Genomic DNA, 288,358 nt, shown 5'->3' with positions numbered 1-288,358 from the left:
TTCATTTCTAATTGTGCTTATTTGAATCTTCTCTCTTCTCTTCTTGGTTAATCTAGCTAATGATGTATAATTTTTTTATTCTCTCAACCAACTTTTTGTTTCATCGGTATTTTGAATTTGCTCATTTCTTTGTATTCATCTTTCTTTCTTTTTTTCTGATTGGGTTAATTCAAAACCCTTGTCTCTGAGTGTATTAGTCTCTTCTTATGCTTCTATGAACGTCCCAAGACTGGGTAATTTATAAAGGAAAGAGATCTAATTGGCTTACAGTTTTGCATGGCTGGGAAGGCCTCAGGAAATTAACAATCATGGTGGAAGGTGAAGGGGAAGAAAGGCAACTTCTTCACAGGGCAGCAGGAAGGAGAAATGCCAAGCAAAGGAGAAATAGCCCCTATAAAACCATCATGTCTTGTGAAAACTCCCTCAGTATCACGAGAACAGCATAAGGGTAACAGCCCCCATGATTTAGTTTTTTCCCACTGGTCCTTGCCATACTTGTGGGGATTACAGAAACTACAATTCAAGATGAGATTTGGATGTGGACACAGCCAAACCATATCAGTGAGCTATGAAATTTTTTCTTCTTCCCTTTGTAGTCCATTGTTGAAACTTTCCCCTCCATTTTGTAATTCCCTAAGTGTACCTTTCATTTCCAGAAGTTCTGATTTTCATTTCTTTAAGATATCTATCTCTTTAGAAAAGTTTTTATTTGTATCCTAAAATTTTTTAAAATTTCTTTATGTTGGTTTTCACCTTTCTCTGATACCTCCTGGAATAGCTTAATAATCAAATTTTTGAATTTTTAAAATTTGGTGTTTCAAAAGGTTTGTCTTGGTTTGGATCCATTGCTGGTGGGGGGAGCTAGTGTGATATTTTGGGCAGGTTATAGCACCTTATTTTGTCATAGCACCAGAAATATCTTTCTGATTTCTTATTTAGATAGATTATTTCTTCTAATTATACTTGAATTTATTTTTTATTTGACTGTTTCTTTAATTTCTTTTTTCTTCCTGAAGGATGTTTATTGTTTCTTCTAGACTAATTCAGGTCTTGGTGCTTTCAGGAGTGAAGAGTTTGTATGATTTCCTCAGTTATAGAGAGTCTTTGTCTGATGGCTTTCTTGGCTCTGGTTGTAGCAGCAGTGTGCTCAGTGTGTGAACAAGTTCACTGTCTCCTGTAGGTTTGGAATGGCAGAAGTCTCTTGAAGCTTATCTTATTCCTCTGTAGTGTGTGCATTTCTTTCTTTCTTTATTTTCTCCTAGTATTTTATTTACTTGGTTGAATACCTCAGGCTTCAGGCCAAAAGAGGAGGTGCCCCAGGTAAAAACCTGCTGTGGCTAAAGCAGGTGGGTAATGCAGTACCCAACGGTGGGCAGAGGTCCCAGCCTTGACAGAAGTGGCTGGGGGAGCTCTCAGTGAAACACACTGAGATCTTATCAGATAGAAGGATTGGAGCCAACTCAGCTCCCAGGAAAGTTACTCACTTCCCAAATACACTCTTGAACGAGTGTTCCAGCTATTCAGATTAGACAAGCACCTCTTTTCATCTTCAGGAATGTTTATGTTCTAAATAGAGAGGAATTGTGACTCTATTTCCCATGCAGGCCTGGCCCTGGAGGGTGCTCCTTCTGTGGGAATGCAGTCACCCTGCAGTTCCAGAAAGGCTGTCTATGGGTCTACCTTTGATGAGTGACATGGTTTGGCTCTTCTGATTGGTGGTTTTGGGACCTAGAAGCAGTCAGCGGTGCTCAGAAGCAGCCGCAGATCTGGGATTCCACTGGCACTGAAGTTGCAGAAAGGTCGTCGTTGGTGGGAAGCACAGGCCAGGCAGGGAGGGGCTGCAGTGTAAAAAAAAAAAACAAACAGCAATGTGAAGAAAAGTAAATTCTGTGAAGCTGATGGCTGCAGTGACCTTCAAAGAGAAGCAGAAAATTGGTACCAGAAGTTTGGGGCACTGCTATAAGATGCCTGAAATGTGGAAGTGGCTTTGGAAGCAGAGATTGGAACAGTTTGGAGGGCTCGGAAAAAGGCAAGAAGATGTGCGGAAGTTTGGAACTCTTTAGAGACTTGTTTAATGGCTGTGACCAAAATGCTGATAGTGATATTAGCATTCAGTCCATGCTGAAGTGGTCTCAGATGGAGATGAGGAACTTATTGGGAACTAGAGCAAAGGTGACTCTTGCTATGCCTTAGCAAAGAGACTAGTGGCATTTTGTCCCTGCCCCAGAGATCTATGGAACTATGAACTTGCAAGAGATAATTAGGGTACCTGTCAAAAAGATTTCTAAGCAGCAAAGCATTCGAGATGTGACCCAGCTTCTTCTGAAAGCATATAGTCATATGCATTCACAAAGAGATTGTCTGAAATGGAACTTATGTTTACAAGGGAGGCAGAGTACAAAAGTTTGGAAAATTTGCATCCCGACCATGTGGTAGAAAAGAAAAACCCACTTTCTGGGAGGAAATTAAAGTCTCTGGCTGCAGATATTTGCATAAATAAAGAATAGCCAAATGTTAAGAGCCAAGACAATGGGGTAAATGTCTCCAGGGCATTTCAGAGATCTTCATGCCATCCCCTCCCATCACAGGCCCAGAGGCCTAGGAGGGAAAAATTGTTTCATGGGCTGGGGCACACAGATCTGTGGAACTATGAAGTTCCTGCCCCAGAGATAGGTGGAACTATGAATTTGAAAGAGATAATTAGAGTATCTGTCAAAAAAAAAGAATTTTAAGCAGCAAAGCATTCAAGGTGTGACCTGGCTTCTTCCGAAAGTGTATAGTCATATGCATTCACAAAGAAATGGTCTGAAATGGAATTTATGTTTAAAAGGGAGCCAGAGCAGAGACTGCCTAAAACAAACCAAAGTACAGCTTGAGCCGCTGCTTCAGAGGGTGCAAGGCCTTGACAGCTTCCATGTGATGTGGAGCCTGTGGGTGTGCAGAAGGTAAGAATTGTAGTTTGGGAACCTCCACCTAAGTTTGAGAAGATGTATGGAAACACCTGGATGTCCAGGCAGAAGTCTGCTGCAGGAGTGGAGCCCTGGTAGAGAAACTCTACTAGGACAATGCAGAGGGGAAATGTGGGGTTGGCACCCCCACACAGAGTCCCCACTGGGGTACTGCCTAGTAGAACCGTGAGAAGAAAGTCACCTTCTTCCAGACTCCAGAATGATAGATTCATCAATAGCTTGCACTGTGCACCTGGAAAAGCAGCTGCAGGGGATGCACACTACATAGCCACAAGGGCAGGGCTGCCCAAGGCCTTGGGAACCCACGTCTTGCATCAGTGTGCCCTGGATGTGAGACATGGAGTCAAAGGAAATTATTTTGGAGCTTTAAGATTTAATGACTCTCCCATTGAGTTTCAGACTTGCATAAGGCCTGTAGCCCCTTTGTTTTGGCCAATTTTTCCCATTTGGAATGGGAGCATTTACCTAATGCCTGTACCCACGTTGTTATCTTGGAAGTAACTAACTTGCTTTTGATTTTACGTGTTCATAGATGATAGACTCTTGCCTTGTTGCAGATGAGATTTTGGACTTGGGCTTTTGAGTTAATGCTGGAATGCGTTAAGACTTCAGGGGACTCTTGGGAAGGCATGATTGTGTTTTGAAATGTGAGAATGACATGAGATTTTTGATGGGCCAGGGTGGAATGATATGGTTTGACTCTGTATCCTCACCCAAATCTCATCTCGAATTATAATTCCCATGTATTGAGGGAGGTACCTGGTGAGAGGTGATTGGAGCATGGGGGTGGTTTCTCTCATGCTGTTCTTACGATAGTGAATGAGTTTTCATGAGATCTGATGGTTTAAAAGTGTTTTCCAGTTCTCCCCTCACTCTCGCTGTCTCTTGCCACCCTGTAAGACATGCCTTGCTTCTCCTTCACCTTCCACCATAACTGTAAGTTTCCTGAGGTCTCCCCTGTATATGCAACTGTGAGTAAATTAAACCTCTTTTCTTTATAAACTACCCAATCTCAGATAGTTTTTTACAGCCATGTGCAAACTGACTAATACACTGAGCTTCCAGAAGAAGAGCCCCAGATGTGTCTGCAGTGATAAACAAGGGGGGAAAGAAGTCCCCTTCTCCAAGACTCTTTGCAAACACCAGAGCTGCCTGTCTGTTGGAGTCAAACCATAGATTTTTGGTGCTGAGCCCAGCATTACAATGACTTCTTTGCTGAAAGAAACCCTGTCAGCAGAGAGATCTGGACCTCAAGGCTGCTGTTTGAGTTCTTTTGTCCCATGAGGTGTCCCCTTAATGTGGTACACTCCTTGTTCTTCTAGAAGTAGGAGTCCCTGAAAGCCAGGCTACTGTATATGCTGTGTTCCTCTGGGATTACCTACACAGTGTGGCTGCCACATTCCAGGCTGTTGATGGAGAACACCTGCAAGTAATGAACAGGTCACCTGGACAGACTCAGAACCTCCTGGTTAGCCAGGTTGCTGCAGGCAACGGTGATAGCTGAGGTCACGCACAAGTTTTCCCCTTCCTGGGTACGGTGTTATTCTATCTGTTGATGCTATAATGGACTGTGTCGGTTGGCTTCCAGTCAGGAGGTGGTGCTTGGAAAAGTGCATCAGCTGTCAGAGTAGCATTGGAATTTGTGCTTGCCTTAAGCTACCATGGCTGGTATAGGAGCAAAGCCAGCTGGGGCATGGGTCAAGCAGGTCTATTCTCTGAATCTCTGCATGTGGAGCAAACCAAGACCCCTGTTGCTGTTGGGTGGGAGGGTAGTTTTCTGCCAACTGGGGTAATGTTACAGAGAGGAGTGTAACTGCCTCTGCTGCAAAGAATAGTTCATACAGAGAGTGGGGAGTAACATGATGCAGCAAACCTTACCCAGCTCCTATGTGCTGGGAAGGACAGATCTCACACCCATAGTTTTCTGGTAGCAGCAGTGAGCTACATTCCAGGTCATCTAAGCTCAGAACTCAAAACTGCTCCGGACCATCTACCTTCCTATGAAGACAAGAACTACGGCCTTCTGGCCACATCCCTTCCAGTTCTCCCACACAGCCTGGGTGCCCAGATCCTGCGCTTATGGCTGTAACACACTTCCCACTTGTCTGCACCCTACAACCCTGCCTGCCCCGGCTCTGGCTAAGGGAGTTCTTCCCCACTTGAGGTTATATCGCAAAATTTATTTGGGTTGGCAGACTTCATGAGGTCCCCTGTGAGGCAGAATAAGGAACGATTTCCCTTCGTCTGTGCTGGAGAGTGGAAATTAACACAAGTCTCCTCCCACTGCTATTCCTACTTTTATCTTCCTCGCTACCACCTAAATCAGTTCCAGTGCTAGGTAGGTTAAGGCCCTTCCTCATAAGCTAGACTTCCAGGTTCCCCAGTGGGGGAACATATCCTAGAGACAGTCTCTCTCCCTCTCACACTCTGAGGACTTAACAGTTTTTCGCCTGGCTCATGGTGTAGGCTATGGCCTGCCACTTCTTTCAAAAAACCTGTGGATTTCAGTTTTCCTGTTAAGTTCCTGCATTGCTCATTGGAAAAAAGTTCACAGTGTGAATATCTACATATCTTTTGTCTTTCCTAGTGGGAGAGGCATGCTAACACTGCCTCCAATATGCCATGTTTGAAATAGGAAGTATTATTAAATCAACTTCACATTTGAAGATACTAAAATTTAGAGCAGTGATTCTCAAATACTATGTGTGGAAGTCACTTCATGTAACAGAGTTTGGGACTTCAACCCCAAAGTTAAAGATCCAAGAGTTAACATTTTCAACAATTTCCCAGTAATATTGATACTTCTAGGTCAGGAACCACACCTTGAGCAGTAATACTTTAGAATATAACCAATTTACCAAAGTGATGGAATTGGAAGCTGACTGAGTTGAGAGTCTATCCTTGGCTGTCTGACCACAACATGATTTTCTTTACAAAATAGCCTCCAGTCTGATGGAAAATCAAACAACCACCACATCAATAACTCAACTGGCATTGCAGTAAAAGAGAGAATAAAAGGTAGTATAAGGTTATTATTTTGAATTATTAATAGATAAAAATACTAACAGGTTATAATAATTTTAATTTAAAATATTAGAGGAGAGTTTTGTGGTTAACCACTTCAAATTCAGAATCAACCCTTTTGTTCACTACCACTCAATGCAGGCGTCTTTTGAGAAAACAAATATGCATGACTTATCCATTGCCTGTGTGGGTATATTTTTACAAATATAAGTTATATTTCATCTGACTTCTTTCATTCATAAATGCCAGTTCTTCCATCTGGGATTTTGTAAAAAACAAAGCGGAGTCACCTCTAATTCAATATATCTTTGATAATATAAACTACATGATACGAGAGTGTTATTAAATATTTAAATTTATCATTCAAATAAGTGTTCATCAACAACCATCACAATCTCCATGCTTTGATTAAAGCATTCTCTGATAGTAAATTCTCTTCAGCAAGAGATACAATACATCAGTGTGGTCTGTTAAGTACTGAGAACTGTCTCCAATTTTGCTATTCAAGCTCATTGAAAAGAATATATGAGGCTCTCACATGTGCCCATTTTGTGTCTTCATGGGATTTTTGCATATGCTGGTCCCTCTGCCTTAAATTTTTGTTGTTGTTATTGTTTTTTTTTGTTGCCATTTTTATCTTGCTTTATTTGAGCCATCTTTCCAATTTCTGCTCAGTAATATTTTATCAGAGGAGATTTTTTCTCAAACCCTCCTTTTCCAGCATCCTGTGTTCCTTTTATTCTAGAAACTCTTCCTTTTAGAATTGTAAAACATTATATATATGTTTATATATATGTTTATATATGTTTATATGTTTATATATGTTTTTATATATGTATGTTTATATATATATATATATACTTTTTTTTTTTTTTTTTTTTTTTTGAGACGGAGTCTCACTCTGTCGCCCAGGCTGGAGTGCAGTGGCGTGATCTCAGCTCACTGAAAGCTCCGCCTCCCAGGTTCACGCCATTCTCCTGCCTCCGCCTGCCGAGTAGCTGGGACTACAGGCATCCGCCACCACGCCCACCTAATTTTTTTTGTATTTTTAGTAGAGACGGAGTTTCACCGTGTTAGCCAGGTTGGTCTCCATCTCCTGACCTCGTGATCCACCCACCTCGGCCTCCCAAAGTGCTGGGATTACAGGCATGAGCCACCGTGCCCGGCCTAAACATTATATTTTTTAAAGTTATAATGTCAAAAGTATATTATGTCATTACTTTTTAGAGATATATTATGTCCCTAACAATAAATTATGAGGTCGGAAATGCCATTTAATTTTCATCAACATTGTGCTGACAGATTTCATCTAGGTAATATTAGAATGATTGAATCAATTTACCTAAAATGCTTGATCTGGAAATAATGATATAATACTCTTTCTGATATTTAGTTTTCTTTTAAAATTCCTTCATTTTAAAGTAAAGTTGACTCTTGAAAACGTGGGTTTGAACTCTATGAGTCCACTTATACACAGATTTTCTCCCACCTCTGCCACCTCTGAAACAGACAGCAAGACCAGCCACTTCTCCTCCTATTTAGCCTGCAACTTGTGAAGATTACAGAGATAGAGACCTTTATGGTGATCCACTTTCACTTAAGAGCAAACATATTTTCCCTTCCTTATGATTTTCTTAATAATATTTTCTTTTCTCTGGATTACATTAAGGATACAGCATAGAATAAATAGAATACAAAAATACACGTTGTTTATGTTATTGGTCAACAGTAAGCTATTAGTAATGTTGTTTAGAGAGTCAAAACATATTCTGGCTTTAATTGTGCAGGGGGCCAACACCCCTAACCCCTGCATTGTTCAAAATTCACCTGCATTTGTTTTCTACTGATTCTTGCAAGTGATTAAAAAATGCCTTTTGAATAGGTTCCTGTCTAATTGACAATATGTATAACAGTGTGTAAGGTTTCAGGCTCAGAACTCAAAATACTTGGATTAAATTCTGGTTATGAATTTAAAACTGGCACGACCGTGGGCTAATTACATGATTTCTCTAAACTTCATCTCCTTTATCTTCAATATAGCAATAATAATAAGTTCTATTGCTTAGATGTTATGAGAATTATGTAAAATAATTGACATAAAGTACTTAACATAGAACTTATGTATATAGAAATCATTTAATAATTTCAGCCTACATAATTTTTAATTTATCTTGAAATATTAAGATATTTGCACATTACAGTTTTATAACTCTACCATCCATACAATGTACTGAAATGGAAATTTAATTTGGTCTTCTCATCCCCTTGAAATGTAGTGGGTTGCTGTATTAGTCAATATTCTGTTGCTTATAACAGAATACCTTAAACTGGTATGTCTTACAGTTTTGGAGGCTGAGAAGTACAAGGTGTAGAAGTATCACCTGGTGAGGGGCCTTCTTGCTGGTGGTGAGACTACAGTCCTGAAGCAGCAAGGCATCATGTGGTAAAGGGGAAAGGGGCTGAGCATAGTAATATGCTAGCTCAGGTATCTCTTCCTCTTCTTATAAAGCCCCCATTTCCACTCTCATGGTAACCAATTAATCCATTAACCTATTAATGAATTAATTTATTCATGAGGCCAGAGCTCTCATGATCCAATCACTTTTAGATTCCCACCTCTCAATAGTCACACAATGGGGATTAGGTTTCAGCATGAATTTTGAAGGAGACATTCAAATTGCAGCAGTTGCTTAACCCATCTATGTATCTTTTCCTGAAATACGCAAAGTTTCACAGAGTTTCTCTTGAGTGAATACATTATTTTTATGATTAAAAATCAAATGAAGGACTTAAAATAGAGCACTTGTAAATAAAAATTAAGTACCTTGTCAGGTTGTGAGTAAAACAAATGTTTTTCTCCATATTTTAGATACTAGTTTTGAGAGCGCCTCCTTTAGAAAAAAATTGGAGTAGATGACTATTAAATTACCCTTTAATTAATAAAAATGTCGGTTCATCAACTAAATATGTAGATTTTATTAAATCCATTTGAATGTGCTTTCCTCTAAAAAGCTATACTCCTAGGAAATACAGTTAAAATATTTTCAAGTAGTTATACAATTAAAATACAATACATTTTGTTTACTAAAGAATAATATTGCATAAATAACATAAGAGTAGCTTATTATCTCAACTGTAGAGTATTCTGCAATACTCTGAAAGCATTTTTAGAGTTTGGTAAGATAAACATAAGAAATCAGTCACAGTATTTGAAGATTTCTATGTAAACTTGGTGGACTTTTATGTTATTAATCTTCCCATTCTCCAAGTGATTCCATTTATTATTTGTATTTGAAATCCATAAATCTATTTCTTTGCTAGTGCCAAAATCAAGAAATTGTCTTCCTTGTTGTTCACAAAGTTGCTTTTCTTTAAAAGTAAGATTATAAACTATGTATCAGAACTAGTTTCCAAGTTATTTATTACATGTATTGTGTGTCATAGAGGGAACCCTGTAATATAATTCAATTTGATCTATGACCCTCAAACTGTATTCCATAAAAAGTCATTTCACTGTTGAATTAGTGGTTTTAAGGTCATCTTAAGATCATGTGCTTCAAATTCAAGGATATTTCATAGGTATCTTTTTATTTATTTATTTATTTATTTATTTATTTATTTATTTATTTATTTATTGGAGATGGAGTCTTGCTCTGTTGCCAGGCTTGAGTGCAGTGGCATGATCTCAGCTTACTGCAACCTCCACCTCCCGGGTTCAAGCAATTCTCCTGCCTCAGCCTCCAGAGTAGCTGGGACTACAGGCACACTCCACCACACCAGGCTAATTTTTTTTTTTTGTATTTTAGTAGAGATAGGGTTTCACCAGTTGGCCAAGATGGTCTCGATCTCCTGACCTCGTGATCTGCCCACCTCTGCCTCCCAAAGTGCTGGGACTACAGGCGTGAGCCACTGTCCCTGGCATAGGTGTCTTATTTTTAATACTTGCAGACACTTTGATGACTTGGTCCATTAATATGTAGTATTTTGTCATAAGATTAAATCGTTTACTACTTACTTGGCACTTCACACTATTTTATATAAATTATATTCAATTTTTTAATGACTACTCTGGAGGTGTTAAACTTGTTTAACCATTTTTGAATTTGTAATATGTCTGAAATATGTGAAGAAGATTAAATTAAAATAAATTGTGAGAATCCTTATTTCTCTATTAGCTGGTATATATTTGAGAAACAATGATATGCAGCTGTAATTTTCAATTTAATTGTTAATTATTTTTGTTTATACTGTCACTGATATCTGTTGCTAATTTTTAAACCAATGTTCACTAGTGTTTTGAATTTTAGTGACATTGATTACTTTCATTCTCTTTTCATGAAGCTGAACATTTTCCTCCCCTTTTTATCTCTCTTCCTTTCTAATGGTTGTTCATTCATATTTACAATATTCTTATCTAGTTTACTGACACTAAAGGCTTGGGTGTGAAATCTGCCAGTCATTCCTCTGTTGTGTATCAGAATTCAGAAGCACACACACATTCACACACATTCTGATCGTGTTCCTAGGTAATCCTCAATATATTCCAAACTTAAGTTTATTTACTGACCTCCATGGTAGGGATTAATGACTGTAAAAATAACAACATCAAGGAAATAATATAAGCATTTGATGTTAGGTTCTTTTTTCCCAGGGTATTAATTTTGAAAGAAAAAAACGTGATATTATATTTGAGTATCTTCAGACACAATGATCATGATCATAATCATAATCATCATTCATGAAAATAAAGAGCCAAAATGAATTGTGAGCAGCTAGAAAATTCACACATTATATTATATATGAAGCTGGATTAATTAATGCAAATGTTGTGAATTCTTTTATAGCTATATCAGTAGTTTTGATTCTTATAGAAAATGTTATCCTGCTAAGTAAATAAACAGCATTTCTGTTAACTTGTATTAAAAGTTTTATGAAAGGCATAAGCTGCATGACATATTATTTGTATTCCTAGGGGACGAAAAAGTTATGGATTTTAAATAAAGAAGCTCTAATCATATCAGGATCTCTGTTGCATATTTGTCTCTTTCTTCCTTTCATTTAAATAGTATTTCTGTGACCATGGACATGCTAAGGCCATCTAACCTTCTCTTCCTTATCTTGCTGAGAGGCGTAGTTTTCAATATAGCTTTTGAGCATCATGTCAGCCAAAATTATCTTCTAGACACTTATAATTAAAACTATTGTAGCATATTTCTATAACTAAGATCATTCAAAGAAATTTAACTCTATACATTCTGATATTCACCCACCAGGTTAAGAGAAGGAAATTCTAAAGCAAAATAAACCAACAAACAGATAAAACATAAAAACATAAAATGACTTCAAATAGAAGGCACTTGAAATTAAGAATATTTTATAGAAGAAAAGAGGAATTTTCCCAAAATCGTGTTGTTAATTAAATTGGTGTTTAAGACAAATAAGTATATTAAAATATTTGTCAAGTAAATGAAAAATTTTCAAAATAAAAAATAATTATTAAATTATTAATATTATATAATCATTGTCATTATATTATAGATATTAGCTAATGAAGAAGAAAAAGGATTCCCTGAAAAAGTTAATTACCATTGGAGAAACAAAAGTTTGCATTAACAAATTGCATTCCTAAAAGTCTCCGGTGGCCAAATTGAATAAATCTTGTATAATTTAGACTAGTAAAGCATAGTAAAGATGAAAATTCTATGTAAAAAACATTGCTTTGATATCTATACCTAAAATTTTTATAAACAAGAAAAAACACAACAAAAACAAAACTGTAGAACAATCACAAATATATATATATATATATAGAGAGAGAGAGATTTTTTCTTCCAAATTATTTGTGCAGAATAGAACGCAAACTAGAATCATTTCCAAACTAAGTCTAGAGTCATTCTGCAGGAATTTCTGTATGTCTTAATTATAATCCAGCTGGTATATAGCTTATTTTCAGGAAAAGCATCAAAATGAGTCTAGACTTAAAATACTCTCAGGCAATTTTCAAAACTAAAAGACAATGGAAGGTCATGGACAGGGTTCTAAGGAAAACAACTCTGTAAATATGTGTTTGAAAGTAAAGTGCTCATAGGTGGATATTCTCAAATTCAAGAAAAAGTAAAAAAATATAGCACACTTTTGTCCTCTTCACCTTAAAATATGATTGTTTCCTGCTATACAAATGCATACTCACTCAAAACACTAAAACACCACAGGAATACATACAGCTTGAAATACAGTGTACTGTTTATTTGAAAATCACGAAGCCAATGCGTCCTAATTGGTCTATTAAAAGGCAACTTCTGCTTTTATCAAATCATATATGACTAAGTTAAAATGTCAAGTAGTTTTTCTAGTATCACTGAAATTTAAAAGAATGTCGTACATTTTCTTGTGCATTCTGTCCTGGGGCAGCCACTTGAAAGAATTTTTTCTGCATATATTTTTGATATTTTTCTGCATATATTTACATAATATGCTTATATTTCTTGATTATTTATTGATTTGTTAACAAATATAAGATTGTCCTACACATATTATGTATGTTGTTTTCCCTTTATACGGCTGAGGCAAGGAGTCTACTATGGTTTTTTTATTATATACATTTGTTTTTGCTTGTTTCCCATGGAGTTAATCATTGTTGTCATTTACTCTGTATCTGGATATTTATCATAATTTAGCAATTAATCCACTATACATGTAAATTTGCTTTTAAAATATGCAAACTTATCATTTTTAACCTTCTAAAAGATAGCAATCTCAGAGTTACCTTACTTGTTCCAATACGGATCTCCAAATACTAAAAACTATTTTTATGAGGTACCTCCTTTAGTAGCTTCCTGAGAAAATGGGAATGGGAAGAAAATTTTTGATACTTTGCATATCTGGCAAACTTTATTTTGCAATTTGTTTGGCTAGAAATTTTATTCTGAGTTGGAAATAATTTTACCTTGGAATTTTTAATATCTTCTTTGATATTTTAATATTGGAATTATTAATATCTTCTTAGTTTTCCAATAGTGGTTTCCAACTGTGGTTGTTGAAAACTAATATAGTTCTGATGCTTGATCTTTTGTGTGTACTTTTAAAAATTCTTCTGCAATCTTGTAGGAACTTCTTTTTGACCTCAGAACTCTCACATTTCAGCATAATGCACCCATCATGTGGTTTTTTCTTATTCTTTGGGTTTATCATTGGGTGTGCCTTTTAAAATTAGATACTTTGTCTGTTAACAGAAAGAACCTTGAATTAGTTAGTTGTTCAAGTCCTCTCTGTTGAGTAACAAGAACTGCTATCATTTATATTGTTATCTACTTTAAAATTTTTTTCCCTATTTCTCTCTGCTCTCTGAGAAATTTCCCCAAGTGTCTAACATTTTTCAATAATTTAATTAATGATATAATGCATTTATTGTCCAAGAGTTTCATGAAAAATAAATAGTTTTTTCAATAACAAAGTGAGTTAATAATATCACAGTTATTGGAAGGCTTAGAAGAGAAGTTAGAATAAGCACCACACTAACTTAGATTTCTTGATCTAACAGATATTCAGTCAAAAAACAGCAGCTACCAGCTAGAGTCAGGATACTGACTTAGCAGTTCCTCTGAAGCCTCGGTGTGAATGAATGTCAGAGGCATTCAGAGGTTACTGCAAAAATTCCCACCTAAACCCCAACATTCGGTTACCACTCCTGGAGGAAGAAGCAAATGCTTTGTTTCTCCTCCACATTGCAAATCTTTAGGGAACACACGGCTAATGATGAAAATCAGATTCAACACACTAAAGACAAGGGAGGGCTGGGCACTATGGCTCATGTCTGTAATCCCAAAACTTTGGAAGGCCGAGGCAGGAGGATCACCTGAGGTCGGAAGTTCGAGACCAGCCTGGCCAACATGGTGAAACCCTGTCTCTACTAAAAAACTACAAATATTATTAGGTGGGCATGGTGGTGGGCACCTGTAATATCAGCTACTCAGGAGGCTGAGGCAGGAGAATTGGTTGAACCTGGGAGGTGAAGGTTGCAGTGAGCTGAGGTCACCACACTGCACTCCAGCCTGGGTGACAGAGCAAGACTCTGTCTCACACACACACACACCCACACACACACACAAAGTAATAATAAATAAACGGGCCCGGCGTGGTGGCTCACGTCTGTAATCCCAGCACTTTGGGAGACCGAGGCGAGCGGATCACGAGGTCAGGGGATCGAGACCACGGTGAAACCCCGTCTCTACTAAAAATACAAAAAATTAGCTGGGCGTGGTGGCGGGCGCCTGTAGTCCCAGCTACTTGGGAGGCTGAGGCAGGAGAATGGCGTGAACCCGGGAGGCGGAGCTTGCAGTGAGCCGAGATCGCGCCACTGCACTCCAGCCTGGGCGACAGAGTGAGACTCCATCTCAAAAATAATAATAATAATAATAATAATAATAATAATAATATGAAAACGAGGGAGACTTTGAATGACGGTTAAGTACCTTCTTGCTCAGATATATGGCAAAGTAGAGCAAAGACTGAGAAAAAATGATAATTTCTTAAATTAAGGAAAAAAAATGTACATCAGTCACAACCATTTGTATAGTTTATCTCTCTTCCGTAAGAGGTCATATTTCCCAGAATAGAATCTTCCAGTGGCCTGCCTAATTGGTGGCACCTGGGTGCCGCAGATCAGCGCAACAGTGTGGTAGAGGGGATAGAGGTTACTCAGTACAGCTGTTTTTATGAGGCACCCTGATCCTCAGGTGGCAGGTGTTCCTACAATGAGGAATATTTCTGTTCAGTCTCTCATTAGATTAAATATCCACAATTTTATGAGTATTTGGGGGAAAATATACCCTCTTTTCTTATGGTAGCTTTATTCTAGCATTCTTCGACAAGGAAACAAATAGCAAGAAAATAACACACAAATGCAGACTTCAGAGATAAATATACAGGCTTTATTTTTGAACTATTTTAAAAGGAGTCAATTTTGATAATAATGACACTGTCGACAACAACACTGAGTGTTGGAAAGCATCACTGAATTGCCCTGCGGCCCTGAAATGAATACTTTCTACGGGAAAGGCTTAGGAGGCTAGGAAAATACTACTATGTATCTTTTACAATTTAAGTAAAATAATAATAATAAATAAATGAAGAGATACAGGCATTGGGGATATTGTTTCTATTGTTATTGCCTCTTCACATAAAACAATTATTTAATAATTTTTATAATTTATCTCAGAATAGAGTTTATCTTAATTTTTGAATTAACAGTTTTGTACTTGTTGGGCACATTTTCTAAGTTACTAGGAATTCCTCTTTACTTCTAAGTTTAGAATCAGATTACTGGTTCTTCATTTATATGACTGTAGATCAAAATAATTTCCTCATAGACTAAACATATCTGTTTGGAAATTCTGATCTTAAAAAGGCATTTAAAATTTGCATAAATATAAAAATACTCTCCTATCTTGTTAACAATTTTTAGATAAAGCTAGATTTGCAAATATTTATGCTGATCATTTTCGAAATCATTTGAATGTATAATATGTGCATGAGATTATGTGAACTATTTTGAATTCATTTCAAATTACTAAGTATGTTACAAAGAAATTCCTACCAAAGCTCGATGTCGTGGCTCACATCTGTAATCCCAACACTTGGGAGGCCAAGGCAGGAGGATCACTTGAGGCTAGGAGTTCAAGAACCAGCCTGGCCAACATAGCAAAATCCTGTATCTACTAAAAATACAAAAATTAGCTGGGAGTGGTGGCACCCACCTCTAATCCCAGCTACTTGGGAGGCTGAGACAAGAGAGTCGCTTGAACCTGGGAGGCAGAGGTTGCAGTGAGTTGAAATCGTGCCACTGCACTCCAACCTGGGCAACAGAGGAGGGTCCGTCAAAAAAAAAAAAAAAAAAAGGAAGGAAGGAAGGGAGGAACGAAGGAAAGAAGAAAGGAAGGAAGCAAGGAAGGAAGGAAGGAAGAAAAATTCCTATCAAAATTGTAATAAGTTTTTTTGGACAGGTGTGGTGGTTCATGCCTGTAATCCCAGCACTTTGTAGGGCTGAGGCAGGAAAATCACTTGAGCCCAAGAGTTCAAGACCAACCTGGGCAACATATAGGAAGATCTTGTCTTTACAAAAAAAAAAAAAAAAACAAAACAGAAAATATGCCAGATGGATTGCTTGAGTCTAGGAGTCAAGGCTGTAATGAGCCATGATTGTTCCACTACATTCCCTCCTGGGTGAAAAGAGAGACTTTGCTAAAAATAATAATAACAATGTAATAATTTTTAATATTAAACTCATCTTAAAAAATTAAATTATTAATTGGAGAATTGTTTGCATTTCATTTCAAAATGTCAGCCAGATGAATGGAATGAAAATATATTTAATAAAATAATCTAAATTAACAAAATTATTTTAGTTATGCCTTAGATTTTTGAAGATATGTTCAACATTTCTAAGAATTTAAATTTGATGAGACGTTTGCTTTTTATAGTAAGTGTAGTAATGCTCATGAGAACACTGGGCATATCTTAGTATTAGTTATAAAAATAAAAGTACAATAAGTATTTTAGAGTATGGAATTATATAGTATTTGTTTTGACATGTTGGTCTGATATTTAATCTTAATTAATTTTAAAAATCCATTCTCAAAACATCTTTGTAAACAAGTAGATATGATTTAATGATATAAGTCAAATTCTAGCATGTCTGTTAAAAACAATAAAGACAGTTTATTTGTCTGTACAAAAATCAGTTAAGCTGAACCCGTGCAATTTGGCCTCATTTAACTAAAACACCTAATGAAATTAAAGTATAATGAACATTAAATAAAAATCACCTTCTCATTCTGTACATTCCACAAAAACAGTCATTGCATAGTACAATGAAAAACAGACACTATATGATAAAATTATGTGAAACAACAGCATAATTATCAGTTATTAGTTTTTTCAGAACTGGTAGTAAAAAAAATGCCTTTAACCATTCAAAATAATTTTGCTTTCGTTATTGATATCATTGCTGCTCCCGTTTTTGGCACCATTAGAAATGTAAGATATTTGCCTGGTGAGAAATATTTCAACTACAAGAAACAATGAGCTATTAAGTGTTCTATGATGAAACAAAAAAAAAATCTTAATTTTGGTTTCTTAAATGTCATAAATATTTCATTAATTGGTTTTCCAAGTATCTTTGGAAGGAGAAGAAATGGGGAAATTTCTAATAAATTATTATTTAATTAAAGTAGCTTGTACTCTATTACTTATTCAACAACTTTCACTCATAAAACTTACTACAGATTGCAAATATTGCCTCATCAATCATCACTCAATGAGGGCAGAAAACTTGACAAGTTTTAAATAATTTTCAAGAGCTTCAAATATTAATATCATACTCTATTTACAGAAAATAAGGTATAATCCTTGTTGAGTGATCATGCTGGCTTTTACAGAGGATAAAAACATCAATCCATGTCCCGGAAGAAAACTGACAAAACACTATTTCAGTGGTTGACTATAATTAGAGCAATGGATTTTAAAATGTGGCTCTTGACTGTAAGATCAAGTGCAGGAAAAGCAATCAAATTTCCCTTAACTCAGCACTTACAATTATAAGATGAACTATTAATAAAACATTCATTATTAATCATATTACCAATGAAAACGATGAGTTTTATCATAAACCTTAAGAATTTCAAACCTTCTTAAGTGGCATAAACTATTTCAGACCAATAGGAACTGTTTGGATGTTTTTCCCTATTCAATTTATGGAGACTAATTGTGACACTTGAAAAAATGTGTGATTGTTTTAAACTTCTGTTTTAATTCTAAAATTATCTCCAGAAAAGTATATGCCTTAAATGTTAGCTGGCACAATCATTATTTTGGAGTCAACTTTTCCAATTCCCCACACTTACTGGACATAGGACTCATTCAATGAGTCATTCAATAATGGCTTGTGAAGTTACTGATGGCTTAATACAGTCACCTAAGGATGTTTGTTACTCTTTTCATAGCAACTAATTCAGAAACCAGTAAACTGATAACATTTATTAAGTGGCATTAATATAAGATTAGATTATATTGTCGATTATCTGGGGGATCTTATATGTCAAAATAAAGTCTCTAAAATACGTTTTGAGAGCCAGTGTTCTTGAGGCTCCAAGACATAAATACTTATTAACCAAGCAATTGCCTTTAATTTTTAAATATATTATATCCTCAGAAAATATTGTATCATAATTCAGCTATGAATCATAACTTCAGTTGGTATTTCTAAATAACCAATAAGTATTTGGAAGAGCATCGAGTGCTAAGATACATATATGGTTAAAAAAGTATAACCACTTTTTATCTAAATAATTTCTAAATAGAATTCTTCATAAATGACTAATAATGCTATTAGATGTTCCTCCTGAGTACTTTAAATATGATGTTTTTGTCTTTATAAAATATGATCTTTTTATCTTTAAATATGAGTTCTTGCTTTTGAAAAATGTTTATAACAGTGATTTAATACTTATAAAAAGTACTGGACTCAGAAATACAGATATTATTGATTACATTTTCAGCTGTGTAAACTGACATTTGGAGAGTTTAAGTGAATTTCGTTAAGGTCATAAAATCAATACATTTCTATTGATTTATTTTTATGTAGTTTGATATGTAGTAGAAAACATAAGCTGAAATGTGAAATCTAAATATTTATCCAATGTTCTTTGTGATAAAGCTATTTGACGCTCACGTGGACTGTCTGTCTTCCAGGCTACCATTTAGGATATTACAATAGAAAGAAGTGGAAAGACCTCAAAGATGTACATTTGACAACACAATTGTTTTTCGTGTTCAGGCTTTTATAGTTTCAGTAGTTAAAAAACAGAATTCTGGGGAAATTTTCAATTTTAATTAGCATAAGTAGATTCAACTGATAAAATAATACATATTTTATATTGGTAAATGCATATTAGGGGTTATTTCATCACTCTTTTAGGCTCCTTAGTTATATTTTAATTCATTAAACAAATATTTATTGATCAACCATTATAGGCCGGACCTGTGACAAATTTAGTGGACTGTTTGTTAATTTAGTTGAACATATACTTACTGTGCATGTGCTATGTACGATAGTACATAGGTGTCTTGCCTGTTAAAAATAATATGCTTGTTAATAGGTTAAATAAAAACTCTACACGCAAGGTTCTTAAAGAGAATTATAGCCTCTGAAGCAATGTTAGAGCATTTCTAATGTCGTCTATTGACAGTTAAAAAAATTTAAGTGACTTCTTCAAGTTTAGTGTATAAAGAGTCTCAGAGAAGAGTCTAAGATCCTGATCATTTGTTTTGGAGCACAGGACAATGTTTGCTTGTGAACTGGATATTTCACCATTATTTCAAAACAATAGTTGCCAAAGGGGGTGCCAAATAAGTGGGCAGGAGGCCATTAGCCTGAGACTGTCTCTGGACTTTGAGTTTCTAAGCAACAAGCCACAACCTAATTTATTATAGTAAGTAAACAAACTGAAGCCTAACTTGGGAGTATATTTTCATAACGAACAGCTGAATTTCAGCCAATCAAAGATAAACTTCAGACAATCATGAGCAGCCAACTAATCAGGCCCCATGCCCAAGTAAAACAAATGGCTCATCACGCTATGTTTGAAAAAGGCAAAGGCCTAGATGTAGCCAATCAGGTGATTTCTCTACTTTCCTTCCATGTTCAGCCTATAAAGCTTGCTGCCCACACTGCTGGGTAGAACTCTCTGAATCTCTTCTGAGTGCTGCCTAATTCATGAATCATTCTTTGCTGTCATAAACTCTGTTAAATTTAATTTGTCTAAAATTTTTCTTTTAACAGAGATCAGCGAAACCTGGGTAAATATGGGCCTTTACAGTTCTTAATTTAAGAAGTAACATATAATTGTTATATATGATTTAATTATTAATTAACCAAATAAAATAATAAGCATTATAAATATGGTGATATCAGATAATTGCATTCGTTTTGACATTAAAAGAAGTAGTCTGAAAATGAAGTCTGTGTATGTCATAGAAATCTACTTCATTTCAGAAAACAATTGCCTTGTATAATTAGTTTAGAATTCTGCAAAAGTTATATAGAAACATAGTTTTCTGTACAAATGAATAAGAAATACACCCTGCATCACTTAAGTCTTCCGCTTGTTTGGCTTTAAGTTATTTTTTCTTTGTAAAGATTATTTGGCCTGAATTTTAATGTATTTAAGAGACAAGGTGAAATGAGAGTCTCATTGCTAGATGTTTAATCAATAGTGATTTAATTTTACCTTCTTTTTTTCTGAACTGACTTAGAAAAACAGTTAAAGAAAACAAATGACATTGCTGTGAGACTTTGCTTCAAAATAGTTATGGATTTTATGTTTTTAAAGCAAATTATGAGCTAATTTTAAATTTCCACAGCGGTCACATATTTAATAATAAAAAAATAAAAAGAATAAGGGTAAGTCATGAAATTGTTTTTATAAATTGAATAGTTTTATAACAGTACTGTCCTGTAGAACTTTGAGATGATAAAAAACGTTCTATGTTTGTGCTGTACAATATGGTAACTGATACTAGTCTAGGACTGCTACTATTGGTTACAATATCAGTCAGTACAATTTGAGACCATGAAAATTAATTCTATAGCATGTTAGTTAAATTTTTGAGGAAATTATTTATAAGTTTGTTGATGACATCCAAGATTTTAACATATCAAGATACTATGATACTGTACTTTTACAATGTATAATGTCACTCATTAAATTTTGAAATATTAAATGTATAATTTTAAACTTTAATAACTCTATTCTCCCCACATTTGTAGGAATGAATATCCTTTTTAAGATTATATTCAGTCATGATGCTTTATTCAGTAGTGAAAATAATTGAGAATTCAAATATGATTTTAATTAGATCATTTAAAAAATAAATCAATGGTTATCAAAATACATACCTTTAAGTATTTAACTTTATGTAAACGTAAAATGTCATATAAAATTAGCTTTGCATTTCTCATGTGTAAATAAAATTACTTATTATTCTTAAATTGAATAAAAAATTATAGTGCCTTATTTTCTTTTTATTTTATGCCTAGTTAAGCCTGATGTGAATATCAACATTATAAAAATAGAATTAACGACATGGGGCCTGTTTTTAGTAAACATTCATCTAGAAGCTAAAGGCATTTCTTCCACAGCATACTAGTTTGAAAAAATACGTTGTGATCAAGTATTTTGGAGGGGAGTTAGTTTTCACATTTATAAATTAGCAACTTACAAGTGCTGCTGACTTCCTATCATAAACATTTATTTTGAGCAGACTGAATTACTGAAACCAGATGCTTAGAGTGATCAATTTCACCCATCTTTCCACTTCTCTTTGCTTCTATTGGCACAAATTTAAAATTTCATAATTTCCTTTTCACAGTAGAATAACAACATTGCTCTTTCCCTTAATGCATTTCTGTAGAAGGCAGATATATATTAGATAACACTGAGATTGGTTCATCTGTTCTTATCTCTTTTATATCCATTGCCTGCTCACCCTTGATAACATAAATATAATTATCATACACCTTAGTCAGTAATAGAAACAGATTAGCTTTTTATACCAACAATCTTTTCAGCTTTACAAGGGCTTTTGCAAAACCATAATTGACTATGTCTTTTCATGACCATGTTTAATGTGTTTTGGTTCAAGTTTTTCATATTTTCTCATAAGTTTACTACATGATATATTCTGAATCAGAACTAGAATTATACTTAACTTTTAGCACATGCTACCACAATCCAGAAATTCTACATTCTGTGAGTGTATTAGAAAAACCCACAGAAGTTTAGGATAGTTGCTATTGAGAAAATAGTAGAAATGCATGTGCTGAAATGGCAAGCAGTATCATCATGGAGAAACTGCTTCAAAATAGGAATTTACTTGTACTCCAATATGGTAAATCAAGGAATTGGACATTATTTCATCTCTAGTTGTCCAGCCATTTCCAGAAGACTGGCTTCCAGTTTGAGGAACCTGTTAATTTATGGAGAATTGTGATGGAACACCACCCATTAGGCCCCACCTCCAACACTGCAAATCAAAATTCAACATGAGGTTTGGAGGGGACAAACATGCAGAGTATAGTAAGCATGTTGGGTTTGCTTGAGACAACTCTAAGACATTCAAGAAAAATACCAAACGTATGAGGTTGGATATGAGACTCTTGTGAACAGAAAGGTGATTAAGAAATACATTTATAAGCTACTTGCAGAATTGAAAAAAAATAGTTCTCTGTGTGTGTGTGTGTGTGTGTGTGTGTGTCATGTATGATTGTCCAGGGAAAGGATATAATTTTAGCAAAGCAGATAGCTTGTAATAAATATTGAGGATTTTCAACTTTTCTTATCCAGATAGTATAGCATCAGCCAGCAAGGGTCATAATAGGAAAACAAAGAGAAAACTGGGTCACAACAAAGGAATAGAATGTTACCAAAAGAACAGAGGATTTCACTAGGACAAAATCTGCTGAGAAGTCAAGTAATATGGGAGCTGAAAATCTCTGTAAAATGACCTATGTGAAGACAAAATTAGAGTAGTTTTGGTGGAACGATACAGGAGTTAGTGCGGAGTGAGGAACAAAGATAATAGTTAAATAAAATTTTTGATAAATGTAGTGTTAAGAAGAAGAAGTAGATATATCTGGAGAGGCCCACGTAATTTGAATTGAGATTTTTGTGTCTTTAAAAATAAGTGGGAAGATATCGTTTCAAGACAGGTTGAACATACTTGTGAGGTACGAATGGTGTCCAGAAACAGGCATTAGCCAGCAAGAAGAGCAGTTTTTGTCTTTAAGGAAGGAAGATAATCAAGATGTAGTTTTTCATATTTTTCAGTGATAAAATGGTATAAGACACTAGAATATATGCATACCTATCTATATCTATATATCTATATAACTATATTTATATTACTCTCCATTATATAAATTTTTTTAATTCCTGGGGACTGTGATAAAATAATCAGTAATAAAATGGTAGAAGAGAACAGAATATATACATACATAAATATCTAGACCTACATTTCTTTATTTATCTATATATCAATCTATATCTAGAGGTAATTTTTTTTAATTTCCTGGAGATTGTGATAAATAAACCAGTCTCTACTTACAATGGTGCCTTTGTGGTAAGGGCAGGTTCAGTTAGAACATGTAAGGGAGGCTGGGTGTGGTGGCTCACACCTGTAATCCCAGCACTTTGGGAGGCTGAGGCAGGTGGATAATGAGGTCAGGAGATCAAGACTATCCTGGCTAATACGGTGCAATGCCATCTCTACAAAAATACAAAAAAAAAAAAAAATTAGCTGGGCATGGTGGCATGCACCTGTAGTCCCCACTACTTGGGAGGCTGAGGCAGGAGAATCACTTTAACCCGGGAGGCAGAGGTTGCAGTGAGCCGAGATCATGCCATTGCACTCCAGCCTGGGTGACAGAGTGAGACTCTGTATTAAAAAAAAAATATGTAAGAGGAGAGAGCATTCAGAGATATTGAGAATGGGGCATTTTGTTGGATATAGAGTGGTAATTTCAAAAATGACTGTAACTAGGGATGTTGAAAGAAAAAAATACTAAAGCAAGAAAGATACATTACACAAAGTTTCGGGGTTCATTGTACTGAGGAACAGTGGCTTAAACTTTGAGATACAATGTATTGTGAAGAAAGTTTTAAGAATCCTTTTAATGTTAGCGGATTCTGTTTGTAGTTTTTTGCATAATAACACTTGGGAAATGACTGATCCAAAAGCACTGGATCAGTCATTGCACTCATAATGCTAAAGCAAGCTCCAACATTGTGTAAGTAATATTTTGTGAAAGAAGAATCATATTATCACTGGTGGAGGGTGTCCAGGTTCTTGGCATCTTGAACAAAGTATTGGACAAAACACACAAACAAAACAAGGAAGGAATGAAGGGATTTATTGAAAATGAAAGCATACACTCCACAGTGTGGGAGCGGGCCCAAGCAAAGGGCTCAAGGGCACTGTTACAGAACTTTAAACTCTAGAGGGAGTTTAAGTACCCTCTAAAGGATTCCATTAGTTATTTCGGGTATGCCCTATGTAAATGGAGAGGATGAAGTAAAGTTACAAAGTCATTTACTGGGCCTACGCCCTATAGAGAGGATATTTCCTGTCAGAGCTGAAGTGTGAATTGGCCTTATGCTCCCTGCCTCCAGATTCTATTTTCCTGCCTCAATATGATAAATCTCATTCTTGAGAATAATAAGAGTCCTAGTCAGTGAAAATAAAAGAAAGTGGTATTACTCCAAGTAAATATTTTAGGAAACAGAACTCACTGGACACCTCAGCTAAAATTCAACTACTTTGTGATGATTCTGGGGCCATTAAGTCTCTGTGTAAAGACCAGCTATGGAGAGATGTCATCCATTCATAAAAGAATAACCGAGAAAGCAGACAAACAGCAGAGTACCTATCAAAAATCTGCAAAATATGAAAATATTGTCAAGAACTTTGTGATTCACTGAAGAAGCACATTTCTGAACATGATGTATTAAAGAGTTTACTTAGAAAACAACAGCTTTGTAGACTCCAAAATACAAGAAAATTCCAACTCCATAGCATAATATAAAAGAAAACATGGTAAGTCAACAAGAAGGAAAACACACTGTGAAAGGAAAATAAATCTTGGGGCCCTAAAAATCACTAAGCTAAAGTGGAAAAGTCAAGCTGGGAACTGTTTAGGGTCAACCTGCCTCCCATTCTATTCAAAGTCACCCTTCTGACTACTGAGATAAACGCATATGTGATGGTATCTTTTGGAGGGGCTAATCAGAAACTCAAAAGATGCAATCATTTGTCTCTTACCTACCCATTACCTGGAAGCCCACTCCCCACCTCAAGTCTTCGTGCCTTTGTTTTGAGTTGTCTTGCCTTTCCAGGCACAACTAATGTTCATCTTACATGTGTTGATTGATGTCTCATGTCTCCCTAAAATGTATAACACCAAACTATGATCTGACCACCTTGGCTACATGTCATCAGGACCTTCTCAGGCTGTGTCACCTGTGCGTGCCCTCAACCTTGGCAAGATAAACTTTCTAAATTAACTGAGACCTGTCTCAGATATTCGGGGTTCACAAGGCTAAGAGAAAGAAGAATATAAAAGAAAGTTGGGATGAAAGTTACAGTAAAAAATTTACACTATTAGTTCAGCTTATTATGGTCCCAGTATAGATATCTATTCTCTCTCTTACTATAAATCTGTTCCAAAATACAAACAAAAGTGAAATATTTCCCAAAAATTTTATGAAATTTCCTTAATGGTGATTTAAATAAATCATATACTTATCATTACTTCTTAGAAACTACATCTCTTATGGAGTTAAATGGAGACAAATTTCCATTCATTTATTGTAAATATAAAAAAACCAATAATACTTGGTTATAATAATAATATGTGTTATAACAATAATAATACTTGGAAATATCAAAGAAAAAATATTTTAGAAAAAGTCATAAATCAGGTTTTAGAAACCAATATTTTTATGTTAATTAGTATCTAAATTCTGTCTTTTGAATGCAAAACATATGCATGAATTGATAGGCTTTTATTTATCCTTTATGTGTGTTTTCTTAAATTTTCTACTTTGTTTCAAGAAATTTAAAACATTAAAATGAAGAGGCTTAGATGACTTCAATTCGAATAGAATTTTCTTTCTCTAAGTGTTTCTAATATGACATATATATGATTATTATCATGTTTTCTGAGAGTAATTCATGGGTTCAGACCTCTAATGTACATTTGACTTAAATTTCGAGAGTTAATTTTTAATACATCAATAATATACTATAATATTTATTTGATTAGTTACTGATATCTTTTTAAGAATAGCTTTTTAAATATCTCCTCATACTTACATGGTATTTTAATATTTTCTAATGATACATATGATTATGGTCCTCATAAGTTAAATTAATTAAACTTGGTCAAGTCAATATAATGACCTAAGTAGATAATGTTTTATTTTGTTCCAGTTAAATATTAAAAAAAAAGGAGATTGTTCAACTCCATCATTTTGTTCATTGTTCTCCATCTGAAACCAACAAAAAACCCATATCATGTCTTCAGTTAATCAATACTTTAATCAGTTCCAGAGATTCGTGTTATAGATGAACACTGTTTCATTAATAAAAGGAAATGAGAACAAATTAATATGCTGGATATTTCCTCAGGCTGTGAATTCATCAAGTTGTGGGTTAACTGGAAATCAGAATCAATTTTAATTTATACAATCAAATAAGTGTTTATCTTTTATTCTGTGTAGGTGTAGGGTACTTTGTTTTTCACTTTAACTTGGCATTTTATATTAAATAATATGTCCTTTTAAAGTATATTCTAAGTGACTAAGTGACCATGGATATTGGCCGTGGTACAATATCCTATATATTTACCTTAAATTTAGTTGTTACTGATTTTTTTTTTTAACTTCAATTGACTTAGACCTATTAACACTTAAATCCTGTTTTAGGCAATTTATTCATAACTCTTCAAATCTTTCAAACTATCCCTAACGTTAGGGAAAAATTGTCCCTAATATTATGTAGCATTAACTATAAAATGGTAAGTAGCATTAACATGTCTTCAGGCCACATAATTTTTTCTCTAAGATATCCATTTCCCCTAATTAATATTTAAATTCATTCTCTTTATTACTGTGCTTACTTACCAATATGATTAAAGAAAAACATGGCTGGGCGTGGTGGCTCAAACCTGTAATCCCAGCACTTTGGGAGGCCGAGGTGGACAGATTACAAGGTCAGGAGATCGAGACCATCCTGGCTAACACGGTGAAACCCCATCTCTACTAAAAAAAAATACAAAAAATTAGCCGGGCATGGTGGCAGGCGCCTGTAGTCCCAGCTACTCGGGAGGCTGAGGCAGGAGAATGGCGTGAACCCGGGAGGCAGAGCTTGCGGTGAGCCGAGATCACGCCACTGCACTCCAGGCTGGGAAACAGAGTGAGACTCTGTCTCAAAAAAAATAATAATAATAAAAACAATTAGCCAGGCATGGTGGTGTGCGCCTGTAATCCCAGCTACTTGGGAGGCTAAGATAGGAGAATTGCTTCAACCCTGGGATGGAGATTGCAGTGAGCTGAGATCGCGCCATTGCACTTCAGCCTGGGCGACAGAGCAAGACTCAGTCTCCAAAAAACAAAACAAAACAAAGCAAAAAATGTGAAAAAAATGCAAGCGTGCCTAATGAATGTTAACATGAGTTATTTATGAATAAAATAAATACTAACCTTTCCTCTCATTGGTGGATAAAAATCAGAATAATGATTTATCTGGATCTTATTTTTATATCATGAATATGTCAAATCTGGACTAAATAAAGAGAAAATGAGTATTCAATGGGACACCAAACTAGTATAATTAGAAGTGATTTGCACTCTTGTGCTTCTAAATGTTGGATCAATTTTCTGTTTGTCATTGATTTTCAAGGTATTGTTTAAATTTTTAGCAGCTAAACAAATTTTCAAAAAAGTTCATAATGTTAATATAATTACCATTTATAATAAATCATATTTTATATTAACTCCTCCTAAGACATATAAATACAATCTAGTATTTATAGCAGGGGTGTCCCATCTTTTGGGTTTCCTGCACCACATTGGAAGAAGAAGAATTGCCTTGGGCCACACATAAAACATCCTAATAATAATGATAGCTGATGGCCTAAAACAAAATTGCAAAAAAAATCATATTGTTTTTTAAAAATTTACAGATTTGTGTTGGGCTGCATTCAAAGATATCCTGGCCACAGGTTGGACACACTTGCTTTATAGTATATTTTTAAAATAGATGTTAAAATTTTCATTTTAGAACATTTATGAGACGTATTATTTTTATTGATACTTAATAGTTCTACATACTTATGGGGTACATGTGTGTTTCTGATACATGCATACAAAATGTCATAATCAAATCACTGTAATTAAAATCTTCCTCAGACATTTGCTATTTCTTTGTGTTGGGAACACTCCAAATCTTCCCTTCTAGCTATTCTGAAATATACTATAAATTGATGATATTATTTTACTTTTAAAAGGACCAGAGAAAAATAGAATTAAAACAATAAAATTTAAAAAGAACTACTATTTAATTAGGAGAAGATAGCTAAAGGATGAAATCTGAATTAGCTGTTTTTATTATTATTATTATTATACTTTAAGTTCTAGGGTGCATGTGCACAACGTGCAGGTTTGTTACATAGGTATACATGTGCCATGTTGGTTTGCTGCACCCATCAACTCGTCATTTACATGAGGTGTTTCTCCTAATGCTACCCCTCCTCCAGCCCCCTAGCCCCCAACAGGCCCCGGTGTGTGATGTTCCCCACCCTGTGTCCATGTGTTCTCGTTGTTCAGCTCCTACCTATGAGTGATAACGTGCAGTGTTTGTTTTTCTGTCCTTGTGATAGTTTGCTTAGAATGATGGTTTCCAGCTTCATCCATGTCCCTGCAAAGAACATGAACTCATCCTTTCTTATGGCTGTATAATATTCCATGGTATATATGTGCCACATTTTCTTAATCCAGTCTATCATTGATGGACATTTGGGTTGGTTCCAAGTCTTTGCTATTGTGAACAGTGCCACAATAAACATACGTGTGCATGTGTCTTTACAGTAGCATGATTTATAATCTTTTGAATATACCCAGTGATGGGATCACTGGGTCAAATGGCATTTCTAGACCCCACTGTCAATATTAGACAGATCAATGAGACACAAGGTTAACAAGGATATCCAGGACTTGAACTCAGTTCTGGACCAAGAGGACCTAATAGACATTTATAGAACTCTCCACCCCAAATCAACAGAATATACATTCTTCTCAGCACCACATCACACTTACTCTAAAATTGACCACATAATTGGTAGTAAAACACTCCTCAGCAAATGTAAAAGAACAGAAATCACAACAAACTATCTCTCAGACCACAGTGCAATCAAATTAGAACTCAGGATTAAGAAACTCACTCAAAGCCACACAACTACAAGGAAACTGAACAACCTGCTCCTGAATGACTACTGGGTAAATAACGAAATGAAGGCAGAAATAAAGATGTTCTTTGAAACCGATGAGAACAAAGACACAACGTACCAGGATCTCTGGGACACATTTAAAGCAGTGTGTAGAGGGAAATTTATAGCACTAAATGCCCGCAAGAGAAAGCAGGAAAGATCTAAAACCGACACCCTAATATCACAATTAAAAGAACTACAGAAGCCACAGCAAACAAATTCAAAAGCTAGTAGAAGGCAAGAATAACTAAGATCAGAGCAGAAATACAAACTACCATCAGAGAGTACTATAAACACCTCTACGCAAATAAAGTAGAAAATCTAGAAGAAATTGATAAATTCCTGGACACATACACCCTCCCAAGACTAAACCAGGAAGAAACTGAATCTCTGAATAGACCAATAACAGGTTCTGAAATTGAGGCAATAATTAACAGCCTACCAACCAAAAAAAAGTCCAGCACCAGACGGATTCACAGCTGAATTCTACCAGAGGTACAAAGAGGAGCTGGTACCATTCCTTCTGAAACTATTCTAATCAATAGAAAAAGAGAGAATCCTCCCTAACTGAATCAGTTGTCCTGAAAACTATATTTTGAAATAGTAATAGAATTCATTTATGAGGATTTTGTGTTTGCCATTTACAGGAGCAATAGGTAATGGTCTTTTGTTGAGCTAACAAAAAGGGTTTCTCTGCTTATTTCTACTGAGAACACACACACACACACACGCACACACACACATATGACTTTAGAACTAAATAACATGCTTAATCAAAAAGTATGTCTTTGGGACTTTGACACAATAATTTAGATCTAATATAGTTTGTAAGATAAAACATATTCAAATTCAAGAAACAATAATTATCTACTTAAAATTATATTTTGAGTATATGGATGTACAGACATATACCTCCAAATTTATGTAGAATTTACAGCAAAAATGTTCTTGATTAACCATAAAATTGGAAATTAAATTTTCTACATCATTCAATATTCAAGTTGTTCATTAGTGCAACAAACACTTTTCAATGTGCATAAATGTCTCTTCATCGTTAATGTCGAGTGTAAAAATAATGAGCAAATCAAATGAGTAAAGATGATAAAAAAGAATGCAATCTCACTCATTTCCCAAGAAAGTTTCCAGTGTAGGAAAAGTAAACCCCTGTCTGTTTCTCATTATTGTGATTCAGAGTCATGGTTCGTGTTGAAAGAACCAAACTGTAAGATTTACACGTGACTCTATTTAAGTAATTTCAAGAGAATATATCAATTATTGTTTCCTAGCAATCTACTTAGAAAATAGCAGATTGGAATTACAATTTGGGTCATATTTTGTGTGTTACATTTGTAATATTTATTCTATTTTTTTTTTTTTTTTTTTTTTTTTGAGACAGAGTCTCACTCTGTCTCCCAGGCTGGAGTGCAGTGGAGCGATCTCAGCTTACTGCAAGCTCCGCCTCCCAAGTTCACGCCATTCTCCTGCCTCAGCCTCCCCCGTAGCTGGGACTACAGGCGCCCGCCACCATGCCTGGCTAATTTTTTTAGTACAGACGGAGGTTCACCGTGTTAGACAGGATGGTCTTGATCTCCTGACCTCGTGATCTACCTGCCTCGGCCTCCCAAAGTGCTATTTATTCTTTTTTAACCTTGAAATAAATTCTATCTTTGCATCAGACCATGTATGTGGCAGTCAGTTGACAATGAGTAGCTGAATTACTCTGATACTGTGTATGAAGATAGCCTGTTGGGATAAAAGTAGACACATTTGTATTTCAGAGGCTACTCTGCTGTTACTCAAAGCAGTCAAGCACCAAACCTGAAAGTGGGTAGAATAATATGTAATCATAACTTTTTGTAAGCAGAATAATGTCCAACGTGGTGATAATTAGTATGATATAATCAGTTAATATAATTAATGATTCATACTTAGAATGATTATGAGACGCCTTTGTCATATTCAGAGTGAACTACCATAGGAGTTGAATATGCTGAATCTAAAATATCCAGAAGGCACACTCTTTTGGACACTTACAGTATTCTTGAATTGTATGCATACTTCAAGTACTCAGTGGCAGCAGCATTTGTGATGGTATAAGCTGCACAGATTCCAATTTGATGGCTTCAGTGTGCAAAAGGCATTTTGGGTCTTATGACTTGGTTTTTCTGAACTCTTACCCCTGATAATGAGAAGAACTTTTTAACCTAGTTTGGGACACTCATAGGGGTGTTCCACTAGAATACTGACAACACTCAGGAGTCAGCTGAAAAGATTATGAAGCAATATGTAAGTGGTGTATGTATATTACTAAACAGGGCTACAGGGCATTCTGCTTGCCAACAACTCTCAAGGAGATCATAGCCATTCAGTTAGAAAGAACTCATTGGCATATTGATTGCAGGGGGATCTGATATACTTAAAAGGTCAGTGGCTAGGTGTGCTGGAGTACAATATTTATGAAATCATTACAGCCATTCTAAACTATGACAAACTTGATCTTACAGTAACTGACTCCCAGTTAAAGGGCCACAAATTAAAATAAACAGGTATGTCACGTAGTTAAATTAGCATGAGATAAATTGGGAGTCACCATTGTGCTACGTTCACAGGAGAGAAATGGGCTGTGATCCAACATGACACTAGGAAGCTTGCATTAATAAAGTTTGTTATTAGGTTGCTAGATATGGTTAAGTCTCTTTATAGATAGAGTCCTGTGTTTTTTCTTCATTGGCCTCTAGTGACCTACCCACTAATGAAAGACATATGACTTGTAGGAAAATGGTAATTTTGCTAGTAAGTTTGGGGAAACAACCCAAAATCCTGTTATGTCTACATTATTGTGCATAAAATAATATTATATATAGTTGCAATTATAGTTACAAAAAATACCTAAGAAATACATGTTATAAAAAATTATCAATGGTTATAGATGTATTCGAATACCCTTTTGACCTGAATTGGCTCATTCCCAGAGTCCCATCTTTGTGACTATAAATGCTTCTATAGAAAATGATTAGGAAAACCAGAATCCATATCTGGTATTAACGACACATAACCTATGGACTTTATGTGTTATATTGTCAATCTGAATAACTCCTTTGTTAGTAACTCTACTTTTTTCTTATTACTACTACCCTTTTACTAATGCAGAGGGTTTTAAAAATAGTAAATACCTTATCTAAGCCTGCACATCCTTTAAATATCAGGAATTTGGTTATACACCTAAGAATTTTATTTCAAATACAAGTGTTTCCAACTTAAGAATTCAAGAAGTTACATGGAGGCTGGCATGTCATTACTATAAGGAAAAGCAACAAACAAAACAAACATTACAACAATAGAATGCATGTCTTTACTAAATAGGAAATGGAATTCAGTACTATTTAAGGCTTTCAAAAGGAAATAAAAGGACAGATTAAGATTCAAATGGTAACTGATTTTTAGCACTAGGGGTTAAAAATCCAAATATAATTAGGTTTACAAATTTAATATATATTTATGCACGTTGGCACAATAATAGCGTGTTTCTTTTTATATGCCTCAGTTGTGAATAATTTATTGTTGAAGATTCTCCTTAAATTTGGATAGTGATAACATAACATGCCCACCAAAACCCTCTTTTGAGTTTATCATATGTCTCTGTTAAACAAGCACTTAAAATGAATGGAAAATAATATGATATTTATTTTCAAGAGATATGTGCCAGGAATTTTAAACTGTTGTCAAAGTTTGATGATTTCTATCCTATCTCAAACTAAATCACTTAAAAAGAAAGCAGATTAACCTTGGAAGCAGATTAACCATAGAAGCTAGTCAAGAATACCCCATGACCAGACATGTGGTTATTGATCTAGGAAATACTAGTAATGTCTATAGTGATTTGGAAGAACCATCATAAGTAGTTCACTTTTTTTGTTTTTTGTTTTTTTGTTTTTTTTTTGAGACGGAGTCTCGCTCTGTCGCCCAGGCTGGAGTGCAGTGGTGCGATCTCGGCTCACTGCAAGCTCTGCCTCCCGGGTTCACGCCATTCTACTGCCTCAGCCTCCCGAAAAGCTGGGACAGCCGCCCGCCACCATGCCTGGCTAATTTTTTGTATTTTTAGTACAGACGGTGTTTCACCATGTTAGCCAGGATGGTCTCGATCTCCTGACCTCCTGATCCGCCGGCCTCAGCGTCCCAAAGTGCTGGGATTACAGGCGTGAGCCACCGTGCCCGGCCGCAGTTCACTTTTACCTGGTAACAGCAGTGTAGCTTCAATTTTGTACTGCAGTTCTATGTCAATTCTGTAGTCTGCCATAGGCTAGTCTGTGAAAAAACCCAACCTTCCTAAAATCCTGCCCATTATCACACTGTTTCACTAGTTGGTTGACACTGAGCCTGGAGAGAGAAAGAAATAAAAAACTAGATGCTTTGCTAACATATATATAAGATAGAGGTTGAGAGAGAAACACAAAAGACATTCAGGGATCTTCTCTCTTGGAACGTTTCCAGTCATCCTGTGAGCAAGAGCTTGTTAGGATATTTCCTCTGTAAAGGAAAATTACTGCACTTTGCATTGTGTGTCATTAATATGGAAGCACTTGACTGGCCTCTTTGGATTCTGGAGGCCACATTCCATGTTTGAGTAAGCTACTCTGGCACATTTACTGGGTAGTCAGGAAGGCTGCCAGGTTTGAGTACAGCCTAGAGCAAATGAAGCTCTGAAGTATATCTAGAAGATGGAGGCAGATGTTTTGCCCTTTGTACTTTAAAAAAGAGGTGAACAAACAACATTCAAAAGATTTGTATCAAAAAGATGGCTCTAATGAGCTCTAGGGAGCCCCATCAGTAAATCACAGTACAGGGAGTTTACTCCCCAGGTATGGAAGTAAATCATGTTCTTTTTTTATAGATAAATATTCTTTGGAGAAACATCTCTTAGCATGATACTGGGTTCTGGCAGAAAACGAAATCTGCTAATGAGGTATCAAGTGAATGTGCAAACTGGGTTGTTAATACTGGAGTATTAACTTGCTCACAAGCATGTTATTAGATTGACATTGACAGGAATAGCTGAGGTTGCCAAAATTTAAAATATTTTTCTCAAAACATAGGAGAGAGAGCCCAGCAGGTTTGTTTGTGGTGCTATAGTATGCTGAATAACAGGTCTGGGTAAATAAGGTGGTATGGAAGAAAGTGCTTATTGTGTGACATGTACACAATAAAATTCCTATCAAATGGATTTTAATGGATTTCATATTTCTTGCCTGTAAATGCTTTTTGACTTAAATATATATTTGCCAAAAATATAGAGACTATGCCTTATCATTGGATGTTTCACTATGTGTTTATATAGGCTGCTCATAATATTACATTATAAAATAGAATAAAATTAAGATAAGCACTCATAAAAACACTGCTCATCATTATATTGGATAATGGTATATTATTTCTTATTTTACATTAACTTTTCATTGCAAAACCCAACTATGGTGGTATTGCTTGCATAGCAACAGTAAAACATGCTAGTATTCTTACTCTATACTTTTGAAATATGGAAAGAAAAAGTCAATTGCAATTTAGTTTAGTTCCTTTATTATATCAATGAGGAACCTAAAACAAGAGAATTAAAGACTTCACCAGGTTTATACTATTAATTTTTGCAGCATTGAGTTCAAATTCATGTTACAAGCCTATTGTAATGAGCTTCCACTAACTCATTAACCTCCATACAAAAGGAAAAAAACCTCATCTTTTTATTTTTTCATTCAATTTTTCTAAAAATTTTAAACAAATGCTTCATATGAAAGGTCATAAATATTGAGCAGTTTTGAGAGTAATAAATTTTATTATTCCCTCTACAGGGCTAACCAGTATTTTCAGCTATTCATAGTATAAAATGATTTTTTTTCTAATGCACAGTCTATCGTTAGACATTTATGGAATATCTGTTGCTTCCCTATTTGATGTTCATGGCTGAATGGAATCATGGTCCTTTATTTATAGGTAATGAAATCTACTTCCCTATGAATGCATGACAGTGACACATTAAAGAGTTAAGTAACAGTATGAATCACTATTTTAATTCATTATAAGTTGGAAAAATGGAGAAACTCAAAAGATATATCTGCGCTTGGATCAGTTATAGAGCTTAGATAGATTAAAAGGTTGAAAGATTTTCAGAAAGTATTTATAAATTCACCTTGAATACAAACATAGGGTTTCCCCCAAAATATTACTTCTTTCTTCTTAGAATCTATTCTTCTACGAAAATAATTATTTTAGTCATGGAAAGAAGTAGAGGCTATCCATTCAATATATAAATAAATTCATGGTGAATATATTGCTATCAATAATTTATTTAATAATAGATGAGACCATAAGACACATGTTTAGCCATCTGCTTTGTCTAGCTTTCCCTTCTTCCTTCTGTTGCAAAAACACGGTGGAGAATTTCTAATAACATTTCTGTTTATGTTTACTAATCTTGAGAGAAAGAAAACTATGATTTTATTTTCATGTTGGGACAGACACTATGATTACATAACTGTTATGTGGACAAGTTGCTTTTGTTTTTTAAGACTAATTTCCTCATTTATAAACAAAGTGAAATAAAACAACATGATTGCTAAAGTACTGTAGTGGATGTAATTTTGTTTCCAAATATTGTGATTTTCTTTGTTTCATGACCGACTGTAGAAGGATTACTGAAATCCTTGACTCTTTAAATCCTTAAATCTATGTTGAACTCAGGATTTCCATGTTATGTGCATCAACTTTGATAGCCATGTGTGATGCTCCATTTTTCTTTTCCCATTTCAAAGATATTCAGAGAGAGGCTGCCTGGTCAATCTGCGTTCTGGAGTGCAGATGACATAGAGAAGGCCTACAGCCAATCTATAATTAACCTGAACATGAGCAAGAAATAAATTTATTTCTGTAACCAAGGATTTTAAATACTTTTTTTATTACAGCACTACTTATGTTTTAACTGACACAGTGACCATTAGTTAATCTGTATAATAAGGACTACTATTCAAAGTATGTATCTTCAGATATGAAGTTTGTATAAGAGAGAAATCGTTAGAACAACTTACTTAAACATACTGATTGCTACATTTTTAAATGTTTGTGTCACCCAAAATTCCTAGGTTGAAATCTAATCTTATATGATAGTATTAATTGGTGGGAACTTTGGGAAATGACTAGATCACAAGGGTGGAGCCCTGATGAATGGAATTAGTGCCCCTAGAAAAGAGGCCCAACAGAGCTTGTTTGCCCCTTTCATCATGTGAGGATGAAGCAAAAAAATTCCATTTATGAGGAATTAGCTTTCACCGGATGCTGAATCTGTAAGCACCTTGATCTTAGACTTTCCAGCTCCCAGAACTGTGAGAAAATAAATTGTTGTTCATAAGCCACACAGTTTATGCTATTTTATTATAGCAGTCCAAATGGACTAAGTAAGACATTTATCACCATGATAAAAGATTAACAAACTTTCAAATTTACTTAATTTAACTTTATTCTCTTTAATACGACCACAGAACTGGACCTATAACTTATCCGTAAATGTGACAATGATTCATTGTGTATTGACATGTAATCTAAATGTAGTCATAATAGTAGATACTTTTACTTATTATGATTTTGGGAATTCTGAAAAGGCCATCCGCCTTAAAATAAACAAACAAGGACAGAGATATTCCCCGAGACACTTTTTGAGTCTTGGAAATTAGAAAGTAATTTTCTTTTCTCTATTATATATCAAATTCCTTTAAGGGAAAATAAAGGTACCTTCTTCTAAACAATAGATAGATTGATATTTGTGATTTTATTACCTCGTTTTTGAAAGAGTATGTTTTAATGGTGCATGTAAGAGGAGGATTTGGAACAGGTTGGTGATAGAAGCAACCTACCCGAAAGCAGAAAAAAAGATGATATATATGTATACTGGTTGCTAAAGACTGGTTTTGTCTTCCTTAAATTGTTGCCATGATTCTCCTGAATAATATATTTTTTCCTTATTTTTGCTCTTGCATAAGAAAAATAAAAGATAAGAGTATTCTTTTTAAAAGATAAGACTATTCTTTTTAAAAGGGGAGAAGCATTTGGAATATTGTGTAATTCAAATCCACATTAACCTTTAAGATATTTTACAGAAGGAAGCCAGATAATCATTCTGTGTTAAGTTAAAGTTTCTATTCCTGTAATATTTGAAATCATCAACAATTTAAAACATATTTTGAGTTTGTTTTTCAAAGTATTTAAATGAAAATGCTATGGAGTCAAAATAAATTTTTCCATATACTGAAACTGTGAAATGTAATTATTATTTTTTTAACATTTACCAAAACCTTTTTCAAATTATTTCATTCTTCATTATCTAACTTTCTTCCCCTGGAAATCATAAAACAAATATGAAGATACTTTTGTAGCTTGTAAAGTATACTTTTAAAATGATTTTTATTAGATTTTATTTCTCTTTTCTAACTCGATTTTAGGCTCATGGGATACATATACAGATTTGTTACATGGGGAAATTGTAGGTCACTGAGGTTTGGTGTATGAATGATCACATCACCCAGGTAGTGAGATAAACTAAGCGGTGCACGGTGGTTCACGCCTGTAATCCCAGCACTTTGGGAGGCTGAGGCAGGTGGATCATGAGGTCAGGAGTTCAAGACCAGCCTGGCCAACATGGTGAAATCCCGTCTCTACTAAAAATACAAAAATTAGTCAGGCGTGGTGGCAGGCACCTATAATCCCAGCTACTCAGGAGGCTGAGGCAGAGAATTGCTTGAACCCCGGAGGCAGAGGTTGCAGTTAGCCGAGATCGCACCACTGGACTCCGGCCTGGGTGACAGAGTGAGACTCTGTCTCAAAAAAAAAAAAAAAAAAAAGTGAAAGAATTTAATGCATTTATTTTTAAAATAATTCTTTAAATTTTATTACGTAGTAATTTTTCATATTTGGATAAACTCTCTGAGAAATGCAATGTTTTATGGGAAATAATAAAGTGTTGAGGATACATGGATTCTTTTTACTATTAGATTCCCTTGGTGATAGAGACTATGTCCTGTGCTCTGCCTTAACAAAATAGAACTCAAACTCCATCATTTTGAGCGACGTGAAAAACACTGAAAATATTGAGAATTTGATAAGGGTGAAATAAAATATGGGTCTTGGCAGCTTTTCATTATTATGAAATAGACTTCAAAAAGATTAATGCTTGTAGGTACTACGTTATTTCAATTATATTTGTGATTATGATTCTATTCTACTTTGTTGAATTTTTTAAATAAAATTTTGCTGTAGTACTCAGAATATCTCAATTAATTTTAACTAATAACTATTTAAACATTTAAAGATATGACAGTTTTCAGCTAAATCTAATATTCTTGTCTTAAATTTGGAAGCAAAGATAGTGTTGGGACTTTTATTGTACTCTTTTTATATGCCATGCACAGGTAAATGTTCTTTGCCCTTTATTTAAGTATTACAACTCTGTGAGATAGGAACTTTCATTATTCTTACCGTATAGATGGCAAAGCTAAGAGTAACTAATTGGAGAAGTTAATTACTTTTCTCAAAGCCATATCGGGAGCATGTGGCAAAACTAGGTCTCAAACACAGGTCTGCTGAAAACAGTTGTGCTATTGTAAATTTTTATTCTACCTCTGTTTACTGATAAAAACACTGTACGAAGGTAACCAGATAAAGATTTTGTTGTTGAGTTTATGCTTTCATGTCATTTTATTTTTAATGAGATATAAAAATCAATAAAATGCACAAATCTTACTTAACTTGATAGATTTTATAAATATATTTACTTAAGTAAGTGTAATAACCACTCCTATAAAGATGTAGAATATTTCCATCAATCTATAAAGTCTATCGGACCCATTCCCAATCAGCCAATATCACATGACTTATTTTCACATATGTCACACACATCAAGTTGATGGTGTTTTCTGGTTTTGGAAAAAATTGAATGATGGATAGGAGACAGGACAAACGTGCAGCTCACCCTTGGACGTACAGAACAGCGTGTGGAGATTCACATTGTGAACTTTTGCTTCAAGAACCACCACATGAAGTACCGTGAAAACTGAAAGAATTCACGAACCCTCTAAAAAAAGCAGTTTGCTACTGCAAACTCCACGAGACAGCTCAGATCATGGGAGAAGGATTGAACCTTACCTACAGCTGAAACAGACTTAGGGAGCCAAGTGAAATATAAAAGTAGAAGCAGCGGGATGAACTCTGTAGGCACTCCTGGTCCCCAGCTCTAGCCCAGGGAAGCTTTAACTCATAGGGGTCCTTGGGGAAGGCAGCCATCAGAATTGGGGAGGTACCACCAGATGATGGAAGTTTTTAGCTGAATTTCATAATAATTTGGACTGAGCATGAATTTTCCTGAGCAGAATCAAGGGGGTGCAAATGGGAAGTGCACATACAAGTTTAGATGCCACAGCCAGTGATGCCGGAAGTGGGGAGGGATGAGGCCTGAAAGCCCAGCTTGCTTTCTCATCAGGGAGTCTTGCAGCCTTGGGCAAAATCTCAGCCCTGCTCACTGGCTGCCTGAATATAAACTCGATGCTATTGATGGGGCATGGGGAAAGTAAGACTGGCCTTCTTGGTTGCATGGATGCTGGGTGAGGCCTGTCACTGCCAGTTTCCCCCCACTTCCCTGGTGACTTGTATGATGCAGCAGAAGCAGCCATAATCCCCCTGGGAACGTAACTCCATTGATCTGAGTACCACTCTCCACACCCAGAATGGCTATAGCAATCCTGGCCCAAGGAGAGTCTGAGCTCAGAACGACCTAATGGCCTGCACCTGATGGTTTTTCTCTACCTGACCTGGTAGCTGATGACAAAAGACATAAACTCTTGGGAGCTCTATGGCCCTGCCCATCGCCTGAAAAACCCGAATACTGATTCTAGCCAACTTAGGACAAGTTTATATTCCCCTTCGACTACTACAGCTGGTGCTCTCTTGAAAGTGCTACCTCCTGGTTGCAGGCCTACCAACTCAAGCCATTATGACAACTCAAAATGGAACAACCCTGCTCCAAAGAAGGAGAAAACAACAGTTAATTCTACCACCTGCAACACCTTGACTAACCAGAGATCCTAAGTCTGTCCACATGACAACCTCACTGCTAAAATAACCAGAATTCAAGTAAAACTCCACACTAAACAAAACAACAACCAAGGACTCCCACAGAATCCACTTCACTTCCCTCCCACCTTCACTGGAGCAGTTGCTAATATCCATGGCTGGAAGACCTGAAGACGGATTACATCACAGGATTCTTTGCAGCCCTTACTCAGCACTAGCCCAGAGCCTGATAACCCAACTGGGTGGCTAGACCCAAAGGGGCAATAACAATCACTGCAGTCCAGCTGTCAGGAAGCCCCATCACTAGAGGAAAGGGGAGAGTACCACATCAAGGGATCACCAGTGGGACAAAAAAAATCTGAACAGCAGCCCTTGAATTTCAGATCTTTCCACCGAAAGACTCTACCTAAATGAGAAGGAACCAGAAAAACAATTCTTGTAATATGACAAAACAAGGGTCTATAACAACCCCAGAAGATCACACTAGCTCTCCAGCAATGGGTCCAAACAAACAAGAAATCTCTGAATTGCCAGATAAGCAATTCAGAAGCTTGATTATTAAGCTACTCCAAGAGGTACCAGAGAAAGGAGAAAACCAACTTAAAGAATTAAAAAAAATAAAAAGAATATGGATGAAAAAGGCTGCAGAGAAATAGATATCATAAAAAGTTACAACTTATGTAAATGGGAGACGCACTTAGAGAAATGCAAAATACACTGGAAAGGTTCAACAATAGAATTGGGAAAGCAGAAGAAAGAACTTCAGAGCTCAAAGACAAGGACTTTCAAATTAACCCAATCTGACAAAGACAAAAAAAAAATTTTAATAAATAAAGACTCCAAGAAAATTGGGATTATATTAAATGACCAAACGTAAGAATAACTGATGTCCTGAGGAAGAAGAGAAATCTAAATGTATGGAAAATTTATTTGAGGAAATAATTAAGGAAAACTTTCCTGGCCTCACTAGAGATCCAGACATCCAAGTAAAAGAGGCTCAAAGAACACCTAGGAAATTAATCACAAAAAGATCATCACCTATGCACATAGTTATCAGGTTATCTAAAGTGAAGATGAAGGAAAGAATCTTAAGAGCTATGAGACAAAAGTATCAGGTAGTCTATAAAGGAAAACCTATCAGGTTAACAGCAGATTTTTCAAAAGATGCCCTACAAGCCAAAAAAGATTGGGGTCTTATTTTTAGCCTCCTTAAACAAAATAACTATCAGCCAAGAACTTTGTATTTAGTGAAACAAAGCCTTATAAATGAAGGAGAGATAAAATCTTTTTCAAACAAACAAATGTTGAGACAATTTACCACTGCAAAGCCAGCACTGCAAGAAATGATAAAAAGAGTTCTATGTCTTGAAATAAAACCTCAAAATACATGACAATAGGACCACCTTAAAACATAAATCTCACAGGGCCTATAAAACAATAATGCAATGAAAAAAGTATTCAAGCAGCAACAACTAGCATGATGAATAGAAGAGTACTTCAAATCTCAATATTAACATTGAATGTAATGGCCTAAATGATCCACTTAAAATATACATAATGGCAGAATGGATAAAAAAAAAAATCCACCAACCAACTATCTGCTGTCTTCAAGAGACTCACCTAACACATATGGAGTCACATAAACTTAAGATACACAGGTGGAAAAAGATATTCGATGCAAATGGATACCAAAAACAAGCAGGAATAGCTACTCTTACATCAGACAACATAGACTTTAAAGCAACAACAGTAAAAAACAAAGAGGGGCATTACATAATGATAAAAGGATTATTCCAACAGAAAAATATCACAATCATAAATATATATGCACCAAATACCAGGGCTCCCAAATTTATAAAGCAATTATTCTGAACATAAGGAATGAGATAGATGGCAACACAATAATAGTTGCAGTGATGTCAGTACCCCACTGACAACAATAGACAGGTCATCAAGACAGAAAGTTAACAAAGAAACAATAGACTTAAACTATACCCTAGAACAAATGGACTTAACGGATGTTTACAGAACATTCTACCCAACAACTGCAGAGTATACATTCTTTTCATCAGCATATGGAACATTTTCCAAGATAGACTGCTTAACAGGCCACAAAACAAGTCTCAATAAATTTAAGAAAATTGAAATTATATCAAGTACTCTCTCAAAGCACAGTGAAACAAAATTGGAAATCCACTCCAAAAGGAACCCTCAAAACCATGCAAATACATGGAAATTAAATAATCTACTCCTGAATGATGGTTGGGTCAACAATGAAATCAAGAAGGAAATAAAAAAATTCTTTGAACTAAATGAGAATAGTGATACAAACTATCGAAACCTCTGGGATACAGCAAAAGTGGTGCTAAGAGGAAAGTCCATAGCATTAAATGCCTATATCAAAAGGTCTGAAAGAGCACAAATAGACAATCTAAGGTCATAACTTGTGGAACTGAAGAAACAAGAACAATCCAAACCCAGCAGAACAAAATAAATAATGAAGAGCAGAGCAGAGCTAAATGAAACTGAAACAACAACAACAAAAAAGATAATTGAAACAAAAAGTTGGTTCTTTGAAAAGATAAACACAATCCAGAGACCATTAGCGAGATTAACCAAGATAAGAGGAGAGAAGATCCAAATAAGCTAAATGAAAATGAAATGAGAAATATTACAACTGACACCACAGAAATACAAATGATTATTCAAAGCTCCTGTGAACACCTTCATGCACACAAACTAGAAAACCAAGAGGAGATGAATAAACTCCTGGAAATACACAATCTTCTTAGATTAAACCAGGAAGAAATAGAAACTCTGAACAGACAAATAACAAGTAGTGAGATTGAAATAGTAATAAATAAATTGCCCACAAAAAAATAGTCCAGGACCAGATGGATTCACAACTAAATTCCATCAAATATTCAAAGAAGAATTGGTAACAATCCTACTGAAATTACTCCAAAAGACAGAAAAATATGGAATTCTCCTTAAACCATTTTATGAATCCAGTATTAACCTAATACCAAAACCAGGAAAGGACATAACAAAAAAAAGAAAACTATAGCCAATATCCCTGATGAACATAGATGCAAAAATCATCAACCAAATACTAGCTAACTGAATCCAACACCATGATCAGGTGGGTTTTATACTAGGGATGCAGGGTTGGTTTCACATACACAAGTCAATAAATGTGATGCACCACATACACAGAATTAAAAACAAAAATCACATTATTATCTCAAAGGCAGAAAAAGCATTTGACAAAATCCAGCCTCACTTTATGATTAAAAACCTCAGTAAAACTGTCATAGAAGGGACATACCTTAAGGTAATAAAAGCCATCTATTACAACATTATACTGAATGGGAAAAAGTTGAAAGCCTTCCCCCATGAGAACTGGAACAAGAAAGACAAGGATGCCCACTTTCACCACTTCTATCCAATGTAGTACTAAAAGTCCTAGCCAGTGCAATCAGACAAGAGAAAGAAATGAAGGGCATCCAAATCAGTAAAGTGGAAGTCAAACTGTTGCTATTCACTCATGATACGATCATATACCTGGAAAACCCTGAAGACTCATCCAGAAAGCCCCTCGATCTGATAAATGAACTTGGTGAAGTTTCAGGATACAACATCAATATACACAAATCAGTAGCACTGCTATACACCAACAGGGACAAATCCATGAATCAAATCAAGAACTCAATCCCTTTTACAAAAGGGATTTTAAGTATTTTTGGAAAAAAGAGAACTACTTATGAATGTATACAACCAAAGAAGTGAAAGCTCTCTACAAGGAAACCTATAAAACACAGCTGAAAGAAATTATAGATGACACAAACAAAGGGAAACATATCTCATGCTCATAGACGAGTGGAATCAATACTGTGAAAATGACGATACTGCCAAAAGCAATCTACACATTCAATGCAATTCCCATCAAAATGCCATCATCACTCTTCAGGGAACTAGCAAAAACAATCCTAAGATTCATATGAAACAAAAAAAAAAAAAAAAAAAAGAGCCTGCATAGCCAAAGCAAGACTAAGCAAAAAGAACAAATCTGGAGGCATCACATTACCCGATTTCAAACTATACTACAAGGCTGCAGTTACCAAGTGGCATGGTACTGTTATAAAAACAGACATGTAGACCAATGGAACAGAATAAAGAACCTTCAAATAAAGCCAAATACTTAGAGCCAATTGATCTTCAGCAAAGCAAACGAAAAACTTCAAGTGGGGAAAGGCAACCCTGTTCAACAAACGGTGCTGGGATAATTGGCAAGCCACCTGTAGAAGAATGGAACATTATACAAGAATCAACTCAAGATGGATCAAAGACTTAAATCTAAGACCGGAAACCATAAAAATTCTAGAAGATAACATTGGAAAAACTCTTCTAGACATTGGCTTAGGGAAAGAGTTCATGACCAAGAACCCACAAACAAATGCAACAAAAACAGAGATAAATAAATGGGAAATTAACTAAACTAAAAATCTTCTACACAGCAAAATAAATAATCAGCAGAGTACACAGACAACCCTCAGAATGGGAGAAAATATTTGCAAACTATGCATCCAACAAAGGACTAATATCCAGAATCTAAATGAAGTCAAACAAATCAGCAAGAAAAAATAATAATCCCATCAATAAGTGGGCAGAGGACATGAATAGACAGTTTTCAAAAGAAGATATATAAATGGCCAACAAACATATGAAAAAATGCTCAACACCACTAATTATCAGGAAAATGCAAATCAAAACCACAATGCAATACTACCTTACCCCTGCAAGAGTGGCCATAATTAAAAAATAAAAAATAAAAATAGAAGTTGGAGTGGATGTGGCAAAAAGGGATCATTTTTACACTGCTAGTAGGAATGTAAACTACTACAGCCACTAGGGATAGCAGTATGGAGATTCCTTAAAGAATGGAAAGTAGAAGTACCATTTGATCCAGCAATCCCATTACTTGATATCTACTCAGAGGAAAAGAAGTCATTATATGAAAAACACTTGCACATGCATGTTTAGAGCAGCACAATTTGCAACTGCAAAAATATGAAGCCAGCCTAAATGTCCATCAACCAATGAGTGGATAAAGAAAATGTGGCATATATCTATATATATATATGTGTATATATCTATGTATGTGTGTGTATATATATATATAGTGTGTGTGTATATATATGTATAAACATACCATTGAATATGGTATACATTTGTAAAGAAATGTGGCATATATATATATATATATACACACACATGCATACCATATATATACACACACACACACACACACACACACACACCATACACTATGTATATGTCAGATCAACAGCAGCATTAGATTCTCACTGGAGTGTGAACTGTATTGTGAACTGCACATGGGAGGGATCTAGGTTGGGCATGCCTTATGGGAATCTAACTAATGCCTGATGATCTGAGGTGGAACAGTTTCATCCCAAAACCATGCCCCACCTAACTCCTGTCCATGGCAAAATTGTCTTCCATGAAACCAGTCTCTGGTGCCAAAAAGTCTGGGGAGCACAGTTCTACAGGATTTCAGTTTTTTTTCTATTTACTCAACATATTCAAAAAAGAAACATTGCCCATACCAGAGTGAATTTAGGAAATTTGCTGCTCAGGCATTCTAGAATGAGTATGATAAGGCCTGGCAAAATGTAAAAACAGTGGCATAATAGTGCTAGTGGGACAAACTCTGTTTTCAGACCTGGATCAGGAAATACTGGAGTCGTCATGATTTTCTATGATGGCATCACATGTTAATGTCAGACGTTTCTGTGTGTAATGAATAGTAGTATTTATTTACATTTTTTAAATTCTAGTGTCCACATTTCATTTATATTTAAGATCTTCTAAGATTAATATGTGAAATGAACCACAAGATTGTTATTTTACAGGCTGAAAAACAAAAAAAAAATTAACAGAAATTTGCTAACAAAATACTTCTAGTAACATCTTCTGGATAAAATGCTACTATCCTAAAAATACCATAGAGTAAGATTGTTCAAATATAGGCTTCAGATCTCAAAACAAACAAACAAACAAACACACACATACACACACACACACAACTGAGGTTATTTTTAGTGGCATTATTTGTATTTTTAAAAAATGCTTCTAAAATAAATATCTTTAAAAGGGTAGTTTGCTTTAGTACTGCCAAGTGAAGAATCATGAGGTTCATCCATTTGAAAAGGAGAGTTTTATTTCTAAAGGGGAGCATCACATCCTGCAGGCAGGAAAATAAAGTGATTCAAGGGTGGGAAGCATGAGACAGGAAGATATACCAAATGGGTTGGCTACATATACATACTCAACAGTTTATAGAAAGGGCTCTGAATATTCACAAAGGGGAGGTACACACATGCCTGTCTGAAATTTCCTACTCATCATGGCCAGGAACTCATTTTTTTTTTTTTTCCTTTAGGTTTCTCTGAGGTCTTCTTGACTTAGAGGAGGTCCATTCATTCAGTGGAGGTTGCTTTGGATTTTATTTTTATTTCTCAGTACAAAAATAAATAGACACACCGTACACACACAGAGAGACAACTAAAAGAACGTTAATAGCTTTTCTTCTATTCTTATTTATGTTATGAAATACTAGAAAATCTTTTTCTCAGGCATTGAAGAAAATAATGTAGCTTTTTTTTATTGATGAGAGCTACGCTTTTATTTATTTTTGCTCTTTTCCTAGCTTTGCCAGGAGATGTAGTTACCTAAAAGAGAAGAGATAAAACTACTTTTTAATTTCACTTTACCTTCCTATTAGTGTACTGTATTAGAAATAAAATTAGACAAAAGAAAATCCCCTCAAAACTGAAAATCAGAAAATCCACACCTGAGTGTCAAGCTTTTTCCAGAAATTAATTTAGGTGAGACGGATAAAGTTGGCTTTGGGCAACATGGTACTGCTAAGCAAAAAAAGAAAAAAAAAAGAAAAAAGAGAAAAAAAGAAATGGTGAAAGTACACGGAGCACAGCTAGAAATGTGTCCTCTGCCTGCACTTTGCTATGCTCTCCTTTGCTCATATTTTATCACAGCCCGATCCAAATCCAACTTTCCATCTATTCTCTATGTTAAGTGGTCTCACTTTAAATTCATAATCAAGAATCACATATGGGCACTGTCTACACACTTTCTTAGTTTTCTCAAGTCTTACAGCTTTCATTCTTAGCTGTATGCCAATGACCCCATCAATTATATCTTCCATTCAAACCTTTCTAAACTGCAAATTTGTATAAAGTACTTACTGACCTCTCCATTCAGATATTTAGCGTATTTAAAGTTGAACCATTTTAATTTTATTATTCCTAAAAGAAACCCTCAATCCCTCCAGAACTTTCTCATTTAAAATAAGGGCAGCCAAAATAAACAAATAATAAATAGTACCCTCTTAATACTACTTTCTTTCTTACTCTCATCCAATCCAACAGGAAATACTCTCCTCTCTTGAAAATACATTCTTAATCTGATTACTTATTATCATATCCACAGTTACTACCTTAGAGGAAACCACCAACCCTTCTCTCCTTGATTATTTAAATCCTCTCTGGGTCAGGTTTTTGGTTTCTCACTGCCTTACTAGAATCTAATCTTGACACAGCAGCCAGAGGCATTCTTTGAAATGTTTGATAATTTCACTATCTACTCAAAATCTTATAATGGCTTCCACTTCTCCCAGTATTTCCAATGGCCTAAAGTGACCTGCAAGATATAATCCCCTCTCTCTGTGCACTCTGACCTCAAATTCTATTATTTTCCTCCACATTTCCTCTGCTTCCGGCACACTGACTCTCTGCTTGGATTGATTGTTGTTAAAATTCTAGTCCTTTGTCAGTTTAGGGCCTTTGTCCTTCCTAGCACTTCTGCCTAATTTGAGTTTCCCTCTGATACGTATGTAGCTAACTTCTTCACCTCATCTAATCCTCTTCTCAAATGTCATCTGCACAATAAAGCCCACTCTGATAATTCTCTTTCATTCTTTGGCTTGCCTATTTTATGCTCACCATGTCCCTCACCTAGTTTTTACCCTATTTATTACTCTCTACCATACTGTGTAATTTACTTAGTAAATATGTTACCTAGCTTTTGTGTTTGCTACTCATCTCTTCGTGCTAGAATGACAGAGGGATCTTTGTCTGTTTTACTACTGATGTAGAAAGGTGTCCAACACCTGGTGAGTGATTAATACATGTAAAATGAATGAATGAATAAACAAATGGTTAAGTGTTTTATTTAAAAAAACCTGCATGACTGATAAATAAAGAGAGTTTCTTACCATACCCATCAAGGACACGACTGCTTTTCTCATATTGTAGCTCCTAAATATATCTTCAATCTGTTTGCTTTTTTTTTTCATCCTTGTTCACTCAATCCTGTTCCAAGACACCATCATTTTCATCTGGTCTACTTGCTATAGTTTTCTGTTGGTCTCCATTTTTTCACTTTAGCAGCTAAAATAAACTTTGAAAATATGCTTCAGATTATGTCACTTCTTTGGCTTAAAACCTTTGAATAGCCTCTCCATTCCAAATTTAAAAATACCTATACGACTAAATATCATGGCTGACATAATTTGGGCCCTTGCTAACTCAGCCATCTCTTATACTTCTCTTCCCCTCTCCACTGTTTATTATGATTGAAGTGCAACAGCTTCCTTGCTGTTTTGTGTAAAAGTGATTCATCTCTCTTAAGCCCTTTGCATTTCCTGTTCCTGCTTTATGTAGCAACTTCCCCATATTTTCCCTCTGACTGACTTTATATTCTTCATTTCTGAGTTTATACTATTAACACCTCTCGTCTCTGGGTAAACCTGGTATCACTGACATAGTGTCCCAGTCAGCAGACAGGTTCAGCACATACAAAGATTCTTTGTGAATGGTACAGACATATGGACATTTTAAACTTAGGTAATGCGACATGGTATACCTCATAGAAATTTTAATGTCATGAACTCTAAGTATATGATTCTTCATCTCTTCTTATAATCACTGATTGTGGCTTTCTCACAGGTAAATTTTTCTTCAGTGATCATCCTGTTACCCTGAGTAGGTTGATTAAATAATTTATTATATTTTTCATTTCAAAAGTCATGTCTCATTTGAACTTTTTTATTTTCTGGTATACATATTCATATCCTGATGACATTTTTTCAAATACTTTGACATGATTTTATGCAAATGCTGACAATGCTCATATAAGGATTCAAAGAGCCCTACTGAATTTTTAGTACCAGACTTCTAAAGAAATAATCTTTTTTTTAAAGAATTATTTTTACTGCTCATTTGAAAATTACCTATATAATACATTTGTCTGGCTTTAGATTTAAATACATTATATAAATATACCAGTATTTTTCTCACACATCATAAATTTTTATTTTCTAATGTTTTATTTTAAAATGAAAATATATCTGAAAATACATAAATGTACCAAAAATAATGAGACACATATGTATCCGTTACTCAATTGTTTTGTTTTGCTTCTAGAAACAAAACATGTCTATTATAGCTAATGCCCACCTAACATTTCATCCATTCCCATGTTTTACTGGAGTAACTTGAAAATTTGTGTGTTTCTTTTCCATGAACATTTCATACTTTTGTCAAGATCTCTGTTTGTTTTTTTTTCATTTGAAATAGAAAAAAGTACAGAAAATTAGGAGCAGAATAAATTAAGATATGTCTTACTTCTCTCTGTGCTCTGTTAGCCTCGTGCTGCATTTTCCAAGATAAATATGTATATCTTTATTCTTTGCATGCAACTTATTTTGAGAGTTCTTTTTTTCCATTAAGTAAAGAGGTCAGTATTGTTAAAAAATAAAGTTAGACTTAAAATGAAGGCATGCATGGAATATGTATGAATTCAGTCAACAAATACTGAGTAAGCACCAAATAGTGCTAGGAATATGATTTAGATTATGTTGACATATATTAAAACGTTTATATACATATATATATATGTGTATAGACACACACACACACATATATATATAAATTCACCATGCCTTTGCAAATATAATTTTTATTACAAAAATATATTGTTAGATTTTACAATGTCATGAACAAAATATAATTGGGCAATAATATTGAATATTTACATTTAGCTCAGTTAGCAAGAAAATACACTTTGTTGACAGTTAAACAATATTGTGACATGTTTATGGCTCAACAATAAGAACCAATTTGAGGCTGATAGAAATGCAAACTAGCCTGCAAGGACGCATCATTCATATTGTATGTTGATATTTTCAGACTCAGTACAGTTTATTTTACATCCCAGGAAAGCCAAGAGTTCATCTATCACCTGCTTAATTGTCTGTGGCAAACATTCAAGCCTAAGGAGTGTTGAAAGCATACTGTCAGCATAGGGAGAGCGAACGGGCTATTCCATGCATCTTCTCCTCTTTATAAACACGAGGATGAAATAAAACTGTGTAAGGAGTAAAGACAGTAAATACAGCTGATGATGATTGATAATGATAATGATGAAAGTCAATAATAAGCATTGTGGATAAGTACTCAGGCTCTTGTGTTGTTGATGAATGAATTAGAATCTCATTGCTTTTGCTTATTAATTTTACATTAGACAGTCTATTTAATTTCTTTGTACCTCATTTTATCTATCTTAAATATATAGATTAATCAGATCAACCTTATGACTTTCTTAAAGGAAGTTAAGGTATATAATGCATTTGGTACATAGCTTACGTTTACTTTTTTGATTACCTTATTAAAATGTGAATCTTTCTTCAACAAACGTAAGTAACAGTAATGAGTGTATTCATGAATATCAGACCCATGAAATTTCTCCTTTTGAAAAATACAAGCCCAAGGAGATAAATTTCTTGATCAGATTTTCTCCTTTAGGAGCAGTGTGGCTGTATCTATCTGATTCCTCCATTCTTGCTTCTATTTTCTGCCTGCTAAATTTCGGTAGAGTTTTTTGTTTTTTTTTTTTTTTTTTTTTTCCATTTGAACATATTGTTGCTATTCTAGATTTTTCCCTCTCTTCTAGATAACAAGTTTGATTTAGCATCTGACAGCAAAAAGTAAAAAACAAAAAAACAAAACTTTTCTCATATACTAGATTTTAATAGTTTTTGGTTTTTGAAGCCAAAACTGTTCACTCCAAATATGTAATATTCAATTATTTTGGGCTATAGCTGAAAAAGTACCCAAATATTAATGGGTCCTTTTTTTTTCCCCCTCAAAGACATATGTCGTCTCATTCCCAGACTCAGAAATTGGGAAGATTTCAACTTCCAATTTGAAGGACCACAGGAACAGGAAAACAATTTTAAGTACCTTATTTTTCAGCCCCATCCAAGGGCCTTACAGTAGGGAAGGTACACCTAACTTGAAAATTATCTGCTTTCCTAAGCTCAAGCATATCTCTAATGGTCACCATGAATTTCATTGGCTATTAATGCAATTCACCTAGATTTCTATCATAAATTTCAAAAAAAAATGCAAATTTCCTTCTACATACAAAATACTATGTTAGTTTGTACAATCTCCAACAACTTGCAATTTGGTATCTGCCAGTGATATTGAAATGGGATCATTCCCTTGACCCCTTCATGAGACTTGTAATGGGGTTGGCTCATTTACTCAGCCTGCCGGTCTCAACCCCTCATTCCAGTGTGAACAGTCAGGTGAGTGGGTGCAGCGGCCAAGACAAGTGCTTCTGAGCCCCGGCAGGAGTAGTTCTTTTCCGGTGTCCAGGAAGAATCAGGTCACGTGAACAAATTGCATGGTGGTGAATGAGGATTTCATTGAACAGCAGAAGTGGCTGTCAGCAGGAAGTGGCTCTCACTGGGGACCACCAAACTCTTTTCCGGAGTCCCGCCATCAAGCCATTCCTCTGAAGTCAAGCTGCTTCTCTCCAACACCCAGCTGCTTCTTCTCTTCACTCTTTCTCTGCTGTTCTGCCACTCTGCTGGTGGGCCTTGAGCTTTTATGGGTACAGGATGTGGGTGGCGGGCAGGCCAGGGTGGTTTTGGAAAAGGCAACATTCGGGCGGGAAAAGTATTTTTCACCTCCAGGGATACAATATTGTTTTTGATTTTCTATTTTTCTAGGTAGAAGCAGATCTAATGGCTTCCATTTGGTTTTTCCCACCATAATAGCCCTCACCCTATCAGTCAAGGAGCCAATGTGGGGGCCCTGCCAGCTGCTAAGTATGTCTATGCCAATTATGCATTCTAGCACTGGGGAAATGACCACAGGATGAGTCTGGGGACCCACTGGACCCACTGTAAGTTGGCCCTGAGCTAAAACTCCATTAATTACTTGACCTCCATAAGCTCCTAGTTTAGTTGGAGGGCCACAGTGATGTTTTGGATCCCTTGGAATCAATGTCAGCTTACAGCCAGTGTCCAATAGTCCTGGAAATGTCTGATCATTTCCCTTTCTCCAGTGCACAGTTACCCTGGTAAAAGCCCAAAAGTCTCCTTGGGGAAGGATGAGAGAAAGATTCCCTGATAAAAATTATCAGTAATGTAGTAAAGTCCTTCCTCGAGGGGACCCAGCCTCCCCTACATTCAAGGGTTGGGGGTGGGGGTGGCTCAAATCTGGAAATTGATTGAGGGGCCATGATTCTCTGTTTTTATCATTCAAATTAGCCTTTTCTCGATTCGACCTAGAAGTTTTCTGCTTGTATGAATTAAGTAGCGATGCAGTAGGCTTCCTGCCAATTTCATTGCAAGGAACACTGTGATTAATTAGCCAATGCCAGAGCTCTACATGAGTGAGACTATTCTGATTGCTGCTTTGCCTCTGCTGTCCATTACGTAGCTACACCCACCTTGCCTTTGACGGTTGAGTGGCTCCACTTGGTCCCTGCCACCTCGGGATCCAATTATTCCCATTGTATTTAAATTTTGTAGTTGAGTGACTATGGTTCCTACTGTTAGATCTGACATACAGAGAAAAGCAATTACAGGGCTCTTCAAAGATGCAGGTGCTGCCCCCATAAATCTATTTTGCAAGGCATTGGTCAAGGGTATGTCTCCTGGACCCTCCCAGCTGGGATGTGTAGGTCTAAAGTGACTAATCCACTCTACCATGCCAATCTCCCTAAGCCTTTGGATTCCCTTCCTCTACATTAAACCAAGGGAGATCAGGCATTTCCAGCTTGCTCACAGTGGGCCCTTTTAATACATATTTTGGCTAAACAAGCAAGCAAACTATTAGAACCCTTTTTAATTCCCCGAGCTGCAACATTAAATGCAGAGTCCCTACTTGGTGGGCCCAAATCAATAAATTCAGTCTGATTCAACTCTATGTTTGTTACACCATTATCCCATACTCCTAATATCTGTTCCCATGCCTGTTCTTCAGATTTCTGTTTATATAAATTAGAGAACACAAACAGTTCTTCTTGAGTGTACCACACCTCCCGTGGGTCACACTCTCAACCTCACCTCTAGGGGCCCATAGGGACTTTAGTCTAGTTATAGGTCTAGAAGCAAACAGGGGCATTGGGGCTGACTCCTGAGGAGAATCAACGTTATTTTGCCTGGCAACTGCCTCAGGAAAGCCCATCACTGTTGCCTCAGGCAGTGTAGGGTTTACCTCCTCAGACAAAGGTGGAAAGGGTGATGGTACCATGGGTTGGGGAGGGGATGTTGCCACTACTGGGGATGGGGAAGCTGTTCCTTCTGGCAAAAAAGGTTCATCAGAGTTTACAAACTCAGTGTCCCTAGTTTCATCAGGGTCCTCCCACGTGTTCCCATTCCAAGTTGCAGGGTCCCGTTCTTTTTCAATCAATGTCCTCACTTTAACAGTAGACACTTGGCGAGGCTGTGTGTGCACCTTTTGTTGCAGGTCAGCCACTCGCGTGGTAAGAGCTTGTGTCTCTTTTTCCACAATTTCAGCTATTTCTCTACAGAAGATAAGACTCACTCAGGGCAATCTTAGGAGATTTGAGGCTCAGTATCTGCTTCTGAAGCCCGGAGACAGAATCCCTGAGTTGATCATTTTCTTTCATCACTTTGTCTCCTGAACTTAGGAGTAACCAACCAGCTTCATTATGTTCCTTGTTTTTCCATACATGGTCAAAATTATTGTGTAGAGAGTCACTAAACTCCTTGCCTCTCATAAGCAGTTAATCAGGAGTGTCAAATGCATTTATTTTGCATACCTCTCTAAACAATTCACACCAAGGACTATCAGTGTTCTTCATACTATTAGACGTAGAGTCCTTAGCATTTTGAGTCTAATCATATTAAGCAGCAAACTCCAGACACCCCAAAACCAATGAAAGAACTCCATCCTTAATATTCTGTTCCTCTAGAACCACTCCTGGTACCAAAATCTGTATTAGTCTAGGTTCCCTAGAGGAACAGAACTAATAGGATATATATCCTATTAGTACTGCAGCATATAATATATATATTTATATATTATATAAAAATTTATACATATAAAATTTATATATATAAAATATTATATATATTATATATGGTAATTAATTATTAACTTACATGATCACAAGATCCTGCAATAGGCTGTCTGCAAGCTTGAGGAGAAAGGAGAGCCAGTCTGAGTCTCAAAACTGAAGAACTTGGAGTCCAGTGTTCAATTCAGGAAGTTTCCAGCACGGGAGAAAGATGCAGGCTGGGAGGCTGGGCTAGACTCGCCTTTTCATGTTTTCCTGCCTGCTTTATATTCGCTGGCAGCTGATTAGGTTCTGTCCACCAGATTAAGGATGAATCTGCTTTCCCCAGCCCACTAACTCAAACGTTAATCTCCTTTGGCAACACCCTCACAGACACACCCAGGATCAATACTTTGCACCTTTGATCCAATCAAGTTGACACTCAGTATTAACCATCACAACTACTGAAAATGGAAGAAGGGGTGACTTACCTGATTGATGAAGGAAGTGGCTGTCAACCCCTTTATCCACAAACTTTTAGACCTGGCTTTCAATAGATAAAGTATAATCAAATTGTTTTCTGTCTCTTTGTTGGGGGCCTGCCCCTCTCCACTGTTACTGGTTGGATATGTGAATAAGTACTAATAATTTAGAGAGAAATATTAGCCATTTGGGTTAAAGATAGAAGCATGAGTACTGCAGCATATTATTTGTATAATAATTCTGACATCTGATAGTCCTGTGCCTAATTTCTATATTTGTGTATATTTCAACCTGTGAAACCTCAGTGATTTTAAATACATATATTGGTGTTTCCAAAATAGCTGTGTAGCTCTACATTACCTTTTAAAATAAAGCAATAGTGTCAGGTCAAAAAGTTTATATGTTATTTAATTTAATATTTAATTAGGAGTTTCCACTGAAGAAAATAAGAATGTCACCCCAAATTAAGATAGTCTGCTTTTTGCAAAACACTGTCAAGAGAATTAAAAACAAACTATAAATTGGTAGAAAATATTGTAAAAGCACATCTCTGAAGAAAAACATATCCACAATCCGTAAAGAGTTTAACAAATTCAATAATAAGAATCAAATCACTAAAAATTGTGCAACAGATTTAAACAACCCTTCACCAAAGATTTGCAGATCATAAATAAGTACATGAAAAGAGATAGTCATCATTTGTCATTATGAAAATACAAAGTAAAACCACACATACTTGAAAGTCTAACATTAAAAAGACTAAGAATTTCAAGTATTGAAAAGAATGTAGAGTAACTGGAATATTTATGCAATGTTAGTGGCAATGAAAATGTTACAAGCCTTTCAGAAAACAATTTGAAAGTTTCTCAAACACATATGTATAGTATAATTAAATCATTATAGTATTAAGTATTTTCCCAAGAGAAACGAAAGCGTAGGTCCATACATGTATAAGGATTGTACATGAAGTTTGTATCAGCTTTATTTGTAATATCTTAAACCTGTAAACAATCCAAATGTCCATCAACATGTGAGTGGATAAACAAATTGAAGCACACACCACTTATAATTATGTACCCTTCCAGCAATAAAAATAAATGAATTATTTATACAAACAATAAAATGGATAAATCTCAAAATAATTTTGTTGAATGAAAGACACTGAGTATCTACTGCATAATACAAAACATTATACAGTAGATACTTATTAGTCCTATATATATAATATATTTAGAATAATATATATTCTACATATTTAAAACATAGCGACAAAAAGCAAATCGGTTGTTGCCTGGGTATAAGGAATTAGAGGAAGAATATCAAAATTATGGATGTGTTCATTATCTTGATGTGGTGATGGTGATGTTTCCATGTGCATAAGGATTTGTCAGACTACTTAAAATATGTACATTTTATCGTATGTCAATTATACCTCAATAAAGTTGTAAAAGGGGAAGAAAGAAAACATTGTCCAAGCAGATGGGCTGCTGCCATCACCCAGAATGATCTACCGCAAATTATGGTAATAAATAAACAAAGTCAATAACTAGATGCAACCTAAGTTCCTACTTTCATTTTTAGCTAAATAACAGAAATATTCATGAATGTGCTAGAAATCAGAGCTAGCATGCCTGTCCTTTCAAGCCTTGGTATATAAACTTTGGATTCTGGAGAGAAGGAATAGGCTGATTTGAAACATCACTGCAATGTTTGTCTTTGGCTTGCATGTAAGTTCACTAATCAATAGCAATAATGGTTTGCACCATAACTTTTGCCAAGATTGTACAATTGGAACTTTTTTATTAGAGCAGGAAAAAAAGCATTCGGTATTTTTTTCTCTCACCAAATTTCTTAACAGTGGGCCAGATTTTCAACTCCTATTGCCTATCGTGTTTGTGTTGGTTTCTCCACCCTCTGCAATGCCTTTTGTCATGCTTGTAGGATTTCCAGATAAAATAAAGGATGCATAGTTAAAAGTGAATTTCATGTAAAAAACAAATAAATTTGTAGTATAAGTATGTCCAAAATATCATGTGAGACATACTTATATTAAAAGCCATAGCTAGTCTGAATTTCAAATTTAATTCAGAATCCTATTTTTTGTTCCCCTAAATCTAGCAACCTTACCTCCTTGACACAGATGAAATCAAAGCATCATTATAGGCCTTCCTAGCACTGTAGGACATGTTTTCCTAGCCATTATCAGAACTGCAGTTTTACAAAGAAGGGAGGAAATGGATAATTAGGAATTACGCAAAGAACTGGAAGAAACGCTGTTCCAAGCTGAATTAACAATGTTAGTAAAGTCGCTAAAAGAAGACATTGCATTATTTTTTCAGAATATAATGCATATTAGTGTCGCTGGAGTGTAAAGTGTGTTCAGAGAGAGAAAATAAGGCAAAAATAGCAATTCTCAGAAATGTCATGAAGATCCTTTTTTTTTTTTTCAAGCTAAGAGGCCACTGATTAATCCTAAAGTAGAGTTGGAGCTATAGAGTACTTGGCAAATGAGGAAAAATGTTATCAAATTTGTGTTTCACATAGGTCAACCTAGCTGTGATCTGGAAAATAATGCTGAAATGTAAATATTGAAAAAATGGTTATGAGACAATAAGTATATTTTATGTCTGAGGTTATGTGAGTTTAAGCTGGGGCCAAAGGAGTATAATTTGAGAGAATGTGACAGATGTGAGAATTACTTGGAAGTAAAATAAAAACTTGATGCATTAGTTAACGTATAAAATAAGAAAGGGGCTGGGTGTGGTGGCTCATGCCTGTAATACCAGCACTTTGGGAGGCCGAGGTGGGTGGATCACCTGAGGTCAGGAGTTCGAGAGCAGCCTGGCCAACACGGTGAAATCCGTCTCTACTAAAAATACAAAAATCAGCCAGGCGTGGTGGCAGGCACCTGTAATCCCAGCTACTTGGGAGGCTGAGGCAGGAGAATCACTTGAACCCAGGAGGCGGAGGTTGCAGTGAGCCAAGATCATGCCACTCCATTCCAGCCTGGGCGACAGAGCAAGACTCCGTTTCAAAAAAAAAAGGGGGTGGTGCTCCAAGGATACTTCTTAGGTTTACAATTTGGAAAAATAAAAGAATGATGGATATAACTAAGATACAGAAGGGGCAGCAAAACTAGTTCTTGGGTGAATGTGATTTTGATTTGGGCTACGTTAACTTCGAAGATACCTGTACCTCAAATTGCACAGTTGAAAATATAAGTTGACAAATGAGAAGTTGGATTCAGGGATCCAAAATTCTGGAAAAGGATATGAATGGAGATAGAGATTTCAAATTTGAACTTATCAATGTAAGTCATGTAACTGTGAGAGTGGATGATACTGTCCCAGGAATGAATTTAGAGAATGGTAAAGCAAGGCTAAAATTCTAAGCTGTATCTACATTTAAGATTTATTCAGACAGTTAGGAGCAGACCCAGAATGTGTGTTGATATGGAAGTGAATGGAATTAAGGAAAAAGAATGTGATCACCAGTATCAAATATATCAGAAATATTCACCAAGATAATAATCAATTGGAAGCTAAATTTTTATATTTTCTTCTAAGTATTCCAAAATGTTGAAAAGACCATACTATTTTGAATAAAAATACTGGGAGAACTCTACTAAAAATGTGATTCCAGTAATAGCATTTTATGTAAATTGGCAGAGAGTAGAGATGAAACATTTGAAGATAATTATAACACCTCACTGCTTCAAAATTCTATTCACATAAAAGTATGCTTGCCCTCAGGTTTCCTAATACAAGCCGAAAAAATTATATTAAAGGGATACTATATGTAAAGTGCCACACTGACCTTGCAGGAATGTAATGAGCATGTTGAAAACACTTGCAAAATAAACGAGTAAAAGAATATAGTATTTTTCTACCTATGCATTATTTTAATTATTTCCAAGAATTATTTCCTATTTTCAAGACTAAAATCTTCACTTTAAATTAGCATAATTCCTCTCCTGAAACCACATCAAAATATTTAAAGTAACTTTTCTTAGTATACAGTTGACCCTTGCAAAACACAGGTTTGAACTGTGTGGGTCCAGTTATACAGAAATTCTCTTCCACCTCTGCCGCCCTCGAGACAGTAAGACCAATCTCTCTTCTTTTTCCTCCTCTTCAGCCTACTCAATGTGAAGATGACAAGGATGAAGATCTTTATGACGATCCACTATCATTTAATGAATAGTAAACAGATGCTCTCTTTCTTATGATTTCCTCAGTAACACTTTCTTTTCTCCAGCTTACTTTAAGAATGCAGTGTATAACATAACAAATACGTGTTAGTTGACTACTTAACGTTATTGGTCAGGCTTCTAGTCAAGAGTAGGCTATTACTAGTTAAGTTTTGGAGTCAAAACTTATATGCAGATTTTTGACTGTGTGGGGAATCAGTGCCCCTCAGCTCCAAGTTGTTCAAGAGTCAATTTTCTATGGAAAGGAGGGAATGCTGTAATGAATATAAATCATTTGGAAATTATTTTTTTCTCTCACAATTAATTACATGATAAAGAAACATTACTACTAATTATGTGCTTAGCTTATAAAATATTTTCAAGTTTCCCTTTTTACCCAGAAATTAATATTATATATGCCTACCATTAAGCCTATTATACTATATTTAAAAGTTTATTCACAATTTACATTTTTTATGAAAAAAGATCAAATTTCTTTTTAGCTCTCTCTTTGATAGTAGACCCTGAGTGAAAATATTACCGATACAATAATTTTAAAATGTGAACTAGAGGCTTAGGTGTAAGGTAAATATTACAAAATGTATAATTGCACTGCTAAGAAAATCAACTATGAAACCTTGTACATCATTTACATTTGTATCCAATTTAATATCAAAACGTGTACATTATGCATTTTAATCCGTTAAATTATTTTACTATTGAATCGTTAATTTTGATGTGCTATGTTGCTCTGTTTTTGATAAAATCCTTTCTATGTGGAAGAAGATATGTTAGGAAAGGCCAGCATTTGTACTTGGTTAACATTTTTCCAATTCACTAATCAAATCTATTTCCATTGTGATTTTATGGAACAGTAAAATTGAAGGATTTGCATACAGTTTTTATTATTCATATTTATCTAAGAATTATGAACTACCTTATAGAAGTTATTTATAAATATTTTGATCTGGAAAAGCATTTTTGTAAAGGAAATTATTGATACTGTTTTGTACCCCCCATGAACTTGATCTAAGTAAGGAAACTGAAATATATAAATATATGTATAGTAAAACATTAAACCAAACTCTTCAAAACAATATCATAAGACACATTTCTATATAAATTATATAGTAGTAAGATGACTTATTCAATAAAGGGTATGAAGAATTCCATTTATATGGTAATATATACATGCAAGGAGTTTATTCTCTAATGGAAATAAATTGTTCTGAGAGAAATTATCAGTCCGAAAGCAATGTGTCATATCACCAAAAGCATTCTAAAGCATAGTAATTTGAATGATATGCATAAAATTTTATGATTCATTTATACTATTTCAATATTAAAATGGGTACAAATATTTGTAAAAGATAATATAGACGTGTCTTTTTATCATTTTCCATATTCTAGGAATGGAAGTAGAGAAAGAAAATAAACTAGACGTTTAACTTGCAATAGAAAATGGCTTAAATTATATTTAATTTTATTTACAATTCACTTACAAGAAACCAGGAGATAGATATTGTTTCCTTCTCCTATTTTAGGTATATATGAAGTGACATGTGTGAAATAGGGAAGCAGTTTGCTTGTGACAAGAATTTTTAATTAAAATTATTCATTACAAACAAGTAGAATGATAGACTTGTCAGGTAAGTACCCATTTACCAAGTACCAACCCAAATTTGAATGGAGTACCCTAAAGGCAACTTGAGAGAAGCTAAATTTCTCGGAATACAGGCATTTTACCTTGAGGTAAAAAAAATGTGATTCAAATATGTTTAAGGATTGACATAGGGGAAAAATATTTCACAGCATAAAAGGAGGAGATACGTGAAAGCTTATGTACAAAAAGCATATTTCTTAGAAATCAAAAAATTTTAGAAAGTAATTGCTTGCTTTTTTAATGAAGTAAATAAAATGAAATAAAATAAAAAGATTAAAATTAAAAATCAGATTTATGATTATCTTTAGAATCAGAAATAATAATATGAAAACCATATTGACTAGAAGAGATACGCATGAGAACCTGCTAAAAGAAAACAATACGGTAAGGCCGGGTGTGGTGGCTCACGCCTGTAATCCCAGCACTTTGGGAGGCCGAGGTGGGCGGATCACTTGCAGTCAGGAGTTTGAGACCAGCCTGGCCAACATGGTGAAACCCCATCTCTACTAAAAATACAAAAATTAGCTGGACTTGGTGGCAGATGCCTGTAATCCCAGCTACTTGGGAGGCTGAGGCAGGAGAATCGCTTGAACCTGGGAGGCAGAGGTTGCAGTGAGCCAAGATCATGCCACTGCTCTACAGCCTGGGCAACAGAGTGAGATTCCGTCACACACACAAAAAAGAAAGAAAACAATATGGTAATACTTAAAACAATGAGAATGTGAAATATATGAAAACAAGAAAATAAATAGTATGTAAGTGCCACAGAAATTACATAAGAAATATCCTGGAAAAAAATAAGAATAGTAAAATAGGGAAAAATATCTACTGTGCTGTAAAATAATGCAGCATAAAAATATTTCTTAAGTAGACATAATAGTATAATATTTGTTAAAATGTCCTTCCTAAAATGCATATTTCTTAGACTTCAATAAGAAACAAATTAATATTTCAAATGATACAAACCAGAATCAATCCGTATTCGCTAGAATACTTCACTGAAAGTGATAAAAATCCTGTTTTAAATAACTACATAGAAAATAAAATAAATATAAATAAAGGTTGAGGGAGAAGGAGAGAGACGCTCTAGTTAGTCATATGATTTAAATTTCTGAGTAAAAACTAGGGTATTTTAATAATTGCTGCATCTGAAGCATACAACACACTCCCCACCCCCTCAACACACACACACAACTTTGTCTTTTCCCTTCTACCTTCTTTATTGTGGTTTCATTCTCAGTAATCTCTACATGATGAAACACAGCTGTCAGGGCTATTTGGATTTCATCTTGAATTTTTGATACCATAATCAGAAAGCTTCAGAAGTCCTGGATTTGTTTATCACTACTTTAATGGGTCTGGATTGGATAATTTTTCAGCTCATGAACCAAATGCACTTGGCTTGATGGCACACTACTGGATTGGCTCAGACTGAGAAGCACATTCTCATTCATGAAGGTGGAATCAGACCCATCCATAGCACCGGGAATGAGAATTATCAAGGGATATCAGAACTTCTACCAGGGAAAGAGTTAAAAAAAAAGTACACTAGTTCAAACAATGGCAATCTTTAAAAAATAAATGTTATGAGAGTACTGACAGGAGATTATACTCAAGGTTAATATGCTCAGCCAAATTATTTCACTTATGTTAAAATCTGCCCCAAGTACCCTGGCCAACAGACAAAATCCCCATGGCTGACTGAGGGAGCAGTCACATACTGTGTGTCCTCAGAAAGATTAAAAAGATGTAAAGTATCACAGGACCTCACTTCCTACAATTAAGCCAAACAAGTTTCTGTGTTTAGTGCCAAGATAAGCTGCTGCTGGAATCCCATATCACCTGTCATCTGAAGAAAACATCTGGCAGAGAAATCTGTTTTTGGACTTGGAAACCAACCAATCAGAGCTCACCTGAGCCAATCAGTCAGAGCACATCTGTCTAGACAGACCCACTCAGAACTCAATTGTATCAACCAATCAGGACTCAGCTGTGTCAAAATCCGAAATAAGCAGGTTTGAATTCTTCATTTGCATAAATGGAACAGATTGGGAACCTGCCTGAGAACTTTTAACATAAAACCAAACCCTGTCTTTGTTCTCTAGACTGTTAGCTTCATTTTCCACCAATAGCCGCATCTCCCAGGTTTCCAAACTATTCACTGGATTAAAGTCTTGTTTCTCCAAATTCCTTCTCAGAGAACTTTTGTTAACACTTGTACAATAACAAAATTGAGATATGGTTGACTCTTGAACAATATGGGTTTAAACTGTGTGGATCCACTTATACATGAATTTTTTTTCAACCAAACATTGAATGAATAGTATTCACAAGAAGCCAAACCTGCATATGTAGAGCGCTAACTTTTTGTGGCACTTGAGTATGTGTGGATTTGAATATAGGCAGCGGTCCTGGAACCAATCCCCTGTGTGAACTGAAGGACAATTATATGCTTAGATATGTATAACTTGATCACCATCCTTGATACTTTCTTGACAAAGGACACATCAAATGTATACTGCAGTCCTCTGGTTCATAAAGTATGATTCTTAAATGAACATGAACATGATCTGATGACATCTTAAAATTGGATGTATTCAGGTTCCATCCCGTATTCTACTGAAACCAGAAACTCTGGGAATGGGGTAGAGCACATTTTGCTTTAGAAAACTCCCCAGGTGATTCTAATGCATACAATTTTGAGAAGCACTGCTTTTAGATCACCATCAGATAATGACAAAAAAAGTTAAATACAATTTTATAACTTTAAATAATTGAAATATCTTTAATTTTGATTATAATGGTAATAAATGTTTCTAAAAATACCCCAAAGAGTACACAAATATATAAAGTAAAATAGAAAAAATAACCTTCATTTTGCCCCATTAATACATAATTTTTAATGCTTTGGTATATAGTTTTATTAAACATTCCAAAATCTACAAAATCATTGTGTTGAATTGATTCTACTTGATAGGATACATTCACAAACAACTTTTAAAATTTCCCACTAAGGACTTGTACTCATTTTATTTCTTCCTTGTCACTTGATTAAATTTCTGATAGATTTTGTGTATTTTGGACATTCTTAAAACAAATAAACAAACAAAAACAACAACACGCTCCAGGGAGTTTTGGAAGTGGGGATAGGTGTGAAGCAGAAAAGGTCTTATTTAACTCACACAGTCATGTTTTATTTTGTTCTCTGGGTATGGTAGATGGTCAAAGCTGATTTCTTTTCTTATGACACAATTTTTATTTTGGTGTGTCAAGAATACATTGTCATTATTTTTTAGCATCCAGTTATCTTTTGAATAAATGAAAATAAAAAGATATTTTATATACTTATGTGTTTGCTATTTTTAAAGCATTTTATCTGGTATTATTTTCCTGCCTAAAGCCTTTTTATTACCATTTCTTATAGTGTTGCTCTGCAAGTGATGACTCTTTCCAATCTATATATGTTTGATAGTCTTTATAAAGACTTAAATCTTAAGTCATTACATCGGTTTTACAACACATTCATTTTTTTAAAAACTTGTGTTGGATAAAGAGTTCTAAATTTATGTTTTTATTTCCTAGGAAACGAGAAAAGGGAGAATAATAAACATTATACATACAGAAAACTAGTAGCAATTTGGTAGAAATAAGCATTATTATCAACCAAACTTATCTAATTTTTAAATATGTAATATATATTTCTGAAATGTATATATTTGTGAGATTCAGTTAAGTCAGTATTTTCAGGTGTATTTTTAACAATGAAAATCAATATTAGAAAAGAACAAAAAGATTCAAACCAATGATCTCAGCTTCTCTCCCATGAAAATTTATGCTACCTGATTCCAATATATATGATAAAAATGCAGTAGTCAAGACAGCATGGTAGGTAGTGGTGGATAGTCCAACAAATTAATAGAACAGATAAGAGTCTAGTAATAGACGGCCGGGCTCAGTGGCGACACCTGTAATCCCAGCACTTCGGGAGGCCGAGGCGGGCAGATGACCAGGTTAGGAAATCGAGACTATCCTGGCTAACACGGTGAAACCCCGTCTCTACTAAAAATACAAAAAATTAGCCGGGCGTGGTGGCGGGCGCCTGTAGTCCCAGCTACTCGGGAGGCCGAGGCAGGAGAATGGCGTGAACCCGGGAGGCGGAGCTTGCAGTGAGCCGAGGTCGCGCCACTGCACTCCAGCCTGGGTGACAGAGTAAGACTCCGTCTCAAAAAAAAGGAAAGCCTAGTAATGGACTTACACATATTCATACAATTGATCTTCGACAAAAATGTAAAGGCAGTTTATGGAGAAAAGAAATAATCTTTTTCAGGAAACGGTGGTAGCATCAGTCAGTGTTCCACCAGAGAACAGAACCAGTAGGGTAAGTAAGTGGGAGAGAGAAGGTGGGAGCGAAGGAGAGAGAGAGAGGACAGAGATTTATCGCAAGGCATTGGCATAGGGAAGGCTGTCAGGGAGGGCAAGCTGAAACACTTCACGTATTCTAGACATGAGCTGAGGTTGCAGTCCATGGGCAGAATGGCTTCCTCCTCAGGGAAAACTCACGCCTTCTCTTACGGCTTTTCAACTGACTGATTCAGGCCCACCATGATTATCTAGAATCATCTTCCTCACTTAATAATATCTACAGAAACGTCTTTGAACAAAACTTACATGTTAGATTGAATAATTAGGAACTATAGCTTAGTCAGCTTTACACATAAGGCTGATTATCACAGTGGTAAAACAATTAATGGCCGACACGGTGGCTCACGCTGTAATTCCAGCACTTTGGGAGGCGTAGGTGGGCTGATCACTTTAGCCCAAGAGTTTGAGACCAACCTAGGCAACATAGCAAAATCTAGTCTCTACAAAAAATACAAAAATTAGATGAGCGTGATGATCCATACCTGTAGTCCCAGCTAATTGGGGAGGCTGACGTGGGAGGATCGCTTGAGCCCAGAAGTTCAAGGCTGTAGTGAGCTGTGTTCACGCCACTGTACTCCAGTCTGGGCAACAAACTGAGACTCTGTCTCAAAACACAAACAAACAAAACCAACAATTAATGTCCTTTTTTAAAAAAAAAGGAAATATGCATGGTATCTTTATCCTTACCATGCACCATAGACCTAAAGTTAAAATCTAAAACAGAAATCTTCTAGAAGAAACCTTAAGAGAACATCTGTGTGACCATGAAATAGGCAAAGTTTTCCTAAATAAGACAACAAAATCATAATTTATTTAAAAAATAAATGAATTGATAAAATGTGCTTTATCGAATTGAAGAACTTCTAATTTTTGGAAGACATTAGAAATAAAATAAAAATTTAAGCCAGATATTAGAAAAAATATTTGTAAATCTTGTATGTGGTAAAGGATTTTATTTAAAATATATGATGCACTTGTAAAATACAATAATAAGAAAAAAACTCAAATTTTAAAACTGTGCTCAAGATATGAAGAGGCTCTTCATAAAAAAGGATATACAAATGGCAAATAAATTTATTAAAAGAGGCTGGAAATCATTAGTCTTTAGGGAAATACAAAGCAAATCTGTAATAGTATGTCAATGCACATTTATTAGAAGGCTAGATTTTTTTCAAAAAGAAAATTAAGAAAAAATACAAACTGTTGACGAGGATGTGGTTGAACTAGAACTCTCATATACTGCTGATGGGAGTGTAAAATGGTACAACTACTCCAAAAAGAGTTTAATCAAATATATATATATATATGTGTGTGTATACATGTTTATATATATGTGTGTATATATATGTTTATATATATGTGTATATATGTTTATATATGTGTATATATGTGTATATATGTGTATATATGTGTATATATGTTTATATATGTGTATATATGTGTATATATATGTTTATATATGTGTATATATATGTTTATATATGTGTATATATGTTTATATATGTGTATATATGTTTATATATGTGTATATATATGTTTACATATATATACACACATAAACATTCACATAGCATATGATAGGTGCTATGAGTTGCATGAATAGGAGAAAAAGTGTAGGTTCATATGAACACTGGAAAAGGATGAAGCTCTCTTTGCAATAACCAGGAACTAGTAAAATCCAAATGTCCATTAAGTGTATAAACAAACAAATTACAGTATATCCTTACAATGGAATACCACTCAACAATACAAAGGAACAGATTTTTGATACCTATAGCTACATGGATTAATCTCAAAATAATTACCCTAAATGAAAAAAGTCAGAAAAAAAGGTGGCTCCTGTAATCAGTCCATTTATACAAAATACTAACTAATCTTATAGTGACAGAAAGCAGATCAGCTGTTGTTAGGAGTGGGAGGAAGTAGTAAAAAGAGGCAGGATGGAGAAAGTACAAAGGGGTATAAACAACATATTTTTGGTTGACAGATATGCAATATTTTCATTATCTTCATTATTTGCACTAGACATACACGTATCAAAATTTATCAATATTTGCAGTTTATGGTATTTCATTTATACTTCAATAAAATTCTAAAAAAATGGGAAGAGAAAGTAAAAAAGATATTTCTGATCTTCTTTTTTTTTGTTTTGTTTTGTTGAGACAGAGTGTTGCTCTGTCTCCAGGTTGGAGTGCAGTGGCGTGATCTCGGCTCACTGCAACCTCCCCCTCCCAGGTTCAAATCATTCTCCTGCCTCAGCCGCCTGAGTAGCTGGGGCTACAGGCACCCGCCACCATGCCTGGCTAATTTTTCTATTTTTAGCAGAGACAGGGTTTCACCATGTTGGCCGGGATGGTCTCGATCTCTTGACCTCATGATCCGCCCGTCTCTGCCTCTGATCTTCTTTAATCAGCATCTCTTCTAAAGTCTCCTTTGCTCTTCTTTTGACACACACACACAAATATGTAATGCACACATCACTGCCACTGGAGTCAGACAGAACTAGATAAGATCCTGATTTGTACTTCTTACTCATTTGGTATTTTTGAAATTGACTTAACTTCCCTAAACCTGTTTTTTCCAACTTTAATATATGAGAAAATATCTACCACAAAAGAGTATTATGAAGATATAACACAATAATTTATATAAAGCCTTTGGCTCACAGTAGCCTCAATAAATTTTATTCTAGTTCTGTCCTTTCAATGTAATGAGCAAATTTAATTATTTATTGGTGATATTTTAATGATTTGGTTTCCTTCCAAATACTGTTCTGTAATCCATGAAGAATGTCTCTTCAATTTTAATGTCTATTTCAGTTACATAACCTCATCCAACTTTAAAAAAGGAGATTAATGAAAAGCTACCTCTACTCTCCAAGGATATGTAAGTTCAAGCATGCAATTTTTTATTAGTAAATACAATGCCTATTAAATCTGAAATACATTGAACTTTATTCAGTTCAAATTTATTTTAATTACATTGAAAAAAATCTGCTCCCTGTCTCCATTTCTATAACCAATTCACTCTCGTGTACAGTAGCTTTATAGTTCAGGAGAACATTGGAATAATTGTTCTATGAATAATACTTAACAATTTGAGATCTTAAAAATTAACACACTAAAATTATTAAAGTAAAACCTTGGGCTTTTAAAGCATTATTACTACAAATTGAAATATTGTGTGTCAGTGGGCTAATAAAATTTAAGTGAGTAAATAAAAATAATTTAAAGAGCAAAAGTTTCAGATAAACATGATTTGAATGCATTCTTTTTAGTTCAGAATTATTTTGCATTAAAAGGAAAACGAATAACATTTTATTTTTTTTTCGATTATATTGCTATGAAATCTTGGCTACTTCATTGTTAAAGAAAATGTGCTCTTTGCTAGTGAATAATTTGAATTTTTAAAATTTACTTCAATACACTGACTGTACTTTTCAAAACTGGATGGATTACTATCAGCAGAATAAGCTCATGTAAAGTGAAAATATAAAAGTAGTTCCGAGTAATCCTTGAACTTAAAATGTTTGAAATCATGAGTGTGTATAAATTAAAAACTATAAGGTGAGTGATATCCCCAAACAAGTTCTGAAATATTTAACAGTCGCTTGTAATAATTTATAAAGTAGGTATGCAGACATTTGCCTGATAGATCTGAGGGGCATGTTAATGGGGTACAATGAAGACAGATAGCTCCATTCCGGTACTACTGAGCAGACAGCCGCCTCACGAAATGCTTCTCAGCCAATGTACATCAATCTTGCCATGATGGCTGCTCAGATTAGACAAGAAGGCACACTCCTATGAATCTTAAAAGGCCATTTCTGTCTCTTGTGAAGTTGTTTAACTTTGTTTTCATTTTATGGAGCCTGGCTGAGGTCTAACACACACAAGATATGACAGATCGATTTTTATAAAATACTGAGGAAACAGTGATTTTTACTGAAATATAAATTACAAATTTCACAGAAGAAACTGAGTTTGGTGTTAACTTGAGATACGATAAGAAGGTATTTATTATTTATGGCTTTTCATATATTATTTATAGGTTGATTTGTATGTTTGTGACACTATTTGATTTGTTACAATTTGGAATGTGATACCCGCCAGTAGGAAGGCAAACTTTGTACACACAAGTGTAATTATTTTGAAACCTAATTTATATGGTTTATGAATCACTCAAAATTATTGACATCCCAGGAAAACATCCAATAACTGTTCCTGGACAGTCGGTAGGATGATGATTTGATGTGCTGAAACCTGCTCCCAACATGGATTGCTGTCATTCTTTATTCAGTATCATGCAGCAACAGAAAACAAAATGCAGTTCTTATGTTTTCCAGAAATGTTTTTTTTTCTCAGATTTGTAAACCTGCAGCAACATAAAGTCAAAGTAAACAATATCAATATTCAAACTATTTTCATGTATTTATATCTAAAATCAAGTGCCATCTATTATTAAAGACACCATCAGCAAGATACCAGACAGTGCTGCTCAGAAATCCCACCATGTCATTTGTTTGATTGTTTACACTACACAACACAATTGGCCAAACTAAGTCAGTGTAAGCATACTCGAAAAACATACTGCTACAAAATTTAGACATTCCTAGGAGACTGAAGGCCTTTGCTATAAATTCTATGAATCCCTGAAATATGGAATGATTCTTGGATGAATGATGATAGGTGGAGTCTGAAAATGACTTTGAGAGGAGGACTTTTGTTCCACATCATCTTATCACCTACCAGTGCCAAGTGTCTGTCCAGCCTCGGTCTCCTCCACTCCCCCTACGTGCATTGGCTTCTTTATCTGTCAAGCTCAGGCCTGTCTCAGTTCCCAGTCAATGTGAGGCTTAAAGCAATAAGTGGTTAAACCACTCATATTTCCCCATTTCAGGCAGGACATTATTGCATCTTCCCTTCTATCACCCTGATACATATCTCCCGGGATGACCAGTACGCTTAAAATGCAATGCAATAGTGGAAAAGCAAATGGTGAATATTCTGTCTCATCAGCTTCAGTTCAGCCCTGCTGCAGCTTCCACTCTTGTACTTGGATCCCCTAATCTTGTACTGAGAAGGCAAAGTCAGTCCTATTTTCTTACCTCCTGTCCCCAGTCTTCTGGGTGCTATCTTGAATAACTCTTCCAGTAACTAAAATAGTACTTTAGTTTCCTGTGAGGATGAGGGTCTGTCAGGATCTTCCCCTTCATGATGACTAGAATCCTACATTTTTTTTAATTGTTATTTTTTAGACAGAGTTTTGCTCTTGTTACCCAGGCTGGAGTGCAATGGCACGATCTTAGTTCACTGCAACCTCCGCCTCCCGGGTTCAAGCAATTCTCCTGTCTCGCCTACTGAGTAGCTGGGATTACAGGCGCCCACCACTACGACCGACTAATTTTTGGTATTTTTAGTAGAGACGGGGTTTCACCATGTGGGCCAGGCTGGTCTCGAACTCCTGACCTCAGGTGATCCACCCACCTTGGCCTCCCAAAATGCTGGGATTACAGGCGTAAGCTAGAGTCCTACCTTTTTACCTTAATATAATACTTAGGAATGCCTGCCTGTGGACAACCCTCCACATTTTAAATACTTGCCTGACAAGATTTCTATGCATAACCCAACTCAGTTTTTCTCCACCTGGAAGGATGCTATTTGAACCTCTAGTGCAATCATTAGTATCATGATCAGAGAATATTTGCTCCTCCCTCACCAACATCCACCTGGGATGTGCAATTTTATGTCATTGATGTGTTTTGGTTTTTTTGCTTTGTTGTTTTGTTTGCTGGCTTTCTTCTTAAACCCAAAGATGTGTGTGTTTTCTTTTTCCTTTTGCTTCCCCAAGTTGTTCCCAGAGCTCAGCATATGGTAAGTGTGCTATGAGTGGTGAAGTAATAATCATACTAACTCTAGGGGAAGCACAGATATTTTCCTTCTTCTTGCTCCAATCACTCATAAGGATTATGCAGGACAAATGGAGACAGACCCCCAAAGAGGAGAAGCAAAGGTAGATTCATGTTCAAAAACATCAATTGGGCCATATTTCTAGGAGTTGGGTTTTAAATCGAATAAAAGAAAATTACTGTACATCTTCTATTGAGAGTTAGAAACTGGTATGACAAAATTGATTTCCTTCTAATAGTAAAAAAGAGCCCTATTTTCTTGAACCTCTGGGTTCAAGCTGAGGTTTTAAGGAGACTTAATGAATCCATGTATTCTGTTCCATTGTGTCTATTTTTTTTGAGAATTTATATGTCACAAATATACTTTGTTAGACAACTGTATTAGTCCATTCTCATTCTGCTACAAGGACATACCCAAGACTGGGTAATTTATAAAGAAAATAAGTTGAATTGAGTCACAGTAAGCATGGCTGGGGAGGCCTCAGGAAACTTACAATCACGGTGGAAGGGGAAGCAAATACATCCTTCTTCACAGGGTGGCAGGAAGAAGAATGAGAGCCAAGTGAAGGGGAAAGCCCCTTATAAAACCATCAGACCTCGTGAAATCTTGTGAGAACTTACTGTTAAGAGAATAGCATAGGGGTAACTGCCCCCATGATTAAATTACCTCCCACCAGGTCCCTCCCAAGATATGTGGGCATTATGGGAACTACAATTCAAGATGAGAGTTAGGTGGGGATGTAGCCAAACCATAACAACAACTCATAGAATAAAGAAATCTATTCATTCAACTGAATATCTCCAGTATGTGAATAAATACCTCTGATGTACAGAAAAAGATGTACCTCTCTAATGACTTGATCATCTGACTTTATATTACAAACATCAAAATGTATCCACCACTGGCAGTGATATAATGTAAAATATACAATATATTGCATATAACATATAAGATATGGTGTATAGAATATGACAAATAATGCATTATTATATAACATATAATATATAATATATAATGAATCCAAGTCACTTTATCATAACATAACACTATGCCCTGAAAACACATCCTTGATTTTCCTCATTAATGGGCATCTATGTTATCCTAGCCCTTTGGGAGGCTGAGGTAGGTGGATCACCTGAGGTCAGGAGTTCGAGACCAGCCTGGCCAACATGGTGAAACCCTGTTTCGACTAAAAAAAAAATACAAAAATTTAGGTGGGCATGGTGGCACCCATCTGTAATCCCATCTACTCAGGAGGCTGAGGCAGGAGAATCGCTTGAACCCAGGAGGCGGAGGTTGCAGTGAGCCAAGATCACACCATTGCACTCCAGCTTGGTCAACAAGAGCAAAACTTCATCTCAAAAAAAAGAAAACTAATCACATGTTTCAAAGGGACAGTTGCAGAGAATTTAAGGAAGAGACAATATAAAAGCTTACACAGAGAAGAAAGACACTAATAGACAGAGTTATTAGACAGAAAAGCCAACAGAAGACAGCAGACAATTTTTGCTTTCATAAAGGAAACCGCCTAATGAGAACTGTGTCTGTGGGAGAGGGCTGCCCAACAGAAGCTGTGGCTCTGGACTTCAGCCACTGCCAAACTGCAACCTGCATGGAGGGAGAGTTGGGGGATTGGGAAAAAATATGTTGATCTCCATATTAGTTTCCTAGGATTGCCATACAAATTACTACAAATCAGGGGCTTTGACAACAACAACTGATTTTCTCACAGTGCTAGAGGCTTGATCTGGAATCAAGATGTTGCCCGGTTTGGCTTTTTCTGTGGCTCTCTGTTTGGCTTGCAGATGTCACCTTCCCACTTTGTCTTCATCTTAGTCTTTTCTCTGTACAGGAACATTCTTGGTTTTTCCCCCTGCATGTCCTAATCTTTTTTTTTTTAAACAAAGGCTACCAATTATATTGGATTAGGGTCCACTCCAAAGGCCACATTTTAATGAATGTGCTGCTGTCTTTAAAAGCTCTATCTCCAAATATAGTCCCATTCTGAGGAAATGTGAGATAGGTCTTCAACATACACATTTATGTGGACACAATTCAGTCCATAACACCCTGTGATTCATGAGTACCTCCTGTAGTCAAAGCCACCTAGAGGCCAAAGGTCATGAAAACTCTGTATGCATATGCAGTTTATTGAGATCAGCTTCCTGGATAGCCTCCTGGAGGTCAACAGGGATGTAAGGAGGGAGGAATGGGAAACATTCAGCACACCTGGGTAATATCTTCCACGTGTGTTTTCACAAAATATAAAACAATGCATTTATATTTATCATCAAAAATAAAAGTACTATCAACTAAATATTTTATTAAATTACTAAAAATATGCTTTTTTATTTCAAACATAGTAATATCTCCACTACTCCCAAACTATACTACTATAATTTTCCTCTGTTCTACTGTAAATTTCTGATTGCCAAGTTCATCTGTTCTCAATCTGTTTTCTCTTTCCATTCTTACAGAATTTGACATGGAATATTACCTCCTTTATTCATACACACACACACACACACACACACACACACACTCTTATTTTGACTTAAATTGATTCGCAGTATTCAATTCTTAAGTTCTTCAGAGCAGAGGGCTTTTTAACTAGTTTACCATTGCATTGCCAATATACAGTTGTTATTTTGCGAGTGTAAAACATAAATATTATTCTGGACAAAATATGAATTTTATTCTGGACCTTTCATGGAAATCAGATTATTGGGTTATCTGTTGCCAAATTCCATCCCAAATGGAAAGGACAAAGATTTACATTTAAATTGTTCTCTCAGATTAGTCCATGTTGTTGCAGACAGCCATTTTTTTAGGCTGTTTAAGTGGATGGAGAGCATATTTTTGTTAATCTTTCCCTTTATGCGGTTTTGCACATATAGCTAAAAGTGAAAAGAGATGTTCTGCTACAGTGAAAAGGAAGATGATGTATTAGATTTCTGTAGCCTTGTGCCATTGGTGTGGGTAGCCTGTGCCCCAGTGAATTAACTAACTGCAGAGGAAGACTTTGGTGGACATGTGTGCTGCGCACATCAACTTAGAAAGTGGCCACAGTAACAAGTCAGGATTCATTCTGAGGACTTAAAAAGTCTTGGGCAGAAACACATGGCAAAAAAACAAATCTGTTTATAGAATTGTGAATAAATTTTAACTTCACAGAGCTGGACAACCATTTTGAATTTACAGACATCCTGAAGAAGGAGAAACTAGAAAACTGACACTTTTTTTCTTAATCGATGTAACAAGCATTGTCCTGATATGCAGAAAATATTCTTTTGGTCTTAGAGGTCAGAAGTGAAGCTGAGAGAGGAGAGCTTATTTTTCTAAGTTTGCACAGCTAAAATGTTTAGTATCAATTTTGATGGCAAAGCCTGATGTATTTTCTTCTATTTACTGCTTTCTTACAGAAGCACAGATTTGTTCACAAAAACTACGCTTCTTCTCTTGTTTACTTTTCATATTTTATATTTTAAAGGTAACACCTACTCTTTTGATATGATTCTTATGTACTAATCATGGAGCTATCTAAAGGTGTCTTTCCTAAGTGTTAATCATTTGTTGTTTAATGTGGTTTAGAAACTGTTCTGTGTGCTTTGCCCGTATTACTTAAATTCTGACAACAACTCTACAAGGTTGGTTCTATTTTCCCTTATAAGGGATGAAGAAACCAATGGAAGGGACGAGCTCAAAGTTACTCAGATAGTAAATGGGAAAACTATAACAAAATCCAGGCAATCTAATTCCAGAAATGACGCTTTTGTTTACTATTCTGCTTCTATCACATACAATATGAAATCATTGGAAATAATAGAGCTGAAAAGAATCAAGAGAACGAAAAAAATTATGTATTTATAAAACCCAGGAAACTTTGTATGTCAAAAATCATGAAATATTTTTAAATAAATTGTCTTATGCAAAATCATTAAGAAAACAAGAAGTAAGGAGAAAGATATAGAAAATATTAAACCTGATTCTCTGAAGAGAAATGATGAATGGTGTCGTGGGATGAATTGTGTATCTCCAAAATTCTTACGTCGAAGCACTCCCATTACCTCAGAAAGTGATTATATTTGGAAATAGGGCCTTTAAAAGATAATTAAGTTAACCCAGGCCGTGATCCAATATGCGTGGTGTATTTATAAGAAGGGAAGATTAGGACACAGAGGGAGACAGACACCAGGGGCACGTGTACACAGAGCGAAGACCATGTGAAGACACAGCGAGAAAGTGGCCAACTGAAAGTCAAGGGGAGACCCCTCAGAAGAAACCAAATGTGCCAACACCTTGATCTTGAACTTCTGGCCTCTAGAGGTGTGAACTTTTTGTTATGTTTTGTCTGGCCTCCATTTTGCTCTGGCAACCCCAGGAAACTAATGCAAATAGCTTATAGGAAATACAATTATTTACACATTTTCTAACTGTTAGGTAGACACAGATGTAGACTTTAATGATAGAATGTTTTATAACCCTCACATTAGGAAAATTTAAGAATCTTAAAATGAGAAGTGTTTAAAAGAATACGGTGAAATTGTTATGCACATAAATCGCTGATGATGCAGTAAATTAATACATTTCTTGACAATTTCTGTCCCAAGTCTAGGTCATTTTCATAATTAAAACTAATGTTATATTGTGTGCAAACCTGTATCTTGCTTTTTAGCTTAGCAAAAGAAAATTAGAAATTTTCCAAGTGATTAAATGTTATAGTAAGTACAATTTCAATTACTCCCTGATGGTTATGTTAATGGATTTCATATGATTATCAAACCATCAAATATATTTTATCTCTAGATTACATATTTTTATCATTAGTAGTAACACCACAGTGAACATTTTTCTGTATAAAACTTTGCATATGTAGGATCATTTCTCTTGGCTAGATTTCTAGAAGTAGAAATGATAAAATTATAAATACAAATGTTTTAATGCTTCATGAAATATACTATGAAAGAGAGTCTAGTATAATTATATCAATTTATAATCCTTTTATATGTAGTATGATTATTTCACTTCTCTTAAAACCAAAATTAGCCTTGAATCTGCTATTGATAAGAAAAATTCTATACTTTGTCTTGTCAAAATGAACAATTTTTTAAAAATTTAGACCTGTGTATTTTAAAATAATAAACTGCCACATCCATGTAAGAAAGTAAAAATAAATGTCTTATATTGTTTATATATATTGAAAGCCTCTAAGCATTAAAATAACCTTATTAATTACCAAATTTTACTTTAAAAATATAAATTTTAATATTTTCAATACTGAAGTTAGTCATTAATTCTAGGAAATGGATATATATTTTTGATGTTTTAGACAAAGCTATGTACATTTGGGAAATAAAAACTTATGGATCTTTGTTCAATCACCACATTTTTGGACTACTAGAAAGTCCTACAGTAAGCCTATGTCTTACTCTTGGAAATGTAATGTCTCCGAGAGCTAAGATAACTATTTTGGAAATAAAATGTTCATCTACATGAATTAATATTTATATGAAGGAATAAGATAGCATATTATAATTCATTACCTCTTTAAAGGTACAAGTTCAAGTTTTACCTCCATTCTCATCTTTCCATTAAATTCATAGAATTTGACTTATATTATCTCAAATATGTCATCAAATACTCTACACTGAGTGGGCTTTCAGTGGCTTTAGCTGACTTTTATATTTCTTTGGTCAATCATGGACTTTAAGATTATTATGTTTTTGAAAACTAACCTCTCAATGCCAAAATGTTAGACTGAAAGTGACCTGATTATATCTCTAACAAATATACCAAATAATTGCTAGACTTACAATCAGTTGATTAAAATATTTTATCTCACGTTTCTTATAGTTTCAATTTTATTTTATAAGGATTCTGAAGTATATGTACTCTTTTTCCATACATTTCATTAAATTCCATTTTAAACTGTCCATACACATACTTAAAATAAAACATTTCATTTTAATCACAATGAGCAATGTCTCTGTGATAGTTATTTTATGAAGACATAACATAAAATTATTTTCTTATACATAGCTAACTCTCAAAAATACTTTTTTTGATATACTTTATTATAGTTGTCAAAGACTATGAGTCACTATACTTGGTTTGCTATTGTTACCTTATTTGATACTACCTCAGGGATTATAATTAATTCTGACCTGTGTAAACAATTCCCACACTTGATTTAAACACACACACTCAGGCGCACAGACACACACACACAAATATATTTTCCCTCTTTTTAACCTCTTTTATTTAGTCATATATCAAAATAAGAATAAGAACATTTCATCTATTTTTCAGTTTGTGTATCTCCTAATATATTAGATAGGTGCAAAGTTAATAGCGGTTTTGGACCGTAAATTTTAAATCATTATAACTAGGCTCAAACACATTTTTATTAATCAAAATGGGAATGATTACAATCAACACATTTTTGCCAATGAGAAATAAGTTTGTTTATTCCTGTAGTGTAAAAATCCGTGCTTTGGGATTTGATGAACTCTTGGAAAGCATTTTCTGCATCCTGCTGGTTGTGGAAGCATTTTCCCTGCAAAAAGTTGTCAAGATGCTTGAAGAAGTGGTAGTCGGTTGGCAAGAGGTCAGCTGAATATGGTGGATGAGGCAAAACTTCACAGCCCAATTCATTCAACTTTTTGTTTTAATTTTAATTTTAATTTTATTTTATTTGAGACGGAGTCTTGCTCTGTCACCCAGGATGGAGTGCAGTGGGGCGATCTCAGCTCGCTGCAAGCTCTGCCTCCCAGGTTCACGCCATTCTCCTGCCTCAGCCTCCGGAGTAGCTGGGACTACAGGCGCCTGCCACTACCCCCAACTAATTTTTTGTATTTTTATTAGAGACGGGGTTTCTAATAAATTAGCCAGGATGGTCTTGATCTTCTGACCTCGTGATCCGCCCACCTCGACCTCCCAAAGTGCTGGGATTACAGGCGTGAGCCACCGCGCCCGGCCTCATTCAACTTTTGAAGCATTGGTTGTGTGACGTGCCACTGGACCTTGTGAAGAATTAGCCCCTTTCTGTTGACCAGTGCCAGCTGCAGGCCTTGCCGTTTTGATGCATCTCATCGATTTGCTGAGCACACTTCTGAGATGTGATGGTTTCTCTGGGATTCACAAAGCTGTAGTGGATCAGATTGGCAGCAGACCACCCAACAGTGACCATGACCTTTTTCTGGTGCAAGTTTGGCTTTGGGAAGTGCTTTGGAACTTCTTCTCGGCCCAACCACTGAGCTAGTCATTGCCGGTTGTCATATAAAATCCACTTTTTGTCGCACGTCACAATCCTATCAAGAAACGGTTTGGTGTTGTCGCATAGGAAAAGAGAAGATGACACTTAAAAATGACAATCTACTTTTATTTTTAGTTTTGTTCATCTCATGAGGCACCCACTTACTGAGCTTTTTTACTTTTTACATTTGCTTCAAATGCTAAATGACCATAGAATGGTCATTATTGATTTCTTCGGCAACTTCTCATGCAGTTGTAAGAGGATCAGCTTCAACAATTGCTCTCAATTGGTCCTTGTCAACTTCCAGTGACTGGCAACTATGCTCCTCAACTTCAAGGCTTTTGTCTCCTTTACAAAACTTCTTGAACCATCACTGCACTGTAAGTTTGTTAGCAGTTCCTGGGCCAAACGTGTTGTTGATGTTGTGAGTTGTATCCGCTGCTTTATGGCCCATTTTGAACTAGAATAAGAAAATTGCTTGAAATTGCTTTTTGTCTAATATGATTTCCATGGTCTAAAATACATATAAAATAAACAGCAAGAAGTAAGTCATTAGCAAAGAACATAAAGTGAGAAATGCACGTTAAAATGATCCAGAGCCCTCAGAAATAACGCCACATATTTACAACTATCTGATCTTTGACAAACCTGAGAAAAACAAGCAATGGGGAAAGGATTCCCTATTTAATAAATGGTGCTGGGGAAACTGGCTAGCCATATGTAGAAAGCTGAAACTGGATCCCTTCCTTACACCTTATACAAAAATCAATTCAAGATGGATTAAAGACTTAAACGTTAGACCTAAAACCATAAAAACCCTAGAAGAAAACCTAGGCATTACCATTCAGGACATAGGCATAGGCAAGGACTTCATGTCTAAAACACCAAAAGCAATGGCAACAAAAGACAAAATTGACAAATGGGATGTAATTAAACTAAAGAGCTTCTGTACAGCAAAAGAAACTACCATGAGAGTGAACAGGCAACCTACAAAATGGGAGAAAATTTTCGCAACCTACTCGTCCGACAAAGGGCTAATATCCAGCATCTACAATGAACTCAAACAAATTTACAAGAAAAAAACAAACAACCCCATCAAAAAGTGGGCAAAGGACATGAACAGACACTTCTCAAAAGAAGACATTTATGCAGCCAAAAAACACATGAAAAAATGCTCATCATCACTGGCCATCAGAGAAATGCAAATCAAAACCACTATGAGATATCATCTCACACCAGTTAAATGGCAATCATTAAAAAGTCAGGAAACAACAGGTGCTGGAGAGGATGTGGAGAAATAGGAACACTTTTACACTGTTGGTGGGACTGTAAACTACTTCAACCATTGTGGAAGTCAGTGTGGCGATTCCTCAGGGATCTAGAACTAGAAATACCATTTGACCCAGCCATCCCATTACTGGGTATATACCCAAATGACTATAAATCATGCTGCTATAAAGACACATGCACACGTATGTTTATTGCGGCATTATTCACAATAGCAAAGACTTGGAACCAACCCAAATGTCCAACAATGATAGACTGGATTAAGAAAATGTGGCACATATACACCATGGAATACTATGCAGCCATAAAAATGATGAGTTCATGTCCTTTGTAGGGACAAGGATGAAACTGGAAATCATCATTCTCAGTAAACTATCGCAAGAACAAAAAACCAGACACCGCATATTCTCACTCATAGGTGGGAATTGAACAATGAGATCACATGGACACAGGAAGGGGAACATCACACTCTGGGGACTATTGTGGGGTGGGGGGACGGGGGAGGGATAGCATTGGGAGATATACCTAATGCTAGATGACGAGTTGGTGGCTGCAGCGCACCAGCATGGCACATGTATACATATGTAACTAACCTGCACAATGTGCACATGTACCCTAAAACTTAAAGTATAATAAAAAATAAAATAAAATTAAAAAAATACTAATTTTTAAGAAATGCTATCTTTAATGTTTAAATATAACCTAAGCACAGTTAAAATTATTTAGATTATATCCATATCTTTGATAACATTAAATGTGATTATTTTTCCCAGTAGAAATAATGTTCTGTAAATTAGCTATTATCTTTTGAGTTTGATAACACTCAAGAAAAAAAGTAACATGCTGTAACCCTTCAAAATTGGAAGAGAACATTTAGCAATGTCTACATTGAATGTTTAAACTCTTACTTTCCTTAAACTTCAATATTATGCTAATACATACTATAGCCACTTAAACCCAAGGGATGTTTGGAATCACATGTTATAAACAGATGAAAGCATTTTTTTATGTAAATCAATGTGGGGGAGGAAGAACGCTACTGATCTTTTGCAGATGGAGTCCGGGGAAGTGAAATTTCCTGTAATGATTGAAATGCTATAGCCCACAAGGAGGCTATATTGCTGAAATGCCGATAGCACACCTTATGAACATTATGGAGAAAATATGAAACCCCCAATAGGTTATCTCCTTATATTAGTTAAGACAAAAAGTATATTAAAACCACATTGTTTGATCTAATTCTCTCCTTAGGTATTGAGCACTTAGCACTAAATTTTAGAAAAAAAAGTTGCCTTTAATTACTAAAGCAAAACGGGTTTTATATGTCCAGAGAGTTTAAGATAAATAATAACAAAAACAGCACACACACACACACACACACACACACCTATTTTTTGTAAGACATCTGGCACATGTTAGCTAACCTTCAAAAATGATGTCTGGAATGGAACAACCGTCATCTCTGTATTTAAATAATTCAAAGTTTTCATCTCTTCCAAATTTACATGTTACTTTAAAAATCTATTCAGGGGAATTTTAAACTATAAAAGCATGAGGTAGTGTTTCATCTAGCTCTTCTGAGATTCCTTTCTACCTTTTCTGTAAGCCCTCATCCTCACTTCCTACTGCACCTGTTTTCCACAGGCCAGCCACCCAAATTCTTCTGAGAACTGCACTCCTCCTAATGGGAGCCTCCTTTTTCTGCCATCCAGGAAAGCCAGAAGTTCAGCTCCCTTGCCATTGATGGAGCAGAACAATACTGGGGCTTGACTTCATTTCTAAGTTCCCTATGGGATCAAGCTGAACACTGTCTTCAAGGATGAAATCATATCCTTGTTGAGCTCGTTCCACTTCCTAATCTTAAATTTGCCATTGATTTACCTGTTTGTCTTGCCACCAGGTTTTATAAAAATCATTGGCATACCCATTTTTATCTCAGGACCTGCTTCTTGGGACTTTAAAACATCAGTCTCAATATAATCAAAATATCTTCAGTTTGAAATTTTTTTGTTTTATTTCAGATATAATTTTGAACTTACAAAGCATTTCAAGAATAGTACAAAGAGTATCCTTTACCAGTCAGATTCACCTCTCATTGATATTTTGCCCCACTGCGCTCTCTCTGTAGGTATGTATGCATGTATATATACATATTATGTATTAGATATGTGTGTACATATATATATGTACACACATATTTAGTTATATATATAATTTTGCTGAACTATTTGAGAGTTAGATGCATATATCATCGATCTTTACGTTAAATATATTAGGAACAAGAAAATTCCTTTAAAAAATGACATTATCAACTTCAACAAATTTAACTCTGATACAGTACCTTCCATACCCATTTTTGCCAACTGAGCACATAATATGATTTATAGCATATTTTTCTCTCTCCAAGGAAAATCCATTCTGGGATCACCTGTTACATTTGCATATCATTTCTCTTTAGTCTACTTCAATCTAGAAAAATTCTTCATACTTTTCTTAAATTGACATAGAAGTTTTCAGTCTTTTTCCCTTTTTATTTTCCAATTTTATTAAAATTGATTTTTAAATATGTATTATACTTCCTTCTTTATAAATGAAGCTTACACATCCTCAGGCTGCCTATTACCTAAGTCTAACATGTCCTTGACAGAAAGTAACATCTGGAAACTCATGCCATCTGCCTGGCATTAGTGATGTTAATTTGGACCACCTGGCGAATGATATTTGCTGATTTTGTCCACAGCATGATTGCCATTTTTTTCATTTACTAATCTATGATCTGTAACAAGTCCCCACATATTTCTTCTTATAGGTATGGACCCCTGAATTCTTATACTTAAGGGTGTATTATTTATCACTGAGTTTAAATACTTAGGTGCTCAAATGGTCCTAGACTTGGCTATGAGGAACCCCTTTAAGCTGATTCCTGTGTCTTTGTGATATATGTTCAACATTGTTTATCCCCATAATTTTCTACTATTTGATCACATTCCTCCTTTATGGCAAATAAAATTTTCCAGACTCATGTTTTACCTCCTCTGGCCTACCCTTAGAATCAGCAATTCTGTGAAAGAGCTGACTTCTTTTAGTGAAGAATGGTATTAAAAAACAAGATCTGGATGTTAGATAGTTACATGAACTCATTGCTATTGGAATGATTTTGCATTTAGATCATTTTAACAAATAGAGGTAAGTAAATGCAGAAGTGTACAAATATACTATTTATTATAAAATACATATTTATTTATTTATACATAAGTGAAATATATATTACATATGCATATATGCATGCATATACATATTTTAGACATCATAAATTCCCATTGAAATCCCTTATTCCAATTCAAACCATGGGGTTCTTTCTTGCCTCTCAACATTCTATGCTTGATATTTAGATCTCTGAACAATTTGGGTTTTTCTCCTATATAAGCTCTGAGTATTAAATCTGATTTTACCATATTTCAAATAAATATTCATGTATTAAGAAGTTCAATTTTCTTCAGTAATTTGAGATAACACCTTCATTATTAACTAGATTAATATATGTAATTGGGTCTATTTTCAGCTTTCTATACCCTTCTCTTGGGTATCCATACACAGTTATCATTTCAATGATAAAACCTTAGTGAACTATTTTTATATTCAATAAGGCTAGTCCTCCCTCACAGCTTTACTTTTAAATATTTCTCTATTCTGTGTATTTATTTTTATAATAATTTTAGTATTCATTTATTTAGCTTCATAAATAAAAACGCTTATTATTTATCTTGGGATAACGTCAAATTTATAAATCAATTATGTAGAAATGACTTCATGATGATGTTGAGTGGTTCTAAATGAGGAAAAAAGGATGTCTTTCCATTATCTAATTGGCATAAACAGAAAGTTGGATGGCAAATAGATAATAAACAGATAAGTAGGCGAATATAATAGTGATTTTTTAAAAATGTAACCTGCCAACTTGCATTATTTTATATTTTATCATTTAACTATCATTTAGGCATCTATATATATTATTGATATACATTATTGTCATCTACAAATAGAGACACTTTTTTTTCTGCTGCTCTAGTTTGTGTGACAATTGTATCTAACTGCATCAACTAATAACAATATTAAATAACAGTGAGGAGAGTGGGCATGCACTTTTTTTCAGTACTCTTGTGGGACTACCTGTATGTTTTTACCCATTAAGATGTGGACTTTCCAATTGAGGTATATATATTTTATCACTTGAAGGAATTAACCTTACCTTTCTACATTCTCATGAAAAATATATGTAATTAGGAATGGATGCTGACTTCTCTGAAAGGCTTTAAAGCATGGCAAATATACACATATAGTTTTTTTCCTAAGGCCTATAACTTAATTTGTGTATATTAGTCTGTATTAATAAATTTCCCAGTATTGAACCATCATTATAGTCCTGGAATGCGCCTCCCTTTTCATTGTGGCCAAAATCATCATGAGAATGGAAATACTTATCTTTTTTTATTATTGCTGTATAATAAACTCTTCAATAAAATTTTAAATTATTGAAGTGAAATAATATAGACTCAATTTTTCACTAATCATCATTTCAGGAAAAATGTATCCACATGGATGTCAGTATACATAGCTATATAATACAAATTTGCATAAGATGTCTATGTCTCCTTAGAACTGCTGAGTTCTATAATTTTATCCTTGAGAAGGAATATACTAGCTTCTACAGCAAAACACAAAAATAAAGGAAATTCTATCCCTGTTCAATGTTTCGATTTTCTTTATATTTCTAATGACTATATTCTTATTTCAATTAATCTAATAATGACTGTGTGCTATCAGATTTTAATGAATTTCATAGAAGGAATCCTTTGTCAAATTTAGAGATGTAAACTATTTGTTGAACACACAGTAACATATAGGCACAGTTAATTTCTACTATCAAAGCAGCCCTGAACATTTATATTGACTTGCTGATAGCTACTGGTTATGTTAAATAATGTTTGTGAAAACATCTAATCCACTGTCTCACATACAGCGGAGAATAAAGACATAATTTAAGTAATATCTTCTTACTCGTATTTGTATTTTCATGTTACAGCTGAGAATATTCTGATTCAAGACCAGATTGTGTAAAACTTTGTAGTTGATACAGTACACTTACAAATATCATCTTAGGTGCCATTATAATGCTTGTTTTTGCTTTTGGAAAAGGCACAAAATAAAAAATGATTAACCACCAGATTTTAGTTTAGATCTGAATGCAATTTTCTCTCTTTATATATTACTCTTGAAACCTCAGAGTTATTTAATATTTTGGAGACAGTTTCATCTGTAAACAACAATAATAATACTTTTAAACTTACTGTTTAGAGAATAAAACAAATGTATAAATCTGTGTAAATTTCTTAGCAATATGACTGGATGTTATAAAAGCAATAATAAATATATTTTATTAGTAGTAGTATTTCAACCACTCCTCCTCATCCCATCCCTTATTTTTATTCTTTTCTACTGTAGTCATCATTTGGGTTCTATTACTATGCTTCTTAAACTCGCTGTAGTGAAAGACACTTTTAAAAAATATTCCATACTTCTACAATATACAAAAAAAGTGTCATTGCAATGTGCTTTACATGTTTCTAAACACTAATACACTTTTTATACTTGTCTTGTAGCTAACTCTCAACAAGCAGTTTTCAGATAAACGCTACTCGGTGGGTCTACACTTTAGGTAGCATGCAGTATATTATTATATCTTGCATATTCAGTGAATGATTATTTAAAAAAATAAAGTTAAAAACAGAATTGTTCACTCATTTCTTTCACAGTTATAAATGCTAATTCCATGCAATTTGCTTAGAACAGAAGTCTATGAACAACTTTTTGAATTCTTCCTACTGGACTTACTCTTGCTTCCTATTCCTTATATAGTTTATGGTTAGGTAAAATGTGACTTAATTATGATTACATGAATTATTTTATTTGTTTATATTACAAATACATCAATGATTTTCACACTTCTGTGTATTATGTCTGGCATTTATGTTATAGCAATTTCATTAAGCAACTTCAAACTTTAATATAAAAACTAACAGAAGATAGCTATTGTCAGTTTTGCAAATGTAAAGAGTCCCTGTAAATTATTTGTTATAAGAGAATCCTTAGCTATTGGCTAAATGACTGTTGGTATTGTTGGTGGAGTATTTCTTTGGATGAACTTCTATTTCCACATTCTTAAAAATAATCAGTAATTGATCATAAATTTTAATAATAAATATTACTTCATAGCCTCAGCTAATTTTTCTACATTTTCTATGTAATTTATTACTTTGAAGAGTCATTCTTATTTGTCTTGGCATTTATGGACATAGTATTGATGGCAGCATTAGATATTTAGTATGATTTTTATTTTGTTTATGTCAACATAATTATATCTCAATTTCATTATGATTTAATATAAAGGTTGAATTTGTAATAGACAGTATACTGCAATATTTATAAACTAATTGAATTGTACTTTAAAATAGCGATATTTAATTTTTAAGCAAAAAAGCACAACAGCTTTTCTCTGAATGTTGCTACCTTTAAGTTATTTTGCATTATTTGACCTAAAAACAACTTGAATTATAGCTGAGGCAGAAGATAATAATGTGACTACACAACTTTTCACTTTTCCTATTATTTCTTTTAAAACAGTAGCATTATATTACGTAGATGAGTATGCACATGCATATTTTGTAATTATTTTCGTAGATAATATAATTGAGCCAGCTTGCTTCAGATTGTTCTATGACCAAATGTGGTAGCTAACCAACATCCCATCAAGGTTAGCTCTTCTTGGGTCAAAACTAGAGTCTGAAATTTTTAAATGGTCTCTTCTAGCTTTTGAGTTCTAAACAAACTTGTGTCTCTCTCTAACAGAGAGATTACAAAAATTATAGTTGTGAGTTTGTTATCCACTCACTTGTTCTTTTTGTTTGTTTGTTTGTTATTTGCTTTGGGTTTGGGCATTTCAGCCTGAGAATAGACAGTTTAAGATTTGACAAATGCCTGGAGGGAATATTGCACACAGAATTTTTGGCTTACTTAATTTGAACTTGGAGTGTTAAACTTCTAGGCAACCCAAATTCTAACTTATCTACCCCGATCTTACATCTCAGCAAGACCTCTGCAAGTCAGTGGCCCCAGGTTTACCTTAAGCCTTTATTCCCTGCTCTGTGAACTAGCAAATAACGCAAGAGAAAAAGCAGTGGCAAATCTGAGGCTTACTTTCTCATGTTTTCCTTGTCTATGGGATTTTTTGTCCACTCCATCCTGACTGACTTAGTTATTCTCCAATCCTTTTCAACAATTGTTTTGTTATTTTCTGTTAAGGGATTGGTATAATTATGTACTTCAGAATGGTAGAAATAGAAGCCTATGTAGTAACTGAATGCCTAGCTTAAACAAGTCAATTTAAGTTTCACTAATTTTCATTTTATTATCTTCAAAATAATAAAATGAAAACGTTAGGGCACTGACCCATAGATATCTAAACAAGAAACTTGAAACTGAAGGAAAGTAGCCATAATCAGTAGCATTATAGTCACCATTTTCAAATTTACCTACTTCCCTTAACCTTCTTGGCTCCCATTTAATTCTTTTTTTTTTTTTTTTTGCATTTGAAAAAACTCTCAAAAGCCAATCATATTAGGAACACTCCCCTTTTCTCCAAGTCATTTTTGTTTTTTGACAATCTGTGAGGAATACTCACAATGCACCTTTCCCTCTGGGAAGCACGTCTGTGAAGTAAAACATCTGCCCTTTCATCATAAATATTTCCATGTCTGATTCTAATCCTCTTGTGGTCCAATATGTACACTCAGCTAACTTTTCAGAGGACAATGACTCCGAAGAGTATTTATAAAACTTTCACGACAATTAGTTTAGCAGGACCAACTAGCTACTCAAGTAAGGTCGCAAAATTACACTAATACTCCACTAAAATGCTGAAATATGAAAAAACATATATGTCACAAAATAATTTTGATTTACATATTTATCTCTGTTTTCTTTTTTCCTCTCCCAGAAGACATAAAAAATTTTAATGAGTTTGAAATCAATTTAAAACTATTCACTGATCAAAATCTGTACTTAGTTACAAACAAGATTTCCAGTAGACACACACCTTTTACTTGTATGAATCAATTTCACTCTTCTGCTATTTGCATAGCTTTTGATTACGTTATCCAATATTTATATATTTTATTTTTCTTAACAATATTGCACTAAAACTAATATGTAAAGATTCACTCTTCAGTGTAAAGCTTTACTGAATGAGGTATTGCAAAATTTATTTTATTCATTTTTAAATATGTTATTTGCATTCTTTATTTTTTATTATTTTTTGAGTTCCAGGGTATATGTGCAAGATGCACAGGTTTGTTAGATACGTAAATGTGTGCCATGGTGATTTGCTGCACCTATCAACCCATCACCTAAGTATTAACCCCAGCATGCATTAGTTATTTTTTCCTAATGCTCTCCCTCCCCGCACCCCAGCCCCCAACAGACCCAGTGTGTGTTGTTCCCCTCCCTGTATCCATGTGTTCTCATTGTTCAGCTTCCACTTATAAGTAAGAACATGCAGTGTTTGGTTTTCTGTTCCTGCACTAGTTTGCTGAAGATAATGGCTTCCAGCTTCATCCATGTCCCTGCAAAGGACATGACCTCAATCCTTTTTATGGCTGCATAGTATTCCATGGTGTATATGTACCACAATTTATTTATCTAGCCGATCATTGATGGGCATTTGGGTTGTCTTTGCTATTGTGAATAGTGCTGCAATGAACATAAAGTTCTAGTGCCAAGAGATTGCCTTTCAATATGTCTCTTCTTGCTATTGTTTCCTAGTCACACAGGGTCTGAAATTTGAGCTTTATACTATAGGTAAAAATTTCTGAGGATTCGTTTATGATTTCATAATGCCATTTTTTCTTATAACTAGCTAACTTGTTTTATAAGTGTAATTGTTATAATTCAAAATCAATAACCAATATAAAAGTTGGTAACTAAGACGTATGAGCAGTAGAAAAATTACATATGGCTTAATTTTTGTTTACTAATAACTTGTGTTACTGGTAAAATTAGTAAATTTTTAGAATGGAATCTAATAAGTAATGCTTTACATAAATATACTATAAAAACAGTACAATAAATTAAATGTATATTTAATCAATAAATTCTGTTACTTCAGTCTATTGATTAGGACCGCAATGAACGTTCATTTTTGTAGACAAGTAATTGGCATGATAATAGAGAAATATTTTACCATAACATGTATAGGACAATTTAACTTAAGATATACAGTTTTATTTTTCTTACATTTTGTTTTGTGAGAATTTTGCTATGTCTAATAAAAAACTTTATTGTGCTCATCATAACAACTCTGCTTGATTTTCAGTGTTGTTATGATATTGAGACAAAAGAAAACAGGTCTATTATAAAAGACTTGTTTATTCTTCAATGAAATACCGAAACTTAATTCTGAATATAAAAAAAGACTTCTTCGAGTTAGCAATGACATTTATTTAAAAGTAATTATAACTCATTATGTCAGACTTAAAGAACTGTGATTAAGCAATATATTGTTTCTCATTTTGTCTATTGGTCTATTTATATCATTTATGTATCCCAGACTGCAAGATAAATGTGGGCTGACCACATACGTGGTAAAACAGATAAATAAATTTTGAACTTAAATTTTTGGGAAAACTACTGCTAGGCAATGCATTTAACTCTAGTATTTTAGCATTCTTTAAGGTTCTTAAATTATACTGTCCAGTGATAAAAAATTTCAAGATTTTGGTTAAGGTCATTTTCACTGTCTATAGGTACTATTAGTACAAATCATCTGCAGAATGCCTTACGTTTGACAACATTTCGTATAGGTCTAATGTAATCAAAGCCTCATAATGATTTTATTCCATAGGTGATGAAACATGTTCAAGGAAATGAAAATTCCTATGAATAAGGCAGATAAATTGGATGAATAAAGAGATATGAAACCATGCAAGAGAAGCAAGGTTCATGTGCAAATACTAAATTGTTCACAGGATATCTAGGATGATGTACTGTGTTATGCACTAGGAAAAAAAAAAAACGAAAAACTCTGAGAGGTGATGGGCTCAGTATAAGCTAAAGAAAGAGACAACCCTTGCCATAGCATGTCAGCTGATACATTCACTAAATCATTCATTTGCTAATCTATTGTGCAGCTGTCATTGAACTGGGTATACAGTAACCAATAAGACAGAGCCTGTCTGTGTGCAGATTATATACTAGTATGGTTAATATTATTAAATAAAAAATAAAATAATGATCTATTATTATTTTAGGTTACTAACAAAGACAAGTAAGAGGTTCTCAGAGGCAATAACTGGGAAGTTACCATTTAGTCCCAAAATAAAAGATAAGAATGATATAGATGGAAGAGTGTTCCAGCATACACAGATGACCTGAGTGAAAAAATAGTAATTTGTATCGGAAAACAACTTTTCGGTGGGGCCCTGATGATTGTAAAGGACATAGTAACTGGAGTTGATATAATTACGAAGATCAAAGGATTTTGCTTTGGAGATGGTTGAGCTGAGATATGGAGGAAGAGTAACTAAGCAATGTTAGAGGGATATGAAAGGAGCAGTCCTTTGGAGGAAGAGGCCAATATGCCTAAAAGACCCCTGCCTGAAGTTGTACAGGTAGAAACAGAAATATGAAGTGAAGTTTTTGGGCAGGTGGTTTAACAAGAAAATGTTTGTCCTGGTAGGTAGGATGCTGAGAGTGTGTAGGGCAAGGCTTCCTGGAGACAAGCAGAATGCATTTGAGTTGAAGTTGAATTCCCATTTTCACACTAGGAAAAAAAATATGGGTTCTCAGATAAATCCTCCATATAGCCTATTAGGTTCTGAAGTTTTATCACTGTGGAAGATGGTGCTTTATTTATTCTGGTAGCAAGTAATTTGTTTTAAAAATAAAAATGCATGGCTAATAAGTGCTAATACAGGAATGCAAATTCTAGTCTTTTCATCATATTACCATCTTTCCTATTCTATTCTACAAACGTATGTAATCAGTTCCTCCAGAGTATTGTTAAAATATTCCTATATGAAAAATATTGTGTTCTGTTGAAATTAAGTCAGGTTGAAGTGAATCTTCAAAGCCTTCTGTTCCACTCATTTATATAGTTGACTCTGGGCAGAAGGAACAGCAAAGGTAGAGTCAGAGATGTAGTGTTTTTGAAAAGCTCGCTAAATTCTGGCAACTGCAAGTGTTTGTCTTTCTCTTCTTTTACATTGTCCCCACTAGTCCATCTGACATCTGTGTCTCTGACAGTTGTGATTGGGATGAGACTGACATTAGCCAGCCCCAACTGCTGTTACTCCCTTGGCTTAAGGATGATTTTGGAATCCATGGCAAATTCCACAGAGTATCTCTCAGGCACGTGAAACTGAAAAGATGCCTGAGGATTTGGTTAAGTCATTTGATGGTAGTCTTCTGAATACCTGGTGCCCAAATTTTTGCTACTGAGATCCCTATTTCTTCCCCAGTTATGTTTCCAATGAACTGGATATTAATCTTCCTTATTCCTAAGAGGTGTGCATTATCATCACAAAGCCTGGAAGTTATAATTAATCAAATAGTTTTTGTGACTTGTAAAACTTCTGAGAGGAATAGTACTATTTAGCTGAAAAGTCATATAATGAGAATATGAATGGGGAATTGCTTAGCATGCTAGAAGTATAATTTTTTTTAATTTAGTTTTTGGTTTCATTGTAATCTAAAGATTACAAATTCAGTTTTCTACAGGGATACACAAGTAATTTAAATGTTTAACAAAACAAAGTGAAGGGGAAACTAAAAATATCATTCCCCATCTCAAGATATTAAATTGCAATATTTGATGCCAGCTAGATAAAACATATTCTTACCTTGAATTTATGTTATTTTGTTATAAATGTATGTTATTTATATAATACTCTGTAGCTGTCATGTAGATCATGGGTAAACATCAACTGGGATTAACAAAGCAATTTTTAATCATATTTATTTGGTTGCTTAAGCATTGCCACACGTATTATATTCATTAAGCACTAAACATTCCTTGCAGCTTTTTTATCAAAGGAAGGAGTCTATTTCCCTTAGTCTTGAATCTGGGTTGCATTTAGGACTTACTCTGGTGAACAGAATGGGGCAGACATTATATTGTGTGAATTCCAGACCCTAGAATTCAAAAGGCCTCGAAGCTTCTGGGCCTCCTCTATGAAATTCCTCCCTCTACCATGTGAGGCAGGCTGGGCTAGTATTACAAAGTATGAGAAATCACATTATAAACCAAGAAGACAGTTCTCAATCAATTTAGAAAGCTTATCTTGCCAAGGTTAAGGACACGCCTGTGAAAAGCCTCAGGAGGGCCTACCACATGAGCCAAAGGTAGTCAGGGCACAGCTTGGTTTTATACATTTTAGGGAGACAGAAGACATCAATCAATATACGTAAGATGTAATTGTTTCAGTACAGAAAAGTGGGACAACTCGAATAGGGGACGGGGCTTCTGGGTCAGGGGAAGATAAAAGACAAATGATTGCATTCTTTTGAATTTCTGATTAGCCTTCTAGTGAATATGTGACTTACAGGAATAGTCCCTTATGCCTTAACCTGGCTTAGTGAAACAATAAGTCAAAGGAAGCAATCAGATATGCATTAGTCTCACATAAGCAAAGGGATGACTTTGAGTTCTGTCTGTCCTGTGTCCACAAGGAATTTCTTTGTGGGCAAATTGTGAGGAAGATATGAAGCTTCTTATCTTTGTAGCTATGTTATTTAGGAATAAAATGCGAGGCAGGTTTGCCTGACATAGTTTCCAGCTTGACTTGCTCCTTGGCTTAGTGATTTTGGGGTCCCAAGATTTATTTTCCTTTCACAACATGGAGAAAGCCTTAGCCATCAGCCAGCACCAAGTCTCCTGACGTGAACACCTTAGACCCTTTAGTCTCAGACTGAAATAGCATCTGAGGAACCACAGTAGAAACCTAGGAAAGAACCAACCAAGTGAACCCAAACCTTCTATAGAATCATAAGAAATAACAAACTGTTGTTGTTTTTAGCAACTGAGTTTTAAAGTGGTTTTCTTATTTTCTAATTTTTATTTTATGTACAGGGATACATGTGCAGATTTGTTATATAGGTAAATTACATGTCACAGCGGTTTGTTGTACAGATAATTTCATCACCCAGGTAATTAGCACAGTACTCAACAGTTATTTTTTCTGATCCTCTCCCTTCTCCCACCCTCCACCATCAAGTAGGTCCCACTGTCTGTTTACGCCTCCTAATATCCATGTGTTCTTCTTGTTGAGCTTCCACTTATAAGTGAGAACATGCTGTATGTAGTTTTCTGGTCATATGTTAGTTTGCTTAAGATAATGGCCTCCAGCTCCATCCTTTTTGCTAAAAAGGACATTATCTCATTCTTTCTTATGGATGCATAGTATTCCATGGTGTATGTATACCACACTTTCTTTATCCAGTCTGCTGTTGATAGGTATTTAGGTTGATTCCATGTCTTTGCTATTGTGAATAGTGCTGCAATGAACATATGCATGCTTGTGTCTCTGTGGTAGAATGATTAATATTACTTTGGGTATATAACCAGTAATAAGATTGCTGGGTCGAATGGTAATTCTGTTTTAAGTTCTTTGAGGAAATGCCACACTGCTTTCCACAATGGCTGAACTAACTTACACCCCCACCAGCTGTGGATAAGTGTTGATTTTCCTCCACAACCTTACCAGCATCTGTTATTTTTTGACTTTTTAATAATAACAGTCATTCTGACTGGTGTGAGATGGTATGTCATTGTGGTTTTGATTTACACTCTAATTATTAGTGATGTTGGATATTTTTAAATATGTTTGTTGGCCACATGTATGCCTTCTTTTGAAAAGTGTATGTTTATGTCATTTGCCCACTTTTTAATGGCTTTTTTTCTTGTAAATCTGTTTAAGCTCCTTATAGATGCTAGATATTAGACCTTTGTCAGTTGCATAGCTTGCAAATATTTTCTACCATTCTGTAGTTTGCTGACTCTGTGGATAGTTTCTTTTGCTGTGCAGAAGTTCTTTTCTGTACAGCAATAGATAAATAAGATGTTATTTTTAGAATGGATTAGAGAAGTTGAGATTAAAAGAAGGAAGAGTTACAGTAATTCAGGCAAATACAAGACCATGAAAGGCTCAGAGAAGACAGCCAGATGGTCAAGATGGTCTAATTGATAGGGTTTGGTGAAACAGAAGGAATGAAGGAGACTGATGTGCTTTAGGGGATATCCAAGGTGGTTTCATTTTAAAAAGTAAGGAAAACAGAAAATATTGAGAAGGCAGCTGCTTTATGTGACAAGAACATTATATTTGATTTAATTCCACATTTGATGAGATTGGATGTCTATGGGACATCCAGTTGGAGATATACAGTAACATCTAGACCACAGCAAGAAGACAGAATTAGACAAACATGGACTCTAATCCTAACTCTTCAATTGGCTTTTTAAAAGTTATCACCGTACCTGTCTTACTGTTTTCATATGTATAATATAAATTATAAAGACGCTGTTTTACTGAATGGTTTTTGTTATATAACAGCTTTACTGATGTGTAATTCATAAAGTATACAATTCAACTATTTAAAGTGTATAATTCAATGTTTTTTCTTTTTATCATATTCACAGAGTTGTGAAACCATGACCACAATCAAGTTTAGAATACTTTCATTACCCTCCCCAAAACACCACATCCATAAACTATTCGTCAGTTTTTCCTCTACCTTCCCCACCTAGGCAATTGAAAATTTACTTTGTTTTTCTATGGATTTTCCTATTCAGGTTTCATGTAAATTTAATCACATAACATGTGGTCTTTGGCTGCTGGCTCTTTTAATTTAGCAAGATTCATTTTGTTGTAGCATGTATTAATACTTTATTACTTATTATTGCTTAATATTTCATTGTATGGAGATATAACATTTTACTTACTTTATTGTATGGACATAACAGATTTACTTACTTGGTTGTGGATATATGAGTTGTTTCCATTATTTTTAACTATTACTAATAATACTGCTATGAACACTCTTGTGCATTTTTGTATGGACATGTTTTATTTTCTCTTTGACATATACTTAGGAATGGAATTGCTAGGTCATATAGTAACTCTAAGGTTTGGATATTTTTATTTTTTTATTTTTATTTTTATTTTTTGAAACGGAGTCTCGCTCTGTCGCCCAGGCTGGAGTGCAGTGGTGCGATCTCGGCTCACTGCAAGCTCCGCCTCCCGGGTTCACGCCATTCTGCCTCAGCCTCCCGAATAGCTGGGACTACAGGCACCCGCCAGCACGCCCGGCTAATTTTTTGTATTATTAGTAGAGACGGGGTTTCACCGTGTTAGCCAGGATGGTCTTGATCTGCTGACCTCGTGATCTGCCGACCTCGTGATCTGCCTGCCTCGGCCTCCTAAAGTGCTGGGATTACGGGCGTGAGCCACGAGCCCGGCCAGGTTTAGCTTTTTAATGAACTTCCAAACTGCTTTTTAAACTTTCTTCACCATTTTACAATTTTACCAACATCATACTAGGATTTCAATTTCTCCACATCCTTACTAACACTTGTCTTATCTGTCTCTTTTTTAATCTGTCTTTTAAATTATAGCCATATATGGGTGTGAAGTGGTATCTCATTGTGGGATTGATTCGCATGTATCTAATAGCAATGATGTTGAGCATTTATCCATGTGCTTATTGGTCATTTGCATATATAAGTATTTAAAAAATCATAAGCTCATTTGGGATTGCCTTATTTACATATTTACTATTGAGTTGTCAGAGTTTAGAATTCAAATCCTTTATCAGGTTTATAATATGCAAACATTTCCTCAAATTCTGTGAATTATGGTTGCAGTCTTGATGATATCCTTTGAAGAACAAATGTTTTTAATTTTGATAAAGTCAAAATTTCTCTTCTTGTTATTTGTGCTTTTGGTGTGATATCTAAGAAGGCTTTGCTTAATCCAAAGCCATGAATATTTACTAATGTATTATTCTGAATTCTTTATCTCTTAACATTTTGGTCTGTAATACATTTTGAATTAATGTTGGTATATGGTGTGAGGAAAGGTTCCAACTTATTTACATGTGCTTACCTTGTCCAATCATTTATTGAAAAGAATATTCTTTCTCAATTGAATTTTCTTGGCAATCTTGTTGAAAATCAATTAATTGTTAATATAAGGGTTGATTTATGGACTATCAGTTCTATTCCCTTCGTCGATATGTCTGACCTTATTTTGGTACAACATAATATTGCTAGTAGTTTTGAAATAGAAAGTAACACTCCTCCAGTTTTTTTTTTCTTTTCTTTTAAGACAGGGTCTTCTGCCAAACAAGGCTGGAGTGTAATGGTGCCATCAGAGCTCACTGCAGACTTGAGCTCCCAGGCTTAAGCAATAAACACCTCAGCCTCCCAAGTAGCTGGGACCACAGGCATGCACCACCATGCCTGGCTAATTTTTAAATATTTTTGTAAAGAAGAGCTCTCACTATGCTACCCACATTAGTCTCAAACTCCTGGGCTCAAGTGATCCTCCTGCCTAGGCCTCCCAAAGTACTGGGGTTACAGGGATGAGCTACTTCACCAGACATCTTTTAAAATATTGTTTTGTCATTCAGGGTCCCTTGTAATTCCATAAGAATTTGAGTATTGACATTTACATTTCTTCACAAAGCTGTCAGAATTGTGATAGAGATTGAATTGAATCTGTAGATCACTTTGAGGAGTATTGTCAACTTAACAATATTAAGTCTTATAATTTATGAATATGTGATATTTAAAATTAAATTAAGCCTTCTTAATTTTTTTCAGCAATGGGGTACAGTTCTAAATATACAAGTTTTTCATTTCCTTGGGTAAATTTATTTCTAGATATTTTATTCTATTTTATTCCTTTGGAATTATTTTCTCAATCTTACTTTTGACTGTTCACTGGAAATAGTTTATTTTTATATATTGATCTTATGTCCTGAAATCTTTCCAATTGTATTTATTAGTTGCCAAAGATATTATTAGTTTGTACTAGATGTTTTAGGATTTTTCAAATATAAAATTAGGTTATTTTCTCATAGGGACTATTATATTGTTTGCAGTTTTAACTTATGCCTTTCTTTTCTTTCCTAACTGCCCTGGCTAGTGTTTCCTGTATAATGCTGTGTGTATGTGTCATGTGTTCTAATAATATGGCTCACAGCATTATTTGATTTTTTTTGATATGAAAACAACCTTACATTCCTTGGGTAAATTCCCCACCCCCAAGTTTTGGTGCATAATTCTTCTTATTTATTGCTGAATTTGATTTGGTAATATTCTTCTGAGAATGTTTTGTGTCTATATTCATAAGAGACATTGGTTTGTAGTTTTATTTTCTTACCATGTCTTTGTTTGAGTTTGGTATTAAACTAATTAAGCCTTATAAAGTGGGTGGTGAACTGTTCTCTTTGTTTCTGACTTTTGAAAGAGTTTGCGAAGAATTTCTATTAATTTTTCATCAAATGTATGCTAGAATTCACTACTGAAGTCATCTGTATCTGGGTTTTTCTTTGTTGTAAATTTTTTTTTCAATCGCTAATTCAATCATTTTCCTTGTAGGTCAGTTCAGATTGAGTATTTGTTCCTAAGTCAGTTGTGTTAATTTTGTCTATTTTTCACTTTCTCTAAGTTATCTAATGTTTACAATATTGCTTTATAATCTTTAAAAAAACTTATATAAGAACAGTAGTAATGTTCTTTCATTATTGATAGTAATAATTTGAGTTTTCTCTCATTTCTTGGTCACTCTAGCTAAATATTTGTAGATATTTGCCTTTACAAAGGACAAATTTTTTGTTTATCACTTCTTTTTGCTATTTTATTGATTTTCACACCAGTATTTGTTGTTTTCTTTCTTCTGCTTACTTTGAATTCACTTTTCTCTCTTTTTCCAGTGCCTTATGGTAGAAGTTTAAATTATTAATTTGCTACATATCACAAAACAAAACAAAGTATCACAAACGAGTATCAAAACTAGTATCACAAAACAAAGTATCACAGCCTAACATTTCTGGAGGCTTCAATTCTAAGATCAAGGTGTTGACAGCATTGGTTTCCTCTGAGGTCTCACTCTTTGGCTGGTAGATGCCTTTTTCCTGAGTCTTACATAGTCTTCCCTGTGTACCTGTCTGTATCCAGTCATATTGGATTAGGGTCTGCCTTAATGATTTCATTTCATCTTTGTTACCTTTTTAAAGACTATAAATACAATCATTTTCTGTGGTAATGGGAGCTAACACTTTAACATGTGAATATTGAGGGATACAAAATTCACCCCGTAATAATTTGAGATCTTTCTCTTTCTTTACAGAGGCATTTACAGCTATAAATTTCCCTCTATGCACTGATTTAGGTGCAGCCCATGACTTTTGTTATGTTGTCTTTATTTTTATTTATCTCAATGTTTTCTAATTCCTATTGTGATTACTCCTTTGAACCATTGGTTTTTTTTATTAGTATTATACTTAACTTGTATATATCTGGAAATTTTCCAAATTTATTTGTTATTAATTTCCAATTCCCTTATGTTATGGACTCAGAGCATACATTGTATGATTCAAATCTTTTAAATTTTATTGTCTTATTTTGTGGCCTGGCTATGGTCTATCATGGAGAATGTTCCATGTACACTTGAGAGAATGTGTATTCTGTTGTTGTTTGGTGTTGTTTTCTATATATCGCTATGAGATCTAGCAATTAGATCTAGTTGGCTAATTGTGTTATTTAAGTTTTCTTTTTCCTTGTTGTTCTGAACAATTTTTCCATTCCTTATTGAATATTTTATATTTGTGTTATTCAGAGTTCTCTGGAGAAACAATCAATATATTATCTATCTCTTATCTACCTATGTATCTATCATCTCCTTCTCTGTATCTTTCCCTTATTCTAGCCTATTGTCTCACATGAATATGAAGGCTGAGACATCACACAAGCTGCTGTTTGCAAACTGGAGACCCAGAAACGCTGGTGGTGTGGTTAGTAGACCTGAGAGCCAGAAAGCCAATAGTGCAGAATGAGGAGAGCGAAAATCACGGGGTGACCATTGAACAGGACATGAGACAAAAACTCCTTATCTGAGGAATTTAGAACAGAGCAAAGACCACCTGATGACCATCAAACAGGTCATTTGGAGGCAAAACTCCTTATCTGCGGGAATTTAAAAGTAATTAAACTTCCCTAGCATCTAAAGTCAGCATCTGGTTCCAGGCCCCTTTTCAACGTAAAATTTAAAACTAGAATTTCTATTCATCTCCAGAATGCCATGCCACAACTCATTTTGCAACCCATGCTTACATTAAGGCACCAAAATTACTACAAATGTAATCATGTATCATGACAAACCTGGCTAGTGTGGTCCAAATTATCCTCAAGTTTCTTCCTGAAGGTCCATAAATGCTCCTAAGGAAAATCCGCCATGGCACACTCAGTCCTCTCATGCAGAGTTGCCCCACTGCACCCTTTTGCAGCATGCTTTATAATAAACTTTCCTTTTTCAAACCTATACTGTAGTTGGTAAATTCTTTTTACCAACCTGCGAATTGTCCAGTTCCTGATGCCAGGGCTCTGATGCTTCCCCTGGCACAGAATTCAGTCTGGGCTTGAAGGCTGGCCTTCTGGATTCTGGGTTTGGAAACACCCTCACAGACACACCCAGAAATAATGTTCAACCAGCTCTCTGGACATTCCATGGCTCAGTCAAGTTTAACACAGAATTAACCATGATACTTATCGAAGTCTTCAACCACTATTTTTTTTGTCTATATCTCCCTGATAATTTTTGCGTCCTGTACTTTGCGACTCTGTTGTTAGATGCGTGTATATTGATAGTATTTATATCATAATTAATTCACCCTTTAATCAATTTATGTCTTAAACGTCTTTTGTTTAAATTATACTTTTGTTTGATGTTAGTATATCCATTTTAAGTTCCTTATGTTTGCTGTTTGCATGATATAGAGTTTTGTATGTCTCTGCTTTCAAGCTATTTTTATCTTGTGGCTAAAGTATGTATCCTGTAGACAGCATATAGTTAGGCCCTATTTTTACTTATTTATCCTGGTAATCATTGCCTTAGATTGAACTTTTTTGGATCCATAATTATTAATGTTATTATTCATATAATAGATTTACATCTACCAATTAACTTTTTTTCTTTGTTTTCTATCTTTTTTGCTACTCTGTTCTTCTTTACTGCTTTCCTTTGAATTGTGATTATTTTCTACTGTAACATCTTAATTCTTTAGTGCTTTTATCCTTTATAAGTTTTGAATTTTTTCTTAGTGGAGTAGCAGAGGAAAAAGTAATATTTTTCTCACCACTATAAGATCATGGCTAGTATCTCTACAACAAAAGACAGATTGACAAGAGAAAAGTATAATAAATTTATTTTACCAAAGTTTTATGTGACAAAAACTGGGTGTGATGGCTCTTGTCTGTAATCCCAGCACATTGGAAGGCTGAGGTGCACGGATCACTTGAGGCCATGAGTTTGAGACCAGCCTGGCCAATATGAATATGGCAAAACCCCATTGCTACTAAAAATAAGAAAATTAGCTAGGCATGATTGTGCATGCCTGTAATTCCAGCTACTTGGGACACTTAGGCATGAGAATCACTTGAACCTGGGAGGCGGAGGTTGTAATGAGCTGAGATCACATCGCTGCACTCCAGCATGCGTGACAGAGCAAGACGCTGTCACAAAAAAACAAACAAACAAACAAACAAAAAAAAAAACTTTATGTACTACAAACATCTTGAAAAATGAAGATCAAAGACCCAAGGAAAATTCTGTATTTTTATAGTTAGGTTTACTGAAGAATGAACAGTCACATAAATGTGCGATTGGACAAAAAGAGTATGATCTAATAGTAATAAAGAGGAGGTAACTTAGCATGGCCTGTTTGCTCAGATTCTTCTCTGTGTCTCTGTGTGTTTATTCTTTTCCTCTGGGCATAAGGCAGAACACCTCTCACATGAGGGTCTTCAGGGGAGACAGGAGGGACAATTGTTTTTTTATAATCTCAGGGGAGCAAAACAGAATAAAGGCTCAGAATGACCTTTCTGCTTATTCAAAGGTGCCAGGTTTTAGGGTGTCATATTCTGAGCCCCAGCAGTGGCTGGTCTAGAGTTTATTACATTCATCTTATCTTGTTAGAATGTACTTCAGATTTATATTAACTCTAGTGAGAAACCAAAATGTGGAGGCCTTACCCATATAGAGCTCTTTTTCTCCGTCCTCCTTTTTGTGATATCATTGCTATGCATATTCTATCTACCTATGTTAGAAAGCCAACAATATATTGCTATAATTATTAGTTTATGCAATTTTGTCTTTTAAAAAACAAAATAAGAAAAAATAAACACATATTTGTTGAGTTTTTTATAGTAACCTGTTTGTTTGAAATTTTTGGTTTTCTTCATTTGTTTCTCTGTCATCTTAGCTGACAGTGGTTTTACCAGGGCTTTCTTTGACTTTCTCTTTCCTGATGTCACTGTTATGCTGTCTGCGTCATAGCTCACTATATCATACCCAACTGTTAGGCTCCATTAAGTACCGATTATTTTACCGGTTGTTTTAAAAAATGTTCTGCTATATAAATTGTTTCAAAGCCTAAAGCAAATAATTGCTGCCACCTTTGTTATTACAGGTTAGGCCAGTAAAAGACTGGGACCAGTCTTGGAGATTTATTTTTATACCACAGGCGGTTTTTTTTTTTTTTTTCCTCTGTTCTTTCTCTAATTGTCTCTGGTACCCTAGCTGGCCTAAGGTTTCACTGGTTTCTCCCACTGGGTTGTCATAGCCCTACTAATTGCTTGCTAAAGAAGTCTCCATTGTTTCTATGAGTACCTTTGGTCTTGAACTTACTTACACTGATTTCCAACTAAAGTCAGCTCATTTGCGGAGAAGTTGGAGCTCTGTTCTTAAGGCCAGCCTCTTCTCCTGGGCACTATCTCTGAATTACTGATCCAGGAATGGGGGTGGGAAAGCATCATGCTACTCTCAATAGGACACCTCTGGTTTTTTTTGTTCTTCTTGTTGTTGTTGTTTTTTGAGATAGAGGCTCGCTCTGTCACCCAGGCTAGAGTGCAGTGGTATGATCTCGGCTCACTGTGACCTCTGGCTCCGGTGTTCAAGCGATTCTCCTGCCCCAGCCTCCTGAGTAGCTGAGATTACAGGCATGCACCACCACACCTGGCTAACTTTTGTATTTTTAGTAGAGATGGGGTTTCACCACGTTGGTCAGGCTGGTCTCAAACTCCTGACCTCATGATCCACCCGCCTCAGCCTCCCAAAGTGCTGGGGACATCTCTGTTTTCTAAGCATGGTGCTAGGCAAGGGTGGCAGCCTCTCATCTTCCTCATATCCATTTTCCTCTTTATGAGTGGTCTGGATGATGATAAACTGGGCCCCAGTGTTCTCAGTCTGCCATACTTGGGGTATAGCCTGCTGTTTAATCCAAGGTGCCAAGTAGAGGGAAGGAGCAACAGATTTCTTAGCCACACACCTGCCTGGAATTTAGACTCTTCACCAAAAACTGTGTAGATTAAAAATTGTAGGATTTCTGCTTCTACTGATTAGTAGCTGAGGAAAGCAAGAATCCCATTTTCATGGCCACAGTACCCAGAATGGTGTTTCTATTATTCCAAAATGGGAGATGGGGGAAAGAAAGAGTTGGTAGGTTATGGCTCAAGCACACAGATTTTCCTTGTTCTTACCAAGATTTACTATATTTTAGGGTATTTTTAAAATAATGTCTATTAGTTGGTTTTATCTGCTCAGGATAATTTCCAGAGACTTTATCTTAAAAATTTTTAACAGACATTGTTATTTCATTGGCATATGGGTCCATGAAACTCCTCACACCAACATTTCCTACTCAAAGTCCATCCTCAAAGTGTGATGTAAAAAAATTAAATGCTATTATATAGAATTATATGTGTATATATATATGTGTGTATATATATAGATAGATACATGCATATATAATTTATATTTTATTATATTATTAATATGTATAACATAATAATATAACATATACAGTGTGTGTATTCAAGAGAAAAACCTTGGCTAGAAATAAAAATCTGAGATTTCGGTCATGAGAGTGATGAAATCACACAAAAAGTCTTCAGTATAAGGTAGCCAGAGAAAAGTCCTGTTTCAAAATTATAACTAGCAAGAAATCTTTAAAAATTCTGTTTGCCTACTCTGTCTTTTTTCCTCCAACATTTTTTTCTATAGTCAGCATTCATTTGCAATGCTATCTAAACTATCACATTTTATACTACACATAAGAGCTAAATGATTTTCATGATATTCTCTTAAAGGAGCTCTATTGTTGATGATAGCTAAAAAAAAACGCAGAAAACATCTGCTCATCAGAATTTTGAATATGTTTCTTATCAAATCACAAAATGAACACTATTAAGACCTCTCAGTGTTGTTTATGACCAAAAAAATAGAATGCTAAATATAATATGGATATATGTATAAATGCAGTTGTCCTCATATGTTTTGGTTCTGGCTTCATAGAAAATACTAATAGAAAATGGTAAGTTATTGCTTCTCAGCCTTTTGGCTAAAATCGAGTGAAAATGGTAAGTATGTTTTGAAAAATGGTGATCACACCACTTTAGTCAGTCCTGGAGTTTAAATAACAGCCTTGGGCAGTAAAAGTTATATCTAAAACCTGTGATCCAGCTGCTTCCTTTCTTGTAATGGACTCTGCAACAATATGACTTTCATAAATATTATAGTGACTGCTTCACCTTGAAGCCATTGGACTTAACAACATAAGTTAATGGAGAAATAAAAAAAATGCTGTCATATCTGTATTATGTTATGCCTATAGGGTTCAAACAAAATGAGATTAAAACACTGCAAGTTCAGGATATTTTGGCCAATTATTACTAAGGTTTTCAATAAATAGTGTCAACCTCAAAATAGAATACTTGGAGAAATAGGATAACTTTCCAAGCGTGTCACAGAATTATAGATTAAGAATAGGGAAGAAACACAAGGATATCAACGATTATTGAATGTTTCAGAAAAAAAAATTATTGCCTTACAATTAAAAATTCATTTTCTGGGTCCTGGTATAGTAGCTTCTATTAAATCAACCAGTCCCTTCTGCAAATAACTATAAATTATGAGAAATCACAACCAATTGAGGGCATTGCAGAGTGAACAAGAATAGAAGGCCATTGGCAGAGAAAAACGTACTGGGAGAGTTACCAATCTGCCCATTTCTGCCTGAGGGCACACCCCAATTGTGGGCTGGTTCAATTCCAAATGGAAAAACTGTAGTCTTCTTTGAAGAACCAAATAACTGAATCTGAGATGTATGCAAAAAGGGCAAACTTTGAAACAGAGAAAACTGCAGAAAAAAGCAACTCTTTGCATAGTCTCTGCTCAAATCTCTGTCTGATCTTTAAAGTATGCATGCATAGTTACATTCCTAGCAGCACAAGTCAGGTGAAAATAACTGATATAAGATTTTAGTTTAGAGTCTGAATGTAGCTTTTATTAACTGTCTGGGTTTTTTTAAATTTAATACAAATAACTTTGAAAAACAGAATCCAAAGTCTTCAAACTTTACTATTCATAATATCTAAGACAGAATACCAATTTCTATGCATATAAATTAACAGCAAGTGTGACCCATACTCAAGGAAAATGAAAATGAAGGCCAACCCAGTGGTGACTTTGGTGTTAGAATCAGTACACCAGAAAGTATGCTCAAAGACAAAAAAAAATTGTTACAAAAGAAAAGCAGAAGTTAAACAACTGAAAGACACAGTACAGAAAATTATAGCAAAAAAAAAAAAAAATCACCAAGTGACCCTAGCAGAAGATTAAGAGGACAGAAAAATAAGTGAGAATGAATGCAGATCAATAAAATAGTTATCTAATCTGATGTACAAAAAGAAGTAAGATTAGAAATAATAATGAACAAAGTATCAGGAACTTGTGAGGCAATATAAAAATACTTAACATAGATGTAACTAGAGACCCAAAAGAAAAGGATAAATAAAACATACAGAGAAAATATGTTAAAAGGTGATGACCCATACACCTCAAATTATTGAAAGACATAAATTTAGATAGCGAAAAAATCACAGAAGCATAATCAGTTAGAAATAAATTTATAGTAAGCATATTATAGGCAAATTTCTGAACCCCTAGATACAGACAATGTCTTATAAGAGGACAGAGAAATAACAGTGCAAACAAGGCAGGAGCAATTTGAATAACCAGTCAATTTTTATCAGAAACAGGAGATAGTAGAAAACAGTGGAATGATATCTATAAACTGCTAAAAAAGAATCCAGTCTTCAAGACCATCAAGACAAACAAACCCAAATCAAAATAAAACAGCATTCTATATTTAATAAGCATACCCTTAAAAATGCAAGTGAAATTAAAAACATTATTAAATATATTAGAAGAAAATTTGCATAATAAAACAAATAAGTACTTCAACAAAAAAGAAATTATGCAGAGTAGATATCTGGATTTTCAAGAAAGAATGAAGAGCACTGGAAAGTATAATATTTGGTAAACATGCAGACTATGTTTGTCGTATACATTTCTTTAAAATATATAACTGTGGATAAATTATAGCAGTATCTCCAGGAGCTTATGATAAATAGAAGAATAATACACATAAAATAACGCATAAAGTACTTCAGAAATGATAAATAGTCTTAAATCATTGTATGATATCTACATTTTACATAAAGTGGTACAGTGGTACAGTGCAACTCTTAATAGACTGTGAAAAGTTACAAATATATATTATAATCTCTTGAGCAAGAGCTAAAATAATGCAAATAGATAAATGTTATATTGCCAAGATTAGTTAAAATATAATTCTAAATAAATATACTGTTATTTAAATTAAGGTAAAACAAGGGGAAAAAGAAACAAAAAGCAGAGGGGACCAAAAAAATTGAAATGCTAGACATTATGGATCCATGTGCCCCCATGATTCAATTACCTCCCACCAGGTCCCTCCTATGACTCATGGGGTTACAATTCAAGGTGAGATTTGGTTGGGGACACAAAGCCTAACCATATCATTCTGCCTCTGGACCTTCCCAAATCTCATGTCCCTTTCACATTTCAAAACAAATCATGCCTTTCTAACAGTACCCAACATCTTAATTCATTCTGGCATTAACCCAAATGTCCAAGTTTAAAATCTCATCTGAGACAAGGCTAGTCCCTCCTGCCTATGAGCCTGTGAAATCAAACACAAGTGAGTTCCTTCCAAGATACAATGGCCGTACAGGTATTGGGTAAATATGACTGTTTGTTTTTGGGAGAAATTGGCCAAAACAAAGAGTCTAGAGGGCCCATGCACGTCTGAAATCTCATAGGGCAGTAATTGAACCTTAAAGTTCCAAAATGATCTCCTTTGATGCTATGTCTCACATCCAGATCATGCTGATTGCAAGAGCTGGGCTCCCACGACCTTGGACAGTTCTGCAACTGTGGCTTTGCAGGGTACAAACCCTCTCCTGGGAGCTTTCACCAGCTGGCATTGAGTGTCTGGGGCTTTTCCAGGTGCACAGTGTGAGGTTTCAGGAGGTCTACCATTCTGCTGTCTGGAGGACAGCACTAAGGCAGTGCCTCAGTGGGAATTCTGTGTGGAGACTCCAACTCCACACTTCCTTTCCACGCTGCCACGGGAGAGGTTCTCCATGAGGGCTCTGCCCCTGCAGCAAACTTTGCCTGGACATACAGGCGTTTCCATGCATCCTCTGAAATCTAGGCAGAGGCGATCAAAACTCAATTCTTGTCTTCTGCACACCCACAGGACCAACACCAATTGGAAGCTGCCAAGGCTTGGGGCTTGCACCATTGTTAAAAGGCCACTCCAGACATTGTACCTGGCTGGGACGCAGGTCACCAAGTCCTGAGGCTGTACACAGCAGGAAGGCCCTGGACCAGGCCCAGGAAACCATTTTTCTTTCCTAGGCCTCCAGACCTGTGAGGGGAGGCGGCTGCTGTGAAGGTCTCTGACATGTCCTGAAGGCATTTTCTCCATTGTCTTTGCAATTAGCTTTTGGCTCCTTGTTACTTATGCAAATTTCTGGAGGGCTTAAATTTATCCCCAGATAATTATTTTTTCTACTGCATTGTCAGGCTGCAAATTTTTCAAACTTTTATGCTCTGTCACCCCTTGAATGCTTCGCTGCTTAGACAATTTCTTTTGCCAGATACCCTGAATCATCTCTCTCAAGTTCACTGCTCCACAGATGTCTAGGCCAGAGGCAAAATGCACCAGTCTCATTGCTAAAGTATAGTAAGAATCACCTTTATTTCAGTTCCCAAGAAGTTCCTCGTATCCATCTGAGACCACTCAGCTTGGACTTCGTTGTCCATATCACTTCCAGCATTTTGGTCAAAGCCATTCAACAAGTCTCTAGGAATTTTCAAATTTTCCTGTATCTTTCTGTCTTCTTCTGAACCCTCCAAACTGTTCCAACATCTGCCTGTTACCCAGTTCCAAAGTTGCTTCCACATTTTCAGGTATCTTTACAGCAGCACCCCATTATCTTGGTACCAATTTACTATATTAGTCCACTATCACGCTGCTACGAAGTAATACCCAAGACTGGGTAATTTATAAAGAAAAGAGGTTTAATTGACTCACAATTCAGCATGGCTTGCGATGCCACAGAAAGTTACAATCATGGTGGAAGACACTTCTTTACAGGGTGGCAAGAGAGAGAATGAGTTCCAGCAGTGGAAATGCCAGATGCTTATAAAACTATCAGATCTCATGAGAACCCACTTACTATCATGAGAACAGCATGGGGAAAACTGCTCTCATGATTCAGTTACCTCCAACCATGTCCTGCCCACTGAGACACAGGACTAGCTGGATTTCCTAGGCAGACTAAGAATTCCTAAGCCTAGCTGGGAAAGGTGACCGCACCTACCTTTAAACACTGGGCTTGTAAGTCTGCTCGCTCCCAACCAATCAGGTAGTAAAGAGGGCTCACTAAAATACAAATTAGGCTAAAGCAGAAGGTAAAGAAATAGTCAAATCACTTATCGCCTGAGAGCACAGAGGGAGGGACAATGATCGGGATATAAACCCAGGCATTCGAGCAGGGAGTGGCAACCCCCTCTGGGTCCCCTCCCATTGTATGGGAGCTCTGTTTTCACTCTACTAAATCTTGCAACTGCACACTCTTCTGGCCCGTGTTTATTATGGCTGGAGCTGAGCTTTCGCTAGCCGTCCACCACTGCTGTTTGCCGCTGTCGCCGTGGCAGACCTGCCACTGACTCCCACCCCTCCGGATCCGGCACGGTGTCTGCTGTGCTCCTGATCCAGCAAGGTGTCCATTGCCACTCCCGATCGGACTAAAGGTTCGCCATTGTTCCTGCATGGCTAAGTGCCCTAATTGAGCTGAACACTAGTCTCTGGATTCCACGGTTCTCTTCCTTGACCCACGGCTTCTAATGGAGCTATAACACTCACTGCATGGCCCAAGGTTCCATTCCTTGGAATCCATGAGGCCAAGAACCCCAGGTCAGAGAACAAAAGGCTTGCTGCTATCTTGGGAGTGGCCCGCCACCATCTTGGGAGCTCTAAGAACAAAGACCTGCCAGTAACACCACCACACATGGGGAGACTTATGGGGATTACAATTTGAAGTGAGATTTGGCTGGGGACAAAAAGCCTAACCATATGATTTGTATTTCTGTGGGGTTGGTGGTAATATCCCCTTTGCCATTTCTTATTGTGTTTTTTTTGGATCTTCTCCACTTCCCTCTTTATTACTCTAGCTAGCAGTCTTTTTAATTAATTTTTTTCAAAAAACAGCTTCTGGCTGGTTTTTCTTGCCTCAATCTCCAACAGTTCAGCTTTGATTTTGATTATTTCTTGTCCTCTGCTAACTTTGATGTGGGTTTTCTCTACTTCTCTAGTTTTTGTTGTTGTTGTTGTTGTAATGTTGATTTGTTAATTTGAGATCCTTCTAACTTTTTGATGTCAGTGTTTAGTGATTAAATTGACATCTTAAGACTGCCTTAGCTGTGTCCCAGAGATTCTGTTATGTTGTATCTTTGTTCTCATTAGTTTCAAATAACTTGATTTTGGCCTTAATTTCATTATTTGCCCAAAAGTCATTCAAGAGCAGGTTAATATTCCGGTAAATGTATAGTTTCAAGTGCTTTTCTTTGTATTGAATTTTATTTTTATTGTGCTGTGGCCTGAGAGCATGGCTGGTATAATTGTGTCCTTTAAAAGTTCCTGTGGATTGTTTTATAGCCCATTGTGTGGTTGATTTCAGAGTATGTGCTTGCTATATTGAGATGAGAAAAATGTAAAATTTGTTGTTTTGGGGTGGAGAGTTCTGTAGATGTCTATCAGATCCATTTAGCCCAAAGTTGAGTCTAGGTCCTCAATATCTTTCTTAATTTTCTGCCTCAATTATCTGTCTAATACTGTCTGTGGAGTGTTGAAGTCTCCCACTATTATTGCGTGGGAGTCTAAGTCTCTTTGAAGGTCTCTAAGAACATGCTTTATGAATCTGGGTGCACCTGTGTCAAGTGCATGCATAGCTACGATAGTTAGTTTTCTTGTTGAATTAACCTTTACCATTATGTAATGTCTCTCTTAGTCTTTTTTTTTTTTACCTTTGTTGGTTCAAAACCTGTTTTGCCTGAAATTACAATGGCAACCCCTGCCTTTTTTCTGTTTTCCATTTGCTTGGTAGGTTTTTCTCCATTCCTTTATTTTGAGACTATGGGTGTCATTGCATGTGAGAGGGGTCTCTTGAAGACAGCATACCGTTCAGCTTGACTTCTTTATCTAGTCTGGCACTCTGTGCCTTCTAATTGGGGCATTTAGCCCACTTACATTTAAGCTTAGTATTGATATGTGTAAATTTGATTCTGTCATTGTTTTGTTAGGTGTTTGTCATGCCAAATTGTTTGTGTGCTTGCTTTATAGTGTCACTGGTCTGTGTACTTAAGTGTGTTTTTGTAGTGACTGATAATGGTCTTTCCTCTCCATATTTAGTGCTTCTTTCAGGAGCTCTTGTAAGGCAGGTCTGGTGGCAATTAATTTTCTCAGCATTTGCTTCTCTGAAAAGGATCTTATTTCTCCTCTGCTCATGAAGCTTAGTTTGACTGGATATGAAATTCTTGGTTGGAATTTCTTTTCATTGTGAATAATCAATATAGGCCCCCAATTATCATTTGACTTACAAAGTTTCTGCTGAGAGGTCCATTATTAGTCTGACAGGCTTCCCTTTGTAGGTTACCTGCCCTTTCTCTCTGGTAAATTTTTCCTTAACATTCTTTCTTCAATTTTGATCCTGGAGAATCTTATGATTGTGTCTTGGAGATGACCTTCTTGTGAAGTATTTTGCAGGGGTTCTTTGCATTTCCTGAATTTGGCTGTTAGCCTCTATGGCTGGGTTGTGGAAGTTCTCATGGTTGATATCCTAAAATAGTTGGTTCCATTCTCCTCATCTTTTTCAGGGATGGCAATGAGTCATAGATTTGCTCTCTACATAATCCCATATTTTTTCAAAGGTTTTGTTCATTCCTTTTCTTTCTTTTCTCTTTATTTTTATTTTATTTTCTTATTTTAAAAAGCCAATCTTCAAGCTCTGAGACTCTTTCCTCAGCTTCGTCTATTCTGCTGTTAATACTTGTGATTGCATTGTGAAGTTCTTGTAGAGTATTTTTCAGCTCTATTCAGTTGGTTAGATTATTTTCTACACTGACAATTTTGTCTTTTGGCTCTTGTATTGTTTTATCATAATTTGTAGCTTCCTTAGATTGGGTCTCAATGTTTTTCTGAATCTCAATGATCTTCTTTCCTGTCCATATTCTGAATTCCATTTCTGTCATTTCAGCCATCTTAGTCCAGTTTAAAGCTCCTGCTGGAGAACTAGTATGGTCATTTGGGGAAAAGAAGACACTTGGGGTTTTTGAGTTGTTAGAGTTCTTGCACTGGTTCTTTCTCATCTTTGTGAGCTGATGTTCCTCTAATCCTTTAAGTTGCTGTCCTTTGGATTATTTTTAATTTTATTTGATGACCCTGGTGATTTGACTGTGGAATAAGGTGGTCTTAATTGACTGGCTTCATTACTGGAAGATTTTATGGGGTCAAGGCTCAGCTCAGGACTCCTGGACTGCAGGCTTTAACTCTGGGGGACTGGTTTGGGGCCCTAGATTTGATCTGTGGCACCTCATGGTTAGGAACCTATTGCACTGGAGAGGCCAAGGTGCTCCCAGACCACCAGTCACAATACTTCAATGCGTGTTTCTGGCCAGGGCACTTCACAGGGCAATGACAGCAAGATTCATTCTTGTTTGCACACGGCAGCAGAAGTGGCAGAAGTAGTGTGGTGGGGTGCACGCTCATCAGCTATAACAGTGTGCTAATGGGTATCAGGATGTCAGCCCCTGTGCACACGTTTGCAGAAGCAGTGGTGTCTTGGGGGTCGAGGGTCCGCCGTCAGTGACTGCATGTTCCCACTGATAATGGTTAGCACTGGGGTGGGGTTCTGGTGAGTAAAGGACTGTATGCATCCTTTCTGTGCCTTCATGCTGGCAGCAGTGTCCACTCAGGGCTATGGGTAGGTCAACTGTTTTCTGTGCCTACTTTTGTGTGCCGGTCGCCCAGATGCAGTGACACAGTGCTGGCAGGAGCAGGGCTGGCAGGCTCTGTGCCCACCAATGCTCTGATAACAATGGCAGTGCAGCAGGGGGAGAGAAGATGGAGGGGAGTGGGATGCACTCACACTGGCAGCAGTGGCATGGCAGGGTGCACATGCACAGACATGCTGGCAGGGAAGGGAAGGCTAGGTCTGCCCCCACACATGTGACAGCAAAGTGATGTGGGGTGTGGCCATGATGTGAGTGCCTGCAGGCAAAGCAGCATCTAGGAGGTGGTAGGGGTGGGGAGAGTGTAGGTGAACTGGTTTTAATTTGTATCTCTTTGATGGTTGGCATTCTCTCATGTGACTGTTGGCCATTTGTATGTCTTCTTTGGACTACAAAACTATAATAATCCAAATAGCATTATATTGGAATAAAAATAGACACATAAATCAAGGTACCAGAATAGGGAACCTAGAAATAAAGCCACATATTTACAGCCAACCTATCTTTGACAAAGTGAACAAGAACATACACTAGGGAAAGAACACCCTTTGCTAGAAATAGTGCTAGGATAATTGAATTGTCATGTGCAGAAGAATGAAAGTAGACCCCTATCTCTCACCATATACAAAAATCTACTCAAGATGTATTCAAGACTTAAATGTAAAACCTGGCTATAAAAGTACTTGAAGAAAATCCCAAGAAAACACTTCTGGACATTAGTCTAGGTTAAGAAGTATCGACCAAGACTTCAAAAACACAGACAGCAAAAACAGAAATAGAAAGTGGGAGGTAAACTAAAAGCTTCTGCATAGCAAAAAAAAAAAAAAAAAAAAAAAAAAAATCAACAGAGTAAACTGATACACTTTGGAATGAGAGAAAATATTTGCAAACTATGCATCAGACCAATAACAAATATCCAGAATTTACAAGAAACTCAAAACAACAAAGAAACAAACAAAAACCCCAAATAATATTATTAAAAAGTGAATATTCAGTCTTTAAAAAAGAAGAAAACTTCTACATATGCTACAACATAGATGAATCTTGAGGACATTATTCTAAGTGTAATAAGCCAGGCACAGAAAGATAAATATTGCTTGATTTTACCTATAAGAGCTCCCTAGAGGAGTCAAAATTATAGAGACAGTGTTTAGAACGGTGGTGATTAGGGGCTGGGAGAAAAGGAGGATGGAGACTTAGTGTTTATTGGGTACTGAGTTTTAGGTTCGCAAGATAAAAAAGAGTTTTGGAGGTGGATGGTGGTGATGGTTGTACAACACTGTGAATATGTTTAATACCACTGAACTACACACTTAAAATTAGTGTTAAAAGAAAACTTCAGACAAATTAAATTGAACAGATTTTAACTGAGCAGGTGGGGAAAAAAAGACTATTCACAAATCTAGCTGCCTCTAGAATCACAGCAGATTACGAAAATCCAGGGATGCCTCATGGTCAGAACAAATTTACAGGCCGAAAAGGGAAAGTGAGGTACAGAAACATCTGGATTGGTTACAGGTTGACATTTGCCTTATTTGAACACAGTTTAAACACTCAGCAGTCTATAAGTGGTTGAGGTGTGGCTGCTGGGATTGACCAAGACTCAGCTATTGTTACAGACGCATACTCCTAAGTTAGGTTTTCAATCTTGTCTACCTATTGTTATGCCGCAGTTCATCCACAAGGACTCAAATATAGAAGTAAGGAGCCCTTCTCTGGCCATATTCTGTTCGCTTTAACATTGGTTCAAGTGGTAAATTTTGTTATGTGTATTTTACCACAATAGAAAATTAGGAAAGGAAGATAAATCACAAAGAAAATAATAAAATCATTTAAATGTAAATGATGATAAAAACTGCACCATTATAAATAATAATAAGGCAAAAGTGCATTCATGTTTCCTGTAAACTTCAACTAGTTGGTGTAGATATGAAATGCACATTTTTCTTTAAAAATCCAAGGATATTTAAATCTTAATTTCTCATTAATTGTTTTATGTCCCATAGTTTTATCTGAGATTTTTGTATGATATTTATACAGCACATAGGCACATAGTTACTTGGTACATGTTGCAAGGATTGTGGGTTACAGTCTTTGAGATCTGAACTCATCACTTCTCAAAAACGTCAAAGCTCTCATTGCCTTCATTTTCTAGATTTGATGCTGCCAGAATGTTAAAAGTATGACCTATTTTTCATATAATCCTTTAGAATCATGTGTTATTTTTAGTTGTTTGAGGTATTTCACTTTATTTTACTAGAAATAGGGGCTCAAATGTTTGTATATTACCTTTATTTCAGCATGGTATGTACACAAAAATGGGTGAGAATAAAACTATTTTGAGAAAAAATAATTATTATAGATATCATTGAAGCAAATCCAATAGTACACCAAAGGCTGCAGGGAGGGTCACTTGAGCCCAGGAGTTTGAGGTTACAATGAGCTATGATATTGCCACTGCATTCCAGCCTGAATGACAGGGCAAGATCCTGCCTCTAAATAAATAAGTTCACCCCGGGAACTCATAAATGAGAAAGGAGGACCAAAGACCTAGTCTCAAGTGGAGACAAAACTGGATAAAAACTGGATTGTCAAAAAAGGAGAGGTCTTGAAAGTTTACGTAAGAGAATCAAACTAGAAGATCATGCTTTTTAGAGTTAGGAAAAAAGAAGCCTAGCACATTAAAATTGCTTTTCAAAGGTATACTTTTCAGCTTGGGAAAATTACTGAACTTTATGTTTCTTTAAAATATTGTGCTTTTACATACACATCTTTCTATCTTTCTGTCTCTCTGTCATCACCTGTCTGTGTCTTCAACCAACCAATCAGTCAATTAATCAACCATCTACCTGGCTATCTGACACTTATGGCTGTATGTGTTTTTGCCGTTATGCACACACACAAAATCGATGGTACTTTGAAAAGTTTATCATATAGCCAAATTACTCCCTTCTTATGAATTACTATTAGAGAAAGAAAATTATATTATTAAAAAGAGACTGAGCAAGTACTTGGAGAAAAAGGTAATTAATATGTAATATCACTACTCCTTGATTGAAAACCTATTGGTTAGTAATTTCTGATCATGATCTTTCAACATTTTCAACAGTATTTTCTCTGTACAAGCCATGTAATAACTTAGATATAATTTTACATTTTTTAAAGTGTCTAAAATAATTTACTTATGGTGAAGTATAATTGTATGAACTCCATATAGCAGACAAAACCAACACTTTTGGAAAGAATGTGTTAGTTTTTTAATGATGTTGTTTTCTGACGATTGGTAAAGAGGTGAACTGCACTGATCAGTTGGTTAAGTTAGTGTGTTAAGAAGGTTTTGTGGACTGCATAAAGAAAATATTTAACAACATTTTTATTAACATTGTTTTGATGAACTGGGAAAAATGCTTTATATTTCTCAATATAAAAATTCATTCTTATGGATCTTTAGGGTGTTATAAAGATTTTGAAGGTCAAAAATTTTAAAGGTATCATTTGCATGGAATAAAATTCACCCTTTTAAAGTGCATAGTTCTATGAGTTTCGACAAATGTGTTAGTTGGGTAATAACCACCAAAATAAAGATATAATATATCTTCATCACTTTATAAAATTTCTTTGCACCTTTTATAGTAAATCTGCCTCCCCAACAAACAGTCACTGGCAAAAAATGATCTGTTTTCCGTCACTCTGACATTGTCTTTTCCCAGATGTCATATAAATAGAATGATGTAGTATGTAGCCTTTGAATTGGACTCCTTTTTACTTTGCATGACACATTTGAGATTCATTCATGATATTGCATATATCAGTAGTTCATTTATTTTAATTTCCAAGTGGTATCCATTGTGTGAATATAGAGTCTGAAGCAGATATTCGGCCTATTTACTAGTTAGTGGACATTTCTGTGTTTCAAGTTTTTAGAAACTATTAATTGCCAAATAAACATTAGCCACTATATGTGTTGGCATACAAGCTTTTGGGTAGAGATGGTTTTCTTTCTCCTGGGTAAATGCTTAAGAATGAAACCTGGGTCACATGGCAAGTGTGTAATTGAACCTATTAAGAAACATCCAGACCATTTTCCTAAGTAGCTGTAATTTTTGTTATCTCCATCAGCAATGTATGAGAGTTACCATGGATCCACAGCCTTGCCAGCACTTTGCATTGTAAGCTTTTTTTCCCCTTTTTGCCCATCTAATAGGTGTGTATTTGGTATCTCACTGTGGCTTGAATTCATAGTTCTCTAACAGTAACTGAAACAGTCATATGCAAAAAAGGTCACCAGTAGGTGGAAGCACATGCCTTTGTGGGAAGACAGGGAAATAGTTTCTAAGGAGTTTACAATCATTTATTAAAAGAAGAATAAATTTAAATCTGCATGCATTTGTTAGGTAATCCTGACCTGTTTTTTATTCTGCTGGTTGATCAGGTTCAGTGTATATGTCGATTTATTCACCTTTATCTAGCTGACTCGGACAGATACTCTTTGCCCGCACTGGATTCCTAGACTATGTGCCCAGGTTGAGCAGAGCCTATTCAGCTTGCTTCTTGACTAGCTCTTTCTGAAGCGTTGGCCTCTCTAAGGTGTAGGTGAAAGGTTAGTAAATAAAGGCAGAGATTCAATAAAATAGATCAATGCCTTTGAAACAAATTTCTTGGCAGTAGAAAATTTTTTTCAATAATAATATGAAATAAGTTATCATTAGTATTCTATTGGTTTGTATCAACAAGCTAAATAAGGTGCCTCATATTCAAGAGTCCATGTATTCAATAAAAAAGATACTTTAGGGAGGACTTTCCCTGAGCTCTGTGATCATGATTAAGCTAAATAGCATAAAAACACTCAAGGGGCTGAATGTCTAGTGATATGTAGAAATACAAACACATAATTGCAATGACCTTGAGGTAGTCTTTAACACTAAGTTATTTAAAAAGTGCTCTGAAAGTATAATTAGGGTCAATTGATTCATCTTCAGATTGAAGAAAAAATTTTCTCAAGCATATTGCCTCTGAGGTTGGTCCTACTACATGATTGAGGAAGAGTTATAAGACAATGAGCCCTAAGAAATGGTTAGAAGGTACAAAAATACTCTGATGAGCAATGTGACAGAGTTGTGTAGCAGCCCAATGTGTGAAGAAAACAGAGTAGTGTTACTGGGTAAGAACGAGTAGGAGCTAGGCCGGGCGCGGTGGCTCACGCCTGTAATCCCAGCACTTTGGGAGGTTGAGGCGGGTGGATCACGAGGGCAGGAGATCGAGACCATCCTAGCTAACACAGTGAAACCCTGTCTCTACTAAAAATACAGAAAAAAAAATTAGCCAGGGGTGGTGGCAGGCGCCTGTAGTCCCAGCTAGTCGGGAGGCTGAGGCAGGAGAATGACGTGAACCCGGGAGGCGGAGCTTGAAGTGAGCCGAGATTGCGCCACTGCATCCCAGCCTGGGCGACAGAGCAGGACTCCGTCTCAAAAAAATAAAGAATGAGTAGGAGCTAAAGACATTTGGAAACATGAACTTTTGTAGGTCCTTCTACAAAAATTAAGAACTCATACATTAATTTTAAAGATCAGTAGTTTTTACATTTTTTTTCTTAGAGAGTATCTCTAAAGTTTTGGTCTCCCTTCTTCGCAAAATGTATTTTTGAGAAAAATGTGGTATTTTTTTTTTGTGCCTCATTAGTTTGCTAAGGATAATAGCTTCCAGCTCCACCCATGTCCCTGCAAAGGTCATGATCTTGTTCTTTTTTATGGCTACATAGTATTCCAAGGTGTGTATGTACCACATTTTCTTTATCCAGTCTGTCACTGACTGGCGTTTAGGTTGATTCCATGTCTTGTAATTGTGAGCAAAATGATGAGAACACATAGAGACACAGACAGGAACAACACACACTGGGGCCTATCAGACGGTGGATGGTGGGAGAAGGGAGAGGGTCAGGAGAAATAGCTAATGAGTACCAGCATTAATACCTGGGTGATGAAATACTGTGTACAACAAACCCTCATGACACAAGTTTACCTATGTAACGAACTTGCACATCTACTCTTGAACTTAAAATAAAAGCTTAAAAAAATTAAAAAAATGTATTTCTGTATTAAATACATTAAATGTGTGTACACTTAATTGAACCACAGATGGCGCACTTAAACCCACTCATAACCTCCGGGGTGTTCTTAAGCTCCTGATGTAGTTATAGACAAAGGATTGAGTGTTTTAAGAAAACTGTTATTGCCTAATAAATGAAGAAGTAATTTAATGGCTAAAACATTGCCAAGAGGGAGAACAATACAAAGATGGTAGCACTTTTTTAAATAAAAAAAATTTAAACTCACACATGCAAAATATCTGGTATCCTTGAACTCAGCTTACTTATTGCAGATAAAAACATCATTAGTATTATCATCATTTTAAAAGTTAATATACAATTTGCCAAAATTTAAAAAACTAAGAAGTTTGCTTTTACACTTTTTTAGTTCAAACTGAAACACTTATGCTATACATAATTCCAGTAAATACTAGCCAGCACCTTTAAGTGAGTGTATTAGTCTTTTTTCACGTTACTGATAAAGACATATCCGAGACTGGGTAATTTACAAAAGAAAGGCGTTTAACTGGACTTACAGTTCCACATGGCTGTAGAAGCCTCACAATCATTGCAGAAGTCTAGGAGGAGCAAGTCACCTCTTACATGGATGCCAGCAAGCAAAGAGAGAGCTTGTACAGGAAAACTACTGTTTTCAAAGCTGTCAGATCTCATGAGGCTTACTATCACGAGAATGGCACGGGAAAGGCCCCACCCCCATGATTAAATCACCTCCCACCAGGTTCCTTCCACAAGGCATGGGAATTGTAGGAGTTACAATTCAAGATGAGATTTGGGTGGGGACACAGCCAAATCATATTATTCTGCCCCTTACTCTTCCCAAATCTCATGTCCTCACATTTCAAAACCAATCACACCTTCCCAACAGTTCCTCAAAAGTTTTAACTCATTTTAGCATTAACTCAAAAGTCCACAGTCCAAAGTCTCATCTGAGACAAGTCAAGTCCCTTCTGCCTATAAGCCTGTAAAATCAAAAGCAAGTTAGTTACGTCCTAGATACAACAGGGGTAGAGGCATTGGGTAAATACAGCCACTCCAAGTGGGAGGAACTGGACAAAACGAAGGGGCTACAGGCCCCAGCAAGTCTGAAATCCAGCAGAGCAGTCAAATCTTAAAGCTCCCAAATGATCTTCTTTGACTTCATGTCTCACATCCAGGTCATGCTGATGCAAGAGGTGGGTTTCCATGGTCTTGGGCAGCTCCGCCCTGTGGCTCTGCAGGGTATAGCTTCCCTCCCAGCAGCTTTCAGGGGCTGGCATTGAGTGTCTGAGGCTTTCCCAGGTGCACTGTACAAGCTGTCAGGGGATCCACCATTCTGGGATCTGAAGGATGATGGGACCTCTTCTCACAGCTCCAATAGGCGGTGCCCCAGTAGGGATTCTGTGTGGGGCCTATGACCCCACATTTCTCTTTCACACTTCCGTTGCAGAGGTTCTCCATGAGGGCCCTATTCCTGCAGCAAACTACTTCCTGGGTATCCAGGCATTTCCATGTATCTTCTGAAATCTAGGTGGAGGTTCCCAAACCTCTATTCTTGACTTCTGTATACCTGTAGGCTCAACATCATGTGGAAGCTGCCAAGGCTTGTGGCTTCCATCCTCTGAACCAGCAGCCAAAACTGTACCTTGGCCCCTTTTAGTCACAGCTGGAGTGACTGGGACACAGGGCATCAAGTCCCTAGACTGCACTCAGCACAGGGGGCCTGTCCCACTAAACCATTTTCTCTTAGGCCTCTGGGCCTGTGATGGGAAGGGCTGCCGTGAAGACCTCTGACATGCTCTGGAGACGTTTTCCCCATTGTCTTGGAGATTAACATTCGGCTCCTAGTAACTTTTGCAAATTTCTGCAGCCAGCCTGAATTTCTCCTCAGAAAATGGGTTTTTCTTTTCTATCACATTGTCAGGCTGCAAATTTTCTGAACTTTTATGCTCTGCTTCACTTGTAAAACTAAGTGCCTTTAACAGCACCCAAGTTAACTATTGAATGCTTTGCTGCTTAGGATTTTTTTTTACCGGATACCCTAAATCATCTCTCTCAAGTTCAAAGTTCCACAAATCTCTAGAGCAGGGGCAAAATGCTGCCAGTCTCTTTGCTACAACATAACAAGAGTCGCCTTTGCTCCAGTTCCCAACAAGTTCTTCATCTCCATCTGAGACCACCTCAGCCTGGACCTTATTGTCCATATCGCTATCAGGCTTTTGGTCAAAGCCATTCAACAAGTCTCTAGGAAGTTCCAAACTTTCCCACATATTCCTGTCTTCTTATGAGCCCTCCAAACTGTTCCAACCTCTGCCTGTTACCCAGTTCTAAAGTCGCTTCCACATTTTCGGGTAACTTTTCAGCAACAACCCACTGTACTGATACCTATATACTGTATTAGTTTGTTTTCTCGTGGCTGATAGACATACTTGAGACTGGGCAATTTACAAAAGAAAGAGGTTTAATTGGACTTACAGTTCCACGTGGCTGGGGAAGCCTAACAATCATGGCAGAAGTTAAGGAGCAAGTCACGTCTTACATGGATGGTAGCAGGCAAAAAGAGAGCTTGTGCAGGAAGTCTTCCATTTTTAAATCTATCAGATCTCATGAGACTCACTATCATGGGAACAGCATGGGAAAGACCCGCCCCCATGATTCAATCGCCTCCCACTGGGTTCCTCTCATGACACGTGAGAATTGTGGGAATTACAATTCAAGATGAGATTTGGGTGGGGGCACAGCCAAACCATATTAGTGGGTTATACAATTTCTGTAATTAAATTGTCTTAAGTATTTAAAAATGCATTTACTCATTTACCATGTTTGATTTCCAAGCACAAATCAACAAAACCCCATCACATATTACTCTAAAAAACACATAAATATGGTTAATATTATGGTTTCTGCATATGCTAATATTACTTAAATACTTACAGTTCTCTTCTACCTTTAAAACCTAAAGTTTGATTCTATTATTCAACAGAATTTTATATTTGATTTATAATGGTAACTTATTTGATATTCCCTTATACTTGAATCTCTTACAAACAGCAAATGACTAAAATGAAATGCATATATCTAATTCATGAAATAATTGATTTAAAATATTATTACAATTATCAATATTTATATTTAATTTTAAATTATTCAATGTTAAAACTACTCTAACTTATAGAGAAAATTATTTTACAATTCCCAGCAATCTTTTTCTAACCCTCCCAATAGAATTAGAATAACTCTTCTGGGGACCTGCAATTGTCCAGATAATTTGATCAAGATATAAAATTCAAAGCTACAGAAACCTTTCTTGTGGATTCTGTAGCTTATTGAAATTTGCTTTGTTTTTTTCTTTGTATTTATCCATAAATTTTGGAATTAACTTTTAGATTTTATGAAATCACTTGTTACAATTTTTATTGGAGTTGCATTATTTATTATTGGAGTTGCATTAATGACTATTACTTTGAGGACAATTAACATTTAAAAAAATTGAGTCTTCCAACTTATAATTATGGTATCTTTATTTATATAAAGCAATATATATGTAGTAGATAAAATATCTATATATATAGATATATATGTTAGATAAAAATATCTAGGTATACATATTAGATAAAAAATTTTATCTCTAATGTTTTCTATTTTTTGTGGAAGACTTATACATAACATTTGTTAAATTAACCTTTGTTACATATTTTCATGTTTTTCTATATTAAATTTTTATTTTATTTTCCAGTTTTTAATTATATAGAAATAAAATAAATTTTTGTATGTTAGCCTTGTATTCTGTAATCTTGTCAACTTACTATGTAAATTTCTTCACTCATTTGAAATTTCATGAAACTTTTTGTATGGCCCAAGTTATGGTCTAAGTTGCTAAATGTTTTCTACAACTTTGGGGTATGTGTTTAATAAACGTTGATTACTAAAGTTAGCAGATAGTTCTTGTTAAATATTTTATAGACTTAGTGATTATTTAGTATTCTTATTTTATCAGTCAATGTGAAAATGGTGTTAAATCTTTAATTATGATTGCAGTTTTGACGTTTTCTTTCTTCACTACCATGTGATTTGGTTTCAGATATTTTGAAACATTTTTGTTAGATGAATTCATATCTGGATTTTTGTGTCTTTCTTAATTTTTCACTTCACCATTAAAAAATTCCTTTTAAAATCTTAACCAGTGCTTTCTACCTTGATATCACTATTGTCTGATATTAATACAGTCACTCAAACTTTTTTCATTTTTAATGATTTTAGGGTATATCTTTTTCCACTTTTATACTTTCTATCTTCTTGTGTCTCCATGTTTAAATTGTATCTCTAATAGACAGCATATAGGCAGTGTTTATTCTATACTTTAATTTTAAAACAATTATTAAGGTATTCGAGTTTACATTCACCTCTTGCTCTTTGTTTGCTATCTGACCCATCTCTTTTCTTTCCTCTCTTTCATTTAACTTTTAAAAATTCTCTTGGGATATTTAGATATATAGAATGACAGATAGAAGATAGATAGATAGATAGATAGATAGATAGATAGATAGATAGATAGATATACAGATAGATAGATAGATTGATAGATACGGATACGTAGACAGACATATACATATAGATAGATAATTCTATTTAAAGGATGTTTACCTATACCTCTATGAATTGCATTTAATGGTTGCTACAATGATACATATGTTCTTCAAAAAACTCGATCTAAGGAAAAAGAATAGAGTATATATCGCCTGTATTTCCAGCACTTGGGGAGGCCGAGGTGGGCGGATCACGAGGTCAGGAGTTCAAGACCAGCCTGGCCAATATGGTGAAACCCTGTCTCTACTAAAAATACAAAAATTACCTGGGTGTGGTGGAGGGTGCCTGGAGTCCCAGCTACTCGGAGGCTGAGGCAGGAGAATGACTTGAACCTGGGAGGCGGAGGTTGCAGTGAGCCAAGATTGTGCCACTGCACTCCAGCTTGGGCAACACAGGGAGACACCATATCAAAAAAAAAAAAAAAAGAATATATATCATTTAACCCATTCAATAAGGCATGAAAAAGTTGTAAAACTTAGAGAAAAGAGAGAGAAATTAAACTCCCCTATTTGCAAATGACATAATTATGTATATGGATAATAACTAGGAAGCTAAATAACAACTATTAAAACTAGTGATCAACATTTTCTACTTTTTTGTATCTCTTGTTTGTATACTGGTCCTGGTGGTTGATTGACAGATTGCATACATTTGTCTTCCTTTAGAGGGTAATTACTTTTGATCTTTCAGACAGCTAAATTCCTGCTGGATCGTTTTTATTCTATGAGGCTTGATCTTATTTTTAGAGCAGGTCTATTACCTAACTTCATTCCTAAGGTGTAGCATTTACTGATTGTTTTTTTCTCCTAAATCATGGTCTTTCTAGAGGCTCAGCTGAATTTCTTACATCCCCTGTGAAGTTTTTCCATTCTGGATAATCTAGAATTTCAGCATTTTTCTAAAGTGCATGACCATTCATTTCTAAATCTCATAGGAGCTGCTCTCTGCTATGTGTTGTGAGGTCTCAGAGTGAATGTAAACATGGACCAACAGGAGACTAGTACAGAATTCTGCCTCCCAAAACTCACTCAGCTCCATTTTCTCCAGGCTGGTATGCAAATTCTAGCAAATTAAGCTGCTTCCAACTGCCCATTATGCCTGCAGAACTCAGTGAGACCACCGTACGATGCTTGGGCTCCACCTTACCCTTTTAGGCGCCCAGGTGAGCCTGCATCTCACATTATCAAGTTTTGTTTTTTCAATGAGCACAGGTCTATGTTACGTGTCTGAAATTGGTTGCTTCATATTTTGCTCAGTTTTATTTTATTTTATTCTTAATAGACAGAGAGCAAATGTGTCACCAAATACTTTTTGTGGCTAAAGCTAAATTCTGTACACACTCCAAATGCACTTTTAAAATATTCCCCCCCTCACCTAGTCCATGAAGTAGGGGTATGTATTCATTGTCCTCAACAATTTTTCTCCAAAACCTACAAAACATATTATATGTTTACTTTGCGTTACACATTATATGCATGTACGAGCCATCATATGTAGTACCTTTTCTCTGAATATTTGTTAAATGTATTGATATAATATGAACACTCAAAAAATCCCTTGGAATATATGTATTTTAAATTAGTATACTTATAAAATTTCTAGTAAAGAAAATATTTATCTCTATCTTAACTAAACAGTAAGTACAGCACAAAGCAACAAGGAGTATTCATAACTAAGTTTAAAATACCCCAAAGTAACTCCATCAGACAATATCAAAGTAATCTAATTAGAGTTCGATACTTGTAAAAATAGAAGCTGAGAAAATCAGCAAACCAATGTGTGAATTATGACAAAGGAAAATACATATTATACATCGATCCTATGACATCATTTGATAATAATTTTTAATGGAATATATAGAATCCATTTTTGTGGAAAAGTCAAATTGCCAGGCCACCTTTCTGGAAAAGGAGCCATATGTATAATAGAGAAATGTGCAATGCTGAGGATAAACAAAGGATGGAAAAGAAAACATTGATAATATCAAAATTATTTGTATTAGTCAAGATTCTTCACAGAAACAGAACCAATAGAATATATATACACACAAGTATATATGATGAGATTGATTATATAGAATTTGCCCATGCGGTTATGAAGATGAGAAGTCTCATGATGTGCAGTTCAAATACTGAAGACCCAGGAAAGCCTGTGGTGCAGTTAGAAGACCTGGGACCCAGACAGCTGATTGCATAGATTCTAGTTCTGATGGCAGTGACGACCCACCTTGAGTAGCTGCTGCCGTGACGCTGGCAGCAGTGGAGGAGGTGCAGCCGGTGCTGCGTGCTCCAGGGAGCCAGTGGGAGCTGGAAACAGGCAAAAGCCCTGCCCGCTTCTGAATTGGCATGGTGGGAACTTCACGTTCTCCAAGTACAGCTGCAGCCACCCAGCTACAGCTGTTGACCTGGGCCTCCCTATGCTCTTGGGAGCTGGGAGCAGGCAGGGAGCCCCATCATCCCAAGTGCAGCTGCAGCTGCCCAAGCCACAGCTGCAGACCCAGGCATCTCTGCACTCTCAGGGGGCTCAGAAGTGCATATTCCTGCTGCCTGGCCTCTCCCCACTCCCAGAGCCTGCTCCTATCTGAGCAAAGTTGAGGCCGAGACTAGGTGCTGTCACAACCTGGCCCAATGTGCACATGCTTGGGGCAGCACTGACTCTGTACTTTCCGTGCCAACGAGCATGGGAGGGAAGCCAGGGGGATGCTGAGGGCAGCTTGGCACTGGCCTGCAGGTACCCCTCAGCATGAACAGCCTGGGCATCATGAACAGTGTCAGGAGGCAGACAGACTGCAGGCCAGAGTGGGGCAGTTTCCCTGTGAAACCTCACTTTCAAGCTAGGGAAGGCCTGAAGCCTGGGGACCAGGCTGCCAGCCCTGCAGACTGGAGTAGGAAGTGGTGGTGCCTTTTCTGGGCCCACCCATGGCCACCTATGGACCAATAAGCACACGCTTTCTCCCCTCTGAAGCCCTTAGAAACCCCCAGACTCAGCCAGACTCAGCGAGGCAACGGGACAACCAGCTGCTGAGAGGAGCTACCCACCCCAGAGTCTCCTGTCTGTTGAGAGCTGAGCACTTGAGATGACCTGCCCATGGAGAGGAGATACACACTCCAGGTCTCCTCTCTTCTAAGAGCTGAACATTCAGTGGGACACCCTGCCTACAGAGAGGAGCTACCCACTGTGGGTCTCCTCTGAGGTGTTCTGTCACTCAGTAAAGCTCCTCTTTGCCTTGCTCACCCTCCGCTTGTCTGCATACCTCATTCTTCCTGGACATAGGACAAGAACTTGGGACCTGTTATATGGTGAGGCTAAAGAGCTATAGCACAAAAGGGCTGAAACACACCCCTTGCTCGCCACATTGCACACAACAAGGAGAACAGAAGACAGATGGGGAGGCTGGGCACCTTGGCTTACACCTGTAATTCCAGCACTTTGGGAGGCAGAGGCTGGCAGAACACCTGAAGTCAGGAGTTCGAGACCAGCCTGGCCAACATGGTGAAACCCCAACTCTACTAAAAATACAAAAATTAGCTGGGTGTGGTGGCACATCCCTGTAATCACAGCTACTTGGGAGGCTGAGGCAGGAGAATCACTTGAACCCAGGAGGCGGAGGTTGCAGTAAGCTGAGATTGTGCCATTGCATTCCAGCCTGGGTGACAAGAGTGAAACTGTTTCTCAAAAAAAAAAAAAAAAAAAAAGACAGGAGAGAACAGCAATTGGGTCCCATTGGGGAGGCCAGACTTAGAAGCTCCCCAAGCCAGGCTGTGACACACTCTTTGTAGCTCTATGGTTCCTGGCATCTCCACACTTCTGGGCACCACTGTGTGCCCTTGGTGCCAACTGTGGAAGTTGCTTGTGGTACGCCTGGTGGAGCTGCAGCCTCGCAGTGAGCCAGCACCCATGCTGGAACCTGGAGCTGCCTGCCCCACCACAGCCAGAGTGCCTGGCTGTGCGCAGTGGCCAGATCCCAAGCTTGCTCACCCTTGGCAGGCATGTTATCCAGGCTGGTAGTGCCAGCCAAGAACAGCCTGCCAGGCTGAGTGGGTGGAACAAGCTCAGTGGGCCAAGCAAACATTGGGCAAAGGCACCACTGGCTACAGAGGTTTCCAGCTGGTGAAGCAACACCCCAAGCATCCTGTGACAGTTCCAGTCTGAAGGTCTGAGAACCAGGAGCTCCAAGGGCAGGGAAAGATCAGTTTTCCAGCTCATACTGTCATGCAGAGAGAGAGAATTCAACTTTTCTCCATCTTCTTCTTCTATTTCAGACTATCAATAGATTGAATGATGTCTACCTACATTGGGAAGGACCATTTACTTTATTGAGCTCACCAATTTAAATGCTGATTTCTTCTGCAAACCCCCTCACAGACCACCCAGAAATAATGTTTAACAAAACATCTGAGCATCCCCTGGCCCAGTGAGGTTGATATATAAAATTAACTACTGCATTATTTCTTTCCTTATATTTTGCTTCAAGGGGTATTTTATTTTTTGAATCTTGTTAATTACCTCCTTCAATAATTATTGATGTGGATTGTGTACTATATGTTGTTAGCCAGTATCTAAGATGCTGAGGTTATTGAAACTAAGATAATAACTCTGATGTAAGAATAGTCACTTAATTTTATATTAATTTAAGAATGAATACCTAAATGATTAAATTGTTGTTTAAACCTTTTTCAGATATCTATGTCCAGTGTGGATGCTGAATATTCATAATCTACTCATAATATTGCTACCTGGTGGCAGATACCAGAATTAAACGGATAATGCTCTTAGGATGAAAAAGGCCAGTGATTTATCTAGGACTGACTTTATGTTGTTCAGTTTAGAGCAATGCTATAGCCAGAGACTAACAGGAATTTGATTTTAAGGAAGATGGTGTATCCTGAGAGCAGATTCTAAAATTATTTCAGGGCTCCAATTGAGATGGATTTCTGAGAATATTTCCATTCCAACTGGGGAACTGAAATATTCACTAGTAGGTTCAAAGATGATATTCTTTTTTGTACTGGATCCACAGAGCTACATCAAGGTGAAATCAAAGTTTTAGTGCATAAAATGTTATCACTGGACATCCACCTGCCAGATATCATAGTTGTTTTTAGCAGAACTCTCTGCTAATAGAGACAACATTTCAAATATACGGCCAAAATTTAATCAAAAGAGACAATTTCTTTGTATTTTACATATAACATTTATAGTGAAGAAGTAAGAAAAGGATGTGATGTCTGTATTAGAGTATGCATAGGCTAAGTTGTTTTAGAAGAAATTTATGGTTAAAGTGCCAGGCTGGAAAATATCTATTATGTGCCATTATTTCACACATATATTTAGATTTATATTATTAAAATAGTTTTTATATATAAATCATTCATGCAATATTTAAATATGCCTCTCAAGTTTGGATGTTCAGTATTTACGTTTAGCACAAAAATAACTGTAGTGATTTATTAATATTATTTTAAAGTTTTAGACAAAATATATCAAAAGATGCTATTTTTTCAAGGTCAAAATGGTTTTGCATATAAACCATTTTTTTGGTCCTAAAAACCAAATTACCATATAAATGACTGCCTGTAATGTGTTTTATCTTATAGATTGATATGATTATTATTCCATGAAAACAAAGTCTATGTAGATACAACATTTGGTACAAAAAAATAGTTATTTTTTAAAGGTATGATTACAGTCACATTTCATTTGAAAATATAAATTTGCCATAAGATATGTCACTTCGGGGAGGTTTTATATTATTTTCCAAAGACATTATAATTTAAAATCAATTTAAAACATATTATTGCCCTATTTTGACTTCTTCCAAAATGCTCTCTCAGTTCAGGGAGCATATGGTTCTTTTCTATTTTTTTCACTACCAACCTGCTGACTAAACAATGAAACATCCAAAAACATTTAAAAATGCATAAACCAAATGCTATAAAACAACCATGGTCTGAGTGAAAATCCAGGCTTGTAGACAAATACAGAGCAGGCTAACCCTCCCAAGTGTTTGGAATGTTACATACGGAGAATGATACAAACAACCAAAAGCCGGACAATTTAAATAAAGGATTTGTTAACATGGTACAATGTGAAAGAGAACTTTCCCCTCTTTCCATTTCAGTTTTGAATTCATAGGATGCTTTTATCTTCTTGCCTCTTTCTATCATGTCTTAATATGTTCCTCAATAAACCATAATGATGCATTTCGGAATGAGTGGGTTTGATGTCCTCACCTTGAAAGATAGCCCTCAAAAAACAAAAGGGCAGGAGTCACCAGCTCCCACACAAAGTAAAAAAATATGAACGTAATTTTAGCAGTGTTAATGAGAAAAAAACTGTCCATGAATTACTGCATCAATAATGCCTTTGTTATGACATCTCTTTTCCCTAAGGCACAGGAGCGAGTGGTATATACTTGTCTGGGAACCAGTTTCATAAATGCTGTTGTTATAATCCATCAAAAGATGAATAGCAATATTTGTCACCAGTTTCACTACCTTTTGGAGTTTGGAGTTTGGGAACTGTGACAGTTCCAGTCTGAAGGTCTGAGAACCAGGAGCTCCAAGGGCAGGGAAAGATCAGTTTTCCAGCTCATACTGTCATGCAGAGAGAGAGAATTCAACTTTTCTCCATCTTCTTCTTCTATTTCAGACTATCAATAGATTGAATGATGTCTACCCACATTGGGAAGGACCATTTACTTTATTGAGCTCACCAATTTAAATGCTGATTTCTTCTGCAAACCCCCTCACAGACCACCCAGAAATAATGTTTAACAAAACATCTGAGCATCCCCTGGCCCAGTGATACATATCCATACTGTGGTAGTTATACTTTTTAATGAGTTAATTTTAAGTGAAATTGCCGTTCTAAGTTTGTATGTGAAATCAAGTTCATACATACTAAAGCTTACTTATAAAAAACTAAAAAAAAGATGAAATGAAAAAAATTAGAAAAGAAAAATGATGTGGTTTGTTCTATGATAATTTATTCCTTTTTAATTAAAACATTGACTAGAAAGACATTAATGATATGACAAAACAAGATAAACTCTATCTTGCATGCTTTTATTTATTCATTCATTTATGTCTTTTTATTCATTTCATACCAAAAGGTTCACTTATACTTGTAACTTGTACTCATAACTTTCCAAAGGACTTACAAGGATACGGTCTTTGCCTTCCAATGTAAAGCTTTTGATGATTCATTACTCCTCAAATTAATTTTTTCCATAGTCATTTATCGTCATCAAGTTTCTGTCATGTGGCAGGTTACTCATGTCACGCCAATTGCTGCATCCTCCTTAGATTGACTTCTCAAGGGCAAGAAAGGCATTTTCTCAAGGTCACAGGTATTTAAAACAGTGTCACTCCACCGAGTTGATATTTCTACACAAATACATGGTTGGGTTTTCTTTCTTTCTTTCTTTCTTTCTTTCTTTCTTTCTTTCTTTCTTTCTTTCTTTCTTTCTTTCTCTTTCTTCCTTCCTTCCTTCCTTCCTTCCTTCCTTCCTTCCTTCCTTCCTCCCTTCCTTCCTTTCTTTCCTCCCTTTCTTTCTTTCTTTCCTTCTTTTCTTTCTTTCTTTCGAAAATATTTATAGAGACGGGTGACAAAAAATAGAAGTCTTATACCTAAAACTGGTTTTTATCTAGTGTAGAATTCTACGTCCCATTTAAAATGTGTCTCTAAATGACAAGTTTACCTCTGTGAGGAAGGATTATCATAGAAACCTTCCAGACTTTGATGCCTTGGCAACCATTCTTTTTACTCCAGTGATGCAGGATGGAGAGTGTTAGCCCCAAAGCAGAGACCTCGTAGCAATTTGTTTTTGCTCCCTTATACCCTATGACACATATCTTCCCTAGCTATACTTAAAAACAAATTACTTTCTGTTTCATGAGCTACTGTGTAACACAACTCAGTAAAAGAAAAAAAAAAGGATGATGACTGTGAATCCACACTATGCATTGAATGTGAAACATGAGTGTCACTTAAGCCAGAAGAGACAGGAACTATTGATGATATAACTCATTGTAATTACTGAGTATAACTCAGCTAATAATTAAGGGAAAAATTAACTGGGAAATACCATCCTTCTAAAATGATAAAGCAGCACTATTGCCAGAGACATTTAAAGAAACCTGTGAGACTTTTCTATTTTTCTTTGTTGAAACAGATCTAGTCTATTTAGTTGATCAGAATATATATTAAAAACAAAGTTGTGTATATAGTGTATTACATTTGTGAGGTAGTTAGTTTCAGTAATTTTCTAAGGAGGATATTCCTATAATAAGTGAAAAACAGAAATACTGTCATCTATATATATTCTGTAATTTATAGTTTGCAAAACTCTGTTGGTATTAACTGAATTTTGTCCCTCCAAATTTTGTGTGCTCCATCCCTAAACTGTAATATGACTATATTTTGAGATAAACCTATAAGGAGATAATAAAAGTTACATAGGGTTATAGAGTAAGATCTTCATCTTATAAAACAAGTATCCTTAGAAGAAGAGGAAGGCATAGCAGAGATCTCTCTCTCTCTCATCACACATGCACAGAAAAACAGGCATGGGAGCACAGAGCAAGAAGGCAGCCACCTATAAGCCCGAAAGACAGGCCTCATCAGACCCCAACTCAGCTGGCACCTTGTGATTGACATTAGACTTCCAGCCTCCAAAACTGCGAAGAAATACATTTCTGTTGTTTAAGTCATTCAGTCTGTGGTATTTTGCTATGGCAGCCCAAACTGATCAATAATACATCTGACGTATTTATTTTTAGTGGACATATATTAAAAATAAAATAAAAGGGTTAGCAATGATTATAGTCACAGTGCCGGAGCTTAAGAAATTAAGCATCAGAAAGTTTGAGTGTCTCAACTCACGTAGGTAGTAAGAGATTTATGATTCAAGATCCATTGTCTTTTTTATAGGAAAGTTTTATGTTTAACCAACTGGTCAAGTAAAACTAGGAGTGGAAAATAGCCATAGCAAGGTGGCTTAACAGCAGCATCATTATGTATAAATGGAAACAGATAGCTGAAACTAAGATTTTCTTGAAATTATAGAAAAAACAAAATAAAAATATCAAAATGTAAAGTTGTAATATAGTTAGTCTGTCAATATTTTAAAAATTTGGGGGGCGGACAATGAACATGTTGTGTGAAGAATTATCACTTTAATTATATATGTGTGTGTATGTGTCTGTGTAGATACAGATTTAAACCTTATTTAGTTCAATGTGTCTAAACATTGTAAAAGAAAAATCACTGCTATGTCTCTTTGAAGCAATTTACTAAAAGTAATGCACTCATTTCAACCTGCAGAAGTTCAACATATAAAATAAATTTTCTTATCCTCACACTTTCTGAAAGATATTTCCATATTTATTCATAAATATGAAATATAGTTATATTAGTTCCGGTGTCATCTGAGTTCCCTTTTTGGGATACTTCATTTTACATTTCTTTACACTTGCCTACGTACCGGGGGAATACAGTGCTTTTAAAAGTTATGTTGGTAACATTTATATCTAATTAACCTCCGTGTGCCAGAGTTACTCCTTACAAATTATATGGATATGTATCCTTATGGGGAATGAAATTTCTCATAACTACACCCCCATGAGTCCTATATTTGAAGAAATCGCTCAGTATAAGTAGAAGAGCAGTTAGGATAGAAACTGTTTAAAGAGCCGACTTCTGTTACCATGGTAACTATAACCTCACCAGGCTCGATCCAGGGTTTATATGAACGCAATATAATTCTGGCATCGATTTTTTTCGCATTTGACTTTCTTTAAAAATAAAGAGAATCTCTACAGAATAAATTAATGAGAAAATATAAAATATTTTTTCTCCTTGTATTAGTCTGTTCTGGCAGAGCCAAAACATTAGAAGTTATCTTAAAAGCCACATCAACAAAACAAGTAATATTTGTGTTAATAGCCACCTCCTCTTTTAAATTGTATGGATCTCTTAGTGCTTATATTCTGAAAGTACCAAATTTAAGATAAGAATTTGATATCAATAATACCGAGGGAAAAATATTAATTATGACCTAGGAAGTTTATTTTTATTACGCACAATCCCATATGTCTTAAAATGAGACATAAAACACTGAAATTATAGAAATTTATTTTTTAAAACCCCTTTTTTACTATTATGTTTCAAATTATCTGGTGCTGAGCAAATTCCTTCTTGGATTTGGAATCACATAATGGACAATTTTCAACAAAGCAACAATACAAAATAATGATTTCAAACACAGTGTTTTAGAAAATATCTGGAAATAAGAACCTCATTTATGAAAGATGTGAGACAATCCGAAGCAAGAGAAGAACATACAGAAATATTTTGAGCAAATCTTTTAAAACGTTTAGTGTTAAGGTGCATTGGTAATATGAAGTATAATAATTCGAAATAGAACTTTTCAGCATCAATTGCTTTTCAATAAGGAAAAGAATAACAGAACAAGTAGGAAATGCTTCATTTTTGCATATAATATTTTACTAGCTTTCAAAATGTACTTTTCTTGTCTGAATTACAATTATTCATTCTTATATATCTTTTGATCAGAACTGTGAAAGACGCATCCACTCATTTTCACACTCAGAAAGTTTGAGAATAGCAGGCAAGTTCATGCAGTTAATCTGTGATAAATACTTTGGCATATGTTACAAAATCTAAAAGAATAATTTATATGAGGCACAACATCTGCTTATAAAAAGAAGACTTGCTAATCAGATTTCACGTACTCTTTCTGTGCTCATTTTTCTGGATGGCAATAGGATAAACACCAGGCTACTGCACTAGTGTGCCATCTGCATCACAAAATCACACCCTGGCCAAAATTCAAGCACACAACTTTAATTTTTATCCCCAGAAAATTACTGGCACAAAACCATAAAGGGCAGGTAGATTTAATGTATGGGTGCATTTAAAGGGAATGGTCTTTTTTTAGTATTGTTAGAGCTCTAGGCGTGAATGCAGAATAAACACGTCTTATGGAGCAGATTTAGTCCCTCTACCCCCACTATACACCTATAGCAACCAATACATATTTTTGCATAAGACATATAAAAATTTGAAATAGTTTCTGTCCTTCCTACCAGTTGCAAGCTCCCTGAGGACAGTAAGTCTTTAAATATTTAAGGCCTGTCACAGACTTTAGCATAGAGTAGGTGCTAAATAATTATTTGTGGCTGGAATGCGTAGGAGTGAATCATAGAACAGCGGTGTTCCCTGGAAGGAGGCCATATCTATTTATATTTTCATTTCATGTATTTACTCTGCAGGCACATACCAGGCAGTGAATGTATTTGTGCTTGCTGATGGACAAATGAGTTCTATGTGTCATCCTGACAGCGATTTTCATGGTAGAAAGAAATAATTCCACAACATTGTATATTTTCTCCTAACTGCTATATCCTACAGTTTTTTAAAAACAAAACATCAAAAATGTTAAACTGTCCCTTATGGGAAAATGGTGTGAAGGAAAGGCAAGTAGAATTTTGATCTCCAAGACTCTTCGTATCTCAAAATATTCGTTGATTTCGAAAGAAAGAAATAAAACATACATATATATATTGAAAGAAAATATATTTGGAAAGTCAACATTGTAATTTTATAACAAAATTGGAACAAAAATGCACAATAAATAAAGGGCTCATTAGGCACAAATTATTACATTGCTTCATATTGCCTAAGACCATGTAGAAGAAGGTATAAAATTGTATTGCTCTATGGAACCATCTAATTGCCACAGGTTTATGTCTAATTATCCCTCTGAAGCCCCTTGACATGTAAATGGGCTGAATTTTTATATAAAGATTTTTAATATCATTAGAATTATGAATTATAAAGATAATTTTTTCACAATGGGTTTTTCTTTGAAGTATGTACATAAATAGCATTTGAAAAATTAATTGGGAAAACTGTTACTCACCAAAAACTACAGAAGTCTGAGAAACTGCCACAGCCAAGAACAGCCAAAGGAAACTTGACATCTCAAAGTGATATGATATCCTAGATGGGATTCTGGAAAAAAAAAGGGACAATTACTAAAAACAAAGGAAATATAAATAAATTATGAGCTTAATAATAATGTATCAATATCGGTTTATTAATTATAACAAATATGCCATATTAATATAAAATATGAATAATAGGGGAAACTGGATGTGGGGTAATGGGAACCTTCTGTACCATCTCTTCAATTTTTCTGTAAGCATAAAGCTGTTTTAAAGAGTGAATTATATTAAAAATAAAGAAACGTGCCTTTCAGGGCACACACTTCCTTTTTCCCCTTGAGTTACAATGTAACTGCCTGGCATTGGTAAGTCCTTGACTCATTCTGCTGGAAGGTTCCAAAATTCTCTACATGCCTTCTCTGGTGTATATGTAAGTGTTTCTCCTTTCTCTGAGTTTTTTATGGAAATTCTCACTAGATATACAATCCTTAGTCTGTAAAACTACTGCACCATGCTCCAATTTCAAGTCATTAAACCCCTCCACAGATGGATACTTTTGTAAATAATAATAAATGGATCAATGAGGTTAAAAAAAACACTAATGAAATGAATTAAAAATTCCTACGTGTGCATGTGTCTTTCTGGTAGAATGATTTATAATTCCTTGGGTATATACCCAGTAATGGGACTGCAGCACTGTTCACAATAGCAAAGACTTGGAACCAACCCAAAAGCCCATTAATGATAGACTGGATAAAGAAAATGTGGCTCATATACACCATGGAATACTATGCAGCCATAAAAAGGGATAAGTTCTTCTCCTTTGCAGGGACATGGATGAAGCTGGAAACCATCATTCTCAACAAACTAGCACACGAACAGAAAACTGAACACCGCAAGTTCTCACTCGTAAGTGGGAGTTGAACAATGAGAACACATGGACACAGGGAGGGGAACATCACACACGGGGGCCTGTTGGGGGTGGGGGGAGCTAGGGGAGGGATAGTATTAAGAGAAATACCTAATGTAGATGACGGGTTGACGGGTGCAGCAAACCACCATGGCACGTGTATACCTATGTAACAAACCTGCACGTTCCGCACATGTACCCCAGAACTTAAAATATAATTTAAAAATTCATAATTAAACGCCTAATGTTCATAAACTTTAAAATAATTTTAAAAACTTTAAATTATGACCATCCCTATATCATATCTCCATTTTCAAAAGTAATCTAAATGAACAATTAAAAAAATTCCTGATAACAAAACAAGTACATACCCTGCCACTGAATACACACACACACACATAAAATAAATCAATGTTTATAATCTTTTAAATTATGAGAAAGGAATCCATCTTTATTAAACTTGTATAATACTAGACAATTTCTCCACAGTGAAAAAGAGTTTCAATAAAAAGTGTAAAAAATATGATAATCTGTGATTCTAAGGTAATACTGGACTAGTACTGGTCAGAAACAAGTTATAAGCTAAATATTATATTTATATGAAGATTTTTAATATCATTAGAATTATGAACTATAAAAAATAATTTTTTTCACAATGAGTTGTTCTTTGAATTATATACTTAAATAGCAATTTGAAAAATTAATTGGGAAAACTATTAGTCAGAATATGCTTTCAGGAGAATGAATTTTAAAGCTAACAGCAGCATTTAAATAAGTTGTTTTGGAATTAAGGAGAAACGAACCAGTTATTGTGATTTTGTGTTTGATTTATCCAGTTTGTTTCTTCCTCTTCCAAAGGAGTAAACCAATGCAACAACAGGCAAAGGAAATCAGGGTGGCTGCAAGAGAGAAACTATCATCATCTATGCAATTTATTCTGGGCAGGGTAATAAGTATGAATACTGGTGGATAAGTGACTATAAATTGTTGATATAATCAATATGTTAACAATTGCAATGGGATTAAATGATTATTGGTGAAAGCATGTTAGAGAGAGTGGACTCTACTGAGGTATCATTGAACAGAAAATCACTGAAAATTTGTACTTGCTTTAAAACTTACTGCCCAATTTTCTGACTTAGGAGAATAATAATAATAATAAACATTTCCATTAATCAGTATGGTAAATATAGCAGAATGAGCCAATTTAGGGGAAATTCTTCTTAGCTAATGATGAGCTTAGTGTATTTGTGCTATAGAGTTTCCCTGTAGGTACTTAATTCTGAAAATATACAAGTCACTAAGTTTTGAATAAAGTCATATTTTATTGGTTATTAATTTTCTCTTGGAATGGTTATTTTAAGCAGAGCTGAGAAGGCTCAGGTGATTATGTTTTCTGAAGACTAAGGGCACAATAACTGTGAATGTCAACATTTAATGATACGGTAGAAGCGCTGGCCTGGAACTGGGAGAAGGAGCAGGATTAAGCAATATCATTAAAGAAGGATACAAGCATATCACGTGACAAAGGAAGGCAAAACCAGAGGAAACCTGTCATGTGGACATGGTTTTTGCCTTATTATTAGAGAACCTGGTGAACAAACTGTTACCAGTGTCAGTAGCGTGAAAGGGCACCAGCTGTGTGATTCCTCTAGGTTCTACCCTCAGCATTGTTGTGCAGAGATCAAAAGGAAAACGTGAAAGCATCAACTCAGAATACAGGCAGCTGATATGGAGCCTTGAGGGAGGAGATTCTAAAGGTTCCTGAGTCAGGTATTCTCAACAAAATGGCAATGGCTATGCTGAATCTTAAAGGGAAAACATATACCTACCTGACAAAGAGAACCAGAACACAGAATTCCAGATGGAAGTAAAATGTAATTTGTAGACTGTTGTCAGTAAAAGGAGGATGTGCTCTGTATGGCAGTTGTACAGCAGATACTTCATGGGCTTTTCAAAACCTAAAATACTCTACATCATATACTGTAAGCTTTAATATATACAAATTTTAAAAACCAGTATGTTAGAGGATTTCTGGATAGAACGTAGGCTGTAATAAATGAATCTGTGATATAAGTGCCTGATATAATCTCACTAAGGGGTTGGGCAAAAAAGAGTCTGACTTAAGTAACTTTGGATAGGAGTATTTTGACTGGAAAATGTAATAAAATAGTTGTATATAAATACTGTACTCTGTGAATTTGTTTCTCAGAAGGGTATGGGTTAAGAATACTGGAAAAACTTTACCTGTGTACTAGGATTAAAAAATAAGTAAGTAGGCTGGGCGCGGTGGCTCACGCCTGTGATCTCAACACTTTGGGAGGCCGAGGTGGGCGGATCACGAGGTCAGGAGATGGAGACCATCCTGGCTAACACGGTGAAACCCAGTCTCTAAAAAAAATACAAAAAATTAGCCGGGCGTGGTGGCAGGCGCCTGTAGTCCCAGCTACTCGGGAGGCTGAGGCAGGAGAATCACTTGAACCCGGGAGGCGGAGCTTGCAGTGAGCCAAGATCGCGCCACTGCACTCCAGCCTGGGCGACAGAGAGAGACTGTCTCAAAAAAAAAAAAGTAAGTAAATGCTAGGTAATGGAAGCTAGATTTCTCACTATCAGAGAAACAAGTTATACATCAGGGAAGCTAGAATGAAACTTGGGATATTGGACTGGAGTCGGAGACATTGGTATGAACTTCTGTTTAATAGATAGGTAGATGGATAGATTAATGAAATAGATGATAGAAAATTACATATATGTGGATATACATGAGTTAGGCTATAGACATACTTTCTAGTTCTGTTTGCTTCTAGAAGCAGTAACATTCCAATAGATTTTTTCTTCTTCTTCTTTTTTTTTTTTTAAACGGAGTCTGGCTCTGTCGCCCAGGCTGGAGTGCAGTGGTGCGATCTCGGCTCACTGCAAGCTCCGCCTCCCGGGTTCACGCCATTCTCCTGCCTCAGCCTCCAGAGCAGCTGGGACAACAGGCACCCGCCACCACGCCCGGCTAATTTTTTGTATTTTTAGTAGAGGCGGGGTTTCACCGTGTTGGCCAGGATGGTCTGGATCTCCTGACTTCGTGATCCGCCGGCCTCGGCCTCCCAAAGTGCTGGGATTACGAGCATGAGCCACAGCGCCCGGCCTAGATTTTTACTCCTAAATGCCACTCTCTAATAAAGGAATCACACCTCCTTGGTGAAAGAACTGACTGATTTGAATGCTGGGTCAGGAAATCTGCAAGATGACCCTGGAACCTCTTGAAGTATAATACAATAAAGAAATGTTAGGAAGCCTAAAAGGAGGCCACGTGTCAATGGGACACAGGAGCCAAGCTGGAGGAGCCCTGGAAAATTCGAGCAGCAAAATAATGATGTGCTATTAGGTTATCACTCAAAAGGTAAAATAAAAAAGAATATCAAAATAAACAAGAATACCTTAATATAAATTACTTAAAAATAAATAAAGGAGAAGAGACAAGTTTTCCTTACAGAATCCCACATCATATGTAGATACTGTTCCCTTCAGGAGGTAGACTTAAATCTCCTCCTATTAGGAGAGATCTGTATTCTGTATATTACATGCATTCTGTGTATTATAAAAATATATGGGTGTATGGAAGGAAACAAAAGATTTAAAATAAAACATCTCTGAAACTAAATAATGTTGGCAACAATATATTAAATTTAGTTTTATATTCTTCCACCCTGAGTGTGAAATATTCTTAGTGGCTTATGTTCAGAGTATGGAAAGAGAAAAAGATAGAAACTTTATGGAGGAGACATCTGAAGACAGTATCTCAACTAAGTGTTAAGTTTAACGCCACCAATAGTAAGTCATGCTGACATCATGCACCCAATCCTATCACAGAATGCATCTCATCATGTGATGAGATAAGAAGGGCACTTAACAGTACTCCTTCTCCAAGGAGGCTGTAATCAGTCAATCCTTTCTCCAGGGAGGCATGATTCCTTTTATTGAAGAATAGCATTTAGAAATGAAGATTTATTGAGGTCTTAGTGTTTCTAGGTGCAAACAAAACTAGAAATATATGTTTGCAGTCTAATCTGTGCATACCCACCTATCTATAATTACCTATGTATCTATCTATCTGTCCATCCATACACTACCCTATCTATTAAAATTCTATCCCAGGATGCATCTCATCATGTGATGGTTTAAGAAGGACACTCAGCCAAGATGAAACATAAGGAAGTCGTCAGGCACTCCCCAACTGAGGGACAGTCATAAAAATATGTGACTAGTTCCTTTCAAAGATATCAAGGTCTTGAAAGCCAAGGAACTATTTCACATACTTTCACAGTTCAGAGAGAGTAAGGAGACATTATATTAAATGTAATGTGGTACCCTTGATGAAATCCTAAAAAACAAAAAGCACACAGTGTAAAAACAGATAAAGTCAAATAAAATCTGGAGCTCAGTAAAAAGTAGGTTGCCAATGTTAATCTCTTGGAATTTAAACATCTCCTATAGTAACGTAAGCACCTAATATTAGGAGAAAGAAGGTCAAGGGTGTATGGAAACTCTCTGTTATCTCGGCAGTCTGACTATGAATATAAAACTATTCCTAAATAAAAACTTTTCTTAAAACATAGAATAGTAATCCTTGCATGTTTTTAAAACTTTCTTTTCATGCATTCTGTATTCTGTATATTATGAAATATATGGGTGTATGGAATGAAGGAAAGATGATTTAAAAGAAAATATCTCTGTAATAAGCTAAATGATGTTGGCAGTAATATATTAAATTTAGTTTTATGTTATTGAGGATTTTGTGTTGTCACAGGTATTGTAGTACTTTAGTCCTTGTGTTTTGTAACTACACACTTAACTGTATGTGGATGAGCCTTTCTATTGTTCTACGTATTCAGATGCTAATGTTTCCCTTGTGTTCCTTTCAACCCTGACCAAGAACTCTGTAGAATCTAGATATTTTGAGTACCATTATGTTTTCGGGTGATCCACAATGCTTTTCTCATGCATATCATGATTAGCATTTTCTCTTTTGGGAAGTGTGAAAATAATCTACCTCACTCTTCACTGAAATCATCACCATCATAAAGGATGTACTTGTGTTCATTTATTGACCTCAGATAAATGAGACATTAATGTTGGGACATAATCACAAACACATAGTCTTTAGCCACTAAAAAGTTGGAAAACCATCCTGTATAATGCTCCAGTGAAATAAAAGATGGTCTAGGGAACAAAATGAATGTCTGCAGACACAGAACACAAAAAAGTTCAGATTAATAGTAGTCCCACGAGATACAGAGAAAATACAGTGAAAGTACTGCCAGCCTCGTTTCTTTACCTGTTCAATCAGAATTCATTTTGCTCCGATAGCTCATAAAGATCTAGTCAGCAACTAGCAGAAAAAACTAGCAACTTTTTGGAAAATTATGCTTTTTATGCATTCTACAGATGTTAGTTTGAAAGTTACTTTAATTCACTTTAATACTCATAATCAGACAAATCAACATTCACATGTTCTCTGAAGTCCATGGAGTCGCAGATGGAATTTATATGATGATTTAAAACTTCACTTTATTTAGTTTTATCAAGCATGGCTGCTCTACCTTTCTAAGAAGAAATCCCCATTGCTATCTATCTTTTTTGATGATAAAATGTTTCTAGATGGATGCTTTTTGTGCTTTCCATCATAGCTGCATACTTGGAAAACAGCTCTCATCAATAAGTATGAGTTATGTTGCTTGATTGGCTACATATAGACAGCAAAGCTAAGGATTCTACAGGTTCCTAATGAATAATGACTTTTCCAGAGTTTTTCCTTAGCAATTATTATCTACATACATATCTTTTCTCTAAAGCAGAATAGAACATACATAAACATTTTTTCTTTGATTCTTCTTAGAGATTTAAAGAGATGTGATTTTAAGACAGATTTTGATAATTTAGAAAGAAATTTTCTGATGAAATAATCAGTAAAAAGATCATTTTAGTGGATTGCTACTTACTTTGATTACAGTTCTGAGTTCCAGCAAAGCATTAAATAATTAGTATTTAAAATAATTATTTCAATTTAGGTGGGAAAAAAAGCACAACAATTAATGACTCTTCCTATGGATTTCTAAATAGCTAGGCAGGATATTCCTGCTATTCAAGCCAAGATGAACCTTTGAATCAGATAGTTTAGTTAATTTCAGCACAGTTATTATACTTCCTAAAATGTCATTTGACATTTTTCTTAAACAACTTAATGCATTAAAATGTATGTTTTACATTTTGAAAGCTTGTGGTGGCACTTTGGTGTAAGAAAGTACAAATGAAATATTTTATTGTGAAAGTAATTTAATGACCCAACAAATTTCTTTATAGCTACAAACCTGTATTAGTTCCTTTTTACCCTGGCATGAAGATACTACCCGAGACTGGGTAGTTTATAAGAAAACAGATTTAATTGACTCACAGTTCCACATGGCTAGGGAGGCCTCAGGAAACTTACAAACCTGGTAGAAGGGGAAGAGGAAGCAAATACCTTCTTCACAAGGAAGCAAAAGAGAAAAAGTATGCAGGGAAAACTGCCACTTTTGAAACCATAAGATTTCCTGAGAACAGATCATGAAAACAGCACGGAGGAAGCCACCTCCATGATCCAATCACCCCCCAATAGGTCTCTTCCTCTACACATGGGGATTACAATTAGAGATGGGGTTTGGGTAGGGACACAAAGCCAAACTATATCAATACCCTAAAAACAATTGTGTGTGCCCACTAGGAGACATACACACTTAAAAGAAAATGAACTATGGTTTCATGAATCTTATAAATATATTCTAAGTGGAAAAAAAAATCTAGCCCTAGAACTTTCCATACAGTATAAAACTATACTTATAGTCATGAAATACAATCAAAATAATTTTTTTTTTTTTTGAGAGTGACTCCCACTCTGTCGCCCAGGCTGGAGTGCAGTGGCGCCATCTCAGCTCACTGCAAGCTCCGCCTCCCGGGTTCACGCCATTCTCCTGCCTCAGCCTCCCGAGTAGCTGGGACTACAGGCGCCCGCCACCACGCCTGGCTAATTTTTTGTATTTTTAGTAGACACGGGGGTTTCACCGTGTTAGGCAGGATGGTCTCGATCTCCTGACCTCGTGATCTGCCCGCCTCGGCCTCCCAAAGTGCTGGGATTACAGGCGTGACCACCGCGCCTGGCCAATAAAAAATATTTTTAAAAGATATTTACTTGGGTAATAAAATTATTAAAGAGAAGAACAAGATAAACAAATTATACGTACAAATGGTTTTCTGTGAGTGAGGATGCAGGAAAGATGACAGCATGAGACATGGAAGAAACATAGGAATTATTTCAATGATATTAATAATAGTTTGTTATTTGTTTTGTGCTCCACAGGTATTCAATTCTATCTTATGCTTCATGACTTAAGTGTATGTTGAACATATCTTCTTGTATATTTCAAATATTTTGTCAAAAGTGCATTTTTAAAAAGGCTTTGTTCATTGGATTTTCTATTTGAAATACTTCTGAATTATGAATCAAAAGGGCTCATGTCCTCGAAAACATGTACATATGCTTCATATTACCTGAGTCTTTAGGAAGATTTCCATCTTTTTTTCTGCTTAGGAGAGGGAAAATGCTCCATGTGTGTCTTCCCTGATGCTAACAACATTACTGATTTTGTGGATGATAATGCTCTATCTAAGCACTCAGACCAGGTTCTAATTCATTCTAATACCCCTTCAGAAAAGAAGAGTTGGTAATGGAAATGCTAATGGTTTAGACCTGACAAATCCTTAGAACCAGCTACCTCTCTCTATGTCCCATGGGACCCCTCCACCCTAGAGTCATTTAATTTCTGGGGAATTGCTATGTATTGATTTTCTATTCTCTTTCATGATTCTCTTATTTTCCCTTCAGCAGTTTCCCTATTGAATCTGATCTGAGATCATTTGGCTCTTACTTAAGCTGACAAAATGAATACTTATAAGGGGAAATATCATTTCTAAATGAACTCTTAGTTAATTTACATAAAAGAGAATTGCTGTTTAAAAGTAGACTAGCCAATAGTAACATGATATATGTTAATAGAAAAGGATAATGGATGGCCTTAAACTTGATTTTGCACTTTTATATTATCATCTTTGCTTGCTTCACATTTTCAGTGGGATGTAGATATTTATATATGAAAAATTTAATTCTCATGTCATTGATTACAGTATAGCTGAAATTAACTATACTTATCTCTTTAACAGCTATGTGTGGCAAAGCCTGAATTAATTTTGCACACTTCAGATATCAGATATAGATAAAGTGAGCTGACAATACCAATTTTCTCTTGGAGTACTTTTAAAGCTTTACTTCTCTATTTTGGTTTTAAAAATATAAAAGGCATCTCCAGTTACCTAGCATCTATCTTAATTACAAAGAAGCCATTTTTCATTTAACCTTGAATTTCAAAATATTTAATGAGAATCAAAAAGTACCTGTAAAGACTGGAGGCCTCAAATATGTAAAATGAATCTTCGCAAAATTTTTATGATTTTTACTCTGAGTTATTAAAAAAACATATATCCCTTAATGTCTCTAAATATCCTAGTGCTCCAAATTATTATACTTCTGTCATTTTTAAGTAACACAGAATCATCTACTTTATTACCATGAAGATCTTTATTACTAGATTTCATGCAGCAATAAAAAGAACATTTCTTTGTTTTGTTTTTTGTTTTTGTTTTTCTGTAACCAACTTGTTAAAATTCCTATGCAATTCAGTTCAAGTGGGGTTTTGAAGAGCATTGAGAATCTAAACCTTTTGAAGCATAAAGTGTCACTATAATGATTTGAGGAAAATATACAAAATTGAGGTTTCAAGCCAGAGGTTAATTTTGAATGTCAGGGGCTGTAAATGCACACACCGAGGATACAGTCATCTTTTCAAAAGACAAGCAAAACATAGATACCTGTCTGTACATATATGTATTGTTTTAAAAGACAAAGTCTCACTATATTGCCTACGCTGGGCTGCAGTGGTATTATCACAGCTCAGTGCAACCTTGAACTCCTGGCCTCAGGTGATCTGCCCAACTTGGCCTCCCAAAGTACTGTGATTACAGGTGCAAGCCACTGTGCCTGGCCCTGTAGAATTTTTTCTTCTCATTCTTTTTTTTTTTTTTTTTTTTGAGAAAAAGTCTCATTCTGTCGCCCAGGCTGGACTGCAGTGGCGTGATCTTGGCTTACTGCAACCTCTGCCTCCTGGGTTCAAATGATTCTTGTGCCTCAGCCTCCCGGGTAGCTAGGACTGCAGGCGCCCAGCATCACGCCTGGCTAACTTCTGTATTTTTAGTAGAGACGGGGTTTCACCTTGTTGGCCAGGCTGATCTCAAACTCCTGACATTGGATGATCCACCCGCCTCGGCCTCCCAAAGTGCTGGGATTACAGGCGTGAGCCACCATGCCCGGCCTACAATTTTCATTATTATTATTATTATTATTATTATATATTTTTAAAATTAGCTCAGCATGGTGGCGGGAGCCTGTGGTCTCAGCTACTCAGAAGGCTGAGGCGAGAGGATCTCTTGAGCCCAGGAGTTCCAGGCTTCAATGACCTCTCATTGCACCACTGCACTCCACCCTGGGTAACACAGCAAGACCCTGTCTCTAAATAACGATAATAATAATAATAATGATGATTGCTGTAATTTTACATATCATGTTCCTACAAATCAAGTAGAACTATGGAATAGTCACATTAGCTACATCACTCCTATTTTATCATAAAATTTAAAACTTTTCCACATAATCCCAGCAGATTTGTAATCACATATCTTTAACCAATAGCTCTGTCATAGACCTATTGATGCTGCAATGGTTGCTCCCAAATGAATATTTATTAAGGTACATAATCACCTCAAATATAATTCATGGCCTATTTTCAGTTAAAGGTTTTTGTGTGAGATTAAGTTTGCGTTGTCAACTAGCGATGATTGTCAGGGGACTCAAGGGAGTATTTAAGGAGGTGAAAATCCAATCTAGAAATCTCAGTGAGAAATATTAATCAGATATCAGGGTGCCTGCTTGTTTTTGTTTTGATATAAATGATGACTTGCTTAAAAAATGTCCATGGAAATGAAAGCTAAAATAAGGAAGAAGTGATGTTGTAGAAGTAAAATTAACAGTGGTTAACGATTTAAATAATGTGGGAGAATAAGAAGAGTAAATGTTAAAATCTAAATTTTGAAATTTATTGACTTGGCATCTTACTTATTCAGTATTAAACCATTCTGGACAATAGTACAGAGGTTCTTCAAAAAATTAAAAATAGAACTGCTATGTGATCTAGTAATCTCAGCACTGAGTATATAACTAAAGGAAATGAAATCAGTATGTTGGAGAAATCTTCACTCTCATGTTCAATGCAGCATTATTTACAGCAGTCAAGATATGTAAATGACCTAAGTGCCTATCAGCAGATGAGTGGATTAAAATAATGTAATTTATATACACTCTGAAACACTATTTGGCCTTAAAAGACGAAGGAAATCTTGTCATTTGTGACAACACAGATGAACTTGGAGGGCGTTATGTTAAGTGAAATAAGCCGGCACAGAAAGGGAAATAGTGAATTATCTCACTTATACATGAAATCTAAAAAAGTTGAACTTATAGAAGTATAGAGTAGACATCAGGAGTGGCAGTTCATGCCTGTAATCCCAGCAATTTGGCTGAGGCAGGGAGATGGCTTGGGGTCAGGAATTTGAGAGCAGCCTGGGCAATATACCAAGACCTCATCTCTATAAAAAATTTCTCTAAAAAAAGAAATGCACGCCTGTGGCCCTCGCTGCTCAGGAAGCTGAAGTAAGGAGTATTGCTTGAGCTCAGGAGTTTAAGGGTGCAGTGAGCCAGGATCATGCCACTCCACTCCAACCTGGGTAACAGAACAAGATCCCATCTCTTAAAAAAAAAAAAAAGAAGTGGAAAGTAGAAGGGCCTGGGGCCTATGAGATCTTAGGGAGATCCAATCAAAGGATATAAAATTTCATTTAGGTGGGAGATATAAGTACTGGTGATCTGTTTCCCAAAATGGTGACTATGGTTAATAACAACATATTTTATTTTGAAATTTGCTGAGAGTAAATTTTAAGGGTTCTCATGGCGAAAATAAAAGAACAAGTATGTGAAGTAAGCCATAAGGTGATTAGCTGGATTGAGCCATTACACAATGTATATATATTTCAAAACATTGTTTTTGGAGGAGTGTTTTTATAAAATTTCATTTAGATAAGAAGAATGAGTACTGGTGATCTGTTTCTCAACACAGTGACTATAGTTAATAACAATGCATTTTATTTTGAAATTTGCTGAGAGTAAATTTTAAGAGTTTCCTTAAAATTTTGTCTTTATAAATGGTGAAAGAAACAGGATAAGTATGTGAGGTAATGCATATGGTGATTAGCTAGATTGAGCCATTACACAATGTAAATGCATTTCAAAACATTTGTCAACTAAAAAATAAAATACATATATAAGAATGAGAAAGTTCAAAAGGAAGAGCTTTAAGGGAAGTGGTGACAGTGAAAGATGAAAAACATAGCTTATGAGAGTATCTCAGTTCATAGACAGTCATCTTGAATTGTAGAACTGGATCTTGGGACTAAAAACACAGGCTTAGCCATCTGTTAGCAGACCACAAATCACAGAAGAAAGTGTGGCGATTGATTAGTTCACCAATGAAAAGAGTATTAAAAAATGTAAGTATTTCGGAAAAATAATAGTTGATATTTTAGTTTGTAGGCTCAGAGAAAGCAGAGAAGAAGAAAAAGAGAAGAAACAGAAACAGGGAATCTAGATCATTTTTGCAATGATAAATATGTATCACACACTTGCTAGCATCATGCTAGGGGTTATACATGCCACAAAATAAAACACAGTTTCTGTCTTTGAGCAAGTTACACTTAGAAGATAAAGCTGTTAAGTGGACAATTAAAATATACAGAGACGCAATCCATAACTGCAAACATGGTGCCATGTGTGCCCCTAGAAGGGATCTTCACCCAGAAATAGAGTCATAGAGATGAAACTATTGTTGATTTGAAGAGATGATTCTCCATTAAAACAAAAAAGATATAATCAAGTCTATGAAAGTTTCAAGAGTAAAGCTAAAACGATTGTGTCAGTTGACACAGATGCCAATAAAATGAGCAGCTAACAACACACAAACATATATGAACCTAGGAGCTCAATGATGTCCATCAAGAAAGCATTCACAATTTGGCACTAGAAGAAGGAGGGTAGAATGCAGGAAGTACTAAATGCTGTGTGGATAGCAGGGACATTGAGACATCAAGTACAGGGAATTCTTCTGAGAAGCTTGTTATTGAAGAGGGGGAAAACAAAGCTATAAATAATCATGAGCATCGAAGATAAGGAAGTTTATATTTTTAGGTGCAAGTAGACATTGCTTTGGATATTTAGTATATTTCTAAAATATATATGATAGCCTGCATTACCAGTTTCTATCCTATGGTTTGAATGTGTCCCCATAAAGTTGAGGGGTTGGAAATTTAATCCCCATTGCAACAATGTTGGGAAGTGGGGCCGAATAAGAAGTGGATGGGTCAGGAAGGCAGAGACATCATGGATGGATACAATGTCATTGTTGTGAGGGTGGGTTAGTTATTAGGAGAGGGGTCATTATAAAGCCAGTCAGCCCCCAGCGCCTCGCTCTGTCTCAGGTGCTCACTCCCTATGTGATGCCTTCTACCATCTCCAGATACCAGTGCCATGCTCTTGATCTTCCTAGTTCCAGAATTGTGAGTAATACTTTTTTTCTTTATAAACTGGCCAGGGTGTATAATAGTATTCTATTATGACAACAGAAAACTGACTAAGACACTTACTTTCCTTTTGAAATGTAAACTGTGAAATAACCAAAGCAAGATCCACTTTTTCTAAAACATGGAAATCTACTCTATTTAACAAAATAGGCTACTTTGCAGAAACTCTGTTTAAAATAATATAAATATTTCTGAAGGTGTCTCGGTGGACAGTGTGATGTCACACGAATTTACAAGTTAAATAATGTGTGATTCAATACAGGACTAAGTGGTGACTTCTCAGTGTTCAAATAATATATAGGACAAATATATACACAGTAAAGAATGTAGGACCCTGAGCCTAAGCTTAGCTAGACTAGACACTACGTGTAAACCATAATACATTTACTGTAAGCATATAGAAAATTTAAATAGTTTAAAATGTTTTGTTTGTTTTTAAAATTCTCATGGTATAACAAGTCAGGCTGTTTTTAAAAATCCTGGAATAAGTGTGTGTGTGTGTGTGTGTGTAGGGAGGTAGGTCATGATACATCAGTCGGTACCACAGGCAACAAGGCTTCATGGACATGCTTTTATGTAGCTCTGTTTTACTAACAAGCGTTTGAATATAAGGCTTGTAATACAATTTAATAGGGTTGAGTTGTGTAAAACTATTATATCTTGAATGGCAAAGAAGTACAGAAGCTATAAAAGAAGTTATAAACTAATTTAGAAGTATTTCTTACTTATTGTGTTACTTCTAGGAAAATGCTGCCTGCAGTATGTACAGTTTTTATCTGACTCCCCGCTGTAGACCCCATCAACTGAATCAAATCACTGTACCTTGTGCTTGCCAACCTCATTATCGTGAAGTATTATGTAGTTGTCTTTTAAATTCATTAGACAGAAACCTTCAATTTAAAGCACATTAATTTCTTTACTTTTCAGAAACCTTCTGCCAGAGGTAGAAATTTATAAGGGTTAATTCATTATTCAAAAAGAAATGCGTTTGATTTGAAATTTTGTTTTGGACTAATCGCTAAAGCAGTTTTACCTACAAAATTAAAGAAGCTTGTTCTACAGAGTTCCTCACTTACTTCTGTATCTAATTGTATTTTATTTTTATCAAATTTTATTCTTTTATTTAAAGTAGTATTTCTCAACGTGGGCATCTTGGCACTTTTAGACAGTCAATTCTTGGGGTGTGTGTTGGGAGGTATCTTGTGCATTGTATGCTGTTTATCAGCACTCAGCCTCTACCCACTAGATTCCACTTGATGAGAAATTTAAAAATGTGCAGGTATTTCCAAAATTCCCTAGCAGGGGCCTGAGAGTCAGCCACATTTGGGAATGACAGACTTAAAGGCTCCTGTCTTCTCAAATTTTATAAGTTCCAGTCACACATGTGGCCTGGATAGCAACCAAAAGAAGCATCAGAGAAGGTATAATATTTACCTTTGTTATAACTCAGAATACTATGTGTAGATGTTTTTAAAATACATACATATTTGTGAATTTTAATTAGCAAAATATATCAGAAGTTAACTCCTTTTGGCTAACAAGGAAATGACAGACTTACTAACTTGTAAGTAATGGACAGTTTCAAATAAACTCCATTTAACAAAATAGCACTGATTACACAGAAAATGTTGTTAAAATGATGGTGAACTATGAATTCAGGCTATATACACCATTATGTGTTAGATGAAATCAAGAGAAAAGCATTGTGTCTAGAAGTGGATATTTCTACATTGACAAAGTTAAATCTAATATATTAGGTCTTTTGTGCCAGGTAACAAACTCTTTCTTCCACAAACTGAAAATCTGATGAAGAAATATAAATCATTGAATCTAGTTGTATATTGCTATCAATGCATTCAGCAACAATGTAAGAAGGTTACTTTTCCCATCTTAGAGAATTTATTAATATCAAGAGGTTTATAAAACAATAATGTATATAGAAGCACTATTCAAAAAATTGTTGATAAAGATAACCTCCTGCACATGAGAACTCTTTACTTTAAATCATTTTAATGTTTGTTTGTAGTATTCTTTATTTCTTTCTAAAAATTTGTATAGTCATTTGGAAATGGAGAAAATGGCATGAGATAAAAAGGTAAACTATGGCAAAATAAAAAAGGTAAATTATTTGCTTTAGAGATCACTGAAAAATCAATGTCAATTTAAGTTCAGGTTTCTAAGTAGTTTGACTGTTTCTAGAAATAGTGAATAAAGTATGATTTTCAATTGTGTATGAATTCAAGTATATTTGCTGTTTAATTAAATAACTAATATAACTTTGTAATAATGAAAGAAAATAGATACATTTGATAAATGTTTAACAAATGTCTACACTGTTTTAGATTTTTCTGATTTGTCTTTCAATATAACCTAGGATTGTCTTTAACTAAAGTATCAATATGTATTTTTAAATATCCACTTTGGGGACAATTCATTGGATACTATTGTATTGTTATTGGATTAAAATTAAAATGTCAATTTGTTTAAAAAGAAAATGCAACTATATAGTCTGATTAATGCTATTGTATTAATTAAAGCCATTAGCAAGCGTAAAACTGTTCCCTAAATGTCTCTCAATAAATCTATTTTCTTATGTGAAAGGAGAAGATATCACACGGAAGCCATTAGCAATACTCAATATTGAAACAATAAGTTTTCTATTGCAGAATGAACTCTAGATGTTAAATTGCTATTAAAAAGAAGACTTGTGTATGTGTGTGTCTGTGATAGAGAGATGAGGGTAGGGAGTAGTGAGACAGAGTATGAGGGAGAGGGAAAGATTGAGATTGAGAGAAAGAGAGAGAGAGAAAAAACATTTGGGGTTTATGGGTGAAACATGTCGTCCAGATCAGGACTTCATTATCTCGGTTTTGCTGACCCTTCTGGAGTATTGGAAGTCGTGAAATTCTAGAGAAAAGAGGGTCTAACTGGTCATGAGTACTTTTCTAAGAAAAGGAAATATCTTTCCCCTACCTGTCTCCCCAAAATATAAAGATTCAGTGGCCTAGAAATGTAAATATAGTTTATAATTAACTGCTTTTGGTAAAATGAATTCTGATGAGGACAATGTTTAGTGAAATAGAGGGAAAAATTCTACCTAATTGTTGTAGTCCACATGTACTTAACTAATATGCCAATTAATTGACTAACTGGTACAGCTTTGAAATTAATGTAATTTTAAAGTTATTTCTATTTTAAAAATTATTCCTCATAACTCATCATTATTTCAACTGCTCTGCAACACCACAAAGATGAAAAACATCCATTTTCAGCAACACTTAAGAAGCAATAATGGCTCATACTTATCAGTAGCTCACTGTGTGCTCAATATTGAGCTGAGTGCTTTTCATGAGATCTCATTTTTCCTTTAATCGTTCCAACAATGCAGTGAAGAGAAACTATTGGGATATGCATTTTATTACTAGATGAGAAAACTTAAGCTCAAAGGGATTAATCAATTTTCTAAAGTTCAAGGGATTCCTGTAGGAAAGGTAGTATTCTTCAAATGTGGAGTTCTTGCTAGTTTCACACTGTTGCTACTGATTTCTCCAGCACTACAATATGTTCAAGTGGTATTGAATTACTTAGTAAGATCAAATTAGTCAACAGGGACCACTAGAAAATATTCCAAATTGCATTAGCCATTGCATCAACAACGTTTTCTGGATGGTCATGGTTATGCCAATAATTTCTTTCTTCCAGAATTTTCAGCCAAAAGAAGTTGAAGTCCTTTAAAATATGTGTAGCAAGTTTTTCTACAAATTTACATCAGATAATTTTCCAAGTTATTGTATAGGATCTCACGGTCGTCACAATCTGAAATATTAATCAATTTAACAATCGGCACAATTGCCTTTACCATGTCATGGTAGTCAAAAAGTGTTGGAAAGGCACAGTAAAATAATTGATAGTTTTTCAACTTGTCCACTCAGGGGAAGACATGGTTTTGTTGCAGGACGGGTGAGACCCAAAATTAAGGCTTAGCCTGGGAGAGTTCTTGGCTTTGCCAAATAAAGAATTCAAGGGCTAGCTGGTGGTGTTAGACAGCAATCTTGTATGGGAAGGTACTGCTCCTTGCAGAGCAGGTATAACTTACAGGCAGTGGGTGCTTGGCAAATGTATTTATACTCATGTAAACCCACTTCAATTACATGCAAATTAAAGGATGAGTCAATGCAAATTGAGGGGCATGTTACTTAAAACTGTATAGGAAATATGCAGTAACTTCTGGGTTGTTGCCATGAAAAGGGTTGGTAACTTCCAGGTCGTTGCCATGGTATTTATAAACTGTTGTGGTGCCGGTGGAAGTGTCTTATCCTAATGAGAAATGAAGGCAGCTAGGGATTGCTTTTGTTGCTGTCTGCTGGTTCCTGCTGTTTTTTTCACTTTTTCCTGTCTGGACCACATCCCGTTTCGGTCAGCAGGATAACTAGAAAACAAGCCTTGCCAGTCTCCTACCTCATTATCAAAGCATGTCCCCATCAAGTACTTACTTTTCACACTAAAATGGCTTAAATAATGCAACTTCTGTTCAGAGCACTGGCAGAATGTAGAGACAAATGGCAGGATCATCAAAATCTCAGATTATGAAGATACACCAGAATTATTACACATAAAAACACTTAAGGACAAGCAACTTCTTTTTTAGAGAACTGCCTTGACGAAACTTATTATTTTCTATGCCTGTCATAATCATACTTTATCTTAATAAATTCAAATTCATTTAATCTAAGTAAAATGTTTGCCAAGTATATGTTTTTGTTTCTATTATTTAAACATGGAAACTGGGGTTAGAAAATGTAAAAACATTTGCTTGAAATTTGTTTTTCTGATGCTATCTTCTGTTTTCCTCTTTATCTTTTTTCCAGTTCATCCTAATTTCAGAAGAGGCAATCAGATGCCATATTTTAATATACTCTATTCTTTAATAAGGTAAACTAAATCATATAATTTCCCTGTTGAATGTGTCTTAGAGAACATAGCAACAGGATAAATAATGAAAGAATGAAATCACTGGAATACTAAGACCTCCAAAATCCATGAGCCATCTTTTAAAGACATACAAAATATGTCAAAATTGCCATGTAGAAGAGGATATTGACTTATTTTACATTACTTCAAGAAGAAAAACTTAGAAAAGTAAATAAACTCAATGGAGAAACATAGTTTAGAAGAATTTTCTATCAGCCAAACTAAAATGACTTTTCTTATAAGATACTTAGATTGCTAGACTGCTGGTATTCAATCACATGGGCAGTGTCATTGGAGATAAGATGTGCAGCAACTTTACTGTCCAATATTTTCTTCTGATAGGTGATGGGTTCACTTACAGGCAACTCAGATGTTAATTCTAGAAAGGCCAATACTAAGTACATCCTACATATACATGGGCATTAGGAGGCAAATTATTCCTGATATCAAGTAATATAGTTAGAGTTAACATCTCCATGGAAATCACACCAAAGATTGATGAAACAGTCTTGTCTTTGGCATGCAATATCTTTGTTCCCTGGTTCTTTAGCTAGTTTAATGTGTTCAAATTTCCAAATTAGGTGTTGCTTTGTGAATATTTCTGTCACTCCCTCTACTGTAATAATTATTGATCTAGGCTGAGGCAATCACTTCCTCAGTCGAGCAATTTCTCCACTGTAATTATTTACTTCTGTGTATACCATGTCTAAAACATAATTTGCTACATTGACATGACAATAAAAGGATGTTTTATTGGTCTTCATTCCCAGCTGTCTATTACAGAATTTTGAAAGTACTGGGTGTCAAGAAAGTATTTATTTTATTGATAAAGAAATTAATGGTTGCATGAATAAGTTGATGTTACTATTAAATATATCAATTGCATGTAAATATAACAGAATATATTAATTTAAATCTTCATGAAGATAACCCAACAAAACCCTAATATATTTTAAAAGAAACAGAAAAATTAACAACCTTCGAAGAAGTAGAAAAAAGTTGGACAAGGAGGCAGAAAATCTGGTCTTGCATCCCGATTTTATCACTTAAGAACTCTGAGTCCCAGTTTCTTTCAGCTTTAAAATGAACTTGCATTATACCTGCATGATATCTACAAATACCCTTTAAATTATCCTTGGACATTACCCTCAAGCATTGAAAAGAACTCACTGAAATTTTAACAGACAGATTATCTGGAAATATCATGCTATGTTAAGCAGTCCATAGGGCAGTGAATATTTTTAATGTGTTAATATTAGGGAATAAAATATATTTACTAAGGTGAGATGATGACTTGAGGCCAGAAGTTTAAGACTAGCCTGGGCAGCATGGTGAGACTTCGTTTCTACAAAAAATGTTTTTAAAAATTGGTTTAGTGTGGTGACGTGTGCCTATAGTCCTGGCTACTCAGGAGGCTGAGGAGGAAGAATCACTTGAGACTGGGAGCTTTAATTTACAGGAAGGTATGTTGGAACCACTGTAGTCCAGCTTGGGCAACAGAGCAAAATCCCATCTCAAAAGACAAACAAACAAACAAACAAAAAAGCTTGTTAAAATAAATTTTTTAAAAAATATCGTGGAGAAAGGAGTTTCAGTTCTTTTTTACACCTATATGTTGTAAACATTAATTCAACATATGGTTATAATGTATACCTAATAGCCAAATAAGCACAGGTTTAAAGATCTCCCAAGACCTTATTGACAAAATGGATCGTAACAAGTTCAAACAAGCTGTTACAGACTACTGGGCTAAAACCTCTCTTGTTATTGATTTATAAAGCTTTTTTTTTTTTGAGACAGAGTCTCACTCTGTCGCCCAGGCTGGAGTGCAGTGGCGCGATCTCCACTCACCGCAAGCTCCGCCTCCTGGGTTCACGCCATTCTCCCGCCTCAGCCTTCCAAGTAGCTGGGACTACAGGCGCCCGCCACCACGCCTGGCTATTTTTTTTTTTTTTTTGTATTTTTTTAGTAGAGACGGGGTTTCACCGTGTTAGCCAGGATGGTCTCGATCTCCTGACCTCGTGATCCGCCTGCCTCGGCCTCCCAAAGTGTTGGGATTACAGGCGTGAGCCACAGCGCCCGGCCATAAAGCTTTAAGCACTACTGAAAAACAAAATATAGTAGTATTTCAAAAATTCTTTATAATGGTTTACATATCACCTCTAGAATAGTAAGTAACATAGATTTTGTAATGGTATACACATGCATGAAAAGTTCGTGTTTTTTTACACTGTTGTTGTAATATAACAGTTCAAAAAAAGGAGCTGTAGTTGATTTCTATAGCTCCATGAAAAAGTTGAGAACAGTATAATGAGGATTAGCGTTTTGTGTCAATCGCAATAGCCTAATTTTATTGTATTTCAGAATATATTTCCTCTCAATAGCCTAATTTTATCATATTTCAGAATATATTTCCTCTCAATAGCCTATTTTTTATTATATTTCAGAATATATTTCCTTCAGTTCAAATATTTAACTTTATAGCTAACAAAAGCACAGCTGAAGGAAAAATACCTTCCATGTAGAAAGAAAGGATTTTCATTTATAGAATTCTAAGTTTAAAAATAGGTTCAAAGATGGAGCTTTTAACCCACCATATTATTTTAATTTTAGGAACATAATTGTAAAGTATCTTTAACTGTTCTAAACAAACTTCATAATATATTTTTTCTATCTTTATTGAATTAAATATAATTTTTGAATATATGAACATTAACATGGTTATAATAGTGAAATTCATGATAAAAAAGGTAAACCGAGAATATGGTTGCTCCCTCTCACATGCCTTTTATTTCATTTCTACTCATCCATACCTCTATCACTTTCATAGGTTTGTGGTTATTTGTCTTCTTTTTTAAAAAAAATTACCAAAAATATAAAAATAGACATACTGTTTGGGGATTTTTTTTTGGCAAATTTCACATAATAATATATCCTCAAAGTCTCTCCCTATCAGTTTATTCAACCATAGTTTACTTAACTAATTGCATATGTGAGCAAGTAGAGTTTTTAATCTTTTCATTTTGCAATAATAAATAATGGCACAATTAATAAACATATATATATGCAATATTGAAGGTATATTATCTGGGCAAGTCTCTAGAAGTAAAACTTTAAGAAGTAAAACCTTTAAAAATAAAGTTATAATTAACTTAAATTGGATTTTTTCTTGCCTATGTATCAGAAGAAGTTAATTGGTTAACATTCATGTATGTATACAATAGATTGTATAAAAATCTGAAAATTTGTGCAGTCACTTTGGAAAGCTGATTGGCATTATTTACTAAAATAAACTATTATTTTAACTATGATCTAGGAATTATACTCCTAAATAATGCCTACTATATAGTCCACATAACATATTCTAGAATAATCATTCACATTGAAACAGATTAACAACTAGAGAAAAAACAAATTCCCATTGAATAATTACAACTATCTAATTGTCATATCTCTGGAAAATAAATACCATACAGCAATAAAGACAAAAACATTGTTGCTATATGCAACAGCATCCATAAGTATTAAAATAAATTATTGATTGAAAAAGCCAGACACAAAATAATGATGAATGATGTCACTTACATAAATACTAAAAATAACATTATACAAAAGTTGCAGTCATATAATGTAGTCAGTATTTTGGAAAGAAAGAATGGAATGGTGATTGGGAAGGGGCAGTTGGGACTACTAGTATGTTATTAGTATTCTATGACATTATGTGCGTCATGTTTACACTGAGAGAGGAGACCACTCCTCATATTGTCTTATACTTAATTTCTTGTTTGCTGAAAAGATAGAAGTTGAAAGAATAAGCAGAAGTGAAATTCATAGTCAGACAAACCAGCACCACATTTCGGGCCTGGTAGTTAAAATTCAACCCCTGACCTCACCGCTTGTGTTATCTATAGATCCCAGACATTGTATGAGGAAGCATTGCGAAACTCCCTGTTCTGTTCTGTTTCGTTCTGATGACTACTGCATGCAGCCTCCAGTCACGCACCCCTCGCTTGCTGAATCGATCATGACCACCCTCCTCATGCAGCCCCTTTAGAGTTGTGAGCCCTTAAAGGGGACAGAAATTACTTATTTGGAGAGCTCAGTTTCTAGGACGTGAGTCTGCTGATGCTCCCAGCTGAATAAAACTCTTTCTTTCCTCAATCCAGTATCTGAGGGATTTTGTTTATGACTGCTCCTGGTACATCTCTTGGTTCCCTGATGGGGAAGCGAGGTGATTGATGGAGGGTCGAGGCAGCCGCTTAAGTGGCTTTGGCCTGCCCTGTGGAGCATCCCTGCGGGGGACTCAGCCCAGCCTGAGTGATGAAGACCCAAAGAGCGCTCCCAGGTAGGCAACTGCCCTGGTGGGATGCCTCGCCAGAGCAGCGTGTGGCAGACCCCCGAGGAGGGATCCACGCAGCAGCTGAACACTGGGAAGGAGCTGGCACAAGGGGTCCAGACGTCCAAATCTTGGTAATACTAGTCTTTGGAATTTGCCCACTCCATTTGAGTGGAAACGTGGCCTGATCACCCACGACGTGCCCATGTCGGTACTTCGGTTCTGGTCTTAACTTAAATTGCTTGGTATTTGGTTCTGGTTTTGGTTTTGACTTGGCTCGGGTTTCTTGATACTCAGATTTTGGTTTTAATTATTAGTTGTGTGTGTGCCCTTTTACTCGTTCTTCGTTGTGTGAGGTGTGTGTGTGGTGAGAGTGTGAGAAAAACATGGGTCAGGTGCAAAGTAAGCCCACCCCATTAGGAACTATGCCAAAGAATTTCAAAAAGGGATTTAATGGGGATTAGGGAGTTACTATGACACCAGGGAAACTTAAAACTTTGTGTGAAATAGACTGGCCAGGCTTAGAAGTGAGTTGGCCATCAGAAGGAAGCCTGGGTAGGTCCCTTGTCTCGAAGGTATGGCACAAGGTAACCTGTAAGCAAGGGCACCCAGATCAGTTCCCGTATATAGATTCCTGGTTACAGCTACTTTTAGATCCCTCTCAGTGGCTAAGAGGGCAGGCAGCAGCAGTACTAGTAGCAAAGGTTTTCACTCCACCCGCTGAGGGAGGTCGGCACCTAAAGTCCTATCTGACCCGATGCCCCATGACTCCTGGCAGGAGATGGCACTGATGGTCCCCCCTTACTGAGAAGAAGGGCTCCCCACTCCTGAGCCCATAGCACCTACACCCTCGCAAGACATCCACACCCCTAGACCACCCAGAGTAGACAAAAGAGGAAGTGAAGCTGCAGGAAAACTTCTCCCTTGACAGCCCACTTATGACCTAAGACTGGAATCCAAACACCCCTGAGGGAGCAGCGATATACTGGGGAAGATGAGGATGGGCACATGGTGGAAAGACGTGCCTTTCTGTATCAGCCTTTCACTTCTGCTGATTTCTTAAATTGGAAAAACAATACACCCTCTTATACTGAGAAACCCCAGGCCTTAATTGATCTGCTCCAAACCATTTTACAGACTCACAATCCTACCTGGGCTGATTGTCACCAGCTGCTCATGTACCTCTTTATTACCAATGAGAGGCAAAGGGTACTCCAGGCAGCAACCAAGTGGCTGGAAGAACACGTCCCAGCCGATTTCCAAAACCCTCAAGAATACGTAAGAATTCAGCTGCCAGGAACAGACCCCCAGTGGGACCTGAACAATGGGCCAGATATGGAAAGGCTAAAGCGGTACAGAGAGGCATTATTAGAAGATCTAAACAAAGGGGCTCAAAAGGCTACAAACATGAATAAAGTTTCTGAAGTTATCCAGGGAAAAGAGGAAAGTCTGGCACAATTCCGTGAGAGATTGTGTGAGGCTTACCATAGGTACACCCCCCTTGATCCAGACAGTCCTGAAAATCAGCACATGATTAACATGGCCCTAGTTAGCCAAAGTGCAGAAGATATTAGGAGAAAATTGCAGAAACAGGCCGGATTTGCAGTTATGAATACATCACAGTTACTGGAAATAGCCAGTCAAGTGTTTGTGAACAAAGATGCAACCAGCCGCAGGGAAAACCGTAAAGAAGGCAAACGTCAGGCCCGGCAAAACACTGACTTACTAGCTGCGGCCATTAGAGGAATCCCGCCAAAAGGACAAGGAAAGGGGGGTTCCGGGAAAAATACCCAGTCCAACTGCCCACGGTTACAATGTAAACAGTGCACCTATTGCAAGGAAGTAGGACATTGGAAAGATAAGTGCCCCCAGTTAAAAGAAAAGCAAGGGAGTTTGGAGCAAAAAGCCTCAGATAAGGATGAAGGAACCCTGTTCGATTTGGCCGAAGGGTTGCTGGACTGAAGGGGACCAGGCTCAAGTTCCCCCAAGGAGCCCATGGTTAGGATGACATTGGTGGGCAAGGACATTAAGTTTCTGGTCCATACGGGTGCTGAACACTTAGTGGTAACCACCCCGGTCGCCTCCTTATCCAAGAAAACCATTGATATAATTGCAGCAACAGGAGTCTCCACCAAGCAGGCTTTCTGTCTGCCGCGAACCTGCTCAGTGGGAGGACATAAAATAATTCACCAGTTTCTGTATATACCTGACTTCCCCCTGCCTTTGCTGGGAAGAGACTTGCTTAGCAAGCTAAGAGCCATTATCTCCTTTACAAAGTGGGGCTCTTTACAGCTAGAGTTGCCGGGAACAGGAGTTATCATGGCTCTTACTGTCCCCTGAGAAGAAGAATGGAGACTTTTTCTAACTGAACCAGGCAAGGAAATAGGGACAGCTTTAGCTCAATGGTGGCCAAAAGTCTGGGCAGAAGACAATCCTCCTGGACTTGCAATCAACCAAGCCCCTATATTCATAAACATTAAGCCAAGGGCCCAGCCAGTCAGGCAGAACAGTATCCAGTCCCTAGAGAAGCCCTGGAAGGTATCCAGGTCCATCTCGAGTGCCGAAAGACTTTTGGAATTATAGTGCCTTGTCCGTCTCCTTCCTGCCTGTCCCTAAGCCAGGGACTAAGGGTTACCAGCCAGTATAGGACTCGCGCTTGGTCAACCAAGCCATAGTGACTCTGTACCCAACAGTTCCTAACCCTTACACATTTTTAGGGTTACTGCCAGCTGAGGACAGCTAGTTTATCTGCCTGGACTTAAAAGATGCCTTTTTTTTTTGGCATCCTACTAGCTCCTGAGAGCCAGAAATTGTTTGCCTTTCAATGGGAAGATTTGGGGTCAGGTGTCACAACTCAGTACACTTGGACCCAGCTTCCCCAGGGATTCAAGAACTCCCCCACTATCTTCAGGGAGGCACTGGCTCGAGACTGCCAAAAGTTTCCTGCTAAAGGCCTTGGCTGCGTCTTGCTCCAGTATATGGATGATCTCCTGCTGGGACACCCCACCGCAGTTGGGTGCTCCAAAGGAACGGACATCCTGCTTCGGCACCTGGAGGACTGTGGGTATAAGGTGTCCAAGAAGAAAGCCGAGATCTGCAGACAGCAGGTACACTACCTGGGATTCACTATTTGACAGGGGGAATGCAGCCTAAGGCCGGAAAGGAAGCAGGTCATCTGCAGCCTACCAGAGCCTAAAACTAGAAGGCAGGTAAGAGAATTCCTGGGAGCTGTGGGGTTCTGCAGATTATGGATCTCCAACTTTGCAGTACTGGCCAAGCCTCTGTACCAAGTTACAAAGCAGGGCTACACGGAGACTTCTGAGTGGGGGACACAGCAGCAGCAAGCCTTCCACAAGCTAAAGAAAAAGCTCATGTCGGCCCTGGCATTGGGGCTACCAGATCTAACAAAGCCCTTCACACTGTATGTATCAGAAAGAGAAAAAATGGCAGTTGGAGTTTTAACTCAGACTGTAGGACCCTGGCTGAAGCCAGTGGCCCATCTCTCAATACAACCAGATGGGGTTTCCAAGGGCTGGCTCCTATGTCTATGGGCCTTAGCAGCAACTGCTCTGTTAGCACAAGAGGCAGACAAACTAACATTAGGACAGAACCTGAACATAAAGGTCCCCCATGCTGTAGTAACCTTAACAAATACCAAGAGACATCACTGGCTAACAAATGCCAGACTGACTAACTACCAAAGCTTGCTCTGTGAGAATCCCTGCATAACCACTGAAGTTCGTAACACCCTGAGTCCAGCCACCTTGCTCCCAGCACGAGAAAGCCCTGTCGAGCATAACTGTATAGAAGTGTTAGACTCAGTTTATTCTAGCAGACCTGATCTCCGGGACCAGCCGTGGACATCAGTGGACTGGGAATTATATGTGGACGGGAGCAGCTACATCAACGCACAAGGGGAAAGGCAAGCAGGGTATGCAGTGTTAACCCTGGACACAGTCACTGAAGCCAGGCCTCTGCCCCAAGGCACCTCAGCCCAAAAAGCTGAGCTCATTGCTCTAATCTGAGCTTCAGAACTCGATGAAAGTAAGACTGTGAACATTTACACTGACTCACGATACGTCTTCCTAACCCTCCAAGTGCATGGAGCACTCTACAAAGAAAAGGGCATATTGAACTCTGGGGGAAAGGACATGAAGTACCAACAAGAAATTTTACAATTATCAGAGGCAGTATGGAAACCCCAGAGGCTGGCAGTCATGCATTGTAGAGGACAGCAGCGATCCTCCACCACGGTGGCTCTAGGAAATTCCTGAGTTGACACAGAGGCTAAGAAAGCGGCATCCACTCTTTACCGGACGTCAATTGCAGCCCTCTTACTCCCTCAAGTACCTGACCTAGTTCCTACCTATTCTAGGGAAGAAAAAGACTTTTTCCATGCAAAAGGGGGAGAAACAATAAAAGAAGGATGGATCAGGTTACTGGATGGGAGGATGGCTGTACCACAGCTGCTGGGAGCCGCACTTGTGCTGGCCATACATGACACCACTCATTTAGGTCAAGAGTCACTTGAAAAATTGTTAGGCCGGTACTTCTACATCCCACACTTGCCACCCCTTGCCAAAATGGTAACACAACAGTGCGTTACTTGCCGACAACACAATGTGAGACAAGGCCCCACTGTTCCGCACACAAGCCTGTGGAGTCACCCACTTTGAAGATCTCCAAGTGCACTTCACAGAAATGCCCAAATGTGGAGGTAACAAGTATTTACTGGTTCTTGTATGTACTTACTCTGGGTGGGTAGAGGCTCATCCAACATGAACTGAGAAGGCTCATGAAGCAACCTGTGTGCTCCTTCGAGATCTCATTCCTAGGTTTGGACTGCCCTTATAGATCGGCTTGGACAATGGGTCAGCATTTGTGGCTGACTTGGTGAAGAAAACAGCAAAGTTATTGGGGATCACATGGAAATTGCATGCCACCTACTGACCACAGAGTTCCGGAAAGGTGGAGTGAATGAACTGGACTATCAAAAATAGTTTAGGGAAAGTATGTCAGGGAACAGGATTAAAGAGGATACAGGCCCTCCCCTTGGTGCTGTTCAAAATTAGATACACCCCTTCAAAGAGAACAGGATATTCTCCTTATGAAATATTATATCCTAGGCCTCCTCCTATGATATAATGGGGACTTCCAGGCACCCCTGAGAGTTAGGTGAAATTGAGTTACAGTGACAGCTGCAGGCCTTGGGAAAGGTTGCACAGGCAATTTCTGTTGGGTGAATGAACGATGCCCTCTTAGCTTATTCTCCCCAGTTCACCCTTTCTCTCCAGGTGAACGTGTGTGGATCAAGGACTGGAATGTAGCCCCTTTACGGCAACAGTGGAAGGGACACCAGACCATCGTCCTGACTACTCCTACCACCGTGAAAGTAGAGGGAATCCCAGCTTGGATTCACCACAGCCATGTAAAACCTGCAACTGCTGAAACCTGGGAGGCAAAACCAAGCCCGGACAACCCCTGCAAAGTAACTCTGAGGAAGATGACAAGCCCAGATCCAGTCATACCTGGAAGCTGACTGGTCTATGCATGGCTGAAGCATGAGGAAACTCATCGTGGGACTCATTTTTCTAGAGATTTGAACTTGTATAATAAAAACCTCGACTGATTTTCCCCAAATGGAAGATTGTTCCCAGTACCTCCAACAGGTTACAGAGGTAGGGAAACAAACTAAGACTATCTATTCCATAGTTATTATGAATGCTTGGGAACTTTAAAAGGAACATATTTGTATAACAACATTCAATACAAAGTGTGTAGCCCAGGAAATGACCAGCCAGACATGTGCTATGACCCCTCTGAGCCTCCCATGTTCACAGTTTTTGAAATAAAGTTAAGGACCTCATTTCAAAGAGATACAACTAAAGTACTAACTAGGGTAGAAGAAAGGGGAGTTCCTAAAAACATTATTTTAAAGTTTGATGCTTGTGCAGTCATTCACAGCAACAGGTTAGGAATAGGATGCAGATCCCTCAATTGGGAAAAAAGCTATACACCAGAAAATAAGTATATATGTCATGAACTAGGAAATTGTGGAGGTTGCCTCTACTGGTCTTGCATCATTTGGTCTACTTGGAAAAAAGATGAAAAGACCTCGTCAACCTCCAGAAAGGAAAAAGTAACTCTTCTTGCACTAGTGGAAATTGCAACCCATTAGAACTAATAATTGCTAACCCACTAGATCCCTTCTGGAAAACAGGGGAATATGTAACCCTAGGAATTGATGGGACCAGTCTTGATCCTGGAGTCCATATCTTGAAATGAGGAGAAGTCCAAAAATGCTCTCCCCAACCAGTATTTCAAACTTTCTATGATGAACTAAATGTACCGGTACCAGAAATTCCAGGAAAAACTAGAAACTTGTTTTTGCAATTAGCCGAGCATGTAGCTTAGTCTCTTAATGTCACTTCATGTCATGTTTGTGGAGGAACTGTAATGGGAGATCAGTGGCCATGGGATGCCCGAGAATTAGTGCCTACAGACCCAGTTCCCAATGAATTCCCGGCCCAAAAGAATCATCCTGATAACTTCTAGGTCCTAAAAACCTCAATAATTGGACAGTATTGCATAGCTAGAGAAGGAAAAGAATTACCTACCCTGTAGGACAGCTCAGTTGTCTTGGGCAGAAACTGTATAATAGTGCTACCAAAACAGCCATTTGGTGGAATTCAAACTACACTGAAAACAATCTATTTAGTAAATTTCCAAAGTTGCTGACCATGTGGACCCACCTGGAGTCCCATTGGGATTAGATAGCTCCCAGTGGGATCCCTGGGACAGATCCCAGGGATCACCTGGAGAGAAATTATACTGGAGGTGTGGGCATAGAGCCTATGCTAAGCTGCCTGACCAATGGACAGGTAGTTGTGTTATTGTTACTATTAAATCATCTTTCTTCTACTGCCCATAAAAACAGGCGAACTTCCAGGCTTCCCTGTCTACGCTTCCTGCGAAAGGAGAAGCATAGCCATAGGTAATTGGAAAGATGATGAATGGCCCCCTGAAAGAATTATACAGTACTATCGGCCTGCTACGTGGGCACAAGACAGCTCATGGGGATACTGGACCCCCATTTACATGCTCAGCTGAATCATATGGTTGCAAGCTGTCTTAGAAATCATCACTAATAAAACTGACCAAGCCTTGACTTTACTAGCCTGACAAGAAACTCAGATGAGAAATGCTATCTACCAAAATAGACTGGCTTTCAACTACTCGCTGGCAGCTGAAGGAGGGGCTGTGGAAAATTTAACCTTACTAATTGCTGTCTACACATAGATGATCAAGGGCAAGTAGTCGAAGACATATTCAGAGACATGACAAAGCTGACACATGTGCCCATGCAAGTGTGGCACGGATTCGATCCTGGGGCTATGTTTGGAAAATGGTTCCCAGCGATAGAAGGGTTTAAAACTCTTATGATAGGAATTATAGTAGTGATAGGAACCTGCCTGCTACTCCCTTGCTTGCTACCTGTACTCCTTCAAATGATAAAAAGCTTAATTGCTACCTTAGTTCACCAAAATGCTTCAGCACAAGTGTACTATATGAATCACTATTGATCTGTCTTGCAGGAAGATATAGGTAATGAGGATGAAAGTGAGAACTCCCACTAGAGAGTGAGGTTCTCAAAGCAGGGAATGAGAGAGGAGACCATTCCTCATATTGTCTTATACTTAATTTCTTGTTTACTGAAAAGGTAGAAGTTGAAAGAATAAGCAGAAGTGAAATTCAGAGTCAGACAAACTGGCGCCACATTTTGGGCCTGATAATTAAAATTCAACCCCTGACCTCACCACTTGTGTTATCTATAGATTGCAGATATTGTATGAGGAAGTATTGCGAAACTCCCTGTTCTGTTCTGCTTCGTTCTGATGACTCGTGCATGCAGCCCCCAGTCACGCACCCCTCGCTTGCCGAATCGATCACAACCACCCCCCCTCACACTGCCCCTTTAGAGTTGTGAGCCCTTAAAAGGGACAGAAATTACTTTTTTGGAGAGCTCGGTTTCTAGGATGTGAGTCTGCTGATGCCCCCTCCCAGCTGAATAAAGGTCTTTCCTTCCTCAATCCAGTATCTGAGAGATTTTCTCTATGACTCCTCCTGCTACAATACAAATGTAATTATTTTGTAATTATTCATTGGCATATATATTCATGATCTGTATACATTTGGATGTTGTATTAAATTACAATAAATAAATTTATTTTAAAAAGAATGGAATTTCTAGATTCAGCTCCGAAGGTAAAGAGTTTACAAGTCATCACTCCCAAATAAATTATGTTTCCTGAACCTTTCAGCCAATTGCAGTTGCAAGGCAAATAATCACCCTGGAATCTGGCTTTCCAGATTTAGAGCATTCGGCAGACACTGCTAAGATCTGATTACCTGGAGCAGAAGCTGCTAGGACCATAAAGTGACAACAACACTTGATTTTTGAAGATTTTCTAGAGGCTGAACTATGGGCTAGCTTAAAAGTGAGACTTTTATGGTGGCCACAGTCTTAGGAGGCCCCTACTCTTTTTTGTTTGTTTGTTTGTTTTTGAGATGGAGTTTTGTTTTTATTGCCTGGGCTGCAGCACAATGGTGCAATCTCAGCTCACTACAACCTCCACCTCCCAGGTTCAATCGATTCTCCTGCCTCAGCCTCCTGAGTAGCTGGGACTGAAGACACCCACAACCACGCCCGGCTAATTTTTGTATTTTTAATAGAGACAAGGTTTCAACACATTGGTCAGGCTGGTGTCAAACTCCTGACCTCAGGTGATCAACCTGCCTTGGCCTCCCAAAGTGCTGGGATTACAGGCATGAGTCACCGCGCCCGGCCAGGAGGCCCGCTACTCTTTCCTGAGCTTTACCTCCAGGAACTCCATAAGGTCTTCAAAATGAAGATCCCAGAATGATTCCCTTTTGACCGGAAGAATAGTCATTGAGAGAGTCCTTCAGAAACCTCTGCATTACAAAAGCCGATTTTTCAGTAGAAAAGACTTTCCTAGATTCTTATCACAATGAAGGAAGAACATTCCTTCAACTGTAGCCTCCTCTTACGCTCCAGTTCCAGCTGAATGGGGAAAACAGCTATACCACTGGAAAAAGAGTTGTGAAGGTCTCACCCCAGACACACAGGCCCAATAAAATACTGAAATTAAATTATAAGATTCCCTTCCCACACATCTGTCAGAGCAGCAGGGGTAGAATGGATCCTCATAATTTGTAGCTTTTGTATTTGTTCATTTTCCTTCTTGCTAAAACATATTTGTAACCTCTAACTCAATCCTCTCGGAGCTTTTATAATCACATCCCATGCAGACATGCAGAGTGCTGAAAAATTTGAATCACCTGACATATATGTCCCAGCTGAGGTGGAACAAAGTAAGAGCTGAAACAAGAAGCTCTCATACTTTAAGCAAGTGTCCTTTTTGTGGTCTAATTAGTGCTACATTTAAAAAATCGTTTGTGATTTTTGTTGTTATTGGTGATGGTGATTTCATTATTTAAAATGGCCCACAAGGGAAAAGATAAAGTGGTGTCTAGGGTTTCCAGGTAAATATAAAAAGGCTGTGATGTGCCTTATAGAAAAAAAAATGTGTTAGATTTGTTTCATTCAGGCATGAGTTACAGTACTGTTGGTTGTGAGTTCAATGTTATGAATCACAGTATGGTACAACCATAAAAAGAAAGAGGAAATTCACCAATCTGTACATGAGGCTTATCTAAAAAGTGCTAAAGTAACATCTACAGTGTGTGATAAAGCTACTGAAAATATGCAAAAGTGGCTAAGTGTGTGGATTCATGAGATAACAATAATAAAAAGAACATAATGGACAGCATTGTTTTGAGGTCAAAAGCCAAAGAAATGAACAATCATGCTACACAGGATGAGAGAAATGCTAAACCAGTCTTAGCGAGTACTAGATGACTCACACATTTCAAAAAATAATATAGCACAAAAATGTTAAACTTATAGGTGAGGCAGTTTCTGCAGAATACGAGGCTGCAAAGTAATTTTTTTTTAATCTGCTAAGTGTTACATGGGAAAAGGGTTATGTGAAAAACAGGTTTTCAACCTTGATGACAGTGGATTTCTTTTTAAGGATGATAGTAAATGGACCTATATAACACAAAAAGCATTTCAGTGGGTGAAAATGTGGTGAGAGGCTCAAGGGAATTTAACTCTGTGTTTCCTTTAGCAGCAACGGCACAGTATTTGTTAGAACATAAACTATGGTGACTAATGAGACATCCATCTGTATATTAATAGCAGATATGGCTGAAAGCGCTTCAAGAAACAGGCTGTTCATAAGGGAGGAGTACTCATGAAAGTTAAAGGAAAAATAACAAACACAATGATGCTGCACAATTGAATGTCTCTGATAATTGTTATATAGCAAATATTAAGTACAGTCAAATTCCTATCTAGATTAACACAAATTCTTTTGCTGACCTATCTACCTCAGTTTATATGACCTAATACATCATATTTGGCTTTCAACAAAAAATACCACAAGGTGAGAAAAAAACACTAAGAAGAGATAAGGCAATCATCAGAACCAGACTCAGAGATGAAACAGATGGTGTATCAGACAAGAATTAAAAACACCTCTGATTAATGACTCCAGGGTTCTAATAGATGAAGTAGACATAGTGAAAAAACAGATGAATAACATATGAGAGAGAAAGAATAAAATAAATAATAAAAACTAGAAGAAAATTAATGAAAGTCAAAACAGAAAGATAACATAAAATATAAATGAAATCATAGGCTGGTTCTTGGCTGGCCAAGAAAATCAAAATAAAAAGACAGAAGACACAAATTATAAACATCAAAAATCAAAGATCACCTATCGTTGCTTATTCCCATTAAAAAGATGATGAAGGGATACTAACGAACTCTGCCAAAATAGTAGAACTCAGTTGATATGGTTAAATTCCTTGAAAAACATCAACAACAAAACTACAGAATCTCTCACAAGGAGAAACAGCTAATTTTACTAGTGCTATATCTATTAAAGAAGTCACATCAATAGTTAAAAACCTTTTTAAAAAAGCACCAAATCTGGTAGTTTCACTGGTAAATTTTACCAAACATTTAGGAAAAAAGTGAATAAAGCATGACCAAGTGGGATATACCCAGCTATTCAAGCTGGTTCATCACTTGCAAATCAATCAATTCAATTCAATCCACCACATCTAAGTGTTAACAAAGAAAAACAATGTGTATATATATATATATATAATATATTATAAATATATATTAGCTCATCAAGTGATGTAGAAAAAATATATATGTAATATATATATAATCATCAAATGATGCCGAAGAAGTATTTGGCAAGACCTAACATTATTAACAACAACAATAAAAAAAACACTCTTGGGACACTAGAAACAGAGAAACTTCCTCATCTTGATAAACAGCACCCCCCAAAACCCTACAGTTTATATTATATTTAATGGTGAGAAACTGGTCTCCCTCCCCCTAAGATCAAGAACAAGGCAAGAATGTCTCACAGAACACTTCTATTAAACATCGTATTGTAAATCTTTCCCAGCACAATAAGACAAGAAAATGAGATGAAAGATATACAAGTTGGAAATGAAGAAATAAAATTGTGTCTATTCACAAATGACATGACTATCTGCAGAGTATCACAAAGAATCAACAGAAAAATCCTGGAACTAGGAAGCAACAGCAGCAAGACTACATGACACAAGGATGATATGCAAAAGTAAATTACTTCTTTATTAGCAAAAAATGATTGGAATTTGAAAAAAAAAGTATCATTAATTAAATCAACCAAAAATGAAATATTTAAGTATAACACTAACAAATATGTACAGAATTGATACATAAAAAATTAGAAGACATTGATGCATTCAATCAAGGAAGTTCTAAGTAAGTGGAAAGATATTCCATCTTCATTGTTTGAAAGACTCAATATTGTTAAGATGACCAATCTTACTAATGTAATTTATAGATTCAACACATATACCAATCTAAATGCAGGCAAGATATATTTAGCAGATCCTGACAAAGTTATTCTTAAATTTATATTGAGTAGCCAAAAATTACTGAAGAAAAAGAAAAAAATGTGGAGGAAATATAATATCCATTTTCAATACTTGCTATAAAGCTACAGTAACTAAAACAGTACCATATTGCAAAAGAACAGGCACACAGAATAATGCAACAGAATAGAGCCCAAAAATTGATCCATGCAAATGTAACAATGAAACTTTGACAAAGGAGCAAATGCAATTCAATGGCAAAAGGGCAGTTTTTCTTAATAAGTGGTGGTAGAACAATTCAAAGTTCAAATGCAAAAAAAGAATATGAACACAAACTGTACCTTTTCCAAAAGTTAACTCAAAATGAATCATAGATCTTATTGTTAAATAGAAAACCCTAAAAATTCTAGAATGAAAAATTTGAGAGAAACTACGTGAACTTGATTTGGGTGACAATTTTCTAAATAAAACACCAAAAAAAGCCCATGAAAGAAAAAATTTAATCAGTTGACCTTTATTAAATTAATAACTTCTGCTCTGTGAAAGACAGAAAACAGTAACAAAAAAAGCAAAAAAAAAAATCAAGACTGGGAGAAAATATTTGCAAACTACATATCCATTAAAGGCCTTGTATTTAAAAAATCAAATTAAACTTTAAGGAAATTTTTAAAATTTAACAATAACCCAACAAAAAGCCCAATTAAAAATAGGCAAGAATTCTGAAAACCCACATTTCCAAAGATGATATAAATATGATAAATAGGTATATGAAAAGAAGCTCAACAAAACTTACCATTAGAAATATGCACATCAAAATAAAAATGAGATATCACTATAAAATATTCTAACAGCAATTTTTAAGACTATACTAATTGCTCATAATATGTGGAACAACAGAAACTGAACTCTTATTCATCGTTGGTGGGAAGGCAGAATTGTACAGACACTTCAGTGGCCAGTTTGGCCATTTGTTATGAAGCCTAGCACAGCTTCACCATACAACTCAGAAAGCTAAGTGAAACAAGCAAGTCTGAAAGTCTACCTACTGTATGATTACAATAATAAGACATGTTGCAAAAGGTGAAACTATAAGGATGTGAACAGATCAGTGGCTTCCAGAGGATCAGATTGGGCAAGGTGGTTGAATAGGTGAATGGGAGTTTTTATAGTGATAAAACTATTCTGTATGATCTTGTGTGGTGGTACATAATACTAGCATTTGTCAAAACCCATAGATGTTTAGAACAAAACAGCAAACCTTAATATATTCAAGATAAAAATAATTTAGGAGGTAAAGGATTCCAGGATGCAAAACAGACTGTGACCAAAGCATTAAACTATATTAGAGTTGTATTGTGGAACTTCAATGATGAGGTGGATGAAAATGGTGCTTTCTTAAGTAACTTTGGAAATGACTAAAGGCAAAATGACTAAGTAAGACTGAAGGCAAAAGTACTGCCTGTAAATACTGTACCCTAGTTGATAAAGATATTTCTCATTGTTGTATAAAACTAATAATACTGAGACCACCATATATATATATGTGCATATGTAAATATAATGAGATCAAAGAATTAAGTTAATGGATAGCAGGTGGTGAAAACTGGTATCTCACTATAGGAGTTTAAAGTTACAGATAAGCAAGATGAGAAAGCTGAAATGATTGATATGGTAATGAATAAGGGCAATCAGTATGAGCTCAGTTTATTTTAATATAGATACAGATGATAGATGCGGACACTTTTTAAGATAGCTACCTAAATACAGGTTAGAATTTACCTGTATATTTCTTTACCCTGTCAGCTAACGAAGGGACCCCATTAAAAATGATTATAACTAGCACCATGGTCTTGGTTTCTAATACCATTCTCCAATAAAAGAAGATAGAGTCCCTTGGAAAAATAGCTAGTTCTAGAATTGGGGCACAAAACATACAATATAAGCCCAGAGATTCTTTCTGTTCCACAAAGTAAAAAAGTACTAAAAACAACCAAACGATAACAATGGCCAAAGCTGGGACAGTTTGAGGAACAAAATAAAGTACTATTGGATAACAGCTCAAAGTATATTCATCAATCCATACTAATATAAATAAATGATTGAATAAAAATAAATGAGGAGAAATAGAAAAAAAATTATGTTGAGTTTCAAATAATTTATGTAGAATCTTTACCCTGAATCTGGTGGAATATAACCCGCCAACACACACTTGTTGAGAGGGGCTGTATACAGTGACTTTCTTTCAAGGAGTATAGTATCAAAAGGGAATCTGGAAAGAGTAAGTTAATGGTGGATAATCCAGACAAACACTTCAGCAGGGTAATCAAGTTAAAAATTAACAGTAATTACATTTTGGGAGGCCAAGGCGGGCGGATCATGAGGTCAGGAGATCGAGACCATCCTGGCTAACACGGTGAAACCCCATCTCTTCTAAAAATACAAAAAATTAGCTGGGCATGGGGGTGGGCACCTGTAGTCCCAGCTACTTGGGAGGCTGAGGCAGGAGAATGGCGTAAACCCGGGAAGCGGAGCTTGCAGTGAGCCGAGATCGCGCCACTGCACTCCAGCCTGCGCGACAGAGCGAGACTCCATCTCAAAAAAAAAAAAAAAAAAAAAAAAAATTAACAGTAATGAGTCATGCTAATAATATATTTGTGCATCCTCAATATCCATGATGAGAATGGCACTTTACCTCCGTGGTTTTCTGCCTAAAATTCCATAACACTAATCTGATCATGACAAAAATATGAGACAGGTCACAAGTGAGGGACATTCTAAAGCTGCCTGACCAGTACTTCTTAAATGTCAAAATCATCAAAATCACAGAAAGTCTGTGCAACTGTCACAGCCTATGAAAACATCAGACATGCCTTAGTATCACTTCTGCCATACTCGATTAGTCACAGCAGTTAAAAGTCTGCCCAGATTCGATGGGAGGAAGCACATACCCTAACACTAACCAGGAGGAGTGTCAAAGACTCTACTGCTATTTTTTTAAACATCCACACCTACATATGCTCTCTGATTCTTCATCAGCTTCTATACTTTTTTGTGTGTTCTGCAGCAATGAAGTGTGCAGTTTTCTGCTTTCCTCTGTATCTCTCTTCCAATATATTCTTATCCTTTTCTAATATATTCTTATCCTTTTCCTCAACCAGCTGCCTTTTGTTATTCTTTTTTAACACAACTCAAAAGACTGTCAGTGGTCATTGCACATCATTTCATCTCAAAATAAGACACACTATGCCCTATAAGAGAAATCCCCCCTTTATTACTTTTTGAGAGAGTTTATGACCAAGGACAACTTTATCTAAAACCACTCAATTCGTGAGTCAGTGACCAGCACTACCTTGAACAAGACCCGGAAAGGGTGATAGAATGCGGAATGGAGTAATTTTATTGTTTCTCTTATCAAAGGAGATATTTGTGTTTCTGTGAGTCTTTCTAGAATGCTTTAACTATATACTATATAAATCTTTCAGCAGCTTCGTCAAACTTTTGGTTTATGACAGCAAATCAACAAAAAATAAATGTCTTGCTTTAAAAAGTTTTATGAGCACAAGTCAAAGGCCATTTAACTAAAACAATATTGAAAACAATAAAATGTAAAGCAGAACAATCTATTTAATATCTTTTTTTGGATTGACAAAGATATTCCACATTTGAATAATCTATAGACAAAGAAATGTATTTGAGGTAATGTTAGCACAACTATTTTTTTGGCTTTTGAAAGAAAATGAAGGATCCAATATTGTATTTTATATTAAAATAAAACCAATCTCCTTAACAAAGGGAATAATTATCTTAAAGAGGACTTTAAGTGATTTTTTTTCAAAACTTCAAGTTAAGAATAAATTAGAACTATTCTCTATTCCTATTGAAATGATATCATAAAAACCTTACTCTTCAAAAATTTAATTAAACTAAATTGGACATTTGCCATAAAATAGATACTACAATAATCAGTTCATTTTCACTTTTCATATTAGAAGTCTCAAAAAACCCAGGAGATAGCTATTATAATCTTCATTTTGCAGATCATATTACTAAGCCTTAAGGGTTTAAATAACTTAACTGGTATGGTGTATCAATAAGGATAGAAGAAGAAATTATATCTATCATAGTCCAAAACGGGGGAAAAAAAACAACAACAAAAACAAAACACCTGGCTGGGTACGGTGGCTCATGGCTGTAATCCCAGCACTTTGAGAGGCCAAGGCAGGTGGATCACCTGAGGTCAGGAGTTCGAGACCAGCCTGATGAACATGGAGAAACCCCATCTCTACTAAAAATACAAAATTAGCCAGATGTGGTGCATGCCTGTAATCCCAGCTACATGGGGGGCTGAGGCAGGAGAATTGCTGGAACCTGGGAGGTGAGGTGGCGGTGAGCCGAGATCACACCATTGCACCCTAGCCTGAGCAACAAGAGTGAAACTCCGTCTCAAAAAAAACACACAAAAAACCAATAAAACACCTAAGAGTAGATATTTTGGATATTTGACCAAACTGGTAGGTAACAGAGACTCAAATTTTATTATAATTTTATTTGGATAAATAAGGAAATGTGACTTTTCTTATATACAGTTATTAGAAGATCAAATAGATTGCATAAAAGTAAAGATACTAAAGTTCAAAAAGTTTAATTAATTTGCTGAGTATACATATATCTTGTCAGTTGCTAGGCCACAACTGGACCCAAATCTCATTTCTCCCATGCTGCAAAACTCTTAACTGTTTTCTTTATCATAATATTCTATTCATGTGGAATTTACATCACGCTCCTTATACAATCACTATAAAACTTATCTATGGCCCATCTAGATCTCCCCTACTCCACAGGTCATTTCTATAATTCTACATATAAAAGTGACTTTCAAGAACACTTATTCATAATACCATCTGATAGTGTGTTTACAGTAATTTGCTCTGTATTATTCTAACTAATTAACATAGTGACATATCTTTTATAAGCTTGATAATTTTAGTAAGCTACAGGCTAAATATCACCAGCTTTTTTTTTTTTAATCAGTGTGCCTTGTCTATGGAAGCTTGTTAATGCAAACTAACAATTTGGGGATAGGAAGTAATCTTAAATTGTCAGTTAAAACTGGCTAAAATTGTCTCAAGTAAAATATGTATTAGTTCCTAGAAACAAAACCCTACCCCAAGACCAAAATATATTTCCTCAAGAATAATAAGCTTTATTACACAATGTTATTAAAGATTTTTTTTAAGAAATGAAAGTGTGCTTCTATGTGCCCTTTAGTTCTGCCTTTAAAATGGATTCAATATATTTATTTTATGTATTGCAACAATAGTATTAATTACATCAAATTAGGAATCATATATTTTGGACTTATTTCTAAAAGTATGCTTTTTGTTGTCATTGTAATTAAATTTTAAAAACACAGATTGTTTATTTAATGGATATTTTCTTGCCAGAATTCTTTTGCTTAAGGATTGCACTGAGAACAAGATGTGAGCAACTTTCATCTAGTGCAAATATTATCTCACGACCACTACTGAAACTCTTCTCGAGTTAGTTTTGTGTTTCAGACAGATAAACCTATAAACAGATGAATAGATCATTTAATTATCTAGCTTATCTGCCGCACTAAGATCTTACTACATAATTCATTTAAATTGGTACACATATGATGTAAGGCACTACCAAAACAAAATACCTGATTTAAATATATTAGAATAATAAAACATATTATATCCTTTCATCACCATTCTCAATTGGAAAAAATGATTTAGGGTTTTATTTGCATTTATGGAAAACAATGTTTGCTTGGGAAAAATTAAGGAATGCAGACAATCACTTTACATGTGCAAGGTTAATGCAGTGTATTATTTTCTTAAAATATATTTTTTGGATTAAGCAAGTCTATTTGCCAAAGTTCAATGTTGTTTTGTTACACACACACAGACACACACCACATGCGCACACACACACACACACACAGAAGTTCTGACTATATTTCCACTAGCAGGTGTTTCTGTATCAACAATACAACCTTTGAAATTTACATGACTCAAATATTATTTGATGTTTAGTATTGTTTTATTCCAGATTATAGCACCGCATCCCTGCTAATCCCTGAAAGACTTGGTAGTCATGGTGATGGTTGGAGGATAGCTCTAAGCTGTTCAAATCATCCCAAAATCTGTGTTTTTTCTTTCTGTCCAATTTGACTGATGTCTTGCTCCTTGCTTCTATTTGCATATGGAGCTCAGTCACTTTCCTCAGATTCTTTAAAACTAAATAGAGGGTTAATAAGCACATACTTCATCTTGCACCATACAGTAAATAAGGTGATAGGGTTTTGTTCTGTAGAAGCTTTACTGAAGTCACAGATAATGAAAATTTTAATTACAACACAACAGAAAATATAACATAAAATTGGGTGTTTTGATGCTCTACAATCATTTTCAATCCACTATTTTTATCCTCCCACCACATTATCACTTCTTTCTGCAAAAACAAATTACCTCCACTACCAGTGTCATTTCCCCTAAAAAAATTCTTTTGAAAAATAAACTAAATAGGGCAGGGAACAGTGGCTCACGCCTGTAATCCCAGCACTTTGGGAGGCCGAGGCAGGCAGATCACCAGGTCAGGAGATCGAGACCATCCTGGCTAACACGGTGAAACCCCATCTCTACTAAAAATACAAAAAATTAGCCGGGCGTGGTGGCAGGCGCCTGTAGTCCCAGCTACTCAGGAGGCTGAGGCAGGAGAATGGTGTGAACCCGGGAGGCGGAGCTTGCAGTGAGCCGAGATCGCGCCACTGCACTCCAGCCTGGGCGACAGAGCGAGACTCCATCTCAGAAAAATAAATAAATAAATGAACTAAATAGAAATGAATAGGAAGTGTGATGGTTAATACTGAGTGTCAACTTGATTGGATTGAAGGATGCAAAGTATTGCTCCTGGGTGTGTCTTTGAGGATGTTGCCAAAGGAGATTAACATTTGAGTCAGTGGGGTGGGGAAGGCAGACCCACCCTTAATCTGGAGGGCACAATCTAATCAGCTGCCAGCGAATATAAAGAAGGCAGAAAAACTTGAAATGGTGAGACTGGCCTAGCCTCCCAGCCTACATCTTTCTCCCATGCTGGATGCTTCCTGCCCTCCAACATCAGACTCCAAGGTCTTCAGTCTCAAGACTCAAACTGGCTCTCTTTGCTCCTCAAGCTTGCAGACAGACTATTGTGGGGCCTTGTGATTGTGTAAGTTAATGCTTAATAAACTCCTTTATATCTCTCATCTATTTATCTATGTATGTATGTATGTATGTATGCATGCATCTATCTATCTATCTATCTATCTATCTATCTATCTATCTATCTATCCTATTAGATCTGTCTCTCTAGGGAACGCTGACTAATACAGAAAGCTTCCATTTTCCTAAACAAAGCAGTTCAGCTCTGATGAAAATACTCTGTGCTTGCTGTTTCCATTCACATATTGCCTAGGTTCAATTTTTTCCACACTTTGATAGGCTATCGGGTGTTTCCCTAAAAAAGCAATGTTCTTCCATTAATAGATCCCAGCTTTTAAAATACTTTAAAAATGCTTTTCTCCATTGTTTGTATTGAAGAGTACATTATATCTGTGACTGTATTGATCGTTAAATTAAGTATATTGTTTCAATAAAATTTATAAAGAAAGCATTAGTCACAGGATCCATTCTTTAAAATACAACTAAATTTAATCCCACTATTAGTGATTAAACATGATGCCTACTTTAATTGATTTGTCTGGGTTTGCTGAATCTTCAAATATTTGAACTAAATTTTTTCATGTATATCGAAATAGATCTATATGTTCCTAGATGGAAGACAACAGGTTTTGATTCACCAAATAGTATTTTAAGGAAGAAAGAAAGGGCTTAAATCCCTGTTCTTGGTATGGAAAAATGTGGAAGTGTGTATTTTAACATCAAAATCAAAGGAGTACTTTGAGTTGAATGAGAAACAAAGTATAATATATATTCTTTCTTGCATTTTAGCTCAGCATCCTTTTTACACAACATATTTGACTACCTGTGATTTATGCAGCACAATAGCTTTCTTATGACACATATGTTAATCTTTTTTCCCCTTTCCATTACCTGAAACATATCAGTATGTTTTCTTGTTGAAATAATTTGGAGTAGTAATTTGCAAATTTCTTCTGACAGCCCTTAAGGTACAATAAATTTCTCAAATCAGTAGGAGCTCTTGAAATGTGTTTTCAATATCTCTGCTGCAAATGAAACTAGCGAGTTACAAATGTGCAAGTGCACAGAAAATCAGAAAGAATGAATTTTTCACTTATACCGAATTGGATGTTTCCTTAATTATTTGTAACCTAGGGCCGTAAAAAAGTTTCTCATTTTAGAATTTGGTTTTACAACCAGGATTTTTTGTTTACATGACTGTACTATATTTAATGAATTTGAATCCATAAAAAAACAGGACAAACTTGACCCCAATATATACCATTTCTTTCAATAAATTATAAGATTTTATATACATATAATATTAAATCAATATGTAAAACAATTTTACTGAATACCCATGGGATAGAATAACAAAAATATTTAGTCTAATATAAATTTTCACAGGTATTAAAGATTTACTTCTGTGACTGATAATGACGATGGCAAGAGCAGGTGGCAGAGAGTCTAATTGCTGCAGAGTTTCTCCATGATAAAATATTTTATATCCTCTATATCTTTAAAATTCTACCATTATGATAGATTTTATTTTTGATGTTTTAAAAAGCATTATAATATTTCACATTCATGACAAGTGCACTTTTGCCTCCAGGGCAGTATGCTGTAATTAAACTGAAGGTCCTGAAGACAGACCACTGGAGTGCAAATCCTTGCTTTTTACTAATTAACTTGGGCAAGTGACTTGGTTTATTTAAAATGCAAAAAACTATTTCTAAGATTGGCAGCACACACAAGAAAATCCAATATAATAATGTCTTAAATATGTAACTGGCTACTTTTCTCTCACGAAGATTAATTCTAATGGCCAACGATTCTGAATTTCTAGGAAGACTTGATTAAGTCAACAAAAATTTAGTCTCCTATATGTCTATCTCTACTGCCATCTTCAAGTTTCCATCCTCAATGCTATATGATGGGAACTGGAGCTCTAATAATGATGGTTACATCTTCATTTCAGGGTGCATAAAGGTAGAAAAGGGAAGGACAGGGACTATAACCTAGTTTAGTCATTTGTTTCCTTTAAGAAACTTCCAGTTGGGCGCAGTGGATACACCTGTAATCTGAGCACTTTGGGAGGCTGAGGCGGGCAGATCACGAGATCAGGAGATCGAGACCATCCTGGTTAACACAGTGAAACCCCATCTCTACTAAAAATACAAAAACAAAATTAGCCAGCTGTGGTGGTGGGCGCCTGTAGTCCCAGCTACTCGGGAGGCTGAGGCAGGAGAATGGCGTGAACCTGGGAGGCGGAGCGTGCAGTGAGCTGAAAACGCACCACTGCACTCCAGCCTGGGCAACAGAGTGAGACTCTGTCTCAAATAAATAAATAAATAAATAAATAAAAATAAAAAAGGAAAAAAAAAAGGAACTTCTAGGTAATTTCCAACTTTCATTTATATCTCATTGGCCCAAACTTATTCACTTGACTATAGTTAGCTTCTGCTCCACTTATTATCACTGATTAATCACCTCAAACTTTGCAGAATAAAAGAACTACCATTTTGTTATGTTTGCAGGAATTTAGAAAGGACATAGAAATAATGGCTTGTCTCTACTCCAAAATGATTAATGCCTCAGCTAGACAGACTGAAAAGCTAGGAGTAACTTGACGGATGTAGGCTGAAATAGTCTGAAGTCATCCTCATTGATGTGTCTTAGGAGTAAACATCCAACATAAAGCACAGAAACTGAGTTCTTTGCTAACCTAGACTTGAACATCACACGGTATAATCTGAATGCAGCCTCTTCCTGCACGCATACATAAACCTTTGCAGATTAAAGAGGAGTAGTGGCATATTTCCAGAAAATCATATTTTGTAGGAGATACTGTTTGTCATCTTTGGAAAATTCAATCTCCTGTCTTTACAACTGATTCTCAGAAAATCTAATCCTTTGTCTGGGTGCATTTTACCCCTGTAAAAATTGTGGTTTGGCTGCCTCTATAAAGATGAAAGGTTATTCAGCAGAGGTCTTTGAATGACCTCTGTTTGTCCATCTATAAAATAAGCAATATAATAGTATCCACCTCTAAAAGTTATTATCAACTGTAAGTGAAATATTGCCAGTTATCACTTTGGGGACACTGTAAAGAAATATGATGACCTCTGAGGATTCCCCACAGCCTGGTGCTTTACTCCACGTGGATTCCCCATTGCTCAGGATACTTTCAATGTATTATCATAAATTATTGATTCCCAGCAATTTCATATCATGGTTCACACAGAAAACATAATAATCTGTGACAAAAATTGATGTGTCAAAGGTTGCTCATAGCCTGAGTTGCCAGAACAAAGAGCTCTGGGTCACATAGGCCCAACTCAGTTCACCTGTGTGCTGAGGAAATCAATAACTTTGCAAAACTTTAACATACTCTCCACTGTTATCAACCTTTGCTGGGCCAAGAACCTCTATCTTGTAAGCTACTTCATATAATTTTCCCTTCTCCCTGGAAGTTAATGAGCTACTCCATCAGAAGAAAGATTTAAATTTTAACCAGAAATTTATGTAATCCTGAAAGCACTTCAAGGTTTTGTGTCACTAAACTCTAGTTAAGTTTGAATCTATATTCCATTTCCAATGAACATCATTTTGCTTCCCTAAGATTTAATTCTTCTGGGTTGGGTAGGATTAGGTCTTTATAGTTCTGTAGAAATCCCTTAAAGTAAGTATCACATTTTCTTTACTGAATTTGTTTTTTCTTTCAAAGAATTTGCTGCATCTCTTATGTGTCCAGCTCTTTCCATTAACTGCCATAGAGAAGCCCACATTTAACGAGATTCTACATTAAACATTCTATTCGAAGCAACTATTTTCCTCTAACATAAGTTTCCTTACTAAGAGGAATTCTGGCTCCAGTTATTCTGTTACCTGTAATACTTTACAGAGAAATTTTTTGAATGAGAACAAGTTGTTTCAGGTGGAAAATCACCATTTTGCAATGGCAATCTTCAGGAAAATATGAGGCTAGCTATCACGGAGCTCCTGGAGTTGAAAGTCACACACACCTCCTTAAGATTTTGAATTACATTGTCTACTGAATCAATTTAAAGCATAATATAAATCAATAGCAAAGAAATGGGATAGGTTAACACAGTTAGAATAGGGCACATGTTGGGTGGAATGACCACAATGTACCCTGAGTTACACAATATTCATGTCCTGTGTCTCTTACTCTCTCTCTGCCACAACATCCTTCTCTGTTGATAATGTGGTTATGAGAATCAAAGGTGAGATTTGAGCAAGGGGATTCAGCACAAAGAGGATGCCTGGAGCCAAGTATACTAGCTCTATTGGAAGGATGTGCAGCCAGTATGCCTGTTCAGTAAATATAGCTTGCCTGTGATTTGCAGAGCAGCCATGCTTATTAACCACGTTTCTGCAGTAGAGCACACAGGAGTTCCACATTGGATCACAATAAATGTCACCAATGGGTGAGTGATTTAGGGATAATTTCACTGTCAAACTGAAGGGGGTACGATTTGTGCTTATTAATATTTTAGATTTACTGGTTCCTTCCATCCCTTTCTATCCATAATGGAACTCTTGCTTTTGCCTTTATCTACACCATTTATTCTATTTATCTTTTACTTTATATTATACTTCGCTAACTTATATTTTATTCGTAACAATTTTATGGATTCTTCCTTTGTCTCATAAGCTATTTGCTTGCTCACTCTGTGTGCTTAATACATCCTATGATTTTTACCCATTCTACTATTTTTTCATCATCTTTAGCAGAATTGAATATTCTTAAATAATAGAGCACATTGCACTTTGATAATACAACTGTTTGAAACTCTGGCTATGTTTAATGAGGTAGAACATAGACACCACAAGGATTCTGAACTCTAGATTGCTCACATTCCATTCTGAAACTCATCAGCACTCATCTTGTTTCAGTTGCCATTGAAACCCCGTGTAATTACTTTTCAGTGACTGGTGTTAGGGATAATTTGTGTTCTGCAAGGACACTTCTTTGGTTTCTGGTCAAATAGCTACTTTAAAAAAATTTTTCTTGCCCTATTGTGAAGTTTTCAAGAAGATTCAGACATCCTCCAAGGTAGTCTATAATTCCAGATGACCAGTAGCTCTTGGAAGAAGACTAATTTCCAAGAAGACATTACAGAAAATATAAACATCTTTTTTTGCCAGAGACAATTCATTTATTCTAATACATTTGTTGATTATTACTGTGACCCACGTACTCTTGTAGGTGTTTAGCATAGTTCGATGAATAAAGAAGCCCCTGTACTTCAATAGGTAGAGACAGAATTGATGCATGCCTGTCAGATCTCCATTTGTGAGGGACGTAATTAACTGCCAATTACAGATATTATGCTCTAAAATTAGTCATTTGTGCCAAGGGAATGCTTTCTGTTGTTTCTCTGTGCCAACGATTGAATGAGGCAAGGGTGTTAAAGGTGATCTCATTCAGGAGGGTGATATGGTTCTTCTTTGATGGGACATTTTGATGCAAGAACTTTACAATAGCCTTGTCAAGTCTCTTAGGTCTATATAGCAGGCTAAGTTGCTTAATTCTTTCCTTCGCTCTTTTTATCCTTTGCCCAGGGCCAACTGGCATCAAGGTCTCACAACTTTTCAGACTCCCCCAGTTCCCTTCTGTTATCCCTCCAAGGCATTGTCCCCGGCAGGTCTCTTGCATGAGTAATTTCATCTTGTCTGCATCTCAGAGAAGCCAGATTAACTCACAGAACAATGGAAATAAACAATGAAATATATGTAATATGTTACTTTTTGATAAGTTCTATGGAGAAAAAATGTGAAACAGGAAAATAGAGATAAGAAATAAAAGGTAAGTGAAATTGCTGTTTTATAGTATTTGGGCAGTGGAGGTTATAGACCTCAGGAGGTGAAGCAGCAAATATGCAGTTACCCCAGGAGGGTTACATTCCTGACCCTAGACCAAGTCTGTCCAACCTGTGGTTCACAGACTACATGTAGCCCGGGATGGCTTTGCATGTGACCCTGCACAAATTCTTGAACTTTCTTAAAACATTATGAGGTGTTTTTTTTGCAATTTTTTTCACAATTTTTTTTTTTAGCTCATCAGCTATCATTAGGAATGTTAGTGTATTTTATGTGTGGCCTAAGACAATTCTACTTCAATGTGGCCCATGGAAGCCAAAAGATTGGACACTCCTGCCCTAGACTTTGCATCTTAATCTTTGGGTACTGCTGTGATACACCAAATTAGGGGCAACATCTAGAGGAATAAAGACAATATTTTTTTTCCTATTTGTGGATACATTTATCCTATTCATATTACCCCATGGTGAAGAAGGGCCATTGAACAATATGGATCAAAGCTAAATAAAAGCACCAAATTCACATAGCCTTAGAGAGAATCAAAGAAGAGATATCTAATAGAGGGTAATGAAATTATGTAAGACAATATTGTAAGTTGTCTTCTAGATACTGTGATTAGAGTTAGGAAACTTTATTGAGACCATAGTAACATGATAAACGAAGTCACTGGAAATGATTTAGTTTGCATACAAATAGATGGGCTAGTCTGTTCACAATGGGGGTGTTGCTTACTTAGGTATACAAACAAAAGATTTCTCCTTTAAGTCAGAGGTAGACTATCAAGATATTGAAACCTGGATCTACTATGTAGATAAGTTACTTAATTGATTTTGTTCTTATTTTTCTCATTTATATAAAAATTGAATTTATTTTAAGTGATTAGACAGTACATGAAAAGAATTTAGAACTGTACCTGGCATATTATAAGAGCTAAACAACTATTAAACCAAGTGAATTTTAAACAACCATGGAAAAAAGATATCTCAGCAATTCTAAAAGCATTGAAAATTATTGTTTATTAAAGAGCTATAGTTAGGAGTATGCAACAGATTCTTTAGTTGAATTTAATAACAAAGATTGATTCAATTATTGATGAAGTTCTATTTTCACTTATGAGAAACTCTGAGAAGTATTTTATGGTATATTTGTTTCCTTTGACTTTTATTTTTTTGAGATGTCATTGAAATCATATTGACTTAAGTACTGTGTGGATGGCATTATGTTTGCAATAAAATAAAATACAGTTTTTATTAACTACGCGAGTCATAGTGATAAAAGAGCATGAGTATCCAGCATTTTAATTTCTCATTAGTCATTCATAGAAACATTACTTTTATGAAGTCCTCAAATAAAATAGCTCCTAAAAATCGTTATAACCAAGAAAGGGGACTTGTAAAGTGAAAAAAGTATAAGTTACTTGAGTTACCTCTTCAGTACAAGGTTATCTTGAATATATATTTATAGCTTGAGAAGCAAAGATAATTTGAATTGAATAAATATTGCCACTACTAAGTTGAAGTATTAAAAAAAGAAATTAAAATTTAGCATTATTTATCCTTTGCAACATCCTTGCTATAATATCGAAGAAATTTTAATAAAAAAGAGCCATTACACTGTGGCACAATTTAGCCTCTATTTATGGCCATGGACAGATAGTCTATTCTTTTACTAATTCCACATTGTCTTAAATATTGTGGTTTTACAGTAAGTCTTAAATTCTAGTAGAACTTTGCTCTCCTTCAGTAATAAGTTGGCTACTCTGGGTCTTTTGCCATTCACATTTTTTTCTTTTTCTCTTTTTCTTTTCCTTTTTTTTTTTTTTTTTTTTTGCTGGAGTATAGTGTTTTTGTCTTTGGAGGAGATGAAGTCTCACACACTCTTGCCCTGGATAGTCTCTAACTTCTGTACTAACGCAATCCTCCCACCTTGGCCTCTCAAAGTGCTAGGATTACAGGCATGAGCCACTGCACCTGTTCCAGTTCATTTTTAAATTGTTTACACAAAAAGTGTCAATCCCCAAGGAGGCGGGGAAACCTGAGAGTCATTTAGTTCATTATTAATGAACACACCATATCTACACTTAATAACTCAAAAACAACCCGCCAAAAGAAAAAAAAAAACTCTTTAAGTTTTGCTATGGAGAGTCCATTCTCCAAAAACACAAACTGTGCCCATAAGTAAAGGCTAAATTGTGCCATATTGTGATGGTTCTTTTTTTTATTAGGCAACTACATCAATAGAACAGAATATTAATCTATAAACTGACCCACATAAACATAGTCAACTCATCTTTGATAAAGGAGCAAAGATAATTCAATGAAGAAAAAATAATCTTTTCAACAAGTGGTGCTGGCACAACTGGGCATCCACATGAAAAACATAATAATCTGGAAACGCTTCACAAAAATGAGCTCAAAATGGAACATAGATCTAAATGTAAAACAAAAAATGTAAAACTTCTGAAATATAAGAGAAAATCTAGATGAGCTGGGGTATGGGAATGACTTTTTAGATAAAATATTAAAGGCACAATCTGTGAAATAAATCACTGACAATCTGAACTTAATTAAAATCAAAACTGCTCAGGAAATGAAATGTTAAGAAAATGAAAAGACCAGCCACAGACTGGAAAAAATATTTGCAAAAGACTCATCTGATAAATGACTGTTTTCCAAAAATCTACAAGCAACTTTTAAAACTTAACAAGAACAGGAACAAAGATGTTAATAAATGGACAAAAGACCCAAATAGATGTCTCATCAAAGAAGGAATATGATGGAAAATAAGTATATGAAAAGATCTTCAACATCATATATCATTAGAGTATAGCAAAGTAAAACAACCATCAGATATCATTATACGCCTATTAGAATGGCCAAAATCCAGAACACAATACCAAATGCTGATGAGGATGCAGAGTAATAGGAACTCTCATTCATTGCTGGTGGAAATGAAAAATGCTATAGAAAGTTTGGAGAATAATTCATATAATTTGGCAGTTTACAAAATTAGACTCAATCTTACCATACAATCTAGCAATAGCTCTACTTAGTATTTACTCAAATGAGTTAAAAACTATGCTCACACATAAACCTCCATAGGGACATTTATGAACACTTTTTCATAATTGTTGAAACTTGGAGGCAACTAAGATTCCTCTGGTAGCTGAACAAACTGCTACAAATAAACTGGCACACCCAGACAATGGATTATTTTTCAGCACTAAAAAGAAACAAGCTAACAAGCCATGCAGAGATATGGAGGAATCTTTAATGCAAATTACTAAGTGAAATAAAGTAATCAGAAAAGGCTACATGCTGTATGATTCAAATGATATGACAATCTAGAAAAGGAAAAACTGTGGAGACAGTAAGAAACTCAGTGGTTGCAGGGGAAAAGAGGAGCCGTGAACAGGCAGAGCAGAGAGGATTTTAGGACAGTGCAACTACTCTGTATGGTTCTACAGTGGTGCATACTCATCATTATACATTTGATGAAAAAAAAACATTGACTATGCAACACCAAGAGTAAACACTAGTGTAAATGATGGACTATGTATGATAATGATGTGTTAATGTAGGTTGATCAACAGTAACAAATTCACTCCTGTTGTGCTGAATGTAGATGATGAAGTTTGTGATTGTGAAGGAGCAAGTCTTATATAGGAATTATCTGTATTTTCCACCCAGTTTTGCTGTGAACCTTAAAGTGTTCTAAAAAAAAAATTATATTTTTTAAAAAATATCCGATCTCTCATCTTTAATTTCTAAGTCCCAAATGAAACTGTTGTTTTTATACGAGTAGGAAAATGATGCACTCTCATAATTATATAATGATTTTCTTGTAAAAACTGTCAAATATCAATGAAAGCAATACTCTATGTCTTTCAACTTTTAATAAAATGGATCAACCAGCAGCAAGATGGATGAGAAACAAAGAAAAAATATTTAAATATATTGTATTAGAAATATTAAAATGAGACACTTATGCACATATCCTACACAAATCATTTTTATAAAGGCACATTTTGTGATGGATATACCCTAATGAGCCACACTTTTGAAAAGTCTTCTCCCCTGATGTCAAGTAGAAGCAGTCACTTCTAGCTAGTAGAATAGGGCAAAGGCAAGAGAATGTTGCAAATGTAACCAAAGTCCCAAATCAGTGGATTCTGAGTTAATCAAGAGGAGATTATATTGGATGGGTCTAATTCAAATAGGTTAAAGTTCTTAAAAGAGGGACTGCAGCCCTCCTAAGGTGAAAGATCCTCTATCCTACAGTTGCATTGAAAAAGCAAGCTGCCATAAGTTATTCACCAATAAGAAAGTGAATTTTGCCACCAACCCAAGAAACTTGAAAGCTTAACTTCCCCCAGTTAGACCTCTTTTGACAATATGCCTCCGCACATACCTTGACCACAGCCTTTGGACACCCTGAGCAGAGGAACCAGGTAAAGCATATATAGACTCCTGGTTGATGGAAGCTGTAAGATAAGAAAATGTGTGATGTTTTAACCTAGTAAGTTTCTGGTAATTTGTTATGCAGCTGCAGCAAACTAATACAATTATTAAGAGTATAAGAGTGATTTATGAATAATAAAAAAAAATTCCAACAAAAAATAGCCTTTCAAAAACCAAATCCATAGTTTAAACTTTTCCCCTGACAATGTACATGTTCCACATATTATTAAAGTCTAATTTTAGGGAAATATATGGGATAGAGATAGTCTTATTTGTTATATGGAAAACTATATATTATTTACAAAATAAAAATTTAAAGCTTACACTAGTACAATTTACCCTAAAAATACAAAATAGGTTAATATTTTTAAGTTATCATCTAAAATCTCCACATTAATTGATTATAGGAAAAAAAAAGAAAAACTCTCAGTAGATGCAGAAAAAGCATCTAAGAAAAACATACCAAATGTGATAGATTATAGCTGCTTGATAAACTTCTCAAAAATCCAAGCAAAATCATCCTTAAAGAAGGGAAATGCAGTCATTTTCCTACTATACACAAAGTGCTAGCTTGCCCACTAATGTAACTAATAATCTACAAGATACTGGAAGTCTTACCTGAAGAAATACGACAAAACAATTGAGTAACAGAAAGTAGAAAATGAAAAGAAAATGGTAAAGTTTTAATATAAATCTCATAATGATGCAGAAACTAAAAGAAAATCAATCTTTAAACTAAGATGTATTTAGCAGAGTAATTGTATCAAAATATAAAAGTAGCAGCATTTCAATGAATCAACAATAACAAATAATTAGTATGTTTTAAAATATGAAAGGAAACATTTAATTCGATGAATATATTCATATATTATATGAAGCTACAAAAAGTTTTCAAAACTTAACGGATAAATTTGTTAAATGTTTTTGAATATTAGATTTGACTCTTAAAATTTTAAAACCTGTGATGTCAAAAGCTCAATAATCTTTTGACCATTTATTAATCAAATTATTAGATTTTTTTTTAATATTGAGTAATTTTAGCTTCCTTTGTATTCTGGGTATTAATCCCTTGTCAGATGAATAGTCTGCAAATATTTTCTCCCATTCTGTTTGTTGTCTGTTAACTTTGTTGATTATTTCCTTTGCTGTGTAGCTTTTTAACTTGATGTGATCTCATTTGTCCATTTTTGTATTTCCTGTGCTTGTGGAATATTATTTGAAAACTATTTCCCCACTCTAATACCTTGGAGAGTTTCCCTAAAGTTTTCTTTTAGTAATTTTATAGTTTGAGGTTTTAGATTTAAGTCTTATTCCATTTTTATTTGGTTTTTGTATATGGCGAGAGAAAGAGGTCTAGTTTCATCAATATACATTTCTCAAAAGAAGACATGCAAATGGCAAACAGGTGTATGAAAATGTGCTCAACATCACTGATCATCAGAGAAACGCAAATCAAAACTATGATGAGGCTGGATGTGCTGGCCCACACTTGTAATCCCAGCCCTTTGGGAGACTGAAGCAGGTGGATTGCTTGAGCTCAACAGTTCAAGACCAGTCTCAGCAACATGGTGAAACCCTGTCTCTACAAAAAAAAAATAAATAAATAATTAGTGGGGCATGATGGTGTGCACCTGTAGTCCCAGATACTTGTGGGGCTGAAGTGGGAGAATCATCTGAACCCAGGAAATCAAGGCTGCAAGGGAGCCGATGATTGTTCCACTATGCTCCAACCTGCCCTACAGAGTGAAACCCTGTCTCAAAACAAAGAAATAAACAAACAAAAACCAAAACTCCAATGAGATATCATCTTACCCCAGTTAAAATGGCTTTTACTCGAAAGACAGGCATTTACAAATGCTGGTGAGGATATGGAGAAAAAGAAACCCTCATACACTGTTGATGAGAATGTAAGTTAGTACAACCACTATGAAGAACAATGTGGTGGTTCATCAAAAAAATAAAAATATAACTACCATATGATGTAGAATCCCATTGCTAAGTATATGTCCCAAAGGAAGAAAATCAGTATATCAAAGAGATATCTTCATTTCCATGTTTACCGCAGCACCATTCACAATAGCTAAGATTTGGAGGCAAGCTAAGTGTCCATCAACAGATGAATAGATAAAGAAATGTGATCGTACACACAATGGAGTACTATTCAGCCATAATAATAAAAAGATGAAATCCTGTCACGTGCAACAACACGGATGGAACTGCAAATTATTATGTTAAGTGGAATAAGCCAGTCACAGAAAGACAAACTTCACATGTTCTTACCTATTTGTAGGAGCTAAAATTTAAAACAATTGAACTCGTGGAGTCAGAGAGTAGAATGATGGTTACCAGAGGCTGGGGAAGAGTAGCGAAGGGTAGAGGAGAGCTGCACGAGAGTGGGAACAGTAAATGGGTACAAAAATATAGTTAGATAGAATTAATGAGATCTGGATTTGATAGCATAACAAGGTAACTACAGTCAACAATAATTTATTGTGCATTCTAAAATAAAAGAGTATAATTAGAGTTTTTTGTAACACAAAGAAAAAATAAATGCTCGAGGCAATGGATACCCCATTTACCCTGCGGTGATTATTATCTATTTTATACCGGTATCAAAATATGGTATGCACTCCATAAATATATGCACCTACTATGTACCCACAACAATTAAAAATGAACCAGAATAATAATTAATGTTAAAAAAAAATTTTTAAACTGGAAACAGATATTTACATATAACAAATGACGGCTGGGGGCGGTGGCTCATGCCTGTAATCCCAGCACTTTGGGAGGCCAAGGCGGGTGGATCACCTGAAGTCGGGAGTTGGAGATCACCCTGACCGACATGGAGAAACCCCGTCTCTATTAAAAATACAAAATTAGCCCGGCGTGCTGGTGCACACCTGTAATCCCAGCTACTCGGGAGGCTGAGGCAGGAGAATCGCTTGATAAAATGGTAAAATTGGTAAAATTTGAAGTGCTCAGTTCCTACCCCTATCAAGTATTCTATAAGGAAGCACAAATTCAATGTGGCATTGTTTGAAAAATCAAATTTGGAAAGAATCTGGTTAGAAATGGAGAATGGAGGCCGGGTGCAGTGGATCATGCCTGTAATACCAGCACTTTGGGAAGCCAAGGTGGATGGATCACCTGAGGTCAGGAGTTTGAGACCAGCCCGGCCAATGTGGCAAAACCCCTTCTCTATTAAAAATAAAAAAATTAGCCAGGTGTGGTGGCGGGAGCCTGTAATTCCAGCTACTGAGGAGGCTGAGGAAGGGAGAATTGCTTGAATCTGGGAGGCAGTGCTTGCAGTGAGCCTAGATCGGACCACCGTACTCCAGCCTGGGCAACAGAGCAAGGCTCTGTCTCAGAAAAAAAAAAAAAAAAAGAAAGAAAAGAAAGAGAAAGGAAGGAAGGAAGGAAGGAAGGGAGAATGGAGTAGGAAATAGGACATAAATGGTAAGCCTATATTAATGTGTGTATATTATTCTACCTTTATACTTTTCTGGATAATTATCTTACCCCCAATATACTTTCATCATATAATTTACCTGAATGATAATAATAAAATCCTTGCAATGAATTTAAGCAGCCACATATATTAGTGATACTCTGAAAAAAATGTATCTGCAAATGGAAGATTAAATGACTTTGTGAAAGCTCAAGTCTCAAGATTTTCATTATAGAAATGAAACACAATTTTTCTTTCAAATAAAAAACTCGCATTCAAGTGTGAGGAAATAAGCATATGTTATTAGAATGTAAAGCATAGCAAGTGATAAGTGAGAATACTATGAAAACATGACAGAAGAAAATATGTTAGATTTGCTCAGGAAGAATAAAGGGGATAAAGCTTAAGCTGAATTTTAAAAGGCAACAATAAGATATTACTCAAGATAGGCGACTAGAATGAGAAGAACAAATTTCTAAAAGAAACCCTGCAGGAAAACCTAATTTTGAGGAGCACAAGGATAGACATAGATACGCTAAAGAACTATAATTTATTGTCCCTTTGTCATGTGCCTGGCCATGTACTAGGCACTTTACATGTATTTCTTTCCTACAAAAGTCTTGTAAGTATATAGTAGAAGATAAAAGTATTAAAGAATTAGAGAATTTGAAAGGGTTAAATAAGAAACTCCTTATAGACACAAATATAAGCCTTTCCTGATTCCAAAACTCCTGTTATAAAAACTAATGTCAAAAAACACTATGAGTGGCTTCATACAAGGCAATAAACAAAAACTTCCAAAAGGATTACAGATACAATACAGAATTGAAATGAAAATTATACAATAGAGTGCAAATTAGAGAGTGGCAGGTAGCATTTATAGTGTCACTGAAATAGGATAGAGGAAGTCAGTATGTGTTCAGTTGCAGAATGACTGGGGAATGAAGAGCCAAGGTTACTAGGTATACTATTTTAAATGACTGCACTGTGAATGAAAGCAAATGACAGAATGTTTACTAAAAAAATTTTACATTCATTTTTAATCTGAGAAAATTTTAAGGATTTTGAAAACTATTTTGTGGTCTATCAACATGGTACTGGAAGTCATCGTGTGATAATAAAAGACATTTTTAAAAAGACAGTGGCATTAGGATTGGAAGGCAATAAATAAAACTGCTCCTTCTACATATAGCATATATAGGATTTTTCAAAATTATAGATACATAATAATTAGTAAGGAAATTTAGCAAGGGCAAAAATTAAATGTAATTCTCACTATAAGGAAAAACATAGAAAATAGAAGATAAAAATGAAATGTTTCCAATAGCATTAGAAAGATAAAATACATAGTAACATATCTAACAGAAGACGAGCAATAACCTTCCAACATGAACTACAAAATGTAAAAACTGTCAGTTAAAGACTCTCTAAACAAGTACACTATTCAAGGTTCAAGGTTGGGAAAAGTCAGTATTGTGAACATGTAATCTCTCCTAATTAATATATTGATTTGATGCAACTCCAACAAAAATCCCAGCAGGTTTCTTGGCAAAACTTGATAAGTTGTTTTTGAAACTTATATGAAAAATAGAAACAATAATAGTTTGAGAAATCTTGCAGAAGTATTAAAGAAGCTGAAGAACTTTTATTTTCAGATATAATTATAAAATATACATATATAATAAATATGATAATATACAATTAACTCAGAAATAGACACCTAGACAAGAAGAATATGATAAAGTGCCAGAAAAAGGCTTATGGAGTCTTTTATGTGACTTACGGAGTCACATAAAAATATGATATATATTGAAATAGGGAAGAATTTATTTTTGATACTGAGCCAATTAAATACCAAAAATATAAATCATGACTCTTACATCACTGTATTTACAAAACTCAATTCTCAGTGCATTGTAGACTTAAATATAAAAGACAAATACTATTTTCTAGAAGAAAATATATTTCAATCTTTATGATCTAGGAGTGAGCAAATATTTTTTAATCAGGACAAAAATATATAAGCCGTGTAGTAAAATATGAACGTTTAACCTACATTAATCTTAATGACTTTTATTCATCAAGAGGCACCATTAAAAGAATGAATAGACAAATCACAGACTAATTTACAGTTTATATTACTGACAAATAACTCATATCCAGAATATATACAGTATTCTTACAAATCAATAAATGACAGTCTACCAGTTTGCTACAACTGCAACAAGTAACCACAGACAGAGTGGCTTAAACAACAGAAATGTATTGTCTCACAGATTTGGAGGTTAGAAATCCAAGATCAATGTGTCACAAGGTTGTTCCTTCTAAAGGCTATGAGGAAAAAAATCAGTTTCATGTCTTTTTCCTAGCTACCGGCGGTTGGCTGGCAATGTTTGGCATTTGCTGACTTCTGCTAAGGCATCTCAATGTCTTCTTTAATCTTCACATGGTATTCTCGCTATGTGTCTGTGTGTCAGAAATTAAATTTTCCCTTTCAATAAAAGCATCAAATATATTATATTAGAGCCCACCCTACTTCAGTATGACCTCATTTTACCTAACTACATCTGCAATGACCTTACTTTCAAAGAAAGTCACTTTCTGAGGATCCGGGTGCTAGGAACTCAACACATGAATTTTTAAGGAACACAATTCAACCCATAACAGTCAGACATTGAAGAGATCAAAAATGCAAACACTGGAAAAGATGCCTACAAAGTGGATCAGCTAAAACACAGGAAAACATGCTCTACCTCGTTAGTCAACAGAGACCTTCAAGATAAAATCACGATTAAACTTTAGTACACAAACACTAGAATAAATAAAATAAAAAAGACAATAGCCAATGTTGTTAGACAATAGCCAAAAAACCCTGAAAACTACACATTTGTAGTAGATCACAAACACACACCCACACTATTTTTGTATTTTCATATAATAAAATATTTCATAACAATGATGAAAATTAATATTGACTGGATATCTCACTAAGTAAAAAATGCCAGATGCAAAATAATCTATACAGTAAAATTCCATCTTGCACACTATACACAAATATACAAAGTATTTAGTGTTGAACATCAGAAAGATTATCGACTTGGAGAATTTTAGTGACTTGGAGGGAAGCTGAGGGTAGCTTCTGGGGGCTAGTGATGCTTTATTTCTTGATCTAGCTGATGGCTATAAGGATAATTAATTTTATGAAAATCCATCAATTTGTACATTTGCAATAACTTCTTTAAAGTTTTTCTATGTATATCCTCCTTCAATTAAAATTACATAAAATATTGGAAAGTTATTATACCATAGTACTCAATATCACTTAAAAGAGTCTCTCCAGATAAATAAAGTACGTCTATATATTCAGTTTCAGGATAAGTCTGTTTGAAATGAATAGATCATGTTTTTAATAAGAATATGAAAAAGTATGTGAAATAAAATGTTTTTTAAAAAGTTATTTCAGTGCTTTAAATGCAATAAACTTCGCAATTAAAAACTATACAATTTTGCATATGGTCTTACTTGATTTTGCTTATCTTAGTGTGTCTAGCATGGTGTATTTGCAAGTTGTTCAAATCCTTTAGAAAAAAAAACACAAACACAACTATAAATCACTGGAGTCACACTGACATATCCATAAATATATTTTATTTATTTTCATAACCATCAGTATCATCAGTATAAGTAATATTATAGTATATAGCAAATTTTAAAATGTAGTAATATTTCAGTAAGTATAATTCTGGAACTAAATGAAACCTCACTTTAAAAGTTTACTTATTTATTTATTTAAATAAAGTTCAATTTTGCATAATTATTTGAATGAGGGTTCCAATATACTGATTACATAGCATATAATAAATTCCTACATGCATGACATGTAATCATTTCCAGCATTATTAAAAGTTTTTAGATTTAATCAAAATTTGCTTCTATATTGGGCAGTAGAAAATACATTCAGGCCTGGTTGTGCCTTAAAATATCTACAAATAAGACTTGAAATCATATTTGGGTCAAAACTATCATCACTATGAATAATAGAAAAAAACCTTAAAGACAGGAATCATAAATACTTGGAAAAAAATGATATCTTGCTTCTTTCATAGTTCATGACTAACAATAATTTTTTTTTATATTTTCATGATGAACCTGCTTGTGATTTCAGATGTTTTCTTAAAAAATATTTTAAAAAATAAATATCAGTTATTCAGTTGACATTAAAATAAAAACATTATTAATTCAAACTTAAGGATGTCAGCAATGTGGCAAAGAAAAAACCTTGACCCCCATTGCTGCAACAGAACTTTCAACTAGCGACTATCTACAGACAGAACATCCTTTTGAAAACCTCAGCATCTGGAAACAAGCCTGAGACACCTGTGCGGTGTGCAGAAGTAAACAAAATCTAAATTTGATGGCTAAGAGGAATGGTCTCACTCTGACTGCACCCCCACCTCCCCTTCTACCAAAGTAGCATAGCACCAGATAAAGATTTTCCTGGACTCACAGTTTCTATGAGGGGAAAAACGAACTTGAAACAGTTATCTGACTTCAGTAGCATTCTAAAAAACTTCTCAGGAAGTCCACTGTGGTCTCACTTAATGAGGAATACTGAGAGAAATGGCATGGCTTGACCACCCAGGAGTAAAACAAAGGAAATGACAAGGATTTTGGTGTTACCACTGCATCCTGTAAGCTGTAGCACTTGGTCAGAGGCATCAATCAACCTCTTAGCTCACTCACAGAGCTAAGCTTGTCACCTTTAAAAGCACAGTAGGAAACACAATCTAGCTCACATACAGTGAGCCCTTAGACAGCTAGTCTCCCCAGCCAACTCCAGAACCAACAACAAACCTGTCCAGTCAGGAAGACTCATGTCTTCACAGATCTCAGAGATGTGAAGGAGCTATACATGCTTGATCTGGGAAGGTAATCAGAGGTGCCACATGGCCAAAAAGCCTGGCCAATGACCCCGCCCAGGCAGACAGCTTCCCATCTTTGCAGATTTTAGAGAAGCAAAGAAGCCAGACTGGCTCGAGCCAGGAAGGCAAGTAGTGACGACAAATAGCCCACAAAACAATCCCAACCAGGCAGAGAGACTCCCTTTTCTGTACATTTTGAAGAAACTTAGAGGCCAGTCCTACTTGATCTGGGAAGTCAAACAGCCACTGAACTAAGCCAAAAGCCCACTCCACAGCTCCACCCAGACAAGGAGGTAATCTCAAATTGTGTGTTTCTAAGGAGCACAGCCTAAGGTCCTGCCTGTTCAGAGTAGTGACTCCACCTAATCTTAGAGTCCAACCTGCAGCCCTGCTCAAGTGCAGATTTCAAATAGCAAAACTGCCCATCCAGGGAATATATATGTTGCCGGGTCTAACCAGAAGCCATTGAAGTATGAGCCAGCATACCACCTAACAGCAGAGTCCAACCAATGGTCTCACTGGTCAGCAGAACCCAGTTAGTAACCCCATTCAATATCAAAGCAAAGGCAGTGACCCAGCCAACTGGATAACTTATAACATACTCTGCCTCTCCAGGATCATCACCAGCTGAACCTTCCAGGACCGCAGCCTAGACTAAATAGCTCTATGTCTGTTAATATATCTGTGCAGGACCAAAAAGGGACTTGTTGCCTCACATATGCAGGTCACAACATAAGAATACAAAGATTATGGATAATCAGGGAAGTATAATTTCTCAAAAAGAAATAAATAAAGCTCAAATAATGAATCCCAAATAAAGAGATCTATGCAAAGACTCATCAATAATACAGAATAATATTCATAAGAAGTTCAGTAAAGTTTAAAAATATACAGATGGAAAATTTAATGAAGTTTGGAAACCAGTATTTGAAAAAAATGAGATCAGTAGAAATCCTAGAAATGAATAATACAATGACTGCAATAAAAAATGTAATAGAAAATTTTAACAGAAGAACTTATCAAGTAGAAAGAAAGAATCAGTAAGCAGAAAGGCAAATTTTAAAGTATCCAGTCAGAGGAGAAAAATACAAAAGAATAAATAAGAATGAAGAAAATCTATGGGAATTATAGGACACATATAAGAGATTGAATGTTTTTATAATAGAATCAACAGAAGAAGACAAAGGAAAAGGTCCAGTAGGCACATTCAAAGGAATAATGGCTGAAAACTGCATTAACCTGTGATAGATACCAACACACATGTATGGGATGCATAGAGGTCTCCAAGAAAATTAAACCCTGAGAGAAATACAACAAAACATAAAATAATCAAATTATCAAAAAAAAGAGACAAAGAAAAAATTCTGAAAGCAGCCAAGAGGTAAGAAACACATCATATACAAAAGAGTGCCAATATAACTATCAGTGGATTTATTAGCAGAAACCTTACCAGCCAGGAGGTTGGTGGGTTGATATATTCAAAGTGCTAAAGGAAAAAAGCAACCAAACTGCCAGCCAAGAATACTGTAGTCAGCAAATCCATCCTTCAGATGTGAAGGAGATATAAACATTTTTCCAGACAAACAAAAGCTGAGGGAGTTTTATTTGTTTTTTAACTCCAAATCTGTCTTATAAACAATGGTAAAGGAAGTTCTTCAAGCTGAAAGAAAAGGATGCTAATGAGTCACACACACACACACACACACACACAAATATTTTGAAAGTATAAAATTCACTGATAAAAATAGGTGCAGAGTCAAATAAAGAATACTCTAATACTTCAATGATTGTGTATGAATCATTTATATCTTTAATATAAAGATTAAAATAAAAAATATTAGAAATAGTAAAAATTAAAATAATTTAAGAAATATGCAACATTAAAATATGTAAATTGTGACATAAAAATTCAAAATATTGGAGGGAGTGAGGTCAAATTGTAGAGTATTTTTCTTAAAACATTAAGGTCAGAGTTAACATCTCATATATATAACAAGTTATTTTAAGCTGTTATATCTATGAGATGTTATTTGTTAGCTTCATGGTATCCACAAAGCAAAAACCTTTAATAGCTACATTAAGAATAAAAATTAAAAAATCAAAACACACTACTAGAGAAAATTATTTAACCACACAAGAGGACAGGTAAAAAGAAAGAATCTATAAAACAATTTGAAAATTTTTAAAATGGCAGTAATACATCTGTACCTATCAATAATCATCTTGCATATTAATGGGTTAAACTGTACAATTAAGAGGAATAAAACCCAGTGTTTTGCATGTCCCTGTAGTCACAAATACTCAGGAAGCTGAAGTGGGAGGATTGCTTGAGGCCAGGGGTACAAAGCTGTAGTGTGAAGTGATTGTGCCTGTGAATAGCCACTGCCCTCCAGCCTAACATAGAAGGAACCCATCCCTAAAATGATAAACCAATGAAGATCATGAAAAAATAAAAATAAAAAGACAGAGTGGATCAATGGATTTTTAAAAGACCCAATGATATGCTGCCTATAAGACACAAATAGACTAAAAGTGAAGGGATAGAAAAAAATATTTCATACACATGGAAGCCACAACACAGTGAGAGTAGCTGTACTAATATCAGGTAAAATAGACTTTGGATTTTACAAAAGAAGCAGAAATGAAGTTCATGACATAATGATAAAGAGGTCAAATCAGCAAGAGAGTATAACAATTGTAAATATATATGCACCTATCATTGGAGCACCTAAATATATAAAGAAAATATTCATAGAGCTAAAGAGAGAAATTGACTATGATACCAAAATAGTAGGGAATTTCAACATCTCACTTACAACAATGGACAGATTATCCAGTAAAATAAATTATAAAAATAACATCAGATTTAAACTACACTCTAGATGAAATGGGACTAACAGACATTTGCAGAACATTCCAACTAACAGGTACAAAATATACATCCTTCTCTGTTGCACACAGAACATAGATCAAATATAGATATATATTTGACCATGAGACAATACATTTGATCATATATTTGACCATATATTTGACCACGAGACAAAAAGAAATTTAAGAAGATTAAAATTACATCAAGTATCTCTACTGAGCACAATGGCATAAAACTAAAAATCAATAACAGAGGAAATATGGAAACTTTACAAATATGTAGAAATTAAACAAAATGTTCCCAAACAACCAATGGGTAAAGACATTAAAAGGAAAATTTTAAAATGTTTAAGACAAATGAAAGTGGAAATGAAACATATCAAAACCTATAGAATACAGTTAAACACATTTCTAAGAGGGAAGTTTCCTGCAATAAAAACTTACATCAGAAGGAAAACAGATCACAAATAAACTACCTAACACAGCACCTCAAAGAACTAAATAAGAATACACTAAACCCCAAATTATTAGAAGAAAATAAATGATATTCAAGAGGAAATAAATTGAGACAAAAAACTAAATACAAAATATCGATAAAATAAATAGTTGCTTTTTTAAAAGATAAACAATATTCAAAAACTTTGGTGACTCTGAGGAAAAGTGAAAGACAACTGAAATAAATAAAATCAGAGATAAAAATAAGACATTAGAATTCATATCATATCAGGATGATGCTGGCCTCATAAAATGAGTTAGGGAGGATTCCCTCTTTTTCTATTGATTGGAATAGTTTCAGAAGGAATGGTACCAGCTCCTCCTTGTACCTCTGGTAGAATTCGGCTGTGAATCCATCTGGTCCTGGACTTTTTTTGGTTGGTAAGCTATTGATTATTGCCACAATTTCAGAGCCTGTTATTGGTCTATTCAGAGATTCAACTTATTCCTGGTTTAGTCTTGGGAGAGTGTATGTGTGGAGGAATTTATCCATTTCTTCTAGATTTTCTAGTTTATTTGCGTAGAGGTGTTTGTAGTATTCTCTGACGGTAGTTTGTATTTCTGTGGGATTGGTGGTGATATCCCCTTTATTATTTTTTATTGCATCTATTTTATTCTTCTCTCTTTTTTTCTTTATTAGTCTTGCTAGTGGTCTATCAATTTTGTTGATCTTTCCAAAAAACCAGCTCCTGGATTCATTAATTAATTTTTTGAAAGGTTGTTTGTGTCTCTATTTCCTTCAGTTCTGCTCTGATTTTAGTTATTTCTTGCCTTCTGCTAGCTTTTGAATGTGTTTGCAGAGACACAACCAAAAAAGAGAATTTTAGACCAATATCCTTGATAAACATTGATGCAAAAATCCTCAATAAAATACTGGCAAACCGAATCCAGCAGCACATCAAAAAGCTTATCCACCATGATCAAGTGGGCTTCATCCCTGGGATGCAAGGCTGGTTCAACATTCACAAATCAATAAATGTAATCCAGCATATAAACAGAACCAAAGACAAAAACCGCAGGATTATCTCAATAGATGCAGAAAAGGCCTTTGACAAAATTCAACAACTCTTCATGCTAAAAACTCTCAATAAATTAGGTATTGATGGGACGTATCTCAAAATAATAAGAGCTACCTATGACAAACCCACAGCCAATATCATACTGAATGGGCAAAAACTGGAAGCATTCCGTTTGAAAACTGGCACAAGACAGGGATGCCCTCTCTCACCGCTCCTATTCAACAGTGTTGGAAGTTCTGGCCAGGGCAATTAGGCAGGAGAAGGAAATAAAGGGTATTCAATTAGGAAAAGAGGAAGTCAAATTGTCCCTGTTTGCAGATGACATGTTTGTATATCTAGAAAACCCCATTGTCTCAGCCCAAAATCTCCTTAAGCTGATAAGCAACTTCAGCAAAGTCTCAGGATACAAAATCAATGTACAAAAATCACAAGCATTTTTATACACCAATAACAGACAAACAGAGAGCCAAATCATGAGTGAACTCCCATTCACAATTGCTTCAAAGAGAATAAAATACCTAGGAATCCAACTTACAAGGGATGTGAAGGACCTCTTCAAGGAGAACTACAAACCACTGCTCAATGAAATTAAAGAGGATACCAAACAATGGAAGAACATTCCATGCTCATGGGTAGGAAGAATCAATATCGTGAACATGGCCATACTGCCCAAGGTCATTTATAGATTCAATGCCATCCCCATCAAGCTACCAATGACTTTCTTCACAGAATTGGAAAAAACTACTTTAAAGTTCATATGGAACCAAAAAAGAGCCCGCATCGCCAAGTCAATCCTAAGCCAAAAGAACAAAGCTTGAGGCATCACGCTACCTGACTTCAAACTATACTACAAGGCTACAGTAACCAAGACAGCATGGTACTGGTACCAAAACAGAGATATAGATCAAGGGAACAGAACAGGGCCCTCAGAAATAATGCCGCATATCTACAACCATCTGATCTTTGACAAACCTGACAAAAACAAGAAATGGGGAAAGGATTCCCTGTTTAATAAATGGTGCTGAGACAACTGGCTAGCCATATGTAGAAAGCTGAAACTAAATCCCTTCCTTACACCTTATACAAAAATCAATTCACGATGGATTAAAGACTTAAACGTTAGACCTAAAACCATAAAAACCCTAGAAGAAAACCTAGGCAATACCATTCAGGACATAGGCATGGGCAAGGACTTCATGTCTAAAACACCAAAAGCAATGGCAACAAAAGACAAAATTGACAAATGGGATCTAATTAAACTAAAGAGCTTCTGCACAGCAAAAGAAACTTCCATCAGAGTGAACAGGCAACCTACAAAATGGGAGAAAATTTTTGCAACCTACTCATCTGACAAAGGGCTAATATCCAGAATCTACAATGAACTCAAACAAATTTACAAGAAAAAAACAAACAACTCCATCAAAAAGTGGGCGAAGGATATGAACAGACACTTCTCAAAAGAAGACATTTATGCAGCCAAAAGACACATGAAAAAATTCTCATCATCACTGGCCATCAGAGAAATGCAAATCACAACCACAATGAGATACCATCTCACACCAGTTAGAATGGCAATCATTAAAAAGTCAGGAAACAACAGGTGCTGGAGAGGATGTGGAGAAATAGGAATACTTTTACACTGTTGGTGGGACTGTAAACTAGTTCAACCATTGTGGAAGTCAGTGTGGCGATTCCTCAGGGATCTAGAACTAGAAATACCATTTGACCCAGCCATCCCATTACTGGGTATATACCCAAAGGATTATAAATCATGCTGCTATAAAGACACATGCACATGTATGTTTATTGCGGCACTATTCACAATAGCAAAGACTTGGAACCAACCCAAATGTCCAACAATGATAGACTGGATTAAGAAAATGTGGCACATATACACCATGGAATACTATGCAGCCATAAAAATTATGAGGTCATGTCCTTTGTAGGGACATGGATGAAACTGGAAACCATCATTCTCAGCAAACTATCGCAAGGACAAAAAACCAATCACTGCATGTTCTCACTCATAGGTGGGAACTGAACAATGAGAACACATGGACACAGGAAGGGGAACACCACACTTTGGGGACTGTTGTGAGCTGGGGGGAGGGGGGAGGGATAGCATTAGGAGATATACCTAATGTTAAATGACGAGTTAATGGATGCAGCACACAAACATGGCACATGTAATCATATGTAACAAACCTGCACATTGTGCACATGTACCCTAAAACTTAAAGTGTAGTAATAATAAAATTTAAAAAAAAGAATTGATATTATAAAAATACAAAAAATTACCAACATATAGGATAATGCTAGCTGAAACAGATAAATATCTGGACACATGCAACCTATCAATATTGTATCTTGAAACAATAGAAAACCTGAACAGAGCTAATAATGAGCACTAAGATGTGAATAAGTAATAAAAAGTTTCCTTTAAAAAAATTGCCTCACTTCTGGATTCTATAAAACATTTAATGAAAACATAATACCAATTCTTATGAGGCTATTTCAACAAATAAAAGGAGAAGAAATACTCTTAAACTCATCTACTAAGCCACCATTACCCTGACACCAAAATCAGTCAAGGACACAAACACACAAACATACACACACATGCACATGCACTCACACCAAACTAAACCAAAACAACCGCCTACAGGCCAATCAATATTCCAAATGAACATGCATGCAAAAATCCTCAAGGAAATACCAGCAAAACAAATTCAACAGCCTATTAATATTAAAAAGATCATTCAACATGATCAAGTGGGCCTCATCCTAGGAATGCAAGAATGGTTGAGAATAAAATATGAAAATCAATAAACATGATACATCATATCAACAAATGAAGGACAAGAATCATATTACAATTTCAATAGATTCAGAAAAAGGATTTGACAAAATTCAATATCCCTTTATAATAAAATTTTCAAAAAGTTAATTATAGAAGAAAAGTACCTCAATCTATTAAAGGCCATATATGATGAACTCAGGGGTAATATAATAGTTGAAAGCTTGCCCTCTAAAATCTGGAACAAGACAAGGATGGCCACTCTTGCCACTCGTAGTCAACATGGTATTGGAAGACTTAGCCAGAGTAATCAGACAAGAGAAAGAAATAAAGGGAATCCAAATTGGAAAGGAAGAGGTTGAATTGTCTGCATAGGTGGCATGTTCTTATATATATATATGGAAAACCCTAAAGATTCCACCAAAAAACTGTTAGAACTAATTCACAAATTCAATATAGATGCAGGATACAAAATCAACATACAAAAATTAGTAGTGTTTCTGTACAGTAGTAGCAAACTATATGAAAAAGAACTCAAGAAAATAATTCCATTTACAACAGCTACAAATAAAATAAAATACTTAGGAATAAAATTAGCCACAGAGGTAAAAGATGTGTAAAATAAAAGCAAAAAAAGTGATAAAAGAAAATAAAGAAGATACAAATAAATAGATATTCCATGCTCATTGATTGAAAGAAATGATATTGTTACAATATCCACAGTACCCAAAATAATATACATTCAATGTGATCTTTATCAAAATATCAATGACATTCTCCACAGACACAGAGAAAGATACTCCTAAAATTCATATGGAGCCACAAAGGACTCTGAATAGCCAAGGTAACCTTTACCAAAAAGATCAAAGTTGAAGTCATGACATTTTCTGTCTTCAAAATATATTATCAAGATAGAGTAACTAAAACAGCATGGTGCTGGCATCAAAATAGACACATAGACCAAAGGAACAGAATAGAGAACACAGAAAAATTCCATACACTTACAGTAAACTTACTATGGACAATGGTGCTAAAAATGCACAGTGGAGAAAGGTACTCTAATCAGTAAATGGTTCAGGGAAAACTGGATGTCCACATGCAGTGAAGAATGAAGATAAACCCCTAGGTCTCACCATAAACAAAAATCAACTAAAAATTATTAAAGTATTAAATGTGAGTTCCTAAATGGTAATATTACTATAAGAAAACATAAAAGAAACACTTTATGACACTGGTCTGCACAAGAATTTTTTGGATAAGACCCCAAAAGCACAGGCAACAAAAGAAAACATAGACAAATGAGATTACATCAAGCCAAAAAGCTACTGCCACAGCAAAGTAAACAATTAAGAAAATGAAGAGACAACCTATAGAATGCAGAAAAAATGGCAAGCTATTCAACTGATAAGGTTTTAATATCCAGAATATATAAGAAATTCATAAATAATTCAATAGCAATATTCTTAAAATAATCAAAAGATCTGAGTAGACATTGCTTAAAAGAAGACAAGCAAATGGTCAATAGATATATCTTAAAATGCTCAATGTCACTAATCATTAGAAAAATGCAAATCAAAACCATGAGATATCACCTCACCCCAATTAGAGTAGCAATTATCAAAATAAATAAATACTCATGTGGATGTGAAATCAGAGAAATTCATACATTGTTAGTGAGAATGAAAATTAGTACTATTATGGAAAGCAGTACGCAGGCTCCTCAAAAAATCAAAAAGAGAAGTCCCATATGATCCAGTAATCCCACTACAGGACACATAGCCAAAATAAATAAAGTCAGTCATGTTGACTGCAATACTATTAACAAAAACCATCATAGAGAATCAACTTAATTGTTCATCAACGGATAAATTAATAAAGAACTTGTGGTATATATACCCAAGGGAATACTATTAACCCATGAAAAAGAATAAAATCCTGTCATTTGTAGGAACATGAGAGAATCTGAAAGGCATTATGTTAATTGAAATAATCCAGGCGCAGAAAGACAAATACTACATGATTTCACTAATATGTGAAATCTAAAATAGTTGAACTCTAATTCTCTTAGAAGTAGAGAGCTAAATTGAGGTAACCAGAGCTATGGGTGTTGGGCATTGGGGAGATGTAGGTCAAAGTATATTAAATTTCAGTTATATAGGAGTAAGTTCTGGTGTTTTATTACACAGTGGAGTGACTATGGTTAACTCTATATATTTCAAAATAGCTAGAACAGGGAATATTGAATGCTCTTACCACACAGAAATGATAAATGTATGAGGTGATGGATATGCTAAATAGCCTGATTTCATTGTTACCTAATTTATACATGTATCAAAACATTATACTGTACCAAATAAATATGTCCAATTATGTCAATTAAAAATAGAATAAAAACAAACAAGAGAAAATTACTGAACAGCCAATCTTTTAAAAGTTTCATTTCAATTACATTAGTAAAATATAATATTACATATACACATGCTTTTGTTTTTGTAGTTTAAATATTTCAGTCTTTCACTTGTTACCTAAAGTGTTATATAAAAATGAATGTAATAAAATATTTCATAATGAAGAAAAAAAATGTGTACCCAGAGTTTCCCAATTTATTGTTCTATTCCAGATTAGGTTAAAAATAGAATTAAAATTATAATATACAAAAATATTAATATATATGTATACAGACATGCAAATATGTATTTGTGCTATATGTATATTTTATATATAAATATAAGTGTATATATACATGTGTGAGTGCATATTTATGTTTATATACATGTATACATAAATATATATGTATACATAAATACATATATATGTATACATAAATACATATATATATATGTCTTTTCTTAAGACAAAAATGCACCTTCCCAAAATAGATATACAAAGTATAATAAGCTAACTTATCTTTGAGGATAATCCAGTAATCCCACTACAGGATATATACCCAAAAAAAATAAAGTCAGTCTGCTGGGCGCAGTGGCTCATGCCTATAATCCTAGCACTTTGGGAGGCCAAGGCAGGAGGATCACCTGAGCTCAGGAGTTTGAAACCAGCCTGGCTAACATGGTGAAACCCCGTCTCTACTAAAACTACAAAATTAGCTGGGCATGGTGGCACATGCCTTTAATCACAGCTACTCAAGAGACTGAGGCAGGAAAATCACTTGAACTCGGGAGGCAGAGGTTGCAGTAAGCCAAGATCGCACCATTGCACTCCAGCCTGGGCAACAAGAGTGAAATTCTGTCTCATAAATAAATAAATAAATAAATAAATAAATAAATAAATAAAGTCATGTTGACTGCAGCACTATTAACAGAAATCATGACAGAGAATCAACTTAATTGTCCACCAACGGACAAATGAATAAAGAAAATGTGGTATAAAAATACCACATAATACAAGTCAATTTTGTCAGGCTCTCAAAGACTTAAATCCTTTGGGCATGGTGTTGGGTAAAGGGAAGAAAACCAAAATTGACTTAAAGCATAGCTGGTATTCTTAATTCTTCTCACTCCCAGAGCCACTCTTTTGCAGCTTATCCCAAGATTTAACTTTATAAACATTGCTTTCTTCTTTCAGGTACTCCATATTCTTCCTATCTTTTGCTGGAAATCTGATAAAATGGGTTATTTCCTGAGGTGAAGGTAATCTGAAGCTATTTTTTTCCTGAATTATCTGTATCTACATCAGTACTGTCTTAACAGATGTACTTTTTATTGGCTAAACCTTTTGAGCAAAGGAGTATTAGGAACACCAGTGAGTTGCCTTGGGTCTTATTTACTCCTGTTTTGTGGCAGTATCCTAGTTCATGCTTGATAATTAGATTTATTCACTTTGGTCACCCTTTTCAGTTTGTTGGTTCTTTGACATGAGATTTTAAAAATGTCCGTGGGTGAATGCGGAGTCAGGAGTTTATTCTCTTAAGTATCGATATATTCTGAGTATTAAATTTCCTTTCTTTATTGCAATGCTTCTGGCATTATTCCCTTTCTTTTTTTAAATTTTATTTCATTTTAAGTTTCAGAGTGCATGCGCAGCATGTGCAGGTTTGTTACGTAGGTAAATGTGTACCATGATGGTTTGCTGCACCTATCAATCCATCACCTAGGTATTAAGCCTGGAATGCATTAGCTATTTTTCCTGATGCTCCCTCACCTCCCCCAAGAGGCCCCAGAGTTTATTGTTCCGCGCCCTGTGTCCATGTGTTCAGCTCCCACTATAAGTGAAAACATGCAGTGTTTGGTTATTTTATTCCTGCATTAGTTTACTGAGAATAATAGCTTCCAGCTTCATCCACGTCCCTGCAAAGGACATGATCTTCCTTTTATGGCGGCATAGTATTCCATGGTGTATATGTACTACATTTTCTTTACCCAGTTTATCATTGACGGGGATTTAGGTTAATTCCACGTCTTTGCTATTCTAAATGGTGATGCAATGAACATATGTGTGCATGTATCTTTATAATAGAATGCTTTATATTCCTTTGGGTGTGTATACCCAGTAAAGGGATTGCTGTGTCAAATGGTATTTCTGGTTCTAGATTCTCGAGGAATCACTACACTATCTTCCACAATGGTTAAACTAATTTCCATTCCCACCAACACCATAAAAATGTTCCTATTTCTCCTCAACCTTGCAGCATCTGTTTATTGACTTTTTAATAATTGCCTTTCTGATTGGCACAAGATGATATTTCACTGTGTGGTTTTGATTTGCATTTCTCTGATCATCAGTGATGTTGAGCTTTTTTCATATGTTTGTTGTCTGCATGTATGCCTTCTCTTGAGAGGTGTATATTCCTGTCCTTTGCCCACTTTTTAATGGGATTGTTCATTTTTATCCTTGTAAATTTGCTTAAGTTCCTTGTAGATACAGGATATTAGACCTTTGTCAGAAAGACAGTTTGCAGAAATGTTCTCCCATTCTGTAGGTTGCCTGTTCACTCTGATGATAGTTTATTTTGCTGTGCAGAAGCTCTTTAATGCAATTAGATCCCATTTGTCAATTGTTGCTTTTGTAGCAATTGCTTTTGATGATCTCATCATAAAATCTTTGCCCATGCCTAGGTCCTGAATAGTATGGCTTAGGTTTTCTTTTAGGGTTTTTATAGTTTTGGGTTTTACATTTAAGTGTCTAATCCACCTTGAGTTAATTTTTGCCACAAGAGAATAAAATACCTAGGAATACGGCTAACAGTGGAGGTCAAGGACCTCTTCAAGGAGAACTACAAACTACTGCTCAAGGAAATCAGAGACAACACAAACAGACAGAAAAACATTCCATGCTCATGGATAGGAAGAATCAATATCATGAAAATGGCCATACTGCTAAAGTAATTTATAGATTCAGTGCTATCCCCAACTACCATTGATTTTCTTCATAGAATTAGAAAAAACTACTTTAAATTTCATATGGAACCAAAAAAGGGCCCATATAGCCAAGACAATCCTAAGCAAAAAGAACAAAGCTGGAGGCATCACGCTACCTGACTTCAAGCTATGCTACAAGGCTACAGTAACCAAAACAACATGGTACTTGTGCATAGATCAATGGAACAGAATAGAGAACTCAGAAATAAAACCACACATCAACCATCTGATTTTTGACAAGCCTGATGAAAACAAGCAATAAGGAAATGATTCCATATTTAATAAATGATGCTGGCAGAACTGACCAGCCATATGCAGAAAATGGAAACTGGACCCCTTCCTTATACCTTATTACCTCTCATGGTCTTACAGAATGCCTATGTATCAACTTGTAATCTCATAGGACCACTTTCCTTAACTTACGGTAAAGGAAATATAACAATATGATTACATGCACAGCATTTACTGGTTTGAACACATGATTAGGAAGAGTAGGCTCAAGTAGAATGATGGGATGATATGCCAGAGATTTTAAGAAATCGGATGTGGTGACAACTACTCCTTAGTGAGAATACCTTGGTCTGAGAATTGGGTGGAAGACAGGGGCATGAGCTCTCTCCCAATTACAACTAAAGATATAGAAGATATTGTAAGATATATGTAAGATACTGTTTCTTCCAAATCTTGAATCAGATTAGGACATCTGGAAGTTTTGGTACTCAATGGATAAATATTTCTCCCTAGAAAAGTATTCACATCTTCAGTGGTTTGGAAGTTGAGGCTGACTTCTTACCCACCTGCCAACAGTTTTGAGATTTATGCCACTGAGCCAATAGGCAGAAAAAGAGGTCAGTTTTCTTACTGGCCAAGGTGAATAATTCTAACAACCAAGCGTGAATTGTTGGTCCATATACAAAGTGACCATGTGATAAATATTGAGGCTCTCCATGGACACTAAAAATAGAGCCTTGCTCACCATGGATAATCTGTTTACCCTCATTGCTAAGTGCCTAACCTACCAACATACAGCCCATATAAAATACCACTTTTCAGAGGTAATGCTAGCCATCTGGAAACAAGTTGCTTGTGTTGAACTGAATAACCATGGAGACACAAAGTAATAATTAGGGTGCCTGGGGAATAGGACACCTAGATACCCATAGGCTACTCATCAAAGGCCGCTGAAAATTTGCTATTCTCCCTGAGTCACTGGGTGTCTTCCCCTTCTATATTCCAGGGATATTCCAAAATTTGTATCTCACTGACTAAAGTCCCATCTGAGTTGAGAATTTAATTAACTAACCTAGCTGACAGTTCCCAGGTACTTAAAGTATTTCCTAATTCTGAGTTAGTTTATCCATATCAACACATTTGGCCTGACTAGTTTCCCTCTAGAGCAGTTAAATGAAGCTAAATTATGTGTAGTATTTATACTTGCCAAACGGCTTAATCTGTCACCTCCTTGCCTCTACACCCACATTTCATCCTATGCCAATTAGTGGAAAACTTAGTATTAATTATGCCATTTTCAGTGTTCAGTTTGCACAGGTAATACACTCAGAGGGAGTCATTTCAAATGCCTTAATAAAGCAACACATTTATAAGGGTATAGGCAGGGATGGCGAGGTACCCTGGGGCTAGTGGTAGAGCAGAACTGTTATCCACCATATCCAAGATGCACTAGCTAGTATCTACCACAGTTGTTTCATGTAAGAAGCATTATCTTTTTAATCGCTGTGTTTATTTGTATAAAATAGAAACGAAGTTTAACCTTATATTTGTAAGATGTATTATAGTAAACCATAAACAGAAGCTGTTAGCACAAATTTGTAGCAACAAACGTTAAGTTCCTTCTGAGTTGCACATAACCCATATATCAGTGACTTCAATAAGTTAGTTATTTTTCCCTCATAATAGTCAAGAGCCAGGTGGTCTAATGATGATAAAACTTCTTAGCCCATGAAGTTTTTAGAGATTGATACTCCCTTGTGCTAAACAATTTATCCCTTATGAAATACATGATCCAGAGCTCCAGGTACCCCATCCTTATTCCAGGCAATATAAGAGAGAAGAATAAAGTGTTTGAATTGTCTTTGACAAAGGATCCTTAGAAGATTCCTTGTAACACTTCTATGCCAGAACTTAGTCACAGGCCAGACTGTATGCAAGACAGCCTAAATACTGTATTTTTAGACTTTGGTGGTTATGTTTACAGGTAAAGGGTTCTTACAAAAGAGGAAGTGAAAGCTTTTACTGGGACTCACCTAGTTGTCTCTGTCCCACAACACTGACAATTCTAGCACAGGCAACATAAGTGGGAATAGGGAAAGATCTGAATAAGAATTTTTGAGTTCTATGGTTGACTCAACAAAGCCATTGAAATGTTGTTTATAAATCAAAATTTAGGGGAAACATTTTAAATGCAAATTATATATTACAAATTTATTTAAACTTGAAATAGGGCAATTAGAATCACTGCATTGTTAAAATTGTTGTGAAACATGAACTAAATGTTTGATTTTTTCCATTGATATACACGATTTTTCGTTGATATTCCTTCTCATTGATATTGAAACCATCAATATATTTTTCATAATGAGGTGATTTTCTGCTTCACCAAAATTCCACATTGTGTGCAAGTAAAAAGCTGACTTCGTCTATGAAAATTAATATTTAACATAGTTTATAAAAATGTAATTATTTGAAAAATTCTAAATGATGTTATATAATACCATTATTTTGACTATTCAAAATATAATTTATACAGTTTTGATAGTGAAAAAATTAAAATAAATCAGCAACATCTTCATGTTTTAAGAAAATAGTATATACTGTACAAAATCCTTAATGCATTTCAAATTATTAAAAGCATATTTTCAACTTTATTTCTAACATGGTCACATATGTCCTTAATTATCCTAACATTGGATAATAAAATTCAGAATTCTAGTGTTTTTTGGTGTTTGTCTGTTTTTATTTATTTATTTGTTCACTAATTATTTTCAATTGAATTTTATTTCCCAGAGGAAAAAAAGGTAAACATTATAAAATGTCACATAATAACATTTGGGGCATATTTAAAAATCATAGACCTATGTCTCAAAGATCAAGTTTATTTCATTTAAGGGAAATAAATAAACTCTGCAAAGAGACGTTTTTGAGATATTATGGAGGCACTCAAAATCCACACACTATAAAACCATAACCTTGGATAATGCTGTAAATATCATTACAGCATAAATATCAAGCAGCCATAATTTTTCAGTGAAAAAGTATAATATTTGATTGTACATAAACACTATTTTTCATAAGACAATGAAGAAAGCATTGTATTTACCAAGTTAGAAACAAAGTGTGCTTTTTAAACAAGTTATCACTATAAAATTGGAAAAAATGAATGAATAAAGCAGAGAAATTTCAGGTAATAAGAGACATTTACTCAAGTACTAAAGAAGAAGTCATCCATCAAATTAAAATAGTACAGTTACATGAAACAAAACTGGTCCATATAATTTTCTTTGAAATGTGCATGACAACATTGAAATATGTAAATCTCTAAAAATACAATTCTGAAGTTGTTTAGAAAAAATGACCACCAAAGTATAACAAATTTGAATTACAACATAACTTGTAATATAATTCATGTGTAGAAAAATTTACAAAACAAAAAGTATTAGAATTTAGAAAGTCAGAGATGATTTTGTGCAAGTGTTAAGTATTTGCTTAAGTGTGATTCAAAAAACCAATTTAATTCAATATAAAGCTGCTTTATCTTTCAAACACAATAAACTCACACCTACAAATTACACACACACACACACACACATATATATATATATATTTAAATTTAAGGATAGTGCACAATGATTTCTGAATCTTCATATTTGGGGATGATGCTCCCCTTCTAGTGTTATTCTTTTATATAATCTTCTTCAGGAGTACTATTCTCAGTAATTAAATAATATATACTTATTAACACTCACCTCATTAGTATCGATGGTAATGATATCCAGTTGATAAAAATTGGCAAATCCATAAATGAAAAATCTTTTTATAATTTGGGGTTAGCAGTTTTTCTTGTCATTCACTGATTACTGCATTCATTTTGTCATATGCTCTCTTAGCTCTTAATCTACCCATAGCACATTCATTTATTTAAAAGCTTTTCTTAAGTGTCTATTCTATACTTAGCCCTATATGCATAAGCATTAAATATTTTGCTTATGTGCAGCAATTCAGAAAAAAGTCCCCTGAGTATCAAAGAGGGTAGTAATCAATTCTACCTATATCCACAAAAAAGAATTGGACTCAATAGTAATTTTGGAAGCTGTCAGTTTGAGATATGATAACTATTGCAGAAAATGCAGGAAAATAACATATAAATAAATATGAATGAGCAATAATGCTGAGTAAATAGACTATAAAAATGGACACATTTTCACCAGCATTTTTATTTTTATGGAAATATTAAGTGTCCTCTGTTGGAATATGTTGGATATGAACAGAATATAGAGCCAATTATTTATCTAGAAATTGCAAATACCAAATAACAAAATGAACAATAAAAGTTATATAAAATATTTGTATATATTAGAATATGAATCTAAAATATAAAGAAAACTTTTTAAAGTCTAATTTTGTTTTCAGAAATGGCTTTTGTTGACTTACAAGTAATGATTACAGGAAAACAGAAAAGGCATATGACTGCAAATTACTGAATTTAACTGAAAATTCCATTCAGTGTGATAATAATCTGTTGCTTCATACTTATTAAAATTTACAGAATTTTAAGACAGTACATCTTCTCAAATTCCCTGTTTACTCTGCACTTAAATTCTATTCTAGCAGCCAATTTTGATAACTTTTTGGGTAATTTATACTATTTCTCTATAAAAATGGAACCTTCATTAAGAAGTAGATATCTCTGATAAAGTGTCATTTTCATTCCATTGATAGTTTCTTCCTTTTCCTTGAGGTTGAAACTACTTTCCTGGTAGACATTTTAAATTCAACTCAATATCTTCAAAACTTCTCTATGTTCTGGCACAAAACACCATGCTTTCCTCTGTTGCCTTTTCAATGTTTATCATTGTCATTGATACTGTTAAGGATTACAAACTTATCATTACACCAGCCTTAAGATGATACAATGGAACAATATATTTTAAATACAGTATCAAATTAAAAAAAAAAACAGACAACTAAATGAAAACAGTAACTCACATTTGCCCTTTAATGTCTCAACTTCGTTATTTTGGCTTTGAAGAATTAAGGATCCCTAGGCCTTTTATTTTATGTCAAAAGACATGTTTTAAGCTCCATCTCATGTTCTATTCACTGTATTCAGGGACTTGTTTGCAAAGTATTTTTGGAAAATATTCTTTATGACTGCAACGTGTTGAATTGTGTCCTTCAAAAATCTGGATGTTGAAGTACTAACCCTCAATACCACAGAATGTAACCTTATTTGGCTGTATGATTGTTGCAAATGTAATTAGTTAAAATTAGGTCATACAGGAGTAGGGTATGACCCTAATTCAGTATGACTAGCCTCTTTATAAAAGGGTAAATTCGGACACAAACATGTGTACAGGGAAAACACTTTGGGAACATCAAGGCAGACATTGGAGTGATGCTTCTATAAGCCAAGGAATGCCAAGGATTTCTAGTGAACCTCCAGATGTCAGGAGTTAGACATAAAACAGATTCTCCTTCACAATTCCCAGAAGAAAATAACCCTGCCAACACCTTGATCTCAGGCTTCTAGCTCCCAGAATTATAAGACAATACATTTCTGTTTTCAAGGCCACCTGGTTGGCAATACTTTGTTATGGCAGCCCATAAAGTAGAAAATCTAGAAGAAATGGATAAATTCCTGGACATGTACACCCACCCAAGACTGAATTGAATCCCTGATAGACCAATAACAAGTTCTGAAATTGAGGCAGTAATAAATAGCCTACCAACGAAAAACAAACAAACAAATAAACAAAAAACCCAGAACCAGATGGAGTCACAGCTGAATTCTATCAGAGGTACAAAGAAGAGCTGGTACCATTTTTACTCAGACTATTCCAAAAAATTAAAAAGCACTGACTCCTTCCTAACTCATTCTATGAGGCCGGCATCATCCTGACACCAAAATGTAGCAGAGATATAACAAAAAAAGAAATCTTCAGGCCAATATCCTTGATAAACATTGACGCAAAAATCCTCCACAAAATACTGGCAAATCGAATTTAGCAGCACACCAAAAAGCTTATTCACCACGATCAAGTAGGCTTCATCCCTGGGATACGAGGCTAATTCAACATATGCAAATCAATAAATGCGATTCGTAACATAAACAGAACTAAAGACAAAAACCACACGATTATCTCAATAGATACAGAAAATGTCTTTGATAAAATTAAACATCCTTCATGCTAAAAACTCTTAACAAACTAGGTGTTGAAGGAACATACCTCAAAATAATAAGAGTCATATATGACAAATCCACAGCTTTTGCCTATCATACTGAATAGGCAAAAGCTGGAAACATTCCCCTTGAAAACCAGCAAAAGACAAAGATGTCCTCTCTCACTACTCCTATTTAACATAGTATTGGAAGTTCTGGCCAGGGCAATCAGGCAAAAGAAAGAAATAGTGAATTAAAAGGAAATCAATCACACTCTGGGGACTGTTGTGGGGTCAGGGGAGGGGGGAGGGATAGCATTAGGAGATATACCTAATGCTAAATGATGAGTTAATTGGTGCAGCACACCAGCATGGCACATGTACACATATGTAACTAACCTGCACATTGTGCACATGTACCCTAAAACTTAAAGTATAATAATAATAAAATAAATAAATAAATAAATAAAATCATTTATAAATTGTAAAAAATAAAAAATAAAAAAAAGGAAATCAATCTGTCTTTGTATGCAGATGACATGATCCTATATCTAGAAATCTCCATCAGCTCAGCCCAAAAGTTTCTTAAGCTAATAAGCAAATTCAGCAAGGGCTCAGGATACAAAATCAATGTGCAAAAATTGCTAGCATTCCTATAAACCAGGAAAAGGCAAGCTTAGACCAAAATCAGGAACAGGCTTTCATTCACAATTGCCACAAAATGAATAAAATACCTATGAATTAAGTTAACAAGGGAAATGAAGGACCTCTTCAAGAACTACAAACTACTGCTCAAAAAAATCAGAGATGACACAAACAAACAGGAAAAATGCTCATGGATAGGAAGAATCAGTATCATGAAAATGGTCAGACTGCCCAAAGGAATTTATAGATTCAATGCTATTCCCATTAAACCACCATTGACCTTCTTCACAGAATGAGAAACAAACTATTTTAAAATTCATATGGCACTAAAACAGAACCTGAATAGCCAAGGACGTGCTAAGCAAAAGGAATAAAGCTGGAGGCATCAAACTACCTGACTTCAAACTATACCACAAGGCCACAGTGACCAAAGCAGCATGGTACTGGTACAAGAACAGACACATTGACCAGTGGAAAAGAATAGAGAACCCAGAAATAAGACCACACACCTACAACTATGTGATCTTCGACAAACCTGACAAAAACCAGAAATTGGGAAAGAATTCCCTATTTAATAGATAGTGCTGGGAGAACTGGCTAGCCACATGCAGAAAATTGAAACTGGACCCCTTCCTTATACCACAGACAAAAATCAACTCAAGATGAATTAAAGATTTAAATGTAAAACCCAAAACTATAGAAACCCTAGAAGAAAACCTAGCCAATACTATTCAGGTCATAGGCACAGGCAAAGATTTCCTGATGAAGATGCCGAAAGCAATTGCAATAAAAGCAAAATTTGACAAATGGGATCTAGTTAAACTAAAGAGCTCTGCATTGCAAAATAAACTGTCAACAGAGTAAACAGACAACCTACAGAATGAGAGAAAACTTATGCAATCTATCCATCTGACAAAAGTCTGATATCCAGCATTGATAAGGAACTTAAATTTACAAGAAAAAAATTTTTTTGAGTAGGCAATGGACATGCACAGACACTTCTCAAAAGAAGACATACATGCAGACAACAAACATATGAAAAAAAACTCGACATCATTGATCATTAGAGAAATGCAAATCAAAACCACAATGAGATACTATCTCACAACAGTCAGAATGGCTATTACTAAAAAGTCAAAACAAACAAACAAACAAACAGATGCTGGTGAAGTTGTGGAGAAAAAGGAATGCTTTTATACTGCTGTTGGGAGTGTAAATATGTTCAACCATTGTGGAATACATTGTGGCAATTACTCAAAGACATAGAGGCAGAAATACCATTCAACCCAGCTATCCCATTTCTGGGTGTATATATACCCAAAGGAATATAAGTCACTCTATTATAAAGACACATGGACATGTATGTTTATTGCAGGAATATTCACAATAGCAAAGACATAGAATCAACCTAAATGCCCATCAGTAATAGACTGGATAAAGAAAATGTGGTACATGTACACCATGCAATACTATGTGGTCCTAATAAGGAACGAGATCATGTCCTTTGCAGGGACATGGATAAAGCTGGAAGACATGGATAGACATGGATAGAGCTAGAGCTATCCTTAGCAAACTAATGCAGGAACAGAAAACCAAATACTACATGTTCTTACTTATAAGTGGGAGCCAAATGATGAGAACACATAAACACACGGTGGTGAACAACACATACTGGGGGCTATCGGAGTGGGGAGTAGAAGGAGGGAGAGGATCAGGAAGAATAGCTAATGGATGCTGGGCTTAATACCTGGGTGATGGTATGATCTGTGCAGTAGATCAACATGGCAAACGTTTACCTATTGATATAGTTTGGCTCTGTGACCCCACCGAAATCTCATCTTGAATTGTAATTCATGTGTCCAGGGAGGGACCTGTAATCCCCACATGTCAAGGGAGGGAGGTGATTGGATCACGGGGGCAGTTTCCCCCATGCTGTTCTCCTGATAGTGAGTGAGTTCTCATGAGATCTGATGGTTTTATAAGCGTTTGGAAGTTCCTCCTTTGTTCGTCTCTGTCCTGACACCTTGTGAAGAAGGTGCTTACTTCCCCTTCACCTTCTGCCATGATTGTAAGTTTCCTGAGACCTCCCCAGATATGGGAAACTCTGAGTCAACTAAACCTCTTTCATAAATAAATTACCCAGTCTTGGGTATTTCTTCATATCAGTGTGAGAACAAACTAATACACCTATGTAACAAACCTTCTCATCCTGACCATGTACCCCTGAACTTAAATAAAAATTGGAAATAAAAATTTTAAATAAATTAAAAATAAAATCCTTTAAATGATATTTCTATTGAATCATTTATAGAGATAACATATTAAAATATTAGAATTTAATCAGCTAACACCATTATTTATGCTTCTGCAGTTTATGTACAGTTTTATCTATTTATTAAACCTTTTTCACAAATGCTTATTTTCAAATGTCATAAATCATTCTGCACAAATATCTGTTAATTTATATTTTTATTTTTAATAGAAAAACAGCATGTACAAGTGTGTATGTGTGAATACACAACTATATATATATATATAATATAGTTAGAATTAACTATATATAATTAGAATCACAGTAATTCTCATGGAAAGATTTTTCCCACAAATGGCAATGTTTGTGAGAACAGATTTCTCCAAACCGTATTCTCTAAAGTTCTAGACATTTCAAGGATCCATACAGGACTACCACACAAATATAAACCCTGACTATGTTGTTGCTACTGACTGTAATTTTATTTACTTTTCCTTCTTCGAGCAATCTGTTTTCTTCTTTTTCTAGAGTAGGAGTTTTTCTGATTATTGATATTTGTCAAGATTAATCTTATAATGTTGTTTTTAAAAATTCTTTTAATTTGAGAGTCCCTTAAAATCCATTTTTTAGAATTTATCTCTAGGTTAGAATTGAGAATACTTTCTAACTTTGATGCTAAAACTGACTTCTAGAAAATTGTTTCTCTTTACATAAAAATTTTTCTTACATTTATTTAACTTTCACATCTTGTGTCTTTAAACATTATTTAGAATAATTAAACATTTTCTTACCAGCACTCCTACAATAGTTTTACTACTCTTTCTTGCCTACAAGTCTATTTCAATGCTACTTTGCCCTGGCTTAAAATGCAAATATGAATTTGAAAGTAAGTGATATTTAAATTTATGCAGTTATTAAATGTTATAACGTTTTTTGTTGATAATATTTAATAGATTAACATACTTATATATCCATATGTAATTCCAGAAATACCTAATTATTTAGCATAGAATTTTGGCTTCCAAATTTAACATGATATTCTAAGTCCATAAAACTGACTCCCCTTTTCTCTAATTTTCTACAGAAATGACCAAACTAATATAATAAATACAATACTATTGGTCTGTGATATTGCTAGAAATAAGGAATTTATCTATATATCAATATTCCCACAAATGTGATATACAATGATGGTAATAAAACCAGAATGAGTTTTGGGGACTACTAGACTCCACTGGGGAGAACTGGGGATTCCTAAACTTTATTCTACCCCATTGGGGAACTGAATAAAATTTAAAAAAAATCTGCCAGAGCTCCAGGCAATGAAGCATAAAAAGAAAGAAAGAAGAAAGGAAGTGCCCTCTGACAGAGGATCCAGCTTCTGAGGAAATCACATGAAGCAGTCGACACTTTACCAGTGTCAGGATGAATGAATGAGGGTAGTAATAAGGAAGCAGGCTTCTAAGAAGGCTAGCAATTGGAAGGAAGGGTACTGTCACACTGGTTCTGATATCCTAATGAGCTATGAATGAAAAAGATATGCTTAGGAAATAACTGAAAGAAGACTAAAAAGTAAGTTATAGAGCTTAAATCAGCCTAAAATATTGAACAAAAGTTTTCACTCTGTAAGGGCTAACAAATGTGACCATAGTCAGCAATTTCACAGAAGGGAACTGAACTTATATTCAGAACAGACAACTTGTTTTTGTTTTTTGGGGTGGGGAGAGAAAGGGTGCTAACAGCTATAAAAAAACAGAAACAAAATACATAATAGCTCAGTACACCAAAAGAATGTTTTCTTTTTGTTGTTGTTGTTTTTTTTTTTTTTTGAGATGGAGTCTCGCTCTGTCACCCAGGCTGGAGTGCAGTGGCGCGATCCCGGTCCACTGCAAGCTCCGCCTCCCGGGTTCACACCATTCTCCTGCCTCAGCCTCCCAAGTAGCTGAGACTACAGGCGCCCGCCACCACGCCCGGCTAATTTTGTTTTGTATTTTTAGTAGAGACGGGGTTTCACCGTGTTAGCCAGGATGGTCTCGATCTCCTGACCTTCTGATCCGCCCACCTCGGCCTCCCAAAGTGCTGGGATTACAGGCGTGAGCCACCGCGCCCGGCCTTGTTTTTGTTTTTAATTGTGTAACAGTGGATGGTGTATGCCTATGTTTTCAGAACATCTCTCCTGCATTCTCCCATGTCCATTCAACGAACTAGGCTGCCAGAGACCTTTGTATATCCCACACATAGTTTCCAAGTTTGTCTTGGGAGTTTTATTCATTCCAGCCAACCAAGGGGAAAAGAACTTGGGGAAGTTGAAAAGAGTAATTTTAATGGGTCAGAATTTTCACAGGCATGCATCCCTTCCCCTCTTACTCCATTGGTTTAGTCATATTGCCACACTTAACAACAGAAGCTGGGAAATGTAGTTAATCTGTCAACTTAGAGAAAGCAGAAGATTTTAAGCTCAGCTAGCAGGTTACAGCACATTACTTTCATGAAATTGCAAGAAAACTTGAAAAAAATGTTTAAAACCTCTAACACTTTTGATAAAATGTTATGTATAACAAAAATTCGGAAAAAATATTAATATTAAATGTTAAGATCAAAAAATAATTTCCAACTTAGAGAAAGACCATCACAACCCAATTAAGGCTGCCAATATTATATAGAACTATTTAGAAAAGAAAAACTTTTGTATTAAAAAAATTATCTTCATGAATTATACCAAAAATCAAAGGAAAATGATAGATAAAAATTATGAAAATAAATTCTTAGTATCTGTAGGTATATTAAAATGAAAATAGTTATTTACAAGCTATACTTTTCCAGTTGATAATAATGCTAACTAATACAAGGAAATAAGGCAAAACATATCTAATTTGTGATCTGTGCACACACACACACAAACACACACACTTAATCATCGTAAAGAGATGCTAATTTTATTATTAAGGTAAAAATGTTTATTCATTATTTTCATAGAATAAGAAGAAAACATCGTACTTAGTTTAATAATACTTGGATAAAAATCTACTTTAGCGGTTATCTGGATATATAATTATCACTAAGGAACTCTGGGTTTGCTTTGTCATCTATAAAATTGTGATTAATGATAACTAACCTTTAGGATCATTGTGATATTTGAATGAAACAGTCAACATAAAAATATCTAGTAAATATCTTCCATTAATAAATATTTGTTGAAGCTAACGTATTTCTCAATAAAAACACATTAATTTTTCCATCAATTTGTGCAATTTCTACCAATAAAAGAGAAATTAAAACTTACTAGAATTAAATTCCATGGAAGTTTGTTAACAAATGTTTAATACAGTTGTTTCACTAGTTTTAGTGTGCATCATTAGTTGATAACTGTCAGCAGGAAGCGTTTGAAATTATTTTAGGAGTTACATTTATAAAAATGTGTTTTTGAGATCTCATATCTCAGGCTTTAATAATAAATGACAAATACATTTTTGAAGCTTTGCTTTGAAATAAGCTTGGCATTTGATTATTACAATAACTATGGTTTCCTTTACCATTTAATCATTAATTTTTTTCCCTCAGATTATTACAACATAGTTGATTTACATGAAAACTCGGGGATATATTTCCTTTATCTAGCTGCAGCTGTGTTACCACCTTAGAATGTTTTCTTACTTCATTAAATTGGAAAATACATCCCCAACCTACTCTGAAAAATTCATAGTAACTATGCTTTTGCATAGTATTCAGGAATGTGAAGTAAATTTGATGTTAAAATTTTATAATTGCCAGTTATAAGGTAGCTGGATATAGTGTAAGTATATGGTGTGTGACTTGATGACTAGGTAGAAAAATAATTATTCAAGGTTCTGAATTGATTTCATGATCATTTATTATGCAGAAATAGGAAACTAATAAAAAGTTTTGGTACCTAAAACAGAGTGCTACTGAAAGAAATACGTAAAATGCTAGAGTGGCTTTGGAATTGGGTAGTGCACGAAGGCTGGAAGAACTCTGAAGAGTATGGTAGAAATAGCCTGAATTACCTTAAACAGATTTTTAGTAAAAGTATGGATTACTGAAGATGTTGTCGAGGAGGGCTCAAAAAAAGAAAGGAACACGAGAGAGAAATCCTAAACTGCCTTAGAGAAAGCTCAAATTGTCACGTGAAGACCATTATCAGAAATTAGGACTTTAAGAATACTGCTGTCCGGGCGCCGTGGACCATTCCTGTAATCCCAGCACTTTGGGAGGCCAAAGTGGGCGTATCATGAGGTCAGGAGATTGAGACCATCCTGGCCAACATAGTGAAACCCCGTCTCTACTAAAAAATGCAAAAAAATTAGCCAGGCGTGGTGACGCGCACCTGAGGTCCCAGCTACTTGAGAGGCGGAGGCAGGGGAATTGCTGGAACTCGGGAGGCAGAGACTGCAGTGAGCCGAGATCGCTCCACTGCACTCCAGCCAAGCGACAGAGCCAGACTCTATCTCAAAACAAAACAAAAAAAAGGAATACTGCTAGGGAGGGCTCAGAAGTCATGAGGACATCTTATTCCAAACTACAGGAAGGAGTTTGAGAAATGTGGTTAAGAAAGCTTGGCAAAATTGCATCTTACAAATATCAAGAAAGCAGAACTTGTAAGTGCCAAACCTCAATATAAGTAAGAAGTCTTTCAATAAAGTGTTGAATATAATGCCTGGCTTCTTCTTGCTTACAGTAAAATGCAAGGAAAGAGAAATATATTAAGGTAATAGTTATTAGACAAAAGGCAACCAGGTAGAGATTTTGGAAATTTTAGCCTGTTCAGATAGTAACAATACTAAAAGTATGATGTCCCAGCTTAAAGTGTGGTATAGAAAAAAGGGAGCATATTTCTATACAATTTTTTTCCTGAATTTTTGGACAGATCAAAATGTCAGTATGTTTATTCACAATAGATTAAGGGTGTGCTTCAAAGTTCTTCTTAATCAAATCAGAGGAAGCTTAAGAGTCCCATAGCCATCTTGACTAAAGCCAACAATAGAAAAAATATTATAGCAGAAATATGTCTGGAAATGGATTTTGTCTAAGAGGGTGAAACCCAGTGCAATTCATGCATGGCCCATGATTTTCTTGAATTTTTCCCATCAGAAATACTTCCGTTTGGGACTGAAAAGGACAGAGAGAGTACAGAATGGAAGAATCCTGTTGGACCCCCAAAATTATACTGGCCAGCGTAGGCTGATAAACTAGTTAGTTCGAAGCAGGTGGTAATTTCCATGAAATATGAAGGATGACTCAGAGGGTAGAAGCTAGAAATCAGGGGTTAGAACTAAAAGCGTAGTAGTCAGAACCAAGAGTTCAGAGAACGTAACTGAGAACCACAAAGGATTCATCCCAAGCCTGAAACCCAGTTGAAGAACTCTAGCTTGAATTTGCCCAGTTGATATTTAAACTGTGAAAGTCAAAGATACTATGATGAAGTCAGTGTAGTCAGAGCAAGAAATATTGGGGCCAGGAGAGTACAAAGGAGAGGAGTTCATGCTTGCATGTATGAGGATCAAAACTGTTTCAAAGACTTTTAAAAATAACCCCGCAATCAATTCTCTCACACCCTTCATGCATCTCATGCTTTAAACAGCTTGCATATTTTGCATATGTACACGTTTCTACGACAAGATTTATCACTAGGCATTGTATAGGCACGTAGCAACTCCAGAAAGAACATTTTCCCAGTAACAGCATCTCCACCAATGAATTACAATGTACTGATGGCATCTTTGACTTTGGGCTTCAAGAACCAATAAACTCTGTTTCCAAGCAGCTTAAATAAACTCCTTTTTTGCCAGAAAAAGAAAGAAAGGAAGAAAGAAAGAAAGAAGAAAGAAAGAAAAGAAAGAAAGAAAGAAAAGAAAAGAAAGAGAAAAGAAAAGAAAGAGAAAAGAAAAGAAAAGAAATAAAGCTTCCCTTTACCCTCCCTGCTTCAGATACATTTGTGCTTGCTATATCTGTGCATCCCAGAATACAACACTTTCTGCTTATTCTCTAATAAAATCATTATTTTAAAATACATTTTTCTCTGATATGTTTTGTTAAGTTGACAGATTCTTTGAATCAGAGAATTATTTTTGCCTTCTCCATACTCCATTTTTTGAACTGGAATGTCTGTAAGGCCTATGCTATGCACATATCACCACGTTATATTGAGAATGTTAAGGTAAGATAAATTATTCCTTTAGTGTCCTGAATTCACATATGGAGAAGAATTACATTTTGGAAATCTTTACTTAACAGAGTATATTCAAGATTATCAATGGTACTTGATTTAAGATTGGAAAACGACCTCTAAATGTTTAGAGCTGATGAGATTTTGTACTTCGAACTGATACTGTAATAAAATAAAAAAAATTGAGAACATTGAGAGGAACATAAACATATTTTGCATATGGAAAATAAATAACCATTAAAAGGAGCATAATAGATTAGCACCAACCTATTTAATGTTTAAAAATTTTATTGAAAACATAATTTTCTATTCTATTGGGATAAAAGCAATTCACATTTTGAATTTTTAAAATAATTATCTTTAATATCCCAATGTTTAGAGCTAATTATGTTCAGTTGTATTCTTTTTTAAACATCTGAATATTAGTAATTGGACTTGAAAGTTAGTTTTGATATTTAGTCCTTCTCAAAATGTATCTCTAACCTAGAATTTTTGTGAATGTCAAATTACTATAATGTGAATGTTTCCTGTATAATTTCTTCAAAGTTGATTTTCAAATACTGGTTTCAAAATTGTTAGTCGTTGCCTAGTTTTTAACACGTCTAATTGTTGTGAAGTCATCTCAACATTCGTCTACGAGAATTGCCATACCTTTTTACAAATGGATTCCATGATATTTCAACCAAATACTAAGAAAAATAAAAAGACAAAGCCCTTCTATCTCAAATCTAACTACTGCCTAATTTCTGTCTCCAAGTAAATGGCAGTGAGAATCACTATGAAGTGTAGTGAAAACCCTCAACTTATGTGTGGTCTGATTCCTGTATTGGTTAAGATATAAGGATAGGGTGCTGAAATGGATTCTCAAATATATGTTGACTAAAATTGGATAAGTATCTCCTTATCTCTCACATGACAGTCTGGAAATAAATGAGGGTGCTGGGATGGGTAAGTAGTTTTACTCCATTTTTTCTTCCATCTTCTTGCTTCATCATCCTAAGATGTTATACTATTCATAGCCAAAGCTGTTAAAACTTCATCCTTAAATTCCAGCTGGTGGAAATAGAAAAGAAATGAAATGGCTAGCTAACAAGTCGTCTGGCATTTGTACCATTGCTTGCACTCACATTCTACTGCCAAGAGATTAGTCACATGGTTAAAGTTACTTGTAAGGCTAGGTGTGAAATGTAATCTTCACAAAACCACGTGCCTCGATAACCTTCCAAAACTATGAAAAATGGAGAGAATAGATTTGTGGAGGGCAGAGAGAGGGATCAACTAATATGCTGTAGTAGTCTCCATAACAAAGCAAAGCAATTTCAATATTTCAGTATTGATATTTTCCAACCTCTGAGAAAAACTATCTGGAGTGGCATCACATATGGAATTTGATACACTATCCAGGCTCTGAGTTGCTAACATCACAAACCGAAGATACACTGACTTCATCTTCGTCACAACAATTTTTATTCTTGATTTTCACGTTATCTTTTGGAAACAAACATGTGCATACATTTCTACCAAGGGGGAAACTGTGTTTCAGACTTGTGGTAAAACATTCTTCTCACCATGCCAGGGCTTAATGATACTGAGAGACCTAAATGACATTTCTAACACTGACATCTCAGTGTAAAAGTGCATGACCCAAATTAGTGAATTAGTATTGGTTTATATTTTCCATAACTGAAGGATTCATTCTAACAGTTCTCAGAGGAAAGAGAGCATGTGATTCTAGGAGATACGCCAGGTTTTACTATAGCATGCACGACTTCTAGCTTCATTATATTTAAGGTCCAGCCTGCAGAGGCACTTTTTGACTCAGATTAACTAAAGAAAAAAAAAAAAACAATTTTGATGACATAAAGAATTCCAACCTCTTTCTATAGAGCCAATAAAGTAATAATAAGGTAACTATCATTTCTGATTGCTATGTTTCCGTCTTTAAATTTTCTGAACAGATTATTATTTTTTTTTTATTATACTTTAAGTTTTAGGGTACATGTGCACATTGTGCAGGTTAGTTACATATGTATACATGTGCCATTCTGGTGCGCTGCACCCACTAACTCGTCATCTAGCATTAGGTATATCTCCCAATGCTATCCCTCTCCCCTCCCCCCACCCCACAACAGTCCCCAGAGTGTGATATTCCCCTTCCTGTGTCCATGTGATCTCATTGTTCAATTCCCACCTATGAGTGAGAATATGCGGTGTTTGGTTTTTTGTTCTTGCGATAGTTTACTGAGAATGATGGTTTCCAATTTCATCCATGTCCCTACAAAGGACATGAACTCATCATTTTTTATGGCTGCATAGTATTCCATGGTGTATATGTGCCACATTTTCTTAATCCAGTCTATCATTGTTGGACATTTGGGTTGGTTCCAAGTCTTTGCTATTGTGAATAATGCCGCAATAAACATACGTGTGCATCTGTCTTTATAGCAGCATGATTTATAGTCCTTTGGGTATATACCCAGTAATGGGATGGCTGGGTCAAATGGTATTTCTAGTTCTAGATCCCTGAGGAATCGCCACACTGACTTCCACAATGGTTGAACTAGTTTACAGTCCCACCAACAGTGTAAAAGTATTCCTATTTCTCCACATCCTCCCCAGCACCTGTTGTTTCCTGACTTTTTAATGATTGCCATTCTAACTGGTGTGAGATGATATCTCATAGTGGTTTTGATTTGCATTTCTCTGATGGCCAGTGATGATGAGAATTTTTTCATGTGTTTTTTGGCTGCATAAATGTCTTCTTTTGAGAAGTGTCTGTTCATGTCCTTTGCCCACTTTTTGATGGGGTTGTTTGTTTTTTTCTTGTACATTTGTTTGAGTTCATTGTAGATTCTGGATATTAGCCCTTTGTCAGATGAGTAGGTTGCGAAAATTTTCTCCCATGTTGTAGGTTGCCTGTTCACTCTGATGGTAGTTTCTTTTGCTGTGCAGAAGCTCTTTAGTTTAATTAGATCCCATTTGTCAATTTTGTCTTTTGTTGCCATTGCTTTTGGTGTTTTGGACATGAAGTCCTTGCCCATGCCTATGTCCTGAATGGTAATGCCTAGGTTTTCTTCTAGGGTTTTTATGGTTTTAGGTCTAACGTTTAAATCTTTAATCCATCTTGAATTGATTTTTGTATAAGGTGTAAGGAAGGGATCCAGTTTCAGCTTTCCACATATGGCTAGCCAGTTTTCCCAGCACCATTTATTAAATAGGGAATCCTTTCCCCATTGCTTGTTTTTCTCAGGTTTGTCAAAGATCAGATAGTTGTAGGTATGCAGTGTTATTTCTGAGGGCTCTGTTCTGTTCCATTGATCTATATCTCTGTTTTGGTACCAGTACCATGCTGTCTTGGTTACTGTAGCCTTGTAGTATAGTTTGAAGTCAGGTAGTGTGATGCCTCCAGCTTTGTTCTTTTGGCTTAGGATTGACTTGGCGATGAGGGCTCGTTTTTGTTCCATATGAACTTTAAAGTAGTTTTTTCCAATTCTGTGAAGAAAGTCATTGGTAGCTTGATGGGGATGGCATTGAATCTATAAATGACCTTGGGCAGTATGGCCATTTTCACGATATTGATTCTTCCTACCCATGAGCATGGAATGTTCTTCCATTTGTTTGTATCCTCTTTTATTTCCTTGAGCAGTGGTTTGTAGTTCTCCTTGAAGAGGTCCTTCACATCCCTTGTAAGTTGGATTGCTAGGTATTTTATTCTCTTTGAAGCAATTGTGAATGGGAGTTCACTCATGATTTGGCTCTCTGTTTGTCTGTTGTTGGTGTAGAAGAATGCTTGTGATTTTTGTACATTGATTTTGTATCCTGAGACTTTGCTGAAGTTGCTTATCAGCTTAAGGAGATTTTGGGCTGAGACACTGGGGTTTTCTAGATAAACAATCATGTCGTCTGCAAACAGGGACAATTTGACTTCCTCTTTTCCTAATTGAATACCCTTTATTTCCTTCTCCTGCCTGATTGCCCTGGCCAGAACTTCCAACACTATGTTGAATAGGAGCGGTGAGAGAGGGCATCCCTGTCTTGTGCCAGTTTTCAAAGGGAATGCTTCCAGTTTTTGCCCATTCAGTATGATATTGGCTGTGGGTTTGTCATAGATAGCTCTTATTATTTTGAAATACGTCCCATCAATACCTAATTTATTGAGAGTTTTTAGCATGAAGGGTTGTTGAATTTTGTCAAAGGCTTTTTCTGCATCTATTGAGATAATCATGTGGTTTTTGTCTTTGGCTCTGTTTATATGCTGGATTACATTTATTGATTTGCGTATATTGAACCAGCCTTGCATCCCAGGGATGAAGCCCACTTGATGATGGTGGATAAGCTTTTTGATGTGCTGCTGGATTTGGTTTGCCAGTATTTTATTGAGGATTTTTGCATCAATGCTGAACAGATTATTGACGAACTGGTAGTATTGGGGTAAATACGCTATTCATTTTTCTCTCTTTTTTCAAACATGAAATTAACAAAACAATCATTGAGATAAGATGTGCTTTAAATATTGTTTTTAAAACAATTTAATATAGATGGAGAATATGCCCAACCCATGTAAAGTTTATTTTTACAAGATCACAATGGTAGTATCACATATGATGAACTGAAAGAATTATTCTTGGTATAATGGGTATTTAATGTGAAAATAAATTCAGATAATTAGAAATATTAAAATAATGTAAATTTCAATTATGATATTCTGCATTTTCATTATTGTTACATCTATTTCACTGACTTTTATCGGAAACTACTGCAAAAACAGGACAAATAGACACAACATATGATAATGCAATAAGAAATATAGACATAGTCCTGGTGAATGCATATGTATGTATGTGTATAGTAGTATATGTGTGCATTCTTACATATCTTCAAAATAAAACACCATTCAAATGTGAAATTATGTCCTTATGCCTTGTTATCCATTACTGACTCTATTCAAGTAGAATACAATCTATCTTTCATTCAGTCTTTACCCTACTCAGCTTTATATAATTTGAGCCCATTCTTCACCATAAGCCACATTGACATTTTCATGCAAGCCCAATGAAGATTCAAAGTTGCTCCTGGTGTAAAAATTCTGTTTTGATGTGGGCTCAGTTTTGTGTATGTACTGGAACGTACTGAGCTCAGATTGGTATGGTCTTTTTAGCTTATCCTTGCTACATGGCTACCAAACTGTCCTTTACTTATACTGCAAATCTATACCTCAAAGGCTTAATTGACAGTGTTTGGAAGAACGATGAAAACACTATGTTCATGAGGCACTGCTGCAGTGGTTGTCAAACTAGTAGCTGTGTGGTTTTCATATCCTCACCAGGATTAATGGACGCCAATCACCACAAGTAGGCACCTATGAACAGCCAACTCAGGATGTTTCACGAGAAAATTACAGCGTGTTGAGCTTCTAATCTAAGAATATATTATTAAAAGGACAATTTCTCTTTGGGGAGCAGAGTTTTCTTAGAGAAGACTCTTGGGTAGAATTTAAATAAGGTCCCCCAAATGTTTCCTCATGGCTAGGAAATAATATAGTGCTTTCAATAAAAATAGAAATTGATGTGCTGTTGAAGCTGCATAAAGTAACTGTTATGTAGAAAGATAAATCTTTAACCTGTAATGGAAAGGCTAGCAAAAATTAGGTAGACTCATTCAAGCCAGGCATTTTGTAATATATTGCTTAAAAGAATGATTAAATGAGTTAATAACTGTAAAACATTCACATAATGTTTACTGTGTTCCAGACACTATTTTGTATGTTATATATATACATATATATTTATGTATTTTATATATATTATATATTACATATATTTTATATATTTATACACACACATACACTTAAGGCTCACATTTCAAAAGATGCTCTTAAAAACATTTTTCAAGTCTACAAAAATACAATAAAAATATAATCATCCATTGTAGAGCTAATGCACACAAGCACAAGTGAAGAATATTCATTGAAGAAATTTTATAGTCAGTTTACTACATTTTTACATATAAAACCTTATGGAATTATGGCTGTCATACACATCAGTGTTAAAACATTCATTTATAATCAGTTAATATGTGGCCATGAGCAAATTCCAAAATGCTGCTAAGACTTCTAGATAAAATCAATTTCATAAGTTTGTTAAATTATTCTGATTTTAATATGCAACTGATTTTCCAAATAAGCTATTGCTTCATTACATTTAATATCTAGTCTCAGAGCCACTTTTTGATTCAGATTAACTAAAAATAGAACAATGTCGATACTGTAATGCACTTCAGCCTCTTCCTATCGAGCCTAGAGAGCAAAAATAAAGTAGGTTATCTTTTCTGAATGCTTTGCGTCAGCCTTCAAATTTTCTGAAGGAATTCTTGATTAAATGGTAGTATTGTAGTAAATCTTCTTTTTCAAATAAAAACATATGATATTCAGTTATTAGTATAGTTTTAAATTCAGTAGACATTTTTGTTAACTCAAATGAAGGCTTTATAAGAATGTATACAGATCATACTTTATGTACGTTTTTTCAAAAAATTGGATTGTTTGAGTTACACCATAGTAGTTAATAACAGCATCAACAATTCTATTAACAGTCACCAAAGAAAAAGGGGCAATTTTTCAAACAAACAAAAAACAATACACACATACACTCCTTAACATATTTAACATCTATGAGGAAACATAAAGAGGTCATGTGTAAACTCATTATTCAATGACATGCCTTAGAATATAAAAACACTAGAATATCATAACCATAGTGAATGTAATGTGAAATGCAAGTGAAAAGACTAGTTTTAAAGAGTCAGTAAAATGAAATGTCATATTGAGCTTATTAGCTTATTAGATAATTTCTATTGTTTTATGGCAACTTTCACTTGTTATCACTTCTTTTGGAAAGGCTAATTATATGTGAGTTTGATAAGTGAGATTGCTTTATAAACTTAGGGAGGCAAGTTTTTTTTTCTAAAAGAACCTTTTGTATTTACAAAAAGGTATTTATTGGTATTATTTATAAATCCAATATTTTATGGAAGAAAAGTTAAGTTTTCTGCAAGTCCTACTCAACCCCACCCTCACCCTTCTATAAATACACAAAATAAAATATGTAATGGCTTGGGGACACCAATCTTTTATTTTTCTCTAGGCTTACATATGCATATATATATATATACACACACACACACATATGCATACCTATATGCACGTGTACACATTTACATGTATATGTGTATATGCATACTTACATATATATTCATATTATATAGTAGCTACACCTAAACATTGTATCGCTGAATTATGCCACATAATGTGGATGGAGTATAACCTATTTAATAATTTGCTATTGACAGAATTTCTTGTTTTTATCATTTATTTTAAAATACTGTTATTCAAGAACTGCATTTCCTTTCAGGATACCAGTATATTGCTATAAATACTGACTTGGTGCAGCTCAATCAACACCTGAGAATAGCTTGTCCAATAAACTTTTTGTACCAGTTCCCTGGTCCTTGCTGTTGGTGGCTTCTCACCCTTGACCTTCAAATCCGTATATTACATTTCTCTTCCCATTTGTTATGAATTGTCTCTCCAATCTTACTCTATTCTTACCCAATACTAGATTCACCGGATTTCCCTCCTCAAAGTAAATTTAGTTTCATGTATATCTTTACATCTTTGTTTCTGATTCATGGTGAATTCATGTGAAGGAAAAACAGCCCTTGATCTAAAAATGAGAGAGAAGAGTGGGAAATAAACAAAGTACAGCCACAGTATAGCCAAGTACAACCATCTCTATAGTGCTGATCTCAATGTAACACATAGGTACATTCACTTACTAAACGTGTCTTGATCCCCCCACCAGGTGCCAGGTAGTGTCCTCAGGGGTTGGGATGCACTGGTGAACAAAAGAAAAGTCCCTGCCTTCTTGGAGTTTCCATTGTATGGTGGAGAGACAGAAAATGATCAGATACTAAACAACCAAATGAATTACATTCACAGAGGAGAAAACGAGACAAGAGTTGCAAGTATGCCAAAAACCATTTAATTTTAAACAATGTTAGGGCAAATCTCAGTGAAAAGCAAATTGAAGCAAAAATTGAAAAATGGTGCACAAGTCACCCAGGTTTTTACATGGTAAAAGAGCATTCTGGACAAAAACCTTAAGAAAGGAACATACTTGGATTTTAAAGGAACACCAAGCCAACCAGCATGGCTGGAGGAGTGAGGAAGAGGGAGATGAATGGGAGGGGTTAGAGAGATATATTGAGTTCCTAATCACATAGAACCTGGTAGAATATTGAAATCAGGATTTTTATCTGAGTGAAATGGAAGGCGTTGAAGGGATTAGGACAAAAGAGTCCTTTAAAGAAATCACTAGTTCGAGAATACATGGTGACAAGAAAGAACTGGGGAGACCATTTATATGATTATCTCTAATCTAATGCAAGATGATAGTGACTCAAATCGTGTTTGCGGCCATGAAGGTAGTGAGAAGGGGTTGAATTCTGAATATACTTCTCCAAATTCACATAAATGGATTTCAGAACATACGCAAATGTAAAAACATAGAAATACAATTATAGTTTCTAATATCTAATATCATTTACTTAGAACTTTAATAACAAATCAAATAATTATCTCAAGGTGTTAGAGTACACACACACACACACAATTTTTTTTCTGACTTTGCACATTTTTTTAACCAGTCTGTGAGTTAAAAAATAAAGCAGTATTTACCCCAAATTTATTATTAGAATGTATTCTTATTCCCTCTAGATACAATATAAAGAAAACCCCCATGCCTGTAGACATTAGAAATTTTAAACACATTTAATTTATGCCCTACCAAAATACATTTAATGAATTTAAAGACATATTAAATATTTCTTTTGCTTGATAATTAAAACATTTTAAAATCATCATTCTCCCAACTGACAAAACTGTTAAAAAGTAAAAACTAAGTACATCAATGGTTGGGTAGACAGAGAGACAGACAAATAGCAAATGTAAAAAAACAAACAAGCAAAAAAACTCCAACAGATATAGTACAAGAGGGTGATAGTAGAATTCTATCAGAACTGACTCATTAGCATTAGACGAATTAGAAGAATTTAGTCCAGAACTAAATAGCCTCTGGATACATGTTTACAGCTTCTTGGCCAGACAGCTGGTGTCCTGAGATGCTACTTCACTGCTCTTTTCTAGCTGGAAGTTGCATCCCATCATCCCAGGGCAGTAATTAGTGCTAAGGCTGTGTGTAAGTGACAAATTTCGGAATGTTTTAACAAATTAGCATTTAACCTTCTTTTTTCAAAAAAAAAAAAAAAAATCCTAAGCAGCTAAATGATTTTGTTATGATTCTGTAGTAGAAATTTATAAAGAATTTAATGTGGTACATGCTTTAGTGAAATCAGAAGTACTGAGTTAAACTGGAATTCAGTTTACAAATAGAAGCTACAGAAATGTTTTTTCTTTCTCTAAAATAAATGCCTTATGTGAGACAGCTCTATACCTTATGGTGATTTTTTTAGATCAATGTGGATATTAGAAAAAAAAATTGTAAAGGAAATGCATGTGAAGTTATTGGCCTTAAACTCTATTAAATTTTCTCTAGTGGAAAGAAGATAGGTAACAGATGGTAGGAAAGGCGGTGAGTAGACCCCATGCAGCAAATGAAAATGGAAAATTAAGAAAAGAAAACAAGCTCAGTGGAAAGAAAAATAAAGAGGGATGGGAGAGTTATTTTACTTCAGCTACATAACATTTTTGTCTCATTCTACTCCCAAGAGAAATAATTGCTCTTCTTTTGGATTTAATACTATGGCAGAGATGATAAGTAGAAAATACAGAGAAAAGCCACAGTATCGTTCAAGACAGTTTTCCTTATAAACTCCCAGAAGTATGCTTTATTTATCAAATGTCACACCTTGTCTTGACAAGGTACAGATAATAACCATAGTTTGTTCTGTTTCAAGGTACAGTGTGCATACTAATTACAGGGATGTGTTACACTTTACAAAGCTAGGGTTATACAAAACAACAAAAATAAACATGCAAGAATGGAAACGTACTACTGTCTATTAAAGTGCCTGTTAGGCTGAGTCAAATTAACTTTCAACTTCTCCCTGTACATTTTTTAGCCGCAATAATTTGTTTTCTTCTTTATATATACAAAATGCAAATTTAAATCCAAGATATTTTTCATCATTTTTTGACTGATACTTATTTCCAATTTTTATATTTTTATATTAGAAGATTTTCATGTTGGCTGTTGTCATTCCAAAACATGCCAGTTTCTTCATGGCAATTTCAGAAAACTTGCCCATTCCTTTGTTTCTTCATCTCTCTAGATCCTTAAGAGTATCCAAAACTATTAATTTTGTAATTATAGCTGTCTTATACTTGGTAAATTCACCTATTCATCTCAGGTGACAATCCCCATATTCTGACCAATTTTTTTCTTTGCTAGTTTATACCTTGTACATTTTATACCTTGTACATCATTACATTCTAATACAGAATGTAGATACTCCTCCCTTCCGAAATTCCAATTATATGATAACGAGTAATTTGTATTAAAGATATATCTCTATAACAAACTATAGGAAGCAAGAGAAATGTGATTTTGATAGGGAGCTTTAAAACAAAAGATGACTACACTACCAGTTGTTTTAGAAAACTCTAAGGTTCAAGTTCAACTTTAAATGTATTTAAATATCTATTAATTTAAATGTGTATTTAGGGCATAACAATTATTTTAACATTTTTACTCAAGTATTATGCTGCCAGATCTTGAGCTCAAACAACTTTAAAAAATGCCTTTTATGGGCCGGGCCCAGTGGCTCATGCCTGTAATCCCAGCACTTTGGGAGGCCGAGGCGGGTGGATCACGAGGTCAGGAGATGGAGACTATCCTGGCCAACACGGTGAAACCCCATCTCTACTAAAAATACACAAAATTAGCTGGGCGTGGTGGGCGCCCGCAGTCCCAGCTACTCGGGAGGCTGAGGCAGGAGAATGGCGTGAACCCGGGAGGCGGAGCTTGCAGTGAGCGGAGATCCAGCCACTGCACTCCAGCCTGGGCGATAGAGCGAGACTCCGTCTCCAAAAAAAAAAAAAAAAATGCCTTCTATGTATTAATAAGAACTAAATAATCTGTATCAATTAAAATATTATAGTGCTTTCAGTCATTTGTTCTGTCTTCACACACACACAGACACAGGCACACACACTAATAATACTTATAACTTTAGGTTATAGAAACTTTCTGGTAACTGGTGGTTGCTACTGAGATTCAAGGTACTAAATAGAGTCTTCATATATTGCAGCTATTGAATTTAAGCATTATATAATCAAAATGACTCTTGGGATTTCCTCTCCTAAGTAGGTTACAGTCATTTAGTGCACTAGGTAGGTACTTGGGGAGATATAAATATAATCAAACTGCAACCAAATTCTCACAAATTGAATTATTAATGTAGATAATATATGTATACACACTCAGAATAAACTAGAACAGAAGTTTAGCTCCAAAGCATAAATATGGTTTTAGGGACATTCAAGAGAAATTACTTATGTGTTCCTGCATCTAAAATGCTGTAATGAAGAAATATGAACTTCAATTTGAAGGACATACAGAATTAAAAATTCTGCAGTAATTCTTAATGACTTGGGTCAAATGATATGTCACAAATGTTTCTTTGGTTTCTCCAGGATAGAGATAATGTCTAACTTTTTGTGCCTCAAATAGCACATATAGGTAAACCCATTATAATGTTTTCTATAGAATTTTAACTGTTTGTTTTACTTTGGTCTCCAATTTCTATTAGCTCCATGAGAGCAAATATTATGTTGTTTTCATCTTTTCCTTTTCATGTTTTTATAGCATTGAATTACTTTATTCTTACTTCTGATCAGTTTATTCTATATCCACTGGTTTTGTTTAGGTTTCTATTACATATTAAGTAAAGTTTAAACTTTTGGCCTGATATTTAACACATTTATTTTTTCTAGAAATAGGGTCTCACTCTGTTGCCTAGGCTGGAGTACAGTGGTGCAGTCATAGCTCCCTGAAGCCTCAAGCTCCTGGGCTCAAGTAATCCTCTGGCCTCAGCCTCCCTTGTAGCTAAGACCACTGATTTTTTTTTCTTTTTTCATTTTCTTGTCTTTCTTTCTTGTCTTTTCTTTCTTCCTTTCCTTTTCCTTTTCCTTTTTTCCTTCCTCTCCTCTCCTCTTCTCTCTCTCTCTTTTCTTTCTTTTTTTTTAAATAGATGGGGTCTCACTATGTTGCCAAAGCTGGCCTCAAGCAATCCTCCCAGCTCAGACTCTCAAAACTCTGATCTACGCTTTTTAAAAATTATGTTGATTAACTTCTATTCATGTGCTTTGGGGTGCTGAAACTTGTGCATATACTAAGTAAATTTTCAATTATCTTTTGAGCATTTATGTGCCAAAACATTAAAATTTTTCATGTATTATAAATAAACTATATGGCTAAAATCACAATGCTATAAAAATATGAGAAACTTCATGCATTCACTCCATTATTAATATCTAAATTACATGATCATTTGCAAAATACACTTTTCTTGATTGAGTAACCATTTAACACTTATTGAGAATTCATTGTTATCAGTGATAAAAATTGGGAAACTTTGGTAAGCAGTTTGCAGCATATCACTGGTCCTCTCTCTTCTAGTCTTGATTTGTATTTTATTTGACAATCTCCAACTTCAGAAAGTTCATGTATTTTTTTCTCTATCTTACATTATGTTGAGCAAGAATTTCATTAAGTATAGTCTGTATCATTTAATTTGCTGTATGAAATATGGGAGTAGATATTCAGTGTTCTGTGTTTTCTAATAGATCTCAGCATTACAAAATTGTGAATATTTGAATAAAATATTGCAAATTTAACTGCTTTTGACTCTTCAATTTGCTTCCAAAGATGACTAGCTGACTAGCCTCCTATGAATTTTACAAAGCCTAAAACAGTGTCATTTGACAGCATATTTGAAAATAGCACTATCTTTTTCTTCAGTCATGGACATATAGATGGCATCCACACAGTTATATTCAGTTATAGATGCATACGCATATACGTACATTTAAAACCAAGATACATGTCCAAAGGTCAGATAAATCTGAAAGTTGTATTGACAAGAAAGTGTCTTTTTTTCAGCCAGTTTGGCTGAATTTTTTGTCTTTGTAACTAGATGATAGTGATCATAATTAAGCCTCTTTGATAACACAGGACCATGAGTGCATGTGCATTTAATGTTACTTTTTAGGATACTAATTTTGGACATTGTGTTTGGCCATGTATTGTACATATCTGCATGAGAAAAGGATATATTTTTGGCTAAATTTATACTTGTCTCAAGCATGCTCTGGAGGCATTACTTTATTTTTACCTCAAGAAAATCAATGACATTAATTTGTTTGCTTCTTATTTTTCTTTCATATTATAATATTATTGAAAGGCAAAAATAAAATATTATTTATAAGGCAGGAATCCTAATTATGTTCTGAGTACAAGGTATCCATTAAACTAAGGCCCTAGGAACAAAGCGTGGGGCAAAATTTCTGTAATGCAATTGATGATAATAATTGTTGAATGACTATCCTTCAAGAATAACATCTAATCATTTTGACAAGGCTGTCATAAGAAAGAATAATACAATATTAAAAAACAAAGATGTTTCTTGAAAGAAGAATATCCAGGCAAATTTTAAACTATTCATGAAAAATAAATTGCAATTGTTCATTCAAGTGAACATCAAATTCTCTTCAAATCATTTTTTGCTTTCAAGTTTAAACTTTAGTAAACTTTACTATTACTGCCTTTTTAAGATGAATTACCAACAAAATTTCAAGGGAAAAAATGATAATCCCAAGCTTTTACTCAGAAAACTTTCTGAAATATTTTATTTTGGCAATCTACAAAAGCAAAGTAAAGTATGCTATTTTATTATATGTGAACAGAAAGTTGTGTACATTAACATGATGGCATTTTCACAAATTGCTAACATTTTTTAGCAATCCTCAGCAATATACTAGATGAGCTCAAAATAATACCATCAAGCCAGTGCTGAAAAAAGTTTAACATTTTTCATGATTGTTACTACTGTTCCATTAGGCATTCTGAGTCAATCCTTTTGTACCCAGTTATTTGCTGTTTTAATAGTTTGATGGTATTTGAAACAAAGTACAAACATGCAGCAGCAAAGCATTAAAAATATACAGACATTTTTCATTTAAAAAGAAGTTATGTTAGATCTGTATAATACATTTTTTGTATATTTTATATAAGAATTCTATAACTTAAAAAAGTCTGAATACACATTTGTTTTGATATGTCTTAAGTCATGCTTTTTCCTTTTTATTTTTCTTTACCCATAAGCATCTTTTGAATTTCCTAAGACAATAAGATCAAATAACGATTTATTCATACATTTGTCATAGTTCAAACTAAGAAAAAACATTCTTGGTTCCCCTATTATAATCTTGAAATGAGTTCATATGAATCCCCTTAGGAGTCATAAGAATTAATTCAAGTTATTTTTACATTGGCAATATATTATGTAAAATATCCAAAAATTACTGAAATTAATGGTGTGTATTCTTGGTGTTTTCTTGACAATATTGAAATGCTAACAAGCCATTATAAAAATTAAAAACATAAAAAGCAAAAGTTTAAGTCCTTTTAATATATTGTTTGAGTAAGATTTATTTTAACATTAATGGAATCTTCTATGTTATAGAACAAGTTGAGCAACTGCAATATTTTTAAATTGTTTCCATGATTGGCAGAAATACTAGTATATTCTCTTTCTAATTTTTTTTCCCAAACCACGTCACTTTTGGACATAACATTTGGTATCACCTTCAGAATTTCAAGTAGATATATCTTGTGATTTCACAATTATGAGATTGATAGTGAATTTATGAATGATTTAAAGAAAAATTCAATTGCATATGTCTAGGTTTTAAATATGTAGTAATATGTCTTAGAATTGTTACTAAAGATTTCTGTGTTCCTTTAATGATGGAGGGCTTAAGAATATAAACTGGAACCAAAAGAGTTTCCATATCCACATGAAGAAAAATCATAAGAAGTAAGTGCTGTGCTACCTGCTTTTTGTCTCTCCAAATGCACTCTCCATTCTTCTCTGCCTTGTGCCCTGGGACACTGACCTGCACCAAAAGTCTCATTTGCTCCCTGATGTGTTTGGCCATTGGAGAGCAGCAGCAGGAGATCAGAAGTTAGGAGAAGAGTGAGATTGGGATATTTATTTCTTTGTTCTTATATGATTGAAAACACTGCCTTCTTTTTGATCCCAAAGAATAAGAAATAGGATTTAATAAATACTTTGAGTGACAAATGACCAGTGAAACTTCTCAACTAAATACAGCAACTCAAGAGAAAGACAAGATTCAGGGAATGATCCTCCCTTCTCTTTTTCTGGAGAGCCTAAAAACAGTCACCAGTGAATTGAGAGAATTGGGTTGAGAAAATCTGTTAAACTAGCATTGAGAGTAACATCCAGGAAAGAATTTTGAATTTATTGGCACATGAAATTGATTGAAAGCAGAAAGAACTCTACTGAAATATTGAGAGAATTCCATTGCTAAGAAATCACCACCTTGTACTAAAAATGCTTTGAGTAAAGAAGACATAAAACAAACTTCTGTTTCTTCCTTACATATTCAGGAACGGAGCCGTAAATGCTAACTGAATCCAACAAGTGCATATTCCAAAATGTCTATTTTAGACATGACCATAAAGAGTAAATGAAAAACCTCCCAGAATGCAGAGTCAATAATCTTGGACAAAGTATTCTCCTATCCCCAAGAGCAGATGAACGAATTAATAAAGGAACTTTACCTCCTCTCTCAGGCAAGAATGTTGCAATGCCTGCCTTGTAATATTTGGAATTTTAAAAAATTTTATTAATGTTATTTTATTTGAGTTCTATAATTGTATATTTGGAGCTAGGGAGACACCTCTCACTCTTGCTCACATTCTCCAAGAATAGCTATATCTGGGTCTGATAAAAAGATTACATATCAATTAGATATATTCCTGTATTTCAAACTGAATTCAACGTTGGAATGGGACTCGGGTTTGATTCCCTTGAAAAAACTGATGGTGCTTTAAGGGACAAAGAATGAAATGAGCTGCATAACTGATCAGTAGAGGGATAGAATGAGGCAGAAATATTACTATTAATTATAAAGCCATTTAAATTTTCTTTCTGGATGTATGAAAAACTATACTACTCACCACCCTTTCTTTTAGACAAGACCATAAATCTGGTTCTGGTCAATATAATGGGGGGAAAGGTTGTGTTCAACACATCCATACTGTATTATAGTTCTCTAGAGAAACAGAACCAATAGAATACACACACACAAATACACACACTTACTGCCATATGTATATAATATATTAATATCATTAATATATAATGATATATAAAATATATATGGTAGCGGTATATATATATATACTCACACACACATATACACATATATAGTATTTTACTACTTAAATATTAATATTTATTATAAGCTAGTTCCTTATAATATCTATATACATAGGGAGAAATTGATTATAAAGAAGGAAACTGCTCATAAGATTTTGGAGGCTGACACATCCCACGATCTTCTGTGTGATTCAACAAGTTAGAGACCTAGGAGAACTGATGGTTCAAAAGCCAGCTCAAAAACCAGCAGACTTTACACACAGGAAAAGCCACCATTTCTGTTCTGTTTAAAAGCAGGAAACTAGCTGATGTCTCAGTTTGAAGAGTCAGCCATTTTCTTCTACTCAGGCCTTCAACTGAGTGAATGAAGCCTACCTATATTGCAGAGAGTAACTTGCTTTACTCAGCCTACAGATTTAAATGTTTTTCTCATCCAAAAACATGTTTACAGAAACACTATGACAATGTTTGGCAAAATGTCTGGGCAGTACATGGCCCAGTCAAGTTAAAATATAAAAGTAACTTTTACATATAATTAAATATAAAATGCTCTTGAATAGCCTGACATCTCTCTGCTTCCCTTCCTTTCCTTTGATATGATGAAGCTAGATGATGAAATGGGTTCTGGTATTTGAGCCGTTACTTGAAAAGTCTTTGCTATGGTCTGCATATTTACATCCTCCCCAAAAACTAGTATGATGAAATCCTCACCCGCTAGATGATAGTATTAGGAGGTGGGATCTTCAGCAGGTAAGCAGATCATACGGGCAGGGCCATCATGAATGTCTTTGAGCCTTTATAAAAGAAACTTGAGGGAGCTCATTTAATCCTTTCACCATGTGAGGAGACAGAAAAGGCGCCCTCTATGAGCCAGACGGCAGACCCTCACCAGAAACCTAATCTTCCTTGATCTTAGACTTCCCAGTATCTACAACTCAGAAGTAAATTTCAGTTTTTTATCAGCTACTTAGTATATAGTATTTTTGTCAAAGCAGGTCAAACAAGCTAAGACAGCCTCCTGACCTACCAAAGACAGAGAGTATGAACAGGTATTAAATGTTTGCCTATGGACTAAACCAGACTATTTAACTCCAAAATAGAACTGAACTAAAGAAGCAAAGTCAAGGTCTCTCTGACCTTTCTCTCCTCCTAACTAAATTATCTGTCTTTCCCAAAGCACAGAATGAAGATTTATGAAGGGACCAGTCCTGCTGAGGAGGAACACAATGGTCTTTGAAATTTATTAACCAGAGAAGATTAAAACTCATATCACAGGAAGAAAGACTGAAGTCCCTCGACACACCCGGAGAGATATTTTTCACAAACCATCGTCTGTTCTGTGGGCCCAGCAGACTTTGTCCCAGGGCACTGTGTGCTCTCCAAGCCGACTGAATTCCCCTAAAAATCTTTTATTACTCCTCTAAAGTACTTCCTTATTTCCTTTTCACCTTTTGAAACTTGATTTTTAGGGACTGCCCAGAGGGCAAAGGGGAAGTTTTCCTTTGGCCTCTCCACCTATTAAGTCACTGAAATATTGTTGTTTGATATTGCAGCATGCATTATTATTAATTAAAACAACTAAAACTGCAATAGGATATTAGAACATTTCCAATTCAGTATGAGCTTTAACAATCTTCTACAATAATAGGGAGTTATAAAAGTGAACCTTTCACTAAAAACACCAGGAGAGAACCCTTGATGTTTTCATTGGATTCAAACACAGTCAAGATAAGAATACTGAGCTCTAAATCCTGACTCAGGGTGTACAATTCCAGTAAATTACAGTCATATTGGATTCAAAGCACTTCTGTTTGACCAGATCTGAACCACAAATGCTGGGTGAATCAAGCTGGATAAGGTTTAGTAGATAAAATATAATAAATGATAAAAGAATATGTACAAATAGGAAATATGAATTTAAAAAAAAACAGAAATTGACAGAATTTTTTTTAAATTTTAAGAAAATACATCAGAAATATAGAAGGAATATTTAAGATTTAAATAGTACACTATATTTTATAAGAAAAACATTGTAATGCTTTAAGCTTTCACTACTGCAAAACAAATATCGGAAATCTAGTGGCTGATATAGTCAAGATTCACAAAGAAATGATGCAACAAATGACAATAAAATTCATCAAGCTGCAATAAATTTATAAAGTTTTTTCAAAGCCACAGTTAAAATTTATCCAGCTTTTTAATCCCTCAAGTGAAGAATACTCTGAATGACAAGACTAATTGAGGAACACTTACATTGATCTTAAAAAAATTGTTTTTAAGTGACAAGTACTCATTGATAATATTCATGATTAAACCAGGCTTCAAATAGAGAAATGAAGATTTTTTGATGAATCTATCACTTTGTGATGGATGTTGCATAAATGTATCCTTAAAAATACAAAAGTATATAATATATGATACAGTGAATATATATACAAAATATATATATTGAGTATGGGCTAATGTTTTTAAGAGTTTATTTTTTTTTAGAGCAGTTTTAGGTTCACAGCAAAATTCAGAGAAAGGAACAAAGATTTCCAGTATACTCCTGCCCTCACTCATGGACAGCTTCCCCCATTATGAACATCCTCTATCAGAGTGGTACATCTGTTACAACTGATGAACCTACAGTGACGCATTATAACCACCTAAAGTTCATGGATACATTAGGTTCACTCTACGTATTGCACATTTTATACGGTTTGGGGCAAGTGTGTAATTATGTGTGTCTATCATTAGGGTATTTTACAAAATATTTTCATTGTGCTCCACTTCTTCATTCCATCCCCTCCACCCCTGGCAACCATTGATCTTTCTGACTGTCTTCAGAGCTTTGCTTTATCCAGCATGTCATGTAGTTGGAATCATACAGTATACAGCATTTTTAGATTGGCTTCTTTCACCTAGGAATATGCATTTGAGTTTCCGCCATGTCTTCTTATGACTTGATAGCTTATTTCATTTTAGTGCCAAATAATATTTCATTGTCTGGATGTGCCACAGTTTATTTATTCATTCACTTACGAAAGGACATCTTGGTTATATTCAAGTTTTGGCAATTATAAATAAAGTTGCTATCAATATCCAGCATGTAGATTTGTGTGTAGACATAAACTTTCAACTTATTTTGCAAATACTAAAGAGTGAGATTGCTGGATCATATGGAAAGAGTATGCTTAGCTTTGTAAGACACCACCAAACTACCTTCTAAAGTGTCTGTACCATTGTTCATTTCCAGAAGCAATAAATAAAAATCGATGTTCCACATCCTCACTAACATTTTGTCTTGCCAGTGTTCTGGATTTTAGTCATTAGAAACCACCAAGTTGTCTTCAAAATGGCTGCATTTTGCTTTAAATTTTGTGAAAAGTATTAAATCTGTGTCTACATTCATGTTTTACATGCTGATGTTCAATTGTTCCAGCACTATTTGTTTCAAGATTATCATTGGTCTATTAGACTGCATTTGCCCTTTTGCCAAAGATAAGTTGACTAGATTTATATGTTTATTTTGAGGACTGTCTAAATAGTTCATTGCTCTGACTATCCCTTCACCAATACCACACAGTATTAATTTCTGTAGTTCCATAATTAACCTTGAATTTGGGTAGTGTCAATCTTCCCACTTTGTTCTAATTCAACATTGCATTGTCAATTTTGGGTTTTTGCCTTTTTATATAAACTTTAGAATGAATTTGCTTGTATCCACAAAATTACTTTCTGAGATCTTGTTTAAGATTGCATTGACTCTGTAGATCAAGTTGGGAAGAACTGACATCTTGACAACATTGAGTCTTTCTATCCATTAACACAGACTATTCATTTAGTTCTTTAATTTCCTTCATCAGAGTTTTGCAGTTTTTCTCACATAAATCACGTACATATATTGTTAGATTTATATCTAAGCATTTCATGTTTTGTGGTGGTATTGTAGTAAAAGTTGTGTTTTTAAATCTAAATTTCAAGCATGCATTGCAGTTTACTTTAATCAGAAATACAGAATAAATGTTTATATCTGGATATGAAAATATAAGATACATATGATTAAACATATTTCCAACCAATAATTCCTTTTTTGTAGTGTTAAGCTCAAAAAACAAACTGGATAATAAGAATGTGATACCTAATAAGGAATTTACATGAAGTTTGGCTCTAAATTTATGGGTTTAGAATTTCTTTGAATGTTAAATTCCAGTTTCTAGACAGTTTGCAGGGGAATTGTGGAGAAGGTAGAGCAAAGGATAAATCTGTATTTTCTTTGTTTAAGACTAAATTTAGAATGCCAGTGCTTTTTTCAACCAAGAAAAACTACTTATTCCAATTTTTTAATTAAATGCCTTTTAAAATTCAAATACTATATTTAGAAATATATAATGAGATTTTTAAAACATGATCAGTGTATCATAATTTTTAAAAATGTTTTACTCATATGTTAGAAAATCAGAACAATAATTGTCAATAATTAAATGTATGGATTCTGATATTACATGAAATTGAACAGTAGTAGGCAAAATTTGTTTATTCTTCCAGAAAGCATGATTACAAAGGGGTACTTATAGTAGTAAGTCATTGTATTTAGTGTTAAGATAAATCAAATGGAATCTTAAAATGTTAGAGAATGGCCTATTTAAAATGTTCTTTTCTCCTTTCTCAGGTTTGAACCAACTTTTCTGTCTTCTAGTAAATAAAAATTGCCACAAGAAAAACCTCAACCCTCTAAAAATTTAGAAATGTGAGATGTAGAATGCCAGAACTCTCATATGAAAATCAAATTGAAACAATTGACCTAATCTAGAATAACTAACAAGATTCATCAATAAATATTTAAATAGCCACAAAGACTGAGAAAGTATAAGTGATTCTAGAAGAAATTTGACTTCAGATATTTAATAGCATAAACTCTATAAACTAAACAAACCACTAGAATATTTTGAAATTCAGTAATTGTATAGTATTATTAATAATGTATTGTTATTTTGCAACAATTTACTTGTAAAATCTGCTAGTGCAAATAAGTAATTATATTTTAAGAATTTAGAATTTCAGTGTAAGAAAAAAATTCAATAAAACTTTCCTACTACAATCATAGTGAAAATCACAAAAAGTAATATTAATTTATCTATAAATTCACATTTAAATAAAATTTTAGAAAGTATAAAGATATATTTTCTGTATATGTGTCACTGAAATGGAAAGTATACTAATATTTTTAACACAAACTACCTTAGATCTCAGATTTATATCTCTAATACAAGTTCTATTAAAAGAAACTGGTTCTCCTTGAAAAAAAATGGCTGATTTTATGTCTGGGGTTGAGACAAATTGATTTTTGAACATTTTGTTGTATCAGAAAGAAAGCAGCTTCCAAGACTTAATGGAACTGCATCAAAAGGACAAAGAAGCCAATCTAAAGTGGGCTCTCACTGGATAAGCTGAGAGACATGAGCATGAAAAGGGGAGTATTGGCTGAGATCAATGATATACAGTAATTCTAAAAAGTCACGAGTCTATAATGATATAAAAAGGAAAAGTTAACATATAGTCATTGTGAATACAACAGAATGTTTCTGTTGAGTTTTGTTATTCAATCTTCTTGATATTATTTACCCATTTATTTTATCAACTTGGAAAACAATAAATTAAACATACCATTTAGTAGGAATTTTCTCTTCTCAAAGACATATAAAATATCCAAATTTAATTACACATAATTTTATGTAACTTTGAACATTAATAAATGCACAATTCTTTTGGTTGCAATGTTTTGAAAACTGCATTTCTTAGGACATCCTCAAACACAAAGATGTGGAAAATACATTACATATTTTAGAACTTATCAACTTAAATGGTAATTGCAGACTTCCAGTTCTCCACAGAAGAGTCAGGTGAAGTATGTAATTCAAAATGAGAAAATTTGGCTAAGTAATTCCTCCTTGAACTGACAAACACTTTGACATCAAATTGCCACAAAAACAGGTGACCTGAGACCCTTCCAATTCTTCTAATTTTATAGTCTGCAATTTATAGAACTGTGGTGTACAGGTTACAGGAAATCAGCATGAGATGGCTGATGAAGATTTCAACACCTGGAGAATATTTTGCCGACACTGTTAAATATTCACCTCTATTCTAAGTTTCCTTGTTAGCTTAACAGTGGCTTCTGGGTCCATACTGAACTTGATATCCCCTAGGCTCTATCTATTTGGAAGACTGGATCTATGGAAAGGGATTATAGACAAAGCACTGCTTATTACCTAGTGCCTTGTGGAAATTTCTGAACAACCTTCATGCACATACATGCATCTTATTACAAATTGTTCTACAATCCATCAGACATCCATAGAAAAACGATAACCACATCAAAATAAGATGGGTCTGAATTGTCCACAAATCATACATACCACTTATAATCAAAAGTTGGGAAGAAAACCCCCAAATTTTCATCACTCTATAACTTTTACTTAGAAATTTCAAAATGGTTTAGCTTGTAGTGACTATTCCTGGTTGAGTAAACACCACAGAGAAGTCATAAAAAATAATGAGAGTACCCAAGACACAACTGAAGGTCATCTGGCATGAGTTACAAAACCACTGACCTAACATTGGCAATAGGATCCATAAAGCTTTATTTTGTTTTTATTTGTAGTTTACTGCTCCTTACCTGGCTCTCATCACGTTCATTTCTTTCAAGTGTCCCTTACAATGATGGTAAAAAAAGTTTTTTAAAAGGGAATAGTTGAAAAGGTATACATTCAGCCTCATAAATATATAGGTATGAAAGTTTAGATTTGTACAGCCACAGAAAGAGTGCTATGATGAAAGCAGCTAGCATAATCCACATAACTTCACATAACACATTCTAAAATTTAAATAATTAACGAGCAAAAAAATTTAATTTACTGCCTCAATGTCATAGTCTCATTTGTTCTTCAAAATGAATATTGTGCCTCTCCTTTATTTAAAATGTTTATGTGCTTCTCCTTTCATACATACACCTTATTTTGTTACTAACTCTTCTGGTTTTAAAGTATGTAGTGGATTTGTTTTCTAAACATATATTATTGCTTTTCTGAAGTTTGTTTTAATATAAGAACAATTACTGGATTGGTAGGATATCTTGAACTGTATACATGTATAAATAGAGCACTAGATGTGTTCAGAACTCAAGCTTGGAATTGTTGCCATGTTTTCTTTCTGCACGCAGACTTTTTAAAAATCAGCAAAACCTATATTTCAACAAACTAAAAAAATAAGATATAGTGTTGTGGTCTGTGTGGGACTTCAGCCTGAAACTTAAGCTTATATTTAGAGACAGCTTGAGGACACTCAAAGAGCCAAGTAACAAAGGTTCCAAGAAAGACCACCTTTGAGCTAGTGACTGAATCTGCAACATCCACATTTCTTGGTGAGACAGAAATGCCTAGTCACCAATATAAGGTCAGGTATTAGATTGAGATATATTTTGTCTGGGAGATTTGGTTTCTGATTTATGTCTCAACTCAATATACCCCTTAATGCACATATATAAACATTATCATACTTACTGTGTAATGCTATTACATGTAGGAGATGTTTTACCACCAAACATTGGATCATTTTACCTGATTGTGTATCTGTTTCACACTAAAGTTTTTGTCAGAAATTTCCATGTATAGCATTTTCATGACTTTGAATTAATGACTCATATTTTAGGATTCAGAATTCACAGATGTCTGTTTTTAGTCTTTCAAGCCTTTCCACGTACTTTTAAAACTCAATCCCACCTTAAAAATCAGACTGTAAATGCCAAGAACTGCCTACACAAAAAATAAACATTGAACAGAGCTGAAAACATTTTTTTCAGTATTCTGTGCAAAATAAATCCTGGTATGTACCGTGGGGAAAAAACATAACATTCTTTAAGAAGTTATCAGGAAAAATACATAGAATGACAGCTTGCATCACTTCAGTAAAGTAGGGTGAGTGTATCTTATATGCTATTGAAATATGCTATCATCTGCGTGATTTTCTAACTTATCAGCCAAAAAAGTATGGCTTATTATGAAACTGCCACAAAAATTGTTAAGCTAAAAAGTACGGGCTTTTAAAACATCAAATTCACATACAGTTTCTTTGTTATTTTTTCTTCAAAACCTTTTCATTGCTAGGTTGACATTCTGTCAATATATATTTTTTGTAGAAAGTGAATAAACTAGATCTAACTTTAAGATAAAATAGTTTGTTAAATTTTAATTTTTGAAGATGCAGAAGATAGTATAGTAGACTACAAAATAACGATTTTTTTCACTTAAAAAAGTTAAAAACCAAATAAATTACTAATGAAGTCCTCTTGTGATTAATAAAACAAATGTGTTAATATTATTAAAATACAATGTCTCCCTCCTATTATCTATAATAACAAACAACCAAAGGAAATATAGGCAAAATATATAAATAGGCATTTCACAGTTTTAAAAAATTGTCTAAAATTCCAAGGATGCTGTTTTTCTAAAAGTAATGTAAATTAAAGCAATATTGTGATATGCCTTTTCATTATTTTTGACAAAAATAAAATTCTGACCTATAAAACGTCTATAAAATCTAGGTTTGAGTCATAATTCTAAAGGACACAATTCCAAATGTCACAAACTTGAATGCTGAAATATTTTAAGATTAAAATCCCTAAAGTTTAAAGCTCTAAAGTTTAAAATTCCTAAGGTCTAAAATTCCTAAGGTCTGAAATTCCGAAAATCACAATCGCAGGATAATCGCATAATGTTAGACAGACGATTCCTTTGTTCTTGTCTTTATTTGGGAATTAAGTATGTTTTAAGGAGATGCACATACCTGCCAAATTGACAAGGGGTGGATTTGATTTTAGGAGTCAGCGTGACTGGCTTGAGGCTTTTATCAGGAAACCTGATAAAGTATTATTTTGAGTGTCTGCAAGGATGTTTCCAGAGGAGATTAGTGGGTGAGTCTGAGTGGATTGGGTGGGGAAAATCCAGTCAGCGGGGGGGCCCGGGAGAACAAATATAGAAGGTGAACACGTCTCTGTCTGAGAGCTGGGACAGACTTTCCTTTTTCTGCCTGCACGTCAGAACTCCAGGCTCACTGGTCTTTGGCCTCTAGGACTTACGCCAGTGGCCCCTCGGGTCTCAAGGATTTTATGCAGAGCCACACTACCAGCATCCAAGGGTGTCCAACTTGTGGAGTCTTCTTTCATATATCTATATACATATCCTATTCGTTCTGTGTCTCTGGTACACCCTGATTAATACATATTTGGCATTGGAGGAAATTAACTATCATTTCTTCTTACTGTATTCCTTACCACACAATAGAAGAGAACTGTGAAATTGTTCCCTCACAAAAAGGCTGTGATAAGTAAGTATATGAGGCTACTTAATGATGAAAGATAAAAGTCTAAAAGCTGATTATTATTGGTACTGAAAAGGCAGAAAATTGCTTAATGCAATGGCCAAGTAATAACCAGACTTTCAGATGGACAATAAATTACTTACAAACTGTGTAGACCACAGCCACTCTTCAATACAAGTGCAGAGTGCTTTGAAGATCATAAAAGTAAAAACACCGGAGAAAAATACAAGAAATCTCCCCTGCCAAATTATTCAATCGTGTACACCTTCTGCCTCTTAACATAGCACCATGCTTGCCTTCCAAAAACTCTCTTTGTCAGAGAATAAAAAGAATTTAACAAGCTCAGTGACGTTGTGAACTGAATACACTTTCAGATATTGAGGTTCCTTCAGTGACAAAACACATTAAATGAACAACTTTTCTTTCTTTGAGGCAGAGTCTCACTCTGTTGAACAGGCTATAGCACAGTGGCATGATCACATCTCACAGCAGCTTTGACCTCTCGGAATCAAGTGATCCTCCCACCTCAGACTCCCAATTAGCTGAGACTACAGGCGCGAGCCACCATGCATGGCTAATATTTTAATATTTTGTGGAGTTGGAGTTTTGCCATGTTGCCCAGTGTGGTCTGAGACTCCTGGGCTCAAGGGATTCTCCCACCTCAGCCTCCCAGTGTTGGGATAAAAGGCTTGAGCCACTTTGCATAGCCATGAACTATTCTTTTTTTTTTTTTAACTTTTAAGTTCAGGGGTACAAGTCCACGTTTGTTACATAGGCAAAGGTGTGTCATGAGGGCCTGTTGTACAGATTATTTCATCATCCAGATAGTAAGCCTAGTACCCACTAGTTATTTTTCCTGATCCTCTCCTTCCTGCCACCCTCCAGCTTCTGAAAGGCCCTGGTGTGTGTTTTTCTCATCTATGTGTCCATGTGTTCTCATCAAAAGAAAATGTGGTACATATGCACCATGGAACGCTATGTATCCATAAAAGAATGAGATCATGTCCTTTGCAGGCACATGGATGGAGCTGGAGACCAGTATCCTTAGCAAACTAACACAGGAACAGTGAACTATTCTTGATTACAGAATTGACTGTTGAAAAAGAAAGAGGTTTGTTTGTTTGTTTGTTTGTGACAGAGCAAGACTCTGTCACCCAGGCTGGAGTGTAGTGGCTTGATCTCGGCTCACTGCAACCTCCGCCTTCCGGGTTCAAGTGATTCTCCTGCCTCAGCCTCCCCAGCAGCTGGGATTACAGGCGCGTAGCACCACGCCCAGCTAATTTTTCTATTTTTAGTAGAGACAGAGTTTCGCCATGTTGACCTGGCTGGTCTAGAAATCCTCAGGACCTCAGGTGATCCGCCCACCTCGGCCTTCCAAAGTGCTGGGATTACAGGTGGGAGCCACCGCGCCTGGTCGAATATAGAGTTTTTGTACTTAATATTAAATCTAACATAGAAAAACTGGCAAATGCTTCACTCAGGCTAAGGGATGGCACTTTCTAAACTGTCCCCACTGTTTTTTTAATCAACTATATACAAGTCATGCCCCTGTTGGATCCACAAATTCTATAACTTATTTGCTTGTTTATGTATTAATGACTGGAACAAATGAAGCACTTTATAAATGCTTATTTGAAGATCTGGTGGACTTTACAGAAGAAAATGCATTTCATTTGAATCCCACACCATCATGACAGATTTGGAATTGGGCGTGGTCAAGGATTTTAAAAGTGGATTTCAAAGTGTTACCAATAACGTTAGTTTTCCTCCATTCAGCCCAATGCATTTGGCAGAAAATGTAGATGGGTGGATGAGCCACACAAATATCACAACAATGAAAACCTTAGCTTAAAACTGTGTCATTTGCCCGCATTGGAATTCCTTCCAGCTGAAGACATTCTAGGAACTTTCAAAGCTTCATTTGCCTGAAGAAGCCACTCAACTTACTGACTGGTTTGAAAATAATTATGTGCTTGGCAAAATAAGAAGACACGTAGGCAATGGCACTGCTATCCAATCACCAGCACTGTTTCTGTCAAACCTGTGCTCTATATGAGTGCAAAGCAGAATGGATTTCTTTGTGTCATCAAACAACACAGAGCCATGGAAATACTTCATAGAGAATGTATATGTTGGTGTATATAAAATCATAACTGAATTTTAAAAAGAGCAATGCCAATTAGAAAATGAATGTAAATGTATTCTGTAAGGAGAGCACTGTTCTAAAAGACTAAAAAATAAAAGCAGCTATTCATCATGAAGCAAAACTTCAAAATAGAGTTGGTCATCATGAAAGTTGGTCAGGTCTTAGGGACTTTGTGTAATTGTCCATGATCTTTCCTTGTAATACACTTCTTTTCATATGTAGAATTTTTCTTTTCAGTTTTTAAGGTTTTTTTTCCCCACTATTTTAAATTGTTAGCATTTTGGTTTGTTTGTTTTCTGAGACAGGATTTCATTCTGCCGCCCAGACTGGAGTGCAGTGGCACCACCATCAAGTCCCACTGTAGCCTTGACCTCCTGTGTTCAAGCAATCTTCCCACCTCAGCCTCCCAAGTAGCTGGAACTACGGGCGCACACTACCACACCTGGCTAATTTTTCATTATTTTTATTGTTTTAGAGACAAGGTCTTGTTATGTTGCCTAGGCTGGTCTCTAACTCCTGGGCTCAAACGATCCTCCTCCCTTGGCCTCCCAAAGCATTGGAAATTGCAAGCACGAACCTGTTTTTATTTATTTTTAAATTTTTTAGCAATTCACAATGCTATGTATTTCATCTTTGCATCATTTCCAGTACTGCGGGTATAAATTCTGTAGAGGCTTTCAGAGAGTTTTAACTCACTTTATGCAATTTTCACAAATTTGACTCTGGAAAAGTGTCTTATCACAATATTGACTTTGTGTGTAAGCATTGTGTGTGTGTACATAAAAATGTTGAATCATTCTCAATAAATGAAGATATGTCCTTTTTGTACATGTGCATTTTTGAAAGATAAAACTTCTCAAGATCTAGACTCTTCGGATGATGGCATATGTGATTGTGACCCATCATGGTTATTGATGATGCCATCAAAAGACCTTTACATTGTTTATCACATCTCAGATCAGTCATCTGAATATAGCTGGATGCACATGATAACCAAGCATAGTGATATACATTTATATAATTTGCTTTTTGACCTATTTCTTTATTAATATGATTTGTCTGCTCATAACTTATAGGCATGTGACTTTCATTTGTATAATTGAGTATGCTTACAAAATATAAAGTTATTATTGCCTATTTTATTGTGTAAAATGGCCTATGAAGAGTTCTGTCATGTTTTATATGTTTCCCAAATAAATCCCATTTAAAAATGAAAATAAAGATATTTTAAATAATTCTTATTAATTTTTCTAACATGATATTTTCAGAATTTTGATCTTTTGGAATTTCAACATAGGGAATTACAGTATTCAGGATTGTGTCTTTTGGGAATATGATGGGCTCCCATAAAATTCAGAACTGGTCATGAAGGAAAAGAATCAGTATTTTCGTGTATGATTGTTTCAGTTGTAAGGGTGTACTGAGGTGGGAGTTGGGACTCAAACACTGGACCAAATTGAGGACTAGCTAAAACAGTGCCAGGTTGTAAGCAGCTTTCTATAAGACACACGCACCAGTGTGCCGCATCAGTTTACCATTGCCATAGCAATGCCCAGGAGTTACCGCCCCTTTCCATGGCAATGGTCCCACGACCTGAAGTTTACCACCCTTTCCCTGGCGATTTCTGCATCAACTGCCTCTTATTCTACATGTAATTAAAAGCAGGTATAAATATGACTGCAAAGTTGCCCTAGACTGACACTTGCAGCAAACTGCCTATGGGGTATCCCTAGTCTGCAGGAGCAGTCATGGAGCGGTAACATGGCCAGAGCTGTAACACCCCTGAAGCTTAACACTGCTGCTTCAACAAAGCTGTTTTCTTTCACCACTGGCTCACCCTTGAATTCTTTATGGGGCAAAGCCAAGAACCTTCATGGGTTAAGCTCCACTTTGGGGCTCACCTGCCCTACATCAGTATAAACGTTTGGAGATTAATTTGGCAGTGTCAGCCTTAAAGTATTTATATTTCCTTTGTTCCAGCAATTACACTTTTTGAAATCTGTCTGACAGAAATACTACAATTTCTCCCATTCATCACATAATTTAAACAAAGCATCCAGATTATGATCATTTGGTTATGAGTGTGCCTAAGCATTTTTATATTTTTAAGTGTAATTCTATTCATTTATTGATATGGCAATACTGAAAAAGGGTCAATTCCACTTACAGGGTTGTTCCTGGACCTTATTAAATTACTGAAAACTCGCTCTATACACTCCCATGGCAGAAACAAAATTTAAATACACTCTGTATGGCATTTTAATATGTATTAAAGTTGTAATTTCATTTATGTAGATGATCAAATTTCCATATATTAAATGTATGTCTCACATTGTATTTTAAAAGAATGTCAAAGGAAAGAGAAAAAAACAGACACAAAAATAGGCTTTGTAGCACATGAAGAGATCTTCCACTTTCTTGAAGAGCCTCAAACTCAAAGATTTTAATGGTACAAAAGTATCTACTCCTAGAAAGTATAACAGTTCTTCAGGTTTCAATGTTTCTTTCTATCTAATTTAAGCTTTCGAAAGAGAATCTGGAAAGAAAATGAAGGCTTAAACCAGTCATTATGAATAAAAAGAATCATGATTTTGAAATCATAACATGCTATACATTAAGAAGTAGTTCCTTGAAAATTCTCAATATAACTGTCTCTCAGTGTTCATTGTATTTTGTGCCAGAATTTCCATATTTTAATACAGACTGAAAATCTGAATTATTTCAAAAAGAGTCAAAAATCTCATTTCATTTTTGTGGCCCTTCATCAGCAATCCTATGCATAATTTTTCCAAGTTTTCTATAGGTGTGGAGCAATGTGCAGAATGCCTTGATTTTCTTTAATGTTAGGATTGATTTTTCCCTTTAGTGATACAGTAAAAGCTTATTATTGTATAAAACTATTTGATATATTAATTCTATTAATATATTAAGCAGAATATATTTTATTTTAAAATCTGTTAGATTAATTTCACTAGGCTGAAACATAGAGTGCCACTCCCTTACTCCCTTTTTACCACCCCCTCCAATAATGAAGCGTTAACAGCTTCCTCTCAGCTTCCTTTGTGGTGTTTGCCACTACAGCTATTTATGACACTTCAAGCAATGGCAAGAAAGAAACACACTATTTAAGCTCAGGCACCAACTGTTCTCATTCTGAAAATATTAACAGTGAAAGTCATTCAGCTGGGAGCCCATACTGATTTCTAAGCTTGATCTTATTTATTATGACACCAATATGCTCTTGTTAAAAGAAATAACAACCTATATTTTATATATTTAAAAAGGTCCAGTTCAGATGCTTTTGGATCCATGCTGGGTTCTCTATCACAGATTTTTTTTTTTTTATAATCCTCACAGCTTTCCTGTCTTGGGATTTATTATTATACAAATAAAACATAAGGGTTATTTATAGTAGAATCTGAAAACTAATACATCATTTCCACTTTATCGTCTCATATTTGTAATTTTCTATGTGATCATGTTATTATTTAGCAGCTTCAGCATAGTTCCTAATCAGGATCACAAAAATTACGTTTGTCATATGCTTAAAATTTCACACGGTTACACCATATTTTCTTTCTCTAAATATCATTTATTGCACTTATATCTTGCAAACTTATTTGAGTATTGCAGTTAAAAAAACAAACCTTCCACATGTGTCATGAAACATATCCCCAAAATTCTGTATTCTAGGGATTAGCAATCATTCACATTTATTACATAATTGACTGAGAAGCTTATGATTTTGCTTTACTGCACTATGATCTCAAGCATTCCACAACGATATTTTCATTTCACAAAGTAATTCAATTCTAGATTACTATGTTTGGTACCTAACTGGTTTTTCTTTAGCTATCATTTAATCTCTTCACACTTAAACAAATTCTGACCTGTATTTGGTTATGCAATGTTGTATCATCTTTGTTCTCTTAACACTGTCATGAAGCACATTACCTTGGAGGTAATGTCTATATTCCACATTCAAATGGAAGATAAATTTAGCTATTAATATTGTTACTTTGAGGGCCATAGGGAAGGAAAATGTGTTACAATATATGAGTGGCCTCAGTGATTATTTCAAATGTTCTGTATTACAAAAATTGTGTGTACTTTTGTCCATCAAAGGTTTAAATCTCCACATCAATAATCTTGTAATAACATTTAACTTTTCTCCATCTTTTTCTTATTGCATAGATAGCTGTAGTATGGTAATAAAATCTCCAAAAAAACTGCAGAATACTGAAGAATGTTAGACTAAAAATTTCATAGTTACATTACCTGATTGATAAATATATTATTTTAATTGTCATACCACACAGATGTTTAAATTATAAAATTCTTAAATTACTCATCTTGTTAAATGAATCAAATTTTTTTTTTTTTTTTTTTTTTGTGAAAGAGTCTCACTCTGTCGCCCAGGCTGGAGTGCAGTGGCACAATATCGGCTCACTGCAAGCTCCGCTCCCAGGTCCAAGGAATTCTCATGCCTCGGCCTCCCGAGTAGCTGGGATTACAGGCGCACACTACCATGCCCAGCTAATTTTTTGTATTTTTAGTAGAGATGGGATTTCACCATGTTGCCCAGGCTGGTCTCAAACTCCTGAGTTCAGGCAATCCACTTGCCTCAGCCTCCCAAAGTGCCAGGATTAAAGGCGTGAGTCACCATGCCCAGCTAAATGAATCAGTTTTAATTTTAATATTATTCATTTAGAAATTATATTACTGATTATAATTTTATTTTGTTATTATGAATAAATAAAATTAAATTTAAAAATCAAACATTTTGAAACAAATCAAGATTGGAGATGTTCAAAGGATAATGCAGACACAAAGTGAAAATGCAAATCAGGTCATCACAGGTTCTTACAGTGTTCACAATCTATAGGAGAAGAGATTTAACCTGAATGGAAGCAATATGTGACTTCTCAGAAGAGATGGCATAAAATCTATGTCTTTAAGGGCAAATAGACTTTTAAGTGGAGAATATGATCTAGAAAAAAAAGTATTACAAATAGAATAAATAGTATTGGAGAAGCATAGAGTTTTAAAGAATGTGATAAATCTGGGGAACATGAGAAATGTCCTATGGATATTACCAAGGTAAGGAGAAATAAATGATAAGAGATAAAGTGATACTGAAATATTGATGCTATTTGGAGGAGGCCAAGGGAAGGGGCTTGGACTTCAGCCTGGAGGTTAATGGAAGTTTAAATAGGAAAGGACAAATTCATAAATGATTTGTAGGAAAAAACTTTGTTGTGTATGTGGACAAACTGAAACACAAAAAGACTTATTCCTTTCAGCTCACTCTATGTTGGCTGTTCTGAGTTCCTGAAATAACTAATTACAATACTAATCATTTTTAAATGTAACAAATATGCCATAAAATAACAGGTAATTCTTGAATAGGTAACTAGTGCTAACCACTGTCCTAAAAACTTTATACATATTAAAACACAATTCTTACAACAAATCTTTGAAATGGGAATTACTACATACTTATATAATTACTATATACTTATTTTGCAGTTGAAATTGAAGCACAAAGTTTAAGTATCTTGTTTTAGGTTGCATAACTAGGAACCTGAATTATTTAATGATTTTCAGTGTTTACATAATTCTTAAGAATGCTACCTCTTTGGAAATCTTACACATGCTAAGTATATTTTTAAACATCTATATTCAACAAAAATTCTGAATAACTTTAACCTTAAATATCTATTAGCTTATACTGGAGGCATTTATTTATCTGAAAAGATAATTCTGTGAAACTTGCATTGATATCACTGCTTTATATATATACTTTTAGTTATGGTGTAAGATAACAAAGTTATTTTCCTATATTCTAAGAAACAAGTTTAGATTTAACTGAAAAGTAAATTTAATTTTTTTCTTTTTAAATTCTATGTAATTCAACAATACATAATGTTGGTAGGTTTTGATTATTTTTCCATTGCTATGTTGATCTTCATTTTTATTGGCTTATTATTTTAATTATGTATAAATAAATGATATTAACCTTTTGTAACATATGCTGCTAGTATTTTTCTCTATTTATAATTTTACTATTATATTTATAATTTTAATACGTGTAAATTAAAGTATTTGAAAATGAAGTCAGAGGGATAAACTTCTACCATTGACTTTTGTGTCTTTTATTTTGTGTTTTAAAAACACCAATCACAATACCAAAGTATATGGATATTTATCTCTATTTATCTCAATAGAAATGATACAGTTAATATTATCTCATCCTTACACCATTTGAACAATTCATCTGTTTTCTAATGATTTACCCCATTATCCATCTAACTCTTCTTAGTTCATAATGTAGAGCCTGCTCATCAATACTTTCTCTTCTTCTTTTCCCACTCCCTCAAATGTAATGACTAATCTACATCTTTCTATTGAATGGTAAAAAGTATGTTTTATCCATGTTGAAATTCTTACAGCATTAAATATTGTTATTTATTAACAAAATCATATTAAAATCCTTTAATTTTTACATACATTAACTTTATGAATACATTACAAAACATTGGAAGGCAGAAATTTTGATGCAATAGTCTATAATCTCATAGTCAAGCACATAGACTTCGTTTCCAGACTCCCTGATTCTGCAAGCTGGCTCTGTAGCAAAGTGGCTGTGCAACTTACTAAACCTCCACCTGCTCCTGGTGTCTTAGCTGATTACTAGAAAAATAATAACACAATATTAGATGAATCAGTACATGTGAATCTTTAAGAAGACTTTTTGGCATATAGTAAGCACTATGTAAAAGTTAGCTATCACTAGATTTGATATAAATTGCAAGCTTTTAGTAACCTATTTAATTTATTGCAGTACAAAATACAACTTTATTCAGTGACTAAAACCTATGTGGAAGCTTCAAAGTTTTTTCTTCCAAAATTCAGATACAAAGAATTTTGAAAAATACACACAGACTTGCTGCTGAGATCAATAACAAGGCAAGGATGTCCATTTACCGCTTCTTTACAACATCATACCGGAAGCCCTCACTAATCTGGTAAGACAAGACAAGACATATAGTTACAGATTGGAAAGAAAGAAAACTATCTTCAGATGTAGACGACATTATTATCTATGTAGAAAATATAAAAGAACAGTCAAAAGACTCCTGAAACTAACAAGTCATTATAGCAAGGTTGCAGGGTACATGATTAATATACAAAGGCCAACTGCTTTCCTATTTACCGGAAATGAACAAGTGCAATTTAAGAATAAAAATAAAATACCATTTACTTTTGTACCTCCCCAAAATAAATCCTTATGCATATATAAGTTTAAGAAATGTACAAGATCTATATGAAGAAAGCTACATAACTCTGATAAAATACATTATAGAAAAACTAAATAAGCAGAGAGCTATTCCATGTGAATAGATAGGACAACTCAATATTGTTAAGATGTCAGTTCTTCTCAACTTGATTGAGTGCCATCCCAATAGAAATCGTAGCAGGCTCTTTGTGGGTATCACAAACTGATTCTTCAGCTTGTATTGAGAGACAAAAGAGGAAAATTGGATGGCAAATTATTAAAGGAGAACAAAGTTGGAAGACTGGCATTACCTTACTTTAAGATTCATTATTAAACTAAAGTAATCATGACAGTGTGGAATTGGTGAAAGAATGGACAAATATATCAATGGAACATAATAGCCCAAAAATGAAACCATACAAATATCATCAACTGATCTCTGACAATGGAGCAAAAGTAATAAAAGTGATGAAAGGGTAATCTTTTCAATAAATGGTGATGGAACAACTAGACCTTCACACGCAAAAATATTAATCTAGACACAGACCATACACCTTTCACAAAAATTACCTCTAGATGTATTTTTCATACACCTAAATGTAAAAAACAAGACAATAAAACTCCTAGAGGATAGCACAGAGAAACTCTATCAGTTGTGACATGGCAGTGACTTTTCAGAAACTACTCCAAAAGCATGCTCCATGAAAAAAAAATAATTGATTATTTAGATTTGATTAAAATTAAACACTTATGCTCTGCAAATAAAAATGTCAAGGGATGCCTCCAGCTTTGTTCTTTTTGCTTAGGATTCTCTTAGCCTATATTGTAACCATATAGGCTCTTTTTTGGTTCCATATGAAATTTAAAGTAGTTGTTTTTCTAGTTATGTGAAGAAAGTCAATGGTAGCTTGATGGGGATAGCACTGAATCTATGTTACTTTGGGCAGTATGACCATTTTCACGATATTGATTCTTCCTATCCATAAGCATGGAATGTTTTTCCATTTGTGTCCTCTGTTATTTTCTTGAGCAGTGGTTTGTAGTTCTCCTTGAAGAAGTCCTTCACATCCCTTCTAAGTTGTATTCCTATGTATTTTATTCTCTTTGTAGCAATTGTGAATGGGAGTTCACTCATGATTTGGCTCTCTGTTTGTCTATTATTGGTGTATAGGAATGCTCGTGATTTTTGACATTGATTTTGTACCCTGAGACTTTGCTGAAGTTGCTTATCAGCTTAAGGAGATTTGGGGCTGAGGCGATGGGGGTGTTCTAAATATACAATCATGTCGTCTGCAAACAGAGACCATTTGACTTCCTCTCTTCCTATTTGAATACCCTTTATTTCTTTCTCTTGCCTGATTGCCCTGGCCAGAACTTCCAATACTATGTTGAATAGGAGTGGTGAGAGAGGGCATCCTTGTCTTGTGCTGGTTTTCAAAGAGAATGCTTCCAGCTTTTGCCCATTCAGTATGATATTGGCTGTGGATTTGTTATAAATAGCTCTTATTATTTTGAGATACATTCTTTCAATACCTAGTTTATTGAAAGTTTTTAGCACGAAGGGCTGTAGAATTTTGTCGAAGGCCTTTTCTGCACCTATTTAGATAATCATGTGGTTTTTGTCATTGGTTCTGTTTATGTGATGGATTACACTTATTGATTTGCATATGTTGAACCAGCCCTGCATCCCAGGGATGAAGCCAACTTGATCATGGCTTCAAACTATACTCCAAGGCTACAGTAACCACAACAGCATGGTACTAGTACCAAAACAGGTATATAGACCAATGGAACAGAACAGAGTCCTCAGAAATAACGTCCCACATCTACAACCATCTGATCTTTGACAAACCTGACAAAAACAAGCAATTGGGAAAGGATTCCCTATTTAATAAGTGGTGTTGGGAAAACTGGCTAGCCATATGCAGAAAACTGAAACTGGACCTCTTCCTTATGCCTTATACAAAAAATAACTCATGATAGATTAAAGACTTTCATGTAAGACCTAAAACCATAAAAACCCTATAAGAAAACCTAGGCAATACCATTCAGGACATAGGCATGGGCATCAAAAGCCAAAATTGACAAATGGGATCTAATTAAGCTAAAGAGTTTCTGCACAGCAAAAGAAACTATCATCATAGTGAATAGGCAACCTACAGAATAGGAGAAAATTTTTGCAATCTATCCATCTGACAAAGGGCTAGTATCCAGAATCTGCAAAGAACTTAAACAAATTTATAAGAAGAAACAAACAACACCATCAAAAAGTGGGAGAAGGATATGAACAGACACTTCTCAAAAGAAGACATTTATGTGGACAACAAACAGATGAAAAAAAGCTCACCATCACTGGTCATTAGAGAAATGCAAATTAAAAGCACAATGACATACTATCTCATGCCAGTTAGAATGGCAATCATTAAAAAGCCAGAAAACAACAGATGCTGGAGAAGATATGGAGAAATAACAGTTTTATACTGTTAGTGGGAGTTTAAATTAGTTAAACCATTGTAGAAGACAGTGTGGCAATTCCTCAAGGATCTGGAAACAGAAATACCGTTTGACCCACAGTCCCCTTACTGGGTATATACCCAAATGATTTTAAATCATTTTATTGTGAAGACATATGTATACGTATGTTTATTGCAGCTCTGTTCACAAAAGCAAAGACTTGGAACCAACCCAAATGCCCATCAATGATAGACTGGTTAAAGAAAATGTAGGATATATACACCATGGAATACTATACAGCCATAAAAAAGCGTGAGTTCATGTCCTTTGCAGGGACATGGATGAAGCTGGAAACCATCATTCTCAACAAACTAACGTGGGAACAGAAAATGAAACACGGCATGTTCTCACTCCTAAGTGGGAGTTGAGCAATGAGAATACGTGGACACAGGAAGAGGAACATTACACATTGGGGCCTGTTTGGGGGTGGGGGGCTAGGGAGGGATAGCATTAGGCCAAATACCTAATGTAGATGACGGGTTGATGGGTGCAGCAAACCACCATGGCAAGTGTATACCTATGTAACAAACCTGCACGTTCTGCACACGTATCCCAGAACTTAAAGTATAATAATAAAAATAAAAAATAAAAAAATAAAAATGTCAAAGGAATAAGAACATAAGCCAAAGACATGGGGAGGTTAGGCAGCAGAGAGGCTCTTCCTCTGCAGTTGGTCAGTAGAGTTCTGTGGTGCAGGGGAAGAGAGTGATGACTCCCTCACGTAGTCCGCTTCTGGGCCTTGGAGGAACCTCCTCCATTTACTGACTCTGTGCCTAGGTTTATTTTGCTAGGTTTTCTGGCCCACGGGGTTCACTAAGGCAGAGGCTGGTGGGCAGACAAATCATATCCTTACCCACTGGATGCTGGGAGGGAGACACATGCCTGCTTCTCAACCAGCCTGCAAAGCTGGGCACCTCACCTCTCAGTGATCTGAAAGTTAGGGCTTCTCTCTGCGTGGGTACTGCCCAAGCCAACAAGTCCTGGTTGGCTGGGATCTGCAGGGGTGTTGTGGGTGGGGGTCACCTAATCTGCTGTCCGGGTGCTTCCCAGGAGAACACACGGTTGCGCATGCAAATTCAGGCAGAAGCAAGATTGCTGGGCTGGAAGCTCTAGCGAGTGTGGTCCATTCGTCTGCTAAAGACGGGGATGGTGGAGCTGTTCACCCCGCCCTCTGGGTATTTCCCAGGGCTATAGGAGGCTGTGCTGCTCAGCAGATTTCAGGGAGAGTTAAGGCCCTTAGGCTGGAAGCTCTAGCAGGCGTGGCTTGCTTGGCTAGGAGAGGTGGGGTTGGTCGGAGTCACCCCTTCCTGATATTCAGGGGTTTCCTGGGACAACAAGAGACTGCACCTGCCGGATGAATTCACTCAGGGGCAGGAAAGCTGGGCTGGAAGCTCTAGCGGGCGTTGCCTGACTACCTCACTGTCTGCTCTCTGAGGGGTGTTTCCTGGAACAAGTGGTTGCGCCCACCAGCTAAGTTCAGGCATACGTGGGGCTGCTGGGCTGGAAGCTGGCGCTGAACCCTGGGCATGTGTAGGGTGGAGGGGCGGCTGGCGGCTGGAGGGAGGGGAACAATCCTGCTGCTCCTGGGCACTGTGACTGCAGCCTTTACTGGGGAAATGGCACTAGTGCCTCTGTTCCAGGGTCCAAGGCTTGTGGAGGTCCCCCTGGACTTGAGAGCTGCCTCTGCAACATTGCCGGTGGCTCTCTGCCTCAGTTTAGAAGCTGGTGGGAGGGTGCAGGGAAGCTGGCGGGGGGGAAGGGGGGCGGTGGTGGGGGTCTTCCATTCGCGACCTTACACAGGTTCCCGCGCAGAGTGTGAAGCCCTCAGGGGCCTCTTACTCACTCACCCTTTCCTGTGTTGGGGAGCTTCTCCTGGCTCCGCGTTTATCCCAGACAGGCTGCTGCCCAGCTGCACTCCTCTCTGTTCTCTGTGTCGGCTTGCTGCCTTGATGGAGTCCGACATGGTTTCTTAGATATCAGCTTGTAGGGTCAGTGTTCACCAGCCCTTTGTCTCCTCCCTGTGAGAGCAGCGCGCAGGAGCTGCTTCCAGGCCGCCATCTTGACTCAACCCCTCTTAATGATTCCTGTGTCTCCGGCTTTTAGAACTAAAGCAGTTATAAGAATATAGACATATTCCACTCAGTCGGAGTGTTCATAAAGGTGTTTATTTTGTGTGTTTATTTATGTATTTATTTATTTATGTAATCCCTGCAGGATAATTCTAAGTTGGTTTACTGACAACTATACGGTAAAATATTTATCTAATGCATTTGTCTTTCTTTAGTACCTTTTCTCCATGTAGTTTTGTTTGAGATAAAAGACAGACCCTCCCAGTTGTGAGGTAAAGCACACCTTAAAAAGAAATTGTTTTAAAACCACAGACTTCAAGCTGGTGTGGAAATAAAATTCTTGTTTTTAAATTACACTACTAAAGATTTAGATTTTTTTGTGTGATGAAGTCTCACTCTGTCGCCCAATTACCAATAAATATATATAGTAGTGAAGCATGCCCCACATGAAATGTAGTTGATATAACATCCATAAACTTTTGCTTAGATGAAAAAGAAAACAAAATTTAAGAATAACTTGATTATTTGAACAAGTCATAACATCAAATAACTGTAAATGGGAAAACCTGGGCTGTATTTAAAAAGAATACATGCTGGGCTGGGCACGATAGTTCACACATGTTATCCCAGCACTTTGGGAGGCAGAGGCAGGTGGATTGCTTGAGCCCAGGAGTTCCAGACCAGCCGAAATTACGAGAATTAGCCAGCGTGATGACACACTCCTCTAGCTCCGGCTACTCAGGAGGCTACTCAGGGAGGCTGAGGTGTGAGGATTGCTTGAGCCTGGGAGGTGGAGGTTACAGTGAGCCAAGATGGCACCACTGCACTCTAGCCTGGGTGACAGAATGAGACCCTGTCTCACAAAAATAAATAAATAAAAGGAGAGAGAGAGAGAGAGAGAGAAGGAAGGAATGAAGGGAGGGAGGGGGAGGGAAGGAAGGAAGGAAAGAAAATGAAAAGAAAAGAGAGAAAGCAAGCGAGCAGGGAGGGAGGAAGGAAGGAAATAAGGAAGGAAAGGAAGGAAGAAAGGGAAGGAAGGAAGGGCATACATGTATGCTTTGTAAATTATGCTTTTTAAAAAACAAACTATTAAAACTGTAAAGTTTGCAACTATCTAGAAATTTTAGGAAAAGTTACATATATATATATATATACCCTGTATTCAACACTACTCTAAACAGTAGTTTTATATCAGAGAACAATATAGACAGAAATTTCTACATTTACAAAGCTTACATTATTGCAGGAGATAAATAATAATACACGTAATTGTAGACTACATTTTATAATGTGCTAGAAAATGTTAGGTATTATGTCATTGAGGTACTTGCATCTTTATTTTCCAGTATTTTACTCAAGAGACAGCTGTATATATGTTACTCCAATAGGCAATGCCTTTATTCTTTTTCAGTTGGAAGTTCTTATTCTATTGGACTCTTTTTTAATTATATGAGCAACAGAAAATTCATCTGAAAACACAATCTAATTATTTTAGTTATTTTTGAAAGGCAGTATTTGTTTTACAGTGTAAGGAGCATCAGTTTAAATCTTACAAATATAATACAATAGACAGAAAATTTGGAAAATGTGTTACACTACACAATTTTTCTATATTCAACAAAATATATTACACCTTTATTAGAACACTTACTTGCACATATTTCAATGCAATGTAGTTATTATTTTTCTATTTCCTTCCCCAGCGATATTAAGCACCATACTATATCTCAGCAACATGCATATGTTTGAATGGAGTTCATGAAAGGTAAGAGGAAATAGGGTGGACATGAACCACTACCTCCTGATCATAGTGTTTGGTGTTAAGAAGCTTTAAGATGTTATGAAGCTTTAAGAACATCTGTTTGATGTTATGAAGCTTTAAGATGCTTTAGCTTAACCTAATTTCCACTATCTAGAGACATTAAGAGTATTTTAAACAATGTTGAAAACCAGACACTTGATTACTTCATCAGAGGGGTTAAACAGTGACAATCTGGAGGTGTACAAATAATGCCATTCCATAATTATTGGACTGAGATTGGTGTTGTAATGCAAATAATAAGATTATATCCTCGGTTAAATTATATAAAGCATGGTAACCTCCATTAAAATGTCACCATATCCACTCATATCACTAGTTTGAAAATACGTGTTTTCAATTTGATTACACAGAATATATTTTATTATAAAAATAAGTAATAAATTAGCCTACAGAAAGGAATATTTTATTATTGGCACAGAGTCACAGTCAAGGAATACTACTTCATTAGTACTTAGTCATCGAATGTTTTTTTTATTTAAGACTCCCTTGAAAATGCAATGCAATTGGTACAGATTTTTACTTACTAAGTTATATATATCACCATCCTGTATAAATATTAACACATTTCTGTATTTTCTTTAGGCACTCTGTGCTATATGCAAATGGAACATATTTTTCTCTGTTAATATTTGATTCTTTCTGTTGTGGCAGACAGACCCTAAGGTTTTCAATCTCTTGGTGTTAAAGCCTTTGTGTAATCTCCTTCTTTAGAATGTGAGCTAGACTTGTGACTTGCTTCTAACCAACAGAATATGACACACATAAAGCAATGCACATCTGTGATTACATTACACTGTGTAAAACTGTTCTGCTAGCTCTCCTTGTCCTGTTGATCTTTAAGACGCAAACTGAGATGTTTTGGTGAGGGTCTGCTTATGAAAAAGGTTACGTGGCAGAAACAATAAATGGCTAAGCACTAAAGGTGGCCTCCATTTGACAACCTTCATGGATCCAGAGCCCTCAGCCATAGAGCTTCAAGAAAACAAATTCTACCAACAGCCTACACGAGCTTGGAAGTGAGTTATTTTGCCATTTGAGACTCCAGATAAATACACACCTTTGATAGCAGATTGTAAGACCCATAGTATTTTTCTGTATTATGAATATATAGTTACCACTGTTTCACCAATGTGCTGTTTTTAGAATCCTGCTAAACAATAAACAAAAATTATTCTTATTTGTGGCTAATGAGCAAGAAAATCTATAATACAGTCAAATAGGTGTGTACTTGTTGAGTCAAAAGACATGAATTTGAATAGATATCATCAAAATAGTCTCCCCAAATTAGGATTTAATTTATCCTTTTATCATAGTGCAAAGAATTCGTGGTCCAAAGGAGATTTAACCTCCACTACCTTAAGAACTCAAAGCTAGCACTGCCAACAGACAACAGATTTTAGAGACTGCCCTAGATTCATTGCCAATGTTATCTCTGAAAATGAGATTTAGCTCATGACACATACAACACACCATTCATCTGCATGATTCATTCTCCTTCAAATAACTCAATTTGGGGTGGGTTTATTTGATTGACAAAGAAAATATCATAGGTTTGTTGTTGAATTACAAGTAAAGTTAGTAAAGTGAATATCTACCATGATTTGTTTCTTTAGTAAATTGTATTGCAATGTTGTATATGCCCAAAGTATAAAGTTCACCAAAAAAAAGGCAAATGTCCACCCTATATTAATTTATTCATTTATCTACCAAAGCAATTCTAGACCTGTTCTAGCATGTTAGTTGTATATATAGACTTAGGTATGCCCCAGAGTATTACTGCTATAAAGAACTACCTGAAACTGAGTAATTTATGAAGAAAGAGATTTAATTGGCTCACCGTTCCACAGGCTTAACAGGAAGCATAACTGAGAGGCCTCAGGAAACTTACAGTCATGGTGTAAGGTGAAGGGGAAGCAAGCACATTCTTCACATGGTGGCAGGAGAGAGAGCGAGAATGAGGGGGATGTTCCATACAGTTTTAAACCATCAGATCTCCTGAGACTAAACTCACTATCATGAGAACAGCATGGTGAAATCTGCCCTCATAATGCAGTCACTTCCCACCAGATCCCTCCACCAACATTGGGAGATACAATTCAACATGAGATTTGGATGGGGACACAGAGCCAAACCATATCAGATATATTTGCAAGAACAGTTTACAGAAAATAGAAAGGCCAAGAACAATGCATTGAAAAGTTACTGTATCTGCGGAGGTAAAGGAGGCAAGCATAAAGCAGTCTTTCTAGAAGTGCGCATGAGAGGATTAGCGGGGAGGTAGGAAAGGTGCCAGACCATGGGGAGGATAGCTCATTTGTTTTTATGTATTTTGAAAAGTGATACTCTCGTATAATTCATATGCTTAGACTAAAGTGTCCATAGGCAGAGTGAAATTAAAGGCAAATATAGATTCATATGTGGAGAAAGGACCTGCTAGAAATGAGAAGATAAATGTTTCAGGTGTATATATCAAGAGGGAAAAGAAACTTCTTGTTTCAGGGGAAAGTTTACAGAAAAAAAACGTAGATATATTTTTAAAGTCCACACTTTCTGAGTTGAGAATGGAAATAGAAAATGACACTCTGACAGAGAGAAAGGCATACCTGCCCAGAGATACAGAGAGCATTCCAAACTTCATGTAGGGCTACGATATGGTTTGGATATTTATCCCCTCCAAACTTCATGTTGAAAAATCATCCCCAGTGTTAGAGATGGGACCTGGTGGGAGGTGTGTGGGTCATGGGAATACATCACTCATGAGTCTTGACGCTGTCCTCACAATAATGAGGGAGTTCTCCCTCGGAGTTCACATGAGTTCTCATTGTCTAAAAGAGTGTGGCACCTCCCCGCTCTCTCTCTTGCTCCCCTCTTTCCACGTGAGACCGTGGCTCTCTCTTCACTTTCTGTGATGATTATAAGCTCCCTGACACCCTCACCCAAAGCTGAGCAGATGCCAGCACTATTCTTGTAGAAGCCTGCAGAATGTTAGCCAATTAAATGGCTTTTCTTTATAAATTTTCCAGCCTCTGTATTTGTTTATAGTGACACAAATGGAATAACACAGGCTATTTTGTATTTTTATTTCTTTGGGCATAACTGTTTTATACTTACTCTTTTTCAGTTTTTTTCTCCTGAAGAACTTTCATTTACTACATAAAATAGGAACAGGCATTATTTCCTCAGAAAAATCCTTCTTCTCTTTTTTTTTGTAACATTAAGCAAGATAGATCCCACTCCATGTTTGTTCTCTTTTTCACAATGCTGTATATATCTACTCATATATGCATATATTTTGGTATATATAACTGTCTACATTTTGAAAAATACTTTGGAAAAATATTATGGAAGTTCCACAAAAAAAGAAAAATAGAATTACCATCTAATCCAGCAATCCTGTTTTTGGGTATATTCAAATGAATTGAAATAAGTATGGTGAAGAGATGTTTGCACTCCTATATTCACTCCAGTATTATTCACAGTAGGCAATATTTGGAAGAAACATAAGTATCCATCAGCAGATAAATACATTTTTAAAATGTGATACACACAGAAACACATAGATACACACACACACACAAACAGAGAGACAGAGAGAGCATGGAATACTATTAAGCTTTTAAGGTTTGCAACAAAATAAGCAAATCTGGAGGATATTATGCTAAGTAAAATAAGCCAAACACAGAAAAACAATTATCACATGATCTCACTTATATGCAGAATTAAAAATTCGAATTCATAAATGCAGAGAGTAGATTTGTGGTTACCAGAGCCTGAGGGATGGGGAGGACATGGATGGGAAAAGGGAAAATTTTGTTCAAAAGACACAAATTTCAGTTAAATGAGAGGAATAACTTCTGGTGATCTATTGCGCAGTGAAGTGACTAGAGTTGATATTTATGTATTATATATTTCAAAGTTGCTGAGAGGAGATTTTAAAAGTTGCCTCACTGCAAAAAAAAAATGGTAAATATGTGAGATAATAAATATGTTAAATTTGTTAGCCTGATATGGTCATTCCACAGTGCATCAATTTATTGAAGCATCACATGCCACACCGTAAATAAGTAAAACCATTTTTTGTTAAGTAAAAGTAAAATTGTTTAAAATGTGAAAACTGCTTGACCCTTTAATGCTTTGCAGCCTACATTGTAGAAATAATCTAAGGTATTACTGATAGGTGTTATCTAACTTGTGTATATATTTTACTGTAGGAGAAAGACATTTACCCATAGAAAAAAACAACACTCAACTTGGGAAGACTTCAACCTCTTCACTCTCCAACCTCCACTCCCTTCAGAGGTAGAATTTTTCTGAAAGGATCAGGAAAATGTATTTTCTCTGCACTATTTTCTCTCCAAGAAAAGCATACTAAGAATGTTTGCTTCTTATACTCCACATAGCCATCATCTACCACAGTCATTCATCTGGACTTCAAGTCTGCCCTGCTGGGAAGTAGGTCACCACCTCTACACTGGGCCACTGTCAAGATCCAAAATGTGCTAAAACTTAATCACCACTCTATTTGGTAGCAATCCAAAGTGGACCAAAACATTTCCTAAGTAATACCAAGGTCAAAAATATAATGTCGATATGTCAAATTTTGATCTCTGTGAGTGGATACTAGTAAATGGAGAGTTGTTATGAGTAGGATAAGAGGAAATTTGTTGGTTGTTTCATAAAAGCAAAGAAAATTAAGGAAATAAAAGTAAGCCATCAACAAGTACATGTCCAGCATTAGGAGATATACCTAATGTAAATGACGAGTTAATGGGTGCAGCACACCAACATGGTGCATGTATACACATGTAACAAACCTGCACGTTGTGCACATGTACCCTAGAACTTAAAGTATAATAAAAAATAAAAAAAACAAGTACTTGTCCTGTTTAATTTTTAATGTTTTCCTGAAATACGTTAAATGTTGGCCACTCCCTAAAAGAGGAAAGGGCCCTCCCGCTTTATAAAATTTATAGCAAGGTATAATACAAGGCTGAAAAATGTCCTAGTAGACCTGTTTTTAAAAAATATTAATGTGCCACTTTAGGCAGAAGGAACATGATCCTGGAGGGAAGCATAAGTATGTAGACAGAAATAAAGAACAATAGAGATGGTAACAATACAAGTAAATTAATATTTAAGAAGAAAAGAACCAGGTGATCACCCATAAGTGTTAAATGTATAGAGAAATAAAATTAATTTTTAAAATCACATAAATAGTGAGAGGAGTAAACTGTTTTAAGGTCATAATATTATCTGACAAGTTGTAAATTTTCTTATTTATACGTGGGTATAATATGTCAAAGATTCATGTTGCTGGGATAATAGAGTAGTTAAAAAATGTATATTGATAGTAACATAGGAAAAATTGGAATTAAAAAAACTTGGTTAATCCCAAAGGAGGTAATATAGTAAAGGAAAAACAAAAGAGTTGAGACAAACAGTAAAGAAAAACGGTCTACATAAACTCAAATATAAGAAAGAAAACTATATATGTCAACAAACAAAATATTTCAATTCAAAGGCAAAATTTATCTTTTCTACTTTTAACTTCAATTTAAAAACACACACATGGTAAGTGAAGGGAAAAGTGTAGGAAACCTGGAAAAAATGGTAGAGATTTAAACAAAGTTTAAAAAACAACTAATAGTGTTAAATATTATCAGCAAAGTACAATTGTATGACAGGAAAATTTCCGTTTTTGAAATTTGTATGATATTGGATATTGTATTAGTCTGTTTTCACACTGCTATAAAGAACTATCTGAAACTGAGTAATTTATGAAGAAAGAGGTTTAATTGACTCACAGTTCCACAGGCTTAACAAGAAGTATAACTGAGAGGCCTCAGGAAACTTACAATCATGGTGGAAGGCGGAGGGGAAACAAGCACATTCTTTTTTTTTTTTTTTTTTTTTTTGAGACGGAGTCTGGCTTTGTTGCCTAGGCTGGAGTGCAGTGGCTCCATCTCGGCTCACTGCAAGCTCCACCTCCCGGGTTCACGGCATTCTCCTGCCTCAGCCTCCAGAGTAGCTGGGACTACAGGCGCCCGCCACCACGCCTGGCTAATTTTTTGTATTTTTAGTAGAGACGGAGTTTCACCGTTTTAGCCATGATGGTCTCGATCTCCTGACCTGGTGATCTGCCCGCCTCGGCCTCCCAAAGTGCTGGGATTACAGGCGTGAGCCACCGCGCCCCGCAACAAGCACATTCTTCACATGGTGGCAGGAGAGAGAGAGAAGGAGGGGGGAGTTCCACACGGTTTTAAACCATCAGATCTCATGAGACTGAAATCACTATAGTGAGAACAGCATGGCGAAATCTGCCCTCATAATGCAATCACTTCCCACCAGATCCCTCCACCAACATTGGGAGATACAATTCAACATGAGATTTGGATGGGGACACAGAGCCAAACCATATCAGATATATTTGCAAGAACAGTTTAGAGAAAATAAAAAGGCCAAGAACAATGCATTGAAAAGTTACCGTATCTGCGGAGATAAAGGAGGCAAGCATAAAGCAGTCTCTCTAGAAGTGCGTATGAGAGGATTAGCAGGGAGGTAGAAAAGGTGCCAGACCAAGGGGAGGATAGCTTGTTTTTATGTATTTTGAAAAGTGATACTCTTGTATAATTCATATGCCTAGACTAAAGTGTCCATAGGCAGAGTGAAATTAAAGGCAAATATAGATTCATATGTGGAGAAAGGACCTGCTAGAAATGAGAAGATAAATGTTTCAGGTATATATATAAAGAAGGACAAGAAACTTCTTGTTTCGGAGAAAACTTCACAGAAAAAAAAAGTTATATATTTTTAAAGGCCACAGTTTCTGAGTTGAGACTGCGCCTGTTATCCCAGAACTTTGGAAGGCCAAGGCGAGTGGATCACGAGGTCAGGAGATTGGGACCAGCCTGGCCAATATGGTGAAACCCTGTCTTTACTAAAAATACAAAAAACTAGCCAGGCGTGGTGACATGAACCTGTAGTCCCAGCTACTCGGGAGGCTGAGGCAGGAGAATCGCTTGAACCCAGCAGGTGGAATTTGCAGTGAGCTGAGATTTCACTACTGCACTCCAGCCTAGGCAGTAGAGGGAGACTCCGTCTCAAAAACAAACAAAAAACACACTGGTGTCTATTGGAGGGTGGAGGGCAAAGGATGGGAGGAGGGAGAGGATCAGGAAAAATAATCAATGTGTGCAAGGCTTAATACCTGGATGTAACAGTCTGTTTTCACACTGATATTTAATATAAGGAAATAACCAAGACTGGATAATTTATAAAAGAAAGATGTTTAATTGACTCACAGTTCCACATGGCTGGGGAGGCCTCAGGAAACTTACAATCACAGTGGAAGGTGAAGAGCAAGCAAGAACCTTCTTCACATGGTGGCAGGAGAGAGAAGTGTAAGCAGGGGAAATGACAGATGCTTATAAAACCATCATTTCTCATGAGAACTTATAAAAGCATCATTATCACAAGAACAGCATGGGGAAAACACTCCTATGATCCAATCACCTCTCTCTCTCAAGATACAGGGATTACAGGTCCCTCCCTTGACGCATGGGAATTACAATTCAAGATGAAATTTGGGTGGGGACACAGAGCCAAACCATATCACTGTGTGATGAAATAATCTGTACAACAAACCCCTATGACTCAAGTTTACCTATATGACAAACCTGCACATGTACCCCTGAACTTAAAAGTTAAAAGAAGATAATAAATAAGTAAAAAGACAATGTAAACTCTCCATTATTCTCTACAAACATCATCTTTCTACTGATTTGTTGTTTATTCTTTTTGCTATGTAGATTTCCCAAGATGTGATAAAAAGATTTATAAAAGGCACAGTTACATATTTTTAATGACAAATGATACTGATATTCAAAGATTTTCACTCACACTAGACTCAAGATAATAAGAATTCAATTTCTTGGAACTATCCAGATTCCAGTTTCCCACAAGAAAATGCAATTTTTTACTATGAGGCTTGCACCATACATGATGATCTCACTTTGGCCAGTCTGTCAGTCACTGCACACTTGAGATTCTGGCCATGTTACATACTCATCATACATAAGTAACTGGCATAAATAACATAATCCTGACACAGTACTGAAAATTTACTGTGAGCCTGGGAGAATCAAGGGTCAATATCTTTGTCAGGCCATCCCTGAGCAAAACCAGTTCAACCCTGCTGGGGGTTTATTCTGTTAAGCTTTCTCATTATCTTTTTCTAAGCTCCTCCTTGAATCATTGACCAACTCTTGGGTGCTCACGCTTTGTCTGACTTATCAAATACCTTTTAAAAAGCCTGTTAACTTTATCCCTAACCCTATTTTAAACCTGCACTTCTATTTTGTGGAATTAAAGTAATTTAGTTCTTCTAAACATGGACTACTTGCTGATTTCTTGTTCCTGTTATCTTCTCTTTATCCTCCATCCTTTATTTTGCTGCCAGAGTATTCTTGGTTACACAAGTTCTATTCATCATATTTCATCCTAACTTGTCTGACATTATCTCATTGTCTGGAAAATAAATTTTAAAATTATTTTTTCCTGAATATGGTTCTCTTTATATCAGCTTTCAGTCTGCTTTCCCATTTTTCCATTTTTACTTCTCACTGTACTCCTTCATCTTACCGATGATCTGTATGAATTTGTGTGAAATTGAATACATTTCCTTTGTTAGAAATCAGCTGATATTGTAACAAATTACCTTTCCAATATTAGTATTTTAACACACAGTTTATTTCTGACTCATATAACTATACTGGGTGTTTATCACACCATGTTTACTAAACAGAGGCATCATGCAATCAAGATCCTTCCATAATGGAGTTCCACTATTTTCTGTGGCTTCAGAGTCTTTCGATTCCAGAAAGGCCATGGAGAGGAGTAGAAGGGAAGTTTTATGCAAGGGGCTGGAAATGTCCCCAGGCTAAAACTCGGTAATATGGACATATCCAACTGCCACGGAGGCTGGAGTATACTTTACTTGTGTTGGGTACCAAGGAAGAAAAAGAATGTGGTATCTGTGAACACATTGCTTTTTTTTTTAAATCACAATGCCATGTTCCTATATTCTTTCCGTGAAATACCCTTCTTTAATCTTCTCTTGATATCTTGGTATCATTCAACATCCTACTTTGTCATTTTCATCAAGCTTAAGTGCCTTTTATCTTCCCTAGTAAATAGCATTATTCCTTAGGTCAAGTAATAACCAGTCTTTAATTCCTCAAATAATTTAGTCTATTTATTTACGTGTAGTAGATACAAAATAAAAATATTTATTGAATTTTTTAATTATTAATTATTCCGTCCTAGAACCAGAATTTCGCAGGCATACCAGAGATACATTTGTTCCAACTGATTATTTTTATATATTTGTTAACACCAAAATAATTAGTAAAGGCAACAAATATTCAATACATCTGGAACAGAATAATTTCTTAATTATAATATGTGTTTCTCTCAGAAATGAACTGGCTACTAAACATTTTATAAGGTACTTTGAAAACATCTCCATTCATTCTTGTTCCAGTTTTTTAATTACTTCCTGCTACTTTTGTTATCTTCAGTTAATTTAATTCTCAACATATTGCAGCAATTATTGCTGCCTACTCAAGCACATTTGTAAAATTACTACATATTATGAATAGTCATACTGATATATTAAAGCTGAAGTAAAATTGTCCAGCAAAGGACTTGTACCAGAATAAACATTTGCCATTAGACTACTGTCTTGTACATAAAACAAAGTGGTTCACTCTGACAGACTAATACACACACACAGGAATATTTATATCTGCACAGTGATAACTAAAATATATCATTCTACATGTGTCACTATTACTATATCCATTCAGAGTTTCAATAAAATATCATTTAGTTAATGCCATAACACTAAATTTAAATAAATTTAAAATTGAGAAAATATTCATACAAATCAAAAACAAACAAATAACAAAACATGCCTTGAAATGTAAACAGGTAGGTGTTTTGTGGACTGTACTGAAGGATTTAAACATGATTATTAGGAAAAAATATTTATAAAAGATATATTATAAATATAAGAATTGTGATGGCCAGAAAATAAAATTAAGTATACAAATACTCACTGTTTGAAAAGTTGATTTTATAACATGATGTATAAGTGATTAAAGGAATTTGATGAGTCTAAGGAAATTCACTGGAACCATTAATAGCAAATGGTTTTAATCTTACCATACTAGAAGAAACATTATGTGAAACTTCAGAAAAGTTTGGGAGCAAAATGTAGAGAATCATATATCATATGTTAAGCTTGTTTTCTTTGCCTATTTGTTTGTTAATCAGTGAACATTAAAAAGTAGATATCATTGAAAAACATCATATTAGTCCTATCACTATAACAAAATATCATAGATTTGGTGGCTTATAAATAACATAAATTTATTTTTCACAGTTCTGAAAGCTTGATATTTTAGATGTCAGCATGGCTTGATTCTGGTGAGGGCTCACTTTTTGGTTCATATGTAGCTATATAATTGTTGTATCCTCACATAGAAGAAAGAGGTCTAGAGAACTCTGGGGTCCCTTTTGTATGGGCAATAATCGTGTTCATGAAGTCTCCATCTTCATTATCTAATCATCTCCTAAAGACCCCTTCTCCTAAGACCATCACATTCAGGGTTCGCATTTCAACGTTTGAATTTTGTAGGGACTTATTTAGTCTAACACAATCATTAAACATAGAAATAAAATCACATCTGTGTTTCAGGTGGTGAGGGGCCATTGGTGGGAAAAATGGGAGTGGGGGAAAAATAAAGAAAAGCCTTATAAATATGCCAATTTTAATAAATTTTCAAGAAAATAAATATGAAATCAATATTTCTATTGGCATCAATAAGAAATTATTAGTCCAAAAATGGCAATATATATTGAAAGGAAAATTGTAAGTTGATGATAACTCTGAAATTGGATTCGATCAGCACTAACTATTTTTTTTTTTTCTGAGACAGATTCTCACTCTGTCGCCCAGGCTGGAGTGGTGCAGTGGCACGATCTTGGCTCACTGCAACCTTTGCCGCCCGGGTTCAAGTGATTCTCCTGCCTCAGCCTCCCGAGTCGCTGGGATTACAGGCGCCTGCCACCGCACCTGGCTAATTTTTTTGTAGTTTTTAGTACAGACGGGGTTTCATCATCTTGGCCAGGCTGGTCTTGAACTCCTGACCTCGTGATCCACCGGCCTCAGCCTCCCAAAGTGCTAGAATTACAGGCGTGAGCCACCACGCCTGGCCAGATCAGCACTAATATTTTTAACTGGATACAAAGTTGGGAATTAAGAACAAGTTTTGGTAGTGAAAAGAGTAATTATCACTCTGTTGGTCTTGTTGAAATGACTTTAGACCTTCAAGACGGAACTCTCTGGCAGGTTGTTAGAATTATGCATTTCTTCTCAACGCAGTGAATAAACTGATACTAGAAGTACAGTTGTAGAAGGGATCAGAATAGCATTTAATTAATTTAATTGTTAGAATAGATAGAATTGCTAGGGAAAAACAATTAGAGCAAAAAAAAAAAACTGAGGGTGGAATTCTTGGAGAAACTTTTTTAGATTAAATTTAGAGTAAAATAAAAGGGTGTGGTACCCTGAACTGCTATGTAAATTTCATAGCACCACATAGTTCTCTGACTGGAGATATGAAAGTGGAGGTTGTCCACGGAAGATATTTCAAATGTGAGGGAAAAAAAGGTAGAAAAATAATGTGTCTCTTTTTAAATTTGTCTTTTATTTGTGTGATATAACACAAATACAAACTGGTTTTTAAATGTTCTAAAGTAATATACAATGATACAGACTACAGTAGCTAAGCATACAGCCCAGGAACAAATTCCAGTTTCAGCTATCTTAGTCTTGTTTCTGTAGTCAAATGGTTAGCTTTTACAAATCTTTATTTTCTGAATTATAAAACAGAGATGATGATCACATTGATCTCAAACAGTTGACCTAAATAATTTTTATAATGTATAGAGTAGTATTCTGAATGTTTATGTCTATGATCATTCAAAAGTGATCCTTCAGTATTGTCCTTCAATATCCAAGTAGGATTCTACACTCAGTATTATTATATTCCGTTTTAAAAACTTTTATTTTAGGTTCAGGGGTACATGTGCAGGTGTGTTATACAGGTAAACTCGTGTCACGAAGTTTTGTTGCACAGATTATTTCATCACCTAGGTATTAAGCCTAGTACCCATTATTTATTTTTCCTGATTCTCTCCCTCATTCCACCCTCCAACCTTCTGTAGGCCCCAGCATCTGTTGTTCCTCTCTATGTGTCCGTGTATCCTCATCATTTAGCTCCCTCTTATAAGTGAGAGGATGCAATATTTGGTTTCCTGTTCCTGCATTAGTTTGCTAAGGATAATGGCCTCCAGCTCCATCCATGTTCCTGCACAGACATTATATCATTCTTTTTCATAGCTGCATAGTATTCCATGTTGTATATGTACCACATTTTCTTTATCCAGTCTATCATTTACATTTATTCTGTATCTTTGTTATTGTGAATAGTGCTACAATAAACATATGTGTCCATGTGTCTTTATAATAGAAGGGTTCATATTCCTTTGGGTATATACTCAGTAATGGGATTGCTGGGTCTAATGGTATTTCTGTCTTTAGGTCTTTGAGGAATCATCACACTGTCTTCCACAATGGTTGAATGAATTTACACTTCCAGCAATAGTGTGTAAGGGTTCCTTTTTCTCTGCAACCTCATCAGCACCCTTTTATTTTATTTTTTTTATAATAACCATTCCCGGCTGGACACGGTGGCTCACGCCTATAATCCCAGCACTTTGGGAGGCTGAGGCGGGCGGATCATGAAGTCAGGAGATTAAGACCATCCTGGCTAACACGGTGAAACCCCATGTCTACTAAAAATACAAAAAATTAGCTGGGCCTGGTGGCAAACGCCTGTAGTCCCAGCTACTTGGGAGGCTGAGGTAGGAGAATGGTGTGAATCCGGGAGGCAGAGCTTGCAGTGAGCCGATATTGGGCCACTGTACTCCAGCCTGGGTGAGAGAGTGAGACTCCATCTCAAAATAATAGTAATAATAATAATTCTGAGTGGCATGAAATGCTAACTTATTGTGGCTTTGATTTGCATTTTTTGGATGACAGTGATTTGAGTTATTTTTCATGTTTTTTGGCCACATGTATGTCTTCTTTTGAAAAGTGTTCACGTCCTTTGTCCACTTTTTTATGGGTTTTTCTTTCTTGTAAATTTGTTTAAGTTCATTATAGATGCTGGATATTAGACATTTGTCAGATGCATAGTTTGCAAAAATTTCCTCACATTCTTTAGCTTGCCTGTTTAGTCTGTTGATAGTTTGTTTTGCTATGCAGAAGCTCTTTAGTTTGATTAGATCCCGTTTGTCAGTGTTTGCTTTTGTTGTAATTGTATGAAGTACTTGTAATTGCAGCACCAAGAACTTAAACAAAGAGCAGGATTTAAATTTAGTACTTCTGGTGCCACGGTTCATGTTTTTCCCATCTCACACATACGCAAGACACACAGACACACACACACACACACACACACCCCTACAATATACATGTATACATGTACTTGCACTGATCTTCTTTAAATGATTTTTGCTTGAGTTTTTCTTATGTGTTCTCCCTTCATATCTCAACTTAATCACCTACCTGGCTAAGTAAAATAAAATTTCTTAAAAAATCAGAGCATGCTGTTATCTACTCATAGTACTTATCACAAACTATATATTTCTTACATGATTTTTAAATTGTTCAATTATTTAACTCTTCCACTTAAAAATATCATTAAAAAGCAACAAAACATATTTTGCCACGATGTACACACAAATCTAGCACAGAGTAGACAGTATTTTTTGTTTCATGAATAAATATAAGCATGAGAGGGAGAGGTTAAATTATCCTTTGGTAGATTTCATTTTCATCCTTACCTATTCAACTTTTCCTGTATCCACTCCTTTTGTCAAGAGACTATGTAGATCCGCCTATGAAAAAAGGAAGGTGTATTTTCTCCTCATCATTTCTTAGTGTGCAGCTTGTGATTTGCTTGGGCCATTAAAATGAGGCAGGTCTGACAGCCAATTCTCATCCTAGTTCTAAGACGTCCTAAGACGCCTTGCAATTTTTCATTTTCAAGTGCAAACTATCTGCCATTACCTTAAATAATTTTAAAGACATACTTTTTGAAGGCATAGTAGACTTCTGAATTCTTGCCTAAGCAACTAGAAATGTGGAGTTACCAGAAATTGAGTTGACAAAGACTATCAAAGAAGTGGGTTGGAAGGTGGGGAGCTCTGGAGCTCTGATTTGGGAATATTATGATTGACATGTCTATTGTACATACAAATAGAAATGTGAAGAAGGCAGTAAGATTACAGGGGCATTGGAACTATTTGAGAAAGATTCCATTTTGCCTTTACAACTTCTCCTAATAAGAGTTTTTCATTTGTTTACTAATTTATAGAACACAGGTCAGCAAATTTTAGCTCATGGGCCACAATAATGTGTAATTATTATAACTTACAAACTTTTGATCCCTATTGCCTTGCTAGTAATAGATGGAGCAAGACTTCAGTTTAGGTCATTTTTATTTCAATTTTGTGTTTTCTCTGTATCTCCAGAAGTTTGAGTAATGTGAATTGTTTATGGTTGTTCCTACTGTTGTTGCAGTTGTTTTTGTTGTTGTTACCATCCCCCACACTATTGCCCATATATCTTTGAGAGACATTTAGCCACCTGAGAAGTTTCTGTGATGATCAGGGTTGAACTTCTCTATCTAACTCAAACTGATGGTCTTCACTTGGCTCAATGGCATCTCTGCCCTAGTCCTTCCTATTTCACATGGTAATTTCACCATGAGAATTTCACATGGTAATTTCACCATGAGAATTTCACATGGTAATTCTCCACGAGGATAGCAACCTATCCCTAAACCTTAGCTTTGGTGAGCTTTGGTGATCTGACTCAATTTAAAAGTGTTTCTGGCCCATTTTATGAGGCTATACTTTGTTTCCACATTTTCTCATTTACAAACAACTTTAATGACCAGTCTCATTTAGATCTAGGACCTAACACCCTTGGAAGTATGGACATTGAGGTTTTTTTTGCACTCCATGTGTCAAGGCCCATCTTGGTCCTAGCTGAAAGCATATTTAAATTTGGAGGCAGCATAACATAAAAGAGAAAGAGTAGGGGAAACCACCCACCTGTCAGGACTGTGGGAAGTTTAAAAGTTAAGGACATATGGAAATTCACAGGAATTGTGTTGGTCATTTTAACTTTTTTCTCTCCTTTGCTTCTTGTGGACTTAGTTTTGTACCGTTTCCTCAATTTGAAGAGTAAAGGTGGTGCTCTTGCTACATTGACTAAACTGCACCAGCCCTGCTTGGAAATTGCCAGGCTTGACCCAGTTGGGGAATGAACAGTATGTTGCAATAAAATTTACTATTTTTAAAAGGGAAATAACCAAAATTATGGTGAGAACAGAGTGAAAAATTCTTCACATTGGGATTTATATGAATGACAGTGTGCTTAAATTATTTTCACCTATTATTCTATTATTATATTATTGTAAATAGAGTAACAACTAACTCAGTCCTGCATATTTCTTCTCCCAGCTAGGGAATTTATCTATCTCTAGTTTCATTGTAAAAGTCCTGCTAAACTTGAAGGTAGAAATGGGTTTGTTAGTGGAAGATGTTTTATTTTAGCTGACACTTTCTTTGTACTCAAAAAAACAGGCTTTCAAGCATGAAAGTTATACTTTGACCTTCGGTGAAAACTCAAAGCCCAAACATAATAAAAAAAGGAAAGCCTAATGAAAGGAATAATAGCCTCAAGCACAGTTATGAAGTCCCTGGTGACTCCATAGTACCTGTAAACACCAGAGGAGGCTACAGATGACTTTTGTGTCTGTGTTAAGTGCCACTTGAAAATTGTCATCAATTCAACAGATAATAATAACAGGATGATTGTGTTGGTATCTACCATGAAAAAAAAAATTTTTTTTTAAGCTAACCACTCTCTTTCTTCTACCTTTGATGGGATATCGTAGGAAGCACTCTTTTCCTTTACCCTGCCAATCTCAATCTTTGTTGAAGTACTTCAAGCAAATACTAAACTATGAAAATACAATGTAAGGAAGAAAAATGCATTCATAGCTTTAAAAATAATAAAAAAAATTATTGTTAGGCTATCTTTTACTTCTAAGCCTATTTCATAAGGATACAAACAATGTGTTTTTGAGATTTCAGAAATTTCCTCCTTAAGAATGAAATATGTTTATAGATAGTGCCGCTTTATTTATTCATAACTCACTCTAGTGCTTACATACTTAACTCGGAGGTTTTCTGTGATTAAAAAATATCTTACTTCTGGAAGAAATAACTTCTATAAAATAGATTATTCATAAAGCTTATCTCTAAATATTTTTTCACTGATTTTTACAATACTGTATACCTCTAGGTATTTTCTTTTACAAAGCAAACACATATCAACATTTTGATATTGGAAAAAGAGAAAAGCTATGTGTGATCAAAACAATTAGATATTTAGTATGCACTTAGGAATATATTTATATGCTTGTATATATGAATATACAAATGAAATTTTAAGTTATTAGAATGAGGCCTAATTTAAATATTAGAATCTTACTTTTGATACAGATGAGTTAGAGATCTTTAATCAATGCAAAGGATGTGCATTTATTATTAAAGTAAATATATTATGTTAAAATTACTTGACATAGTCATTATTCTATAGACTTAGTAGAAGTATACATATGTACATAATTAATATTTATAAATCTCGAAGGCATAGCTGTGATATATCTCGCCTCTGCACTCACAAGTTTCCTTCCTAACGTATTGTGCTAGCAAAAATTATTCACAAGAAGAGGTTCTTATCTCTACCTTGCATAATTGTCATCTCTAGGAACCCTGTCTAGAGTACTCCCATTCTGTTCAACACACAATCTACTCTAGGGGTGCCCTGAAGGGTCCACAACGTGTTCCCATAGTATGAAACCCATCTGTTTATGCAAATCCTGGAGGCTAGCACCAAATCCCTATTTGCTCCCATCACTTGCTCTTTTACACATTGCTCATTTCAGCCTATTTCTGCATAAAAGCTGGAGTTTTATTTAAATTCTGATATTTAATTTTAGTTTTCTTTTTTTTCCAGCAAGTTAATTTTCATTGTTTTTGTTTTATTTTAACATTAATTGAACCAAAATTTGGATATTCCTTTTTACAATGCTGTCTTACTTATAGGAGCTTTTATATGAATAAATATAATTGTGTCACATATGTTAATATTTTTCAGAATTTCAGGAGTGTGCATTGTGTCCAGGCCTCTAATAACTTAAATAGATAGATAGTATTAAAGTCACTAGTGATTTTAATAATTTATAGGAGATACTGCAGTGAGAGGTTGTTACATAAATATCAAACTAAGATTGCCATTTTAAAGTAGAGGATGCCATTAATTTGCTCTTTTTTAGTGAACAAAATTAACGAATTAACCACTTTAAAAGATAAATATAATAGAATTGATTTTATTTTAGATAATAAAGTTAATGTTTAGTATTAACTTTAACAGGTTTAAATATTAATGTATATTTTAAAAAATTTGTTTATTTTACAAACATTAAATCCATTATGTTTAAGTCACAATTTAGTCTTAATTTATAAATTTAAAAGAATCACAAATTGTAGTAAGAACCATGTAATTATGACTTAGGGTATTGATTTTTTACAATTTTAAAAGATAATAGCTATGAAGTAAAAGGATAAAAACATCTTTTTGTAACATTAAATTACTATTTCTGTAGCTTTCAAAATATGATACACATATTACAGAGATATGTATTGTTGGGCTGTACTTTTGAGTATTTTGCCTGAAATCTTTATATTAAAGCAATTAAATCTTTCCAAATCATCCCACTAAAATTCTACTATCCATATGTTACAGGAATGGGGGCGGGAGTGACATAAGAAAATCGAAGGCAAGTTAGATTGGGGCCAAGTTGGGAAGATAATTAAATTTGATTCTAAAGGTATTAAACTTCAAATTTTATACATTAAGAAACTAGGCTTCCTTTTTTCCTTTTTTGAGGAGTGAAGTTGCATGATCAAATCTGTGCATTCGATATGTAAATGTGAATGCAGTTTGCATAGAAAGTTGCAATACATACTCTCTGCAGTACAGAGAACTGGATGATGCTATTGCAGTGAAGAGATATCCTAAAACTGGCATTAAAAATTTCAGAACTCAAATTGTTTTTTAAAAAATAATGCAATGATTGTTCTTTATTTTGTTATAGAACTTGCCCTTGACTGGCTGGGCGCGATGGCTCACGCTTGTAATCTCAGCACTTTGGGAGGCCGAGGCGGGCGGATGACGAGGTCAGGAGATCAAGACCATCCTGGCTAACACGGTGAAACCCCATCTCTACTAAAAATACAAAAACATTAGCCGGGCGTGGTGGCGGGCGCCTGTAGTCCCAACTACTCAGGAGGCTGAGGCAGGAGAATGGCGTGAACCCGGGAGGCGGAGCTGGCAGTGAGCCTGGATCGCGCCACTGCACTACAGCCTGGGTAACAGAGCAAGACTCAGTCTCAAAAAAGTAAATAAATAAATAAATAAAAATAAAAAGAACTTACCCTTGACTGAGAAGAAAAGGAAAACCTTAACATCTTTTTGATGTTGGTAGTATGACCTGTCATACAAAATTAAAATACAAATAATAGAAACCTGTGCAAATAATAGAATAGCTAATATATACTAAAAGCTGTGTGACAGCCTACACACTCTACATTGTTGTCTCATTTAATTTTTACAAAAATCTTTAAATGATGTATAATATTATCGCCTTTGCTATAGAGGTTAAATAAATTAAATTGATGATTATAAAAGCCAAGCTACTTATCAAAGGTATTTCCAGACATGAATTGCAATGTCCATATCTGGTCTTACTTGCTTTCAAAGTCCATGCTCTGTCACATTCTGCTAAACTGTCACCTTGTAATTTCCTGAGACTTTAAATGGCCTAATGATAACAAAGGCCATAATTTTATTCCTTGTCACTTCGATTTTGAGTACTTCACAGAATAGTTAAAACTAATTATGCTGGATGCACTAATTCAACAATCTCCTTACATTTATTTCTTTCTATATATGTTTTTATATTTGCGAAGCTAGACTTTTCTTTCAGATTTTACTGGTCCTGTTGATAGATCAATGTTTTCCTTTGCCTTATCAACACTTAATGCACGATCATTTGAACTAAAACAAACTTATTAATACTCCAAATTGGTGTAAAGTAAAACTAAGTAAAACAAATAGCATTTTTACAGCAAATCAAACCTTGTGGTATATCTGTCTCTGACACATGGAAGAAAAAAGGGTATAATATCAGATCAAAGATATACAGTTTGAAAGAGCACATATATCATACCTAGTTTTGCATAAATAACAAGAAATAAAACTGTAAGTGTCCTTTTGGCTGGAGGTAATTTGTTTATCTAAAAGTGAATTTAGAACCTTTTGTTCATTCTCTGAACAATTCCGAATCGTATTACATCATTAGAAGTGAATTCATTTACAGGAAACTACTCTCTCATTAATACTAGGACTAATTATGTCACTAAAATTTCCTAAATTTAGTTTTTCTTTTACATAAATATATCCATAAACTTTCCTTTCCTGAGTCTCAAGGGTTGTCAATTATCCAGAAATATATTTTCTTCTGAGTTGGTATCAAGGTCCAGGATAACTTCTCAATATTTCTTCTGGTCTTCACAGTTCCTAGCATTCAGGTAGTGAGCATAATATCTAATAGTTTTTCAACCCTTTCTCCCTTCCCTCTTTCCTTCCCAGTAGTCTCCAGTGTCTATTATTGCCATCTTTATGTGCATGAGTACCCAGTGTTCAGCTCCCACATATAAGTGAGACCATGTGGTACATGGTTTTCTGTAACTGCGTTAATTCACTTAGAATATGTCCTATAGCTGCATCCATGTTGCTGCAAGAAACATGAATTTGTTCTTTTTTATGGCTGCATAGTATTCCATGGTGAATAGGTACCACATTTTCCTTATCCAATCCACAATTGATGGGCACATAGGGTTGTTTCCATGTCTTTGCTATTGTGAAGAGTGTTACAATGACCGTAAAAGGGCACATGTTTTTCTGATAGGATAATTTGTTTTCTTTTGGATGTATACCAAGTAATGGGATTGCTGGTTTGATGATAGCTGTTTTCAGTTCTTTGAGAAATCTCCAAACTTCTTTCCAAAGTGTCTGAACTCATTTACATTCCCACGAACAGTGTATTAGCATTCCCTTTTCTCTTCAGCCTCACCAACATCTGTTGCTTTTTGGCTTTTTAGTAACAGCCATTCTGACTGGAGTGAGATAGTATCTCATTGTGGTTTTGATTTGCATTTCTCTGATTAGTGATGATAGCATTTTTTCGTGTTTGTTAGCCATGTGTATGTCTTCTTTTGAGAAGTGTGTGTTCATGCCTTTTGCCAAATTTAGTAGGGTTATTAGTTGATTTGTTTAAGTTCCTTATAGATTCTGGTTATTAGACCTTTGTCACATGCATAGCTTGCAAAAATTTTCTCTCATTCTGTAGGTCGCCTGTTTACATTGTTGATAACTTCTTTTGTTGTGCAGAAGCTCTTTAGTTTAATTAGGGCCCATTCTTCAATTTTTGTTTTTCTTGCAATTGCTTTTGAGTACTTAGTAATACATTCTTTCTCAAGGCTGATGTCCAGAATTCTGTTTCCTAGGTTTTCTTCTAGGTTTCTTATAATTTAAAGTCTTACTTTGAAATCTTTAAAGCATCTTGTGTCCAGTTTCATTCTTCTAAACATGACTAGCTAGTTATCCCAGCACCATTTATTGAATAAGGTGTCCTTTTCGCATTGCTTATTTTTATCAAGTTTATTGAAGATCATACGGCTGTAGGTGTGCAGCTTTATTTCTGAGTTCTCTATTCTGTTTCATTGGTATATGTGTCTGTTTTTGTACCAGTACCATACTGTTTTTGTTACCATAGCCTGATAGCATAGTTTCAAATCACGTAATGTGATGCCTCTGGCTTTGTTCTTCTGGCTTAGGATTGCTTTGGCTATTAGGGCTATTTTTTGACTCCATAAGAAATTTAGAATAGTTGTTTTTCTAACTTTGCAAAAAATGTCATTGGTAGTTTGATAGGAATAGCATTAAATCTGTAGATTGCTTTGGGCACTATGGCCATTTTAACATTATTGACTCTTCTAATCCATGCACATGAAACACTTTTCCATTTGTTTGTGTCATCTATGATCAATCATTTACTTCCTTTAGCCTATGATTGTATTCATTTTTGGGCAGACCACCCGGAGAGGGAAAGTTACTTTCTCTCTCTCTAGGAAGGTCTGTCATCATTTGTTTTGGCTTTTAGCAGCTCATGTTTCATATCTTTATTGTAATTTTGATTATTTGTCTTTCTCCATATGATCTCCAGTTTCCTTACTGGTATAGCTGAGATCATTATTTCAGAGTAGTATTATTGATTGAGTGGCATAATGAATAGCTTGCATATAATAGCTAGTATATTAAACTGCTTTTTATTAAATCCAATATATGTTTTTTAATATTTTTGAAATCAGAAATTGTCTAACAATACTGAAATACTTTACTTAGTTTCAAAAAATAGTTTGTGCATTCAATAAATGTTACTGATCATTTCTATTTCCTATATGCTCTCAAGGAAATTGATGTGAATCAGTAATATCAAGAAATAAATTTCTCATGAATAAAAAATGCTACTTTCAGATTTCTCTAAAGTAACATTCAATATCAGAGCAGACTAAGGTAAGGTCTGTAGATTAGAGTTTTCTTTATTTTATTTCATGGTGTCTTATCAGAGGACTAAATCTAGGACTCCTAAGGAGATTAGAGTAGACGATGAGACAAATTGTGATCATCACCATTAAAGAAGAGCCAAATAGTTTCCAGTTAGAAACACTGATGAAATAATCAGTCCAATTTTGGGTGTGGGGGGCTGGCAGATCACAGGGGTAGCAATAAGATAATGCAATCACGTATTGGCAATAAATCTTCCAAACAAAATTTTGGAGGAAAAAATCTATCCATCAACTAAACCAAGGCTTTTGATTTTTCAAAGAGCCAATGGATAAAATCGAGTTCACTTATAAAAAGTCTAACCCCAAAATTTGGAAACATTGAGAGAATTGATGTGGTAAAATATCTTCAGTATCAGCTTAATTGTGAAGCTTTTAAGATGCCACATCATTTTGGACTTAACAGTTCATATATTAATAAAATTTGAAAAATTTTCTCAAAATTTAATGAACCCTGGCAATAATGCTTCCTTGAGTGACTCTAATATAACAAAAAGCAAATCCACATGTGACAACTCAAACCAAGTAGAAGGAAGAACTGATTGATTCTATCTAAACAAGTGATGATTCAAAATAAAGACCTTGGAAACGAGGACAGTTCTAGTATCTTTGTCATTGCTCTTGTGGAATTTACCTAGTGACAATAGGTTAGTAATTTAGATCCTGTTTTATGGTTCACATAAGGAGATGAAAGAGTTAACAAACTACTGCCTTTGGGCCAAATCCAGCTTTCCATATATGATGCTTTTAATTGAGATATGTCACATGACATAAATTTTATCCTTTTAAAGTGTGCAATTCAGTGGTTTTTATGTACTAATAAAATCGTGCAAATACCAACAATACTTTATTTCAGAATATTTCCATGACCCCAAAGAGACAACGTGTACCCATCAGCAGTAACTCCCTGTTTACCCACAAACCTGGCAACCTATTTTCTGAATTGGTGGATTTGACTATTTTGATCCCTTCATATAAATCGAATCACACAATATTTAACCTTTTGTGCTGGTCTCTTTTACTCAGTATAATGTTTTCAACTTGCCTCCATATTTTAGCATGAATCAGTTCTTTATTACATTTGCTAGATGAAAATATTCCATTGTGTGGAAATGTTGTGTTTTGTTCATTCATTTATCAGTGGATGGACATTTGTTTGTTTATACATTTTAGCTATTATAAATTATGCCGCTATGAATATCCAAATAAAAGACTGATATAGTTAGGCTCTGTGTCCCCACCAAAATCTCATCTTGACTTGTAATCCCCATAATCCCCACGTGTTGATTGTGGAACAGGTGGAGATAATTGAATCATGGGGGTGGTTTCCCTCATGCTGTTCTCTTGGTAGTGAGTGAGTTCTCACGAGATCCGATGGTTTTATAAGGGGCCCTGTGAAAAAGGTGGCTGCTTCTCCTCTACCTTCCACATGATTGTAAGTTTCCTGAGGCCTCCCCAGCCATGCAGAACTGTGAGTCAATTCAG

General features: G+C 35.4%; 2 long non-coding RNA genes across 4 annotated transcripts; one reads left to right on the top strand and one right to left on the bottom strand.

Annotated features, from left to right (window-relative positions):
- Nucleotides 1-63,841: 63,841 nt before the first annotated feature.
- Nucleotides 63,842-263,130, bottom strand: LOC129529303 (uncharacterized). Of its 2 annotated transcripts, none has more exons than XR_010132440.1 (4): nt 262,873-263,130; nt 186,786-186,858; nt 134,227-134,318; nt 63,842-65,973 (listed from the first exon to the last, which is right to left on the bottom strand). It is a non-coding gene; the product is annotated as an uncharacterized lncRNA (long non-coding RNA). The 2 variants fall into 2 exon arrangements; XR_008674778.2 differs by lacking the exon at nt 262,873-263,130 and adding an exon at nt 189,116-189,213 and having other exon boundaries at nt 65,605-65,973.
- LOC134757886 (uncharacterized) lies at nt 263,008-269,768 on the top strand. 2 transcript variants are annotated; one of them, XR_010132441.1, is made up of 3 exons: nt 263,008-263,185; nt 264,798-264,859; nt 269,128-269,768. It is a non-coding gene; the product is annotated as an uncharacterized lncRNA (long non-coding RNA). The 2 variants fall into 2 exon arrangements; XR_010132442.1 differs by having other exon boundaries at nt 263,008-263,273.
- Nucleotides 269,769-288,358: the final 18,590 nt, after the last annotated feature.

Source organism: Gorilla gorilla, chromosome 22 (assembly GCF_029281585.2).
Source record: "Gorilla gorilla gorilla isolate KB3781 chromosome 22, NHGRI_mGorGor1-v2.1_pri, whole genome shotgun sequence".
NCBI classification, from domain to species: Eukaryota; Metazoa; Chordata; class Mammalia; order Primates; family Hominidae; genus Gorilla; species Gorilla gorilla.
The sequence above is the reverse complement of the archived record's forward strand: the minus strand, read 5'-3'. Positions and strand labels throughout refer to the sequence as shown.